Below are 243793 nucleotides of genomic sequence, written 5' to 3' on the forward strand. Positions count from 1 at the left end.
GCGGCCCGTAACATCGGCGGGTTTATAGATCCTTGCGGTGCCGCGTACACTCGCGGGATTAATCACGGTGCGCGGGGGCCCGCGGAGCCGCGCGACAGGCAGCGCGCAACCCGCCGTCTTCTCCCCTTCCCCCTTCTCGCAATCTTCCTCAGCCGCCGCGGCCCGCGGTGTAGCTGGAGACCGGGAAAAATTCGCGGATTCCTTTCGAGACAGGCTGGAATCCAAAATCGTCTAGCTTAATGCTGCGTCGGTGATTGGACCGCAATTTACCTGAAGGACTCTGAGCCAATGGCAAACACTCAACAAAAGAAGTTATCGAATCATAAGAATACGCAGTAAACAGGTAGGTGTCCCGAGTCGGTAGCCAATGACCAGGTGATAGTTGCCCGAGTACATAGAGAATCGTGGAGTCTATCCTAGTGGTCATCGAAACCGCGAATTTTTCCAGTCCCTAGGTACAGTGTGTCTCGTCCTCAATCAGCAGTGCGCACTTTAATGGTCCTTTACTCTCTTCACTGTTCCCCACCTTTGCCCATCACTGCTACCTTTTTTTGACGTGATAACGTCTTATAAATCGATTAACGCACGCACCTAAAAATTGTCACGTTCCGCCTGAGCCGAGCGTGCAAGAACCGGCCAACCACCGTGCGAGAAGATCTTCTGTAATATCAAACATGTTAAGGCGGGCTTTTTAACTAATTTTTGTTCGTGATTATTTTCAAACAGATTATTTAAATTAAATTTGCAAAAAACTGTAAATAATATTTGAAAATTAAAAAGTATGCATTTTTCATCAATGTTTTCTAATGACGTTATCACGTAAAATTATCGTCCTTAAACCTACTTTACAGACAAACCCCCCCCCCCCCTTTTATTTATTGTTTTCCTGAACGACCTTGTCAAGGAAAGTTAAACAAATCCACAATAAATTAATGAATCGACCTGTTTCCAAGTCAGCTTTCAAGTCTAATCGACTCGGCGAAAATTACAATCGATTATCTACAGCCACAAGTATGCCACATTTCTCATTTTGCAGCAAAGTAGGCTTGCGTGTCCACTGACCACCCAACCTAACCATGTTTGCTCAAGTTTATACCTAATAAGAGTCGTTGTGTGTTTAACACTTAATATTGTCAACACTGTTACAAAATTTCCACCTTAAATTTGTGACGAACGCTGGTTACAAATTATCCAGGGATCTTCGTCAATTTACGTAAGGTTATGAGTATTGAGTTCACTTACTTTGAACATGATTCAACAGTATTAAATCATCTTATAATAGTAATGCACGGTTCCTGCTATTAGCGCTGTTATTACTTCGGTGTGCTCTGTTGCTAAACGTACCCAAGGAGCACAAAACATTTAGATACAACATTAGGTATATTGAAATTTTTAAAAATGTACCTACAATTTTTTATTTTGATAAGGAAAATTTGGAATGAGAATTTTGTGAAGAACATTATCTTGTTATATTCCATCGATTACAGCATCTGATAATATTCAATTCTTACATTTAGGGAAACTTAAATGAAATATGGCATCTTGGTTTCAACCATTTTATGTAATGCAACATTAGGAATGTTCTCTCTGTTCGACCATAGTACATAATTAATGGAATGCCGTGTTATTGTGACCGACTGCTATAAATAATTATTCTTGTGAGAAATAATTGGTGTCTCTAGAATTTATATATATATTTTTTCTTTCAGAACATATAAATATGTAAATCTATTGTCATAACACACTTAACTTATGGTCTTACAGAAAATAAAAAAATAGTAATATAATAGAGAGCAGGTGTAACTCAGTTCACGTGATAAAGTGAAACTTATTCTTTGGCCATTCAAATCTCGACTTGTAAGTATATCGTAAGGGGTAAAACGGCAGAGAGAGAGAGAGAGAGAGAGAGAGAGAGAGAAGAATACGATTTTTAAAAAGACTGTGCGTGTTACTGTTTCTTCAAACAATCCTGCTATTTGGAAACACGCCAAATCTCTGAATGAAATATGAAATTCATAACAGGTAGCATTATCTATGCGGGAAATGCAGTGACTGTATCAACAGCGCTCTCTTCGCTGCTGGTTGAACAAGGAGTAATGCAAGCGCACTTGTAGCAAAGACAAAATTCAAGGCATTCACAGCTGACCGTATAGGATACCTATACCTATTTTCTGAAACAAGCGCATATGCACTCTCTCTTTCTTATTCTTTCGTTCATCTATCTCGGTTTTTTTGGGGGGGGGGGGGGCGGGGGACGAATCATCGCACAGAGAGAAGAGCGTAAACGAGCCCTGCAACGAACATAGCGTAGTGCTCTCTTTATATCTCTTTGGCCAAATACCTACCTATCCTTTTTCGCGTCAGAAACGTTTCACGAAAATGTTGCCTCAAAATTTCGGCCTTGAAATTTTTTTACTCTCATCGCGCCCAGAGAAGTTTCCCTTCAACCGAGATATTTGCAATGTTAAGGTGGTGCGAATGTGTGTCTCTGTACTGCAATCGAAGGGCGAGACCGGCCATAGTCATCTCCTCCGCGTATACAACCTCGCTGGCGAGAACCCAGGTGCGCGACCTTTCCTCTTTCCAGCCAGACGTCGTTTGCGGTCCGCTGCTCTGGCCGCGACAATCTTATTACCTCCTTGGGAAGTTGGGGGGGGGGGGGGGGGACTGCCAGCCGCCTGGAAACAACTTTATACATTTCCACAGCATTTCACGCCGAGGGCGATAAAAGTGAAATACGCCCCGGAGAGGAATCCTGATTTTCATTTCTTTGAATACTCGTTTCGCGCAGACCAGCATCCAAGGGGAATTTTACAAGGGGGGAAAATTATTACCAAGATAGTACTGTGTAACACTTTATATATATTTATGCACGTGTGAATAAGTGCTCATTTCCTACGCGTTAAAAAAAAAAATTCTTTTGACGGGTCATAAAAGCAAAGTACTAATTTATATAACCTATCACGGTTGATCTTCCAGTTAAGATGATGGCCACTTTTACTGCAACTCGACTTCATAAACTTTATTTTTAACTACATTGTAGCAAAAAAAAAAGTTTCTTCCTTCAGTATTTAGGAATGCATTTTTTTAAACATAAATTCGCATCTTTGCAGGCAGTTTGATCTGTTTGAATCAAGCAATAGGAAAATAACTGCCAATTTTAAAGGAGGGCGGAATTGATGGAATGAAACGGAATTATGGTGACTAATCAACATTGACAAACACCTCGATGAATTACAGAATACACTGCTAGAGGAACTAAAACCCACTAATCTAATAACTACATCGTCTTCTTACACAAATTACTAAATCTATTAGGCTGGTGACACAAACATCAAAAAAAATTATTATTATTTTTTTTTTTTGCTGTACCTACATGAGCTGGCATTGCCGATATATTAGAAAAATGTTTTGCTACGTAATTGGATTACTAAATCTCCAAGTCTTGAAATACAAATAGGACGATGAAAGTAAATATCATAGTAAATTAAAGTCTTGAACGAAAATCATCTTAAATACACTTCTTATATTTTCATTATACATAGTAATATGTAGTTCATTCTTCTAGATGTTAATTCACTTTTATTATGGAAATATATATATTTTTTAGTTTGGAAGTTATTTTCTTTGAATATTATTTCCGTAATTATATATATATATATATATATATATACACACATACATATACGAAGTATATTTGGTTCTCGATGAGAGGTAATATTTAATGCCAATTTTTAAAATTATATAAAACAAAGTTAACTGTTTTAAAAAAATCTCCTTATCTTCACTTAGCCTATTAATAAAACTTTTGAACAGAACTCTGGAGTAAATTAAACTTGCGTGAATTGGTTCTATTCGTCACTGATTTATTTAAACTAATTTTTATTGCTTTACTTACTTAATTCCGATATTAGGTAGTCAACTGAGGCATCCGTTCTTGTACATGGAATTGTATTCACTTATCAATAATTGATTCATACTGTATTATGTAGGCCTTTTAATGTTGTTTATGGATACATTCTCTACGTTACTCACATAAAAGCGGGAGTGTTTTTTTTTCTTTAAATTTAATGAGTACGAATATTATTAAAAAAAAATGAGTAAAGAAATATAGTCAGTTGGTAAAGTCTGTTAATAAAACATTATTCACTATTACTCATGTATTTTATTTCTCTTAAAGAACGTGACTTATGCTTCAGATGTTAGTTGTGGAATAGCTGTAAATCGTACATACCTCGCAGGCCAAGCTGTTAACAAGTAGAATTCCTACCTCGACAGTCCTTGCTCGATCCCCAGAATGTTCCCTCCTTGTAATTCAATACATAGTCTATATTGGGACGCGAAAATGTTCGTTACTTAAAACGTCATTTTGAGTTCTGTTGAAAAACGACCATATAGCCTATAATTTATATATTTCAATTAAATTTTAGAACAATTTTTGGCTCCATCCTATAGTATCTGAAGCAACTTTACGAAAAAGTGAGTGATGCAATTTACAAGGTCCGTTGTTAACATAGGCTTCCAGATACGCCATTTTCTCCTATGTTTACTTGATATAATAAATAGAACGTATCTGATTTCTACTGGCAAAATTCAACTGCAGGTTCATCGTATAGCCTAAAAAGTCTCATGGAACTTGTTCAAATATGACAGACTTCAAAAATATCATCGGAGGTATGCCTATCCATCTCCCACATGACACAAATGAACACTGACAGCCACATGACATAACTTTATATAGACAATTGTTACCATTACGAGAATGTAAAACTTGAAACAAGTTACATGACACGGACTGAGTAGCACTTAGTAATTGGAGATAGATAATGTATGCAAATAATAGAGGAATAGAGCAAATATATAAGATGAAACACTAAGGCTGGTATTCAAAGACACAAAAATTGGTGTTGAATATGCTGTAGAGTAAGATGGGGCAAGATTGCGCGTCGGGTAAGAGTGCGCACGTGCTGTTTCTCCATGAACGATTTTCAGCAGTTGGTCACAGTGTTTTGCTGGATGAAGGTGACATGGCGGATAGCAAGTTGGTGAAGTTTCATTAAAGTGCGCCAGTTACTTGCTTCATTATGAGGTATGTACGATTTTCATACACATTTATGTAATTTTGTGCTTCGCGAACTTAAGCTTCTTCAAAAATTATATATGTAAGAATATAATTTCAGTTATTCAGACATATTTCACACTGTTTATGTTAAATTTTCATAGCAAGATCTTAAGAAACAGTTTATGCATTGTGCTGCGATCTACTGTGAAAATGTACAACTATGTGTGGGGCAAGAGTGCGCCTGTAGAGAGGGGGCAAAAATGCGCAATGCGTATTCTTGCCCCGCATTTATATTAAGGGCAAAACAATCGCAAATATTTTCTCTGTTGTTGGATCATTTGAATAATTTTATTGTATTATTATTTAATATTACATTGCCAAAATTAACACATTACTGGTTGTTATACTTTTCCATTATTAAGTGATAAATACACGCACATAAGGTTTTGTCCTACTATTCGTCAGTTCCCCCGTGATCGAATTGTGTATCATTTGTTGTATTTTGTTTAGGGAATACAGAAGAAAAAGTAAACGCAAGATATGCACTGAAGAAATGCTAGTGGATGCACGATCAAATTAAATAATAGGCATTCAAAACGACAGATTGCAAAATATCTGGGTTCAGTGAGGCTGCACTAAGAATCCGATTCAAGCCTTTAAAGTATGTGGAATTTACCCATTAAATCGCCACATTTTCACTGAAGAAGACTTCTTGCCATCATTGTGACTGATCAATTTGTTCAAGATCATTCATCCCCTTCTGAGATTAAAACCTGTGATATTTCCCCTTCTTGCTCTAATATTGGGGTAGCATCATCATCCACTTCTACTTCTAGTACTACAGCAGAACAACCTTCATGTTCCACTCACTAAGCTGTTGTGTTGAAGTCGCCTAATCAAAACTGTTGTAGTGGACCAAGAACTGATGTTTCACTACAAGATATTTTGCCCCTACCAAGAAGAAAGGAAAAACAGAATCGTAGGAAGAAGGGGAAGAAATCCGAATTTTGTTTCTGGAACGCCATTTAAAGAAGAACTAGAAGCAAAGACAGAAGAAAAGATTGTATGAAACTACAACAGCGGAAAAGTGTTTAAGTACGAAAGTAAAATCAAAGTCAACAGAGGAAATCTTGAGAACTGATACTTTTTGTCCAGCATGTGAGGAACAATATCGTGATCCACCATCAGAGGACTGGATCCAGTGTAGTGTGTGTATGGAATGGTGGCTTAAATCATGTTCTGATTATGAGAATATTGGCAACTTTGTTTGTGATTATTGTTAAAGTAACCTTGTCTACAGATAAGTCTACAATTACTTTTAATTATGATAGTACTTATCACTTCTTCTTGACATATGAACAATTGAACTAGTCACTACTGAAACTGTTATTATTTATCGATATGTCAAAGTAGTAGCTGAATTTATAACCATAAAAATGAAACTAATTGGATAAAAATATGTATAAAAACTTTTATAATTTTTCCATTTACTTTTGTAGCAGTTTGTGTGTGGCTTGAATTATTGCGCACTTATGCCCCACTTAAAACGCACTCTTGCCCCACTATGGGGTAAAAGTGCATTTTTGCATTACATTTTTCAAAAGGTTTTTTCTATAATTAGATTAGATGTTACGTTTATGTTGTCATAGTATAAGAAACTAAATATAATATACTAAATATAACCAAAGTAACATGTCATTATTGGATTTTACATGCGAGAAAAATGCATGAAAATCTTAGATGCGTCATCTTGCCCCACCTTACTCTACCTGTACCCTAACGGTACTCCTAGTACACGATTGGACACGGCAGTCATTTATTTTTAGGGATCGGATTTTGGTGTCCTACTCGTTACTGATCTTTAACCCAAATTTCGCACATGCGAAGAGCTCACTTTTTCGTTGATTTCGTCCAGATGGTATCCGCGTATGGAGCCATTAACTCATATACAGTCATTTGTGTAATAATCGGGGGACGTACCAAGAGTATTGGTGTGCCAAATGAACCTTTATGATAGCGAAACTATCCTGGAATACATTCTGTACGCTTTAATAGTCCTACCAAGAAATGATAGCAACTTAAAAAGTACTTGAGAACATTATAAAGGCGCTTATATTTTTGGGCGATGTTGCTCTTGTATCTAGTATTTTTGCAATAACAATTGTATCGATGGTTCAGAAACGTCCGATAGAATGCGTTGGAACCAGTTTCTAGCTTATCGCAGGGAGCCGTTTATTAAAACGGTTGACAATTTGTTTCCTTACTGGAATTCGGTTTGAACACGTTTTGCAATACGGCCCACGAGTTAGGTTACAATTGTATCCCAACTAAGCAGTGCTTATTCTCTACCTTATCCGCATGTCTTTTTTTAATACTGCCCAAATCATCAAGATATAATGTTGAAATGAACAAAGTTCACCACTACCGCCAAAAATTGGTGATGTAATAAAATTATTTCATTGAAATAACTTTGGGTAACACCTTTATTTCCCATAAATAATGTGACGTGTGCAAACACCCCCCCCCCCCCCCAATTACTGCAATGGAATCATTTTACGACAGCGACAAGTTTTACAGTATATGTACAAATTTGTTAAAAAAAGAAAAAAATACTATACCGCTTGGTGTTTATTCTTATGTACTTTGTCTATGATTTGTAATAAATAAACCTGTTTTTTGGCTCCAACTCAAGCGCGGCTCCAGAGGAAGGGCGCAGGGGGCGATAGCCCCTTCCGAGTCAAATTTTACTTCTTATTTCTTTGTAGGGAATATTAATGTTAACTTAAATACTTTAGTTAATGTGCTAAACTCTTCTTTCAATCTAAATTTGTACGAAAATACTAATTTTCAGTATTTGAGACCATATATTTTGTGAATATCCCAAGGGCAATGTCATGATTATTAACTGCATCCTCCTGTGTGTGAGAGCCCTGCCCGAGAGGTCTTCCTGAAGCCGCCATTGCTCCAACTTCAATAGCACTTTAGATCATGGTGCATATGTATTTTTCCAACATTTTTTCGTGGTCTGTAGCCAAGGTTTTTCGATCGAAATCAGAATCATGCTGTATAAAAAAATACGTATTTGGTGCCCTTATGCCTAAAAAAAATTTATTATTCTACAATATCAATTCTTACGGCATACAGAAACTGTGTGCGTCGTTGAGCACGACGAAGTTGGGTATGTTGCGCTGTTTTTATACTTAAATACTCACAATAATTAGTTTAGATAGATAGACAGCGAAATATTTTTTTTTAATTTATAAAAGAGAAAAATATAAATCTAAACATATTTACATAAATTCTTGCAAACTCAACTTTACATTAGATATGTATTTGAAATTAAACAAACACAAACCGTCACCAGCCTCCTTTATTACGTCATGTATATCATAATCAACTGCAACATCGGTTAAGCAATTACATTCAGCAAACGTTATCAAAAACACAAAATTACATAATAAACATGGGGAAGTAAAGCGATGCATCTCTGTATGACACCCTACAAAGCTGTCCTTTTAAATAAGCATGTATATATTTATGGCACCATTTACAAACAATTTACAAAAATTACAAAAAAAAAAAACATTTCACTCTTTTCGCTTTAATAAAAACGATATGCACTCTTAACAACAAGTCAAATCTCTCACCTTTATCACAGATTGGCCAGGACGTATGCTCCTCATTGAGTGTTATCATTTTTTTCTCAATTTTTTCAAACGTCCCACTTTTTATTTCTTAAAATTTCTTTCACAAAAATTACACAAAAATTAAACTCAGTCAACTGACAACAGCTTTATTCGTCGAGAATAACAATTATTAAGTCTAAAATTTACAAGTACAGTGTACACTATTCTCCCTGTACAGAACTAGCTTAACCCTAAGAGAAAGACATAAAGCATATTTACAATATTATTAAACATGTTACAATCACTTTTTTCACATTATTTTCAACAGATTTCTACGGAAACTTGGCAGAACGTCAAGAAGCATTTTCATAATTTACCACTTAACTAACCGTTGACATTAAAAAAGCACACGCTACGTTAATGACATGTTCTGTTGCGGATAACGAAGTAAATTGATCATGTTACATCCAGAACGTTTCGTGTATGCAAGGACAGAATTTGGTAGTGCTCAAACACATAAGCTGCAAACTATTATCATAATATATCACTAGTAGCTTAAAATACTATGTTCCGCTACGCATATGGTAGGCTTTTTTTTTTTTTTTTTTTTTTTAATCCTTCAAACCCTACCAGCGTTCCTTTCTACGAATGAGCTGAAAGAAGCATGATATTCCATTCTGACAATTGTATACTGGTGAAAGAATGATTTCAATGGGACTTCATCGCTACCTCTCTGTGCGTCTAACACAACTGGCAAAGATTCCATTCAGCTTATGATCATGACATCAAGTGGCGACAAAGGGAAAGCAGTAACGCAAATCCCACGTTTTCTAATGCCTAACCAAACTACTTTCTAAGCTTAAATACAAAAAAAAATTCATTGTTACTAAGAAATATTTTAGTAATAGTAAAGGTAAACCCTCCCCCCTCCCCCCCTCCAACACTGTCATCACACGCAGTGTTAAAAAATTTCACCTTTAATTTACGAAAAACGTTGGTTACAAATGATCCAGGGATCTTCGTCAATTTACGGCTATCGTCGTAAATTTACGGACAAGATTTCACTTATTTTGAAAACGAATCCAAAAGCATATTCTCTGTATATTAATGAAACATTTAAAATCTGGCAAAGTCTTCAGTAAGAACAATCTTATTTTGTCTAAGTGCGCGGTTTACGTTTGTTTAGAACGAAACATGCAACTCGGAAGTCGAAATACGATGCAGAAGTTTCCACGAAGATTCAGTTATTTGTAATTTTGAGAACTCATCGTTTATTTGAGTTAAATTCTTCGTTGAAAAATCCGTAAATTTAATGTAATTACTAACAGCGTGCCATTCGGGTAAAAATACTGGTTATGCTCTGCTACGCTCAGGAAAAGTCCTGCACTGGCGACACGGGAAGCATTTGCGAACACGTATTTCGGATCGTGACAGATGGCTTCAACGGCTGAGCTGGTACTACGAACGTTTGATAAGGAGCGTCGAAGCATTCCCGCCGAGCTACATAACTCACAAATGGCGTGACCTGTCGGCGAGGGACTACACTGACTTTCAGCTACGTCCGGGAAAACACGGTTTTCAACTCTGGCCACGCTTTTAGTCCCAGCAGGTGAGGACAACGTCGTACTCGCGTCCCATCAAATTTCCGGGCAGATACGGGGACAGGGGGGGGGGGGGATGCAACCATAGACTGTCTTGGGGGGAGAGGGGAGGAAATAGAGAGAGAAGAAGAAGGATAAATGGGAGGGAGGGTGGGAGAGGCTGACAGGTTTATGGGACTTTGGTGAGGGACACATACTCTTCCATAAATGAGTGATGAGTGGCAGAGCAGGTTTCGAAACTGGCACTTTAAAAGGTAAGCGTTTCGCAATTTACTTAGAAATGAATTAGCACGCGGCTTTTAGATTCTGTTCCCGAAAAGAGCTTAAAATAATAACAATCCATCACAGGCCTTCTTCCAGTATATTCACATCTATCCCTTTCCTCCCTCCTTCTCTTTCCCTTCCTCTCTCTTTCTCACACACTATCCATGATAAATGATGGTAACCAGACTAAATTCAACTTAAAAGAGAAAATTACGTGTTCTCACAGGAAAACTAAAACATAAAAAAAATTTTTACGCTTATTCTGACACGTAGATCAGATTTAAATTTCCGGCTGAAGCTTAAGGAAAGGGTTGCATCGATAATGTGAAGAACACGACGAAACGTAAAGAGACAATATGGAAAATTGAGTTTGCGTTTAATCGTATAGCAATAATAATTGAAAAAAGTTCTTCAATCATTTAATAAATTGCTGCCCGTTCTTGCAAAATATATGTATTTTAATACTGATGTTTCGCGTCCAATTAGGTTCTCATCAGTTATTCAAGATGCATTAAAAAACGTTTTCGATCTACCGAATAGCGACGACAAAAAAAAAGTGGGGGGCTCGCTTCCCCAACCTGATGGTGTGTCCACCCCCTGTCCGCGCCAGACGGAAGGAACGGGTGTCAACGTACGACCCTCGGCTCGACTGTCAACTGCATTCTTCCGACCTCCCCCCCTCCCTCCGTCACAAGAGCCGACGGCGTCGTCCGCGCTGTTCCGAGAACCGCCCGGGCAAACAAAGCGCCCGCCGTGTTCTCCTTGCCCTACCCAAATGCACACACGCGCACGCACGGGCGGGATAACGAAGAGGAGGAGGAGGAGGAGGAGGAGGAGGAGGAGGAAGAAGGAAAACAAGGCAGGGAAGCTCGAGGAGAGACAGCGTCTCTGACGTTTGGGATCGAACAGGCCTGCCGTCCGCGCGGTTCCCTTGTCCTGCAGTCGGCGCTGGGCTCGCCGGCCGGAGACCACCGAGCAAAGAACTGCTCCAGAGGCCGCGTATCCATTTTTATTTCATTTTTGGAGGGGATATTTACGTTCACCGACAATACTTAGCGTTGTAGTCCAATCATCCGGGTAAGGTTAGCGACTAAGCACTGCCTTGTCGGGATACAACTCGCGGGCCGCATTCCAGAACGCGTCCAAACCAGAGTCCCAATAGTGGGAACAAATCGGCAAACGTTTTAATAAACGGCGCCCGTGCGCGAGGCTATAAACTGGTTTCATGGCATTCTAGCGGACGTTTCGCAACCATCGATACAATTATTACGGTAAAACTACTAGAGATAGCAGCACCGTCGACCTTAAAACAGAACCGCCTTTTTAATTTTTTCAAGTACTCTTGTTATGACCATTAAAGCATAAAAAATATGTACTCCGGGATAGTTTCGCCGTCATAAAGTTTCATTTAGCACACCCCAATGATCACAAAAAAATGACTATATACAAGTTAATGGCGCCAGACGCGGGCACCATCTGGACGATATCAACGTAAAAGTGAGCTCTGCTAATGAGCGGAATTTGGGCAACAGATCGGCAACGGAAAGGACACAAAAGTTCGTTCCCTAAAAATAAAGGGCAACCCGTGTACTTTCGTGCACTTGGAATACGGTTAGGGTATTACGGGTGTAGCATGTTCAACCCCCTAAACCCTTCTTTTTGTGTCCTGGAATACCGCCCTTAGTTTCTTGGGTTAAACTTTTCTTTCATCAAAAGTTGTGTGAAACTATTAAACTTCAGTTTTTGAGGCCACAAATATTTTAAAAAAAAATTCCAAGGCCAATCTCTGACAGAATTTAATATCAGGTTCTTCCTGTAGGAACGAACCCCCGCCTCCGAGGATGGAGTAGGAGGTGATTCGCGTCTGACTCTTGGTGTAAGGCACGGGTCGGCAGACTTATGGGTGAGATGAGCCAAATATTAAGTAAACAGATCCTCCAATTTTTTTAGAGAGCAGCAACGTATATTTTCTCTGTGCCTACGTGGAATTTTGAAGACGATAAAAAAAATAGATAAAAACAAAATATTTTATTCACAATTTCAACATAATGTCTTAAAAATGAAGGCTGGTTAGAAAAAAATTTAAAGAAAAAAACACGGTAGTTATTAGTAATACTCTACTGATTAAAAACGAGAAAACCTAAATTCTTTTATTTAACTAATTGTTAAAATTAAAAAAAAATCACCTTGTCGAAAGCGGTGGTGAGGCGGGGCGATGCTAGGGTGCGCGCGCAGGTCTAGGACATGCGTCGTGATTGTGCCGTTTGATTTTGTTCTGTATTTTTCTATTGCGTTGTGGCAGCGCAGTGAGTAGTAGGGCTGTGAAATCCTATGAAAATAGCCGCATGCGGTTAGCGAGCCGCGGTCTGTCGACATCTGATTTCAGTTCATGTACAGCTGTAGCACTGCTTCCGAAGGGGTAAAAATTTTAAAAATATTGCTAATTCCGTTTTTGCGGAGCGTGAAATTAATTTTATGCCGTGAATCAGACGAATCTAATCGAATGTTCACATTATAATCGAGATCTGAATCGAATGTAAGGATAAATAATTATGGCCATACTTATGAAAATGTCCTCTTCAGGGCGGAGAGGCCAGTGGCGGAAAACCGAGGGGAGGATAGGGGCGATATACAACCTTCCCTCCCTCCCTCCCGAAGTTATAATTTTTTTTTTTCTCAAAATATCAGTGTATACAGTATGTACTGTTGCTGTGTGAGATACCACGTCACCTGCGGCTACTACCGTACGCCCATTTGTCAGCGGGCAGTGTTAAATAGCAATGCAATTTTTTTTTAAGTATAGACTTTTACATTTTTTTTTTCAAAAATCCCCCCTTCGGAAATGATATGCCGTGTCCGCCACTGGGAAAGGCGGACGGCGGGTCGACGCCCTGATCGCGCACGGAGAGATCGCGCGAGAGGACGACAAGGATCAGTAGCAGGGGGGGGGGGGAGAGAGAGAGAGTAGGAAGGGAGGGGGGAGATAGAGGTAGGCCCCAAGAACTGCGCGCGACCTTCGGTTCCCACGGCATTGACATCGGCGTCGCGGCGAGCACCCACGCGTCGCGACGCGTCCCCGGCGGCCGCTGGACAGCGTCCAACGAGAACGGCGAGGTGAGGAAGGACTCGCGTACAAGATAATGCTGCTTCACCGCGTCGGGAATGAAAACTACAACGCGTACACACCACTCGCTTGTACTCGCCTACGTTTCGCTACCATATTTCACTGAGTTTGTATCTTTTAACAAATCATCAGAGACCCGGAAATTTCGCGGATTAATTTATTCGCAAGCTAGAATGCAAACCTTCACACTCTCGCAGTGGGTTCATGATTGGCACGCAATTGTTTGGACACGCCCCTCTACGACCGTGAGCCAATGATGACCAGCTAGGAGAGAAGTAAGCGAATCAGGTAGTGCCAAATAACAAGCATAAAAATGTTCTCGCTAAGAAATCAACCAATGGGAAAGTAAACATGGGTCGAGCACACCTATAACTTTGAATTCTCTCCTGAGGCCAGAGGAATCCACGAAATTTCCGGGTCTCTACAAATCATTGTCATATTCATGGACAGATCTTAAGATAGATTTTTGAAAGAAAAAAAAAGGGGGGGGGGAGATTGTACAGAAGGAGACACGATCAAACTACACAGTCTTAAGTCGCACTGATGTTCCAAATCGGTCTTACAAAATAACCATGAAGCCCACACGTCAAGACGGACGTTTTCGCTGCATCTGTCACCCGAGCTTGCATACTAAGAGGCAGGCCCTGGCAGAACATCAAACGATACTTTTACTCACAGCTTCTGCAAATTTCTTTAACTCATGGAAACCGAACTGTTTAATTGAAATTTGGACCTTTTGCTTTGCATGCAAACAAATATGTTCACTGTGATTTTGGCGTAAAAATTTTGCGATGTTAAACACATTTCGCAATACTTTAAAAACTCAACACAACAGATAAAACATATTTTATTCTTAAAGAAAAATGTTATAGACATCATAAAAATGAAATTTCATGTTTGAAACACTACGGGAACGACTTTCATGCAATGTTGGGAAATCTCGCTGAGCAAGGTGTCTTTTCAATGTCTAGTTACTGCAAGTTAAGCTTTTCTTTCAGCACTGGATGTTTACTTTTACAACATCCCGCCATCAGTCTATGAATGCGCTTTGGCATAATGCTAATTTCCGTGCTGAGTTGCACAAACGCCATGCGACAAATATTCTGTCATTTCCCGGTTCGTGGGTTCAGACAGATTCTTGCCGGCTCGCCACAGGCGAAAAGTTTAGTCCTGTCACTGGCTAACCCTTATTCCTCACACAATGTGTTAGAAGTCACTCTGGAATCTTCCACTGAGTGGCATCGTCTAGGTTATGAGCTTGCGTTGTTAATTCCAGTTCCAAAATAAATTAAAAAAAAAAACTGAACAAGAGCAACATATGCATCATTTTCAATTCGTTGTGAAAAATTCAAGGGGAAAAAATTAAAAATTAAACAAATTATTGTAATAAGAAAGAATTTTTGCATTAAACTCACAACGGAAGGACTGCATGTGAGCCTGGAAGAATTACAAACACGTTTACTTTAATTAGGTTGATTAATTAAAGTAAATTAGGTTAATTAATTAAAGTAAAGTTGTAACCGTCACGCGGATTTCACGTTATAAAAAGTCAGCATGAAGTTCCTTCCTGCTTTTATATATGAAAATTGGTTAATGAGCAAATTTTGGTTTCATTGCATTAAAAATAGTGAATAAAAAAATATTAACATCCTAGAGATGAGTATAGTAAGAAAACTTTAGACATATTTAGAAAATCTGTACAAATCCCTGCGTTGTTTAATTATTCCTGAAGTTGGTTGAATATCAAGTATCGTGTGCCACTCATCAAGAGGCAATTGATCGGCAATACATCAATGACATATGTGGTTTTTCCAACATTGATTTGGTTAAACAAACATTCTGCCAAGTTTCCTCCAAAGCTTCCGTATGAAACAAGAGAACAACCGTCGTATTTCCACTTCTATGGGTTACATAATTAATCATTCGAAATAAAGAACATGGTTATAAGATCATCCTACTCGAACTCAAGAAGTACAAGTTTCATTTCCGTAAAAGCAGAAATATACATACCCCTACCAACAGTGGCAGGAAATTCTAATTTTTTTGAAAGTTTATGAGCATATGAGCAGGTATTTTAGGAAACTCAATCACAGGTCACAATGCATTCTAACAAAAAATATTTTACATTTTGATACTTAAGGGTATCTATGCACAATACCGGCATTACAATACGGTGCCGAGATGTATACAGTAGCACTATACTGCAATGTTCTACTGAAAGACATCACACTTAACTTCATGAACACCTGCAAAGATTTTTGCTAACGTACTGAATTTACGTATAATAACATTTAACGTACTTTGTGTTTAAAATACGTACAGCTGGACATTATTATCAGCCAATATAAACATGGCGACAACGGTATGAAATTCAGCGCTACTGACAAAAAAATGTTTTCTTGTTAAATAGCTTCCTGCTTTAATATACGAAAATTTGTTAATGTACAAATTTTGGTTTCACCGCATTCAAATAGTGAATAAACGAAATATGAACATCATAGAGATTGGTATAATAAGAACAATTAGACACATTTAGGAAATCTGTACAAATCCGCTCTACAATATACAAATAACATCTGTTTAGGGCTGTTAGAGTAGATCAACATCTCTGATTTTATCACCGAGCTATCAACTCCAACATCCATCTAGTTTGTGGCTGCCCATGCTAACGTAAATCACAGATATTCTAAGCGGAATGTCTTAATAATTATGGTACACCCACCTCCAGAACTTAACATACTGGAAATATGCCCGTTGGAGTGTATATTGCATGCCAACATATAAGACGTGTTAAAATCCGCCATTTAGAGCTTTAAATTGACACTATTTTTAAATGCGGTATACGATTTTGAATAATTTCGAGATTCAATGTTTTAATCCAAAAAGGTGGAAGTACATACTAACTCCCCACTAACACAGTCCAGATTATTCTTAGAAAATACCATTGCAATGAATAATTATAAAACTACATATTATATTAGCGGGTGGTAAAAATAACTTAAATTAATGTATTTTTAATCTGTCGTCAAAGTAACCAAAATTGTGTAAGAAAGAACGTCTAAAAAATGTCTGAACGTTCATTGCTAGTATAGCTCATTAATAAGTGAAACACGGAATTTCCACACTTCTTAAACCGCCAAAGCCTAAAACTGTAAAGGGCGAATTCAATCAAGACTTGGAAGCTGGACGCTCAATTAACAGGCAGTTTATATTCCAGTATAATGTGGTAGTTTTAATTGCAAATTTGGAGTGGTGTACAACGTTTTCTGGTATTTCCAAGAGATCTTACTGCGAGAATCTGACAAGATATTTGGTCGTGCCTTAAAAGCCTTTTTAAGGCCAATTTAAGGACTCAAAAGTACAGTTTTAAAAACACAATTGATAAATATCAACAATTCAATTACGTATCTTTACCCAAGGCACAAACACATACATAGGTCCAAACAACGTTCCATATATATAAACGCATTTTTTTTTTTTAGAACAAATCACTCCAGCACAGAAATCAAGAACATCACGGATGGGAATTTTCGTGGACGCTCGGCGCTCTTTTAGTAAGTAAGTACAGCGCAGGAACTAGCTCTGGAGACAGAGAGGAAAAAAAAAACACGGCCCCATTTTCCGAGGCGAAAATTCACTGTCGTCCGCATAAATAATTTAAGTGTCCTGCGGGATTATTCCGTAATGAGAACGTGGTGGATGTTTGCGGCGAACAGGGGCTCGGGCCGGGCACTAGCTGGACAGCGAGCCGTTGACCTGCGTGTGCGCCAGCATCAGGATGTCCTTCTTCTCCTTGGGGAAGCGCAGCTCGCGGCCGGCGAGCCTCGCCGTGTCCAGCTCGCGCTCCGCCAGCCCCAGCTCGCGCCCCAGCGCCCCCGAGCTCTCCTGCTCACGCGCGATCCAGTCCAGCGCCATCTGCGACCGCATGTCGTCGTCGAGCGCGCGGTTCGAGTAGTGCGCCACCACCTCCTGGCGCGAGCACTGACGCTCGCGCATCGCCTTCAGGCTGCCGTTCCAGTGCAGCAGCTGGAACACCGTCATCAGCTCCTGGAACTCCAGCATGGTGCGCCCCTTGTTCGTCTCCAGCATGAAGCGGAACGCGCCGATGCCCGTGTTGGGGTTGTCCGCCTCCTCCGGGTCGCCCTGCGCCCAAACATCACCCTCGCGTCTCCCTCCGTCCGCGTCCCTGCCCTCCGACCAATGCACATCTCCCTGCACACACAACTCCACAACACCACTCTGTATCGTCCACCACTTCAACATTACATTGACATACAGGATTCTCTGTCACACATTTTCAGAGACAATTATTTTTTTGTATGATACTTTTCACTATGGTTACAACTGTTGAAAAAATTGACTCTAGCTTTTTTTTTATGAACTTGGGAAGGACAGAAGAAATATTAATTGTGATTTGATTGGACTGAATTGAAAATAAAAATATTACGACTACAACTGAATTAAAAAACAATATTAAAAAAAACTCAAAATGGATGGAGGGGACCGATCCCCCTTAGTAAAAAGGATGCACTGAGACACCACACTGGAAATATTGGGAAAGGGAAAGTTTGGAGGGTGATAGTTTCAATGACAACACTTATCAATTTTGTTAGCACAATAGCTTACTAAATTGCACTGCAACTATGTAAATGTAAAAAACCACCCAACATTTCATTGCTGGTACTAATGAGGGGTCAGAACACTTAACTCCCACCAAGGCGACCGCGGTTCGATTCCCGGCGGGGTCGAACCACGATTTTGCGCAAGTGGGAAACGTGGCGGACGTTGCCGTGGTATGTGGGTTTTCTCGGGATACTCCCGTTTTCCCCACCAATTCGCTCCGTCGTTGCTCCATACCTATCTCACTTCATGCAATCTACAATCTGGTCGGAAAGACAGGTCTGTCCCTCGTGTAGGGCAGCCGGCTCCTGTGTGTGTCAGCTCCATTCCATGAATGCAGACCCTGCCTCAGACGGGAAATTTCGTGTCGATTTTTATTCTGTGTGAGCGGTAAGGCAGACTTGTGGGAAGTATTTTGAGCTTGGAAGCAAAATGCCTCTGAGGTCTACTGAAGGTTGAAATGTAATGGAGGAATAAATTAAAAGCACAGAAGCGGACAACGCCGAAGAAATGCGGGACCTGTCCGCAATGTTTCCACAGGAATGACCACGCCGGGATTAAAGTATGGATTGCCTTGGTATAAGACAAGTGGTGTGACCACTGCATCAAAGCAACTGTAACTGAAGGCTGAAAGTTGATTACTTCAGTTTTTTTAATTATTTTTCTCTGCAAATTTGCAAATTTGGAGTGGTGCATAAGGTTTTCTGTTATTTCCAAGATATATTACTGCGAGAATCTGACAGATATTTGGTTGTGCCTTAAAAGCCTTTTTAAGGACAATTTAAGGACTCAAGGTACAGTTTTAAAAACACAAGTGATAAATATCAATAATTTAATTACGTATCTTTACCCAAGGCACACACAATACATAGGTCAAAATAACGTTCCATATATCAACACATTTTTTTAGAACAAATCACTCCAGTACAAAAATCAAGAACATCACGGATGGGAAGTAAAGAACATGGGCTCGAATACCTATCGGTCCATGTTGAGCGTGTACGCTCAACATTACAGTCCAAGGAAACTTCGGCACGGTATACAGTAGAGAACAAGACCAGCATTTGCCTGGAGTGATTTCAGGAATACACGAATCACCAAAATCGAGATGGATTGACTGGGAATCGCGAACCCGAGTCCATCGGAATACGAGTCAATTCCGAAAAGTGCAGATGACCTATGGAAATGAATCCACTGCAACTCTCTCTCGTCATCACCAACGCATGGGCGTCGCAAGGATATATACATTTTTGGGGGGACTTCAATTGATTTAGTTGTTGAGGAAAATCCATCCCCTGGGGAAAAAAAGCGGCCCCCGGGAAAACTTGGGGTTTGAAGGTGCAAAAAGGTGTTTTTTAGGCATTTTTCTTTCCTAAATATTCTAATTATAGTTCGTTGCAATAAATAATTTACTTTTTATAAAAAATATTTTCAGAGAACAAATTTGTAAAAACACAGTTAACATATCTGTATTCGGTATCGGACCTGATTTTGATTTTACACGAAGATAGAATTAAAAAGTGCTCACATTACCACGATTGGACTAAATGCATCATGCGCAACATATGGGTTATATCACATAAATCATATTTTTAATATAACTACGAAACTAAATATATTATTGGAGGGGACGAAATTGAAGACTTGTATTATTGGGGGGGGGGGGGGGACGTGTGTCCCCCCCGGTTGCGACGCCCATGACCAACGCAAAGGAGTGCGAGGAAGGGTCCTCACCTTGAAGGAGGACCTGGCCTCCGCCACCGCCTTCTCGATGAAGTCGTCGGATATCCTCCTGGACGGGTGCTCGTTGAACACGGAGTTCATGAGGGCGATCTTGGCGGCGCTGCGGCGCGCCTCCGCCTTGGTGGGGCAGTTCTGCAACAGCCACCACGGCCCGAGGGCCGGTCACACGCCGGCGACGAGGCGGGCGATCTGACACCGCCGTCCCAGTGATTCAACACACGGACCATTTAGAGCTGCAGGGGCGTGTGTGTCCGCATTCGGTTACTCACTTTCACGGTCAGTTACACCCACATTCACATTTAGTTATACACGTTCACATTTAGTTTATCCGCTCACATTCAGTCATCCGCTTTCACATTCAGTTACCCACATTCACATTTAGTTATCCACATTCACTTTTAGTTATCCGCTCACATTCAGTCATTCGCTTACACATTCAGTTACCCACATTCACATTTAGTTATCCACATTCACTTTTAGTTATCCGCTCACATTCAGTCATCCGCTTACACATTCAGTTACCCACATTCACATTTAGTTATCCACATTCACTTTTAGTTATCCGCTCACATTCAGTTACCCACATTCACATTTAGTTATCCACATTCACTTTTAGTTATCCGCTCACATTCAGTCATCCGCTTACACATTCAGTTACCCACATTCACATTTAGTTATCCACATTCACTTTTAGTTATCCGCTCACATTCAGTCATCCGCTTACACATTCAGTTACCCACATTCACATTTAGTTATCCACATTCACATTCAGTCATCCACATTCACATTCAGTCATCCACATTCACATTCAGTCATCCGCTCACATTCAGCCATCCGCTTTCACATTCAGTTACCCACTTTCACATTTAGTTATCCACATTCACTTTTAGTTATCCGCTCACATTCAGTCATCCACTTTCACATTCAGTTACCCACATTCACATTTAGTTATCCGCTCACATTCAGTTATCCGCTTACACATTCAGTTACCTATTTACTCATTCAATTATTATGCTAAAAATTTACTTTTATAAAAAATGTGCGCACACCAAATCAGTCTTACCTCGACCTACATCCTACAAAAAATGGCCAGCGACCTAAAAATATATATTTAATGTTTGGAATTGGTGACTAGTTTTTCTTTAACTTTTGTTAGTTAAAAATCAGTATACGAATTGTTGTAATAACTACTTTTAAATCTAAGATTTAAAAAAAATAGTGTGACTTGCGCATGGCTATGTTGGGATATATAATCAATTAGTGGAACGAGTTGTCAAGAAGCACTATTTTAAATATCAACTAATCACCTATATTTAGGTACTTTACATCTTGCAATACTTAATTTTCAATATGGACAGACACGCCTTCGCTATATGTTCGGAAACACGAAAGGCTTACGCACCATAGGTAAATATATTTCACTAATCGTCACATTAACTAGCAACGAGAGCCGCAATCTACCACGAAACTGTAGAATTTTTTGTTGTTAATGTGACTCGCGCAAGGCCGGACTTGGCCTTCAACCGGGAAACATCCGAACGTCGTGCGTCCTCGGAGGACCGAGCAAAAGGAGGCGCTTTCAAGAGGACTTGGGTTCGAGGCCCGGTCCAAACCATGCGCCCGATCCTCGTATTTTGGATCAGGTTTTCCGATGAAACCAAGTTGAAAAAAAAAAGTCACCCAGGTTTTTTCAATGTTAATATAAATAAACATTAACATATAGAAAGTATTTATATAGAACGCCGAGCGTCTGAATTATGTTTAATATAACGAAGCTCTGCAACCACCGCGAATTCTGTTGCTGTAGCAAAATCAGTTCATTGTAATAATTGGTGGCAGTAACGCGCCAAGTATTACATTGAAATAAATAATTTTCTTACAGCGACATAATTCGCGGTGCTGGCAGAACTTCGTTCAATGAAATATAATTCAGACGCTCGATGTTCTTTCTTAAATACTTTTTTTTTTCTTTTGTATACAGTTAAAATTTTGTTCAGCCTCGACTTCAAATACGTTTACGAGCCTTAGGAAGCACTTGAGACCATGAATCGTATATTTGTTTTCAATTTATTCTGTCAGGATGAACCTGCAACCGAACTCGGACTCGCCTGTATATCAACCAGTAGAGACCTGCAAAATTCGCGGATTCATTCGGTGATAGGCTAGAATTCAAACACATATACCTCTCAGATAATTTTGCTATTGGCTTACTGTTCATCTGGACGAAACTCAACCAGTTATAAACCCTGAACCAAAGACGGATAGAATCACAGACAAACCAGCTGAGACGATTTAAAAGTCGGCAGCCAATGAACTGGCGTTATTTGCCCGATTGTACAGGGGTATGTGCAGTCTATCCTGAAGGCCATCGAAACCGCTAATTTTGCAGGTCTCTATCAACCAAAAAAGTCTTTGGTGAACCCGTTAAAACTCAAATACATGAGCACCGAGTCATTAGCCAAATGTGTTGGAGCCCACTGTGATAATAAGAATACATGGAGAACTGAACTAGTCGAGGTTTCTTAAAGAATTGCAAGCCCATATAAAATAACATAAAATCGTGTTAACCAAACTGCGAGATACACTGATTAAAACTATAACCCAAGAAAATTTATAGCTAATAACTACATGACAGCCCAATGAATGGAGCGATGCATTTACACACACACACACACACACATATTTGATGTTGCACCAGTATATAGCGGCGACGTAAATTCAAGACGAACATTTTCAACAGTGTACCGACTAAAACAACAACGTCACGGCATCGTGGAAGCAGGAGTTCGAGGAACTGCTCACTGGCCCAGAAGCCGGGGTGGCCTATAGACTAGTTTTCACTTTCGCCCGAGAGTCACGGCTTGATTGGCCAGCGGGCGGACGACTTCCAGAGGGACTAAACGTTTCCAGGTAGCCAGAGTGACAGCGGCCGGCATGCCTAATAAGCAGGTCAAGGACAGCCGAAAATAGACAAAAAAAAAGATACTGAATGAATTTTACCTACCCTACTACCTGTATAAGAGAGGTTCCGTAAACGTATAATATTTCTTAAGTAATTTCACACCGGCGATAGAAACACATGTTATACAATTTAATTTGTAAGCAAAGAAAAAAAAACTGTCGTACATATTAATTAAACCCCCTTTTGTAATATTTACTCCTTAAAAAAATACTAACAATTAATCGCAAACCAACCTGTTGGATAAAAAGTATTTCTAATTTTTTTGACGTGACAACTTCTAATAAATCGATGAACGCCGGCTGCACGCACGAAAAAGTGTCCCACTACGGACGTCCCACTACGGATGTGTCCTGTTTGCTCATTGCACGCATGCGTGGCATCTCTCTTCCACTCGATTGGAACAACCATCGATTTGACTTTTCAATCATATTTTCGTCGTTTGAATTATTAATATTATGTAATTTAACGATCGTCCACCGATTTTCAGCACAATCGGTACGGTTATTTAAAAGTAATTTTGAATATTCAAATACGTTTTGAACCAACAATGGTGTTTTACAGTTACACATAATAATTCAAATTACACCCGGGATCTTTTGCACAATGTTTTAGAAAATATTGTAACACATTATAAATAAGTTTGGTGTATTTGGGATGCGTATTTGTTATAAAATCGAGTTATAAAAACGAAATAATATTATTCCCCTACCGTGAACAAAATTGTTATATTTATATATATATATATATATATATATATATATATATATATATATATATATATATAACATCTGAAACCTTTATTTGTAAAATGGCCTCGTGGCCATGCGGTTAGCATGGCTGACTATCAATCCAACGGTTGACGGATCGAATCGCCGCCACTATACGTTCATTATTGTACTTGTAAAAATAAATACGGAGCACGCAACATTTCAAAAGTAATAAATATATTTGAATTAATGAATGCCAATAAAAATAAATTTATTAATAAAATTGTACATTTCATTTCACTACTTTGTATCCATACAAAATAGTGATATTTCAATAAAAATAATTCGATTTTATTCATAAAATTATACAGAGGTAGATTTTATCATACAAAAGATAGAAAAATTTAAAAAAAATTTCTTCCTCAAAGAATATAATATTTTTAATGCCTAAATGGTTTGGTTGCAAAAACCTATTACGGCTCAGTCTCAGGCCGAATATGATATTTCCTTTTCTTCTGGATCAATAATTTCATCACTGTGTTGTTATGACGTTGTCACGTTAAACTATCGTCCGTAAACCGACTTTACAGACAACCAATTTTTTTTATAATTTTTATTTAAATATATGTTTTTTTTATCCTACGGTGAAGGCTGACGTAACATAAATAGTTTTTTCTTTTATTTTTAAACATCTTAGCCATCGATTAGGGCATTAAGAAGGAGTAATTTTGTGTTTGGAACGGAAGTCGAATGAACGGAAATGCGTAACCACGGCGCCGAAGTCATCAAGATGGCGGATCCACTTGTAGCAACATAAACCCGCATATAATCACTTTCGTAAACACTAGGGTACATAGGGGTCGTCCATTAATCACGTGATGTTTTTTTAGCAAATTTTCAACCCCCCCTCCCCCCTAGTGATTTGTGGTGAGGTTTCAGACTACCCCCCCCCCCCCCCCCAATAAATCACGTGTATTTTTTGGTACAAAATATTTTTAAAATTTTCAGAATATTATCTTTAAATATAGGTATAATCTAATTTAATTCTGGAAAATTAAGCACAGTGATAAAAATGTCCAGACACACATTAAGGTTGCAGGTTTATTCTCACTGGCATAAAATAATAAAGGAAAGGCTTATATGTGATTTACGCATGTATTCGGCGCCAAAATCACAGTCTTACTGGCGACTGGCAAGCCGAGCCGGGTGGTTCATGTTGCGGCGGGCGGGGATATTGTTGCCTAGCTACGGCGAGTCAAGGTCACGCGTCCCTTTTCGGTTTAGTAGAAATCACGCGAAAAAATAAATACACGTGATATCTCTCTACACCCCCCCTCCCCCCTTGTGATATTTCGTGATTTTTCCCGACACCATCCCCCCCCCCCCCCTTTCGAACCTCACGTGTTTAATGGACGATCCCATACCAAACGTATTGTTGTCCCAAAATGAAAGTTGATGATAGTGAAAACACTTTGGAATATATTTGGAAAAATAAATAGCCATAGTAAAAAGTAATAAGTTTAAAATACCTAAGAAAACTGGCATTGCAATAATGATGATACATCTCAAGGGCGAATTTTCGACGTGGTTCAAACCTCGTCACTGGAAAATTTTATTTTTTATTTTTTAATAATATTATAATAATGTTGAATCAGCTCAATAAGTTTAAGGTTTGTAGGAAGTACTTACATACTGAGTAGTTTAAGCAAAAACAAATACACATACACTTAATTTGTGTCATAATTTGTTTTAAAATATTTAAGGTTAATATTTTAGTAATAGGTACCATAAAAGCATTACGTCTAACGTGTGCTGAAACTTAATAGTATTAACAAGATGGGTAGTATTTTATAAAATACCTTGTCGAAAGTCAGGACCAAAGTCGGGGTATAGGATTTTTTCAAGTTCTTTTTGCTTTTATCGGATACGTTTTTAATAGTTTAAAATTTTCGCCTGTTTCGTGCTGCTATCTGTGCGTGATGGTGGCAAGCAACGTTTACGATTCAGACAGAGAATTCTAGCGGCGGAAGCAGGACATACGTGTGCGATTCACATCCAGAAATGTTGGTAGGTACTTGAAAAGCGGATTTATTTTTTTATTTATTCAATTTTTGTTCTGTAGATCCCATATCGAGGTAAGGGCTCCGGGATATAGAACAAGTCAATTAATACAAATATATACATGTATACAAACAAACTGTACAACCACAAAAACTAAATATTACAGAGTACTTTTACATTTTAAAAGTAAGAAAGAGAGATTTAAAAAAAAAAATGGGTACATAAGAAATTGTATAAACTGAAGTCTAAAGCTCAGAGTGAAGAGTTAGTTTACAAAACTCAATATTTTTCTCCTTGTTTTGTGACGTATTTAAATAAAATTTACCAGAGTTTAGTTTACCAGAATTTGTTTATTACGCCCGGCATTATTTTTAATAATTCTAAGTTTTAATTTCGTGTCCGAATTTTGTATTATAAGTTTATTTGCAACATGAACATGAGAACACATGAATTAGCTCGTACCAAGGTTAGATGCTTACACATCACTGTTCAATACTGAAAGACTCGCTCCATTTTTGTTTTTAATAATTATAAGCATTGCACCCCTTTCGAAAGAGATGGGTTTTCATTTTTTTTTCCTGGATAGTTGTCTTGTGGAAAAGTAAATCACTCCGATGTCAATAAACTAAGTTTGAACGTCCGCTAGAAGAAATAATTTGAAAATTTATTTTTTAACTACCAACGCAACCAATTTTTTTATCTTAATGTACAAGAAGCCCTGCGAACAGTGGCGCGAGATATATTTTCTCTGTACCATCCAATAATATATAATCTTCCGTTACTGCTCAGTTATCACCACTCGGGTGAAAAGTGCTCTTTAGTGTGAGGGTGGCAGTTTAAAAAGATGGAAAAAAAGAAAGGGATGCGTATACAGAGCAAAGAAACAAGTTTTAAACAATATTTAAAAAAAAATTAATACAGAGTTGGGGTATTAAACCCAGATGAATGCCGTAAAAAGGAAAATAAACCATTCCAATCCAGCAACTCTTTGACGCCATAATATCTACAGTCCGTGTCAAATAACGTGTCTCAAATTTGAAAGTTATCTGAAGTAATTGTTCTGTCTAACAGTGTTTATTAAACATCTTCATGTGGTTGTAAGTGTTCATAAGCATGCAGACATCAAGTGACTTGAGGAAGATGGGTACCATTGGTACTACTTTTAAGAAATGTCAAGTTTGAGACAAGTTTCATGGCGCAGACTTCAGAAACAATGCAGTACTGTTCTCACTTCTGAGCGGCCGTATTTCAAGTTTCTCCGCGGTGGCGGGAATCGTGAAGAATCTAAAACTTTCCTTGGAAAGGTAATCCTGCCGTAGTTTTTTTTGTCATCCAAAGGTGAGCGGCAAAAAGACGCCCCATCATCCAGGACTTATACACGGGAGAATTTTTTTTTTCAATTTGGGGGGTGGGGGTGGGGTTTGGGAGGCCCTTCTATCTGGTCAACACATCGAACCCGTAAAACATCAGACCTCACTAGTAAGGCGTCCTGGTCGCTGGATAAAAGCGTTTTAAATCCTTGAGGAAGGGGCTGTAAACCAAACATTTAATTTTAAAATTCTGAACTTTATAAATGCGACAAGCAAGCACGCAATGATATCAAAAGTTTGAAACGGTCCGACTCGTCGACAAAACAGTAAGTATACAAAATGACAGACGGGCGAAAATTATTCGAAATACGTTTTCGTAATTTATTTTTGCAAAATTTCAGTAGTGCACATATATGCCATTTTCCCTCTTTATTAATCACTACGGCACCTCTTTGTGTAAATTATTTACTCCCGCTGTCTTACATAATTTGCCTGACATTTTAAGCTACACAATTCATGTTTATTTTTACTAACTGCTAATAAATTTTGTTTTTTTCAGGGTTCTAGTCGCGTATAATTTTTTTTTCACCCGTCTTTTAATATCGTCTGTGGTCACACTGCTCGTAGTGACTTACCTTGGTTTTTTTTTTCAACCTTGCAAACCCCGGTCACTAAACGATAAACTCTCTGGACAGCTATGCAGATATAACATAACACCGGCCGAGTCGTAAAGCTAATGTAACTAAAAAAAAAAAGCACTAAATATATTAGGTACATTTAGTAGTATATAATAGTTCTAATGATACAGGGTCCAGGGTTCGGATTGTGGGTTGTGTCCACCATATTGTATTCGGACACCACGGCGGCCATTTTTGGTGTCAAATTTCTTCAAAATTCCTCTAAATAAACTCTAAATTCCTCAAAATTCATAAAAAAAAATCCCTACTTTGAGGGAAAAATTCCCGTTTTGAAAGAAAATTTCCCATTTCATTCCTCAAAAATTCAATAATTTAAAACTGAAATGCCCCAAAATATATTTGCCTAAGAAAAAACATAAATTCCTTAAAGCGGCTTAAGACTCCTAAAAACAATCCGCCCTAAGCCACCAAGGTCATAACCTTGACCATAAAATTGAAATCCTTTAATTTATGACCAAAAAATTAAAAACATATTTTAAAAAAATTTGTTACTTCAAATGTTTAGTTACTTAATCAGTCCTCGGTTTGATTCCCGGCGAGAGTAAACAAGTTAATTTATTAATTAAAATGTTTAAAAAATTCTAATTACAATTTAAATAAACTTTTATTGAAAAATCTTGTTTTCTTCACACCCTACAGCTTTGATTTTAGAACCTCCCGTCATTTTGAATAGTGACATCACGTCCACCATCTTGAAAATCCGTAATTTTTATGATAGAGAATTGAAAAAATCTTAAAATTTATAAAAACAATTATTTAATTAAATTATGATAAATAAAAAGGTGCTTATGTCATGGAGTCCTCGGTTCAAACGGGTGAGGGTAAAAAAAAAATGCGCTGCATCCTTCCTCCACGGAAGCCACCAGCAGACTGATCCTGCACCACTAATGCTAAGGTGGATATTACATCAGCCAGTATGACGTCATGGCGACCATCTTGTTTTCGTCTGTTGAAGGCTGCCATCTTGGATCCGATATATTATTTTCGTCTGCTAGAGGGCACTGCCACCATATTAGTTTAATTTTTACCCACTAGATTGCAGTAATTATTTATTGCCAGGGTACCCGCCATCTTGTCGGTTGTCTTGGCCACTATCTCGAAAAACTGTAATTTTTTAGCTAGAAATTCGAGGAAAATTCCAAAATTAATCAACTACTACATTAAACAAAAATGATTTAGAAGAAAATCTCGTAAATGCTGCAAGCTCTACGTTGAAATTGTTGCTCGACACCAGGTAAATAATTTATGGGAAAACCTGATACAAACGTCACAAACACAACCATTGTACACTTTTATTACAAAATTAGCGACTTCCCCCAATAAAGTGATTAAAGAAACATGATCAACTTACAACCTCGTTAAAACGCTCTTTTATAAAATCGATATAACATCTAACACTTGTTTGACTATAACTACAGTTAGAAGAACACGAAGTCATTATTGCGTTTGCAATGACACACATTTCTAGGATGATCTTTTGGTTTATCTCAAAGAAAAGCCAAAGAAAAAGAAGTGTTAGAAGTTATACTTGTTTGACATGAATAAATAAAGCATATAGTTAACAAGAACCCACAAAGTGTTAAATCTCATAGACATAATTTTTATTCTAACAATTTTCCCAGCAAACAAATTATAAGTAAACCTGAAGATAATCAAATCGAAGATAACAATATCTGTTGGTTTCATAAATAAAATAAAGTATTAGTATTTGTACATAACTTAATTTTTTTTTCGTTTCAATCTGAACGCGCATAGGGAAGTATAACTTCAAAACCTCTTTGGGAAATGTCATTATAATTAATACTTATGTGTCATCATACTTATATCACGCAACAATACCACGCCCAAAATTTTTGCAACTAGTATCAATGTTAAAATACATTACCAATTTTAAAAATACATGGAAAGTAAATGAAAAATTTAACAATACACAAAAAAGTTACACATTATAAGTTAGAAGAAGATTGGTTTATTTTATAGGTTTTCAATCAGCAACGCCAAATATGCACATCATATTAAAAATTACCACTGAAAATGAGAAAATTAACTCGACATTCAAAGGTAAAATCCATACTTGGGAGAAATAAATAACCCAAATGGTATAGCGTAAAAGACGTGACCAGACTCAAACATCTTTCCATAGACCATAAGCTAATCCTACAAAACAGATCACTAACAGTGAGGCTACGAAAACATATTTTGAAATTTGCCCGTCCGTAACGAGTGACAATTGTGGTACAAAGTAACAACAAAAAGTCAATGGTATTACCCCCTGCACAAGCAGTTAAAAAAAAGTGCAATTCAGCTAGTTCTGCAATACGCAACGAAGCAAATACTCCATTAAAGTTTAGTTTACCAACAAAAAGTCACAAAAGAGAATAAGATGAGTGTGTTTACACTGACATATAATGTAAATATACCTTTCAAAAAGTTGATTTTCAAAAATATTTTATAGACAAAATTGTTTCTTTGACAAGCCATGTCGACAGAAAAGACGCGAGAACAAGTGGCTGACTAGAATATACGGCCTATTATATCGGATTTGCATGTTTTTTTTTTGTCAGAGACGAGCCAAACTTAGCACATGCGAAAAAAAAGACGGTACGGCCACGAAGATATGAACTCTCGTCCCACGTGATCCTTCTTGACACAAATGGCGAAAATCTCACCGGGCGAGAATGAAAAAGAGAAAAAGAGAGGAATAACCAGAGAAAGATATTCTGCACGCGGAGACTCCAACTCAAGTGTAGGCGAGGAACCTTGAGGCACTAATTCCATCCATGATAAAATATTCAGAGCTTGGTGAATGTGAAGAAGGTCGGGGAGGAAGAAGTGTTCACAACAGCGAATATATCTGTATATGGTATCTGACATTATATATTACACTGGAATAACTTCACAAGACTGTAACTTCATGTGTTGTTTTTTTATGCAAGGAATTCATACTATTCTCCGAGTTAAACTATAACCCTCCGCCTCCAGATCAGTTTCCATATTTGGATTCGGGAGTCAGCTGACGTACTTTCTATGACCGAGATGAACTCCAGTGTTTGTCTAGTCGCGCAACCGAGTGAAGAGGGGGGGGGGGGGGAGAGAGAGCACACCTGGTATCAGGTGCTGAAGGGACAACGCGTTCACACTACGTGACAAGCCTGGGCGTCAATTTCCTCAATAAATAGTTTCAGCATCCTAAAAGCTGGAAAGCACGGGATGTTTACGTGTTTCAGTCGATACAATATCAGATCTGGATTTTCAGACATCCGAAAGAAAAAAAACTCGATACTTCAGATAGCCTACATATATGAACGCAGGTTTTTTTTCTTATAACTGTATTCTGTGAGAAATAAGTTTGCTGGATTACGAAAAATCACGGAGTGCATCGATTTTTTCAACTTACTAACTAATGAGTAATTTGTATTCAAAACATTATATTGGACACACGCCTTTGATAGTTTACACTGTGCCTCCTAGAGAAAACCTGAAAAAATGAACAAAAGATAAATACACAAACACACATAGAAAGCCAAGCAAAAAAATCAGCCGATGTCAAAAATGTTAAATGCTTAGCCGGCGGCAATTTGTCCGAACAATATCACACCATAGAGGAACCCGTGGCGACATAAACGGCTAATACAGACAAACCACATTGGACAACACAGCGAACAGAAGAACCCAGCGATGATTCAAAACCGATAACCGGGACAGAACTACGATAATACAGCGACGCCCATGAGAACCTAGCGATGAAATTACACAAAAATGTTTGGCAACACAACACCACAGACGAACAAATGTAGTCTTCTTAAAACACAACAGTTGCGACGTTTCGGGAACTGAGATCTCTTCCCGCCAGAAGGCACAAACAGACCGATAGCGGATATGGTGTACACTAGCAATGGCGTATGTCCAACGTACGCCGAGTTTTAAATCAATCTTCTCCGTTACAAGAATGATTTATAAAAAAGAAATCAGGTAAGTTGTAATCTGACGCCGTGAATATTTTAATTTGGTGATCGCAAAACCAAATGAAAACTGAGACTTATCAGGTGCCACGTATAATAACCGCCGCGGCAGCCGTTTTCGACAGTTTGTGTCGGCAGACGGGCCGTTCAACGTCGCGGGCTGTCGTCGTTACCCCTCCGCCCCCGGCGCCCAGGGGTGCCGGGGGACGGACGAGCGGCGAGGATACCAGGGTACCAGGATACCAGTCCTGTAAATTAGCGGTGGAAGTACCGCGGGCGAGCATTACTCTCGCTCGCTCGCTCGCGCGCTAACAAACACGACCAGATCCTTATCCGGGACAGCGCCTCACCTCGCCCGCCCCCCACCTCGGCGAGACAGACTAAGCTGCTCCTTCGTGCACCCGTGGTCGCCGTACACCGTCAACGTGGGAGGCCCGAGGTCCGCCAGGGAGAGCGACGAGGTGGCTCGCTCCAGCAGCACCCGGCCTGACTCTTATATTCACGTCTTGAGCAATATTCCTTCGTCAAGAAATTCTTATATGCATTCTTATTTAACATTTGTGTGCCATAGAGGTTGCTTGAGATGATCTCAAGTGATCGCAAACAAGACAATCTTGATGAAGACCATCTTATGATAGTCACATATTTCTTATTTATGAGAGGGCATTCTCCTGTCTCATAGTCGTTGCTTGAGAACACCATCGTAGAAGCATGTTTCATAGTCGCTGAGACCGTGCTTAAACACGAATAAGATCGTCTTTGCCAAGACCACTGCAGGCATGTCTCAAGCAATTGCTTTTTCTGATCGCAATGTAGAAAATGGCGGATTCTCGTGAACCTCGTATTTTTAAACTTAAATAAACCCTGTATGAGGTGCTGAAGCAATTTTATATGTATTTTAAATGAGTTTAGTGTTTGTTTGTGACCAGTGGTTACATTTTCAAGTGCTCAACAGACACGTTTATTTACGTATCGATCACAGAACGAGTACAATGGATGTGGAAAACGATGCGTTTAATGATGGTTGATGGTACATATATGACAATCAGAAAATTTAATTCTACATTCGTGACACCCAAAATACGTTAAAAATAATTTTTAAAAAAGTGGCATTACACTGTTGATATACCTTAATTTTCCACAAAAAGTCGTTAGATGTTTCGTAGTGTAGTGGCTAGGGAGGTGGGTTTCAAATCCATAGCTTGAGAAAGCAATGCGAATGTGGTTCAAATCCTGGCACTGACGATATATTTTTTTTGATAGTTACAGTAAATGAAAAATGCAAATATAGCTTTAAGAGAAATTTTATTAGATTAATTTTTTAAAATCTAATTGTTATAATATATTTAAATACATAGCTCAATTTAATGATTTGGTTATTTCATACGCAGTAGGCTTTGAGACATACTGTAGTCTATATATTTTACTTATAATACGATTAAATTATAGAATCACAAGTAACTTGAACAAGAAAAATTAACCTATTATATGAGGAAATTAATGTCTTATATTATTGATGAACAAACACTTTATAAAGGGGTTTACAAAATTTAAGTTCCTTACTATGTACCCTTATCAGATTCGTTCAAACTTATTGTTATAATTCTAAACATACATTTTTCTTACTTAAATTAAAAAATTTATTTTACTGTGTAGTTAAATCTGATATTTTTATTAAACTAACATTTACTGTACCTTATCCTGAAGCTGAAGCAGAGTGACATTTTCTCAAAAAAAAAAAAGTTTTTCACTACCTGAAATATTTTTTGATAATTCTGTAAAGACAGGTAGCTTTTAAACAAGTAGTAATTCAGTATTAACAGTTCTGAAGATGCTAACTTAATTTTATTATTTTTTAAAAGGGTATTATTAAATCGTTAGATACATAATTTCTTAATGTTAAACTTTCACAGGAAAGACAAAAGTCTATAAAGTTCTTAATTTCATTCATCTCAAGTGATACAAGCTGAGATGTACTAGAAGGTATGCATATTTGTGGTCGCAAAACATCAATTTTTTCATGTGTGATTCAACAGTATTAAAACAATAAACGAATTCCTCACATCAACGTACAAACGCACTTCGAATGTAGTGATATATACTTACTAAATCTTGTTACTATAAATAGCCTCAAATTCTGGGGTTTCAGTGCTTGGTGTGAATAAGTACCAGAATATTTAACGAAAACAGTTCAATCGCCAAAGTTCGTGTATGCTCGTGTCTTTTCGGCTGTCTCAAGTAAGTGCTTCGTCAAGCCATAAGTACGGCAAACAAGCTCTTGCTTGAGCATGTAGTCTTCATGAAGCTCGTCTTGTTCGCGGACTATGAAACATGGAAATTGAAATCGCTGCCTTGAGAAACAAGACCGTCTTCGTCAAGACGGTCTCAAGACATTGCTCAAGATGCGACTATAAATACCAGCCTTAGAGTCGTGTCCCGAGTCTCGCTCATCTTGGTAGCTGCCGCGCGACGTCAGAATGTACACCCGTCAGCCCCCTGCTACAATAATAGGACGCCTGCTGGCGCGTTGCTGGTCCCAAAATGTTTGCACGCTTGAAGCGAGCTTAGTTCCACGTACTTAGTTTTAATACAGATAGCAGGCTGATCGTATTTATATCATACGCTTAGTCACTCAGAAAAAAAACCAATATAAATCGCCCATAGTAAAGAAACAAACAGCACAAAGACTTGCACTCAAGAAAACTAAGCTAACTTTCATTACAATCTCGCGCGTGTCTGTAAATAAAGTAAACACAGGTAATTAACATTTTTGCGCTCTTATCAAATATTCATATTTGTAAATAGAAGTTCATAATTTTGCGCTTCCGTTTACTATTAGCAACATATTTGATAATTTTATAAAAGTGGTTTCAATAAGTATTCGTATAATGTCAGCGTTAAATATAATATAGTAAAATAACAAATAGTGAACATGTACGTGAGAGCAACCACTTGTTTAAGTTCACAATAACATTTGCAGCCAATGAAAGTTTGTAAGTGAGTTTGTTGTAACAAGACACGATATTTTGTTTGTTGGCAATTTTTTTTTTTTTTTTTTTCAAAGAATATTATTTTCAGTGTGCCTGAATTGTGTTCATTGCGCCTTTGAACATCAGGCAGGAACTTCATTTGGCGTACGTCATTCGTGACGTCACAGAAAAAAAGGCTAATCACGCGTGCCCTGCCGGCCTGCTGACGGCCCCAAAGATGAAAGTTGACCATCATGGCCGTGGCGTCACAGCACGCAACGTCACGGCAGGCCGGGGTGACGTCACGTCCAATCAACTTTCAGAACATGGAGCAGCACGCAGTGTCACGCCTGAAGACCGTCCAATTGCAGCAAGGCATTTGTCCAGTGAACCGTCAGCACCGCCTCATAGACCGAGTGGGGTTAAAACGCGAACTTTTAAATACAGCCTACGAAATATTTATCCACGATCTGCGTTACTGGGGAAGTACTTCATTTTATTTAATGTTTGCCTCCACGTGTTTCTTTTTTCAGCATATTCTCACTATTCTTTCTTCCGTGTAGGCAGGAAGATGTAAACATTATTTTTAATTATGCTTATTATGTCGCAAGTTAGGTTTTTGTCTCTAATACCAGGCAACAAAAGAACTGCGTTTGAAATATTTAATATAAAAATCTAACACAACGCATGAAACCTGATGACTTTGAGACTGAACACTGTTATTAACACAAAACTACAGGTACAAACACATAAATACAAAATTTTCATTATTCAGCGGCTAATTTTAGGTAGGCCTACTTGAGGCCAGCGTGCACAGCGGTAACTTGAATTTGCAAAGTTTTGGATTTGTAAACATCTTAGCTCTCGGTAATTTCGCGAAAATGGAACGGAAGTAGATAAACGGAAATGCAACACAAAGATGGCGGACCCACGCGGAGCAAAATAAATCCATAAATAGTCAATTTCGTAAAACTTAAGGTACATACCAAACGTATTGGTGTGCCAAATGAAACTTTATAATAGTGTAATTACCCCGGAATATATTTGGTAAACAAAAATAGTCACAGTAAAAAGTAATCTCAAGTTAAAAAAATTTCTAAGAACACTTGACATTACAATGATTATAATACACATTCTCCTTGCAATATGTCAATGGGTTTGGTAGCATAGCGGTATAGCGAGCGACAAGGTACAAAACTTGTCCATGGGATTTTTTAAACATTTTTTTAATAACATTAAAATAAAATAAAAATGTCGAATCAGCTAAATAATTTTAATGTATGAAGAATTTACAGATTGATTTCGGTCGTTTTAAAAAAAAAAACATTTACAAACATATACTTTGTGTTATATTGTATATAATGCCATAGAAGTAGTATAACTACTAACGCGTGCGGAAACTTTATAGTATTAAATGTTTAGTAAATTTTAACAACATAGGAAGTATTTTTTAAAAACAGTCCTTGACGAAAATCAAGTACAAAGCTGGAATCTGTGGACTGTAACTTTTAGTTTGAAAAATGCCTGAAATATGGCGCCACGTTCGTAATGCTTTAGAGAACCAACAAAATGTTAAATATCCTTGACGCCATGTTCGTCCCAACAAAATTTTTCTGGCTAATCAATTGTAGGTATTTTTAAAGTTGCTATTATATTTTCTTGTGACTATTCAAGATAACAAAATGTATTCCAGGAGAGTTTCACTCCCATGACGTTTTACTTTGGTACACCAATAGGCCTAGTACATCTCCAAATGTTGGCGAAACATGCACGGGTGCACGTGAGTCAGCCATCTTGACGAATTCGACTCGTGGCTATAGCAGATTATGTACACGTGCATGCGTACTGGACTTTAGAACCTGTCTAATTTCCGTAGTGTAATGCGCGTTTATTGCATTGCATTTCTGGTGCATACTAAACTTTCACCCACAACGCGCCTAAAGAAGTACAACAAAAAAAAAAAAAACGCAGACAATGATAATTCCTGTCTAGAGGGAAGTGTCACTTGTTCAGTGTCGGTACTCCTGTTGTTCGGCTAGCTCTGAGAATACAATAGTGCCATTTTGTTAGATGTAATTATATACAAAGGGTTTAAAAAAGGGGGGAAATCTTCATCGCTTTTTTCCCTAGGAAAACCATCAAGCTCGGTGTTATTTTTAAGACTCTACGTTAAATTTGGTGTCCAAGTTTCGTATTATAAGTTTATTACCATCCTGAAAACCGAGATTAGATGTTTAAACATACTGGCGAGTACTGAAATACTCTTGATTTTTTTCTTCATATTTTTGTTGTCGCTGAGTGTACAATGCTTCTATGGATGAGTGCTCGTTTGATCACTGAAATATGCAAGATAAGGAATACTAACTAAAATAACAACTGCAAAAATATCCACAGCATTGTCACATTCTGCAAGTCAACATGTGTGGCAAACTTTTGTAACTTTGCACGTGGTCGGTGACAACTGAAATTAGAAAAGTCGTTCGCGAAAAGAACTTTAACTGTCCCTTTAGATAGCACAGTTTATTACCGCCCAGACCAATCCCCGACGAAGATCTGGCGTGTTGCCAAGCTTAATAAGCTTCAAAAAGTATCTCTCTAAATGTAAATAAAAATGTCTGTTAAAAGTCAAAATGTATTCACATCTTTTTCCCCCCACTCTGAGTGGTGAGTTCTGGTACTCCTTTTTCTAATTTAAATAATCACACATTCCAAAAAACGTCGCGTCTTCGCTACATAAGGATCATGAATTGTTTACTTTATTTTACATTACTTCATTTATGATTGCTCGGTAACTATCTCCACTTACTGTCTTTTGATAGCTACCCTGTGGGGTGGTGGGAGGGGGTGAAGAGGCCCTAAAAACAGAAATTTTTATGTTGCACTTATCCGAAGCTCAAAAATCAAAACGTTTTCAGATGTTCTTCACTCGCTAATTTCCATGCGAGAGGCTGCCAAAGACTCCACTCTGGACCACCTTCGCTTGATTTCCATATAGAATACACATTGAAACCAGCCATTACTTCCCGGAACTCGATTCCAGAATATCCGAGGACTAAAGTCAAGAGCCTCACGAACTTCAAGGTCGTCCAGCTACCAACCCAAAGAGGACGGGCTACAAGCGCATTCACGTTAAAGTGAAAAAAAAAAAAAAATGCATGCAATGTCACACGTAATAGTTATTTCTGAAGCATTACCTGGTAAAAGTTAGTAGACCAACAAGTATTTCCACATAACTAAGTTTCATTCCGAGTCTAATGACTAGAGACCGGAAAAATTCGCGGATTCATTTCGCGATAGGCAAAAATTCAAATAGCTATACCTCTGTACTACCTCTGCTACTGACTCAGAACTCACCTGGATGACTCTGGGCCAATGAAAAACACCCAAACAAAGCTGTATCGAATCACATGCTGCTACGTTGGGATGTCTCACAAGACAGCAGCCAATGAGTGGGTGACGTTTGACCGAGTGTACGTAGAACAATGGAGTTCATCCTACAGGTCAATGAACCCGCGAATTTTACCGGTCCCTACTAATGACTAGAGACCTGCAAAATTCGCGGTTTCGATGGCCTTCAGGATAGACTGCACATACCCCTGTACACTCGGGCAAATAACGCAAGTTCATTGGCTGCCGACTTGTAAGTCGTATCAGCTGGTTTGTCTGTGATTCGATACTTCTTTGGTTGAGGGTTTATAACTGTTTGAGATTCGTCCAGATGAACAGTAAGCCAATAGCTAGAGACCGGAAAAATTCGCGGATTCATTTCACGATATGCTAGAATCCAAACAACTGTACATTTATATTGCTTCTGTGATTGGCTTACAGTTTATCTGAAGGACTTTTAGCCAATGGGAAACCTTCAACCAAAAAAGTATCGAATCGCAAGCGTCCCAGTTGACAAGTGACACGAGTCAATAGCCAATGTGCAAGTGGCATTTGCCTGAGTATGTAGAGGGTTGTGGAGTCTATCCTAGAGGTCATCGAAAGCGCGAATTTTTCCAGTCTCTACCAATAGCAAAATTATCTTAGAGGTATATGTGTTTGAATTCTAGCCTATCACCGAATGAATCCGCGAATTTTGCAGGTCTCTACTAATGACTAAATCCCTGCAGACTTCGACATATGTTTATTCGCCTTGTTGACGCAAATGTTTAAAGTTGTTCAGAAGCTCGCTGTTTAACTTCAAGACAAATGAAAGCACTGTGCATACGTACGTCCAGGCATTATTATTCATTCGTTCATGCCAACCACGAGAGTAACTGCGGCAGTGAAGGTGGACAACTATCACAGCACTCCGCGTGTGGGCGGAGGGAAATTCATTGGCATAATAATTGATACTTAACACAGGCGGGATCAGCAAAAGCTATTCCGTACTGAATTCCTATTCGGTGAATTTACTGTGCATTTCGGGACACGTGTTCACGGGGCATTTTCTAACACCTAGTCTTGCCAGATGTCACCAAATCGGGTCACCCCATCAGGTTCTGAACATGCTGTAAACAGCAGTTTTCTATCGTTTTCAATTTTCTTTTTCATTTTAAAGTAGGTACCTATATAAATGGGCGTAAAATTATTTAAACTTTATTTGAAATAATTGAACAGTTTCGTTATTTCACGAAAATCATTATTGAAATGTAGGTAAGGGAAAAACAACTTTCAAAAGAATTTTTACAAATTTGGTCAGATTCCAGCAAAACAGATAGCTTAAATGTGCTAAATACAGGGGGCGTACCCACCCCTCCCCCCTCAAATCCTAAAAAAAAAAAAATCTATCATTCCCATACCAACAAATGGAAAGAATTTGAAAGCCAACAGCAGGCTAAGTGGTTCTATTCCCCCCCCCCTCCATCTACACCACCACCCCCAAACCCAAAAATGAAATTCTGTGCACGCTCCCGGCTAGAAACGAACAATGAGACGAAGTTTCTAAAATGAAGGGCAGGAACGCAGACGCCAATGAATACAAAGACGACGGAGCGAGGAGCGCCCTGCTACAACGAGAGACACGAGTGACGGACAACCCTCCGGTTCGGACCCTGATCGCAGCGCTCAAGGGTCGATGCTCTAGCCATGTTGTAAGCGTCGAGTGCGGAGACGCACCACAACGCCGAAATACCACAACGCCGAAATACCACAACGCCGAAATGCCAAATTGACCACAAGGCCGAAATGCCAAATTACCACAACGCCGAAATACACTAACGCCGAAAAATGTCATTGCAGGACTGCCACAAAGGTTAGGTTAGGTTAGACTAGGTTAGGTTAGGTTAGGCTAGGCTAGGCTAGGCTAGGTTAAGTTAGGTTAGGTTATATTACGCTAGGTTAGGTTAGGTAAGGTTAGGTTTGATTGTGGTATTTCGGCGTTAAGATACATTTAAGAAACACACACAAATTCATTCAGTTGTTATTTTGGCTTTGTGGTACACATCAGTTTTCTAGCTGTCAGCGTTGTGGCAAATTTTGACATTCGGCGTTATGGTATTTCGGCGTCGTGGTAACGACCCGTCGAGTGCATACTGAATGAGCATCGGGCCCCGTCATGAAAATGCACCCTGACGCGGGCACCCATTCGCTTGTCATTTTGCCATCAGTTAAAAAATTACGCGTACCTCGACGAACAAATAACTTTTATCATGCTAAACAACCTCGCCCCCGTTTACGGCACAGCATGAACCAAGTTGGAGAAGGCGCAGGGAAAAAAACCCGCATCACCTGCATGCCTGCCGTCCTTTTTACTGCGCAGCCACGCCCGTACTTACTGAAGTAATACGGCCGACTGCGCTTCCTGTTATTGTTTTATATCCTCGTCGTGTTCTCCGTTTTATGATCCGCGTCGGCTCCGACCACGAACCCGGAGGAGCGGCTCTGGTCAGCCACCCCGTCGCATCGCGGCTCATCGCCGATCTCAGCGGCGCCCGCACGACTGCGCCGTTTATTATCTTTGAAAGATTTGTGCAATGGGAGTGCATGACATGATGTAAGCTTTTGGACATACGCCATTGCTAAGCACATGTATGCCTGTAGAAGAAAACTACAAAAAAAAAAAACCAAAAGACAAAAACTCAATTTAAGCAAAAAATTGCTGTTGTCAACAGGATACAAACACCACATAATATTCCATAACAGGAATATAGTCACCAAACAAAGAAAGGAAAAAAAAACACAAATGTTGACAGCACAAAAATATTGAACCCCAAAAAAAAATTCAGCACAACAGTTGAAACGAGACAAAAACACAAAAAAACGAAAATACGAAACATACACAATAGTTTTCCAAAACAGAAGAGAACGAAAAAAAACAACCCACAAATGATGACAGCACCGTTTGTCGAGATGTCTCACGGTGGCGAGGCGGCCTTTGGTTATATATAGCCTCCATTATCTGCGACCTTTGGTTATAGCCTCCATTATCTGCGACCTTTGGTTATAGCCTCCATTATCTGCGACCTTTGGTTATAGCCTCCATTATCTGCGACCTTTGGTTATAGCCTCCATTATCTGCGACCTTTGGTTATAGCCTCCATTATCTGCGACCTTTGGTTATAGCCTCCATTATCTGCGACCTTTGGTTATAGCCTCCAGTAGCTGCGACCTTTGGTTATAGCCTCCAGTATCAACTGTCCTGCTACATTTTTTTTCACATACGAATTGATGCCTACTTGAGAAGAATCATGCTATTCGGGACTTGTTTATTATTAATAATGTACGACTTAAAACTAATCTGAAACAGTTTATATATATATATATATATATATACACACACACACACACAAAGCATCTTAATTAGGTACCGTAATAAATAAGCACTGAAAATAAAAAAAAGAACAAAAGCTGCATTTACTTCCGAAATGTGAATACAAAGATGTCGATATTAAATTTATTTATTGACGTGATAACGTCTTATAAAACGATGAACGCCGGCTGCACGCACGAAAAATTGTCACGTTCCGCCTGAGCCGAGCGTGCAAGAACCGGCCGACCACCGTGCGAGAAAATCTTCTATAACATCAAACAGGTTAATGCGGGCTTTTTAACTAATTGTTCGTGATTATATTTGAACAAGTTATTTAAATTAAATATGCAAAACCTGTAAATAATATTTGAAAATTAAAAAAAAAGTATGCAATTTTTCATTAATGTTTTCTTATGAAGTTATCACGTAAAATTATCGTCCGCAAACCGACTTTACAGACAACCCCTATTATCTTTGAAAGATTTGTGCAATGGGAGTGCATGACTTGATGTAAGCTTTCGGACGTACGCCATTGCTAAGCACAAGTATGTTTGTAGAAGAAAACTACAAAAAACACAAATGTCAAAAACACAAAAAAAAGCAAAAAATTGCTGTTGTCAGGATATAAACACCACACAAAACTCTACAACAGTAATATGGTCAACGAAACAAAGAAAAAACAAAGACCATTTTAGTCCATTTTTCTTTGTTTCGTTTACCATATTCCTGTTGTAGAGTATTGTGTGGTGTTTATATCCTGACAACAGCAATTTTTTTTTTGCTTTATTTGTGTTTTTGTCATTGGTGGATTTTTGTAGTTTTCTTCTACAGACATACTTGTGCTTAGCAATGGCGTATGTCCAAAAGCTTACATCAAGTCAGACAACCCCTTTTTTTGAATTCAGTTTACAGCGCCCGGACAACACAAGCTTGACGCTGCGACAATGACGTTGCACCCACAAGAGAACGGCCGGCCAAAACAGCTGGGGCGCGCGCGCGCGCCGGTCAACTTAGTTCGCGCGGCGGCCGTCGGATGGCGGGCCAGGTCGCTGAACGAGCCCGGTCCGCGCATGCCCAGTCACGTGACGCGCGGAAGGATAAAAAAAAAGAAGTCCCGCGAGATTGCAATCTAATTGCCGGTCCTTTAAATGCCGCTCGCTTACTCTCGCTCGCATTACTCGCGCAACACAGAAATAGCTGGTGAGCTCAGGCGCGCGAACAGTGGAACAGTAAGTAATCGATTTTCCCGACGGCGCGGCAGACTCGTTCAGGTTCTGCTGACCTCGTGTTTTCTTCTTTTTATTCTCCATTGCTCTGCTTCCCGGCCTCGCCAGCATGTGCCAGTGCTAACGGGAGTCGCGGCGCTAACTGCCTTCCCCTGGGTTCGAGTCCCGATCACGAAACTATACTCTGGGAACATCAGAAAAATGTTTCCGAAACTGGCAGTTTTCTCCCTGTTTTTGTTTATTTATTTATTTATTTTCAACGTACCAAAAGTCAAAGTTACGGTCAGAAAAACTTCACGTTAATTCAGTTTTTATTTTAGTGCCTCGATAGTGTCCCGGATAATTGCGACAAAACGATGTGATTTTTAAAAACGCAACATATAAGAACAAACTGTAACACCTAAACTTTCCATTCCAACAAAAGACGCGTACATTGATGTCTGCGACGTTTTTATAATTTGTATTTTTGTAGTCAAACCATTTGAATTTAAAAAAAAAAAAACGCATATATGTGATACACGACCTCTTCATTACGGCTAACCTCCATACTTTAATTTTTTAATTCTCAGGTCTAGCTAAAATGAGAGAAAACGTATGATTATCATTATATAGGAATAATAATTTTTTTCCAAGTAAAAAATGCCTTTCAAATCTTGGCGGCTAGTATTTCTAATGGCCCGTACGTGGGACTTGAGAAGGACACTGTACTTGGCTGATCTCGAAACGACCTACTTGTTTACAGACTGTTACAGATATAATTATTGAAGCTCACATCGAACGAAAGCTAGCAATAAATTTAATAAAATCGGAACGACTTAATTCTAACACTAGGCTACAGGGAATCCTGCAGAAAGAGGTGCTTTATTTAAAGGGGAACTATCACAACTCACACTCGAGACTATTACCACGAGAGTAGAAATGGAAAATACGCCATCAGGAGTGGAATCTCGGCTTGGCAGCGTCAATGATGGACGTGGCGAGCCGATACACTCGTTTCGGCCATTTAGTTCTGACATTACTAGTTTAAAAAACCCACTTTGTTTTTCCCCTTTTATTGTCGATCCTTATTCCATGGTGTATATTTTAAAGGAAAGTGATAAAGTTACCCCAGGATGATATACAGCTTCACATCTTATACCCTGGCAAGTTAAATCTCATTTTTTTATTTTAAAAATAAATTTTCAGTTACAATGCTTAATTCAACGGGAATAACATGTGTATATAAGCAAAAAAATTTAATTTTGTAACTTATTGTTTTGAATATTATTACTTTTTCTCAGGGTGACAAAGATATATGTATTTTAAATACTACTATTAATTCTTTAAACACGTTTCGATAAATAAATGACATTTTATTCATGCTTATGCTATAGATGCGTCGTACCTCATAGATACCGGCGTAATTATTTTCGAGAGTTTGTATCGACGTGACAGATTGCAATCTCAACTATAAACTTCAAAAGGTTGAATACGCAAATAATTCTGGAAAATTTTTGAAAATGTTTTTGAATGCTTTTCATAATCAGATACGCCGGCTAATATCTTCAACAGATTTTTTATATATTTATTTATTTCTAAAGCTCTGTACGTCGAGGAAAACAGGTGGTCGCCCTAAGATTAAAAATAATTGATTAGACCCACGAAAATTGATTACTTTCATCATGAGTTTTCGATTCGTTCTAGACAAGTTATTTTCTTTCAAACGTAGGCAAGTATTTGGCGTTATTATTCTTTTTTTTTCATTTGTTGACCATGCTTATTTGCTATCAATATAGTAACAACTAAACCAATAACAAAATAATTATTAATAGTATGCTTTTATTAAATCACACACGAGGCATTATAGAAGGCCCCGAAGTTTCTGTTCCTAGAAAATATGTAGGCCTATCAGAACTTAAAAATTTAATTTTAAATTTTCGAAAATCACGGACGAATTAAAAAAAAAAAATCTGATGAACGTATCAGAAAGGGACTTGGACGGGGGGAGGAGAGGGGTGTTAAACAGTTTCGACAACAATCTCGCGACGTATAAAAAAAACAAATAGCCACACAATTTGCCAAACTTTGTCGAATTGACCTTTCAAGCAAATTCATATACCACCGAAAATCCATGCAATGCAATCCCTTAACTGATAGTTACGGGGCTGAATATTAAAAAACCAAAATCCAAAATCCAAGAAGGCGGGTACTGGTCGGGCACAAACAGGGGCGTCGTCAGGTAGGCAGGCAGGCAGGCACGAAAGCAGGATTGGCGGTTGCGTGTCGTCTTCCACTACGATCGCCGGCGGTCATCGTCGGAACCCGAAGCTTTGCGTGCTGCTACCCCGGGGTGTATATGGAGAAGTGTGAGGGAGGGAGGAAGGTGATCCTAGCCAGGCCGACCTTGCCTTCCTCAAACCCTCTCCTTCCTCCACCCGACCCGTAAATAAATCGCGACGAAGACACGCGAATCTTGCCCCCCTTCTCCACTTCTCCTCCACGGGCAAGTGAACCGTAATGATCGGGCAATCTGCCCCTCTTCCAGTCGAACGCCTCGAAGGAGGGGTGGATGGGAGGGGGAACCGCCCATAAGCCACGGGAGGCGGACGAGGAAGATTTCGGACCGGGCCATCAATCGAGATTCAGGGGGGAAGCACCCGGGAAGGGGGGGGGGAAGGTGCTGGAACCACCGGATTAATTCCCCCTCCGTCACGACAAGCTTCCCCTGAAACGATGCCCGTTTCAGACCAGGTTTATAAACCACGCGAAGAAACACAAGACTCAGAACTGCAACGCAAGCATCGACCAGCTATCCAACTTCTTGCGTTTCGGCGTGCTTTTCCACCTTCCACATTTGAAACAAAGTGCTCGGAAAAGTTTCATAGATGCATTAAGTTAGGCATATGGAAGGTCACGATTATATACATACACACACACGTGCGCGCGCGCGCGCAGCTACAAGTAGAGTCACACAGTTCCGGAAAGGATAGCTTAATTTATTTGTTGCAATTTTTTATTAGCTAATATTTACACTATTAGCTAAAATAAAATTTAAATTCCAGTTCACAAATTAATCACACTTTCATTACTGTGTAATCCACTCTCCCCACTGGAGCTCGGATCCACAGTGGCTCTTATCTTTGAAAGATGTGTGCAATGGGAGTGCATGACTTGATGTAAGCTTTTGGATATACGCCATTGCTAAGCACATGTATGTCTGTAGAAGAAAACTACAAAAAACCCAAAAGACAAAAAAAACACACAAATTAAGCAAAAAATTGCTGTTGTCAATAGGATATAAACACCACATAATATTCCATAAGAGGAATATGGTCAACAAACAAAGAAAAACAAAGAAAAATGGACTAACAAAACGAAAAAAAAACCACAAACGATGACAGCACAATTTTTTTTTGTCTTTTGGGTTTTTTGTAGTTTTCTTCTACAGACATGCATGTGCTTAGCAATGGCGTTATGTCCAAAAGCTTACATCAAGCCACAGTGGCTCTATGTACTGTTCGTCTCCTACCCCGCACCCCGGTCCCAACACACTGCCTCGCACTTCTCACTCGTCCGCCGCGCATACAACATCGTCCCGGATGCACTGGTCCCCTATGCTCCGATCTTCGCCTGCCATCGACCTCTTCACTTCACCACTGTATCTCTCCGAATATTCGCAGTCATAGCTTCCAGTTTCTCTCGCTCCTCTGAGACCGGTGTCTTATTTCATATACCTGCGTGTTCCTACCCTGGAAATCGTCTCGTAGCCTCCAGAAGGTTCGACCTAACACCCGAAGCTGCGAGAACAATGGCGTTCTAATTACGCCACTTCTCGGCACGGAGCCCTCGGGACGCGCGGAATGTACCAGGCGAGACAGTAAGGCGCCACCCCCGGGCTTCACGGTTGCAGGAGTGTGTGTTTCAGAAAGCAGCCCGCTAATGGTGTCCATGTACTGTTGCGAGGAAGGGGGGGGGGGGTAAAGGATGAGAGAATCACATGGGTCGCAGCGGGGTTTTCCCAAACATAAAGCGCGCTGCTGCAGCCATCGCTCGCCGTTGAACGTTTGCACAGTGAAGGAAACAAACCCTTCTGAAGCAAATTATTGACAAATATGTTTTCATGATAAACACGAAATTACCAAAGTGGCCCGGGTAAGACAATTATGTTTTCTACTGTTCTGCAATATCGTGATGCAGGTGTTGGCGGGGTCTTGCGACATGCGTGCTTTATGAACGACCGTAATTGTATTTGGGTTTGTTGCTTGTGCGGCGTTGCGTCGTTGCGTCCCTGCGTAGTTTAAAACCCGGCCTTAGCAGCACGCACGAGAAGCCATTTTTTTTACCATCGACGAAGGACACCCTGTATAGCACAGAGCTGGGGTGGCGCTAATGAGTCAGTCAACCCATGTTTTCTGCAGCCAATGAATAACGCGCTGCGATTAATTTGAGCTGTCGCGATTAAGTGTAACATATCCCAGAGAGTTATGTTAATTTTCTTCGACAGATTTTTTTTCCCGCGTGCCTTGGTCGTATTATTTTTGAAAAGTTAAAAAAGCAACTCTTTCCTAACAGGGGATAAAATAATCATTTTAAATCACGTGAAAAAAGAATTGTCTTAGGAAAATAGGTAAACTATAAACAAAAGTGCGAGTGAACTTAAGTACGCGCCAAAAATGTAAAACTTATTTGGCATGATTAAAAAAAACATATAGTTAACATAAGACTGGAGATAGCGCTTTGTTCGTGATATTAAAGAGAACCATCAAAGGGGAGAATAAATATCATTAACGCCATGTTTGTTCTAACACAAATTTCTCACCTAACCCTGAAAATTAAACCAAATGGTGGAAACTGCGTTCGCGAGTATCAGTATTAAAACAAAAGAAGGTGCTAGTAATTGCAACTATTAGTGCAATATTAAAAATGTTTTTAAGTAGGATGTCTTTCAATCTGTTTAGTATATGAAATATTTTTCATTCGTTAGAAAATAAACCACGTGCTACGTTGTGTATCTTGCGTTTGAACGAAACTCGAAAAAGAACGTTCTTTGAAAGATTCATTGTAATGGTAACGATTAATTTACATAGTTATTTTGTACACACGCGAAGACTCATGCGTTCTTGACTTCGGCCTGTTGCATTTACGTCGGATGTTGCGCAAGCATTTCGTCACTTACTAAGAAATTTCACCCTCAACGGGCCTAAAGAAGTACAGTAAACTCCCTATTATCCGCGGGCGGAACTCACGCAGTAGGCTGGCATGCGTTGCTATTTTCGTCTCTGTCGCGCTTTGTTTTATAGTCGTATGATTGCTTTTTTTTTAGTGTCTAATGAAGTCTCTGGGTACGTACAGTACTGTATCCTTGTTACGAAGTAAGTACCGAGCACTTATATGTTTACATTACTGAAATGTATTGTATGTTAATCATTCAGTAAAATGCTAAAATTGTAGCATCATTAAAAAATTTTTACTACTCATTGTAACTTTTACTGTACATAATTTTTTTTAGATTTTTAAGTTAAAATTAATGATTTCTTTTTTGTTGCCCATTTTCGGCTCTTTTACGGATTATCCGCGATTTTCACCATCCGCGGTTGCCCTGCCACGTAATTTCGCAGATAATCGGGAGTGTACTGTATTAACTTCAATGATAACGACTTGTGTATAGTTGAATCACGTCGTCCCGCCCCCTGATGGCGACTTCCTCGCACCCTACGAACACGGGAGCGCAGGCGACCCCCAAGGAGGCCAGCGGATATCGCAGCCAGCGCTCCGCTCCGGGTGTGCGACGATCACGCAACCGCGACGGATTCCTGGGTCCGCGTCCTTGCCTCCTCTTCCCTCCTCCCCCTCGCCCACTTCCTCCACCGCCTCTTTAAACACCGGCCTGCGCCGCGCCGCACGCAACCCACCTGACCATAGAGTCGCGATCACGAAGACGTGAGCTACAGCAGCTGTCGCCGTCCGCGCTCTCTTTCTCAATGTTATATTTATACAGTTCTCTACACCATTTATCTATATATCTTGCTCTCTCTCTCTCTCTACATTTATCTCTATGAATTTATATATATATACACAGCAGTTTTCTAGCTGTCGGCGTTGTGGTCAATTTGGCATTTCGGCGTTGTGGTATTTCGGCGCTGTGTGCGTCCCCGGGGTCAGTCACCGGCCAAGTCGCCCTCGCCTCAGTTGTCCGTGGGTCCTAGACACCACCGATGTGGCCCACTTGCTAAACGGCCACGCATGGCCGCTTCCTGCAACTATTATCTCGCACAGTCGGGGTGAAAAATATTTCATGATATTTTGGCGATTAAGTTGTTAAAGTCGGTTGCCGGTCAGAACAAGTTAATTTCCAACTGGGTCTACATTACTTTTTACACCAAGCTTAAAATAGCGTCCTCGAGCGAGAACACAACACCTGCTGCTATCTATCTATCTTCAAGCAACCACTGCATCTCGGACCGTAGGTAGCTTCCAGCTGTGCGATGCGTTTATACGAACCCACAACACGCACGATTCCGCACGACATTCGTTCCGTTTCGTCGGAACAGCTGCAGTAGTTTGTTTTTTTCGAGTTGAGGGTAGGCAAATGTTGCAGGGGTTTTGATAGTAAAAAAACGGTTCTTAAAGTATCTTGGGGGGGGGGGGGGGCAGAAGAAGACAAAAATATCCTTTTTGACTCAATAATGACTGTCCACGTATGAGACTCATGACACAGAGGGCGCGGGGGCAAGGATGCGCGTCGTGCGGGAAACGGAACGCCCGCCGGCGACGAGTGGTATTCATGAGCGGCGGCGGCGGAGGAGCGGACGGCAGAACCGGGCGCAGCTCTGTCGCCACTGACATGATTGCGGCCATTAAAACTGCTCTCCTGAATTTGAAAAAATAAAAATAAAAAATAAATAAAAATAAAAAAGCTTCTTCCCACGCCTCGATGCTTTTTCTCGCGAGAAGGCGCTTTAAAAAGCACCGAGAACACCCCGCGACCTTGGGAGCGGAAACTGCTTCTAAATTGCGGTTCAATAACTCGCGGTGCACTGAAGGCAATCCGTCGACGGTGTACCTCGGGTGCCTTCAGGGATGTTTTAACTGCCCCCCCCCCACTTTATGACATAATTGTAATTGGTCGGTCGGCCCGCGGGGCTGGGAGGTAGTCGTCGCCACGGCTTGACAGGACAGGCTGCACACAGCGAGGTGATCCTGCGGCGTCTTGCAGTTGCCTTCGGTGTCCCCTGCGGTCAGGAATACACCCACGCCCGAACCCGGAATACATTTCTACACACGTAAAAAAATAAATAAATAAAGTTCGAATAGTCGATACCAAAACTCGTAACTATCCACCCCAACGTTAGTCACACACACGCAAAAAATAAAGCGAGATGGGAAAATAAAAATTTATACAAAAAAGACACATAGTTTCACGAAACATATGTTTGGGAAAGAAAGAAAGGTAGTGATGCGTGTTGAGAATGATAATTTAACAGCCCAAACCCCTTGTTATTTACGTAAATGTTTTTAATACAAATAAATGTACCTGGTACTTATGTCCACGCGTTAGAAGTTATACTTGCTTGGCGTGATAAAAAACCTAACTTTAATTATGCATATACATAATTAATAGAAATAATGAAATAAAAGAAAAGAACTGGAGTGATATTATAACTACGGTGGGTATAATATAAATTCAATCAAATTATAAAAACTACATACTCAGAATTCAATATTAATTAATAACGAAAATCAATCAATATGCTAAGTTTTATTCTAATTTATTCATTTTAATTATTTACTAAAAATTAATTTTATAATTTATAATGCAAACAAATTATACATACGGGAACAATCTCCCTTCACTAACACTCCCATGAAAATGGCCAGGAGACTACTAAACCTTCCACAGACACTCTTTTAGCGACATTAGAAGCTTAAAAGCAACCTGACTTCGTTATAGGTACATACAGGAACATAACCTCAATTATAAAAATAAATTTAAAAATAAACTTGAACAAGTTTATAAACAAAATTTATATCACTAATATTCACAATAACAAATGTTTTTAACTATAAAGTGTTAACTGTTTAGTGAAATTCAACTAGATGGAGTGTATTTCAATAAAATTCCTTGTTGAAAATCAGGTCCAAAGTCGACGTTTAGGATTTTTAAATGTCTATTTCGCTTTTATTGGAGCTGTTTGAAATAGTTTATAATTTTCGGTTGTTTCGTGCTGTTATCTGCGCGTAATGGTGGCAAACAACGTTAAAAATTCAGGCAGCGAATTGTAGCTGCGGGCGCAGAAAGCACGTGTCTAGAAATTTTGTTACTTGAAAAGCGAATATAGTTTATATAAGTATTGTTATGACGCTCTGCATTATTTTAAAGAATAATACGTTAAATTTCGTGTTGAGTTTCGTGTGTTGTATTTGCAACATGAATAACATGAGAACACATAAATTTGCTCTTTAGATGTTTACACATCATTGGCGAGTACTGAAATACAGGCTCACAATATTTTTCCTTAATTCCGTCATATCGTAGGCGCGAACTAACTGAAGTGAGGTTGTGAATTTTGTCTAATGAAGCATGCACATACTAATGATAGTTAAAATGGTGCATTGACAATACAATCATTTTCCGTTTATTTTTTTAAAATATATATAGGTTTTTTTATACTGGATTCGTTTGTAATTTTTCTTGGAATATTTACGTACAATTATTTTTCGAAATTAATATTAAAGTTTGATATAGAAACCAAAATGTAAAGATATGATCACGGCATTAAATCTCAATGACTAACTTATTTCCTATAACTCGCCGCGTATGTCTTCCACATCCCCAAATGTATCTATAGCTACGCTAGAGGTGGGTCGAAAAGTATCAACATGATACTTTGTCACTGATACGCGCCTGTATCAGGAACGGCAAACGAGTACACTTGAAAAGTATCAGAGACTTTAGTATCAGTTCAGAATTCACCTGGAACAACACCACGGCCAATGAGCGCAGTACCCGATCGCAGATGACGGTCACTTGGGCGAGCTTGTGAAAGGGGAGGGAGCAGGAACGACGAATAAGGGATAAAGAAGGGAAAGAATGTAGGGGAGGAAGCGCAGGGGAAGGCGTTGAAGCCTTGAAGGAGAGGCGCAAAGCGATATTGTTACAAGCAGGGCTGCCACTCATGGGTTTTTCCAATGGTGTTTGGGTTTCTGGGTTTTTAAATAATGAATTCCAACAATTCTAGGTTTTTTATAATTTTAATTATTTTTATACCTAAAACAATAATAAAGGTAGTAGCTACTGTATCTGTTGCAATATCTGTTTGATAAATGCAAACAAGTCTATGTGTTTCACACACAAAAATACATATAAACACAAAACTAGTTTTCAAGAAGCTAAGTCGAATATTAAATTAGACACATTCTTCAAAGAGGCTTGCAGAACACAAAACCAATGCAACAATTAACCTTCAAACTAATCTTGTAGAATCAGACTCTGAATAAAGACTAACGTACATGATGCAGTTTTATAAAAACAATTACCGGTTTAAAGAATGCAGTGATGGTGTTTGTTTTGTCATGTATATATTTGTAGGTTTTTTTATGATATGTGCTGGTCCAAGAATTACTTATACAGCCATTTTGCTGCAGTGTAATTTTCTTGTATTGGTTGTATTTAACCGTTTTCAGTCTTGTAAGGTAATTAATTGTTTTATATTAAAACCAGTTATGTTTATATTTTTGAATTAGTACGCAAACATTTTCAACGATAGCATTTTAGACGCATCTGGGTTTTTTACCCATGTGTCTGCGTTTTTTTGTAGGTTATCTAGGTTTTTCATGAATATCAGAGTGGCAGCCCTGGTTACAAGTCGTTTTGTTTATTGTCCTACTTCAAAGTACGCTCAGTGCGCAGTGCGTGCACCGTCTCGTTCAATAATAAAACTAATGAAATTTTAATATTAAAAAGTACATTAATACAAGATATAATATTTATATTTGTGCACCTAACAGCTATGAAAATGCAAATAAATTCTCAGTTGACACTAATAACAGATGTAATCAACATATGGACTTTCTTTTTTCGAAAACAATTAGTAACTAGTGTTTTTATAAATTAAAAATTCACGATTTTATCAAAAATAAAAAATAAAAAAACAGATAGGTACATTAGTGAGCATACTATATCAATGTTTTTTCAAATGTTTCTTCAGATTAGTCGATGATTTATAACTCAGTTTTTGTTTACACAAATTACAATTAGCAAACTCATTATTTTCCGTGAAAAAATTCCACACAAATGAAGTCTTTTTCGTGCACTTATCCATTCCTTATTTCACTATAAAGATACTAACTATAAAGCATGACAGCCCGCAACATGGTGATACACGGCCAGGACGAACTGCAGTGAATGTTGAACTGATTGATACTGGTTGTATCAGGCGGGCATGAGAGTATCAGATTTAGAGAATTACCAGGTGTGATAAATAATGTATCAGATTCTCCTTCCGGTCGCACGGTCTGCGTACGCGGAGCTTTGTTGCCTCCTGGGACCGTCTGATACAGAAGTATCAGAGACTTGTAACATGGTACAATGCTGTATCAGTATCAGGTTGGAACAGATACCGAAAATTGCTGTAACAACCCACCTCTAAGCTACGCTAACGTTAATATAAATTATTTCTTGAATTTTTTTTTATATCAAAGAAAATACCTCTTTTAGATAACTAAGAGTATAAGGTAAATAAAAAAAAATCATGATATAGGATCGATTCCAAGAACTTGGAAGTGAGAGTAAAGTGCACTACGAAATAAACACTAACAAATTAGTTTTTTTAATATTTAATTTGGGGTTAAAGTCTTGACGTTGAGTCATTACTTTCGGCAAAACACGACACGCGGACCATGGATATTGTGACAGGATTTGAACGTGGCCCGCAGTTGATTATGGAACAATCCCAGGATTCGCCTGGAGTGAGCTCGCGAATCCAAATGAACTGTAAATCAGGATGGTCGGAACTATTTTAACCCGACTTCTTTGTAATGCGAGCCTTAACCTCATGAGAGTCCCAAAAACGTTAAAAAAATATAAATTGGACAGCTAACTATTATATATATATATATATATTTATTCACATACACTCATATACGTTAAGTATACATACACATATGCACATATATATTTTATTTTTCGTAAAACTAAGTCAATAATAAAGTCTTCTCGTCTAACAGTGTTTAACTAAAATTTAAAATAATGATCTGAATCGAAACGTACTCCAATAACACGTTAGGTACCCGGTAATATAACCCCTCCCCCCCCCCCCCCCCCAGCAGGCACCAGTCCACGGGGCGAAGATGGGTGTGTGTGTATGAGTCACCACCGTCGGCGATCCTAAGAAAGAAGAATGCGAGGGATTCCTGGACGGCTGAGTAATTCGGCTAAAAATGCAGCTTGTCGTCGTCTCTTTGCGTCTATCCCCCCCCCTTCCCCCTTCACACCGGACGAGTGCAAGGGTCGACTGTCGACCCCGAGGCGAGGCAGACTCGACGTCTGGGGGAAGACTCCATTTCACAGACGAGAGGGCCACACCCGAAGTTCATGCTCGCTTCTTTTTTTTCTTCTTCCGTACCACAACAGGTGTATTTATTTGGGGGAAACCGTTTACATGATTTCACAGTATCTTTAATGTAGCTATCCTAACCAAATCAACCGTACACAATGTCTTAAAGTATTTATAATGTAGCTAACCTAACCAATAATTGACCATTAGTTATCATGAGTCGTATATTTATTTACAATGAACAAAAAAAAAACAACCGAAGATGCTCTCTCGTCTGTGAAAATAAGGCTTGCCGACGTCTGGCCAGGCAGGCACTCGTCGGCGGTTTCCGACCCTGAAATGAATGACGCCTTCCTGGCTGTTGGGCATAAGGGTGCCGGCAGTGGCGCATCCAGGAGGGGCTTGACCCAGCTGAGGCTAGGCTTTATCAAGGCAAACACTAAAACAATAGTGGACTCAGATGGTTTTGGAGGGGGCTTCAGCCCCTTAGCCCCTCTGGATCCGCTACTGCGTGCCGGGTTCAATTCAAAGTCGAGTCGCGCAGTTTCCACTCGGAGGGTGGGGAGGATATCTTTCCTGGTTTAGGACTATATGCTTTTTGTTTTTTCCCTTCTCCTTTATACCGCGGACAAATCTACATATGTTCAGAAATTGGCGTTCAGCCTACCCGGGCACACACACGGTGCGCAGAGCTTCAGGAAAAAACAACGCGATTTCAAAACTACTCGAGATATCCGAGTGGAGTCTGCTTACGAAAAGCATTTAAGAGTTCGCTGAGGACCGAAAAGTACTTTTGATTTCGGATTAAGTTTTTATACTGTATTTTTAGAAGAGTTAAAATGGCTAAAAGGCGTGTTTTCAGGGTGATTTTTAGGCCGTACAGATTCTTGAAAGCACTTAAGGTCCTTGCATTACACCTTTATCTTTATTTCTCGGCCATATAATGTTACGGTCACCGCTCAAATTTCACAGTTATCCTGTGACAACCAGAAGACTGCGCGCCAGTTGAGCGCTAGAAGCACCAGCGAGCGTCGCGCTTAATCATCCCCCCTTACTAACAAACATAAGCCCCTGACGAGGCGGGCCCCCTTAAGGACAGAATAATTTTTTTCAGCATCTCCATAGAAACTACAAAGACGTGTTTTACTGAATCAGCACTGACGTATAACAGCAAATAATTAATATCATAATTTGTGATTCGTCAGCGTGTTTTTTTTGACGTGACAACGTCTAAAAATTCGACGAACGCCGGCTGCACGCAAGAAAAATTGTCCCGTTACGCTGTGTCCCGTTACGCTCATTGTACGCTTGCGCCGCATCTATCTCTCTTCCACTCGATTAGATCAACCATCGATTTGACGTTTTTGAGGCACATCTTGAAACACTCCCAATCGTTTCCTACTTTTCCTATCATCTACCTATCGTTAATCGCTGGTGTAGCCAGAGCCACCGCACGGAAACTTGTCCCCAGGGGGGAATCAGGGACAAGGCGAGATGCGCGCAGTGCCAAGGTCTGCACTGCGCCAACTATAGAGAGTGCCAAGAGTACAAACGCGAGAACTGACATCACCTCCCGCACCAGGAAAGGAAGGAGCGAGAGCTGCAATCTAAGCGCGCAATGCGCGACAACAAGCGAGCTGCAGAAGAAGTTAAATAGCAAACATGTATAAAGGTTAAAGTTAAAATACACTGTTCGTTAAAGTAATAAACATATTTGAATTAATGAGTGCAAATAAAAGTAAATTTATCAATTAAATTGTAGCTTTCATTTCACTCCTTCTTTGTATCCATATAAAATAGTGATAATTCAATAAAAAAATATTCAATTTTATTCATAAAAGTATGCATTCATTTCATCAATGTTTTGTTATGACGTTGTCACGTTGAACTATCTTCCGTAAACTGACTTTACAGACAAACAATATTTTTTTGTTTTGTGATGACGGATGCGCTCCTGGGCACTGCGCACGGACCCGAGGGAACTAACACTCAACGGGAGGGAACTATAAATAAGGATGGGTCACGGGTTGACCGCGCGGCCCAGCTGCTACGAGCGCGGGCGCGGGACCAGCACACCTGTTATTTCCTCGGACGTCAAGTAATTTCACGGTCGTCGCCGCTCTGGCTGCCGGCGGTCACGTGGGTCACGTGGTCCGTGCTTCCCCGGGTCATTGTTTGCGCCCTTGCTGCGTCAGGTGCGATACACGAATAACAATTACCGCAAAAAAAAAAATTGGTTGTATGTAAAGTCGGTTTACGGACGATAGTTTAACGTGACAACTTCATAACAAATAATTGATGAAATGATTGCATACTTTTATGAATAATATTGAATCATTTTTAATGAATTATAACTATTTTGTATGGATACAAAGAAGGAGTGAAATGAAATCTACAATTTAATTGATAAATATACTTTTATTTGCACTCATTAATTCAAATATGTTTATTACTTTAACGAACAGATTATTTTAACTATAACTTTTATACATGTTTGCTATTTAACTTCTTCCAATCTGTGTTATTCTGTTAAGGATAGGACGATGATAGGAAAAGTAGGAAACGAATGAGAGTGTTTCAAGTTTAATGAGCCTCGAAAAAGTCAAATCGATGGTTGTTCCAATCGAGTGGAAGAGAGATAGATGCGGCGCAATCGTACAATGAGCGTGACGGGACACCGCGTAGCGGGACAATGTGCGTAACGGGACAATGTGCGTAACGGTACAATGATTCATCCTTTTTCGTGGTCGCAGCAGGCGTTCATCGATTTATTAGACGTCACGTAAAAAAAAAAAAACTAACTAAAAGTCAGTCATGGGGACTGTTCGACAGAAGTGAAAACTTAATATTTTGTTTATAAACGTGTAATATGAAATCATATCTACGTCCAATGTACGCAAGAAAATTATTTTGGTGTTATATCACTGGCATGTCGGTGACGCGAACCCATAAGTTTTGCCCCTACCAATAATAACTTTAAATCTAAAAATAATCAACATTATCTCTAATAAATCAATAACCTGACATTTCAAGAAATTCACATCGTAAATAAATAAACAATAGGAAAAAAACATAACCTCAACTTAACTACCTACTAAAAAAATATCCAATTCTCGCAATATGTACCACACAATAACGTTAAAATTACCTTGGAAAATAAAGATAAAATAAAAAACTTGTTTCTTTAAAAATAGAATAAATTAAGTTTTATCCTTGAAATATAAAAAAATATCACGTCACGTGACCATGTCGATGACGACTTACATGAATTTACTCCCTATCCAAACCTTCCTATAGACGTTTTCACTTCAATAAACTGTGATATTAATTTCTTTCTTTCGGGAGGGTCTAGGTCAGCGATAACCAACTGGCAGCCCACCTAAACTATATACATATCAATAAAGCAATATTATCAGGTAAGCTGTCGTGTATTAACTGTCTTTGTTTGCATCCGTAGAATATTTTATCAGCAGACACTGTGATACAGAAAAATTACATTAAAAGTTTTGAATTAATGAAAAATTTTATCATGGTAATTCTTCTTACCTAGATTTACAGTTTTTTTTATTTATTTTTGTATAAACAGTAATATTTTTATGAAAACTATGTTTTATTTCTTCATCAAATGCCCACTATTGTTATTTATTACCTAATCTACAGAACAATAAAACACTAAAAATTGTTGTAGGCAAATTAATTTTTATTCAATATTTATTGAATAGTTTACAAAATAAAATCTGGCCCTCAAATGAGTATGGTAGGCAAGTACTGGTTAAGGTGATAGCAACTAAAACGAAAGTTGGTTTGGTTAGGTCCTAACCGTTAGGTCAGGTACACAAAATTTTAAAATACTATCAAATCGCGCAAAATTATTTTTGAAGTTAATTAATTGCATGCAAAGTTAAAGGAAACTTTTTATTACGACAAGTAAACATAACTTGTAACGCTCGTACATATGTACACGCACCCATTATTTCTAATCCTACCACGAAGTTGCACGAGCGAGCTTAGGATATGTTCGAAACTGATCGAGAGTGAGTGAAACGAGGGCTTTCCGCAGTCACGAGATATTATACTAAAGACTGAAAAAGACCGCGTGCAAGCTGCGCGAAAGATAATATTTTGAGCCCAGCTGTGAACTGCTTTTTTCTTCCAAAAATTCCAGTTATAACTATGTGTAATGACGAACACAGTTCGTGCATTGGTGAGGTTATTAAATATCAAAGCTCAAAGTTACCCCAACAATGAGGGGTATTACCAAATGTGACCGTGCCATGGGGTATTACCAAATTGTACAATGTTTCCATCCCAATAGTATGCATACACCAGTGAGAGTTGTGCCATCTTGTAGAAGTATCTGACCATGATAAACAGCTAACACCAGAGAAACTTCATCACACAGTAGTGGAAGGAAAGTTACCAGTATGTTATTATTTAGAATTAGACTTTCATTCAAGTTCCTCTCTTTGGAGGCGACCTGAAGCGAAATTAAAGCCCGCTCCTAACCTTTCAATCCCCACTCTCCGGTAGTGACATTCGAGTGTCAATCCTACCTTTTCAATCCACACTCTCTGAAGCAAATTTCGGGGACCACTCATACCCTTTCAATCCCCTCTCTGGAAGCGACCTTTGGGGCCCAATCTTCACCTTCCAATCATCTCTCTCTCTCTCTCTAGATGCGATTAGCGAGACAGCTCTTAACCTTTCATTGTCCTCACTCTGGAAGCGACATTTGGGGTCAGCTTCTTCCCTCTCTAATTTTATTGAAACAAACTAAAATAGGCAGGGCTGAGCAAGGCAGGACATGGTTAGCCGGGACAGAAATAAACACTGTTAGAAATTACAGTAAATTTACGAGCTTTCAAACCTAGAGTTCTTCGTAATTTCATGTAACCGAATCTTCGTGGAAATTACCCCGTTTTTTTGTCTTCCGAGTAGGATGTTTCGTTCTAAACAAAAGTAAACACACGCATGGACAAAATAAGAGTGTTTTTGCTGTAGACTTAACGAGTTTGTGAATGTTTTGTTAATTACCAAGTATATTTTAGTGGGTTCATGTTCACAGTAAGTGAAATCAGTTTCCGTAAATTTATCCGTAAAGATCTTCATACATTTACGAAGCTCCCTTGATAATTTGTGACCAGCGTTCTTCGTAAAATGTAGGTGAAAATTTAAACGGTGCAGAGCAGGGCAGGGCATGGTTAGCCAGGGCAGGGCACGGCAGGGCAGAGCAGGGCATGGTTAGCCAGGGCAGGGCATGGCTAGCCAGGACAGGGCAGGGCTAGCCAGGGCAGGGCATGGCTAGCCAGGGCAGGGCAGGGCAGGACAGGGCAGGGCAGGGCAGGACAGGGCAGGACAGGGCAGGGCAGGGCAGGGCAGGGCAGGGCAGGGCAGGGCAGGGCAAGCCAGGGCAGGGCATGGCTAGCCAGGGCAGGGCAGGGCAGGACAGGGCAGGGCAGGGCAGGGCACGGCAGGGCAGGGCAGGGCATGACTAGCCAGGGCAGGGCATGGCTAGCCAGGGCAGGGCAGGGCAGGACAGGGCAGGGCAGGGCAGGACAGGACAGGGCAGGGCAGGGCAGGACAGGGCAGGGCAGGGCAGGACAGGGCAGGGCAGGGCAGGGCAGGGCAGGGCAGGGCAGGGCAGGGCAGGGCTAGCCAGGGCAGGGCATGGCTAGCCAGGGCAGGGCAGGGCAGGACAGGGCAGGGCAGGGCAGGACAGGGCAGGGCAGGGCAGGACAGGGCAGGGCAGGGCAGGACAGGGCAGGGCAGGGCAGGGCAGGGCAGGGCAGGGCAGGGCAGGGCTAGCCAGGGCAGGGCATGGCTAGCCAGGGCAGGGCAGGGCAGGACAGGGCAGGGCAGGGCAGGGCACGGCAGGGCAGGGCAGGGCATGACTAGCCAGGGCAGGGCATGGCTAGCCAGGACAGGGCAGGGCAGGGCAGGGCAGGGCAGGGCAGGGCACGGCAGGTGGCACGGGAGACGGCTCCTCACCTGGAAGCTGCCGAAGCACGAGCCGCCGGGCAGCGTGACGTAGCAGACGTAGGGCGGGCTGGACGCCGGGACCGACTCGTAGATGACGAGGGCGCCGTTCTTGAGGTCGGCTCCGCGCGCCTGCTTCATCTGCCAGAACTCCTGCAGCGCCTCCACCACGTTCACTGCGCATACACGCCAACAGCCTCGTCACCCTCGCGAGTCGCCAACAGATGTGTGACATCTGAACTTGGTAACGAGCAAATTCATATGTTCTCATGTTGCAAGTACACTTATAATAAGAAACTCATACACGGAATGTAACGTATCGCGCCACCCGCCACAGATGGCAGCACCGTGGTTACAACTTTCCGTTCCATGCGACTTCCGTTCCATTCACAAAATTACTCTTACCAAATGCCGTATACCAAGAGCTAACTAAGATGTTACACATCAAAAAACATTGGACTCGCACTCGGAAAGACTCGGGTTCGAATCCCGTACAAGTCATCCGGAATTTCGGTTACTTCGTATTCGAAGTCACTCCAGGCCAATGCTGGGATGGTTCCTTGCCAAACGGCCATGACCGATCTCTTTCCTTATTTCTGCTCTCAGTCTCTAAAGACAATCCAATAACAATGTACTCACTTCATCTTCATGTGAATACCACATCATGTTACATACATTTACTTATCCTATTCAGTACCTTGCTATATACTGAATATACAAAACTGAAACAATCCGGACTAAAATTTGATTATTAAAATAAGTGTCAATTTTCTTTCGGAAAAATGATCAACTTTTGAGGTTTGAAATTTGGTAAATCACAAGTGAATAAGTACATTCCAAATTAATGGCGTTTAATTTTAAATTCTTAAAATATATTTGATATCCATAACTTTTGAACACTAAGAACCTTCCGTTATTAAGGTTTCAACTTTAAAAGTGCTTCGGTTTTCATCGTATAGGCTATATAACACAGCAAGAAAGGCCGAGTCATTAATACAATTTCAATGATGGCATCAGTAAATAATAAGATTTCCGAAGAAAAAAAAATGGTTGTCTGTAAAGTCGGTTTGCGGACGATAGTTTAACGTGACGTCATAAAAAAACATCGATGAAATGATTGCATACTTTTATGAATAAAATTGAATAATTTTTATTGAATTATCACTATTTTGTATGGATACAAAGAAGGAGTGAAATGAAATCTACAATTTAATTGATAAATTAATTTTTATTTGCACTCATTAATTCAAATATGTTTATTACTTTAACGAACAGATTATTTTAACTATAACTTTTATACATGTTTGCTATTTAACTTCTTCCAATCTGTGTTATTCTGTTAAGGATAGGACGATGAAAGGAAAAGTAGGAAACGAATGGGAGTGTTTCAAGTTTAATGTGCCTCGAAAAAGTAAAATCAATGGTTGTTCCAATCGATTGGAAGAGAGATAGATGCGGCGCAAGCGTACAATGAGCGTAACGGGACAAAGCGTAAAGGGATAATGTGCGTAACGGGACAATGAGTCAGCCATTTTAGTGCGTGCAGCCGGCGTTCATCGATTTATTAGACGTTGTCACGTCAAAAAAAAAGTCACTTTCACAAATAAAGTAATTTAAAACTGTTTCCATCTCTGCAAACACTATACTTCAGCCAATGTTTGTGCGTATAACCAATATGGCGCAACAATTAGCCGAAGGAAAAAAAACTGCTTTACATACACACCATATAATCATGCAGATATTGTCACTCTCTGCTAAGCGTATTGGTGCGCCAAAGTAAACTTTATGATAGTGAAACTATCCTGGAATACACATTATTAACTTGAATAGTCAAAATAAAATAATATAGGAACTTTAAAAATAGGGGAGACCGGGGCTGGTTGTAACAGTTTCGCTATTTTATTTTTTATCTGATCATGGATAACATAAACGGCACTTCTGACTGAGCTAACTTATTCAGTAGTTATTCTACTTTTACAAAACAATTTTTACATAAATTTTCCTCTAGCATATTTTTCTGTACAAATCTAAAACCTCGGAAGTGTTAAGTGTTACAACCTGCCCCGAGGCGGGGCTGGTTGTAACACACATTGGGGTAGGTTGTAACAACATTACTACAAGGTAAAATATAATTTTTACTAGGATTACTTATAACAAATTACTACTTATACAATATATTTCAACAAAAATTATTATTTTTTTTTCACTTGTTTAACTTCAGTTTGTCAAATATTAAATGAACAGTGGTCCTCACTCAGAGATTTCATCTGATTGGCAATTATGACAAATATACATTTTAGATTTTTTTGCACAAGAAAAATGCGACCATAACTGGCAGTTTAGACAACGAACCCACTCCTCTCCTGGTTTGCTTGTAGAGAATGATTCCAAACACACTAAACAAAATCACTCGCTTTCTTCCTCTGATGAGCTGCACTCTGCTGATCTTCGTTTTAGAGAACGTTTGGGCGTGGATTTTGCAGGCATGCGCGTTTGTGATACATTCCCTTTTTTCTTAATCAAGCCTGGTGTTCCTCGTTTCGCAAATTCTTCTTCAATGGCTTTCTTCTCTGGAGTATCCGTCAAAATGGCACTTTTCCTGGTCTTTCTTCCTCCTTTCCTTTTCCTTGGAGCGACTTTAGGAAGAGGTAGAACCACTTCTGGAGAAAACTTCTCTGGTGTGTGGGAACAGTTAGAAAATGATTGAACTGGTGTTCCTTGTGAATCCCTGGACACATCGTGTGAACAACTTGGTGCTAAGTCTGGATCAGGCCTGTCTGTCACAAACGAAGGAGCGAAATCGGCATCCTGAAGTATTTCCCTATTATAAGGATGTATTCCACATTTCTCAAATCCTTGTTGGATATTTCTTGGCGTTGTGGCAGTGGGAAAAGCTATCTTTAAGATTGAGGGAATATCATAGATTGACATAGGCTTAACTGTGCTCTCTGGTGTTTTGTTGTTCCTCAACCATGCATCCATTGCCGTATTGATCTGTTTTTTGAGTGGGGCAAAAACACTTCGATCAAGTGGCTGAAGGCGATGAGTGCAGTGAGGTGGGAACGATAACATTACAATGCCATTTTCTTTGGCAAAATCTAAACAGTCAGGAGCTAAATGCGACTGATGATTGTCTAGGAGGAGGATAGGTTTCTCTGGGCTCGAACGAATACAAGAAACAAAATGCTTAAGAAAAAGCAAGAACTCTACCTCCGTAGTCCAGCCAGACTTATTTGCAGCACCTATACATCCAGTTGGACCATCTCTGATGAAGTGATCATAATACCTTACCCTAGGAAAAATAAACATAGGAGGGATAGCATTTCCAGCAGCATTTACTGCTACAGTTAGAGTAACTAACTGCCCTCGTTCAGATGATGTCATTGCTCCAATTTGTTTTACCCCCTTTCTTGCTACGATTTTTGAAGGATTCTGGACAGTAGTGACCCCGGTCTCATCTACATTCCAAATGTCATTAGCTGTGAAAGAATGGCGATCATAAACTTCAGAGAGTTTTTCAAAAAATTTGGAAACGTTGGCACGATTAAAACTAGAAGCCCTTCCCAAACTAGTTGCCTCTGGAGTTCGAATGGAAAGGTCTGGGTGGCGCTTTAAAAAGGAAGAGAGCCAATCTGCACCTGCTAGTTCTTTGTCACTCCATGTGTTTGGCATGGGAACATTATACTTCTTCCCACATAAGAATGCAAGATGACGTACATCACGTGGAGTGAGTCTAAAATATATGTCAGAACATGTTTTTATGTAGGAAACAAGAGCGATCTCTTGCAAAGGTGTAAATACCTGTCTGTTCCCATAATAACCAGCCAAAGGTTTCCACTCCTCTCGAAAATTAATATCGACTGCATTTAAACCTGAAACAATAGAAAAACCATACAGGCCTATGTTAATTTTGCTCCTGTTTTCACATAAGAAAATCTAAACTACGCAAAACCATATTTTTGTACTAATACAATAAAAAACGTTTACAACCCATTGTTGAGACGTATTTATGTTAGAAATCAAGCAGATGTAATTAAGAAAATTCATTAATGAATGCAACTTACGTTTGTTTTTCTTTTTTATGTACCTCCCAAGTGTCACATGGCAGATGTTGTACGTTTTCGCAGCATGCCTAACAGATCTTCCTTCTCTTACAACTTCAGCTGCTTTCTCCAACATGTCAATAGAATATTTTCCTTTGTCGGTTTTTCTTTTGTAGTTACGCATCTGAAATTAAAATTTGACTGGAAGTTATTAATTACATCTACAAGATAAAACCGTTTAAAATGTATTTTTTTTCTTTCATAAAAGACTTAAAAGGAACAATAAATTAGGTAAACGTGGTCACGGGGTAGGTTGTAACAGTACGTGGGGCAGGTTGTAACAGATTAATTTCGCTGTTACAACCTACCCCATGTGACATCATTATAGAACACATTTAATTTTACCATATAGTTTGTATTTGTTTCCAATGCCAACAAAACATATCAGAACCTAAAACTTAGGAGATTATTTTGCCCCGAAGACATTTTCTAAACTCCCTATACATTACGTACAATGATCATGTCAGTCAAACAAACAATATTTACTTACCTCGTCCAAAAACAAATTTTTCCTTCTTGTCGCCAGTGAAATCGTCCGACTGCCACAGTGTTACCACTCGCACTGAAGGCATCATAATGTGCCTTGATGGCTGAAACGATGATACGCTCTTGTGGCTGGTCGTGGAACTATTCGCCCTGTTACAACCTGCCCCTGTTACAACCAGCCCCGGTCTACCCTACTTATAATTTACTAGCCAGAAAAATTGTGTTGGGACAAACATGGATTCAAAGATATTTAACATTTTGTTTGTTCTTTAAAGTATTACGAACTTAGCGCTAACTTTGAGGTAATTTTCAAACAGTAAAACTATAGTTAATCTGAAACATTTTTAAACACTTTTTACAGCACTAAGTACATGTATAATTTTTTTTTTTTTTTGCTGTCTGTTAATACTTTCTACAAACCAAACTTACCCTTATTGATCTGAGTCAACATGTAACATTCAATATAATAAATTCCTAATGGCCGGCTTTGTACTTATACACAAAGTTATGGCATTACTAAAAACTAACTTGACACCTTTTTAAACACGTATTATAACACTAAGTATGTGTTTGTATATGTGTGTTTTCTAAAACGACTGAAATCAGTCCTTAAATACTTCCTACAAATAAACCTTAAATTTATTGAACTTACTCAACATTATTAAAATGTTATCATAAAGTTAAAAAAAATTCCCAATGACTATATTCGAAGCACACACCTTGAAGTTAACGAGCGTATGATCTACTGCTATGCTAGTAAGCCAATTGAGTTTTCAGAGAGATAATATGTGTTATGTGTCTAATACCAATTTTCTTAGGTATTTTAAAACTTGAAATTACTTTTTACTATGACTATTTTAGTTTACCAAATATATTTCAGGGTAGTTTCACTGTCATAAAGTTTCATTTGGCCCACCAATAAGTTTGGTGTGTACCCTGATATTCACGAGAGTGATTAACGTAGGGCCGTTAAATTTTTTGTGACATTTCCGTGAATCGACTTTCGTTCCATTTTCACGAAATTACTCCCACCAACTACCGTACACCGAGAACCAAGAAGTAAAAAATTGACACTTTTTTTATTTTTACGTGGATTCCGTAGAATGGTCGAAGGCATGCCACTGTGAGTACACGGCGTTTAAAATGAAGTGGAACCAACGTCTTATCTCAGCGCTGCTTCGCCGAAGTGCTATGTCGGAGACGAACATCCTGTATCGATAGGTGGGTCCCCTCGAGAACAGGGGAGAAGAGAAAACTGAACAAAAGGTATTGAGGTTGAGGTAGGGGGGGGGGGGGGAACGCGCGCGCACAAAAGAAAAGAACACAAGACAGTTGTTTTATCTCCGTTGGCGCGCCTTGTCGGCGTATGGAGTTGTCCACTGCCGAGATAGCGGCGCGGCGCGACAGCCTCCCGGAACCGCCGATGGCCTCAGCGGCTCAATTCGCCCTCGCCGACCGCACAGTGTGGTCCCGCGGCGTCGAGCCTTCCCTCGTTAAGGCCCCCGCCTACCCGGGCTCACACGCGATGCGCAGGGGGACGCACCACAACGCCGAAATACCACAACACCGAACGTACAATAACGCCGATAATCATAACGCCGAATGTCAAATTGACTACAACGCCGACAGCTAGAAAACTGCTGTGTACCACAACGCCGAAATACATTAACGCCGAAAAATGTCATTGTAGGACTGCCACACAGGTTAGGTTAGGTTAGGTACACAAATTCATTCAGTTGTTTTTCATTTGGCTCCTGTGCCCCCCCCCCCTCCCCGCAGCAACATTTTTCGGCGTTACTGTATTTCGGCGTTGTGGTACACAGCAGATTTCTAGCTGTCGGCGTTGCGGTCAATTTGGCATTCGGCGTTATGGTATTCGGCGTTATTGTACGTTCGGCGCTGTGGTATTTCGGCGTTGTGGTAACGACCCGATGCGCAGAGCTTCAGGAAAAACAACGCTATTTCAAAAATGCTGGAGATATCCGAAAAAGCTTTTTTAAGAATTCGCTGGGGACCGATACGCAGTTTGATTTCTGGATAAAGTTATTAAACTGTGTTTTTTTTTTTTTAAGTTAAAATAGTTGACAGGCGCGTTTTAGAGTAATTTTTAGGCATAAAACAACCTGTACAAATTCTTGAAAACACTTACGGGACTTGCATTACCCTTTTCATCTTCGTTTCTCCGCCATGCAATGTTACGGTCACCAATCAAATCTCATAGTTGTCCTATGCACTACGAGAATGCGCGCCAGTTCAGAGTCTTGCGCTTAGAGACGATACCGTGCTAGAAGTAGTATAATATTAAGCGTGTAGAAATCCGCTCTAGTGATGATAATTACGAAAATTTACGCAATTCTGTATATTAATTATAGTATCACTAAGTGAATATCTGTTGAAAAAATTTGTGGCAGACATCAGGTTAAAATTATAGAAATAGTCTTTAAATATAAGTAATGACGGGAAAAAAAGGAAAAACCTACGCGGGAAAAGATTCAAGAGAACTTAGAGCATTTTCTTGTAAGCAAGTAAGCTAAGTAAGCCGACTGTGTGTAAACACTTCGTGGATTATTTTTTCGACTAGCTGCGACCGCAACTTCACGTGGACAGAATAATTCACAAGAGTTATTTAGATAGCAAAATAGACAATTATTTTTTATTCACGTGCGCTCTAAAGTTTAAAGTTACATTTTAACTAAGCGTCCCTGTTTACTACATATATTCACAGCGAGCACAAACCAATTTAGCGAAATTAATAACTGAAGACCATGGCTGGAATAACATTCACTCAATTCTATATTTACTTTTGTGAATATGAGCCACTGGTATTTATTGACATTTAAAAACACAAAATCTAATATTTTAAATTGAAATAGGTAGTTTCTGGGTATTATTGGAATCCTTGATCTGTAAACTTTCTCTCATTTGCACTTCCAGTAAGAATACGACCTGGTATTACATTGTTACAAGGATGCTATACACGAGGAAATGAGGTAGGACAGTCAATTTTCCAGAGCCCCATACGCGTGAAGTGGCATAACTAGGACGCCATTGTTCTAGCAGCTTCAAGTGCTAAGTTGGGGGATTATGATGACGCGATACTCCTGGGGGCTAGCGAAACCTTTCCGAGGCGGGAGTTCGCAGGTATATAAGACGACTCCGACCTCCGGCAGGGTCATAGCTGGCTGGCAGCCTGGCGGGAAACGATGATAGTCGCCCCCTAAAAACCAGTAATGCCCAAAACCCCCCAATGCGGACAAAAATGTCCAAGTGCCCGCCCTTGCTTAGTAGATATTTTCTACTCTTCCAACTCTTCTTCCTGAGCCATCCTTCTATTCCCGTAGCCAACCCGCATGTAATTAATGCATGAAATTTTGCATCATTGCATTTGCATCATCATCTATGCAGGTTTTACCTAGGCCCAACTTATCTAGTTTATTAGTCTAGAATAGTCAGTGAGGGGAGTTAGTCATGGCGCCAATCGCTGCCATGGCTGGCCAATCCCCTTCCTATTATAGCACATGATGCATGCACCCTCTCCCGCATGGCCTAAACCCTGCATTATTAGAGCGTATAGGCTTCGGCCTGAGACGCACTTAGAGTCTTTCCCTAACCCAGACCCCTCCCAAATACACTTAGTTTTAATTTAGGTTAGGAAAAAAAATCGGCAGGGACAGAGCCTGGTGGCGACACCAGCGGGTGTGTGCCCTAGGCTGGTGGCGATACCATTAGAGCACTGAAGTGATGAGAGTGAGAGACCCCTTGGTGAGCGACGGGCTTCGTGTGCGAAGATTGGTGCATCGGGGACGGTGTTGTGTGCGCGGCGGACGAGTGAGTGGTGCGAGGCAGTGTGTTGGGACAGAGGTGCGCGGTAAGAGACGAGCGGTAGCCACTTCGAGCCGAGCTCACGTAAGGAGAGTAAAAAGTGGACCTAAAAAAGTGTGATTACTCTGTGGGCAGACATTTATAATGTTATAATTAACAATACTATTGTAATTTTGACTTGGTAAATAAAAAAATGTATTTAATTAATTTAATCATATATGTTTTTGCCAATCGTAACAATATTTTCGGAGTATTTAATTTTGTAGGTATTATGAAACTTACTCCAATTTTCGAGTCCAATTAATGATAAGTGAATTTATAACCTCGGGTTGTAGTGCTTTACGAAAATCAATTTTCGTTATATAATTGACATAATAATTTTCGAAACCGTTTGATAATCACAATAAAATAGGACAAAATTAATCTTGGGGTTACTATCTTAAACTTGTGCTAATTTCAAATAAAACAAAATAAGCAATTATTGAGTTAAATCATTTCGTACAGACATACAGAAAGAAACATTAGTGTTAGATTGGTATAGGTATATAATTTTCTAACGGGAAAAATATTTAATATTAATAACATTTATTATTTATTTGTGTAGATTGATACGATTGCAAACACAGCAGAAATACAGTAGTTTAAAAATGGCTGGTTGTATTGACTGTTGCTCACTCCTTAATATTCCGCGTGTACGAAACCGTAGAGGCATCGTAGGCAAATACGTGATGGCTCGCATGTGTTCACGTGTACCAACTTGCATGAGTTATCGATTCGGGATGGACCTTGGCTGCAAGTAAAACACGACTAAATCCCACGTAAATACTAAACATGATTTATGAAGTATTGAATAATTTTTAAGCAAATGAAGGGGCTTGAAAAAATCCCCCGAGAGGTTTACGAATACGTCCGTGGCGTGTTCCGAGGAAATTTAGTGGGCGACGAACCACACGTTCCGATACAAAAACCCGAAGCTAAAATAAAATGGAAGCTTCCTTGGTAGGGAGTTAGAAAAAGAATGAAAGAAGGAGGAAGCCGGGGGGGGGGGGATGATTGAGCTGTCCGAAGAGGGTGAGGAAACCGCCGCGCATGTAGCCCCTGACGAACGATCCTGATGTTTTATCCTCGGATGCAGCGGAGACGGAGCACCGGCCCCGGAGTGAGGGTGAGGAGGAGAGGGGGGAGGGGTGGGGAGAAGCCTCGTATTTACGGCGACACGGCCGCGGGGAGCGTGTTGCAAGCAAAAGCTTACAAGCCGTGGATTGTGTCGTTGTAAAGTAACACGTTATCGCTCGCTGCTCGGAGCACCTCCCCCCTCCCCCCTGCACCCAGTCACCACGAGCCATGGGCGCGCCCCTCGGTTCACAATCGTGATCGGCCCCGTGCCTCGATCACAGCGTCTACCTCGCCTGCCCTGTCTTAACGGTTTGGTTTTCATTCCAATTTCAGATTTCCGTGAAGAAGAAAAATATCTTTCGGAAATGGAATTTTAAAAGTAAATCTACAGGAATTTCCCAGCTACGCGTATATTACATATATACATATAATTATATATATTAGTTTTTATGGGTGGTGGGGTTAAGGTGATGCGCCTTTTTTTTTTACACTTAATCACATTTAAGAATTTCTACCGTTACATTACATACAAAAACAATATACCTGAAATATACTTGACGATACAGTAGGCAATGTGATAGAATATAAAACTCGAATGCCAGCTAAATATTCAAAGAAAAAAATATATAAACACATAAATAAATCGTATGTAACTACAATTAAGCACAGGCATAAACCTGCTGAACTGTAAATAAAAAGTTAAAAGCAATTCGTTGCCAAAATAAGATAATATTAGTGAGTGGTCGCACAACGCAATCTATCAGGCGAAACATTTTAATCATTAATGATTTCCTGAATTTTTTTTACAAATAGCAGATAATATTAGCATATAGGGCTTAAGTCTACTTGGCATAGAAATTTAAAACTAAACACAAAATGCAATTATTATATTGTATACGAAAGTCCGTAGGAATTGTCGCAGAGAAAAATTAGCAACACAATAACCCAAGCCTTGCCGTAACGGCCCTGTCTACCTGTAAACCAGTCACGTGCTCAGAAACTGCATCCATGCATTGCGAAGAGAACAAACACCGTTGATTCACAATAAAGAGTAAAAATAATTTAACTTACAAACACAAAACGTAGAAATCTTTTACATACTGTAACATACTATTGCGTAGCAACGGAGGTGAAGCTGTTACATGTGGAGCGTGTAAATTTTTTAGCTTAAATAAAACATACGTCGTAAACCTCTACCTCACCGTATGTATGGCTGACTGATGTTCAGGGAAGAAAGCCTTTTAGAAGTAGGGTCCTTATAGGGTGTGGGATATTAATTATTTAACGGATTAATAATTAAACATAACTAGCGTTCATATGCAAACGATACCTTTGAATTGATCATGAAAATAACTTCAATAAAATAGAACATTTAACAGTTCAACAAACTTTTGGATATGAAGAATCTTAACATCACAATCACTGGCTAATTTAACTGGCGATCACACGGAATTCATGAAATATTCTGACGAAAATGGTGGGACTGTAGAGCAGTGAATACTTATCTAGGAAGTACATAGGCACGGGGACTTATGATGAAGTACGAGAGTAACTAGGTAGTTTAAGTTTAGTTGCTATACCGAGTCGCTGATAGGTTAAAAACATGGGAACATGGTTGACCAATGAAATGGTGGGAAAAGGGAAGGAGGGGGTTTGTGTAAGAAGGCGGCGAAGTTACGGGCGGTAAAGCACAAAGCCGAGTAGCTGAGTTAAGATACTAATAGTTGAGTAATTGAATTCAAAGCAGAATTAAGGCGGTTTGAATGAGTAGACGAGTGCGAGATGTCTGTTGAGTGAACAGGACGGTCAAAACCTATTTATGAACATGGAGTGTGCATCAGAGGAGTAAGAGATGCAAAACCGTCGGATTGCGAGTAATTCGTGAACGAGGGGAGTCCTACGGCGAATTTCGAGGGCCTAAACAACCAATGATACAGTAAATTATTCTGCCAAGAGTGATATGAGAATATAGTAAGTTTAAACATGGTTTATGAAACATTTTTAACTTTTCATCTGTGTATATTTACCATAAGAAAGGTAATTAAAATATGAACTTTTTCTAAATATTGAAACAGGATCCACAGCCTTACAAAGAAATTATTAATCTGAGAACTTCCCGATTTGTTGGAGCCAGAGATCGAACCGAATACGTCGGAAATGGGAATTTAGTGACAGACTACACAAGCCAAATGCAGGGGTCGTTTTTTTTTTCTTTCCTCTAGCGGCCAGCTCAACATTTTTGCTCGTATTATACCAGAACGAGCGTGTTGTTTATTTATGGCACCACAATCCCCGATGATTCTGACGAACACACTTTTCGTGCGGTGGATTTGCATACGCACACACACACACACCAAGCCCGAGATAAACTCCGCCCGACAAGCATGCCCATAAATCCAGGCCCACGAAACGATAATATACCACATTCTTACAATGACAAGTTTCCCCACCCAACTAATTTTTTTTTTATCATTCCTATGTCTTCTCTCGCGGCGATAATTCCCGCGAGGTCCTGTTTATTTTCCCTTTGCATTCCTAAATTAGTCTTTTCTACCATCCAGTTCACTGCTTACCGCCGCGATTCCAATGCCATTCTACTACTCCGACCTCCTACATCTCCCAACAAAATATGCCATGTTCACACCGTTGACAAACGAAGAAATGGTTCGATTCTTTCTGGTTTTCTGCGGAAGGGGCCATGGTTGGCTTACCATTAGCCAACGGCACTGTGAAACTAAACACATGTTTAAAAGCACACGCATTTGTTTCCAAATACACACGCATCTGTTAAAAATAATAATTGTAAAGATTTTTTTATAGTGCTCATCACGATATACCAAACACCAACTTCAATACTACTCGCGATATAAAAACTGCTAGTTTATTTTATGACCTCAACAGTGTCCAAACTGTATCAGCTATTATTACAAACCCGCAAAAATCGCGTTATTTTCAGGTGCCAAGTCAGAATCCATAAACGCGTGCAAAATGAAGTTACTCTCACGTGTTCGTTGTCCGGTGTGCCGCGTTTCATTTTCTCTCCTGGTCGTACATGATTCAGCAATACAATGGTTGTACTTATGCGAATACATAGGGGTGCGTGCACAGCACACCCATCGCTACATCCCTTAGAAAATGAAGCCACAATGTAAAAGGACGCATTTCTAAGGGAAGGACATTATTAGAATTCTTTTATTGCTAGCACCACCTGTTGAAAGTTGGTCGTACTAATGTTCACGTAGCCATTTTCAGTCGTGATATCTACGAATATTCAGCAAAACGTAAATAATAAACGACATATTTAAAAGATTTAATGCAACGTGGATGTTATAAAATGGTAGCGATAACAATTTAAAAAATTAAGAATCTGAAATTATAAAAAAATCTTTATAATGAGCATTAAATACCCCTATAAGTTTAAATTCACCTTTCGATAACTTTTATTAACGTCTTCACCTGTTCTATTTGAGTTATCACTTACGCTTATAACGTTTTAAACAAATCTTATGGCGAAAATATGAAGTAATATTATATATAAACAAAATAAAACACAATTCCGAAGCTAATGGATGAAGGGACGCATCAGGGGACGCAAGTGTCGCATCCCTAGCAATCTCAATTTAGTGGATGCATGAAGGGATGGATAGGCATCCCAGTCGGAAGCAACGCAAATATGAACGCGTCCACTAAGATGCACTTTTACTAAGGGGTCCATCAGGCTACTATTCGGATGCAGCTGAAATTTAATGGTTTGTCATTCATTTTCTTCTAGTTCTTCAAGACTTGTCAAAAATAACCTACCTGTGCGCAAATGGCACGGGCCATTATGTGTACAAAATTTACCTTCTACAAAAACTACACATCCTACTCATCTTGGGGGAAAAAAATGATTCATTCAAACTCACCACCGTACCTAGCTGAAATATTTAAGTTCCTATTCATCTCTTCAGTGCCGGTTCTAAATCCTCTGTAGCTGCAGCCATGCTTGTATCGCACACGAAGAGACAGTAAGGAACTAGATTTCACTTTCATCTTTCAAAAAGCATTTTATCAAATATTTAAATAATAAAAAAAGAAAAAAAAATAGGTAGTGGATGTTATTATATTTTTTTTATGTAAGCGTGTGTGTTTATTTGCAATGTGTGTGATATGTAGTTTTTATTTTTTAAATACCAATGTAATTTACATAAGTTTTATTTTTTTATTTCATATGTTTATTTAGTTATTTATTGCCTATTAGTGTCCAGTATTAGTGTGTTTTTTAATTTAATTTTTTTTTGTATTTATCAAATCATATATAGTATTAAACATGTTTCGGTTTTTTTATATCTCTCTTATGCGTGCTAGAAATTTGTTTGATTATTTAGTATGATATTGTATTTTTGCAAGTTGTGGTTTAGAATAATTTCGCCATGCGAACTTAGTCGATTAAATAAATTAAAAAATAAAACCTAGGCTGTAGCCGAATGATAAAGCGAATTTTGGCAAGTCTATAGCTATTTCATATTATTCGAGTGTTCTATCTGCAAATAAGCTGTTAGGCGTTAGGGTCACAATTGTCTAAACTTCGCAGCCTGCGCTCGAAGTATAACATGGGTTTCCACACCACACACTTGCTTCAGCTCCTTTTCCTGAGTTTTTCCTGATTACCCTATCTATCTGGCAAAATAAAATAAATACTGGAATAAAAATTACTATCAAAACACATTTCGAAAAACATACATAAAATTTACTATAAGATGTTTTCCTGCACAATATACAGATTGCACTGTAATAATTTTGATCAACACTACGTAACCAACACTGACAGACTGACAAAGATGAAGAATACACTTGTTTGATAAAACTTTGAACTGATACATTATCAATATTGAGTTAAAATTTAAAAAAAGGCCTATAGGTATTCGATTCTGCTACAGTAAGTTGTTTGTAACCCTTACACTTAATGTTAGTGAAAATATGATCCGGATTACTAACAGCAATTTAATTTATGATTAAAAAAACATTCTGTATCAACACATTAAGATACTGCTTGATATGAAAAATCACTGTTACTGTTCTGTATTTAGAAAGAGGTAACTTCCATGGGTTTTTCAGGTTTTGAAGACACTTCTGTGTTTGACTGTTTCTGTCTATTTATTTATTTATTTATTCAGTTTTTGATCTGTAGATCCCATATGGAGGTAAGGACTCCGGGATATGGAACAAGTCAATTAATACAAGTATATACATATATACAAACATACTGTACAACCACAAAAACTAAATATTACAGAGTACTTTTACATTTCAATAGTAAGAAAGAGAGAAGGAAATAAAACATGGGTACATAAGAAATGGCATAAACTCAATTCTAAGGCTCAGAGCGAAGAGTTAGTTTACAAAACTCAATATTTTTCTCCTCGTTTTGTGATGGATTTTGTCACGGGAACAGGACTCAGTTCCCTAAACGTCGCAATTTTGGTGACTTAGGAGGCTTAATGTGGTCATACGTGCTGTCGTTTTGAAAGAATATCTGTTTAACATCATCGTTTGGTTTCTCTGTTTGTCGCTATGTTATACAAGGTTGCTTATCTGTACGTATTAACTGTCCTTGTTGTATCGTCTCGTCGCTTGTCAGCCTAGTGTTCGGCTGTGCTGTGTTAATTTTTCCGACAATCCAACCTGAAACTTAAATTTTCGACGATTGCTTCGATAATTTATCTTAAGAAATATTTATTTTCTTTCCTAATAAATTATCTGCGGGTCAGTTTTATACACACTCACGATCAAATTCGGGTGGAATCGCTTAACTATACTGGCAGTAAAATATATTTGAATGTTGTTCTAACACGGAATCATTTCTTAAAATTTGCATTGACCAGCAATTAAATTTAAATGCTATTAAAACTTTAATTTTCCTTTTTCACATTTATGTTAATATTTTAAAGATGGACACTATGCAAACAAATTTAAACAAAAAGGAAAGCAAGGGCGCAGGGCCAGCAGTGGACACGCTTGTCTCCCATTGGCGCGATCAGGGTGGACCCTGGAGGGTTCAAGACAGGACTTTTGTTTGTATATAGTATCCCATGAACGACTGAGGCATCAAGCTGTCATTCCATACAAATTAATAGATCAAAAAAATTGGTTGTCTTTAAAGTCGGTTTACGGACGATAGTTTAACGCGGAGAACGTCATAACAAAACATTGATGAAATGATTCCATACTTTTATGAATAAATTTGAACAATTTTTTTTAATTATCACTATTTTGTATGGATACAAAGGAGTGAAATGAAATCTACAATTTAATTGATAAATTTACATTTATTTGCACTCAATAATTCAAATATGTTTATTACTTTAACGAAGAGATTATTTTAACTATAACTTTTATATATGTTTGCTATTTAACTTCTTCCAATCTGTGTTATTCTGTTAAGGATAGGACGATGATAGGAAAAGTAGGAAACGAATGGGAGTGTTTCAAGTTTAATATGCCTGGAAAAAGTCAAATCGATGGTTGTTCCAATCGAGTGGAAGAGAGATAGATGCGGCGCAAGCGTACAATGAGCGTAACGGGACACATAATAACGGGACAATGTGCGTTACGGGACACTTTTTCGTGCGTGTAGCCGGCGTTCATCGATTTATTAGACGTTGTCACGTCAAAAAACAAAGACCTTTGTTTTCCAAAAAAAAAAGTGCTAGCAAACACTTAACCAAATTATTTTTAAATTAACTACGATGCAAATTCTAATAAGAATAAACAATGTAACCCAACCAAAAACTGATTAAATAAAGTAAAGGCATGTACCTGCTTCATTAAATTAAGGGTTGTACAACATACATTTCGAACATAAGAAAAATAAATTTAATTGCATTAATAACAGACACACACATTCACTCATTAGGCAAGCCGTAAAGTTATTATCGCTAAGCAGATGTTAAAACAAAAAAATTGGTTGTCTGTAAAGTCGGCGTGACGTCATAACAAAACATTGATGAAATGATTGCATACTTTTATGAAAAAAATTGAATTTTTATTGAATTATCACTATTTTGTATGGATACAAAGGAGTGAAATGAAATCTACAATTTAATTGATAAATTTACTTTTATTTGCACTCATTAATTCAAATATGTTTATTACTTTAACGAACAGATTATTTTAACGATAAATTTTATATATGTTTGCTATTTAACTTCTTCCAATCTGTGTTATTCTGTTAAGGATAGGACGATGATAGGAAAAGTAGGAAACGAATGGGAGAGTTTGAAGTTTAATGTGCCTCGTAAAAGTCAAATCGATGGTTGTTCCAATCGAGTGGAAGAGAGATAGATGCGGCGCAAGCGTACAATGAGCGTAACGGGACACAGCGTAATGGGACAATTAGCGTAACGGGACAATGAGTCTTCCTTTTTCGTGCGTGCATCCGGCGTACATCGATTTATTAGACGTTGTCACGTCAAAAAAGCTTTTTCTTCACAATATTACGTAAGTAGAATCACGTCAATGCGTCCTCATTTGCGATACGCCTGCGGTGTTCGTCGTACGGCGTTACTCAGGGGATGTGGTCCCTCCTCAGAGCCCAACATTGAGCAGAAAGTCTCCATAGTGACCATCGCTAAACCTCAAAAGCAACAGCTGTTAAAAATAATAATAATAAGTTTTAAGAGTCAGGTCCGACCAACGAATCCCACAAAACCCTTGTCCACTTGTGTTTGTATCGTGTATGTTCCTCGTCGGTACGTCGCCCATATTAACGGCAGGTTTAGCCGACGGAACAAGAGATTCAGCGCAGTGCAAAAAAAAAAAAAAAAAAAAGACGAGCCTCGATATAGTTATTTATGACGGGCTCGGCAACCGGTCCCATTTTTGGACCATGCAAATCCACGGGAGGCTCTCCCGGGCTGTTTCACACGTACCTACAACACTCTCTCGCGCCTCCACGTTTCGGCCGTTCTACCAGTTCACCTCGGAACTTACAAGCAAAGAGTCGCGGGAAGGGGGGCGGAAGGTGGATCATTTCCACTAAGTCACGCCGATCGGGAGTGTCCGCTTAACGGCCGCCCGACATGTTGTTTTTTTTCTCGGGAAAAAGCTTCAGCGGTTCCCGAATTTCGCAACGACGATCGTTTTCGCGAGTTCGTCTCAATTAGCTTTCCTGGATGGAGGAGTAGCGCGGAAAAAGTGCGAGAAAAAAAAACAGTGTTTATTAACGCGCAGTCACTTAAAAGAACACCACAATTTCACGACACACAATACAGATAAATTATGGTACCTAAACTTACGGACATTTCAAAGAAGAATGCACTGCAAATAACCAATGATTTTTAGAATTTTCGATAAAGGGATAGTTCGTTGAAACTACGCCGGATTGCGACTTCCAAGTACTGTGTTCCGGTACAAACAATGAAAATACGCACGTGGAAGAAAGAAAAGTGTATTCATTCAAATGTAACAATATTTTTTTTAAAGGTTTTGTTAACATTCCGAAATGATTCTGACGAGTTCGTGTTCAAAGAAAGTAAACTCAGTACCCGCACTGAACAAAATTGAACTTCATATTCGATGGTACCCGTAAATTGACGAAGATGTTGGTAAATTTATGAATATCTACTTCTTTTCGGGCCTTCGATGCACGTATTTTATCGTGTTGACATCACGGCGACATTGTATTTCAATGGCTACTGAGCGTGTCGGGATGTCGTGTAGGGGAGACCTAAGATGCACATAAAGTTTGGACCCTGCCCGAACCTACCCGAACATTTCACCTTCGGCCAACCTCGGGTTTATTTTCATTTAAATGTAGCTATACTAACCTAACTAACCGTCCATAGTGTTTTAAAGTGTTTTAATGTAGCTAACCTAACCGACCAATCTTAATATTTGAATTCATTTTTCCCGAGCAAAAATAAAACAAATCCCGAAGTTGGCCGAACGTGTATTATTCGGGCGTGTTCGGGCAGGATCCAAACTTTATGTGCATCTTAGGTCTCCCGTCGTGTAGTGACCGTTGTGGCATTGTGACGCCAGCTTAAGACTCGCGTTCCGGATGAAATGGGTTCGGTTTTCGTGGTTTCCAAAAAATCACTCTAGGCAAATATTGCGATGGTTTCCTTACTTTTGGCCATGCCACATTTTTTCCCTTTGTCTTCCTGATTGGTGTTATGTGATCACACAGTTGTAGACCTTTTAACAGCACTATTTTCTACCACAAGGTTACAATAATAATTGTAACAGTTAAATGTTTTTGTTTTTACGTGTGCGCTTATTTCGCACTGTCCTGCAGACTCTATGCCAATGGATTAGGTATATGTGGAACTCAAGTGGACGAAATTCATGTCGGTGAGTCAACAGGGAAGATTAATTCTTTGATAATCTGTAAGCTAGAAAATGAATAAAGAACAGGTCATCAATTTTATCTAGTCTTGCGAAATTTATCCCGCAGGAAAAGAATTGCTAGTTACCTGGTATATGTTTAAAGGTATTTCAAATATATTTAAGAATGCCATTCTTAGCCTGGTATTGAAGGTATTAAATATAAGAGCCCATCAACAGTTGTATTTTTTTTGACTGGATTACACTAAGGAGTGATTACATACGTTAAACCTCCTATAATGCAAAAATACCTACTCCTTATTATTATTTCTACATACTGGTTTCATATATACGAAATTTCGTACGAGAAGTGTCTGCACAGTTTATGGTTTGCAAGCAATGCAAACATGTTTAAAGTTTTTTTCAACACTTTTTGCTTTACGAATCTAAAAAAAGCGTATGAATGTCGTTAGCAGTTTTTTTTATTGATGCAAGTGGCGTACTGAAACAATGAAATTTAGTTTATTGTGCATGGAAACGGGTCAATAGTTTCGGGAAACAGCTAATATTCTCGAAACAGTTTTTTCCCCTCCTCTTCCACCTGAAGTACCTGGCGGTAACATTATGGTTTCCGAGTCAAATCCCAAGGCGGTGTCCTGACAGCCCCAGAGAACCGGCACATAACTTCGGCCTGACTACCTGGAGCAGTTCTGGGGGGTAGCCTGTATAATCCGGCCGCGCCGCCACCGACAAAGCGTGAATGCCTGGCGGAAGAGGGGCTGGGAGGTGTTTACCGCACCCCTGACAGACACGGGATGAACACGTCACCCCCATTGGACTCCGCAGGGGAAAGGGGATGACAAAACCCCGACACGCGGTCAAACAAAATTCTGAGATTTATGAGAGCGCGAAGGATTGTGTTGGGGATGATGGAGCGAGGGTAACAATTGTGTCCGAGGATAGTCCTCCAGTTGACGAAGAACATCCGACCCCCATAGGTGTTTAGGATGAAAAGCAAAATTCCTTGGAGCAGGGTGGAGCTCCCTTCGGACTGCCCTTTTTGTGAATACACACTGTGAGAGATTTACTAGTTCGGGATGGCCCGGTCCCTGCGAGCGAAAAGGGCACAAAGCCCTTTGCATGGACGCTTTCCGACGACTCCTAAATGGTACGTGCTGCTGAGTTTTGTCTCCTCTCCTAACCAAAACTACGTGTATTGGATAGGGAGTGAAGTGACCAATGTTAGGGAAGAATAAGTGCGTCTCAGGCCTACGTCCATACGGATTGTCATGCACGGTTTCAACCATGCGGGAAGGGTAGCATGCATCGCGCGTGCTATACTCGGGGACTGGCCAGGCATGACAGCGATTGACGCCATCACTTACTCCCATTCTAAGCTCTGCCCATGAAAAATCGCAGAAGCACGACGTCGTACTTCTGGGCAATGCGACACGAGAACGGACGGAATTGATTTTACTCATGAAATGTGCTAGAGAAATAAGTGTCGTAAGTTTGGGTTTAGCAGCTTATTACTTCCATATAAATTGGGATATGGTTTGCTCACGCGTGTGCTCACCCGCACTAGGTGGGACTGGTTGGCGGGACGTTGTTAATGTTATAATATTAATTTCTGCTAACGTGGATGCAGTAATTGCTTTCTAAGCACCGTGATGAAAACTTGTAGCTATTAATTAGGAATTAGGAAATCACATTCAAACTTTTTTTTACGTATATCAAATTTCCAGCGGGACATAGAACAATAGTTGAGTCAATTTTTAACGTCCACGCAGATAATGCGAGAATACGAGAAGTGCAAGAGAAGGGGGTCTAAATTTAACATTGCAATTGTTAACGTAAAAATAAAACAATGGCAATATTTTTTAAAACACCGTGAGTTAAACCAACAGTTTGAAGCTGCCGATTGTGGTACGGAACTCGGCGTGCGAGATCTGCTTACGCTCTAAAGTCTAAAGGGAGTTTTCCTCCCGACAAGCGGCGTGGCAAGCGGAAAGGTCGTCACAAATCAAGCCTCGTAGATTACCGATTCGCCGAGCCAACCACACCCGCAGGAAAAAACAAACCAAGTCGAAGAGCATTACAGGCGACTGGAAGTTCCCGGAAAGACAGACGTGCATTTCATGTAAATGTGTGAGTCAACACTCACAACTGCAGGACTTTTGGGGCGTACATTGGGGCGAGATCGAGTTGTCCCGTGGGCAATTATTAGGCACCGATAAAATTCATGACGACTTGAACACAGGTTGGATTCGTACGTTAGTGCTACTTTGTAACCACAGATCTGTTCGGGAGCCCGGGGGGAAGAATCTCCATCCGTAATAATCACACAGCCGCCGTAACATCTGCAACCCTGACAAAGTGGATAATAGTTTGTTACAAATTAACAAATGACGAGTGGCGAGAGCAAACAAAGGAATGAAAGTCGCACCCGGCCGACAAACGATCCATTTTAATTCGAGAGTTCTGCAGATTTTCGCGCACCCCAACAAACATAATCGGCCACAACGCAATTTTTTTTCTTCTCTCCCTTTAATTTGATTCTCTTTAAATAGAGGCTGGAAAGGGTGATAGATGGAGCCGATGTTCCGATTAACCAGTCTGCGGTCCGTGGCACGAGATAAATCGCAATCGTCAGTGCCACGCCCTCTAACCTTACGGGCTGTGTCACATGTTATACTTTTGTCAGTTCACGCTTGACATCAGCCATATCTACTCGATGGAGAGAGCGATATCGGACGATGTCCACTCAATGATTATTCTAGTTCATGAATTAAAATTAAATTTCGTACACAAATTTTTAATGTATTTCTTTGTAGAATAACCAATGTATACAATGTGTGGCATATGATAAGAAAACGAAAAATAATTGTCTTAAAAAATATCTGTATAAAATATTAAAAAAACTTATATAAGAAGTGTCGTGTAACAACAATATATGGAAGGCAAAAATAAAAAATCTATTTGTCAATATTTCTATGGCAATATGGTAGTTTTCGAACATTTGTGTGCTGAAAACTTATTGAACAGAGGTGCCCGTAAATGCAAGAAAATACGGATAATACACGACAGTAAACATATTTCTTGGAAGAATTTTTTAAGGGGGCCGTACTAAAAGATGTGGCTACCAGTAAGTCATCGCTGCATGTCTAGCTCATTTATATCTCCCCCTCACCCTCTTGTTCTTAAGTAACTACACTACAATGGTGTTTACGCTGCGACGCTGGAAATTATCTCGTTCTGTCTACGTGTGCATCACAAAACAATTTACGATTGGTAGAGCTGGAAAACGCAAAAGGTTTCAAAGCTGTCCTCAATGGTCGTGGTTGCGAACACATCGCGCTAATACGGCGAGAGTTCTTGACACTGCGGCACGACACAAATTTACGAGCAATGATTCGGTAGCCTTGTAGTTCGGAACCTTTCAACTTCAAGCCTCTTAGCAAAATCACGTGCACGTTAAAATCCTGGAGTTAAATATAATGTGCTTCTTTTTCTCCCGTGGCTCCATTTCCGCCACTGCTCGGTGCCGGCAGACCCGCGGCGCGTACACGCAGACGCGTGCGACGGTGTCGCCCGCCGCGGCGGCCGGGAGAATTAATCGACGTCCGCCCATGGCCGGGCGGCGCCATCCTTCACTCCGCTGCTATCTGGGGAGCCTCATCGCAGCCCGCGCCTTTTAGCGCGGCGTCCGCCCACCTTACACCCGTGTTCCGGCGACAAGTCGCTCTGCTCTCCCGCGACACGGTTCCGTGGACTGTGCAGGTACATAACCTCTAACTGAACATCCTCGCAAGCCCTGCCTCAGATTCACTCTCCGCATCCCTCCGGCATATGGCGAATTCAAAATTGCACTGATGACCGTAGTGCTTGTTTGCAAACACTCAAATCTGTAGAGGGCTAGGTGGTGGGGGGTTTTGTGCGCGTGGTAACCCACACAAGTCATATCACTAGGCGGCCAATATGTATGAAATTTGCGGAAAACTTTATAATATACAAAAAAAAATCCTTAAAAACAATAGTTGCTGCGTTATTAATACATATCATCTCCCATTTCCACAGTGATTTATATGTCGTATGTGTATATCTGTTAGACTGTCACAGTTTTAAAATACGTTGCTTCAAATTGTTTGCGTGTCTGATTATGATGAATTATACTCCGTGCATTCTTGAGAGATAAAAACCGCGTAGTGTGACACCGGTCTGTGGTCTCCGCTGCATGATGGACCTCCAACGTAGGCAGGGAGCAGCGGCGATGAAGGCACAAAAAAAAAAAAAAAAACGAAGGCGTGGGGGGTCGTAAAGGTGGTAGCAAAGAGGAAGGGGACAGGGGGTGATACCGCGGAGGAGGCAGGGGTCGGTGACCTCGGTCGTCGGGCGGTTCTGGTCCGGTGGCCCAGTGAGTGCGCTCCCTGTGCGCGGTAGCCCCTGACTGGTGGGCCCGCCCTGACGGAGGGGGGGGGGGGGGGCTGGATGCCAGAGAGAGGGGATACACCTCTCATCAGTCAGCAGGTGTACCTTTGTTTCGCATCCGCCCGAGGCACGGAAGTACCGAGCCACGTGACCGTTGCAAATCCGCACCGGATTAGCCTATGATGTACATTCTGTATTTCACAGACCCGAACAAGCCCGAATATCTACCTTCGGCCAACTACGGGATAATTTTTTTTATCACTTTACAAAATTGTGGATGGTTGGTTATGTTCGGTTAGTATAGCTACATTAAAAAAATACTGTCAAATCATTTTAATGGTTGTTCAGGAATTGGCCGAAGGTAGATATCCGGGCTTGTTCGGGTCTGTGCAACACAGACTGTACATCGTATGCTTCCCTCCGCACCGCGCGAGGTGCCACAGCGACCAAGCCCTCGGGTTCGAATCCCTGTCCAGTAAGTAGTTCGTGTTCGGTCTTCTGCGGCTTCCCGGAACCGCCGCCCCGAGGAGCCACGTGCGAACTCATCCCTCACGTTCTTGAAATTGTGTTTTATGTATGTATGCATGAATGTGTATATGTGTGTGTGTGTCTTGTGTACCTCGATTTCGAAGAGACATACACCAAAATTATTTATTTCAATGGCGTTTGGGAGATTAAAAGCTCCCGCTTCTATGCCAGTTAAGTTAATCAGGGACAGATAACGAGCTAGACTTTTAATCTAATCCCTACGATTGAAAACGCCAAATACACACACACACACACACACAAACACATACATACCATAAATATGGATTCGAACTCAGAACTCCCCCCCCCCAAAAAAAAAATAATTCGAGGTCGGCAGAACAAATATTTAAAAAAAAAAGTTTGTATTTAATTTTTTTTGTTTAGCGGTTATTCTATTAATTTATGTGGATGATCACGAATGTGTGATTTGTTCATCGGATGCTACCATATGTTTTTTTCCCCGCCGTCTGCGTCTGTCCAAAACTTTCGATAAGTTTTAAGTTATGTTGTTGATTTGCTAACAATCCTTGTGAATGTTCCATATCACCCGTGAGTCATAAATACAGACCGTTATTTAATAATAATTTTACGGGTTTCTAACCGTACATCCAGTGGGACGCCATGCGCTCTACCTATAGACCCCTTCGTCCACGTTTATCCAAACGTCTATTTTCAAACTAGATTGGGTAAAAAAAAAAAAACTTTTAAACTGCTGTATACGGAGGCACTGTGAGTATTTGCTTTTTTAAAATATCTTTAATGTCGATTTTGAGAGTGGATAGATTTAGAAAAGATTTTTTTTTTTTGCGGACCACAATGAGTATATCTCCTTTAGGAATAGATATGACATTGGACACATGTGTAAGTGAAATATCAAAAGAACTTGACCAATTTGAAGCACACATATTTTCAATGCTGGATTGGGTAGCCATAGGTGGGGTGCTAGCATCAGTAGTTGTCCTTCTTTCCTGAAAAATAAGATGAATATATAGATTAATGATACAGAAACATCTATAAATATTAATATGAAATTCTATTGACTCGTAATACGACTATATCACATAGATGACTGACATGATTGAGAGTGCGACCTCTTTATTCCTCTATCAACTGGCAGCCCAAAAATAATCCGGTTCAGCATGCTACATACTTAGATACTATCTTGGAGTTGGTAATTTTTGGTAACGGTTTTTTTTTAAATGTCTATCTAAATTATAATCACAAGGCAAAATTAAATATTTAAAGAAGTTAAATATTGTCTGACTTTTATTAACAAACTTTCATTAACAGACTCCTGAATATAACAGCAGAAAGTAAATAACATTATTACTCGTGAACTAGTTTAATTGAAGTAGTACGTACTTACATTAGGTTACAACACTGTCGAATTCTAAATTCTAAAAGAATCCAAAGCGCCATTCAGTTTAACGAGCCATAAAACTAAAAAAGTATATATATACATACACACATATATAAATATATATATAAATATATATATAAATATATAAATTATTTTGTTTTATGGTTCGTTAAACCACATGGCGCTTTGGATTCTTTTAGAATTTAAATTCAAATATATATATATATATATATATATATAACAGCTGTGGCCAATTAAAAAAAAGTAAGATACTAGGGTATAATCCCCTTCAAGCCGAGTTGATTATCTATTTTATCATTGCTATTAATTTAGCGATTTTTCCTGTAAATTAATCTGATAGCTATTTTGCTTTTTTTTTAAATCACAAATGTTTTCACCAGACACTTACTAAACATTATTTTCCAGTTGTAAAGGGTTACGCTGTAAAGTCCTAAAAAATTTTTTATGTGTTTGTCAATTCTGTCAATTCCTTCCACGGAATTGTTGTGCTGTCTGATATTTAAGTTTGAATGTGTTCGTCTGTGCTGACGTTGTCACGTCCACGATACTTTTTCAGGTTCAAAGTTGGGTTGACATCAGCTGATTTAGGCTTGTTTTCTGTGGGTTTATGTTTTATAATTTAATTTCTTATTTTGCATCAATGAATTTTTCCCATGAAAAAAAATTGGTTGTCTGTAAAGTCGGTTTACGGACGATAGTTTAACGTGACGTCATAACAAAACATTGATAAAATGATTGCATACTTTTATGAATAAAATTGAATCATTTTTATTGAATTAGGTATCACTATTTTGTATGGATACAAAGGAGTGAAATGAAATCTACAATTTAATTGATAAATTTACTTTTATTTGCACTCATTAATTCAAATATGTTTATTACTTTAACGAAGAGATTATTTTAACTATAACTTTTATACAAGTTTGCTATTTAACTTCTTCCAATCTGTGTTATTCTGTTAATGATAGGACGATGATAGGAAAAGTAGGAAACGAATGGGAGTGTTTCAAGTTTAATGTGCCTCGAAAAAGTAGAATCGATGGTTGTTCCAATCGAGTGGAAGAGAGGTAGATGCGGCGCAAGCGTACAATGAGCGTAACGGGACACAGCGTAACGGGACAATGTGCGCAACGGGACACTTTTTCGTGCGTGCAGCCGGCGTTAGTGGATTTATTAGACGTTGTCACGTCAAAAAGTGGAAAACTGCAACGGCGTTGTGTCCAAGAAATTGTATTAAATCGAAAAGTGGCGGCAAGAAGGTGTTATGACCAACACGGCATGCTAGAGAGTGTTCTGGGGCAGGTCGCGGCAGGTTCCCGCGCGCCGCGACAAGTAAGGGAGAGGAGATATTCGCGAGTCCCACAGTCTCCACGGGGACTCCGCCCTCCCTTACCCGGACACCTGCGACTGTCGCTGTCGCCCGGACATTCTCTCTCTCTCTCTCTCTCTCTCTCTCTCTCTCTCTCTCTCTCTCTCTCTCTCTCTCTCCCCTGCTCAGGACGATAACGCGACGGGTCAGGAATATTAATTAGGCCCAGGCTCTTGGCGGACGGCTTCGCGTACAAGCCCCCCTCCCCTCCTTTACCACAAACTCCTGCAGTATCAGTCTGCGCGCTGCAGCGCATGGGGGAGAAACTCTAATTATTACCGAGACTGAGACCAAGTTTTTTGGAAGTAGTTATGGGCCCCGTCCACTAGACAGTAGTTTTCATAATATATTGCTGACATAACTACATTAATTTATTAGAAGTAATGTATAACTTATTATCAGGCAAACAAACCAGTGAAAATTCACTCTATTTAGGTGGTGTGTAATACAATGAGTTTTTGCACCTCCTACTCCTTTATTTATTACATGACGGTTTATTACAAAACAGCATTAAGTATTTTCGCATCAATTAAATTAGTTTTGCGCCGCCAAAAAGATAACTTAATATAACCAGAAAAAAAATGTATTAACTAAAAAAACTTTGTATGAGAACCTCTATTCCGATTTTTTTTTTGCTGGTAGTTATGGGCCAGCCCAACAGATAGCGACACATGTCGCGTGAAACATGGTTTCAGTTTCCACTGTAAGAGTCGCACTTCTTTATTTCCCTCCTTGTTCTGTGCTGCAGCGACACCAAGAAGAGGTTGGCAAAGCGTCAAGCAAATCGATTCTCGGTCAAGGGAATCGAAAACGTAGTGAGCAGCTACACCTGGCGTTGTATCTACTATACACACCCTGGGCGTAAGTACCTACAGAGTCGGGTTGAATAAAATCTAATCAAAAACTTCTCAGGTTAAAATTAAATGGAGGAAAACCATCCTTACGTCACGACTGTGCAACCCGGAGTATGATTTATCGAAGCAAATACAATGAACTGTAGGTTATACTTTGCTAAACGTTTTTGTTACTGACTCTTCGAGGTGAAAGATGTTTTTTTTTTTCCCACAATTAGGTTAATACAAATCTGCTGCTTCTAACAAATCCGGTGCTTTGACTGACGTTTCTTGTGAACATGTCTGAGAAGCAAACCGACAAACATGGCGTCTACCTCTTTTACGCAGCTCTAAATTAAACAGTAATGTAAAACGGTTGTGCTGTGTTGTATAGCTAGTTGAGTACAAAATAATTTTCTTCGCTGATTTTTAAACAATCAAGAAGGACGAAAGTAATTACTCGTAATTTCAATCCAAACAAAGAATGAATGTTTTCCCAAGTAGACTAGTTTAATGTTGTACATAAAAATGGAGGTATCATTTATCTCTCTTTTTAGGTCCCATTTTAATCTTAGTAGCTACCATTCATCTTCAGGGGAAAAAAACAACCATTTTATCTCTTGAGCCGTAATCGCGAACGTCTCATCTCCTCAGCAACAATGAAGACATGGTCTTCGACGCCTTGTAGGCGTAGTTCTTGCCTTTACACATCGGACGACCGGAGGCAAGTGGAATGAATGTGAGTACAAAGGATGAAAAACGGCTTTCTTTGTTAAAACCATCGGGGTCTAATTTAACAGGTACCCTAAAAAAAAAATTAAAGTGCAACCACTTACATAAATATCTTCAACTCTTCTTCCATCAAATAACGCTACCGTATACCCAATGGTGTCTTTAGCATCTGCCTTTACAAACACTGCACTATCCGGTAGTTCCTCTGAATTAAAAAGTCCCGGTGTTTCTAAAGAGTTGATATATTCTTTAGAAATCTTTGCCACTGTTTCATACAACGTTTGATTTCTTTTCTGTATTTGCTTTTCTTGTTGCAAATGTCTCGACGTCAGCTCACTGTGTTCGTTAATGCTGTGTTTTTTTTCTGATTATGAATTAATTTACAATGGAATTCTCTGTGCTGTCGAGGCGTTTTAACATTTTACATCAGCAGGCGCTTTAATTTGTTGTATCATACTGTGCGCAATTAATACTGGAAAGCTATTCCGGGAACGATTTACAAAAAAACTTCAAACATCAAACTATTAGCCGGGTACCAGGTTAGAATCCGAACACAGTATTACTGCGAACACTATTTTGTAGTGATGTAGTTGTTTTCATTTAAATGTACAAATTTACAAATATCTATCTATTATCTTTCAAAGATTTGTGCAATGGGAGTGCATGACTTGATGTAAGCTTTTGGACACGCCATTGCTAAAGCTTTAGCAATTGCTTTAGCAAAGGCGCATGTCCAAAAGCTTACATCAAGTCTTACAAATATCTGTAAATTTACATTAATTGTTCTGTTCAAATTACAAAAAAAAAAAAAAAAACTGTGGCCCGTGGGAACTGCTTCCTTTGCTCCCACAGTTTTTTTCTCCCTCTTTTAAACGTGGCCGTTACATACAAGCTCACCCTGAGGATTGAGGAGAGATTTTTTTAATTGTCTTTAAAATCACGCCTGAAGTCATTAACGACCTCCGCCAGGACCGTAGCGAAGCTTGGCGAGGAAATCTGACCGCTCGTGTGTTCAGAACGTGAATTAATTTATAAATCGCGAAAAGTGGTTACACGGCAATTTCAGGGCGAGTTAAAAAGTGTTCACGGTGACCGTATAACTTTGCAATACTTTGGCATAAAAAAAAGAAGAAAAATTTTTTTTTAGAAGGCAAGGAAGGGGAAAAAAACGCACGCCTGGGGAAAAAGAAATTTTGTTATTAGTGGGAAGTCAGGGAGCCCTCAGCATTGCATCAGCGAGGCGGGCGTGCTGCGGGTTCCCTTATTATATGCAAATTATTTAATCAGTCCCCACCGCCCTGCCATCATGTCGCAATTCCCTGCTCCAACCAGTTAGGAGCCCGGGTCCGCGACACCGCGTCGTTAAAACAGAGACTGGAGTAAACAGAATAACACGCGCTCACTATTTTTATTCCCATGCTCCGTTTTAAAGAAAATGTGTAGGCGAGTCATGAATTCGGTCGTTACGAGCCTCTTAAAAGATTTATCGTTTTCATTATTTTTTTTAAAAAAAAAAATAATACTGCAGGAGCAAAAATGGTAATCATGCATCTAATGGTTTTTAACCTTTAAAAGGAAGAATGCTCGTATCCATAGAATTTTTGATTATAAATTAAAACAAAAAAAAAAAACAAGCAAAACACTATTATAAATTATAGTAATTTGAATACATTTCTAGTTTACCATTTGTTCAAGCATAATTTCCATTTATGATTTTTAAAGTCACGTTTTCCGATTCGCATTCAAATAATAAGACACTCATAAAAATGCAATTCAAACATCACAACGAAGTGTTTATTGACATTAGTGACATTTTAAATGTATTTTAAAATATTGCGTGATGTAGATACAACTAAAACTACCCAATACCGCAATCAACTATTCAGCCCCGTGAATAAATATTAGGACTACTGACGCTACGAGTCTAGTCTGTCTCACGCAATACACAGTAAATGGCGAACACTGTTTCCATATTGATACTACCGGGCTTCTTAATGTATATATATATTTTTTTGTAAATCGTAGTTCATCATAACATGTTTTAATATATATTTTTTTAACTTTTATATTTCTGGTGTTTTCTAATATCATACAATAGTGTCTACCGATAGTGTTAACACAATTAAAGTCATTCTGATACAAACATAATTAAATGCACCAAACCAATTATTATTTCAAAGGAGAAGCTACATGTAGCAGTCATTCACTATTAAAAAACAAGGCACTTCATGAACGCATGTGCTGTACACAAATAACCAAATTAAATAAAATTAAATTATGTAAACAAATTGTTAACAAAAACTGCAGAAACAAAAATGGCATATTTCTATTAAGTCTCCTTAGAAATAAAAATTGATTATATAGAACCAGAAAACGAATTTCCACGATTACCATTCCAAATTTTACTTAAAAAAAAAAATTCAGATACATTACATTACAAAAATGTGTTTGGAAGTTTTGCGCTCTATGGAGTGCATCTGGCAACAGACCACGCCGATACAAGGAAAGCGCTAATAGCAGGAATCGTGTATTGGCCAGAGATAGTAAAATGGCCAATTTACATTCGCACTGTAATCTAAGGATGAGACGCGTTATAAGTATCATTCGGAATGATATAGGTTCTCCCCAGGGAAACTTCTACATCTGCTTGAACACGCAGGCTCCGTCACAGCCTCTTTTACCGGAGTCCTGTACCGATATACGTCCATTGTGGCTGGCGTGCGGGCTTGAACGCCCTTCTCCGCTTCCCTTGCTCCCCTTCCGCCCACCCTCCTTCACAAATCCAGGGACCACACTCACACCGACAGGTCTCGCCGCGCGCGCGTCTAATGGAACTGTGTTTACACTCGTAATATTTGTAGTGGCGGAGTGCAGTCGACTCGGCGCGTAGGTGCGGTCATCAGGGCCTCTGTGTCCACGTGACTAGCCCCGACTCCAGTGCCAGCCACAGGGGACGCACCACAACGCCGAACGTACAATAACGCCGAAAACCATAACGCCGAATGCCAAATTGACTAAAACGCCGACAGCTAGAAAACTGCTGTGTACCACAACGCCGAATTACCACAACGTCGAAATACATTAACGCCGATAAATGTCATTGCAGGACTGCCACAAAGGTTAGGTTAGGTAAGGTAAGGTTAGGTTAGGTTAGGTTGTGGTATTTCGGCGTTAAGATACATTTAAGAAAAACACACAAATTCATTCAGTTGTTTTTCATTTTGCTCCTGTGGCCTCCCCTCCCCGCAGCAACATTTTTCGGCGTTACTGTATTTCGACGTTGTGGTACACAGCAGTTTTCTAGCTGTCGGCGTTGCGGTCAATTTGGCATTCGGCGTTATGGTATTCGGCGTTATTATACGTTCGGCGTTGTGGTATTTCGGCGTTGTGGTAACGACCCCCAGCCACACACCTCGTCCAACAGTACTTGGATCAGCACTGGAGGAGGATATCGCGCACCAGCTGTGCAGCCAGGAATATTTTGGGCTCGACATTGGACGGACACCGATGTGGATTAGAGCCAGACGTTCAAAACGCTGATTGTAAACACGGATTTATTACTTACGTTAATTTTATTTGGAACTTCCGATAACAAGCCAAGCGGTGAACGAAGGAAAATAAACAGCATTAACGCGTATTGAACGAATTAGCCCTACATGAAAACCAGAAACCTAAATCCTCAAGTTTGCGATTTAGGATCCTGGCCTAGTGGACATGATTCATGCAGCGTGCCTCCAATAGTAAACAAGCAGATTGAAAAGAACACAAAATCACTTGTTTCCGTGAGTTTGGCTTTCTGAAACACTTGTAGTCGGGCATACTTGCGTCATACCGCTTCAATGAGTTTTATTAATGCAAAAAAAAAATGAACCCAAACCAGACGTTCTTAACGCAGGCTGTCACTATTCGAGTGTAAGAGGACCGCCGAGGAAAAATAAAACATTAGAGCGAGTCATTCAGTACTCGCCAGTGATGTATGAACACCTAACCTCGGCAACGAGCAAAATCTTGTTTTCTCAAGTTGCAAATACACTCATAATACGAAATTCGGACACTAAATTCAACTTAAAATTCTTTAAGATAATGCCGAGCGTGATAAATACTTACGCAAATTATGTTTTCAAGTACATTTAAGAACGCGAATCACACGTAGTTTCCGCACCCGTCACCAGAATTCTCTGCCGGGGCAGCTACGTCGACTATAAATTCATTATATCTGCAGAGCGAAATTTTAAACTACATAATGAAATCATTCCGATACAAGCGAAAAAGACTTTGGACCTGATTTTCGACAATATATCGTTATAATTCATTAAACAGTTAATACTATAACTTTTCCCTTTTGGCTTTGCGAATTTTGGTTTGCGCCATCCGCCACGGATGGAAGTACCGTGGTTCACGAAATTGCTTCTATCAAATGCCGCATGGCGAGAGCTAAAGATGCTGAACATCAAAATACGCAATTGGAAAAAGCGGGCGCTGGAAAAATTTTCGACTCGGCGCGTACGGCTGCGCATACTCATTGAAGAGCATGTTTGCACTGGGTGTCAGCACAAGGCGCTGGACAGCGGACGTTCTCCTGGGAAACTCTTGTTTGCGCAGTGGCTGCCTCTACCTCGCCGGGAGAGGAAAAGAAACGGCCCAAGAGTGGGGGGAAGGAAGAAGGAAAACTAAACAAGTACACACGGGCGCGGAGAAATACGAGAACACGAGGTGGACGCCGGGGCCGATGTGGAAAGACGGGGTGGAGTGTTGTCCGAGCGCCAATGACTCCAAGTGCCGAAGAACGCAAGCCGACGGTGCCTCTGTGTGCGCGCGTGTTAATGCAGACGGCTAATTCAGGAGGCAGTGACGAGTCCCGCCGCTTCTCGGAACAGGACAGAGCACGTGACTGCAGTCAACTGGGCAGGTACCCCCCCATCCCCCCCCCCCAAGTTCAGGCGTTGGGAAAGTCAAACACTAGCCTAGACAAGCAATGTTCTTCGGAGTACCCCTTAGAACGAGTGCATCCCACAAGGAATTAATTTTTTTAATTACAACAATAACATCGCGTATTAAAATGCATATAAAGGCCTGTTGTTATCCCTGGAAGTGACGGATTGGGGGGGGGGGGGGGGGGCAGACAGCAGTGCTTCGAGAAAAAACCACAGGCAAAACTGAAACTACCAAAATATGAAAATAATGGTTCGACCCCAGCGGGAATCGAATCAGGATCGAGTAAGTGGAATTGCGAATAATCTGAAGAATACAACGCCTGTAAATGATTTAGAACATTTAAGAGACGCGGTTAAAACCCAGAAGCCAAACAACTCTAGACAATGGTCGCAGATCTTTATTCATTTAAGTGACTTCTTTTTTTTTACACAACGTTCCGCTCGGATCTAAGTACATCTTTTGCCGGGTCAAACAAAATATCTAGCTCTCCCACCTGGAAGATATAATCTCTTTAACGGTTTAATAGCTACTAATATTAATAGACAAATGTGAAAAAAAAAATTTAAGTATGACCACTGACAATAGGCCTATTTAGTATCCCAACCGTTGCCTTAAGAACACAGTAATTCGCAAAAAAAAAAAAAAAAAAGTTGCTCGTGCACCGAGTCAATTGGCCTAACAGGCTTCAAAAGGAATCGTTATGTTTTATGAAAGACCATGTACCAATATTTTCGGAAGTAGAATTATGAACCACGTCATCCCCACCGAGTCAGGAATGCACTTTGACCACTCTACAACAGGGTGCCTCCAACTGTGTCGAATAAACGAAGATGGCGCGCGCCCGCCCTTTAAATCTCCATAAAAATTTCTTGCCACGTATCCACATGTGATAGATGGAGGTATTTCCAATTTAATATTTAAAGAAGGGTCAACGAACTGGACGATGCGTGCCACATTTTAAATGGGGCGAATGTGTGAAGGTGGGGGAAGCTACTGACCGAGGAAGAATTTGAGGCCTGCCCGCGTGAGATGAAAATTACGAAATAATAACCACAAAGAACAGGAAACGGTACGGAAGAAGGGAACAAGGATGGATAATTTGACTAGTTAGAAGAATTAGGGGAAAACGTCGGTTGATGCACGAAAACCACGGAACCCGGACGCCATTATGGCTTAGAACTAGGGAGGTTGGTTTATGTTCATGAATCATGGAATGGAACAAGATTGTTACGGAGGCGCTGGACAGGTTTCACATTTTCATACGCCGGTATTTCCCTGTATTGTTTATACGTAGGCGTGGCTGAGCCGACCCAGGAGGGCCGAAGTTAAATACCTCCTCATTTTTCTTAAAATGTATACTTTCTGGAACGTTAAAAATGCATGAATCGTAAAAACTACACTGTACTAAGACTTCAGATTTCTGTCATCCGTTTAAATTATAAACATACGCTTAGAAGGGCGAAGTGGACTTTACAAATGTTTGAAGGTTTTGTTATCGCTCAAAGGTATTTCTTGTGACTTCGTGTTCAGAGAAGTTATCTCAGTGACTGAAAAAGTAATAGTGTATCTGTATTTGTACGACTGTCCTTTGATAAACTGTGACCAGTTTAACTTGGAAAATTTAGATAAAGTTTACCAGTACAGTAAACACATTCCAAGACTTTCATATCAAATTAATGCAAACTAAAACACACACAAAAAAAGATGATGCTCTACTTGCACACAAAATTTAATATTCATCACCTTGCAGGCCATTCAAGTTAATTTCCGATGCATCTCTGCGCTGTTAATAATATGTTACGTGTCATGTTTTATTTATTGTAATTTTAGGTACGATAATTGGCCTTACGAGAGCTGCAAGGCCGAGAGAGGCGCTGCAAGAGAAAACGTCATATAATTACTTGCGGGAAGTGAAAGAGAGAAAATAAAAGTCAGAACAAAAATGTCCTGTGCATGTCGTCGATTTTTTAAAAATTGTTTTTAATGAACCGAGCTAAACGGAAAACGTAAAACATTTAGAGTTCCTAGAAGGTATTTCTGCACGCTGCGACTGATGACCCGGGGGGGGGGGGGGGACTTTCGGCGACTCGTCCGGCCGCCAGGTGACCCGGTGGACGCTACGACGCTACGACGCCGTTAGGCGGCAGTCCGCGCGAGCTACGACGTTCTTAATATTTTTGCGCCTCTCCATCTCCCATCGATTACTTTTTTTATTATTACCCACTCGTTCCGACGGATGGGGGGAAAAAAATATAAACAGAAAAAAAATATTAACCGCCGTGTTTGCCGCGCGACTATAATTATGGGCACTTTCGTGAAATAAATGGAACTGTTTGATGGAGTGCGGTAATTTATCGTCCTTTCTTTACCTCTTGCAGGGAGCGGCGGACGCGGCTCGCAGGCCCGGCCGTCCCGATTATCCGGTATTTGTATGCACCGCGAGGTGCAAAGATAACCGCTTCCAGTGGGACAGGTGTCGGTTACGTCCAATAACCGTTTACACAACATCCTCCCACCGCTTCGACCCCCCTCCCCGCCTCTTCTCCGCACCGGACTGGCTCCGTCGCGTCGGGGACCATAGAGAGATCTCCGCTCTTTACGACCGCGGCTACCACGGCAGAGCCCGCCGTCGCCGGCCGCTGCTGGGTTCGAGTCCATCGCCTCGCCGCCCCACCCATGTCCCTGACCACCAGACTTTCAAACCCCAAATCATTCATTGCGACCGCCAAATTAGGCGATAAGCGTACCGGAAATTACACTGTAAATAGGATTTAAAAACAAAAAATTGGTTGCCTGTAAAGTCGGTTTACGGACGATAGTTTAACGTGACAAAGTCATAACAAAACATTGATGAAATGATTGCAATCTTTTATGAATAAAATTTAATCATTTTTATTGAATTATCACTATTTTGTATGGATACAAAGAAGGAGTGGAATTAAATCTACAATTTAATTGATAAATTTACTTTTATTTGCACTCATTAATTTAAATATGTTTATTACTTTAACGAACATATTATTTTAACTGTAACTTTTATACATGTTTGCTATTTAACTTCTTCCAATCTATGTTTTTCTGTTAAGGATAGGACGATGATAGGAAAAGCAGGAAACGAATGGGAGTATTTCAAGTTTAATGTGCCTGGAAAAAGTCAAGTCGATGGTTGTTCCAATAGAGTGGAAGAGAGATAGATGCGGCGCAAGCGTACAATGAGCGTAACGGGACAATGTGCGTAACGGGACCCTTTCTTTCGTGCAGCCGGCGTTCATCGTTTTATTAGACGTTGTCACGTCAAAAAAAAAGAACCTGCTTTTCATACAAAAATACGAGCTACTGAAATCAGAAAAAGGGAAAAAAGAAAGCCAAACCCCGATGATGGTTTGACCCAAAAATTAGTACAGTTTATGAGAATCGGTTACCAAATGGTTCAGAATCCACAATAGTCTTAAAGATCTCGACGTTTAGTGTTGACTGTGTATACGCTTATATCGACGTGCCACTATCGAGGACCATTCTTTGTTGATATTTGCATCCCATAATCGAATCCTAAACTAATGTTACAATTTTACTCATCGTATAAGATACGATTATTTCCTGATTAAGAATTTAAACTCCAGCAAATAACAAAGGAAAACGGATTATATCGATACACGATTTGTTAACTCTTAAGGCTGAGTGTGCATGTGATACGTCGGAAAAGTGTGTCCCTTGTTCTTTTATGAGAACAACCACGCCGCGCAAGATCATAACTGACATCCAGCTTTACAATGGAGTATAGGGACATAGTCGCCCTGAATAAGAGTCCTTGAGGTAATAGTCAACCAAGCGCTGGCGTTAAGAGGGTAGTACCTTAAATAAATTTGCTTTTAATATTTAATGTTTTTGCACATTATTTTTAATAACTTTGTAATAATCATATATTTAATTATTGTTTATAAAATTATTATGAGTATACTAAATTAGTCTTTTTTAACAATTTTTTAATTAACATACAGGCAAATTTTTATGTCAGTCCTATCATGAACTGAAAGTATTAAATCGAGTGTTATACCGTTATGGATTAACCTTCAGTATGTAGCCAAGGTCTTGAAAATATTTTTTCCTCAAAACTACGAAACCTGAAAATTTCATGGTTTTGGGCGAACCTAATATTTACAGATTTATGAATGACCCGATAGGAAAGTATTTGATCCTCATTTTTTTGACGAATAAATGAAAACAGCTGATGCAACTGTTGAGCTTGCGGATGAAACGAGAAACTTTGCGTTTGAACTCATCAGTAAGACAGGAAACTTTGCGTTTAACTCACCAGTAAGACAGGAAACTTTGCGTTTGAACGCACCAGTAAGACAGGAAACTTTGCGTTGAACGCACCAGTAAGACAGGAAACTTTGCGTTGAACGCACCAGTAAGACAGGAAACTTTGCGTTGAACTCACCAGTAAGACAGGAAACTTTGCATTGAACGCACCAGTAAGACAGGAAACTTTGCGTTGAACGCACCAGTAAGACAGGAAACTTTGCGTTGAATCCCCGAGTAAGACGTTTGACGGTGGACAAAAATAGGAAAATTTGCGTTGTCACATCAGTGATTTGTTTTTGCTTGAAGATTATACTTCACCGTTTATTCAGTAGTGCTGCTGGGTGACGCGACACCCTAGCGGCCCGGTGTTGACGCGCGCACTCTCCCAGTCTCGATGGGGCTCCGAAGAGACGCGGGGGGAACGAAGCGACGGGACAAGGAGACGTCTCTCGGGTGTTTTTCCATATTCCCGGCTCGTCCGGCAGGATCTCCGGAAAAGGAAACGATGGTTGAGCGAACAGAAGGGAGGGTAGAAGACGGGAAACCCGGGGAAGGGGGGGGGGGGGCCCGTCGTGGCGAGACAGGGAATAAGTTTGCAAATTGTAATCGTCCGAGCCATATAATTATGCGCCCTTAGTATAAAATAATGATTATCTGGTAGCCATAATGGTCTTGTAGAATGCAGAGCTGGGCGGATGTGATTAATAGGATTGCCGTGTAAACGGTGGATAATGCCGCCGGGCTCGGAGGCACAACCGGCCAAGCGCAGAGTCCGGAGGTGACCTTCCCCCTCCCCTGCTACCCCTCCCCCACGGGCGGGATAACCCGGTGCTCCCAGCCCCGAGCGGCGACTTCGAGGGCTGCGCGGGTCCGAACTGTCGCGCTGCGGGGAACTGTTCCGGAACTCACCACGCCATTTTATTTTTGAAAAGAGGGAGTGCAAAGTTACTTATCATTAGGGGGAATGCATATTTCGCGAAAAGATTCCGAGATCAGCTGAAAGTTAAAAACACTTTAAGAATCGTCTGTGTTTCTTGATTGGGTGAGATTCTTTTAGGTACTCGTATACTTTTAGCACACCAATCACAGTGGTTCAGTTCGGATTCAAACGCGTCCTGGGCGGCTCGGTCAAATAAGGCGACGACGTTTCTCGTAGAAGGCCGCCAATCACAAGGAAGAAACCCCGTGGGTGCGGGTATACCTTGTTGCAGTCTAATAGGCGTCCAGATTTATTCGCGAAAAATGCATGCCCCTACTTATAATTTATTTGGTTAAATTACCATACTATGTGTAGCTTCAATTGCACGACAAGTACAATTGAGTAACTTGAGATTCTTTATATCGGAAATACTACTACTCAGGTTCTACTCCTGGTTGTAACTACAACTTCTTGCACTTGGGTGCTACCTCCAAGCCCCCTCCAGGTGGCACAGAATGGGTTATATAAACATGGGTTGGACGTGGGAAGGGAGGGGGGGGGGGCGGTTGGAAATTAGAATTCCCGTTATCATAACATAGTATTTCAACTTAATGAGTAGTGCTGTCACGGGATAATAGGCAGAAAAACTTCAGAAAATGAGAAAATTATAAAGAGTGTGACCCCAAAGGCACTTATTTCAACATACGTGATTTACACATAAAAGTTATTAAACAATTTATATAGCATACAATTTACAATTTCAACTATTATTAAATTAGAAATTAGAAACTGCAGTAATTATACTGTTTTAGTTTAAATAAGTTCCTTTCATTAGCACCTGCTCGAGTGGGAATATTTTCACTCTTTGAACCTACTACTCCAACGAATATTTTCCTCTCTACCCCATTGACGGGTTGTGCTTAGGTTTTTTTTTCCCCACGGTATTTAAATATTTAAAACTTAAAAAGTCAAACATTTTAGTACTTCTTTTTTTCATGTAAAACAATTACTTTTCCCATTTTGAAATGAACGTCGGGGGTCCCCCCCCCCCCTTCGAAAGCAGTGAAAGTATGCTGCGTCACGTCTGAAAGAACTGAACTATACTGTTGTCGCCAAACGTCTTTAAGGGTCACCTCCCTAGTGCTGGCTTCCCCCCCCCCCCCTTTCTTTCATCGTCTCTTCCCGCATGACGTAACCTACCAGAGTACAGGTAGAACCACACACCTACACATTAACATACCAGTAGGATAACAGCTGTCCTGCAAATTCAACTGTTAACTACTAACTTCAATATTATTTTTGGCCTCATCACTGCAAGTTTATATTACTATTCTATTAACGATTTAATTGTTACTGTTAAGTTTATTAAAACGCATTGTACTTTCGTCACTCTCCATTATTGAGACCCTTATTCGGCGAAACAAAGCCTGATGTTTTTAGAACGGCACAAAGTATGGAGGGGGTGCGTGGCCAGCCAGTTTTCCTCCCCTTCTCTCCGCGAAACCCACTGGAGATGGTATTCCTCACCACCGCACAAAGAAACGTGTGCCAAATTTATCCAACAGAACACGCACCCCACCCGTCGATCCAAATGAGTTGAGAACAACTCTGAAATCATCTACACAGTTTGTGTCGTGGAAGTCTCGGTTTCCGGACCTCACAAGCGCCTAATGCCCCGGACGAACGCATCGGCGACAATCGCAGGGTTTCACCGACGTTCCGGTCGACCTTGCAGTCGCCATCATCAGGGTGGCAGTTACCCACTGAGGTTCTTGGAAATCCTCCTGCCTTCAGAAGCCGAGCGCAACCCCGGTGGTAAAAAAACCCTTTCCCAGCACACGACCGTGCCCTTGAACTACCCACAGCTGGTTCGCGAGGACGCATCCCAGCGACCTTCACAGTCCAGCGAGGGAGTAGTTGATTGAATTTTTTTTCTTTCGCTGTTGGCACTCGTGCAAGTGAAAGAGAAGGATCGGGTTCTTGCGTCGCACGGTCACGCACACAGGCTCCCAGGTGACCGCAGACCTTCCAAAGTTAACGAATGGTGGATGTTATTCATCCTCAAATCCTCTTCACGCCAATAATTGAACTGTCGAGACGCGTACGGATCTAATTCTTACGTCCAAATCACTGGTCCGTTGAATGGTTCGTCAGATTAATAGCAATGCTTAGTAAATGCCAAGATTTTCAACACCGATTCCTAGTAGTTGAATAATGAATTCCACGCAATCTCTAACAGTTCCAGAACACTTGGTGAAGTAATATTCGCCAACTGGCCCTTTCAACAAAGCCCTCACCTAGAAACGTTTTCCAAAGAATGTGGAGAACGTATTACGAGAAGCTATTACATATTAAGCTAAGCTACAGATAACTGTGTTGAAACTGGTGGCGTAATATTATATTGCCATCAGTTTTCAGAAAGATTGCTAAGGAGAAATATTACATCGGCAGCACCTAAAGTGCTTTAAGGGTTCTACATGTCGTGGTGAGCTTTCAGTGCACCTACCTGGCACGAAATCAGGCTGTAGTTATTTTAAAATACATCTTTTCATCAAAATTTGTTTTTTCATTTTAAAAAAGGCTTCTAATATCGCGTGATGCCTTCTTTCAATACATTTTAAGTTCACAAAGCACTAATCTGAATCACTTCAACATGGCAAAAAAATTCACAATCTAAAAATTCTATAGTGAAACATCCGTGAAAATTGCAATAAAACATATTTATGACGAGAAAACTGCAATGACACAAAATGGTGAAGTCATTTATTTTTAAATATTTTGTTCATAAATATTTAGAATCAGCATGGCAGGCGAAATCTCGTTTTATCATGCCGTGTTGTTTACTTAAATATCTTGGCAATACCTCATCTGAGGGCTATTTCTGTAAATGAAACCAATAGCTCTTTTGCATCTTATGTTTGGACTCAAATTTTCTCATCTGATATTTAGTAAATATTATTTAACAACTGAAAAAAGACACACAAGTGTTCGTAATTAAAAATTTTCACAGCTGTAAAATAAAGTTTAGTGACCATCTGGTGAGAACAAACGCAAGAGATATATCAGGGTAAAGCAAGACAAGAATATTATCAAAACCAATTCGGCGCGTGAGACCTAGACTCGAGTCGGAAGAGCACAGGATGGATTAAACAAGCGACGAACACTCGACATCAAGGGGAGAAAAAACGAGCGAGCAATGGATGTGTATCACAAACTATGTATTAATACAACGCGTATTTTAATACAACACTTATTATTCCGTAAAGTATCAAAAACCTATTATAAATTGTCGCATGGCGGCTGTTAGCGGAAACGAACGGTGAACAGCTGTATCTTCTTTCTCTTTCTGCGTTCATATCTCTCTCTTCAAAGCGCCACGGAAGTGTTACCGCTCGCCGACACACTGCAGCACAAGCGCCACCTGTGGGAAGCCTTCATTTCACAGACGAGAGAGCCACACCCGAATTTCCCTAAGTTCATGCTAGCTTTTTTTTCCCCCGTTCTATCTCATTGTATAAACCGGTGTGGCATTAACTTTGCGGTCGATTAGGATATGTTATCTACATTATAAATACTTTAAAACATTGTGTATGGTTGGTTATATTAGGTAAGTATAGCTACATTAAAAAATATTGTAAAATAATTTTATGGTTGCTTTGCAAATAACTTTTTAATATGTAGCTATCCAGGGCTAGGAAACCGTTTACATGATTTCACAGTATCTTTAATGTAGCTATCCTAACCAAATCAACCGGCCACAATGTTTTAAAGTGTTCATAATGTAGCTAACCTATCCTAATACACCACTATTTTTCATGAGTTTCAATGAACCAAAAAAAAAAAAAAACCGAAGATGCACGATCGGACGTTTGGCTCTCTCGTCTGCGAAAAGAAGGCTTCCCCCAGCTGTAGGGCTGCGTACTTCCTGTTGCACATTTCCGTCGCACTCAGGACATTACTCGCACCGAGTGCCGTGCACCGGGAGCTGACGTGTCACGCGCAAGAGGCAGAGATAGAGGGGGGATGGTTGGGGGGAAGAACGGGTGACGGCGCGGTCGAGGGACGCGACTTGGGCCGCTGAGCGCCCGCGCCCGCCGCCAAGGTCCACTCGTCCGGGGCCCACCGCATACAAGATGGGGGAGAGCACCGAAATGATTAAGAAGCGTTAGTATGCATGATACGAGCGTCGGGGATTTAATAACTGGACGAGGCCTTGAACCGCGCGGTCGACGACACCCCGCGTGGGCGAGGGGGGAGGGGCCGCCGTCGCAGCGCGACGGGCAGCCTTCGCTCTGATTGGTGTCCGGGAGTCGGTGCAGGCCGCCCCGGGCTCCGAGTTGCAGGGGGCGCCACAAGAGAGGGGATAGCCCCTCCCTTCTTGTTTATATTTGAGGGTAGGGTAGGAGTGCGCACATAGTGGGTTCAGGATGTCTAAAATGTACCAACTTCAAAATTTTTATGCAATGTACTCTATTTACATACTAGTTATGTAAAGTTTGGTTAATTTGAAGGGAAAAAGCAGAGAAGAAAAAATGTTTTAGAAAAATTATCATTTGCGTAATCTTGGCCTGCTCGAAGTTAAAGAGTAAGCACATGGATGGCGAACAGTACGCACTAGCAGTGATAACAAAAAAAAAAAATGGCCCGCTGCCTTTATATACGTCTTTTATATACGTTCATCAAACATTGTGTAAATGTACCAAAGTTTTAGCACCTGGGACCACACATTTGAAAAATTTAATATTTCAAGGCTAATCGCTGACTCATTTAATGTCATGTTTTTGCAACTGCATCGTTTCTTTGCATAACTCCCCCTTCCCCAAACCGTTGAAATGTCTTACTGGAGCCGCCCCTGGGTGCAGGACGGGCCGAATAAAATTTTCGCACACTACAAAAAAGTGTGAATTCGAGAGGCAAATGGAAAACAATTACCAAATATCTACCAATATTTTTATTTTACTCATTATGAATAAAATATTTTTTTTACAAATAATGTACACGTTTGCCGTTGAAGTGGGGATAGGAGGCGTTAGTAAAAGTTTCATCCACGGGTGAATGAAAGCCTAGATCCGTCCCCGGGGGAAGAAAACCCGGTCGCAAGGCCCGGGCACCAAATTTCCGGCGGCGTCGGGTGTTTTCCGCAACTGCAAACATTTTTGGCCCCGCGTGGTCTCCAAGATTTCCCTTCCAGGGGTCACGGCCATCGAGCCAAGCGCGACTCCGGAAGGGGGGCGGTGGGGGCGACAGCCCCTCCCGAGACCAATTTTATTGATTAGTGTACATTTATGTTTACTTAAATATTTAATTTCATATGTTAAACTTTTATCTCATCAAAAGTTGCATGGAGCTACTAAGGTTCTGTATTTGAAACCTGTAATTTGTAAATAATATTCCAAGGCCAATATCTGACCACTTTCATTTTTTTGCAACTTTGACCTTTCTTTGTGCGATAGCCCCTCCCGAAAAGTCATCCTGAAGCCGCCATTGCATCAAGCAGTCACGTGACTCACCCACCATGGCGGTCAATTCCACTCCGATATTGTAAACGATACTCTAGCGATTTTAACGAAACCTACTGAATAAAATAGTTTTGTAGGATTATTTTTTTGACGTGATAACGTCATGTAAATCGATGAATGCCGGCTGCACGCACGAAAAAGCATGACTCATTGTCACGTTCCGCTTGAGCCGAGCGTGCAAGAACCGGCCAACAACCGTGCGAGAAAATCTTCTATAATATCAAGCATAACATGTTAAGGCGGGCTTTTTAAAAGTAGCAATTTAAAAAAAAAATTGATATGACGTTATCACGTAAAATTATCGTCCGTAAACCGACTTTACAGACAACCCCCCTTTTTTGTTTCTATTTTAACTGGCTGTAATTGTGTAAAGATTATGCAAATTTACTAGGATGCTTCTAGATTTAAGTGGAAATTGTTGTTCGTTTATTGGTGGCTTGAATTAAATATAAGAGAATATAAAGTTATCTAAACATTATTTTCACCAACCTACAAAAACATTTTATGCATCATGCTTCGCTACGTGGATAAATTATCATCGAATTTTCCCAGCTTCATATTCAGTCATAGTAAAGTGACAATAAAAAGTGAGAGGTTAAAGAGGTACAAAAAAGATCGTAATAAGCTATTACGTTAAAAAAAAAAATCAAGAACCATGGCTTGAAAGGTCATCCACTATCTTTACGCGACATTTAGCTTCACAGAAATGAAAGCAGCACGAGAAATTTAGTGTCCGTAACAAATGTGTAACGTAAACAAACACAGATAATAAAAACCATAAATTCTCAGCAACGTCAAACAGCCGTGTTGGTCCTGAAAGGGACAGAAAAAGTAGACGCGGCACAGCGTAGTCTATCATCTTCTCTTTCCCTTTTCTTCCAGCCAGCCAACTGTACCTCTTATCGGGAGCTACCGTTGTCTCCTGCGTGTGGCCGTATTGTACCTGTCCGGCCCGGCCATATACCATGCATCTTTTGTAAACACGCGTCTCGCGCCTGGGGCCGCGGCGACCCGCACGACAGGGCCGACAGGCGGGACGCGCAAAGCGCAGGCGCGCGTAGCTCGCCGAGTCACGTGACCCCTGGCAGACTTCACAACTGCATACGGGCACGAGCTCTATTCCAGTCAATGACTATAATGTTTAGGCGTAGATCCCAGGCGGCCATGTATGTTTTCTGTTAGAAAATGTATGTCTACTAAAATTAAAACTGTAATTAAGTTAGCAAATAGTTCAAATTCAATTCATAAGAATAAATCGTATATGGAAAAAGGTTTATGTTGCACTCTTTATAGTGACTGATTAATAATTGCTAAAAAGAATGCTACTCTGTTTTCTTTACCTAGTAAACATAACGTATGTAGGACGTTTTTTTTCTCTCAAAATAAGGACAGAATACAACATACACAATCACCCCATCCAGAAATTACTTGTGTCGGTTAACCCCACATACAACACCCTTCAACAGCAAACCAACTCTCCACCCCCCCCCCCCAAAAAAAACAACCAAATCCTATATTTGGTACTCCTCGTATATAGTACTGCAAAATTAAATGCTTTCATGATCGGGTTTGTAACATGTTCGACGTAATTCCAAAGATTTTCACATAACTTCAGCTGATCTCAAACAGTTATACCAAGAATGTTCCTGAATTATTGCCAAAAGTTACGCCGTGGACGAGGAAAGTAAAATCGTGAAAGCAATGACGAAGAACGAAAGTGTTAATTAAACAAGGCGCAGCAACATATGAAGGTCTACAGCTGTTTGTGTACCAATAGTTCCAGACTTCTATTTAGCATTTTAATGAGCGAAGCGACATGTAGGCACGCGTCGAAGCAAGGCGAAACTGTTACTTTTATTAAAATAAAAATAAAATGACGCTGATCGCTAAATACCGTACACACACAAAAAAAAATTAACCAATCTCAGAGGCCGCCAATTTCAAACATAGCAATCCATAGTTGTAATACGTTCTCCTGATACTATGTCAGCCTTAATTTGTAGCATTCCAATCAGTGAACACGTTCTTACGTGTAAAATTTAGAACCAATGATTTGTTTCGACAGTTAGTTTCAAAATATTCCATATGAGCGTAAAAGTGCTGTGGAGCTGCACACATCCGACTTTGAAGTACCTTTTTTCAATAGCTACTACAGATTAAAGTATGATATTTTTTTATTAAAATTAAGGTGTTAGTATATAGTAATTGGTATCTAGGCTGTTTTCGAATAATCGCCTAGTGGATCCCGTGGGGATGTGTCGTTTTGCCTAAAGGCGTTTTGCCTAATTTTAGGCAAAACGCCGTTTAGCAAAACGCCGTTCGGCATATCGCGGTTAGGCAAATCGCCGTTAGGCAAACCACTGATAGGCAAAACGCCGTTAGGAAAACGCCGTTGGCCAAATATGAGTTAGGCAAAACGCCGTTAGGCAAAACGCCGTTAGGCAAAACGCCGGTCGGCATATCGCGGTTAGGCAAATCGCCGTTAGGCAAACCGCTGATAGGCAAAACGCCGTTAGGAAAACGCTGTTGGCCAAATAGGATTCAGGCAAAACGCCTTTAGGCAAAACGCCGTTAGGCAAAACGCCGTTAGGCAAAACGAGGTTTTGTCATCATAGTAACATTTTAGGCAAAACGCCGTCAGGCAGAACTCCGTTAGGGAAAACGCCGTTAGGCAAATCGCCTTTAGGCAAATAGCCGTTAGGAAAAACGCCTTTAAGAGAAATTACTTTAGGAAAATCGCCTGTTACTCGATCCCGTAGCTGCGGGATCTACGGAAAGTGCATCGTAGTGGACACGACCGATTTGCGTTGCTTCAGAATTCACACAACGGATGCTTATGATCCCTACATGCGTCCACTAACTCAACATTTCTAGGGTCGCGACACTTGCATCCACTGAAGCGTCCCTACGCCCATAAGTTTTTTAATAGAGATTTATTTCGTTTGTACACAAACAATATTACTTCAGACTTTTGGCATGAGAATGATTGAAAACGTAAATATGATAAGTTATAACTCAATAAAGTCAAAAAAACGTTAATAACAGTATTATCGATATGTGAACTAAACTAATAAGCGTATTTAATTCCCACTATAGGCCTACGTATTATTAATATTTCGGAATTCATAACTAGATTTTTTTATTTTCATTGCTTAAACAGTTTATAACATTCACACTACATTAAAAAAATTAAATTATAATTACCAATGGTCGTTCTTTTCTGTTCGCTGAATATCCGTACATATACCATCTCAAAATGGCTCCGCGCACATTAGTACGACCAACTGTCAACAGATAGTGCTGGAAAGTCACAGTATTCATATTATCCATCTCTTGGAAATGCGACTTTTCCAGTGTGGCTGCATTTGCTAAGGGGTATAGGGCGTGTGCGCTATGGAATCATCATAGTGTATTAGGAAACAGGCCTAGTAATATTCGTACATCCACGGTACCACACCAATGACCCAAGGTCTCAGATCTAATGAATTCGTGGTAGGCGCGGGTGGAAAAGGAGGGGAGGGCGCACGGAATGTGCAGCATAAAAGGTTTTACCCTCGAGCGTAACCGAAAAAAAAAAGTTATGTCACTGGGTGGTCTAGGTCTACCATGCACGCAAAGACGAAAACATAATTACTTTTTGTCTCCTGCGTTTTCACATTTCCGATTGCCTCCACAATTAGAGGATTTTCGCTTCCGGGGGGGGGGGGGGGGAACTTACATCTTCATGTGAACTGTTTCGTCGACTGTTTATAAAGTGAAGTGAAAAGTTAATGTTGTTTTCATTGCTTATTACAACTACAATTTCGGCAATAAAGGTTAATTATTCTTGCATTTTAAAAATCTGATTACTAGTATAATTTCAAGTATTTATTCTTTTATTATTAAAATTAAAATGATTCAATTTTATTCATAAAAGTATGCAATCATTTCATCAATGTTTTGTTTTGTTTTGTTTTGTTTTGTTTTGTTTTGTCACGTTAAACTATCGTCCGTAAACCAACTTTACAGACAACCAATTTTTTTCTTTTTCAAATATAGACATTAATGAGAAAATGTAAAATAAAAATTTTAATAGCACGTAAATTAAATTGCCGGTCAACACCAACGTCAAATCATGATTTCGTATTTAGAAATACTTTTAAAATATATTATTTCCACGTAAAATTACGCGATTCCACCGGAATTTGTTCGTAAGTATTTATAAAACTGGCCCGAAGATACTCAATAAGGGAAATAATATCTCAATATTTCTTAAGATAACAAAGAAAAACCATCGTCGAGCTTAAGTTCCAGGTTCGCTTACAATTTTGTTTGAAAGAGTTGATTTTACAAATTTCCAGACGGAGGGCCTCCATAAAAGTAAAAAGCCCAGGGCCCCGCAGACTCTAGGGCAGCCACTGGCAGAGACCACGGATAGCTTTTCTCCCACGGGACCTAACTTTTGTAGCACAATTATATAAATATTACTTCATAATTAATCTTATATTAATAAAAAATCAAGTCGTGTCTCAAGGCACTAATGCACGGGGTAGGACTCACCCCTGGCGATAGAAGTCAGTTCCGGTGATACCTAGACCACTGAGAGCATATAGGGAGTAAAACTGTTCCTCAATAGTTAAACTCTTTTTTTGTATTAATTAATATGTTAGTTAATATTAACTGACAATAAAATATTAGTTAATTAGTTGAAACTGCAATCCCCATGGATTAAAAAAAACTTATCTACATGTCACTAGTATGTTTTTCACGGACGTAAATTAATACTTTACCAGTTACTTTATTGCTTTGTCTCCCCTTTGCCCTAACGAGAAATTTTGAGTAATCAATCGCATGCGAAAATAAACTGAACGCGTTTTTTTAATTTTTAAAATAATACTTTTGGTGCACTTCCTCTCTCGCACAGCTAACTAATATTCGACTCCACGGCTGCTGCAGACGTTCATTACACGCACGTAGCCCAGCCCAGATCGCTTGCTCAATGAAGCAAACCTCCGGCAGCCATTTCTGGCTGACTGACAGGACTACCTGTCATCATCGCCACGGCGCACCCAAGGGCCGAATATCTGAACTAGGCATCGAACCCCGGAGCCCGAAAGGAGTGCCAGGCAACGGAATGCCGCCCATAACATCCTGGTGTGGACTAGATAGTGAGTTTGTGAGAAGAGTGAATGAAATTATGCTAGTAAGCTGATAAGCCGCGGATTTAATGTGCTTATTTAAAAAAAAATTGGCCAGTGATTAGCTTTGAATTAAAAATTTGTGTGTAATTTTGTTTTGAAATTTTTAATTCCGGGGGGATCCAACCAGTTGGGGGTTGGGAGGGGGAGGGAGGGCTGAACAGTTGGCCGTAACTGTTCAGTATTGAGCTACGTATTTAACTTAAGTTTAGATTGTTGGTATATCTGTTGTGTAATATTTGGGCCAAGTAAGAATGATTTTTGACTGTGTAAAAAAACTATATGTTGTTTATGGTGTCGAGGTTCTCGAAACCGTGGGCCACTGACCCCCTAGGCCTGACCACGGCTGAACCTAGGGAGCGGCGCCAACCCTGCAGCCAGCATGTCTGCCGGCTCCAGCGCCGCGCCGCCGCGGGATGGAAGAGTCAGCCCAGGTCGACTCCTGTCGCTGCGAGGCTGATACCTGGGGCGAGCCCGGCCTGCGAGGAGTCGAGTGGCCTCCTCGGTGGTGGTGAAGGCCGGCGGGGCGCAGTGAGGTCCGGCCTTGGACCCGCCAGCACATGGCCAGGTGTGGTCGGCCGGCCCTTCTGGCGTCCTGAAGGACTGCAAGTTCCAGGACACTCTCTTCGGCCGCTTCCCGCGCTGTTCCGCAGCAGGCTGGGGTGCTGCTCCCGCGCAGAGACCGCCTGCGTCCTCTCGTCAGGCGCCAACAATGGCGAGCAGTCTGGGGCGACGAGGGGGCAGCAGTGACCCTCATCGCCGCCGTGAGAATAGCAGTTCGAGGGCCGAGGTCGCGCCCCGCCGCGGGAAGGACGCCTGTGACTGGGCGAGCCGGAGTCCCACAGGCTGGTCGGGCTGTGTTTCTCGGGCGATGACAGCCTCGAAGGTGGCCCACTGGGACGTGGGGGGCGGTAGAGTCGATCACTCGCGCAGCCGACATCTCGATTTCGAACGGTGGGTTGAGGGCTTTCCACCAGCTCCATGAGGTCCTCAATGTCCTCCGAGTTCCACACGGAGACCGTGTGGTCCGTGTGGGGTTTGGGAGTCCGCGGGGCCTCTGAACCGCGAGTGCAGGCGGCAGCTGACTGGGCTGGGTCCCGATGCTCGCAGCTGCCTGGACCTCCGCCTCTGCGTCAGCCGGGGCGCTGCTCGAGGTGCAGCTTCCCCTCCCGCGAGCCACAGAGTACCGCGAGTCCCGCGAGTACCGCGAGCCGGGAGAGCTCGAGGCTTGGAGCCCGTCGAAGCTATTCTTTAGTGTTGTCTTCCTCTGATCATTATTCGGACACGGTGCTGGAGCGACGGAAAACACACCTCCGCTCGCGTCCGCAGCGAGGGCTCGAGTGTTAGTTCAGCTGGTGCCCGCCCAAGGGTCCGCCGCGCAGAAACTATTAACGGCGCCGAAGTTGCACTTCGCCGAAGAAGTTCCGAGAGAGAGAAAAAAAAAATCCTCTACTTTTATTTTTGCAGTCGAGATTTTCTGCACCGCGCTATCACTTTTAACTCGAAGTTGGGGAAATGTGGCAAAAAAACCCACCACAAACTCTTGAGAGGCGTTGACGTGACAGTGGCACCCCGGAGCTAGTATTGTTAAAGCGCCAGTGGTCTCCCTGCAAGACTGCGCGCAGTTCACGGGCTGCGAAGCTGCGGTCAGCAGGACGAACGAGCGGGCCGGGGGCTGGCACTCCCCATCATGTCCGGCCACGGGCGAATAAAAACGTCCCGGCAGCCCCCGGGAAACCCAGTCGAGAATGCGTTAGAAGCGAGATATGTCCAGACGATTAAATAAAAACAACGGCTCTTAAGGAAACAAAAAAAGGAAAGAAAGAAAGAAAGAAAGAAAGGGCCCGTGGAAGTTACGGACGTTCTCACCGGACGGAACAGGTAACGCGAGGGTAGACAGCGATAACTTGGCGCTAAACGGACCACAGCGAGAGATGAGGAATTCCTATTACTGCCCCCGCGCCACCTGCTCGGCGCCTCTGCTGATCTGACCCCGTGGAGGAGGCTCTGGTCCTCGCCACTGGGGCCGCCCAGCGACCAAGGCACAGGGGGGGGGGGGGGGAGGACGCACCACAACGCCGAAATACCACAACGCCGAAATACCACAACGCCGACAGCTAGAAAACTGCTGTGTACCACAACGCCGAAATACACTAACGCCGAAAAATGTCATTGCAGGACTGCCATAAAGGTTAGGTTAGACTAGGTTAGGTTAGACTAGGTTAGGTTAGACTAGTTTAGGTTAGGTTGGGTTAGGCTAGGCTAGGATAGGCTAGGTTAAGTTAGGTTAGGTTATATTACGCTAGGTTAGGTTAGGTTAGGTAAGGTTAGGTTTGATTGTGGTATTTCGCCGTCAAGGTACATTTAATAAACACACACAAATTCATTCAGTTGTTATTTCGGCTTGTGATACACAGCAGTTTTCTAGCTTTCGGCGTTGTGGTCAGTTTTGACATTCGGCGTTATGGTATTTCGGCGTTGAGGTAACGACCCGGAACATGGCTTCGATTACCACGAGCATGAGCGAACATCCCCCTCCTCCCAACCCTGGAATTAAGAAGCCCCTCACAAAGGGGGCCCGCTTGCGCTTGCAAAATAGTCACTGTGAAACGGGGTTGACAAACGTAAACGTCAAAACTATATTTCATGGAAAACTTTACCGTACATTTTAAAGTTTCTGCTTGTTGGATGCATATAGTCAAAAATATGGGCAGTATACATCATCGAAGCACCCTATCCACACTTGTGTTGGTTAATAATTTCGCACGCAAAACTTTCGGGACCGTTCCCCCTCCTTGCGAATTTACGGCATCCCTCCCCCCTCCACCCTTCAGAATCATACAGCACCCCTGCCCGTGAGGACGAAAATATTAAAAGCAAGACAGGACACGGTATCTGCAGGATGATTCTGTGAGAATTTCCCCTGCTTCTTCCATGTTTTCCAGATAAATAGTTGTAATTTTCATTGACCTTTTTTGTTTTATCCTTCAGAAATGTAAATGTTCGTTCGCTCAAAATTTTAGAATTCAGACAGTTCTTCACCGATTGTTTTGAAATTTTGATAGAACGGTTCATTCGAATACGCGCGTGTTTTTAAATACTTATTTCGCACCTGTGTTAGGTAAAAAGACAAGGTAAGAATATAGATAGGTATTAACAGTGATTCTTAATATTTTCGTTGCTATAAAGTGACACATTATATATAAATATATATATATAGATAGGTATACAGAGGAGAGTGATAGATATAAACATAGAGAGATAGAGAATTAGAGAGAGGGCTAGAGAGATGCTTTGTATGTGTGTACCTATTTCCAACAAATTTTAAAAAAAATATGACTGAAGCAATGCAAAGCATACTGGGCATTACCTAGTGTACAAATAAAAAATTCAATACATGCACATGGCAAAAAATAAAAAGCTTAATGCACGCTACTTGTAACACACAGGTTTATTCTACCTAACTGGTGTTACATGCAGAGCCGTCAATTGTTTCATGAATAGTGTGTGGGGGGGGGGGGGGGGGAGAGAGAGGTACAAAACGCAAAGGCCCAGGCGGCCCGGTTGAGTTTCGAATTATTTTTTAATGTTTATTTTCCACGATAGGAGAACAAAAATTACACGTCTATTGCTAAAAAAAAATCCATTGGAAAACTTATAGTTATGCGTAATGGGCAGATTATTTTTTTTTAAAATGATGACCGCGGTAACATTTAAAAGTCTTTAGCTTATTTTTATATCGCAGGGTTTGAAAATGGGGAGGGGCCCGACGAATTCATCCCCCCCCCCCCAACCCTTACTTTCTCTAGGCATGCAACTGCTCTTCACCTGTTGACGAATCGATCTGACGTCGGACAAACGGAAACTTAGACGTAACGAGTGTCAGCTGTCTCGTGATTAGGTATCATGTTAAACAATTTTTCAGTGCAAATAACTTTCCCCTGGCTCAACGAAAAATATGGCTTAAGGGGAATAAGGCCCCGCCACCTTGGTTTTTTCCGCGTGTTCACTACAGTTCCATTCTTGAACTATTTATCCCAAATTTTTGGCATGTCGAGGTATAAACCGTATCTCCCAGACCTTATCTACCTTGTTGCAACCACCTATTTACCAATAGGCAATGTTCTGTAAGCGTCTCGAGGAAGGAACTAATTACTTCACGCGGGCGACTTAACTGTCATGGTAATCACCAGTTCGCGAGAGTTGACTTTAACAAGTAGCCAAACAAAGCCTATGCCTAGAGACCTGCAAAATTCGCGGTTTCGATGGTCTTCAGGATAGACTGCACATACCCCTGTACACTCGGGCAAATAACGCAAGTTCATTGGCTGCCGACTTGTAAATTGTCTCAGCTGGTTTGTCTGTGATTCGATCTTCTTTGGTTCAGGGTTTATAACTGGTTGAGATTCGTCCAAATGAACAGTAAGCCAATAGCATAATTATCTAAGAGGTATATGTGTTTGAATTCTAGCCTATCACCGAATGGATCCGCGAATTTTGCAGGTCTCTACATGCCGTGTTGAACAAAACAAAAAATCATGGAAGCTATATTGCAAGCGGTATAAAAATATTCTAAATGAAAAAAAAATTATTAGACCTAATCCCCCTTAAAAAACCTTAGACTCATTCAAGGATTAAATCACTTCCTGATTTTTCTCTGTTTTCCATAATTGTCGATTTACCTTCTGATACATTATTAGAAATTTTTGTAGAGATGCAGAGAAAATAAGGCAAGTTTGTGTAATTGTACGGAATTCTTTTTCACTATCTTTTATGTAAAGTACGGTATAAACAAACAGAAAAGCAGCATTAGAAAAGAACTTTGACATTTGTTTATAGACGAATGCTACTTAATCATAGCCCATTTCAGTATTTAAAGTTATAAATTAAAGTACAAAATTGCACTTCCCGCCGAAAATATAAGCATATAAACTTTCGCAGTGTTTATTTTTCACTATATTTCTTGATTACTAACTAGACAGTGTGTTCACTTTCTTGTGCACGTTTTTTTTTACACAAGAAAGAGTTCCGTGTGTAAAGTATTAGTCAAGAAATAAGTCTACAATGCCGTTCAACTCTAACTTATTTCTGAATAAGCGCACGAGTACACATGCACACAATTACTTCCTAGCATTCAAATCAAGAACCACTCAAGTCCTATTCACATTGTGACCAACTACACATAGAAGTGTAGTTAATTTTATGAAACTGTATTTATGATTTGTACCTTACGTATTTCTAAAGATATTGCTTTTTATTTGAAAATATTAATATTTTTACAGCAGCAAAATATTAATTTTCTTAATCAGCTCATAGAGATAAATCAATAACAAGGCAATGAGTACAACAAGCCTTTTACTAAAATAACTCGGTACTCTAAAAACGATTCTCAAAACAAACGATGGCATGTGGAATTTTGAATTCAAGTTTCATCAATTCTGGAGTTACAGTTTAGAACGCACACGAACACTCGAAGCTGACACGTGACATCAACCCAAATGTTATGTGTGTGGCCCAATCGAATAAGAAACATAGCAAACAACTGAAAATCGTTTGTATTGAAAGTAATTCTTCCCTGAAAAAAAAAAGGTAATTTCCACACAGCACTTGTCTGGAGCGATTATGCCCCCGAGCTCCCAGAAAAACACCGTTTTTCGTAGTAGCTTGCTGTTACATCATCAAAGATTCTTAGCGACGCCCCAGCAAATTTCTCGTCCGGGATATTTTTGAGCACTAAATGACTATAATCCTGGTGCTTTATTTTTTTGTCTCAAAGCCCTGGGGTGATTTATCGTTGGCCATTTGCCTCGTAACGACTGCTCCTTCCATTTTTTTTCCTAACCGTACCGTCTGCCCGGATTATGCAAAAATCGGCTCTATTTTTCCGTTAATAAATCATGTTTAGTTCACCTCCCGGTGTATAGCGAATGGGATGGGGGAGGGGCTCCGGCGCACCACTCCAATTTCCATTTTCCACGTCGTATCTATGCAAATTTTATTGGGATTCTGATGCTGCAGCACTGCTCCAGAGTCGACTGTTCCCCTCCCCTCCTCAGCCCCGCCCTACTCTCCTTCCCACGCGCCGCTGTCGATTCGAGATTCCGTCACGCGTTACCAAGCGATCCCGATTAATTTCCCCAACACATTTTCTTTAGAACGATTTTTTTTTTGTTCTTTTTATTTTCCTCCTCCCAGTCCGGTCAATTAGTCGGTGGCCAAAACTTGTCGGGTGGTACCGGACGGAGAAAATGAGTGGCGGATGAGGAAAGGAGGTGGCCGAGTGCGGGTAGGGGGAAGTAGTGGGGAGAGGAAAGAAAAGGGAGGAGGGGTTAAATGTGACAACACCGCGCGCGAGACCACAGCGCACTCCCTGACAGAGGTTATCGGGTGGCTAAACACTACAGGAATGTCGTCCGCGCGCAGGCAGGCAGGCAGGCAGGCAGGCAGGCAGGCAGGCAGGCAGGCAGGCATGGCAGGACAGGACAGGACAGGACCCGCTCCGACGGCAGGCCGCCATTATTGGCACTGTTACCGCATCCGTGGGCGACAAGTCCTACCGGCAAGCGAGCGACGCGACGTCTCTCTCAGCGACGAGCGAGAGGGCGCGGGGAGAGGGGACGCACTACCACTTCTTCTTCACGCCACCTCCTCTTCGACGGCGGAGGAAGACTTCACGCCTTCAGCTGCTGCTCCCTCCTTCGACCGAGATAAGGAGGACCTCCGAACACACCACAAACACGTCGGAGGGACGAGACCAACCGGAATCTGGAATCTATTATGGTGATATTTTACACGCTGGGACTGTTCTATCTTCCTCCGTCTCCTTCTTCTTCTCCTCCACCTTTATTCGTCCTTCTCCCCCCGACCACAAAAGCCGATGATATATCACGCCTGTGGATAAGTGGGAACGTCAACCTGTTTTCCTTTTCGCCGTTTCAACGGGATTGCTACTGGACGCTATCGCCAACGCAGTTTTTTTTCCCCCCTTTCTTTTCAAGCCGCAGCCAGAGAACGTGGCTGATCAGCACACTTACCGTCAAAAATACTGCGCGTAAAACGAAGGCATTGCTCTAGGCTGCCTTGAAAAAAAAAAAGCACCATGGGCTATACATAAATAATGAGACGCTTGAGATTGAAGTTAGGATGAAGACGAGCGCAGATGGATAGATACGACATACCAGTAAAGAATAATGTTACGGGGGAAGACACAAAGAAGGTTGCAAGATAAAAAAAATCCTTAAAAGAAGAAAACGGCCGAGTAAAGATGCGGTGCATAATTATGGGCAACGAAAAACCAGAGGCAAGATGTTATGGAACTTCGTTATTTTTCAGAAGATTGGAGGTTCTGATATTATCGTAATTATGAGAGCTTAGCTCTGCCCTTAACATCTGTTCTACGCCATCAACCGAACACGAGACTTCCTCGACAGCATTTGACGCCCCGTGACGCAACTTGTTTGTGAGGATATTTTTTTTATGGACCTCCATCTGACGCTGCAATTACAGATTTGAGCTTTACGAGTTTACGAAGCAAAATGATTTGGTTGACAGTCTCTCCACCTGCACAGAGAAAAATGTTTGTTTGAATCAAACAAATATTTTTTTATATGGCGAAACAGATATTTACTTGGCGGAACAAAACATTTTGTTAGTTTAACCAAACTCGGTAAGTAACAAAATTAATTTGTTACACCTAACCAAATATACAATTGAGTTGACAAAATCATTTTGTTGGGACAACAGAATCTTTCCTACTACAAATTAATTGTTTGAATTAACGAAATATATTTATTTCGCCATATATAAACAAATATTTTGTTGAGGCAAACAACCCTTTCTCTCAGTGCATAGTTGCATGTATTAAGTGATAGTTAACTTGTCCCAGCTGCCTGCAGACACATGCCTATAACATTCATTATGATCCCACCACCATACTGACTTTCAGTTGCGGATTGTTACACTGGAGCTCTTCGTTCTTCTTTCTCCACACACCCTCGTCTGCTATATGAATAAAATAAACATAATTCGCATTGTAGTGCTTCTTCGACCATTATTTAGTCAAGAAGTGATTATGAACTTATCACGCGTATACGTAAGGCTTAAATGATAATAACTACTCCACGAAGTAGTCCTCGGAATAGGCAAGGAAAATATGAGTAGTTCAAAGTTATATTTTTCGTTAATCTAAATTTTAACACGATTTTTTGCTGGCCAACTAAAAAAAATTGATATCACCAAACTAGCTTATAAATTTAAAAAGATTTGTGAAGAATATATTATCGCTTACCATCGTATTGTAACACAGTGTTTATGAAAGCTGTTTCAAGTGTTTGACAGAAGCTATAGGCTAATGCTAACATTTAATACATCAGTTTTAACCAGAACAAAAACGCAGTAAAAATGTATTCCTAGAGTTATGGCCGTTTTTTTAATAGTGTTTATTAATCTCAGTTTTTAGTGCAGCGGGGAAAAAACTTTAAAGTGTTTCCGAAAAAAAGGAAAATTTAAATAAAATACTTTTTTACGGTATTTTTCCATACAACTGCGTGGTCCAGAGTTTTTCCAAAATTTTGTTTTTTAATCTTCCATAATGTTGCTCTGTCACCTTGCATATGTTCTCCGTCTTGCAGAGTTATATCCTTACTTTGCTTATTGAAGTCGTCTGACGCAAGCTGGCCTTAAAAGAGTGTTTTAAATGGTTCAGGATCAGCAGTTTGAACGCGTAACGTAAAAAAAAAATCGATTAGGCTGACTTTTGCTCGAAATTTACGAAGCGTTTTCTGTAAACGGAACAAATATTAAATGGCATGAACATACCGGCTCGTTTTTTGACATGTTTTTGTTTGGAAAACTATAGTCCAATCTTTTACGGTTTTACCTTCCCATAATTATTTTCCAGTAAACTAAGCATTATTCCAAATAGTAGGTGATTTTTAAAAAAAAGTCAGCCTCGCCGTAATTGAATGAATTTGGTATTTAAAAATATACTATTAGTTTTTATATTTGCGAAAGAAAAATATCCTCATCGTAACTACAACAGTCTTCGAGTGATTGCACGAAAAATACCATATAGATTTTTTTTTGTCGTCACCTTGATGTTGAAATCAAACATATTTCCTTCCAGCGCAGCGGTTAGAAAAATTTAATGTTGTATTTAACGTGACATCTGCCGACAGTTCGTGACTAAATTATGCACGGCCCGTCGAGCCAAAATTTTAGATAAATAACACAAATGACGTCAAAATGTGTTGATCTAAGATGGCCGCGCGCCTAGCGACGCGTTGCACTATTCGTTCAGCCAGCCCTCGGTTCCTGCGAAGGATTAGAACATCTTTTGTCAGCGGCGAGTAAAATCTGCTCGGTGGTCGTTTCCGGCAGGTGTTGTTGATGTTGTGCCCCCCCCCCTTTACCATCGGGGCCCAAACAACCAAAAACACACACACACGCACGCACGAGGATCACGTGACAGGATGCGGGGACAGCCATGTCATAATTCCGGTCGTTTTGTGCGGCCGCGCGCCTGAATGGCCACCGTTTTTCTTGCTGTATGCTCTATGAGCGCACGCCGTGGGTGTCTAATTTTCTTCCCCTTCCCAGACAACACTGCTTCCACAGAGATTCGAACCCGAACATAAGACCCTGACTCTCATTTATTATCCCCCCTCCCTTTTTTTATTCCCTTCCCAAACTCCTAATTTAGTTGCAAGCTTGAAACCAACAAAGCGTGGTGGGTTTCCGAGCACACGACAATAATCCTACTACAGAGAGACCGCTAATACGAACACAACCATGCCGGATCAGCGATATTTACATATGAAGATGAACTATCCAACTTCAGTACAGTTTTAACGGTAATATCAAATAATAATTCATGTACAGTACAATAGAACTTAAAACAAGTTTTAATAATATGCTCTATAGAAAAAGAAAAAGAAAACTACGTATGAACGTTAGTGTTCTTCAAAAAATCATTACGAATATGTACCCGTGAAAAGTGAACTATAAACCCGCTAAAAAAAAAAAAAAAAAAAAAAAAAGTAACACTAAACTGAAAATGCTGGCAGCTCAGAAACGCAACCTGAGGACGTGAGGACCATTTGACAAAATGTACATATGACTGTACTGGTATTGTTTATTCCGTAGCATTGTGTAATTTAAATTATCGTTAGTAAACAACAACGCGATAATTATTTTACCCCATTGATAAATAACTGATGTTAACATATTTTCTTAACCGATTGTGACATTTTTAATGACCAATAACTCACAAACCGTAGTAAGATATGAAGAAATTGAAAATGACTAAATTTGTTCTTCGGAGTATGCACAAAAAAATGTCTATGTAAATTTTGCGTAAGAGCACTTTATAAGGAGTTATTCTTAATGTAATTAATAAATGTCTCCTTGGGCGGCCGTCTTGGGTTTATGACATCATAACAACAAAATAGTACAATTTGAAGGTAAACACCCAGTACTACACCATTATGTAGCATATGATAAAGAAATTCCACATAGTCGCACCCCTTCACAAAAAAAAATCCCTCGGAATAGGTAAATTTTCAATAATCTCCTACACTATAAGGCCAGTATTCCAAGAGACAAAAATAAGGGTATAGGTGTTGAATATATGCTACACACGTACCCTAACCTTATTTTCTAGTATACGATAGGACACGGTCAGTCCTTTATTTTTAGGGAACGGATTTTGGTGTCGTCTCCGTTGCCGATCTGTTACCCAGATTCCGCGCATGCGCAGAGCTCATTTTTTTGTTGATTTCGTCACGGACCCGCGACCGGCGCCATTAACTCGTATATAGCCACTTTTGTGATCATAACGGGAAGTAGCAAGTGTGTAGGTGTGCTGAATGAAACTGTATGCTAGTGAAACTACCCTGGAATACATTTTTACACTTTGACGATCATAACAAGAAAAAATTGGTTGTCTGTAAAGTCGGTTTGCGGACGATAGTTTAACGTGACGTCATAACAAAACATTGATGAAATGATTTCATACTTTTATGAATAAAATTGAATCAATTTTATTGAATTATCACTATTTTGTATGGATACAAAGGAGTGAAATGAAATCTACAATTTAATTGATAAATTTACTTTTATCTGCACTCATTAATTCAAATATGTTTATTACTTTAACGCACAGATTATTTTAACTATAACTTTTATACATGTTTGCTATTTAACTTATTCCAAAATGTATTATTCTGTTAAGGATAGGACGATGATAGGAAAAATAAACAAACGAATGGGAGTGTTTCAAGTTTAATGTGCCTCGAAAAAGTCAATTCGATGGTTGTTCCAATCGAGTGGAAGAGAGATGCGGCGCAAGCGTACAATGAGCGTAACGGGACAATTAGCGTAACGGGACGAGTCATCCTTTTTCGTGCGTGCAGCCGGCGTTCATCGATTTATTAGACGTTGTCTCGTCAATAGACGGATAAGGAAAATTAAAAATGGAAACAGCTGTCGCGGTTCCCTGCTAGTCGCAGTGACCTGGCCGTTTGCGCTGCTCGTCCTGCCCTGGAGTCGCCCCTGCGGTTCAAGACGGAACGGAAATCCAACCCTTATACGACTGGTACCGGAGCTGGTGTCTAATGACCACAAAAAGGTGGTGTGAATTTTTTTTAATACTACCCATAGGGTAACGGGTTGTCATTCCGTCACCTGGGACTAGTGGGTCCGTGGTTCGATGCCCGGTAAAGTATCCAGACGCGAGCCCCGTTAGCGTTGCGATTACGATGACAGCACAGATAGCGGCACTCCCTGCTGCGGTATTGTCTGACTAAGCAGCTGGTCTGGGCGCGGTTTCTTAGGGGGGGGTGGGGAGGGGAAGCCTACGTTTCATTGAACCACGATCCGTCCCGAACATATCAGAAGCTCACCGCTCACTCGTGCAACTTCGCCGGTCGTTCGTGTAGCACAGTTTTTTTTTTTGCGGGATTTCACACATGTTAACTATTTAAGGCTATTTTAAATATCACTAAGTTAACGTAAGCAAAGCTTTCATTTTAGTTACGATCGCCTAACCGAGCAAAATCCACCATCTCAAAAGAAGGAAATAACAAATTTTGATGTGTTGATGATGTGTAACATACTAGCTCTCGGTAATTTGGTAGGAGTTATTTCGTGAATGGAACTTAAGTAGCATGGAACGGAAATGTGTAACAACCGGTGCTGCCATCCGTGGCGGATGGCGCGAACCAATAATCACAAAGGCAAAGGTAAACTTTATGGTATTAACTGTTTAATAAATTGTAACAAAATGGGCACTATTAAAAAAAAATTATTTGTAGAAAATCAGGTTTAAAGCCATGGTTTAGTATTCAAAGTATTTTTTTAACTTTTATCGAAGCCGTTTTAATATATAGTTTAAAATTTCGGCCTTCAAATGGAATGATTTGATAGTATATTTAGCTGCTCCGGCAGGGAATTATAGCGGCGCGTCCAGAAATATAGTTAACAATTTGCGTGTATTTATCACGCTCTGCATTATTTTAAAGAATTCAACGTTAAATTTCCGTGTCCCGAGTTTTCGAATTGCAAGTGTATTTGAAAAATGAGAACACATTAATTTGATCGTTTCCGAGGTTAGAAGTTTACACATTACTGGCGAGTACTAAAATACTAGCTCACTTTTTTTTTTTTTTTTTTGCGAAATTATGTTTATGTTTCAGACCCAACCTACCTTTATACTTTATACAAAAAGAAAATCGAAGATGCACGTACGCAATATTTAGGCGCATTAATCGGAGTCGATGATAAATAGGGCTCCAGTTATCTTCCCAGGCGCTGTTCGCGTATATAGTGATCCTAGCGGCAGTTCCTTTTGGCTAACTTAAACACCGTGCAAACACCAACCAATGGAGGGTAACCCTGCCAGGGTCTTTTTTTTTTTTTTAATTGAATCCTTCCTTCACGTGGTAACTCAATTTTATTTCAACGCCGTTTCACGCTTTTCGTTGAAATACGTTAAAATAAAAATAATAATAAAAAAACTAGTGCCAACGAAAACAAGTCGTTCAAAAGGGGTAACAGATTATTCCAAGCTTTGATTTTGTTTAATATAAATCAGAAAATAAATAAAAATGTGTACACGCTAATATTTATAGCCCTTTTTAACATCAATACTTGTTACAATACAAGTACTTAATAATAAGTTGTGTTAAGCTACTATAACAATCAATTTTCATACACAAGATTTTCGGTTTCCTCATTACTTTCCTCCTCCATATGTATATCCATATGTCTATATGTTACGCTATTTCATTGCAATATTCGATACAGAGGAAGGCTGAATCACCATCTGAAATAATAAAAAAGCTGGGATTGTTTGAACAATACATAATTTATGGCCACCTATGGAAGACTAACAGCGGTATTAATAAAATCATTCGCACTGTCAAAGTAGTACGGACTATATTGTGGACGATAATGGTCGTAGGATTGAAAATCAATCTAAACCATCTGCGTAATCTTGCACTGACGGTTGTGATGACAAGTCGTTCGCTGAAAATGAAAGTGGCGCTTGCTACTTGAACTAGCACACGATTTCGCCAGTAATAAAAAAAATCAATGAGCCAAAGAAAAGTTCACAAAAACAAAAACCCGATGAATCCAAATGGAAAGCAGTTGGAAAAAAGGGGAAAGTAAATTCTGGGCACATGAGACGAAAAATAAAATAAAAAACTCATAGAAGCACGCTCTGCCAAAGAAACATGTAGTGAAAAGTGTCATTCTAAGTATTGGGTCGAAATTTCGTTTGAAAAACAAGCATACATTAACATACGTATATTGGAAGTTAAATGATCGCCACTTGCAGCATAATTATTTTATTTCTTACGCCTGAAAGGTTGCAATATTGAGTCAAGGGTCGTGAATGCAAACCAGACCTCGATAAAATTCGGGCACGCAAGGACTTCTGTCTCAATACCTTACATATACATATATATATAAGAAAATGTTTTCCTGCACTGCTACAAAAGAGTAAACGAAGAAACGAGTACCTTGATGAAATAAAGACAAGAACTGCACATAAATCATGCAACAGCAGGACATGAAAAAGACTCGGCTAGAGAACACATAAAGAAGTTCCCACGAATAAAATTAAATTCCTTGAGGAGCCGAACTGCAAGATTATTTTTTTATGTAAATTTTGGCATTTAAGAAATGTACACACTATGTGCCAGAGAACAGCTAGAGGGAAAACATAATCTTTGATTCATGCCACCTGTAAAAGAAGTATACAGGAAAATTTTCACACACGAAATTAACATTTCTTTTTTTACTCCGAAGAAGGACCAATGTGTCATGTGTGAGCAGAACAAAAATGCAGATGGCCAGGAAAAGGAAACTATGGAAGATGGTACCAAGCACACATAAATCGCAAACCACTCACCCGCAGAGAAAAAACATGATTCCAAAAAATGAGAATAATAACAGCGCAATCGTTGCAAGTTATGATCTCCAGGCAGTGTTTTCGGCTTCTTGTGGTGACGTTTTTGTGTTCTACTATAAAATAATATTCAATCGCTCTAATTTCAAAATATACAGCATTGTTTCCCAAAATAAGTATTCTGAGACCAACAGGGGTTCAAATTAAACAGCATCGCTTGAATTCATGTTTTTGAAAGAGCATTGCGGGGGAAAGAGTGTGACATTTTACTCAGACATTGCGGCAGGACAAAATAAAAACAAGATTTTAGACCTTCAAGGAAAATGTCGAATAACTTTGTTTAAACTTTTAAAATTCTCTCCTGAAAAAAAAAAACTACTTTCAACTTGTGGCCATATTACTTTGCCAGTGCTTGATTAACAAGTCACAAATATTTTAATAGAGGAGCACTAGTAGACATGTCATTACTCATTGAAATCTAAGATAACCTCAATTGTAACTTATAACTTCCTTTGCACATGCAGATATTACGTATTTCTGGTTTGGTGTTACGCTTCCACGGGTGATTTGTATTTCTTAGTGACAGAGCGTTTAAACATTTTAAAGTCTGTCATAATATTCTACGCCTACTAATCTTTGAGTCGCCTGCTAACTCGTTTCAAGCGCGGCATCTCTGTCTATTCTATCATCCCTGTTAACAAACACGTTGTTTGGGCCCTACTAATAACGTTGGTAGAGTCTCTTTTATTATTTATTTTTTTCGCGGACAATCACGGGCGTAATTGTCTAGTTCTTTTATAACGTCTTGGATCGGAACCACCTGGCTGTGGCTTCTCGTCTCCCCCGCCCGACTTCTCCCCCCCCCTCCCCCTTGCAGACAGACTTCCTCTCGTGTCGACCATGACGATGCAAAAGTTCCTTCACCTCCATCCGTGAATGACCAGGGATGGCGAGCGTCGTTGGGTTGGCCGGCGCTCAAACCTTCGTCCAGCGAACACGGATAAACGTGGCTACAGAAAATTCAACTTTAGGTTACAAAAAAAAATTGGTTGTCTGTAAAGTCGGTTTACGGACGATAGTTTAACGTGACAACGTCATAACAAAACATTGATGAAATGACTGCATACTTTTATGAATAAAATTGAATCATTTTTATCGAATTATCACTATTTTGTAAGGATACAAAGGAGTGAAATGAAATCTACAATTTAATTGATAAATTTATTTTTATTTGCACTCATTAATTCAAATATGTTTATTACTTTAACGAAGAGATTATTTTAACTATAACTTTTATACATGTTTGCTATTTAACTTCTTCCAATCTGTGTTATTCTGTTAAGGATAGGACGATGATAGGAAAAGTAGGAAACGAATGGGAGTGTTTCAAGTTTAATGTGCCTCGAAAAAGTCAAATCGATGGTTGTTCCAATCGAGTGGAAGAGAGATAGATGCGGCGCAAGCGTAAATGAGCGTAACGGGACAAAGCGTAACGGGACAATGATTCATGCTTTTTCATGCGTGCAGCTTGCGTTCATCGATTTATTAGACGTTATCACGTCAAAAAAAAAAAATAATCAGTTATATCGTTCAAAATGAAATAAAAAAATTACTGTTTTTCCGTGCACACAAATATTGCATCGCTATAGAGGTTGTCAACCATGATGTTGTCCCCTGGCAGTGGTACAAACGTTGTACTAGAAGAAATAGTTTAAAAAAAACTTAAATGTACTAAAGACGATTAGAAAACAATATTCCTCGGAAATCATTAAAAAAAAAATCCTAAAGCTGGCAGAAGCACAAGGGATTTTATTTTGTATTTTACTCATTTGAATAAAAAAAATATGTCCTAGGTAAATTTACTTTGATCACACTTACAAAAAAAAAATTCGCAGCAGGCTAGTGAGTAAATGTTAAATCTGACAACAAACTACTAACTGCTTACAAAGTACATATTCAGAATGTTCACTGAGGATGCACATACATGTATTTCGATTACGAACGTATGGCAGTTTGGGTTTGAGGAAAATTGATGTCCGGAATCTATTAGAACCTCGACGAAAAAAATATGTTCACGGACTGCAGAAAAATGCGAGGGACGGTAAATAATTATTTACCTGAGTGAACCTGCTCTGTTTATATCGAGCCAAGCCTAACTTTTGGCGAGATCTTGTGACAAAGAGCGATTTTTATAGTAATTTTTCTTCATTTTCTCGCAGACAGAGAGTTGTCCCATTCTTGCGGAATCATTTACAGTTCGCATTAAACTTTGCACATTAAATAATACAAAACAAAATTTAAAAAAATGCAGGAACATCTTAAGAGCTATTTTTTTTCCATCGGTTAACAAATAGGTTTGGAGTTAAACAAGGGTGTCCAAACAAATCCGTAATAAAATATCCTTTACTTTCCGTGATCAAAAAATCCAATTTCCCCAATTTCTTTGAAAAAAATGTAGGCTACCTATTTTGAAATTTTCTGAAATTTTCTGAAATAAATAAAGAACTCCAGCCTTCACCATCACCCTCGATGGCCTAGTTCAAACACAACCATAACCACTGAATGTGGGCATCCTGTAAGCATAGCTAATGCATGGAAGTTTTTATTCTCGTAACCTAAATAGGCCCATGGGATGCACATCTGGAATTTGCTTTGCAAAGATCGTTTGTAAATTGCCCGTTAACTTGTCAATAGTATTTACTAGGGAAAAAATACCAACAGAAAAAAAATCACTTTTGACATCAAAACTATCCATTAGTATCTATTATAAAGAGAACACCTATTTCACCGCGAGGCATTACCACGTTGTCACAGGGTTCATTCACGTGCAAAAAGTTTTTTTTTTTTTAATTTAGAGAGTTTAAAATAAACAGGTTGAATAAAATTAACCCTTTTAATCACATTCATCTTGCTCCCACACTAAACCGACGACTGCGGTTGTAGGGCGCCAAAATCGCGTGCAAGGAAGGTTGGACGAATTTGCAACTCCAGTTCAAACACATGGTTACGAAGGCTGGAGCGGTGCGCTGGCCTGCCTATCTCTGGGGGAACATTCCCCCCCTTCCCCCCGGGCAGTGACGCAAGTAACGCCCCTCACTCCTCCACCCCCCTCACCCCCTGCGCTTTTCCCAAGTAGTCTTGGCCCTTCCTGTCTAGCCTGGTTACGTTCCGCGCGTCCCTAGAGCCCCGTCAGCGTGAAGTGGCGTGACTAGCACGCCATTGTTCTTGCTCTTTCGAGTCGGAGGTTCCAGCCGACGCGACACTTCGGAGGACTACGAGACCTTGCCAGGGCGGGACCCGGCAGGCACGCGAGACGTCTCCGTCCTCCGGCGAGCGAGACTGGGTGAGAGCAGCGAAGTGACCCCTCGGTGAGCGGTAGAAGACGACAGACGACGGGCTTCGTGTGCGAAGATGAGAGCATCGATGACCGGCGCGTCTGGCGCGGTGTGTTGTGTGCGCGGCGGACGAGCGAGTGGTGCGAGGCAGTGTGTTGAGAGAGACGAACAGTAGAGAGACACTGTCGAGCCGAGCTCACGTGGGGAGAGTAAATAATGGTCTAAGAGAAAAAAATAATGATCAATTGGTGTACACATTTAAAAATTGTAGTAATTAAAAAAATAGTGTGTAGATTAGCTAATTAATGAAACTGTATTTAATTTCATTGGGTTATCCTAGTCATATGTGCGTTCACACTACTAATAATATAAATATATAAATTCATATCCACCGAAGAGGTACTCAACGGTTCTAAGCCAACCGCAACCTCGGAGGTCCTGTTGTTTAGAGCCTTTTCTGCACATGATATGCTACTGCTAAATAGCAAAGCACATTAACATAATGAATTGATGTACAGCCCAAGAGAGATATGGCCAAAGTCACGTTTATATACTTGTGGAAAAGAAGATTGGGGGGGGGGGTTGTTGGCGCTACAAGGGAACGAACCATTAGTATTTTTTTTTGTTTCTAATATTTCGTATTTTTGCATATGAGTTTAAATAAATTCGTGATATAAAATTTGCAATTGTTTTAAAAAATTATTTTTTAATACAAAAAGTCGTAATTTAATGTCTTTCTTTTATAAACTCAGTGGAAAATGTTTACGTCCGTCCTAGTATGTACTGAAAGCATAAAACAATGTGATATACAGTTTTTGATTAGCCATTCGCATGTAGACTTCATCTTAAAACTTGTTATTTATAGGATATCATTCATAAAACAATAAAATTAGGTTTTCCCAATAACATAGAAATTTTATTTTATTTTTTTAGGGTTTTGGAAAAAAAACTCTTATTGGTTTATTAATGATATACTAAAAATAAGATCGAAGACAAAGGCTACACACAAACGGTTAACCCAGAATTGTATACCAAATGATTTCATGCTTTCAGTACTTATTGGTAGGACTGACATAAAAATTTGCGTTTGAGTTCATAAAAACTACTTCGTAAGATCTTGTTTGGAAGAAAAAAAATTTTGCAAATAATTAAATATGTTATTTTAAGAATTTTTAAAATCATGTGCTAAAACACGACATTAATGAATCAAATAATTTAGTGTACTACGTCCTTAAGGAACTACCTCACCTGCCATGTTGTATTATCACATTTCCATGCGTATTTTTATTTAGAATAATTTATACGGACTTTCTCAACATTTATAATCATTATATTTTGGTGTGGGCAATTATTTTTGCTAGATACACAAAAGCATTCGTCCACCGACCACTGAAAATGAAAGTAAATATGAATAACGTGATGCTAAAGGAAGTGACTTTTGATACACATTATCTGGTTTAAATGGCATTGAATGTTATATTGCTATCAACAAAATATCTTTATTCGATAGCTCTGAAAATAAACAAACAAAAAACATTGAAACCCGTGCATAAACGGACTATGCTGAAATATTCGTCCAGTACAACAACAGAATCAATCCAGTTACTCACAGCAATTCAGTAGCCTACTTGGTAGCCATTCCTTTTGCAGTGATCACTGCTTTTAGTCTTCTTGTCATTGATTTTTCTGGATTTAAGCAATTCTTGAGAAAAAAAACTCCCTTTAAAGATTTTCTTTATTTGTTATCCACTTTTATCTCAGTGTCAGATTTATTATTGCCCATAAGTGCTTATTGTGGTTTAAGTCTGGTGACACGGCTGGTGTTTCGACAGAAACCACTCCTTTACGACTCCCGCGGTAAGCATATGATAATAATTATTATCTTGCTGAAAGTAATAGGCACTATCAATGCTCAGCTTTTGTATGGTATGCTTCAGGTACTACTATAATACATTCAGATACACCATCTTATCCACACAGAGAAAGAGCTTTATTTGAATCAAACAAATATTTGTTTATATATGACGAAACAATATGTTGTTAGCTTAGCCAAACTCGGTAAGTAACAAAAAATGATTTGTTACACCTAACCAAATATCCATTTGAGTAGACAAAATCATTTTGTTGGGTCATCAGAATCTTTCCTACTACAAAATATTTGTTTGAATTAACAAAATATATTTATTTCGCCATATACAAACAAATATTTTGTTGAGGCAAACAACCCTTTCTCTCAGTGCATAGTTGCATGTATTAAGTGATAGTTAACTTGTCCCAGCTTCCTGCAGACACATGCCTATAACATTCATTATGATCCCACCACCATACTGACTTTCAGTTGCGGATTATTACACTGGAGCTCTTCGTTCTTCTTTCTCCACACACCCTCGTCTGCTATATGAATAAAATAAACATAATTCGCATTCATCAGTAAAATAACACCTGCCTCCAAAACTCCGGTGGCACGCTAACGTACTGTTTTGCAAAAGCAAGCATAGTGTTTTTGGTTTCTTTGCTTATGCGTCCCTCTAGTCTAGCTCTGTACAACACACATCTGACCGTGTAGCAGCTTCTGCATCAGATCGAAGCGCAGGACCAGAAAACATGACGGTTTTACTGCACCGACTACTTCTCTCTCCTCGTCGTGCCTGCTTCTTTGGTCGTCCGCTTCTTGCTTTATTAATCCCAGACGAGCTATTTTTACATCTCTGAACAATGCTATTCCTGTAGTTTCGGCAATCTTTTCTTGTGACATTCCGTCCGTATCCAGGTTAATGTGTTTCCTTTAAACAGCAGTTTGTTCTCTAGTATCGCACATTCGACACTCAGTGCACCCGGCACGTTTCTGCCTCGATTCTACACACAGGATTCAACACAGTCACATAAGTGGACGGATACTACTTACTGCGTTACTTTTTCCGACAGCTTTTACAAACGCTTGTCTTATTTTTAATATTATTCCAGGACAATAACACACATTTTTACGTTTTTGCTCACAGTCAAGTGCAGTTAGTTTGACTGACGACTTGTATGAAACACACCATAAAGGTGATGCTATCATATTTTTTATTAATTCCCGTTTCAACCAGGTTCGTAGACGAGCTTGGAATCTTCTGTAATAAAAAATCAAGAAATATACGTGTACATAAATAAATGCCTGAGGAGTTGCGTTCTTGTCTCTCACTAGAAGTTCCTTTTCTGAGTTTCCACAGCTGGCGATTTCTTACAAAAGTACTTATGTATTCCTATTATCGAAACATTTGCTACAAAAAAAAAGCTAAAATGGTGGAATAAGCCGAATTTAAGTCGTTCTTTGAATGATACTTGCAATGGGAGAGCTTTATTTTGGACATACGCCATTGCTAGTTTGCACTGTCTGTTATGTTTAAACCCGAAGAACGGGCAAAGAAAGATGAAAACATAAACACACAGAAAACAACCCGAAATCAGCTATATGTAATTATATGTAAAATGTAACTGTTTAAATTTAACATCAGCTGATTTTAGATTATTAAATGTGAGTTTGTGTGTTAATCTTTCTTTGTCCGTTATTCGGGTTTTTCTTTATTACATACAGTGCCAACTAGAAACGGCGTACATCTAAAAGAATTATCTTAATCGAGCATTGATTGTTTGCCTTTGTTTTGCGGTTTTTTTCGGTATGTTTGTTTGGTTAAAAATCCATCTCGAGGGGGGGGGGGGGGACCAAAATACGCGAAACAAGAAGACGTCCCCAGTGCTATGTTAACCTTTACAGGGCTGAAGGTTTTCTTCTAGATTCAATATTAATCAAGGTGACATCCATGGACGAAAATTTGTAGTATTTCCAAGGAGGGGGTCGGATTAACATTTATCATTCCCAATTTACAGTTACGTTTCCAGGGGAGGCGTCCTGTCCCCCCCCCCCCCCCCCCCCCCGGATCTACGCCCATGGGCAACCACAACAGAGAAATGACTGTCTGCAACTGGAACGAAAGAAGCAGGAGGAGGGGGAGGTAACTGACCCGGAAAAATGTCCACTTGGCCACAGGCGAGGGCCTCAAATTCACAAACGTACTCATTTCATTACGTCAATAATTCCAAAGGCCGGGTTTATAAACCACGCAAGGAACGCAGCAACGCAACAATCAACCAACGCAAAAAAAAAAAAAATAACTGTCGTGTATAAAGAAATTAAGTCTCAAGACAACACCAACTCTGCAACTTTTAATAGAAAAAACATTAGATAACAAAACTCTTTCTTTCCCAATCTTCTTTTGATAATTCGTTTGAAATTATCAGTTATTTAAATTACAATTTTTTTTGTTCACTGTACTTAAGTTGAACAAGTGAAAAAGTGATATGAATAATAAAAACATCGTTGCTTTATAACCAAATAACGCCTGCATCTTTTAAAGTTCTCAAAAAACTTCACATCAAATAACATAGAAATCGGAAACGTTTACTGCCTAATTTACTAACATGTATTTGAAAACGTCGGTATTAAACTTTTAGCGTCTTGCGTTTCTTGCATAGTTTATAATCCCAGCCTAATAGAAAACTATTTCTTCATCCCCTTGACATTAGAGCTACCAATTATTCCTTAAACATTAAACAATTAAGTGTTTCTACATTCCCTAAAGTGAGTAGGTCCATACATTCTAAATGGAAATTAAATCAGAATCGAAACTTGACTAAATCGCCGCCCCACACCGATTTCAATGGCAGATCTACCGAAGATGGATAGGTTCACTACACGATACCGTGCATTACAGATGAATTATATTGTTTGGAAAGAGAAGTAGGGTAAATGTATTACGTCATGGAAGATGGCCAATGATAACAAACCTGAATGGAGGAGCTAAGGATAATATGGTATGTAATATTGGTAACAGTGAATGACTAAATAGCGCCGTGAAAATAAATAACGGATGAAAGGGGAAGTTTTGGAACGATAGTAGCGGTTGTGGAACGAGTAGGAGAAACATATTCTCTGAGTTTAGGGGCGGGAATGACGTCAGCGCCATGTTGGTGACGTCATCAGTATTGTTATGGTGCCGGGATCTAGACAACTCCCAACATGCTCCCTGAGTTATCATTCTCACGGAACACACATAAAAAAAAACAATATACTAGTTCTTTTTTTAAACTGACCTACGCCAGATATAGCATGGCATGAACAAAGCACGGTATAAAAAGGTTAATTGCTATTATATATTATAGGTTATTTATTTATCTGTCGTCGTTATTGGTGGCGAAATTAAGGCGATACGCTTTTTCATATACCACTTAAACACATAAAACATTATTAGATTGCCTTGTCGCCTAGTCCAGGTTACTACGACAGAGGAATGCGTACACGAGAAAGCAATGTACTGCTATGTACAGGTAAATGGTGCAATTTGTTGTAATCTGCATCTCCAGGATCCACGCGAACAGTAAATTACTACGTAGGAATCAGGTACCACGACAGGGTCGTTTGGTTTGAGAACGTTGCCGTCTCAAGGCCGCCAGACAGGAACGGGCTAGGAAAACCCGTGACAAATGCAGCCGACGAATCATTCTCCATCGCACGGAACATCTGCGCGCAACAGCCTGCTCGCGAGGACAAAGGATGCCACGTCTGCCAACTTACAACTGCATAGGAGTGGGGGAGGGAGTGCAGGGAGTCGTCGTGGGGGGAAGAGGGGGGAAGAAGGCGACAAACGACAGGAGGGGAAGTTAAGACAGGTACAAGTTGGGGGAGGGGGGCGCTCAAGCAGGGCGAGCACTCACCTCGGATGTTGAAGTCGTCCACGGAGCTACCGGACCCGGCGGAGTCGGGTCGAACCCAGGGCAGATCCGACAATAGCATCATTGTCCACTCGAGCTGCGCGGTCGCGCGCGGTGTGGCGACACAAACGTAAAATAAATTAACAATTACAACATATAATTCCGGTTGGGACGAGCAAATGAAGCGTCTTTAGTGCGAAGTGAACGGACGCCGCGACGGAAGAAAGACCTGGCAGCTGCGCCCGTCCCCCCTCGTTGTTTCGAAGCCTACCTCCGGTCCTCGACTGGTCTCTGCGCTGCGCGGACCTGCGCAATGCGACCAGCATAACACCCGCCGGCCGGGGAAGAAGACGGGACGAAAAAAAAAACGAAAAAAAAAAAAACACCGCAGCGGCAGCAGCCGAAATGAAAGCAGGAAGAAAAAAAAAGCCCCGAACCACCTGCACCACTACACGCACTCCAAAGAGGCTGGGGGAAGGCGTACGCTGCAGCATGCAATCCCCGCTGGGGAAAGCGCGAAGCAGTTGGTAACCCTGCCGAGGCGACCACCCCTCCTCGCCGCTTCCCCTCCGCCCGCCCACGACCGCTTCTCAAGGCCTCCGCGCCGGAGAAGAAGAGACCATTTTTTGGAGTTCGGAAAAAGAAAAGGGCGGTGAGGAGGAGAAAGACGGAGCAACGGAGTTACACACACATGCATACATAACAATAAAAATAAATAGTAAAAAAGCAGTGGGCCCCCCCACGAGATAGGTTTCTTCCCACGGGGCTGTCGCTCGGAGAGAGGGCAGCCAGAGGTTTAAGAGACAAGACAGCGCACCCACTAATCATGGCATGACGAATGAAGCCCGGACCTCATAAAGACTATACACGTAGAATTACAGTTATATGGATTCTCGAAATGGAGCATAAAGTTGTGTGCGCTAATTAACAATAAAAGTCTTTCCTAAAATGTGGTTTGTTATTTTAAAAACTTTAAAAGCTGCATAAAGATTTTTACTATATTTATTACTTGTCATAACTTGTAATTGTATCTAAATTATTATTTTTTTTTTCCGCCTAGAAAAATTGTCTGTGCCTATGCAGGATTATCACTCTAAGAACAGAGGGGTGTAAAATAGGGCCAACCCTGTCCTGCTGTTACACGTTCTGGAATCGGAAACTCAATTGAAATATTTGTTTAATGATTCCTAACCTAAGTTTTAAGTAGAATGTATACGTATTCTATCTCAAACCATAAAGTTGACGCTTGCATTTGAAAATTAGGTTCATTTGTGCACGACGTAAATTATTTTAAATTTAGTTATAATTCGGAAGAATGTGTTTTTATAACAAGAAGTTTTTAAACCTTCAACGTTTTTTGTAATAATAATCCCTCCTCTTAACATAATATTGACTGATAAGCATATCGCATACATGTGTCTTCCGATGTTATGGCTCCTTGATGCTGTTTGATTAAGAATAATGACCTATTGAACAGAAACACCCCTATTGTTTCAACTTCCTAGGACTAAACGTCTTGGCTAGAAACGCATAAAGCAGTTTCTGCGACAATGCTGAAAGGCCTGGAAGTAGACAACAATTCCTGCACCCAGAGGCAAACAGTATATATCACGACGGCAAATCGCAACACCGACAATCAATCAGCAAGGGAATCTGAGGACAACATACAGCTCGTTCATTCGATGAATACAATGGAGTCTTTCGGCTTGTGTATCTCTGTGCATGTTGCCAATCAGTGCGGTAATTGTGGAGACAAACAGTAGGTAATATAGACATGTGTTCTGTTTTCGGCAACAGTTCCGCGTGACAGCTAAAGCTACGGTAATTAGACATATTGTTTTGCATAATACCTTACATTTAATATTGCGACTTTTTTAAAAATGTAATACAAAAATTAGAACCATCCGTTCTTGAGTTGCTACAAAAGATTTTTTAAAAAATCATGAGAGATTAAATTTCTTAATATTAAACAGTCTTATAATTTGTGTTTCAATTTAAAACATTTATACCGAATTTTGTACCATTTTAATTCTTAGAAATATCATGCAGAATTAATTGTAACGTATCTTTTATTAAGAGGTAAATTTAAAGTATCTGATTTGTTAATTATCACTAAATTTTAAGCCCGAGTTAAATGGAACTGTATTTAATGTTAAATTAGTATTTTAGCAGCGTATATTAAATGTATTTTATTAGTTTTCATGTTGACTAAGTTGTACTTATGTAATAAATAAGTTTTTTTGGTTAATCAATGACTAATGGAACTTTTTAGCGGGTGGGGGGAAGTTTACGGTTATTTTAGACAACGGCTCCACAGTTTCCACCATAGATGTTGGCAACCTTGTACTGGGTTAACCACGTGGTCAATACAACCGGCTGCCCAAGTGAATCTCGAGATGACGTCACACACGCGAGGCACGTGTGGCTGTCGAGAACAGTCAGCCGAATATTGGTCGTTTACCACGTGATGACATTTCCGCGCGAGAAATGCTACCTGATGCCAAGTTTCCTCAGCGATTTCGGTTTCTGTGGAACTCAACAAATGTTTTTAAACGTCACCAGAGAATGATTTAATTAGTTAATAATGACAGCAATGCCTGATACATTCATCTTCGTTCACTACACTATACGTCATTAATTTTGAAATACAGTTATAAAATTACAGTTCATACCGTACTAAAAAAAAATTGTTTCAAGATATTAAGGTCCCCGCCTACCAGTGAACACAGACGGTGAGTAAAGTTTCAGAAGAAACCATGAACTTTTTTTTTTATAAGAGTGAAATTTTCTAATATGCGTACTTTCTAAATAATTTTTAGACATGGAAAAACACGGTACAGGTTCTTGAAAGTTCTCAAGGGACTTGCCTTTGTCTACCATTTAATGTTATGGTTACCGCTCAGCTCTCATATTTGCCCCATGCACATCGAGATAACTGTGCTTAGAGGAGATAACACGCTAGAAGCACCAGCGAGCGTCGCACTTATCATCCTGCCTTACTACAAATACAACCATAGCTAGGTGGACCCCTTTAAATAGTAACGCTTGCCACATTCACTTTCCCTTCACCATGCTAGACAATATTAAGTTTTTGACGTGGCATCTAATAAATCGATGAACGCCGGCTGCACGCACGAAAAAGCGTCCCGTAACGCACATTGTCCCATTACGCCGTCCCGTTACGCTCATTGTACGCTTGCGCCGCATCTATCTCTCTTCCACTCGATTGGAACAACCAACGATTTGACTTTTTCGACGAACATTAAACTTGAAATACTCCCATTCGTTTCCTACTTTTTCTATCATCGTCCTATCCTTAACCGAATAACACAGATTGGAAGAAGTTAAATAGCAAACATGTATAAAAGTTATAGTTAAAATAATCTCTTCGTTAAAGTAATAAACATATTTGATTTCATGAGTGCAAATAAAAGTAAATTTATCAATTAAATTGTAAATTTCATTTCACTCCTTCTTTGTATGCATACAAAATAGTGATACATAATTCAATAAAAATGATGCAATCTTATTCATAAAAGTATGCAATCATTTCATTTTTTTATGACGTTGTCACGTTAAACTATCGTCCGTAAACCGACTTTACTGACAACAAATTTTTTTAAAATATTTTTAATATATTTTACCTAAAATCCATACCGCACTAAAAAAAAAAAAAAATCACGTGAGCGAGTCATTCAGTTCTTGCCAGAGATGTGTAACATCTAACCTCGGTAACGAGCAAATTCACGTGTTCTCGTGTTGCACATACACTCATAACACGAAATTCGGACATAAAATTCAAACTTAAAATTCTTTAAAATAATGCCGAGCGTGATAAAAATATACGCAAATTGTGTTTTCAACTACACTTCTTGACGCGAATCACACGTAGTTTCCGCACCCGCCGCTAGAATTTGTTGCTGGAGCAGCTACGCTGACTATTGAATCATTTGATTAGTAAATATAAATATTAAACTATTTAATGATACAGCTCCGATAAAAGTGAAAAGGATTTGAAAAAAATATATTAATCACCGGCTTTGGACCTGATTCACGAAACGGAATTTTATTAAATTACAGCCCATTAAGTTAAAATACATTAAACCGTTAATAGCCTATTATAAAGTTTCCGTTTGGCTTCGTGAACTGTGGTTCACGCCATCCGCCACAGATGGCAGCATCATGGTTACACATTTCCGTTCCGTTTGACGTTCGTTCCATTCACTAAATTACTCCTACCAAATGCCGTGTTCCGAGGGGAAGCCTTCGTTTCACAGACGAGAGAGCCACACCCGAAGTTCCCCGAAGTTCATGATAGCTTTTTTTTTTTTTTTTTCGTTTTTTCTCATTGTATAAACCGGTGTGGCATTAAATTTTGCGGTCGATTAGGATAGGTTAGCTGTATTATAAATACTTTAAAACATTGTGGATAATTGGTTATATTAGGTAAGTATAGCTACATTAAAAATACTGTAAAATAATTTTATAATTGCTTAGCAAATAACTTTTTAATATTTAGCTATCCAGCGCTAGGAAACCGTTTACATGATTTCACAAGTATCTTTAATGTAGCTATCCCAACCAAATCAACCGTCCACAATGTTTTAAAGTATTTATAATGTAGCTAACCTAACCTAATTGACCATTAGTTATCATAAGTTACAATGAACAAAAAAATATCCCGAAGTTGCACGATCGGGAATTCGGCTCTCTCGTTTGTGAAAAGAAGGCTTCCCTCGAGAGCCAAGATGTTACACATAGAAAAAAAATTCTGTACACTAATGAATTGTTACCAACTATTGACAAGATAAAAGTTTACACCTAAACAAGTATTAGCTGTTATAAAACCAACAACAATTAGTTAAAAGATATACCGTATGGAAATTTAATAAACTGAATCCATAAATTATTATCCAACGATTAAAATATTAAACCTTTTTTTTTCTTAAGAAAATTGGAATTACTCACGGTAAACAATCTTAATTCTGCTGCGCTCTGGCGTCAGGTTGAAAACGTTTCTCTGAGCGTCACAGTCACACACGTAAACATGAATGGCGTCAGGATTGCCGATCACGCTTTCGTCTATGGATGCCGACTCTCCCATGTCGTCTCTTATTCTAAAAATAAATATTTATTACACAATCCATTTCTATTTAATATATTCAATATCGATATCAATTGCAGATGTACATAATCAACGACTTTAACGTTAGACGATAATTACAGTATGGAAGAATAGCAAATCTCCCGAGGGGTGAATAAAATTCCTGGGTATTTCCAGTATTTTTCCAGAGGCAAAATATTCCTGGGTAATTCCAGGTTTTCCCGGAACGACGCTAGTTCCAAAGGGCCAGGGTGACCTAGTAGGTGTTGGCCAGGGGCCCGCGTGTTCCGCGACCGCTAGAACTGGCGCGCAGCTGTCGTCGCCGCGCGTCTGTCGCGGACTCGAACCATTTCAGAGACCACGAGCGACTGACGGCCGGCACAACTACAAGGCCGGCAGCTTTCTGCGGCCGAGTGCGGCTGCCGCAAAATGGCGGACAGCACAAGACTGAAACACGAGCAGGGCGTGATGAAATTCACGGAAGGCAAAGCACACACACAAAAAAAAAAAAAAATTGAATATAGAATTTATCGGGCAAACATAAAGCCACGATTCGTCACAAAATGTCCAAACGAGATCGATGTTATTCACAGATAAGAAGGAAGAATCCTCTCGTCTAAAACAAAGCAAACAAAAAAAAAAGCTAAACGAGTTAAGAAATAAGAAATGTCGAAATAAGAAGTAAGTGATGTCGAAAGTATGATAATCAAAATTACTAAATCATTGCCTGGTGAATCTCTCTTTTCAGTCGAAGGTAGGCACTAATTACCTAATGTTCACCAATCTCCAACGCTTATTTTGAATACGTCTTTAAAAAAAAAAGAACGTTTACCCCCGTGCATTTACTTCGTATATATTAATATAACCACGTGTTGTATTCAGAGGCAAGGGGCCGGTATAATAAACAGCTCGTCCAAAATAACCGGCTTACTTCACTCACGTTTGTTGACCTACGCGAATCAAGCTTTTCAGTTTGTGAAATAAACAGTATACCTGCACTTAACAAAAAATAAAAATAAAAGTAAACCGATGAGGGTGTAGCGAAAATGTTAAAAAAAAAAAAAAAATTCATTTCCCTCCCCCCTTTCCGACATGGAGAGACTTGATAAGCGTGAGTCGGCTGTTCTCAGGGGACGCGCGGACCTAAAAGCGCGACATCAAACACTCTCGGAACATATAACTAAGGCCCATTTGTAGAGTTCCAGTTAATTAAAGTGTCGGCCCGGCAGATGGCTCCACGCGCACGATACAAAATGCCCGGTGGTTACGCGCGACCCTCTCCCCGAGTCCCGTCCGCCAGGGGGAAAGAGAGGCGAGGGAGGAGACGGAGAGAAGAGCAAAGCAGAATTCATAACTTCATTTTCACCCCTCGTCCCACAGCGTCTGTCCTCCCTGACCTTTTCCTCGGCGATCAACTCTTGCGTTCCGTGACAAAGTCGATCAACGTCCTTAAAAAAAATACCAATAAAACAAGAAAGAAAGTCGTAAACGTCAACATAACCGTGAGATTTTTGTTTTTACATTCCTGTGTAATATGTGCCGTCAAATTGGTAGCAACGTGTCGCAAAGGGGCAAAGGGGTGAAAATATTTTCTTGATGTCTGTACTTTTAGTAGGCTAGTTTAAATATATTGTTCAACTAAAACCTTTATGTCAGTTATCTCAATTTTACCTCTAAATGGACGAGTTTGGTTCTGTAAAGAAACATCTACTAAAGTGGGGATGAATAACACACAATGAAAATCAAACCTACCTAATGTTATGTTCAACCATTTTTAAATTTCCATTCCTATTGAGGTGAAATAAGCGTTGGATTGATTTTCATAAAAGCCAATTATACCGAAATCCACTTATATTGGTGATACATTTGGTATTATTAATCTAAATTTATACTAAATGAAAGTTTATTATAAAAGGTTTGAAATCTTACCCTTGAGAGTGTTCAAACGGGTAAACGATCAGTTGGTTACCCTGCTAGTGTTGCACTTCGTGTTACTGACTTAATTCCTTCTTTTGATTTTTTTGTCAGAAAATAATTAATACTGGCCTTGGTACTCTGCGATGAAGGCTTGGCTTGTGTCTATAATTATGCTCCAAATTTCTACCCTCACTGTAACACATTCTCATAGAAAAAACCTAATGATGCCCGAGGTTGGGATAGAGACAACGGTCCACAAGTAACCTTCAAGCACCTAAAACACAGCCACTTCCATAAAATAAAATATTTAAAACACTCAAAAGCACGTTTTTTGTTGTTGTATGAACTAAAAAGTAAAAAATCTTTAAGTTTAAGTAATTTGTTCAACAGTGATAGAATAAACACCTCTGTGCAACGAATTTAAAAAAACATAAAAAAGGATCAAGTAATTAACAAAACAATTAATTTTAATTAAGCGCGGGGTGCTTGATATCAGTTTTCCTAAAATTTCTAACACTAATGGCTATTCTGCAGGACAGATTCAGAATGAAAATGAAAGAAGAGAGCACCCCAAGCTCGGAAACACGCCATATCGAAAGAGAATCGATCTTTGAAATTTTAAAATTTTGTAGCTTTGATACTCCCCCTCCTCCCGGCGAGGGGGGGGGGGGCAGTCAACTTCGGACAAGTTTCCCACCATGCCCCGGAATCATATGAACATATGAACACAAAAAGCATGGTTTTAGCCCATAGCTCGAAAGTAGTGGTATTTTGCCCATAGCTCGAAAGAAGTGGTTTTTGTTCCCTATAAACCCCCTCCCCCCACCTCAAAAAAAATTCATCGCTCTGCCGTTTGTGAAGCCCTTGCCCAAGAGTCTTACTCTCTTGAGTGACACAAACACATGGTATAGCAACGGTCAACGCAACACCGTCGCAAAAAAAATGGGGTGTGTCTGTGTCATGGACAGAGCCGTGTGTTGTACGTGAATACGTGTACGTAACAGGTATACAAAATATAAAATACGCTATTTTATGTATGTTATATTCATGTTTGAACACTAAGAAGTCATCTCATACACTTGCATACTTTCAACCGCCCCAGCTGCAGATGTACTGGCACCGTCGTTGATCCGCTCGGGCGCATTCATTCTTTTACGTTCCCGGCACTGCTTCACTCGGTCATATGGTGTTTTATTGGTATCATTCGATTGATTTTGGGAGGCCCTTTCCAACCGTATACGATCTCTGTATTTGGATTTGGCTTTTTGACGCGTTATATATATATATATATATATATATATATATATATATTTTATTTTAACAACATATTTATTCACTGTAACTATTGTACACTAATGTTTTATGTATGCAATCGATAGATTTTGGCGAAAGCTGACGATTTAAATTCAAACGAACGTCGTAGCTTCTCCGAGTCAAATGTTATACTAAATGGAAATCTTGAAACGCAGCAAAATGACCTCAAAAAGGCGGCGCTTCCCCCTCCACCGCGCATGATCCGTCAGTCCTCACTTAGCGTAACGAATTCTTTGATCCTTTAGCTATCCAGTGGTGTAATTAAATTTTGGATGGAGATGATAGATTTTTAGCTGCAATACCAAACTGTATCCCCCGATTTTGTTATTATACTTTTTTGAATTGCCTTCCACTATGGAAGTAATTTTAAAGACGTATTCACGTCAAAACCTTTTTGTGTGGTCAGGCGAACGAAATCACATGCTAGACTTAAAGGGTGACCAAGTAAAAACTATTTTTGAGAAAATGGACATTTCGATGGAAAGACCCATCCCCCCCGTGAAGGGGGTGGGTTGACCCACCGACGCCCAACTTCGTAACACTCCTCGAAATGAACCACAAAATCAATTTTCAGAGTCCCGAAAATTTCGGGGGCGCGTCAAAATCAACTTACTTGAATTTGCCTGACTTTTAAAAATTCGGTGGCAAATGATCTCTCGTCGAGGGGAGGGGGGGCGGGGGGTGAGTCGACTTCGAGCACATTTTACAGCATGCCCCGGCCTCTTAGATCCGAAACACTCGAAATCGAAAGAGAATCGATTTTTGAAATTTCCGAAATTCTGGGGGTTTATCTCCAGAAGGGGGGGGGGGGGGAGAGTAAGTAAATCAGCTTCGTGCAAATTGCCCATCATGCCCCGGTCTCATGAATACACAAAAGCATGGTTATTGCACATAGTACGAAAGTAGTAGTTTTTTTTCCTTTGACCCTCCATCCTCACTTTGGGTCTTAGTCATGAAATTATTGTATTGTAATGCGGAATACATGTCCTTGCAAAGTTTTAAATTGATACGACAGTTAGAAGAAGGTTAAACTCGACTTCCAAGATTTGATTACATAGTTAGTTCACGTGAAGATAACAAAAGTGTGCTAATAAAGTTCTTCAAAGCTGTTTCCAAGATGGAGACACTGCACTTCAGCCAATGTTCTGGGTACACCCCGCATGTACGGCGCCGGCCCACCAGCCGGATTAAAACCGCCTCACGCAGTATCCACGGAACGAGCTTTAAGTAGGGGCTGAACAATTCGTGGGTTCAGTAAAGGGCAAACGACTCCTGTTCCATGGCTGATGACTTGCGAGACGTCTCAACCGGGTAACTTGTGATTCGATAGTTCCTTTGAATGAGGGTCTCTAATCGGCCAGGATCCCTCCAGATTAAGAGCGAACGAATAGGAGAGGCGGCAAAAGTACATAATTATTTCAATTTTAGCACACCACGAAATGAATCCGCGATTTTGACGTGGCAACGTCTAATAAATCGATGAACGCCGGCTGCACGCACGAAAAAGTGTCCCGTTACGCACATTGTTCCGTTACGCTCATTGTACGCTTGCGCCGCATCTATCTCTCTTCCACTCGACTGTTTATAAAGTGAAGTGAAAAGTTAATGTGGTTTTCATTGCTTATTACAACAACAATTTCGACAATAAAGGTTAATTATTCTTGCATTTTAAAAATCTGATTACTAGTATAATTTCAAGTATTTAGTCTTTTATAATTAAAATACAAATGATTCAATTTTATTCATAAAAGTATGCAATCATTTCATCAATGTTTTGATATGACGTTGTCACGTTAAACTATCGTCCGTAAACCGACTTTTCAGACAACCAATTTTTTTTCCCAGTCTCTGGCTACAAGTCGAGTAGTCAATTGCAATGCTTGCCCGCATAATCGGTGGGTGCTCAGGACTCGTGTAATCCGAGGGGATCAGTAGGACCAGATGTAGTAAACAGAAGTTTTTTTTTCTAGCAGGTGCAGTTAGTCTAAAACATAAACAGTAGATTTGCCAGCGTGTTTTGCCTTACCAAGTGAAGGGGCGAGTCGTAGCTAGAAAAACTTAGTTTGTCAGCCGATTATTCTTGGTGGTACTCGTTACGGCTCGTTTGATTACGAACTGATTTAGGGACGCTCTATGCCCGCAGACAACACTGAACAAGGGCTGTGAATTATAATTGTGATATTTTTTGAAATTTGATGAATGTGTACACGAAGACTCATTGGTAGACGCAGGCATTTTTCACGAGAGAAAAAAAAATGACGCGTTTGCTTCCGCACTGACTTACTGCGATCGGTGTTGTAACAATCGACGTGTACCTTAAAAGAAACTCACCCAATCACAAAACACAGACGACGCTACAGTGTTTCAACTTTCAGCTAACCTCGGAATCATTTCGCGAAATATGCACGCATCTACTCATTGGTTCTTCTTTCTTATTTCTTATGTGTTATATAGAAGGATGGAGCCAGGAGATTATGTGCGCAGTGTAACGACAGCATTATGTCGAGATATATATGTATACAATTATTCATTTTGTAGTTTTCAACAATAAATCACTCATTACCAATGGCATGCACTTCTGCATGCTGTTTTTCCCATCGTTTGTAATCATCCCAACATGTGAACGAAACCACGGACGATTATCTGTCAAGACTTAAATCCAGAGCCCGAAAAAAAAACTCCACAAAAAAAGTACCTAAAATGCCTACATATCCAGAAACACCTTTCTTCCGAAAAAGAATGTTTTAAAAGCAATGGTATCGCGTGTCTATCTTAACTCTAAAATGTGACAGTTAATACCTTAATATCTTTATTTTTTCTGGAAGTTTTTTTTTTTTTGAGGATCCCAGAAGGAACAGGGTTGAAATATTTTAACAATGTCCGACGATATTTAACAAAGGTCTGAAAGCTTTGTTTCAGTGTTGAGACCATCTGACAGTTGGGGAAGGCTTGGAATGGTTTCTGATGTGCGGGATATCAGAAGCCGTGGAGAAAGGTAGGACGAAGCGGTCGGGAAACGCTATCGTCAGGGAGGTGATAAAAAAAAAGGCGTGTTCCAACAAAGAGCGAAAAAAAGGAGAGAGGAGCACAAAGAAACCGGTAGAAAGACGTAAAGTGATAATTTTTGGAGTACACAAAATGAAAACCGTGTTGTTAGCAATTAGTGGATGACATTCCAGAAGTGTGTTCTCAACCTTCTCTCGGGAGAGAAGGGAAATAAAAAAAAGTCCCAACGTTAGTTCTTTCACGCATGAAGAAGATGGAACGTGTTTGCCTCTCTTGTCCAAATATTCTTCATTGCACGACCATGACATTTTTACTGAAACAAAATGATCGCTGCGATGAAGTATTACTTTCGTGTATAGTACACACATGCTTCTTCGTCACACTTTCCACATAGACTAGCAGTTACACTAATCATACTACGGGACACTAGCGTGGTAATTGTTTGTACGTGTGTACACCCATAAATGTATCTTAAAATAACTAGCCGTATAAACGTAACAACGTAAGAATAGTAAAAAACGTATTTCGCTACAGTTTCCTTACTATAAGACAGGACAAATCTGAAACACATAAAAACATAGATGCTAAGCAGATTTTTTTTTCCCCGTTGACGAGTGAAAAGTTATATGATTCCCCCGATAGTTGAATTTAGGTGGTTCTGGTGCATCAGGCCACTAAGAGGATGAGGGCGATGAAATCGCGGCCTTGGGTTTAAGTGTCAAGTGCGTGCTCAGTTTCTTTATCCCTCTCATACTTGTGTTGCCCTGACTGATCAGCTTAGATACATGATATCAAGCCAGTACTACAACATGCAATTCCAGTTAGTGCAATGTGTAAGCTAGAGATCAGCAGTGTTGCAAGAAAAAACCAGCTGAAGTCAGCTGTCCAAACAATTATGCGCAAATATTCTAATTAGAAGGTAAAGCAAGAAGGCATTTATTAAATAAACAACATTACTGTGAATAAAGTAGAAAAAACAGTAAAAGGTAACAACAAAAAGAAAGCGTTACAAGGATTACCTGATTTATCTATCACCCAGACTGCTTCACATTAATAGTACGTATTTTTGCTAAGGAAGTGTATGGATAGCACACGTACAACCGGGTAAAATTTTTGAACTTCATGAACTTATTTAATAAAACTCAAACTTTTAAAAATTACATTGGTAACTGTCACAGGACATTTGTATATTACATATAAGATAAATGAGTAAGTGATAGTAAATAATAAAACAATTTTTACAAAACAAAATTAAATCATACATTGCTCGCCCTATTTTACTGTCCAGAATATTGAACGATACTCTCGGTATTATTTAAAAAAAAAACAATCAGCCTAATCCGCTCGATCACGCATAAACAACTAGCTAATCGATAGATCCTCCTGCACGAGGGCTGTGTAGGAAAGACGTCTGACGCGGGGAGCAGGGCGGTGGCTGCCCTTGGCTGGGAAGAGCTTCGCGCGCCGGGCTGCGACGACTCCCTCGGAACCACGCGCCGACTGCACGCCCAGATGCTCGCTACACGAGCGCGACGCCTCGACGATCGCCGCTACTACCGACACACGCGGCGTGAACAGCTTCGGGGGGGAAAATAATTGGTTGTCTGTAAACTCTGTTTACGGACGATAGTTTAACGTGACCACGTCATAACAAAACATTGATGAAATGATTGCATACTTTTATGAATAAAATTGAATCATTTTAAATTGAATTATCACTATTTTGTATGGATACAAAGAAGGAGTGAAATGAAATCTACAATTTAATTGATAAATTTACTTTTATTTGCACTCATTAATTCAAATATGTTTATTACTTTAACGAAGATATTATTTTAACTATAACTTTTATACATGTTTGCTATTCAACTTCTTCCAATCTGTGTTATTCTGTTAAGGATAGGACGATGATAGGAAAAGTAGGAAACGAATGGGAGTGTTTCAAGTTTAATGTGCCTCGAAAAAGTCAGATCGATGGTTGTTCCAATCGAGTGGAAGAGAGATAGATGTGGCGCAAGCGTACAATATGCGTAACGGGACACAGCGTAACGGGGCAATGTGCGTTACGGGACACTTTTTCGTGCGTGCAGCCGGCGGTCATCGATTTATTAGACGTTGTCACGTCAAAAACAAAGCTGTTTGAAAACTGCTTAGATATCCGAGTGGTGTTTGTTTACGATAAGCACTTTAAGATTACGCTGAGGGCTGGTGAGTTAGCTCTGCTTCCGTACTTCGTTTTTAAACTTATTTCCATCAGAGTGAAAATGGCTTAGACGAGTGTTTTTTTTTTTTAAATAATTTTTTTTTGGGCATGCAATATCCTGTACAGATACTTGAGAGTACTCAAACAAAAAAAAACATGCAGTGCATTTTTATCTTCATTTCTCCGCCACATAATGTGATGGTTACTCCTCAAATCTCACAGCTGCTCTATGCACGAAGCATCACTGACACAATTACACCCATGACAAGTTACGTTATTCTAAGTACGCGATAAGTTTTAGAAATACGCAAAGAGGCAAGAGACATCCTAGACCGAGGAGGAAGGCGGAGAGCCAGGACTCACGACCCGGTTAAGCCGAGGTTCGAGACCCGAGCGGCGCGAGCGGCGCCAGACACGCGAAGGCCGGGTCACGGCCGCGGAGGAAGGCCGAGGATGGTCGCCGGGGAAGGGAGGAGGAGGAGGAGGAGGAGGAGGCGATAAGGCTCGCGTGGGCGGCCGTCAGCTGCAGCGGGGGCAGGCGGCTCCCGGTGTAAATTAGGGAGGGGAGGGGGGTTGCCCCGGCCATTACACCTCCTCGATCGCTCCTCCCACGCCGGCGGGGGGTCGCACGCGCGTGACCCCCGGGCCGGCACACGAGGGGCGCGCGAGCCCCCGGGAAGTGTTGTTGCTCGCGCGGCCATTCCTCGCGCTGCGGCCCGGCCAGACTCAACCCTCGACTCCCGAGGCGGCGGCCACTGAACCCTCGCTGCCGTCGCCCCTGCCGTTCCCACGCCGACAACACCGGCCACCTCGCACGAACAACAACTCATACAATATTCCGATCGATGACCAGGGGGAGCGAAGGGTCCTCGCGTTTAGGGAAGGCCAAAAATAGCCCGCGGCTGTTAGATTTTACGACGCGCCGCCCCAACTGGCAATTTGGACCACACGCCCCCCCATCCCCCCAATTCCCCCCCGAGCGCAGGAGAAAAAAAAAACAACGCCGGGGCTTCGCCCCCATCACGCCGGCCAGCCGCGCGCGCGATGTTGTGGAGAGATATTGGGCCCGGCTTATTTGAATATCGTGTAGCGGTGAACCCGAATTAAAGAGACGCACCCCTCAACCTCTCGGCCGAATATCTCTCCCGCTCCCGCTTCGGCGACCGAATCTTCGGCCGACGCGACGGAGCTTCGGCCGCGGGTGCGACCCATCTTTCCCAGTCTCCCACCCGAAATAAAAAAAAAAAATATTTCCCCGTCTCTCTTTTTCTCCTGAACTCTTTTTTCTCGCGCACCTTGGATGTCCTCCGGTACTTATTTTAGGGGAACCGGTCGCGCCGTCCTGTCGAAAACACCCTCCCCCATCCACGTGGAGGAATCGGGGAGGCTCGCTCGCCTTCCTTGATTGATTGGAAATCGATTACTCGAGAATGGGCCGCGTCCCACCTTAATAACGACAACGCGCGGGGTAAAGGAAAGCGACAATATAATCGCGGGCGGGGGGCTTATCGTAACATCCGTGATTAATGGCCGCGCGCACCGCGGGAAGGTCGCCGGCGTAAGCGGCGCGCCTCGAAATTACCCTCCGATTTTTTCCAGAAAATAAAAAAAAAACCGTAAAGGAAATGTGTATCGCGTCGCGACCATGTGTGCCGCTGGGAAGGATCCCGATAACGACTTGAAGCACGGCAGCGCGTTACAAGTAAGGATGAAACCTTGAGTCGACTTCGAAACAACATTTCTGTGGATACCTACTCGTAGGCGTTATTTCTCATTGAAAGGTACTAGCGATTTTGACTTAAATATTTTTTTTAGATACTGTCATAAGTATCGGCGTGTATTTTTTTTCGCGAAAAAGCTTTCGAGATCAAGTTATGTGTTAACACACTGAAGCACCGTCCGGGTTTCGTGATTGATCGAGTTTTTCTCAGACACATGTCCACTGACGACGCATGAATCACAGTTATTTATTCGATTTGGTTCTTCTTATCCATACCGCACACAAATGTTTAAAATTCAATTTTGCCAGCTAATTATGCAAAACGTACGCATTACATATTTTATTTTCAATTAGTTGAAGTTCGGCAACCACGTTGAACGGAAAAATAAAATAATACCCTGGAACGGGACGCACCCCTTACACGATGTCATCGATTTTTGTTGACCTTCCGAATAGTTGCCATGATACTCACACAATCGCCGCTGCAGCCTTCAGTGAAAGAATGAGTCGCTCTCGCCCTTTCCTACATCATTCTGGCCTTTCGGGGTTTGTGACAGTACTCGTATATTTCAGTACAAATATTTAACGATAGTATGATGGTTAGCCAGACAACATCTGTATTCATCCTTCTTTGTTTATCTGCTTCTGTCAAATTATTCACTTGAACGTGCAGAAATCGACAATTGCATGAAAATAGGGCATAAAATATTTTTAAACGCAAATGACCAACACAAAATTATTTAATTTTTTCATGTAATAGGTTGTCTTAAAGTAAATATAATGCGGATATAATTTCATGGCTATCTTCTCCCTGAATCCTGGCTTGAAACTAAATGATCCTTTGGCAAAGGAGACATTGTTACTATGTATTTGGAAACAGTTTAAGTACGAAAGAATGTGAAGCCCAATAATGCTCGAAAAATCATAGTAAATGTTATTAAAGTAACACGTATTTGGAAATGTGTACGTGTTCCCATTTGGTTACGACACACCAAAACCAGTGCGCACTATTCGCACAGAGACTAATGATGGTCACATGCGACCTGTGTCAGGCCCGTCCAATGCGAGGTCTTCCACAGCGCGGGGCGACCAATCAGGCGCGAGGCCGTTCCCCCAAGTTAACACAGCCAATAGGCGACCGATTACCTCCACAGAGGAGCCACCACTTCATTTAGCTTCTGAACGTCCAAACATTTTGCGATATCGCCTGCGTCATGTATATGTAACGTGTATCAAATTAGACAGTTCTAAAAAAGTAGTAGTAGGTACCAACGGCAAACTGTCACTTGCGAAGCATCGCGTGATGTTTTGTTTTCCAACATCGACAACCTTGTGAAGTTGTTTACGAACAACGTTGAAATAACAGCAGTAGCGGCCGGAAACGTAGACTCCAAGGGCGCTAGTCTGCAGGATTCGCGGAATCTGTGAGGGTATAAGCGACACACGTCACTTCACCGGGCGGCCTACGTAGATGCAATAAGTGGGAAACTTTCAAATATCCATAAAGTTTTCCGTAAAACATAGTTTCGGCGTTATCGTCACGCATGTCACATCAGTTGCGATCGCCTACGCAGTGGTGGGGTGGATGCGGGGCATTGCGCGCTGGTACTGAACATGAGAACTGCCAAATCTGAGACCGATCACGTGGGACAGCCTATTGTCATCGTGCGCACGATACAAGAACCGGCCTGTACCAAGGGCGCCCATACCTATGGGCAGGGTGAGTCCGTGGCTCCCCGTAGCTTTCAGGCAAAGGAAACGAGGTGTTCTTGAGCATTTTGGGCCAATTTTGAGTCCTTTAAGGCCTATTTTGGCCATTTTTTTTTGTCATTTGTGATGGTTTGCCCTCCTCCCCCTACAAATTCTGCCCCCCCCCCCCTACAAACTTTCATATGGGCGCCCTTGGGGACGCACCACAACGCCGAAATACCATAACGCCGAATATCAAAATTGACCACAACGCCGACTGTACCACAACGCCGAATTACCACAACGCCGAAATACACTAACGCCGAAAAATTTCATTGCAGGACTGCCACAAAGGTTAGGTTAGGTTAGACTAGGTTAGGCTAGGATAGGCTAGGTTAAGTTAGGTTAGGTTAGGTTAGGGTAGGTTAGGTTAGGTTAGGTTTGATTGTGGTATTTCGGCGTTAAGGTACATTTAAGAAACACACACAAATACATTCAGTTGTTATTTCGGCGTTGTGGTACACAGCAGTTTTCTAGCTGTCGGCGTTGTGGTCAATTTTGACATTCGGCGTTATGGTATTTCGGCGTTGAGGTAACGACCTGGCGCCCTTGGCCTGTACCCGTCTTCGGCCTGTGGATTCTCTCCCGGCAGGACTGCAGTCGGGAAGGCGGGATGGACGACGCCATCTAGATCCCCGCGCGCCCCGCGCGTCGTGGGAACCCCGGGCCCCCACCGCCCTAACCCGACCCCCGTCGCGCGGGGCAATGTGCGTAAAGCCTCTCGCCGCGGGCTTCCTGTCATTAGCCGGAGATCGCGCCGATCTGTCTCGCGTCGTCGTCTCCCGTGTGCAGGTCGTGAGAGCCGTGGAAGGCGTTCACAAAAATATCGTTAATTTTTTAACTTGAAGGACGATCCAGTTTCGGCTCTGGGAGGCTCCCGCCTTCTAGATTTAAAGGACCGGCTATTTATGTTAATTTTACTGCATTTAAATAGTTTAAAGTTTATAATTAGCGTCAAGTTGTTGGCCGACACTGCAATTTAAAATGTAACCAAAAAAAAAGTGTAACCAGGCTGATATAGATACACACATGTAATAATTGGTGCCACGTAACTTACATGGGGGAATTAACATCCTGATTGCTGCATGATGCGGCAAGTTTCTGTAAAGAGCGATTACAAATAGTTTTCAGGGCCATGGATGTTGAGAGGTAAAGTCCGGTTTTTTTTTTTAATTTCAGGTGGGAAACGTGGCGGACGATGATGATCCGATGGGTTTACTAGTAGTGCTCCCGTTTACCGCAGTATTTCATAGAGTCAATGCTACATTCACTTCAGCCCCACATTATCTCAAATGACCCCGATGTCGGCGAGGCATTAATTCTTAATCGTTCATTCAGATTTTGATGAAAATTTCACGCAGAATTTTTGACAAAAAAATCTATGTTTGATATCAAACCTAAACGATTTGTATTTAGAAACAAACTATAAAACATATAAGGGGTGCAAAAAACCCTTGTTAAAATTCCATAAAATATCTACGATATAGAATAGGCACGTGTAAAAAAATATTGTATTCTCTACTTTTATTCACCTACATAGAATATTTAACTGGAGGATAAGAGTGTTTTCTAACATGTACTGCAAGCTAATTCTTGATGTTCGAAAAGTTTGGTAAAGTACCTATATTTTTGTCCGTCATAGCGGATATCAAAAACAAAATTGCAAATAAAATGTTCATTATAGTTTGTTGATCTAACCATGTTTGACTTATTTTAAGCAGGCAAAAAATTATGGACTTGCGTCGTAAAAAAACAAAACAAACAAGAACAATAAATAAGTAAATACAAATGGATTTGCGAATAACGGACTGGGTCAGTTAAACCATACACAACACGGAAAAGGACTGGACGAGGATGGTTCATATATGGTGTTGGTGACGCCAGGCAAACGAGATTCTATAAGACGGGACGACAAGTTCTTTGTTGCGCGGCTTGCTTTGCAGCTGTTGTCTCCAGGGAGCCGACGAGACGGTGCGCCGTCGTCTTTGTGTTGTTCAGAACATCTTTTTAGTATCATCGTTGGTTCGCCTTTGCGTCGCTGTGTTTTCGTCGTGTTGCCCAGATTATCTGTTTGCGTCTGTCACTGTTTTGTCCAAAGGTGTTTTTTTTTTGACGTGACAACGTCTAATAAATCGATGAACGCCGGCTGCACGCACGAAAAAGTGTCCCGTTACGCACATTGTTCCGTTACGCTGTGCCCCGTTACGCTCATTGTACGCTTGCGCCGCATCTATCTCTCTTCCACTCGACTGTTTATAAAGTGAAGTGAAAAGTTAATGTGGTTTCATTGCTTATTACAACAACAATTTCGGCAATAAAGGTTATTTATTCTTGCATTTTAAAAATCTGATTACTAGTATAATTTCAAGTATTTATTCTTTTATTATTAAAATAAAAAATGATTCAATTTTTATTCATAAAGTATGCAATAATTTCATCAATGTTTTGTTATGACGTTGTCACCTTAAACTATCGTCCGTAAACCGACTTTACAGACAACCAATTTTTTTGGTCTGTATTTACTGTTTTTGTTTAACTGTCTCGTTGTTATCAGCCCACTGTGTGTGTCTGTGATGTATTTCTTCCATTTTCCTTCCACGGAATTTTCTGTGCTGTCCACCAACTAAACCTTTTTATTTTGCACGTGCTGATTTTGGCTTGTTTGTGTATTCATATGTTTGTCCGTCATCGAGGTTTCTCTGCGGCATACCATAAAAAGGCGTATGTCCCATGAAATTACATTAACCTTTTAATTCCATTCGTCCACCAAAGTGGACAATAAATTTAGGTAAGTATATCTCTATTACACGTGGAGTTCAACGATCCTTGAATGTTTGGGTTAACGTGTGCCTACATTCTAGCAGACATCATACTTCATGGATATGAAATATGTTTTTTTTTTTTTAAATTTTAATTTTTTTATAATAAAATAATTACACATTAATATAATAATTATATCGTAAAATTATTACCACAGAGACAGAAAGAAAGTTTAGTTACTCTATGTATATATATATATATATATATATATATATATATATATATATATATATATATATATATTAGGAACTGACAAAGTGTGACAAAGGGTCAGATCAATGTTCCTCGATGCAGGAATGATCCAAAGAACGGGGTTGCAAGCCACGCCGGGTTGCGCTCCCGGGTGCGGGGTGGGGGTGGAGGGAGGGGAGAGTGAGTTACCTCCGCGCGCAGGCGGAAGGTCCGCGCCATATTTCCCGGGGCACGGGAGGCGGCGGCGGCCCGATTAAAATTCCACCCGGATGGGTGCGCCGATGATACGAGAGGCGGAGAACATCTCCGTCGTCGTAGTCGTCGCCGTCGGACGGGGAATATCCCAACCGACCGGCCGCGAGGACAGGCCGGCGCTGTTTGAGTAACACCCTCCTCGCACGCTTCCCGACGCGCCGCGGAACAAGGTGACGAGGATTGTGGTGTACAAGGAGGGGGGGGGGAGGGGCACATCCTCCTCGATTCCGTCGAACAAGACTCGCGTCCGGGCGAGCTCCTTTTTTTTTTTTCTACTTCTTCTTTCTCTTCGTCGCGTTTCAACGATTCTCGAGCGAGATTTTATGGGCTCGAGCTAACTCGCTGTTGGTCTTCCAAGATTTCTAAACTAAATCAAAGTTAATTGAGATATTCCGTTCTTTTTTTTTCAGGAAAAAAAAAGTAAAAGCAATGCCACTAGGTTCGAGTGGCATAATTTTCCTCTAAATTGACTTTCAAACTATTAAAGAAAAAGAAAAAAAACATTTCCCAAAAGTGGTAATTTTTTTTTATCGTTTTAAAAGTGTTGTACACGGGGGGAAAAAATCACTGACTATTAAATTCGGGATGAAAGGTCGTTGCACTGAAGATGAGCTCTTTAAACGTAACTCTTACGCCACAGTGCAAGAGGCGAGATGCTTTCGCTCGCGAGTCGCATGGGCGAATACGCGCCCTGTAAAGCTTGAAAGTCGACCTTGCAGACACCCTCCTCGGTGGAGTGTCGCGAGGGACTACCACTCAAGCTGGACTCACAATGACCCGTCGCGTCCGTCCATTTTCCCATCCGCCCACCAATCACGTGACTACAGGGCAATCGGAAGCCCCGAAAAATTTCCATCCACCCATTCGTCGAAAGCTTTCCAAGCTTCAACTGTCGACGGACGGATGAAATTACAGTACACTCCCGATTATCCGCGTAATTAAGTGGCAGGGCCACCGCGGATAGTGAAAATCGCGGATAATACGCAAAGAGCCGAAAAAGGGAAACAAAAAAGGAAAAATTAATTCAACTTAAAAATCTAAAAATGTATGTACAGTAAACGTTACAATTAACAGTAACAAAATTTTTAATAATGCTAAAATTTTTGTATTACGCATTCCAGCCTACTGTGTGAGTTCCAAGAAGGTCTGAGGCGTTTTACTGTATACTGCACACAATACACTCGTCAGTAGAGTTCAAATTTGCTCACTTGTAATAAAATACAGATTTACATATTTGCTGTATTTTTTCGTAGCATGCGCGGATAATCATTTTCTACTGTTCACCATTTCAAGCTATAGATATGGCAACGTCTTTCGACATACGTGCTCTATAAACTAACGGTATTTTCTTTTGTCGGATGCTTGTTGCGTCCTTTTCATGGTTTACACACCCGACCTAACAGCGGACAGCTGAAATATATTTGTGTGAAAACCTGGCGTTGTTGTCACGTCACTCCGACAGATGGCAGACGGTATGCCCAGTTCTAACAACGTTTACGTATAACCTCCAAAGTGCTAGCAAGGTATTGACAGCAACCTTTACTATCTTAAAATATTTGGTTCTGATGTTAGTTAATTCGTTTAACCGCTTCCATTAGATGTTTTTTCTCGTGCTTGAACACTGTTTTAACAACCAAAAATATATTAATAAATTTGCGAGCGGGAAAAAAAAATGTGACGTAGTCGTTCAGTACTCGCCAGTGATGTCTGAACGTTTAACCTCTGTAACGAACAAATTTACGTGTTCTCATGTAGCAAATAAACCTATAATACGTAACTCGGACACAAAATTTAACATAGAAATCTTTAAAACAATGACGAGCGTGATAAATAAATATATGCAATTTGTGTTTTCAACTAAATTTCTGGACGCGAATCACACATAGTTTCCGCACCCGCCGCTAGAATTCGCTGCCGGAGCAGCTACGTCGAATATAGAATCATTCGTTGTGCAGAGCGACAGGTTAAACTATATAACTAAACGGTTCCGATAAAAGCGTAAAAGACTTGAAAAAATACTATAAACCGTGTATTTTATGATAATACTGCCCATCTGGTTAAAATTCATTAAAAAGTTAATACTTTAAAGTTTCCGCGCACGTTAGATGATAATAAATTATAACATCAAGTACTAAGGGATAGTTGTACTATTAACAAAGTTTTATTTGTAATAATTATGCGAATTCATTAACATTTATTTCCTTATAAACGCAATTAATTTTATTTTAAGTAAAAATAATATATATCGGCATACCTAGTATTAAATAATCAAATGAGAGATGTAGTTAATAGTATTATAGCAATATGATAAATAAATAAAATGTATTCCTACATATTTGCATAGAGCACATTTTGTACAATCAAGTAATCTGTTATTTAAAAAAATAAGCTTTTACAGTGACGAGGTTTGAACCACGTCAAAAATTTCGCAGTGTATTTATCAACCGCACATTTTTTCATTGCGCTATCGAGACAATTGATTAGTAGGGAAGAAGACTATGTATTACGTACAGTGAAATTACAATTTTCTTACATATTTTTAAAACTTTGGATTACGTTTACTATTACTATTTTAGTTTACCAAATATAATCCAGGGTAGTTTCAGTGCAATAAAGTTTCATTTGGCACGCCAGAACGTTTGATATGTACCCTGATGTTTAAGAAAATGACAATATACGGATTTATGTGTCTACACGTGGAGACGCCATCTTAGTGTGACATTTCCGTTCATCGAATTCCGTTCCATTTTCACGAAGTTATAACTACCAGATTCCGTATACCGGGAGCTAAGATGATTACACATCAAAAATAAAAAATTGGTTGTCTGTAAAGTCGGTTTACGGACGATAGTTTAACGTGACAACGTCATAACTAAACATTGATGAAATGATTGCATACTTTTATGAATAAAATTGAATCATTTTTATTGAATTATGTATCGCTATTTTGTATGGATACAAAGATGGAGTGAAATTAAATCTACAATTTAATTGATAAATTTACTTTTATTTGCACTCATTAATTCAAATATGTTTATTGCTTTAACGAAGAGCAAATTTTAACTATAACTTTTATTAAGGTTTGCTATTTAACTTCTTCCAATCTGTGTTATTCTGTTAAGGATAGGACGATGATAGAAAAAGTAGGAAACGAATGGAAGTGTTTCAAGGATGATGTGAAGGAAAATGGCTTACCCAACACCAAGATGCAGTCAAAAATAATATATTTCCGCCACGGACTCTGCAGCAATGATAGGAGGAACGGGTTAGCAAAGAGCAATGAAAATGTTACATTGAAATGCATGAAAACAGAATTACGTCACGGACTCGGTCGCAATGCTAGGAGGCACAGGTTAGCAAAGAGCAATATAAAATGAGCGTAACGGGACACAGCGAAACGGGACAATGTGCGTAACGGCACACTTTTTCGTGCGTGCAGCCGGCGTTCATCGATTTATTAGACCTCACGTCAATAAAGTTGAACGATTTATCAAATTCTTCACTTTCACGATCGTTAATATAATCAATCTGTGTGAGAGAAATTGTCGCCACTATTTAAGTCTTCTAGCATGTCAGCCACATCAAAACGGAAACTTATTGACGGACGTGCGTGTCGTGAATCGCTCGGCTGGTCGACGGACGGACGGACGTGACGTATCATTGAGTCCACCTTTATTTTTAAGAAATGAAAAAAATATATATTATGATAAAATTTTTCACTCGCATAATACCCAGTGAAGAACCTTGAGCTAACGCATAAACTTCGGATACTTTCATATGGGCTTACAAAACTACTGAGAACGATTTATCAGGTTTTTTTTATATCTAACTTTCTATAATACGTAATAACAGCAAATTATTAAAAGAAAATATATTTGTGTTTAATATGTAACAGCGAGCCCTATGAACACAACGGTCATTGGCTCCAACGATCATTGGCTTCAACTGGCTTTAGCTTAAGTTAGTCTTTGGCTCCAACATTCTTTGACTCCAAAACGTCTTTGACTCATAGTGCAGTCACGTTTTTTAAAACGGCGACATCCCCTCCCTCTGAAGGTGCGCTCCGCTTCCCAAAGCTACAGACACTTGACCCGGGACGGCTATCTGAGGGAGAAGCCTAAGTTGTACATCAAGTTCTGTCCCTGCCCGAACACGCCCGAATATTCACCTTCGGCCAACCTCGGGATTTGTTTTATTTTTGCGCAGGAAAAATGAATTCAAATATTAAAAGGGGTCGGTTAGGTTAGCTACATTAAAAACACTTTAAAACACCATGGACGGTTAGTTAGGTTAGTATAGCTACATTAAAATAAACAGAGAAATATAAATATATATATATAAATAAACCCGAGGTTGGCCGAAGGTGAATATTCGGGCGTGTTCGGGCAGGGACAGAACTTGATGTACATCTTAGGCTTCCCTATCTGAGGAGCCACTTTGACAAGTTCTGGGAGCAGTCGGCGGCGTGCATCCCGCAGCTAGCAGGCCCGTTGTCGTGACTAGCAGCCGATGCGGGTCAGCGCGCTAGAAGCAGTTCCGTGCAGCGAAAACAAACAACGACCAAAAAAAAGAAAAAAAGAAAATGCGTCCCTGACTAGTTGAGAATGAACCAGGAAGAACTTCTTCCTCGTATATAGTAGATCTTCCGCACGCTGGCAAAAAGCAATAATGATGTTCGCGTGTAACGATTGTAATCATTATTTATGGTATGTTTCTGCTGCGCAACTTCGGTTCGGGTTTTTAGTTTTCATCGCGGGAGAAGAAGTAAAGGGGGGAAGGTTTCTCAAGTCACGAAGGTTATACCCGGAGTGCACGGAGGCAACGGGACCTCCCGACAACGGACCAATCGGTCATCTGCTCGGCGATCGTAAACAAGTTCGGGTCGTGCCCATGACGGGGATCGAACCGCTGACCCCGGAGGATCCACATCCGAGGCAGGACGCGCGCGGTACACCGTCAGAAATCACAGCTAATTTAACGAACTGTTTCAACGAACAATCTCACTCGAATAAAACGCGGAGAGATCTTCGTAATTTTCAAATTACTGAATCTTCGTCGAAACTACGCCGTATTTCGACATCCGAGTTGTATGTTTCGTTCCTAACAAAGGTTAAACACACTCGTGGACAAAATATGAGTGTTCGTACCGCAGACGTAACGACACCATACACCAAGAATATTATTTTGGGTCCATGTCCAAAGTGAGTAAACAGAGAGTCCGTAAATTATCGAGGATAGACGAAAATTTGCGAAGACCCCTGGATAACTTGCAACCAGCGTTATTAGTTAGGAATAGGGGAACCGGGGACAGGGGATCGGGGATTAGGATTAGGATGCGTGACCTTTGACCTCTGATGTCATAGCCCTCCTCCTATTACATCTTCTTATACATCATATCTCAAAGGTCACGCATCCTAATCCTAATCCCCGATCCCCTGTCCCCGGAGCCCCTATTCCTAACTACTAGCGTTCTTCGTAAAAAAAAAAGTATAAAAAAAGGGTGAAAATTTTTGAGAGTGAAGTTTCGCCTCGGCACATTCGGGCGTCACGCGCGCACACGCGAACACGCGGAACACGTGTTAGCACTTGGTGAGCACTTGGTGACCACTTGTCGGGCAACCAGCTGTCCGGAGCCCCGCTGCAGTCTGGGCCCGCGGTCCTGTCCAGTGTGCTTGTAGCGGCCTGTGGTTCCCAACACAGTTTTAAGATGTCGCGTCACATGCCAACAAATAGGGACCGGAAAAATTCGCGGGTTCAATGACCTGCAGGATGAACTCCATAGTTCTACGTACAGTCGGTCAAATGTCACCCACTCATTGGCTGCTGTCTTGTGAGACGTCCCAACGTAGCAGCCTGTGATTCGATAAAGCTTTGTTCGGGTGTTTCTCATTGGCCCAGAGTCATCCAGGTGAGTCGTGAGCCAATAGCAGAGGCAGCACTGAGGTATAACTATTTGTATTTTAGCCTATTGCGAAATGAATTCGCGAATTTTTCCGGTCTCTACCAATAAATTCTTGCGTTACATTGTTAAAAATCTTCACTTTGAACTTACGGACACTGTGCTCAATTACTTATAGAACACGACACCAAAATAATATTCTTGGCATATTAACAAAACATTCCAAAACTGTTTAAGACTACAGAAAGAACACTATCTTTTATTTCACGAGTGTGTTTACAACGAAACATGCAACTCGGAAGTCGAAGTACGGCATAGTTTCTACGAAGATTCAGTTATTTGAGATTACGAAGAAATTATCGTTCATTTAAGTTAAATTATTCGATAAAAAGTCCGTAAATTTACTGTAATATCTAATCATGTACATTCATCTGGTAACTGTAAGAATACGGAAAGTCTATCATATATGCGTTATTTAAACGAAATAAATTGTTGAGAAAGTTAATAACGTTTAATATTGTAAATATGATGATTTAAAACTGATTAAAAAAAATTAAAAAAAACTTTAAAGATAAGAACTGTGCGCACAAAATCTCCCTGATCACCCTCTTAATTTAAATTATATTTAGCGTTTTTTTTTACACTTTCTTGTGAGTGTTAGTTATCAACAAATTATTTAGTAAATTTTTTCAAAAAGTGTATTCCTACTCTCTGATTAAATTGTATGAACCAGTTAAAGCAGTACCGAACCTAAAATAAGTTATTAATTTATTAAAATCAGTGAGGTATAACACATTTCTCCGCAAAATGTTTGCTATATAATATATGAACAAAATAATGAGACGTATGAGGAAGCTACTCACGACTTGTTTATTTGTAAACAAAAAATTAAGCTAAAAGTTGTTTCCGTGCTACAGAAAAAAAAATGAAGGCGATCTTAAAATCTGTCCACGTATTCTTGCTGTGGCCATATTATAAATATTAATTATTACTGGCTGACGCAGACTGAATACTTAACACGACGCTAATATTGCTGTGATCTACGCAAAGGAAACAGCAATTTTTCTTCTTTGTAGCTAAGTTGAAACTACAAAAAAAAAAAATCTCTTCGGCAGGTCAAGCTAAGCAAGCAGGGACAGCTTCCACACTTCCGCCAACCACACGTTGTCACTCGTAGAGCCTATCTGAAGTGTTTACGCGGGGAAAACGCAAAACCAAGCATTTTTGTATGACAATTTGAGTTCCACGTGATCGACGGATGCTCACAAGCCAATGGGCCCGGGAGGAGGGATAGTTAAAGTAGTGTCTGATCGGTGCTTCTAAATATCTTAAAGGTGTGCCAACTGAAGGATCCGGGCTATTTGGTCGTGGTGCCTCGAAGAACACGGCTGAACGGCGCTGGGCTGGAATGCACAGTGGCGTACAGTGCGGATGCATGGGGAGGGAGGGATAGTGGAATATATATACCCCCCAAACTTATAAAAAAAATTGTCAAAATATCAGTGAAGACAGTATGTTACCGTGTTAAAAGTCACGTCGCCTAAGGCTAACTACCGTAGGCCCATATTCCTTGTGTTGAATGTCAATAGCAATTTTTTTTTAATTTTCGTTTTAGAATCTTTCGCTCTACCCGAATACGTAAAACATTTCGGGTTCTTAATTTCATTTTAAAAAATTCACAAAAACCCCCTTTTCTGGCCAAACTATGCGTTTTAAATACAGGTGTTCAAATATTAAATTTTGTTGTATAGGTATGTTCTTGAAATCCCCTCTCTATCTCCCGAAAAAAAAAAAAATCCTGTATTGGCCACTGCAGCGGGGAGAAAGCAGCGCGCCAGATGTCGGCCACGAAAGGCCACCCCTGCAGGAGGCGCCCGGGAGGCGGATTTACTAGGCCGTGGCTACTCGCGCATACCACACAACACGCGGCGGAGGGGTTCCCGTAGACGACATTTCCATGCAAATGGTTCCTCTCTCCACAACCTCCCGCCCTTCTCCCCACCACGCTCGTTCACTGGCTGCTCCTCTTGGCTTCCGAAAAACCGCGAGGTTGCCGGCGTCTCGGTCTTCCCCCCCCCCCCCTTCCCGCTTCCACCGCTCCCCACCCCTCCCACTCGCCCGCCGCCCCGACGACAAGTCCCAACCGGCAATCATCGGCGGGCACGGAACTGCGATGGATGCCCGGAGATCGGCGGGCCCGTCCGCGCAAGAACGCGCCACGCGACACATCTGCCCCTCGGCTGGACACCCCCGCTCCCCTTTGCCATCGGGCACGTCTCAATTTGGAAAAAAAATAAATACCGTTCAGAAAATTTGTTTACATAAGAATTTTTTTTAAAGTTTTGAATAATATAGGGAAAAAACAGTGAGACTTTATGGACTTGTTGTACATACAAGCTATTGATTGGTACCGATACGGTCTCGCTAGCTCTATCGAGAAAATTAATGTTACATTTTAAACCTGCACATACACTTCATGCTTTTTCCTTCTTCTTTTTTTCAATTGCTTTTAATACATGTTTTTGTTCTGCATGAGACACGACTGTAAATGGGTTGTGTATATTGTGGTCAGGAACCTGTAGTAGGTATGGTTTTTGGCTTAAATCATTTTGGCATGTTTTTCCTGATATTTAAAAAACATCGGTTATAACATCGATGTATCGGTTGTCAGAACGATGTTTTTTGACATCGATACTTTTTCGTTTGAACATCGATGTTCGTGATATCGTTGTTTTAAGAGCGATGTTGCATCCCTACTCGCAGTTACGTGTGTGAGCGTGCGAACACGTACGCTTCCCTTAAGACTGATTCATGTTCCAAAGATAGGGACAAGGCAAACGAAAAATCTAGCTTCCTTTAAGTATACAGGCTGAAAAAAACATATTTGCAACAGCTGCTTACCATGACCCCTTCGCCGCTACCCTACTGCTTGAATTTGTGTGTGAATGTGCGAGTGACTGGTTTTAATGTAGTAGCACCTTTTTTTTCGGTTTTGATACTATTTGCTGTATGTTTAATAACTTTCCTTTTTTATGTATGTCTATGCTTAATTTTTAATTACTTTAAATTAGTAATGGTTGAATCTTTTGTAATAGATAATATTTGAACATTACGTTAAAATTTTAATTTTTTCTCTTAATATTTAGTCAACATCTGCTTATATCATGCTTAATTTTTAATATTACACAATTTGATGTAATTGCAGAAAAGTGGTTAAGTGTAAGAACTTCGCCACCAATAAATACGATAAATAAATAAGTAAATAAATAAATAAATAAATAAATCCACAGAAGCTGGTCATAGTACACTGCCAAAAGTGAATCATACTACAAGAAAATTTAAAAAAAACAAATGTGACGAGTATATCAGTATTCGGAAATGATGTGTAACATCTAATCTCTGTAAAGATGATGATAATAATAATAATAATAATACGAAATTCCGACTCAACAATAACTTAGAATTCTTAAAACTAATACCGAGTGTGATAAATATACGAAAAGTATTCATTTTATGGATAAAACTATAATAATTTTTTTTCTCCTTTTTGAAACGTAACTATAATTCTGTTTAACATGGTGATAATAACCTAATCCAACCGAACCGAATCCAACCCAGGTTATGTTAGGCTAATTTTTATTTATTTCCTAGCAATTTTGATCAAAGTCAGTGTATTTGACGCGCTTCGGCTAATTTCGGAACAGCTACGATGCAGTTCGTCCGCAAGGTGCATTGTAAAAATTTTGCAATTGTTTTCATAACGCGCCTGAATAAGTATAACTTATATATATATATTTATATATATATATATATATATATCCTGAATTGAAACCTACATACAACTGCAGTGCGATTTTAAACCTCAACAATCTGACCATGACACGTGTTTTTTACATTTCCATTGACAAACTGTTGATAGTTGGGACCACAAATTTGTTACTGCGCAGCTTGCGAGCATACACTACATCAAAATTTCTAAGGTATCCGACACCTCGTGCATTCATTCGTGGCCACGTTCGTGCACTGGGTGGTTCACAAACGGGACAATTCGTCAGCCGGATCGAAAAAAAAAAAATATTAGAATATTTTTTTAACAGAAGTTATGCATCCTTATTTCTGAGTGAGGAGTGACGTCTTTTGGGGATAAATATTATTGAAAGTTCTCGTATCTCTTAAGCCTTGTCAATTCCGATGGTCGTAGATAGACTATCACCTAAATACCTCAGTGCCCTCATTAGCTTAAGGTTTTATTTACAGGCTACGAGTGATTTGGTAACAATTTGACACTTGTAATACACCAATTAAGACGTCGACTTCAAACACTGACAGATTTTGATCGCTATATCTTAAAATACATTTTTATTATTGACTAAGGTCGTAGATAGCGGAATACGTTATCTGTACGCAACTTCTCTTATGGTATCAGAGAAGGTACCTGACAGGAAATGAAGACATTAATTAGTGAGTAAGCTCAACATGCTGTACTAAAGAGAAACTGAAGTCGTATTCCTGTTAGTAATGAATGAATTACTCTTCTAGCTACAATATAAACACTGAGATGTGCGTTCACAAATGAATCGCGGCTGGGGCAAAGAAGTGGAAAACAACATGTTTATTTTTCTTTTCTATAATTTTCTTCCACGTTTTCTGTCGCTTTTTGTCGCGAGAGCATAATCCATGCCTTTATTCTGTGCACTATACTGGCCACCATGAACTCGTTAACTTGATCCAAATTTATTAGGACAGGATTCCAAGTCCACTACTGTTAACTGAGTCATTATTTATAGAGTTGTAGATCAAAAATGTGTCCCCGGCTACAAGGCGAAACTATGCAGTGAAATAGAAAAACATTAATATTCTTATAAAATTACTACACAACCTGCGGGCATAAATCAAGTGCGTGGTATTTCACCACATTCACTTTGGTCCGCCACGTCAAATGGCAACAGAGCTGTACCGGGCAACGTTTCCCCTCGTGTTGCATCCCATCTCGGCCCGAGCATGTTCCCGAATAATAAACTACCTGCACATTTCGGATTTATAGGGACGCCTTAAGCCTTCCCGTACAGTACCCGTGGGATACTCAGACCGAGAACACGACGATATATGTACTATCTTCCTTGCAGGGACACTTGTTGTCGCTTGCTTTGAGTTACGTTCTTAAGCGTTCGTCGAAGTCTCCAGCACAGGCGTCAAACTAGGCCTATTACGCCCTTTTCCGTAATTTATCTCCACGGTCTTTCCTAATTTATGCTCGTGTAGCATGATTTCTTAACTCTAACCACGAACTCTGAAGGGAGGGGAGTGAAAATGTTGTGCTAACTATATCTTTGTCACGCTTGGCTGAAAAGAAACTATGCCAACGGAGGAATTGGTGTGATTTGTGTTAACTGTTTTCGTGTCGGCGGAGACGGGGTATAAAAAACGACGAAGTATTCACGTATCTCTTTTAGTCTGCTTTATTCACTTCGCGCTATCACTTCGGGGAAACTAATTTATAATGTCGTTAACAAGAACATAATTGCAGTGTTCCGCAGTTTTTTTTTGTCAGAGCAACACATATCATTGCGAAATGTGCCTGCACTGCAATTTAATACCGCTTTAAACTAGTCCAATATTTTCACGAAGTTTTAAATGGTCGAGACGGCTAAGACATTACACTCAGGCGGCGAGGAAGATGAACAGCTGTAATGTAGTTCGAGGTCCATTTATTTTACACAGATAGTGTTTAAAATAAATAACAACCCTCTTTCACCTTTACGTACGAATTCTATCACCGCACAATACTAATTAATCGCTCTCATTGAGCTACCATTGGCATTCCTAGGTATGCCTAAGTACAACTATGGGGATGTTAAGTATGTGATGGGTAAGTATCCCCGAAAAACGAGCTTACAAAATGAAATTTAAATCTATAAACGTGTGCATCATTGTTAAAGTTGTGCATGAGTTAGGTATAGACATTTGCACTGAAATTTCAGATTTTTTCCAACACAACGCTTTCCTGATTTATATATATATACACACACATATATATACATATATGTGTGTGTGTGGTATGTATGTATGTATGTATGTATGTATGTATGTATGCATGTATGTATGACGTCGATAAACTCCGACACTGTTTGATCGATCGTCATGAAAGTTGGAACATAGAAGTGTTTTTTTCTTTCATGGAGAAGGTTTTTATGCTATCCATTTTTTGTAACTCGCCGCTAAATGGCACTGCAGTGCATCAACTTCTAAACCGTTCAATCGATCGCCATGGGTAAACAGAAAATCATAGGTCATAGACATAGAAATAGTAATTGTGTGCTATTTCTTTATGTCCAACACACTGTTCTATAGCTCTATCGCCCTGTGTATTATTTGAAATTATTTTCAGTTAGTTCAATTAACTAACAAATAGAATAGTCAATAATATTATTCTTTCAAGTAAATTATTGTTTAAAATGTTTATAGTTTATACCAATAAGTTAGCTTTCATTTTTCCAAATTTCTTATAACGCATTATCGATTCCAGGTAAAATGCAAACCATTCATTTTGCTATAACTCGCCACTAGATAGCGTTGCAGCGTATAAAATTTTATTCCGTTCAACCGATGGCCACGAAAATTGGTATATTGTAATTTTAAGTGTCCTTAATCCTCAATAACAACAAATAGTGATTGTGACTGTGATTAGTATTTGGTGAGTGAATTTAAAACGGAATACCAATTCAAACGCTTTATAGAGTCTAGATTACATACAAACCATCCATTTGAGATATATAGAGGTAAATAAATAAACACTGGTGGGACAACTTCTGTTGGGTTCTGCTAGTAGGTAGGGGAGGACGGGGCAAGTTGGCGATGTTAAGAGTTCACCATTTTTTATAATTTTAATTTTGGAAATACGATTTCCTTCTTTCCAGACACTATTAGAATAGTCTTTTGTCGTGGTGTAACTACATGAAAAAAATCTATATTTCTATATTATCTCAAAAATTCTGCCCTTTTAAAAATATAATGCAAATGTGCCATCTTGCCCCGTTACCGGGGCAAGATGACTTTGACTACGGGGTAAGATGACATTTTTGACACAAGTTTAAACATATTTATTCTTAGAATGCAAACTACTGTAAACTAACTAATTTAACATTGTTACATGCGTTTTTACATATAAGGCATGTTATTAAAGGCTTGGTTTGTTGAAAATTACAATTAATAGTTAACTTACATAACTAATTCAGAGTTGGTGTTTTATAAACAATAATCGCACACAAATTTTCCTCCTTCAAAGTTCGAGCAGTCCTCGTGCCACCATGTGTGGCATTTGCAACACTCGATCCAGTCTTCTGATGGAGGATTGACATAAATCTCATCACACACTGGACACTGCACTTCGGATATTTGAGCTGAAGTCATGCCTGTCGAAAGTTGGAGCTTCTTGGATTTTTCTCGAGAATCGAGCTTCAGTTTCTTAGTAACAGTTCCTTTTTTGGCTTCTCTAGACTCTTGTCTTTGTTGCTTCAAACGTTCTTGTTCTATCCTCTGAGCTCTCCTCTGAACCAGAATCGCTTTCATGGGTGAGCTTGTGATGACACTTGCATTTTGCTTATGAGATTATAAAGCTCAGAAAATCAAACAAAAGTTATAAAAGAGTTGTATGTGGATACCACAAAAACCGTATAAAGCACTTGGGGCAAGATGACGAGTCGTCATCTTGCCCCAGTCAACTTGCCCCGATCAGCAATGTTATTAGTATTGGATTTTTTCGCTAGGAAAAAAAATAAAAGGTTAACAATATATAGTGGTTAAGAAAAGTATATAGTCTAAGGTAATAATGTGTGGCATTGAATATCCAAATATCTTACCTGTTTGTCCATGAGATATTACTTCGAAGTTCTTGAAAATTACAAAACGTCAGACCAAATGTACGAACATCATCTAACAAACAACTAAATGGTGGCAGCGGCTTCACTGTGCGATTCTTTAGTGCCCACCAGTGTGGAGCGCTAGTAGTGTCTGTTAGGTGGTGCTATCTAGTGCCATGACGTGGAAATAAGTCATTCGTCATCTTGCCCCGCTCGTCAACTTGCCCCGTCCTCCCCTACATACTCTATAAATCAAGCGTTGTAAGAACAAATTCCTGTCAGTGCCTGTATTTAATTTCATTTTAAGTGTGCTTAATACACAGCAAGCCAAGTTAGCAACATACAGGGAAAGAATATCATTAGCACGAATTAGAGTTGTTTTCAAAATGAGCTGTTAAAACATGATTCCAATAAAATCGGCTTATCTTGGTTAGGTTTCTGTTTCCAACAGATTATTCACTAAGTATCTAATAATAACGCTTTTTTAAGCAAAACAATGTTTGGAACAACCAATTTTTTTTTTGTATACGGGCAGTAAAATATTTTGCTGCTGGAATCAAACAATTTTGTTGTTCTTGTTTGGCTGTCTCAAAAAAATAATATTATTTTTAATTTGCATAATAAATTGAATTTTTACAATGCTATTAATTACTACTTTTATAGTTTGATTTCGCTGTATAACTAATTTAGAAGTTAGTAAAGCATTTAAATTAAAATATTCAAGTCGGACTTAAATATAAAAAGTAGTAGTGCCTTAAAAAGTTAAAAAAAAAAGTTTATAAATAACATAATGGCAGCTGTCATAACTAATATTTAATGTGCAATCTTACAAAAAAAAATTATTTTCATTATCTAATAAAATGTTTATCTGAACTTTTTTCTCCCTCGACATTATTCACCCCATGCATAGCAGTTGGAATGGCGACTTTTGTTTTCTTTTCGATACACAATTCTATATAAGGCAGCATTTAGCGCGAATTTCCCCACATGTTCTAACACTTTAGTTTTAGTTTTATTTTCCTCTGGACTGGATTATCTGTCACCGCTTTCGGCTCACGCCAGTCCGAAAGAGCTTAGTATAATTTTTTTTTCATTAAAATTCGTAAACTTAAAGTGGGACAATAGAGTATTACTTATATTAGTTGTCGTTTCTGTGGCCAAGATGACTGAAAAGTCAGATCACTCGTCCACCAAGGCGATCCACTGCGAGTCGGTAGGTTTTCTCACGGTACTCCCACCCCCGAGCTTTCCCAACCCAATATTCCGTAAAAGATCATTTTCTCATTCCTCGCCGTCTCTAACTACCCCGATGTCAACAATAGGTTAAGATGACATAGTTAACTTATCTTCCGAAACGCTAACTCACTGCCTGTCAAAAAAAAATTGGTTGTCTGTAAAGTCGGTTTACGGACGATAGTTTAACGTGACGTCATAAAAAAACATTGATGAAATGATTGCATACTTTTATGAATAAAACTGAATCATTTGTATTGAATTATCACTATTTTGTATGGGTACAAAGAAGGAGTGGAATGAAATCTACAATTTAATTGATAAATTTACTTGTATTTGCACTCATTAATTCAAATATGTTTATTACTTAAACGAAGAGATTATTTTAACTATAACTTTTATACATGTTTGCTATTTAACTTCTTCCAATCTGTGTTATTCTGTTAAGGATAGGACGATGATAGGAAAAGTAGGAAACGAATGGGAGTGTGTCAAGTTTAATGTGCCTCGAAAAAGTCAAATCGATGGTTGTTCCAATCGAGTTGAAGAGAGATATAAGCGTAACGGGACACAGCATAACGGGACAATGTGCGTTCACGGGACACTTTTTTTCGTGCGTGCAGCCGGCGGTCATCGATTTATTAGACGTTGTCACGTCAAAAGAAAAAAAAAACTTTTTCGCGGTTGTTAAAATTACATGTTGATGAAAACCAGCTATTAAGTTTTCTGCAGCGAATGACGCGGTATTGAAGCTTCGGTCTGCACCGCTGCCGCGGGCACGCCGTGACCGATCAGAGTGCGCTCGCTCGCTCACTCTCTCTCTCTCCCCCCCCCCCCCCCCCTCAACAACACACACGCGGCCGACCCACATGTCGAGGGCCGCCAGCCTGTCACCAAGCCACGCAACTCACGATCGCAGGTTTCCTAACATGGATCCCGCTGCAGCTGGTGTCTCGAGGGGCGGGCTAGACCGCGCGCGCACCAGCTTGCGATTGTTCCGACGAGAGCAAAAACATCGCGTTACAGAAAGAACGAGAACGTCTGCACCGCACAACCCCCTTTCCGAGCCCGTTGTTCCGAGGGGCGCGGCAATGAAGCTAGTTGTGAAGTCCATCTCCCGGAAGTTATTTCCAAATGCGCCTTGTTTTTGCACGCGGTAGATGATGCCTCGCCAGGAACACTCATTTTCCAAATCAGTTATCATCACGGTCCCTGAAATATCACAGCACGGGATAAGACTTCTTGGTATTGGTTTTGTTTGTTTATAGGTAGAGACCGGAAAAATTCGCGGGTTCATTTCGCGATACGCTAAAATTCAAATACCTATACCTTAAAGCTGCTTCTGTTATTGGTTCACTGTTCATCTGGACGACTCTGGGCCAATGGGAAATGCTCAACCAAAGAAGTATCGTATCACAAGCAAACTAGTTGAGACGACTCACAAGTCAGCAGCCAATGAACAGGCGTTATTTTCCCGAGTATACTGAAGACTGTGAAGTCTATCCTGAAGGTCTTCAAAACCGCGAATTTTTCCAGTCCCTATTTATTGGGTTTTAAGTTAAACAGTCATGCAGAGAGGCTCAAGGCAACGGTACCTCCGGACTCCTATGCCCCCCCCCCTCCGCAACCAAGAAAAAAAAGTCCCCCCCTCCTGCGGGAGCCCGTTTACCCTTGGAAAAATCGTAACTGTAAAATATGAATGATAAACATTATCCAGTTGCACCCCCTCCCCCCCTCGGGAAATCCAACGGATTTTCGCCCATGCGCTTGGGTATCGACCCAGTGCTAAAAAAATTGGAAGTTATGCCAAAGGTGTTGGGATCGAACCCATGATCCTAGCCACATGGGCTTAACGCGTTAGCAATCACTGCCATCGAGGATCCAAAAGGCCTGGCGCGGGCAATGAAATATATATATATATAAACTATAGATCACTAGCAACTTTATTCAATTACATTTTTGTTTTGTTTTACGTTCATCGACAAAGCAATCATGAGAGAAGAATACATTCTACAACAGAATGCAAGGGATACAGAGATTAAAATGGCTATTGTCTGTAGTGAGGAACCATCCAATCATTTATCAAAGGGAAAACCACGAGAAAAAAAAAACATAAATCAGCATAACTGGACCAGGATACGTACTCGGGTTATTCCGAATTTCTGTACGTATCTCGCGAACCCGATGGTGGGAAAGTGGTGAGTGCAAACAATTATCATCCAGGTTCGAGTGAGATGAATGAAGGAGGGCTGCTTTAAACGTCTCGTCGACACCGGGATCAATTAGTAACGACAAGAGGTGATGAGTTGAAAAAAGGAATGTAGCAGTGACGGAATGAATTGGTGGTGAGTGACGGCAGAACCCCCTCAAGACTCACATGGTACCGTCCGCCACGCTTCCCACTCGCGAAGATTCCAGGTGGTTCCCCGAACCAGGGTCGAGCCTTCGCAAGCGCGGCTCCAGAAGGGGGGCGGTGGGGGCGATAGCCCCTCCCGAGACCAATTTTATTGATTAGTGTATATTTATGTTTACTTGAATATTTAATTTCATATGATAAACTCTTATCTCATCAAAAGTTGCATGGAGCTACTAAGGTTCTCTATTTGAAACCTGTAATTTGTAAATAATATTCCAAGGACAATCTCTGACCACTTTCATTTTTTGCAACTACGACCTTTCTTTGTGCGATAGCCCCTCCCGAAAAGTCATCCTGAAGCCGCCATTGAGCCTTCGATGTCTGTGCCATCTGTTCAAATGTTGCCACGTCGATTTATTGGTGGTATTATATGTACTTCCGACATACAACCCGGTGGTGTCAGCTAGTCCAATCAGATAAATTATTTGGCTTTTTCCGCTTCCGCCACCTGCGTTTACGACGTGCGAGTTCCGAGCCGCAAACGGTCGTCTCGGAAACGCTCGGTAAGTGAATATCATCCCAGAGCCCGGGTCTCCGGCCGCTGGCTTCATTACTCTTCCAAGAAGTCGTAAACCCGTCGGGCAGATTTACCGCCGTGGCTGCATTCGCCGAAGCTGGTTAGGGTGCAACCGGCGTGGGCTTGGCCTGGTGAGGGAGGGGGTGGAGGGTGGGGTGTCTGCTGCACTCCGCTCTTTACGACGGAAGCTGCCTGCGCGGTCCAAGACACCGGACGCTCTCCTGCAAGGGGGGGGGGGATGGTGAGGGATCATGGGGAGGGGAAGAGAGAGAACAAAAAGAGAGTTCGCGAGGTCCATGCACCATGCCCACGGTAATTAAGCGTATTTCATCGCCTTTTACGACCGCCGTAACATAACATCCACTTCTCTAACGCAAGTCGGTTTTGCTCGAAGAAAGTTAGTTATATTCAACCAGCGCCTTTTTACTGCGCCGTTTTCTCCCTTCCTTTCCCTCCGTGCACGAGTCTCCTTGCTCGTTCTCTGTCCTCGTCTTCCGCCGTGCCGCTACGCACCAATAAAAAAAAAAAAGTCCCTCTCCGAGTTCTCGAGGAAAAAAAAAAGACAGACACAACAGACCCTCTGTTGAGACTATTCTTCGCATAGCAAGTCTGCAATTTGCAATGCCGTAAAGCAAAAGAAAAAGTCCTTGTTTTGAGAAAAGAAAGGTAACATGATAAATAACTGGGGCTTGAATACGGGCGGAAAAAGCACGCTGGTAATGACCCAAAAAACTTGCATGAAAAAAATGTTGGCGAGTCTTTCAGTACTCGCCAGAGATGTGTAACATCTATCAGCGGTAACGAGAAAATTCATGTTATTGTATTGCAAATACACTTATACTTAGAGACTGGAAAAATTCGCGCTTTCGATGACCTCGAGGATAGACTCCACAACCCTCTACTTACTCAGGCAAATGCCACTTGCTCATTGGTAGAGACATGCAAAATTCGCGGATTCATTTCGCGATAGGCTAGCATCAAAACAACTATACCTTCGTGCCGCTTCTGCGATTGGCCCACATTTTATCTGGGGAACTGTGAGCCAATGGGAAACACTAAACCAAGAAAGTTCCGAATTACGGACAGCCTAGTTGAGACTTCTCACGCGTCAGTAGCCAATGAACAGGTGTCATTTCCGCGAGTATTTAAAGGACTGTGGAGTCTATCCTAGAGGTCAATGAATCCGCGAATTTTGCAGGTCTCTACTCATTGGCTATTGACTCGTGACACTTGTCAAATGGGACGCTTGCGATTCGATACTTTTTTGGTTCAAGGTTTCCCATTGGCTAAAAGTCCTTCAGATAAACTGTAAGACAATCACAGAAGCAATATAAATGTACAGTTGTTTGGATTCTAGCATATCGTGAAATGAATCCGCGAATTTTTCCGGTCTCTACTTATACTTAATACGAAATTCGGACATGAAATTTAACGTAGAATTATTTAAAATAATTCCGAGCGTAATAAATAGGAAAATTGTGTTTTCAACTGCAATTCTGGACATCACACGTAGTTTCTGCACGCCCCGCTTGAATTCGTTGCCGTAGCAGATACGTTGACTATTGAATCATTCGATTTGCATAGCGAAAATTAAATTATATAATAAAACAGCTCCGATAAAAGCGAAAAAAAAAAAGCTTGAAAAAAATTCTAAACACGGCTTTGGACAATGATATTTGTCAATAATGTTATTAAAATACTGCCCTTTATTGTTAAAACGGCTTTGTGAACTTTGTTTCACACCATCCACCACCGATGGCAACATCGTGGTTACACATTTCCGTTTCATGCGACTTCGTTCCATTCAGGAAATTACTCCTACCAAATACACCGTAAGCGAGAGTATAGGAAGACTTTCTACCCACAAAAACTATCTTCACTAGGTTTTTACCTACTGCAGCGCAACAATTAGGAAAAAGTATAGAATGCGTGTGTATCCCCACCTCCACCCCAGCCCCATAGCAAATTACCTGTATGTGCACGGTAGCAAGCGAGCTGTTACTTTCGTGGCACGCGGTCTTACATTACGGATTACCCAAGTTCAAATCACCGTCTGGCAATCTTGGTTTCGATTTCCCGCGGTTGCCCGAATCTATTCCACGCATACGCTGGAGGCATTTCTTGTGTCGTGTGCTGCCGTCCGCCTCTCTGCCGAAGAAATTTAGAGGACATAATAAACGCTTGTCACGGTCCTTACTGACGACAACTCATTCACTTCTTTTATTTATTTGCGCTCAAGAGGATAGGAAATGTCGCATTGTGCAAGAATGACGATAATATAAAAACAATGATAGAATCTGCACGACTTGACAGAATTCGATGGGGTTGGGTAGGGTCGGAGACTAAAATGTACAGAAATAGTCAATACAATGTAAAGTTTATATATATATATATATATATATATATATATATAATTCATTAACTAAGGGCTTGAAATTATTTTCTTTCACAACTGTATAAAAGAATGTTTAAATTAGTTAAAATTTGCTTAAAATTGTAATACACGAGGGATTTTTTTTTCAACCTCCGATTTCACTTCTAAGCAGACACAAGATTCGCGGGAGCCAAATATGCGCGGCTCCCCCCCCCCCACCCCCCCCCCCCCAAACCTTCATCATAACCTCTGCCGTTGTCGGCTCCAATGCGTCAGTCGCAACCGAACATGGCCACTACGTTCGATGCTCCCGCCAAATGAGAGTTACGAAGAGTAATCCGTTATCTGCAAGCAGAAGGACGGAGTGCTGCGGAAATCCACCGCAGAATGAGCAAAGTGTACGGTGAAAACTTTATGAGCGACGGTTATGTACGAGAACGAGGTAGAAAACACTTAAGGGCGAACTGAAAATCCATGATATTAAGGTGGGCAAGGGCATAAGTCTGTCTCTACTGTAGGCCTCGTTGAGCGTGTTGGTCAGGTGGTCAGAGAGAAACAAAGGTTTACAATAACTTTCTGAAGAATTTACAAACATTTCAAGGTCTGTTTTGTACACAGTTGTCAGTAAAGACCTAGGATACCGGAAGCTGTGTGCTCTATGGGTCCCGGCCTATCTTCCACTCAATTTTTTGGTTGTTGAAGTACAAACGTATACTAACACGTACACAAGGTAGGTATGCTTATTTTATATATATATATATATATATATATATATATATATATATATATAACTACACTATCAGCGTTTTAAAATACACTATCGATTGTAATTATATTTTATCAAACTCACATGGAATTTCGGCAGACTAGGTGTGCGCATAAGGCGTCCATATGTGAGTTGGTCACATGATTTTAATTAAATTTCAGAACCTTAGACACAGCTACCTTAAATCAAAATTTTTATCACGAAAAAAAAAATTAATTATAGCCTAAGTATTACAAGTGACAAAAGATCTTGAGATTTCTTTCACTGAATAAAAAAATTGGTTGTCTGTAAAGTCGGTTTACGGACGATAGTTTAACTTGAAAACGTCATAACAAAACATTGATGAAATGATTGCATACTTTTATGAATAAAATTGAATCATTTTTATTGAATTTTCACTATTTTGTATGGATACAAAGGAGTGAAATGAAATCTACAATTTAATTGATAAATTTACTTTTATTTGCACTCATTAATTCAAATATGTTTATTACTTTAACGAAGACATTATTTTAACTATAACTTTTATACATGTTTGCTATTTAACTTCTTCCAATATGTGTTATTCTGTTAAGGATAGGACGATGATAGGAAAAGTAGGAAACGAATGGGAGTGTTTCAAGTTTAATGTGCCTCGAAACAGTCAAATCGATGGTTGTTCCAATCGAGTGGAAGAGAGATAGATGCGGCGCAAGCGTACAATGAGCGTAACGGGACACTTTTTCGTGCGTGCAGCCGGCGTTCATCGATTTATTAGACGTTGTCACGTCAAAAAAACTGGTACATGTAAGATAAGGCTGATGCGAAAACACCCTGCGTCGACCAGAGTCACGCGTGAGCGGGCTGAACGCAGCGCCGAACTCAAAAACGTTTCCAAGAACGCCGGATGAGACATGCGCGCAGTAAAGATCTTGCGAGAGCACGTCCAAATATCGGCTTCGAAAGCCGAGTGTGTGTCATTGTTCAGCCCGCGCCGCGGTCGAAGCTTTTCGACGCAACGATGATATATACACGTACATACAAACAATTCCTCCCACTCCAATTCTGTTCCCACAGGCACTGACCCCGAAACAAAAATTTAATACCCAGGAAGAAAAGGCTACAGGAATAAAGGTAACTGTAAGGATGGCATTAATGCCGCCCGAATGCCATAACTCAAACGGTTAAGGGCCGCTTTATGCTGGTGCAATAAAAGAATATGCGTTCTCTAATAAAACAGGCAGTAAACTGAGTACAGTGCCGGGAGTTGAATCATTCACATAAATAACAATTTTACCCCCGCTGTTTGGCTGCAATGCTCGCCTCGATAAATTTCGACACGCCCACAAAACGTCGAAGCGATTCAAGTTCACTTTTGTTAATTCAAGTATAGGTATCTGGAGAATGATATGTTGTGAAATGAATCGTCAAAAGTTTGCAGTGTACCTCAATATTATATTTCCTAACGTACAACTTGTACTTTCATAGTAAATCATACAAACATGTATGCACAAAAAGTTATTGTGCTACAGAATAGCAGGGGCGGACCCCGGATCCTAAGAAATACTAAAACATCTGTCATTCTCAACCAAAAAAGGAAATAATCTGATATCAAACACCAGGCAAATAGGTTATATTGCCACCCCCCACCACCACCCCAACCCAGAAATGAAACCACGCGTACGCTCCTGTTAAATGATAAATAGTAATCCTACTTCGAGTACAATTCAAATAATATGAACATGTTTTTAATTCTTTGTTGGAACGCGTGTTTAGTTTACTTTGGCGGGAATGCACTAATGTTCGTATTCACGCGGAATAGAATTTCCGCATTACAATCGCTACAGTACAGTACAGTATTTCCCATGTAATCATGTTTAAATGTTTTGGTTTTATGCATTTATATGCAAAATTAATAGCTTACGTGATGTATTTCGTGCCACGAGTCATAAGGCATGCCAATGACCTGCAGCAGCACTTACGTACATATTACACAAAACAACACGCAAAAAAATTTTGAAAAAATATCTAAGGGAAAACTCATGTCTTGCGCATCTCTGACATCATACAACCACCATGTTTAGAGCAAACGTTCCAATGACGTTATACGAATGTGCCGACAAAAAAAATGTAAGAGATTATTTTAGTGCTCGCCAGATGTGTAACATCTAAACTCGGTAACGAGCCAATTCATGTGTTCTCATGTTGCAAATACACTAACAATACGAAACTTGGAGACGTAGAATTCTTTAAAATAATTCCAAGCGTGATAAATATACTAAAAATTGTGTTTTCAACCATATTTCTGGACACGAATACACGTACTTCCCGCACCCGCCGCTAGAATACGCTGCCGGAGCAGCTTTATCAACTATCGAATCATTCCATTTACAAACAGAAATTTTAAACTATATAATGAAACTGCTCCGATAAAAGCGAGAAAGGGATGAACAAATTTTAAACTCCACGCTTTGGACCTGATTTCAAAGAGTAATTCTATTAAAATACTGCCCATTTTGTAAAAATTCACTAGACAGTTAATACTAAAGAGTTTCCCTTTAACTTGGTGAATTTTGGTTCGCGCCATCCATCACAGATGGCAGTACCGTGGTTACACATTTCCGTTTCATTTAGGAAATTACTCCTACATAAATGCCGCATACCGAGAGCTAAGATGTGACACATTAAAAATCTTCCCACGAAAATGTGCAGAAACTAGAAAACAATCAATTTACGCCTCCTCGCTGAATAATCATTTTCTATCACCATGATGTAAGGACAATTATTGCCCTTAGTATTACAGTTTGAATTTACAGAATGGCGTTATTTTGGCGCTGATAAAAGATTTTTAAAATAACAAAATACCTCTGTTGCGGAAAAAATATATCTGCAATAATGAACGAAATCAAATTGCGAATAAAATAAACTATAATAAATAGGCTGCGAGAGTGGTGAGTAGGAAAATACATATCAATTAAAAATACCCTCAATTATAAAAGACTATAGCATTTTATTTGTTTTGTAATGTAATGACAATTTCTAAATGGACGCACCCCGTGATAATCAGCTACAGCAAACTAATATGAAGCAAATTGGAAAACGTCCAACGATACTTTTTTTTCCTCGCAAAAAACATGGCTGTATGTATACCTATGTATCATAGGCGTACCCAGGGGGGGGGGGTTGAACCCCCCCCCCCCCCCCCCCGAAAAGTCTTGGCGACCATTCCCGTCTCAACGGCAACTCTGGAGAGGACATTTTCTTGCTTAAGAAGATTAAATTCATATCTGCGGAACACCACATCTCAGGACAGACTGAATGGATTGGCCTTACTGAATGTCCACTACAACATCCACATCGACCCGGAGAATGTGGTTACGGAATTTGCCAAAAAAAAATATATATATATATAATAATAATAATAATAATAGAAGAATTCTTCTGTAAAAAGTTTGGAGGCTTAAAAAAGTTTATTATAAACCATTATTTTTTGGTGTTTATGGAGTTTTTCTTGAAAAATCAGAAGCCCCTTCCCCCCCCCCCCCCCCCACGAGAAATATCTGGAAGAACCCCCCACCCCCCGAAAAAAAATCCTGGGTACGCCTATGCTATGTATGTATATTTTACAACGTATAGCGAATAATGAGGCAACACATACTTCATGTGCTATACGGAAAATAACTCACATCTAAACTATGATTATCGTAAAATTGCTCTTTTTTTTTCTATTCATAGAGGTCTTTTCCAAAATTATACATGGGTAATTAGATTTTTTTGCTATCTTATAATAATACATACACGCGAAAAAAAGGTTTTTATTTTATTTTAAACGAATATTCTGGCCTTGGTGTTGAGAATTTCACGGTTGTATAAGCCATTTCACGGTTGTATAAGCAAACACGTTCAAAATGTGCGACGATTGTAAATCAATTAATATGTATTATTCCAGGTAGTCGTAAATCTTCACAGACTAAAAGAAACCGCGCAGATGTGTTCCTACCGGAGGAACCAAAGACACCGCATCGAAGTTAACTACAACTCCAGCCAAGAGATGGCAGCACGAAATGGTGCGTGTTCAAAAACAAACTGGCTTCCACAGGTCCACGTCTCTTACAAGACTTGTACCATCGGCAATAACTCAGCTACTGGTAACGTCTAGCGAAAATATTCGCAAAGGCTGTTTCCAGAAGAAGAAAAAAATGTGTTACTGAAAATAGGACGCATAAATATATGGAACTTTACGAGCCAGATGAATATGTAAAAGTATTAAAGTAAGTTTAAAATATGTTTTTTATAAGTAGAAAAAACAGGAGACAGATAACCAGTCTTTTAATATCATCTCCACTTAATTTAAAAACGAAAATATATTTAGCCAAAATTTTCATTTGTTATTTTTTTTCTGATTTATGATTTTTTTTTTCACAATAATAAAAAAATGTGTCCTTGTACATAACCACAATAAATGAATTTTCATCATAAATAGAACACACCATTATCGGTAGATTTACTCAATTTTGTCAAGCTCATAATTGATAGCTAGATATTTTTTATTGAGCTAGCAAAATAAAAAAAGAGTTGTTTATACTGTGGGCAGATACCTGATTTAAATGGTTTTTTTTTTACGTTGATTTAACCCAATTTTATGGAAATTAGGCATTCCTGTGGCGTATTTACATTAAATTGTTCCAAATCAATCTTCCTTATAGCAAGAATCATTCAAACAAAATTTGTTTACATTTGATCCCGATCCTTGTGACGTTTTGCATTGCTTAAATTCCTCCACATTCCCGCAGGAGTAAACCTGGGCGGATCAAGTAATAAGGCGAAGCCACAACCGACATAATTATTAAACATGAATAGTCATAGCTATAAGCACAACAACACAAAACAAGCATCGTGCTTTGGTTACAATGCACTTAAAACTACATTCCTCGGTTTTATTTTCTGTTTACGAAAAAAATCATTTAATAATACGCCGACGGCGGATGAATAGATAGTAGCGTTACCGGATTTCAATTTTTTTTTAAAAACCGTATTTGGAAAAGCGAAAAATGGCTAAAACGCGTGTTTTCAGAATAATGTTTAAGGCACGAAATACCCGTCAGAGATTCTTGAAAGCGCTCGAGGAACTTTTAAATTGCACCTTCATCTGTTAATTACTCAGCCATGTAATGTCAGGGTCGCCACTCATTAATCTCACGGTGACGAGAAGACTGCGCGCCGGTGGTGACGCAATCAGCGAGCGTCGCTCTCATCGCCTCGCCTCGCCGACGCAAACACAGTCCTGGATGTCGTCGCTTTACAACTGCGCCCTTCTCTGCACGGGGGAGCTGAATTGTTGCCCCTTGGACGGGCAGCCCATCAGGATTTTTCTGACAGTGGTTTTTTTGAAAGGTTGTCTGAATTTTTGCCCCTTGTAACGTCAGCCCTTCAGGATTTTTCTGACAGTGGTGTTTTTGAAAGGTTGTCTGAATTGTTGCCCCTTGGAAGGGCAGCCCATCAGGATTTTTCTGACAGTGGTGTTTTTGAAAGGTTGTCTGAATTGTTGCCCCTTGTAACGGCAGCCCTTCAGGATTTTTCTGACAGTGGTGTTTTTGAAAGGTTGTCTGAATTGTTGCCCCTTGGAAGGGCAGCCCATCAGGATTTTTCTGACAGTGGTGTTTTTGAAAGGTTGTCTGAATTGTTGCCCCTTGTAACGGCAGCCCTTCAGGATTTTTCTGACAGTGGTGTTTTTGAAAGGTTGTCTGAATTGTTGCCCCTTGGAAGGGCAGCCCATCAGGATTTTTCTGACAGTGGTGTTTTTGAAAGGTTGTCTGAATTGTTGCCCCTTGTAACGGCAGCCCTTCAGGATTTTTCTGACAGTGGTGTTTTTGAAAGGTTGTCTGAATTGTTGCCCCTTGGAAGGGCAGCCCATCAGGATTTTTCTGACAGTGGTGTTTTTGAAAGGTTGTCTGAATTGTTGCCCCTTGTAACGGCAGCCCTTCAGGATTTTTCTGACAGTGGTGTTTTTGAAAGGTTGTCTGAATTGTTGCCCCTTGGAAGGGCAGCCCATCAGGATTTTTCTGACAGTGGTGTTTTTGAAAGGTTGTCTGAATTGTTGCCCCTTGTAACGGCAGCCCTTCAGGATTTTTCTGACAGTGGTGTTTTTGAAAGGTTGTCTGAATTGTTGCCCCTTGGAAGGGCAGCCCATCAGGATTTTTCTGACAGTGGTGTTCTTGAAAGGTTGTCTGAATTGTTGCCTCTTGGATGGGCAGCCCTTCAGGATTTTTCTGACTGTGGTTAGGTTAGTTTAGGTTAGGTTAGGTAAAGTTAAGTTAGGTTAAGTTAGGTTAGGTTACTTTACAAACTAACAACTGTCAGAATAATCCTGAAGGACTGCCCTTCCAAGGGGCAGCATTTCAGTCGCCCCCTCTGCACGGCAGACCGTCCCGGAGTCGCCCTTGGTCGACCTGTCGCTCGCCTCGCAGCGGCGGGCCGACGGGCCTTTCACCCGAGTCGTGGAGCGACCGGCTGGGGACCCGGCGTCGCGGCGAGGGAGAGCGGACAGAATCGCCGCGACGAAACCTAAGCTATCCCCCCCCCACCCACTTCCCCCCCCCCGCCTCCCCCCCCCCTCCCCCCGGGGGGCGAAGAAAACGTGGCGACGCGACTGCAATGCATTCCAGCTGATCCCGGCACGTCCGGACCCATTCACCTTTTCCGCAGACGAGAGAGCCAAACTCCCGATCGTGCATCTTCGGGTTTTTTTTTTTTTGTTCATTGTAACTCATGATAACTAATGGTCAATTAGGTTAGGTTAGCTACATTATAAATACTTTAAAACATTGTGGACGGTTGATTTGGTTAGGATAGCTACATTAAAGATACTGTGAAATCATGTGAACGGTTTCCTAGCGCTGGATAGCTACATATTAAAAAGTTATTCGCTAAGCAACCACAAAATGATTTTACAGTATTTTTAATGTAGCTATACTTACCTAATATAACCAACCATCCACAATGTTTTAAAGTATTTATAATGTAGCTAACCTATCCTAATCGACCGCAAAATTTAATGCCACACCGGTTTATACAATGAGATAGAACGGAAAAAAAAATCTAGCATGAACTTCGGGGAACTTTGGGTGTGGCTCCCTCGTCTGTGAAATGAAGGCTTCCCTTCTCCGTGGCTTGCCCTCTGTCAATGAGACAGTTATACAAAAATAAGGGTTTAAGGGTTTAACATGCTACACCTGTGTCCCAACCGTATTGCTAATGCAAGATTGAACACGGCCAGTAACTTATTTTTTAAGGAACGGATTTTGGTGTCCTATCCGTTGCTGATCTGTTGCCTAAGATTACTCTTTCGCATTTTTTTTTTTAATTGGTCGCAAAATATGTAAGCAGAAATTTCCTAATTTAAACGTTATTATAGAACTGTAAAAGTTATATTCAAACAAATTATTTAAATTAAATTTGCAAAAAACGGTAAATAATATTTGAAAATTAAAAAGTATGCAATTTTACATCAATGTTTTCTTATAACGTTATCACGTAAAATTATTGTCCGTAAACCGACAGCAGTTTAAAACAGAAATACCCTGAAAGAAGCCAAGAAGAGTTCAGAATGCAGGTGAATTTAGAAAACAATTATGTTGACAAGGCTGCAGTGAAAAGGCTTGTGCGTTTTACTTCAACTTATCTCTGTGAGTCTGCATTCTCAACGTATGCTTACATAAAAAAAAAAACATGCACAGGAGCATACTTTCTTGATCAAGTGATTTGAGAGTAAAACTAACTAATCTTTCCATAAACACAAATTATAAAGTAAAAAAGCTTCAGCCAAACAGTTTCATTCATCGTATTAAAGACAACTGAGAATCAAATTTTCCACTGTTTTTATTCTCTTCCTAAGTATTAAAACCGCTTTAAGGGTAGCCGTGCCGCAAATATTTTTCAACCTGACAAGCGTACCACGGCGAAAGACGTTTAAGAACCGCTGATGTAAGACATACAAATAAAATGGTTTTCAAAATTTTATTTTGTCGAACTCAGTGAATCCTTTAAAACATACAGTCAATCTGTGAGTAATAAGCAAGTTATTTGGTAATTTTTTTATCTCCTGAAATTTATCATTTACAGGGATTTTATAATTTTGGTTAGTGAGCCAAAGGTATCGAGATATCGATACCTGGTCAAGGATTTTTCATTTGTGTAAAAATTTCCTTTCGAGGACCAACAGCAAAACGCTTCAACAATCTCGAGGCCATAGAACCAGAACAGTTGGTGAGTGACTGACGTAACCCATCCTTTTAAGAATTATGTTAAGACGATTTGAGGATAAGCTGGTAAACATAGATACATAAATCCAATTTATGTATTTAATTCATCATCTGTTGTTTACTACCGGCCCCGATAAAGATCTGCACGAGCACGCGTTTTGATATTATTAATTTCCTTTTTTTCTACGCGTTGACATGCATAGATGTTGAGTTTCGTCGAGTAAGTCGCACGCATAGCATGTGTCACGTAACTCATCTCAAATTCCACGTGTCCCTCTGTCACTGTTATTCTGACAACGGTGACTGGTTTTTTTTTTTCAGTGATGGTAAACCAACGTGATGCTATGCAGGTGGCAGGTAGCACTAAAGCTATTTTTTTTTTAGAACCGTCAAATTTTGAGACAGGTTACATGAAACAGACTACAGTCTTCGGCGACGTGTGCAGTTGCACCGGGTACATGGATGAAGGCGGCTGGGTACTGATACCCCACGAGGGTTTTTTTTTATTTTTTTTTCTGTCTCTCCCCCTCTTCGCCCAGCAGCTGACCGGTGCAGCAGTAAACAAGGCAATAAACTGTACCGTACGTTCCGCCTGGGGGACGAACCCAGACACGGCTATTGACGCGGCCCGTGGAAGGGTTAACACGAGGGGTGAAGGGGAGATAGGAGGGGGGGGGGGGGGATGGTGGTCGACGGCGACGGAGCGCTCCCCCCCAGCGACCTTCGAACGACCAACAGAGGTTTTACGACGTGCTCGCCGTAAAACTGCATTCTGCTCCCTCCCTCCCCCTCCCCCTCCACAGCAACCACTCTGGCAGACCAGACATGCAGCGCAGCCTCATGCACCTCAATGTCTCTCGACGACCAACTAACAGTGAAGAAGAGGCTTGAGCGCACACGAAGAACAGTGTACGTGGACACCGGCACGGCAGCCCGGCGTCCGTCCGTATTTCTGCCTCCACGCATTTCACTTCATCGAAAAAAAAAAAAAAAAAAAAAGATGAAGTAAGGCAAAAACACCGGGAGCTCGGCTTCGAGTGGCGTAGCTAAGGTGACTGGCGCCCCTGGCCAGACTTGAAAATGGCGCCCCCTCTTGGATTAAAACAGAGGGGGGGGGGGGATCGTTCAGTAAACGCGAAACCGTCGCGGCAGCGGCCCCCCCCCCCCCCCCAGCCTGCTCCGGCGCCACTGGCAGGGGCCATCCACCTGCTACGCCACTGCGGCGTCCGTCCGCATTTCTGCCTTCACGCGTTTTATTTCCTCTTCGGAAAAAAAGGACGAAGTAAGGCAGAAACACAGGAGACGGCGTGGCGTGAAGTCATAAACTGGAAGTCACGGCAGTCACAACCGACTCCTTCCCCGCATATTTATTGACCGCACGAAATATGGCTGACGTTTGGAAGTGAGAAATCAATGGCTTAAATCATGTTTTTTTTTTTTCCCCTTCTTAAAATTCTGCGCTGACTGTGGGTTATCACATAATTCTACGGTCTATGGTTAAAATATTTTCCATGTATATCCTTCTACAGCTCTGCCACCTCCCAATACATTCCTGTTTCTACCGGACGACTGTCGTACTACTGGAATGCAGAAAAAAAGAGGTTGAATTAATTATACGTATACAATAAAATATGCCATAACTAATAACATATTTGTGAGTGAAACATAGGGTAGCATTAACCAGCTTCTCATTCCATTTCTGGTGGGTGATGAATAATTTGCAATATACTTAAGACAATATCGACTGATTCGCCTGTCTGCGAGCTTCTGTGGTGCTTGTAATTTTCCTGAAGAATGAGAGAACACTGGGTTAGTACGAATACTTATTTGCGATCTGTTAATGTGTGATTTGTGTATGTATGCACACACATGCACACCTTGGAAAGATTAAGGCACGCGACATGTCCTAATGAACAGCTGGTGTCCGTGTCAAAGACGTACTCGCTTATTTATTTCGCTGTAACGGTTGTTTACGCTTAAAATAATCTTCGAGATCTCAGTTGATTCCCGGCAAAAGTACAATGATCGAGACTTCGGGTCCAGTACTACACAGAGAAAAAGGTTTGTTTGAATCAAACAAATATTTCATTATATATGGCGAAACAAAATATTTTGTTGGCTTAACCAAACTCGGTAAGTAATAAAAATGATTTGTTACACCAAACCAAATATATATTTGCGTTGACAAATCATTTTGTTGGGTAAACAGAACCTTTCCTACTACAAAATATTTGTTTTAATTAACAAAATATATTTATTTCGTCATATACAAACAAATATTTTGTTGAGGCAAACAAACCTTTCTCTCGGTGTAGAAGGGACGTGGAACTGCGCAAAGTCATACGTGATCAGATAGGCCGGTGATAGTCTTCACGCACGAGGACACATGCTGTCTTCGAGCAGACATGTAAAGAAGCCTCCTGTGCCCAACTCGTCGGTGCGTGAGTTACTTTTCACTGGCTGGCAGATACATCGTAATATATATATATATATATATATATATATATATATATATATTACGATGTATCTATATGTATATACATACACACACACACACACACTTTTGCAAGGTAAATCCTTAAACTGAGTTTCCAGCGATATCACTTTTAAAACTGCATGGAAAGAGCTTTGTAAAATTTCTAATGGTACAAATCTCTACCTTGAAATTTTAAAAGTGATATCGTTGGCAACTGAGTTTCCAAGGACTGTACTTATAAAAGTTCAAAAACAATTGTCCAGTGCGTGCTTTCACGCTTAGTGAGCTCAACTGCTGTCTACCACACCCCCTTACGTTTGCACATGACTGTCAAATGATTACATTTAACGTACAAAAACTGAAAATTGCCTGAACATAATGCGTGAAAAATCTTTAAACGAAAATATAAAATATTTCTGCAGAATTTTTTTTTTTTTTTTAAATATTTTTAAGGTTGTGGTTGCCTTGAAAGAATTTTTACGACTAGTTTCTCACTAAATGCAGCCTTGAAATTGACGCATCCTTTGAGTCAAGGCTGTATCGGTAAATAAAACATCTTTAGTACTAGGTACTATTCGGAAACGGCAATGCTCTACCCACAGGAGTTACTCCATGCAAACACACTCCTCGCACTGATTCATAAGAATCGCGAAGCCGCGTACGGGCTTAGGAACGGAGCTATCGACAGTACACAGCAAGAATCTATTGCACAGGCCGATCTGAATGTTACGCATATATTTCGTCAAGAAAGCTTTTCAAACCATTTGTATATTTATCACATAATAACCACGTAAGCTCGCACTATCAACACGCAACTACGTGACAAAACGACGCGAAACGTCAGGGAGGGTCAGTTATGACCCAGTCCCCGGCATCAGTCGCAATTTACGAGCAGCGACACGTCCACACGTAGTTATAAGCCTACTAGACAGTTTTCCCATCATCTGAAGTTTTCCCACGTCTAAATTCGTATCGCAGAATACAATCACTAGTAATGATATAGGCCGTCACTGGTTGCGCCACAGTGGAATATTTGCACGCCAGTAGAGAAGTTGGGAATTTTATGCCCACATACCGGTGTCGCAATTAGTAATCTCTTGATTTTGTGGTCACGTTAAAAATTTAAAAAGTTAACTGCAGGCCAGCGAACGCTTCATAGAAAACTACGCTTCCCCACAGCTATTCTGCGAAGTGATTGATCATCGATCAGTTGCGCCCAAAATCTCTGCTGCCGCCAGTGGGGGTTTTATGAGAGGAGCGAGGGGCGATCAACCCCAACACCCGGTTTTTTGCATCTATAACCCCTCTTAGAACTACAGGAATATCGCCGAACTAACTAAAGTTAATTTACTCCATCCGCGCGTGAACTCAAAAGCCGGTTCAATTTTTAGGTGTTAATATGTATTATGTTACATTTTTCTGGTGATGTACATGTGTAATTTTTTTAAAGCTTTATAGGCTACTTTGAAAATCTAAAAAATAAAAATAAAACATAGATTTGTTGATTTTTCAAGACGTGAGAAATGCATGAATATAGCCACTTAATGGACTATATTTTTTCCATCAAAATTTCGGACTCCTTACTTAAGGGGGATTTTTCCCCGCCATCTTGGATTTTTTTTCATATTTGTGCTATAATTATACATTTTAACTATCTATCCCAATTTTTGGCATGCCAATGCATAAATCGTATCTCCAGACCTCCTAAACCTTGTTACTACCCCCCCTCACACACACATGCATATATATATATATATATATATATATATATATATATATATAAAGCCTCGAATAACTTATTTCACGCGGGCGACTAAAACTGTCACGGTAACCGCGCCAGTTCATGAGTGTTGACTTCCAACAAGCAGCCAAAGCTAAGTCCTACGCCGCTCGGAATCTTCATTGCAAGAGGTAACTTATCGAAATATTTGTAATTGCAAGACGGCGGGGCCTAATCCTCGACTTGGCGGTCCCCGGTTGGTCGCGCCGACGCAACTCCGCGGCCTAGGAACACCAGAGATTAGAGAAAGTTACAGATGGACCATAAAGCTCTGAGCACTGTGGCCAGTTTGTTCACATAAGAAGATGGCGGCCATTTGTTTATATAGTACATAAAAATGTCGTTTACTACATACTCTTGTACACGATCATTTTTTCTCGAGTCAACAGTTTTTATTTGTTTAATGTTCATGCACTTTTCCACTACCATACATACATAACTTATGAGAAAATGCAATTTTCTGCATTGCACGATATGGCGGCGACCTGCTTCCCCCTTACGTCCCCTGGCTTCAGCAGAGATACCTTACAAACTGGGTTTATGCTCCATCTGTAACTTTCTCTAATCTCTGGGGAACACCGGCGAGCCCACGCCAGCGGCGGCGACGACAAACGCTCCCCGCGACAGGAACTGTTTGACGAAGAACAACACCGCACGCGGTACACCGCAGGGATCTCCATTATCCTCACTCTGGACAGCGATGGGGTGTCCGAACAAAACAGCAATAATATATTCCTGACTTTCCCTGACCAACATTTTATAGTTTTCCTGTAGAGTGTTTTTTCTTTTCTTTTCGCATTTACCAATTTTTTTAAATTTTCTGAAGGGGAAGAAAATAATAATAAAACCAGCCTAAAAACATTCCCTGTACTGGCCTAGCTATCTATCTACTGTCTATTTATTTTTGTATTTAACATAAACTTTCACACGCAATTTTATAGTGGGCATGACTATGCACTAATAATAAATTTAAAATGCAAATATAATTTCTTTGTGTTTGTGATTGCAAGTTGTTTTTTTTTTTTCATTTGGATTCTTTTGTGCAGGCGAACACCGAGGGCTTCCCAAGACAACAGTTACGACGTTTCGGGAACTGAGCTTTGTTCCCGTCCTCAGGCACAAACAGACTGACTGTTATAGAGGTTGCTTATGACATAAAGTAATCAGCAATTGCGTATGTCCAAAAAATACATCTTGATTCGGTGTTGTGTTTCAAAACTGTTGTTGTTGATCCATTTTATTGTATACGTAAATTTAGAGGATTTCTAATAAGATTTATTAAAATCAACAGAATATTTGTTACATATAAAAATAGTGTAGACTATTTTTTACGTCTCTGAATGCAAATCCAATTTGCTCAATAAATCCTTTTAGCTTCATGAATGTAACTTTTTTTCTTTTCACTTAAATAGTTTGCGAATGAGTCACACTTGCGTAGCTATTTGTAACGAATAATTATGTATATCCGAATTGATATTTCGAATCGAATATCAGATTAATCGTGAATATCGAATGTTATTCGAATACTCGTGAACTGCTGGCATCTAGTGGTCCGGCGACGGAGCAGCACGCGAGTGTAAGTGGTCCGGTGCATAATGCAGGCGGGCGGATTGTGGTACAGGAGAAAGTCGCTACGTCGCCCACTCGTGAAAGCGTTTTTGGTGCGGGAGCTGCTACTCCCTAACACGAGGCAGCCAGCTGCCTCCTTTCGCACTCGCCCGATCACCAACTCAACTCTCTTTGCTGACTCGAACGCGCTGTCGCAGAGACCCTGCACCGACACGCTAAAAAGGCTCTTCGACGCTGAAGTTTGGCTGGCGTCGAACGCGGTCTCCAGCTCGTGAAGGAAAGCTGAAGTGGAAGGTGGTGAGGATAAATTGGAGGGTGGTGGTGGTGTAGCACAAGCAAGCGAGAAACAATCGAGAGCGCACAGCAGGAAAACCACGCACAGCACACCTACACCCCGTGACGACGTGAAACTAAAACGGATTGAAGCTCCGTAAACCGGTTCAACCTGAACCTCAGCTGAGAGTCCCAAAGAGTCACAGTGCCAAATAGTCAGAAGAGCCAGAAGTGCACGAAAGAGATGTCCAGCTATAGGTGATGAATGCTGTGTACTGAATCCACACATTCGAACGGAATGCGACTGTAAATCAGGATTAACTACCAAAAAATGCTAACATAAAAATCTATCAAACTCTAGGGGAGGGGGGGAAGAGAACAGATTTTTTTTCCCCTAGGGTTCCCACACTCTTGCTTCAGCCATATTTCCCTGAGATTTCCTGTTTTTTTTTTTTTTGTCCCATTCAACTATTTTCTCCTGTCTCATCGGTGTGCTTTGCAAGGTAACATATACATTAACACACAGATATTATAAAAACACACTTCAACAAACATGTGCAGAGTAGACTATAACATGTATTCATGCACAATATCTTGTTTCTTGTTTTCCCATTTCTTTAACAACTGCCAATTTGAAAAGTTTAATTAAGGGCGTAAGTCTCGTTACAGGTCATTATTTTATATTTACGTTCTACAGGGTTAAACTTTCCTACATTTGAGTAGCTCAACTTTCACAAAATTATGCATATAAAGCATAATTTTTGTATAATTATCTGGCAAAATTGTATTTTTTAACGTTTTTGCGCAGTATGGATAGGAAGAATGAAATTTAATATAAAACTGAAATTTTTTAGGTTCAAAGTCAATTTTACTGGCTTCTATGTCATATACTTAGATTACTTTCAGAAAAAAATGTTTAATTTTACATGGTCTTTTAAAGGCATCAGAATTTTTATAATTTTAAAAGGCTGAACAAAATTAAATAAATTTTTCTGAAAGAATTTTAAACCATACCACGCAACAGCCACCAGCATTGCCTTTAAACACAAATTTTAAGTTATTTATTCCATTTGGTTCTCCTTATCCTTACTGCACAAAAATGTTAATATTCAACTTTGCCAGCTAATTATGCAAAAATGACGGATAATTAGGAGCGTATACATATATGGTCAAAAAAATACATAACATTTTTAAAGATATTACACAGTAGACAGTTGATAATACTATTATGTAAAAAAATTATACTGTCAATTTCACTTTAATTTACGTGTTTTGAAGACTTTTTTTTTCAATTCCCTTGAGTTCTCCCAGTTTACCAGATTTTTTCCAGCCTGTGGTAACGCTGTTTACATTTCTCTTGTACTCCAAACGTGGTGTTGTTCTATGGCCACGCCCGCCGTCCGTCGCAGAGACATCGGTGTGGGAACCACGACGCATCAAGAACCAACCGAGGGGAAATGGGGGGGGGGAGAGAGAGAGAGAGACAGGGGGGCGAGGTCGCCGTGAGTCGACGGTTTCCGCCGTCTGAAAAACGAACCGTCGCGTCGTGTCGGGAAGCCTAAGGGCTCGTGTACACATTGCGTTGGTCGACGTCCGTTGCTGCGGTGAAACCAACGGACGTTGATCTGTACTCGTGTTCCCACATACAGCGGTAGCGTTGTGCTTGCATTCGATCGTAAGTCATGGAGCGTGTAAGAGTAGTGTGCTTGGCGGAGAGTCTAGGTTTGCTAGACAAACCTCGAAACAAAAGAAAATACTGGGTGCATCCGTACAACAAAGAGAGAGCATCTTCTAACAGGTTCAGATCGTTTTTTGAAGAAGTTAGGAAGCACGAAGATAAATTTTTTAGTTACTACAGAATGTCAGTCAAATCATTTGACGAACTTTTGGAAATCGTGCGACCTCAAATTACCAAGATGGATACATGTTGGAGAAACCCATTAACTCCTGAAGAAAGACTTTCAATAACACGAAGGTAGGTAACAAACTTTATTAATATTTAAGTGATTGTGAACAATTTTGCACATTACAGCTGCAAGGGTTATTTCAGATATCTGCACTGCTATGATGGGGCATGAAATCAGGCGATGGTGTAGGTTCCGAAACACTGTATGATGGTGAGGGTCGGTACTCAGGTGAAGTGTCATGTTGGCTGCTTGAGGCTACGGGATTTTGAAAAGGGTGAAGCTGAAAGGTGAGCTGTTGTGATGGAGGGGCGGTTGCGACGTGTGCAGCCCTTTCATATGTCGTCGAGGGTCGGGACAAGTTGAAGGTGTGCTGATGGCTAGTTTGGAATGTTGGATGGGCAGTAGGCGCTGTTTTTTCCTTAACTGAAATCATGAAATTTATAATGTGTTGTTGAAACCTGAGTTTTTCAATATCACTTAACGATTTGTACATGGGAAGCAGTGAAAGGAGATACATTTTATCTGGGTCACTTGTATCTTCGGGCTGGTTAAGTTTGTTTAGAAGTTCTGTTTGAAATTTCGTCATTACTGTATTTTGTTGCGGCCGGCGGTGTTTGAAAGTTTCTTCTCGATGAACGGACGATGAGGAGGCAGAAGAGGATGTGCTTGGTGATACGTTTGATGTTTCTTGGTTGCCGATTTCTGTTGGCGTGTCTTGGTCTTGTTCGCCCAGCTCGTCTTCTGTCATGTTACCGGTAGTTCTGAAAATAAAAGCATAGCACAAGTTGTAAAATAAAATTGACGTATAGATATTGAGGGGACCGCCTTCGTAGGGAAACGTCCGCTGTATTAAGCCAAAAAGTAGTTCGGAGTTAAGGGTGGTACTGGCATATGTGCCAACAACAACAGTTTCATAGCCTCTAAGCGCGGAGCTCTGTTTGCGTGTAGTGTTTTCGTAATCCATGTTTTGTACGGGATTTTATTGTTGCACTAATTTGACAAAACATTGAAGCATGTTCGTTGAGTGGTTTCATACAGTATTTCAATGGCAAGCTAACTGTAATTCATTAAGTATTTTAATTCGTTAAGTACTTTAATGGCAAGCTGCGCCTCTAAAACTGTCTTTTCCTGGTGAAAAAACTGTAACAATACCGAAGCTTTCGAGAGACGTGCAGTAGTACAGTAAACTTTAATCTGTATTATATAAATTTCTTTTGAAAACATCCGATAATACGAAATACGAATTACTGCACTGTTATGTTCTAGGAAGGCGAGCCTCTTAATAATCATTACAATTTTATATTTCGTAGCAATAGTTCAACTTACCTCCTTTTCTGAAGAGAATTAAGCAAAAACTGAAGAGCATCGGCAAATACATATTTCCTTTTCTTCCCTCCCGGTGCTCCGCTTTTTTCTGCATTGATAGAGCGGACGAAATTGTCTCTTATATTTCGCCACTTGTTTTTGATTTCGGTAACTGCAACAAAAGGGGGGAAAAAAAAAAAAAACACTCACAATTTTTGTGAAACATGTGAAGGAAGCACATGGTTGAATCAGCTCTATATTTTTGATTGCCAGTATTCATATAAATATTGTATTGTTTCAATTAACCATTGTTCGTAGTGCATCCTCTATAGTATGGACAGTAACCGTAAACATTTAGCATTGTTCGGTCAACAGTGTGTATTATGATACCATTAAGAACTACAACTAATAAAGATAACTAACGTACTGATTGTTTCGTGTCAGAGATTTGTAACGAATTAAATTTTTCAATGTGACGTTACAGTCATTTCGTTATATTTGTTGCAGGTACCTGGCGACTGGAAGCACCTACGCTTCCCTACAACTTGAATACTTAGTTGGGAAAACAACTATTTCTAAAGTTGTCGCCGAAACTTGCCAAGTAACCTGGGATTGTTTGCATTGCACGGAAATGCCCGAACCAACAGTGCAGCAGTGGATCGAGATCGCTGACAATTTCTACAGGAAGACTAATTTTCCCAACTGTGCAGGTGCGGTAGATGGGAAACACATACGGTGTATTAAACCTTGCAGATCGGGGTCGAAGTACTTTAATTATAAAAAAATACTTCTCAGTCGTGCTGATGGCAGTTGCGGATGCTGATTTACGCTTTGTTGCTATAGACGTAGGGGCATATGGACAAGAAGGAGATTCAACAGTTTTTAGAGATACTGTTCTTGGTAAAAAGTTGTTTTCAGGTACATTGAATTTACCACCTCCAAAATGTTTGCCAAACACCTATTTTAAACCACAGCCTTTTGTCATGGTTGGTGATGAAGCATTCAGACTTCATACAAATCTTCTTCGCCCCTACCCACAGCGTAATCTCGATGCCCGTAAAAGGGTTTTTAATTACAGGTTATGTCGCTGCAGAAGATACGTGGAATGCGCATTCGGGGTGCTCGCTAATAAATGGCGTGTTTTGCACACCCCAATACTGTTGCATCCTGACAATATTGACAAAGTAGTAAAAGCGTCTTGCGTCCTGCATAATTTTGTGCGCAAACGAGACGGTGTTAATTGTGAGGACTCCGAATCACATACGTTCGTGGATGTCAGTGATTTCGGACGTAATGCTTATGATCAAGGTGTAGGCGTTAGGGACTTTTTTGCTGAATATTTTATGGGACCAGGAGCAGTCCCTTTCCAAAAGCCCTATATGTTCTAAATGCCTTTTATGGACTCCACACAATGTGCCTAATGATGCAGTTTGTTCGTCGTAATGTTTGTTCCAAACACTGTTTCCTGAATTATCTGTGTGTGTTAAATAATTAACAAAATGTACTCATTGCAAATACGATACATTAAAGAAACAATTGTAACAATATCACATAATTATGCTGTAACATATATAGGCCTAATAATAACATTTACGACAATACAAATAGTGTGTTTTTCTTACCTTTTGTTCTTTTCTCCGATTGAGAGAGTTGTTCCCAATTATCAACCAGTTCTCCTGCCACTGTCAACCAACACTTCTCTTTAACTATTAAGTCTTTAAAAAACTCGTCAGTTTTGTCCCAAAGTGGAGGATTATCTTGAACCAATGCTATCAACTTATCACAATCCATAGCAGACAAAAATAAATTGCAGGCAGTTGTATCGACGCAGGCCGTTGAACGTGTACTGTGGGAACAGATCCGTCTGTTTGTTTGTGTCCTACCCCCACGCATCACGGTGCGGTGGACGTTGGCACCGCGACAGTCGCCGGTAGGAAATCCCCAACGGCCGGTAAAAACACGCAACGGCGAGTGTGGGAACGGCCACACTGATATCTACGTGTTTACTCCTGTTCTCCGTCACCGCATCGCAGCAACGGACGTCGACCAACGCAATGTGTACACGCAGCCTAAGATGTACGTCAAGTTCTGTCCCTGTCCGAACACGCCCGAATATCCACCTTCGGCCAACCTCGGGTTTATTTATATATATTTATATTTCTCTGTTTATTTTAACGTAGCTATACTAACCTAACCGTCCATAGTGTTTTAAAGTGTTTTAATGTAGCTAACCTAACCGACCACTTTTAATATTTGAATTAATTTTTCCTGCGCGAAAATAAAAACAAATCCCGAGGTTGGCCGAAGGTGAATATTCGGGCGTGTTCGGGCAGGGACAGAACTTGATGTACATCTCAGGCTTCACCGTCGGCTATGCTCGAGTCGGGGTCCCCGCCGCTGCGGCTCTGCAGTAACCACGTGACGCGAGCCTCCGTCCCCCGCAAGCTCCCGGCGCACAAAGGGTCCTCCTCGCAGCTCGTGATCGCCGCTGTGGTCGCGACACCTCCCTCCCGCCATCCGCGGGTTCAATCACCTGGAGGTTCACCACTGACTTGGGCCGGCGTGTCCGTCTCCAAAGTTCTCGTTCCTCTACATCGTGAACTGCGGGCCATTCTCTGAAGCAGGAGCGTAGGGGGGCCGAGGTATATCCTCCTTCCTCCTCCCCTCCCACCCTTACCCGCGTGAGCTCATCATCAATAGCTAGAGACCGGAAAAATTCGCGGGTTCATTTCCTGATATGCTAAAATTCAAATAATTATACCATTGTGCTGCTTCTGGCTATTGGTTCACTGTTAATATGTAGGACTCTTGGCCAATTAGAGACAATCAATCAAAGAAGTATCCAACCACAAGTTACCCACTTGAGACGCCTCAAAATTCAGTGCCCAATGAACAGGCGCCGTTTGCCCAAGTAGGCAGAGGATCGTGTAATCTATCCTGGAGGTCATTGAACTCGCGAATTTTTCCAGTCTCTATCAATAGCACACTTTCAATTCAGTTTTCACAGAGAGTAACTTCGAAACCTAACGCGCACTTAGACCTGAATAACTTGGTTCATCTTACAGTAATTGTTGCAAAAAGCAAAAAAAAAAAAAAAAACCAGTGTGAGGTAAGACGGTGGCTGTTATAAATTAAAAAAAAAAAAAATACGCTATTGAACATAGATGTCTAATGTTATCCATTCACCCGAGTTGCTTCCGAATTCTCACAAGGGATGCCGTTGCATCCCTAAATGCGTCCACTAGGGATGCGACACTCGCATCCACTGATGCGTCCCTACATCCATTAGCTTCGGAATAGTGTTTCATTTTGTTTGTATACAATATTACTTCATTTTTTTTTGCATACCTTTTGTTTAAAACGTTATAAGTGTAAATAATAACTCAAATAGAGAAATATAAACGTTAAAAAAATTACTTATCGGGTTACTTAATGCTCATATAAAGTATTTTTAATATTTTGAAATTCATAGCTTTTTTTTTTCATTTTGATCGCTATCATTTATAACCACTACACTACCATATTATTTTTTAAATAGGTCGTTGTTATTGGAGTTTTACTGAATGTTTGTAGATATGAATCGAAATAGCTGCGTGCACATCGGTACGGCCAACTGCCAACAGGTGGTGGTAGCAGTAAACGTATTCGGATACTGTGAATCACTTTGAAACGCGTCCTTTGCACTGTGGCATGTGTTTGCCGAGGGATGCATGGATGCGTGTGTGCTCCGGGCAGCGGGACAGACGGGGTCGTCACCACAACGCCGAAATACCACAACGCCGAACGTACAATAACGCCGAATACCATAACGCCGAATGCCAAATTGACCTCAACGCCGACAGCTAGAAAACTGCTGTGTACCACAACGCCGAAATACAGTAACGCCGAAAAATGTTGCTGCGGGGAGGAAGGGGGGGGGGGGAGCCACAAGAGCAAAATGAAAAACAACTGAATGAATTTGTGTGCGAACCTTACCTAACCTAACCTTTGTGGCAGTCCTGCAATGACTTTTTTCGGGGTTAATGTATTTCGGCGTTGTGGTACACAGCAGTTTTCTAGCTGTCGGCGTTGTGGTCAATCTGGCATTTCGGCGTTATGGTTTTCGGCGTTATTGTACGTTCGGCGTTGTGGTATTTCGGCGTTGTGGTGCGTCCCTGACAGACGCACGACAGACCACTCGCTCCGGGCTGCGCGGTCGGCGGCAAGTGATCAAGTCCCGGCCGCGCTGATCCCGAGGGAAACGAGCTTCGGCCAATCGGGGGAGTCGACGCCGGCGACCGATGCCAAGGTCGCGCCACGAGCACCCGCGCCTAGGACACCCGTCGCCAGCGTCGGAGAAGAAGAGGAGAAACAAACACGTTCACTTACCTGCGAACATGCGCGTGCACAGCTCAAATTTTACCAAAGGCCACAGCGATAAAGAAATTAATTTATCTATTTGCAAAGGTATTGATGATGTACGTACATTAATTATATAGTGATGCGAGTTAAAAACGCTGGAAAACGCATTTCAGTTTTGACGTGACAAGGCCTAATAAATCGGTGAACGCCGGCTGCACGCACGAAAAAGTGTCCCGTTACGCAAGTTGTTCCGTTACGCTGTATTCGGTTACACGGTGTCCCGTTACGCTCATTGTTCCGTTACGCTGTGTCCCGTTACGCTAATTGTACGCTTGCGCCGCATCTATCTCTCTTCCACTCGACTGTTTATAAAGTGAAGTGAAAAGTTAAGTGGTTTTCATTGCTTATTACAACAATTTCGGCAATAAAGGTTAATTATTCTTGCATTTTAAAAATCTGATTACTATTATAATTTCAAGTATTTATTCGTTTATTATTAAAATAAAAATTATTCAATTTTATTCATAAAGTATGCAATCATTTCATCAATGTTTTGTTATGACGTTGTCACGTTTAACTATCGTCCGTTAACCGACTTTACAGACAACCACTTTTTTTGTTCGTTCGTCACTATTTTCCGTTCGTTATAGTCTCATATTGATGGCCGAATGGCCTCCGTTCGAGCAGATAAGGCGGCTGCGTCTCTGGCCGCTAGCTATAATCCAACGTTCTAGTGCGTAATGACACGGGAAATTCGTCTTCGGCTGCCGACGATGGGCGAGACACGCCGCTGTGAAACCCGATTTAGTTGGTGCCTCTGATTGGCGCCGAAGTCAATGCGCTTACGGGTCGAAAGCCGATGCGCTTATAAGTATAAAAACTTGTGTTCTTCGTCCCACGGCGGGAAGACTGATGAGTTATGACGTTCGCAGTCAAGCTGGCCAAGATAAGGAAAAAAAATAAACGTGAAAAGTAAGGAGGATAAAAAAGAGCAAAACAAATGATTTTCCCGCTTATTAACGATGTTTCCTCTAGAATCTTCTTGGTCTTGTGTAAGCCTCTGAGCGAAATCGTACCTTTTTATACACAAGAAATAGAAAGATTTTTTTCCTGTAAATTTTATAATTGCCAATGGGAACATTCACCAATAAAATAACATGTCTGTTTGCATTGTTTATGTAGGCTACGTCAAATATAACTTAAGTTCTGCGGTCGCGGTCGTTGAGGCGAAAATTTTCTGATAATTCATTTCTTTTAAGTCAACCGTTAGCATAAAGGATTCTGTAAACGCCATTACACCTTTGAGATGAGATGTAGAAGGTGAGCTTTGAACCCTATACTGTCTCGTTCTCATTGTAGATTTTTTACAACATTTTTTTTTTTATTTCGCTTCCTATTATTTTTTTTTTCGGAATTTTAATAATTTGGTTTTAATTTAAATTGATTTATTCCGGAGCGAGGTCCTAACTATTTTTCAAACGGGATGTTTATTACTAGGGATACCATTTGAAACGGCTGGGTACATTCAGAATTCTTGGTTGAGAAATCGATCGAAGTCCGAGCCGACGACGACAGGAACGACAGCTAATAAGCAAACAAAATAAGAACCGTGAGCACCAGACAAGGATCACGACCGCTCCTCGGCTACACGCACGATGGAAGAGAACACCCTAGAGCCAGTAGATGCAGGGGTCGAAGTACAGTTACCGAGATCCTAGCAGTCCAGGCGGACGAGAAAGACTGTACACCGACAGATGGACGGATCGGTAACGGTATCCAGATGGATGGATCATAGCTGTCAACTGAAAAAAAAAAAAACTTTATATGTTACCAAAATAACCAAACGAGGCTTGTATGTTGCTCCCTACCTCGTAAATGAATTCAAGGTTACCAACGAAGGCAATATAAATTCTGTCAGGAAAAGGTTAAATAATAGCAGCGCAGGAATCGTTTTGACAGTTCCTAATGCACTGCGGCAAAGCAAACCCATTAACATCGCGTTTTAGTTTCACTTTAGCGTTAAAATGAAGTTAAAAGTGTGTTTTACACTCATTCCATAATTTCCATAACGCATATTTCAAATTATCACCCAGTTCAATTAGTTACCAAAACGTCTATATATGCATATCTAAAAAAAAGTTCAGTTATTTATTTTCACTTGACAATATATGTGGCTGAAAATAAAACATCGCTAAATGGAAATTATCGCATGCTTTTTTTTTCTGGCAAAATACTTAGCAAAAATCTGCAGAGGAGAGAAATATATGAGATTTTTTGGACCAAAGCGAAGCAGCTATTATTGTTTTCTATACTGAGGTTGGTTATTTCATTTGCTGTGATTATTGCCAGTTAAGTTATATTCACCTAAATTTATTTCGATAGCTCCCTTGCGTTTTTGCTTCGTCTCAATTTTTTTCGTCAGATATTCACTAAAGTTATTTCGAACTGTAAAAGGTAACGCAACTAAAAATAATGATAATAATACGAATAATTGCGTGAACTTTTACCACTGTTAAATAATATTGAGTAAATATATGGTGACGAAATTTGTGACAAAACAGGAAATGCTAAAACAATATTGTGATAAATTTGCAGAACAAGCCATTACATAATAGTAATGACAATAAAGTTAACTAACCAACATGGCGTCTTAAGCTGGAGTCACGTTGCCAAAACTGATTGGACACGACAAATTCCATTGTTAGTCGTACACCGTTTCAGCACGACAGAGTTAATAAATAGCGTAGGCTCATAATACCAGGACTACATTAACACGACGAACTCTAATATGGCTGACGGCAAATCTTCCCATCACAAATGCGTTCATAAAATGCAGAATAGAATGCGCTAATAACAGAGTAGGCCCAATAGAAATAATTTATTTCATGTTGATAGTTGAAGTGCATAACAATATAGCATTTAATGGTCTCTGGGACTAAGAGAGGTTAGGTTTATTTTAGATATACGTAGATGTGTTAATAAGGGACAGAACAATAATTCCGCTGTTAAGCTATGCGATGAATTAGAAAGAAACGTAATAAATAGTTGAAGTCACACTACAAACCATACCATACGAACCAAATTTGGAGTTTAGTTTTGTAAGGTCTCCGTTTTATTTTCTGCCGTGCGGCACGACACGACGAAATTAGAAAAATAATCTACTTCTTGCGGGCCGTCGGTTGACGTCACTGCGACCTTGTATTTCGTTGGCTACTGCGCGTGCTGGGTTTATCGTGCCGTCGTGGTAATATGACTCCAGCTTTAGGGACCTGCAATGAAAATTTTTGGCAAAATTTTGTTTCTTTTGCGGGTACATTTTAAAATTATTTTACGAGGCAGTGATGCCACGTGATAGTGGATAAAGGTCTGTAACAACACGCAAAGGTGGACTCTGGTCGCTCTGACGAACATACAGCTCGAACGAGACCGACCCTTCTCGTTGGTTGAGTGGTCCAATCACTCGCCTCCCAGCATCACAATGCGGGTTCGATTCCCGATGAAGTCAACCCCGAGGGCAGCGGGTTTTCTCAAGGTGCTCTCACTTCAAACACTCAACTCTCAACCCCACCACAGCAAATGCACTCCGTCGCTGGTCCAGTTCTGTGTCCAAACACTCTTTCGTCTCCACTCTGACCTCGACTCGACAAAGCACTGAATCCTAATTAATTCGTTTGTCCATACATTTGTTCATCCAAAGCACATTGGTGAATATTGGCTTCGTCGTAACAGCGACAACAATTTCTTACTGAAACCAAGAACCTTTTTTCGCTGAAACGTTACGCATCCACGCCGTATCTGTTAGCGCAGTTTATCACCTCTGCTAGCCTTGGAAGTCCATGTGGGAGGACGAGAAGAGAGGCGTTAAAAATGTTTAGGTCCCTTCGTTTAGGGGCCAGTTAAGTTAGTTATTTGTGAAACCATCGGAGACTAATATAATTTTAGTACATCTTCAGTGATATGGCTCTCTTCAAACGCGGGCAGTGCCGCCCTGTACAGGTAGAATAACGGCAAACAAGCAGTTTGATTTTTGAACTAATGTTAGGAATATGCTTCCCGTTCTTTGAATCATTTTTGTAATTGTAGGAGGATTGATTAAAAATATTTTTTGTGAACAAACTAAATTGCTGGTTTAGACAGTTGTCATGGAGAAACCTCAAGAACGCACCAGGAGAGAGTTCGGCTAACAGTTATGTTTGTGACTAGTGACGGGAGCAGATGTCAGTTCCCGAAACGTCGCAACTGCTGTGTCTTACACTCTTAGAATTTACAGTAAATTTACGGAATTTTCAACGAAGAATTCGCCTCAAATAAATGAAGAATTTTTTCATTATTTCAGATGGATGGATCTTCGTAAAAACTACAGTGTTATTTCGATTTCAAAGTTCTATTTTTAAAAGGAAAACACACACGTAGAAGAAATATGAGTGTTTTTTTATGGAGTATTAAAACGTTTTCGATAATATTCCAAGATTTTTCTTGTGGTTTCCTATCATGTTAAAGGTATGCAAACATAGTACTCGTAAATTTAGGAAGATAACGGTGAATTTACAAAGAACCCTGGATAATTTATAACCAACGTTCTTCGTAAATTTGAAGTGAAAAATTTTAACATGTAGACAGCCTATTGTGTGCTGTCATCGCTGCGTTGTTCAGAATATCTGTTTATTTTCGTCTGGGTTCGCTTATGCGTCGCTGTGTTGTTGTGATGTCCAGATTATCTGTTGGGCGTCATCGTCTGGTTCGTCTGTTTGTCTAAAGTCGTTGTTAGTATGTATCTACTGTTATTACTGCAACTGTATCGTCGTCGACAGCCTGCTGTGTTCGTCTGTGTTGTGATATTTTACAGACTAATTCCTTCCGCAGTATTCTTTGTGCTGTCTATCCATTTGATATTTGACATCAACTGACAGTGGCGTGTTTTCTGTGCGTTTGTTTACGTATTAATAACTTTGTCCGTTCTTGAGATTTCTCTATGACATACAGTGTAAATCAAATATAGAGTTTGTCCACAATGTTTTAAATCAGATCCCCCTTGATAAGCGTAATCACGGTCGGCTTTTCCTAATTTGGCTTAAGCAATTTTTGATTTTATTTCTAAAGAAATTATACTCGGGTTAGTTTTATTAAAGCTAAAGATTAAATTTCTGAGAATTCGTGCAATAAATGAGGCAGTAGGCCTACAATTTTCGAAGGTTTTTTTATTATATGGACTCGTGAAAACTCAATTGAAATCGACGATATTAAGCAACATTTTAAATTAGATGCTAATATAATTTAAATTTCTCCTTTTAAAATCAAAGCACTTATTTTTTCACAGAAAAACTAGGCGAACAAGGATAATAAAAAAAGAAAATGGCCGCCGCGGGGCCCTGGAGCCGCCCCTGTCGTCAATGGTAGACGCCTTGCACCCCGGCTCGAGGGAGGAATAGAATGTAGAGAGGGGAGCGGGGAGGGTAAGGTACGAAGAAAGAGAGAGGCATCACAAACACGCGTGTTTTCAGGACGGTTAATACACACCCTCGAGGCGCTCACTATCAGATGAGAGAGAGTTTCCCTTGTACCTTCCCCCCCCCCCCCCGGGCCATATCACGGAAGCTGATCGCCCCATTCACTCTCACACGCCGGGAGGACTTGAAGAAAACCCTGGCAATATGACCCGCCGAGCGCGAAAATTACAACCGGGTCGGCAACGGCGGGCGGGCCAACGCGCGGATAAATCGCGCGCCCCGGCCGTTTAAATGTATTCAGTTGGCGGGCGGCCCAGAGCCTCATTAACACTGCGATATGTTAATTTCTGGTCGGCGGAGTAAATCATCATTTCCGCCGATGTTTATGACGTGCGAGCGGACGAGGGGAGGGGCAGAATAAACATTCAAAACGGCGTTTGTTTGTTTCGCCGAGGGATATTCATCACCGAGAGAGATGGTTCTTTGGATGATGCTCGGTTGGATTTAGTCGGAAGGAAAAGTTTCGAAATGCCACCCCACTTCACCAATCCACTCCCCGCACTCGTCTCTACCTCGCACACATCTTTCCAGCTCTCGGGTGTGTTTCTGGACCTCCTCCGAATGGTTTTCCTCGCCCCGGCTCGGACTGACGCGAAAACGTAAATATCTTTCAAAAAAACTCCGGTTGACATTTCTCTCTCGGGAGAGGTGCCGGACGTGTTCCGAGGCCAGGCTTCAGGGGATTAGCAGTCTCGCCCGCGCGGCGTGTGCAGGGAGGGGACTTGTTTCGCACCTGGATGCGTTCCTGCTGAAACGGGTCCATGCCACGTAAAACACCCGCAGAACACCCCCCCCCCTTCACCCCCGACCCGGACACGGCCACGGCCACTTCGGGCGCTGGGACGACTGCTCTGAGAGCGTATTTCGACCGGCGAACCAAGACTCCTTCCTTTCTTCCCCCATCACCCTTTTCCCGAGATCTGTCTGGCGCCTGGAAATAGGAGGGGGGGGGGGGAGAGAGAGAGAGATGAAAAGAATTGATCGAGCGAGGTAACAAAACGAAATAATATAAGCGCAGTGGCCTGTGCAGGCCCCGGTTTTTTTTTGGGGGGGGGGGGAAGGGAGAGGGTGCAGGGTGGATTTGGGGGGGGGGGGGGGGTGTAAATTGCAGCCATTTCTCACGAGACCGCCGCGGCAGAACGCAATTTTCGCGGGGCACACGTAGATAAAACACGGGCCGGCGCATTACACGCGGGTTAAAAAGTTGCGTCCCGCGGCAAGGAAGCAAAGGAGGGAGCGACAAGGGGGGTGGGAGGAGGCAGGGGCTCCTGCATTTACGAACACGGCCACTTGAAAACGTTTTGAACGTTTTATGGCGGCCGACCGGCATTTTTATCTTCCGGGACACTCCATCGGCGGTGATGGTGGAGGGGGGGGGGGGGGAAGGCGACGGGAGGGGAGTGGCTTCATTTCCTCCTGGCATGCTTGTTCTACATAAACGGCCGTGTAATTTTTGAAGTTTTTACCGTCCGGGCTCGGAATCTTCCAGCCGCGCCTCCCCGGGTCGCGAAGACGCGGCGCGCGGATCTCCGCGGCCTGGCGCGAGGTCTCGTCCTCGCCGCTGGCTCGCGACACACCGGCACAACTGTCGCGCTCGGCCGGCGTCAACAACCATGCCGCGTGGTGCACGCCGACAGACACGCGCTCTTCAAGCGAAACTTCTTTCGGCGTGATGGGAGTAACATTTCAAGGCCGAACTCTAGTGCAACGATTTCGTGAAACACTGTTGTGAAATATCGAGTAAATAAATTCAACAGTTCAACTGATATTTTGGCTATGTTTTCATTTTTATCCTTTGAATACTTCCCTTAAATCCAATTAATACTATAAGTTTTATAAAAAAAATTGTCTTCTTTCTCTCTTTTTTCTCTCTACCGTTTTACCCCTCACGATATATGTACTTACCAGTCGAGGTTTTAATTGCCAAAGAAATTTCACTTCTATCGAGTGTACTGAGTTAAAGTCGTTTTTAAAATCGTTAAGTTACTTCTTGTCTTCTGGTCTGAGGCCACGTGTTTGTAAACGATGGTGACCCGATGTTTCAAACTTGAATTTTTCCATATTTTTTTTTCCTTACTTCTATATTTGAACTATTTATCCCTTTTTTGGCATGTCAAGCCATAAATAGTATCTCGCAGACCTTCTATACATTATTGCAACACGCTCAAGTCTGTATAAGCGCTGCGTGGAAGTATACTTATTATTTCACGCGGGCGACTATAACTATATAATAATCACACCAGTTCACTAGTTTTGACTTCAACAAGTAGCCAAAAGCTCAGTCCTATGCCATGTCAAACCAAAAGATTTAGCACGGAAGCTTAATGGCAACCAGTCAAGAGCCAAGAAGTAGCTTGCGACTCTGGTCACGAAAGAATACAATCTAGAAATGTAAAAGTTGTAATTAGACATTAACTTAAACACTGCAGTGAAACTAAGATATTTTATTAGCTCAAAAAACGCGCAAGACGTGTCCTCAATGACACCCGATTTGGACACTTCTATTTGCAGATAAGCCGTTCAATACTTGCGCACGCGGTATGTAACCATCGTTAATTCATGGGTGGCGGTCATGCAGGACATTTGACTCGCATTCCTGATGGGGGGAAAAAAGACATAATAACTACGGGCAGGTATTTTTTCGCGAAAAAATATAAACATCTATTAGACTGCAAAATGGTATTGGCGGCCGTCAGCGAAATTAGTCGTTGCCTTATTTGGCCGAGTCACTAAGGACGCGTTTGTTTCCGCACTGGATTCCTGTGATTGGTGTGCTAACAGTACACATGTACCTGAAAGAAATTCACCCAATCACGAAAACACAGACAATGTTACAGAATATTTTCGCGAATTATGCATGCGCCAAACAATAGCCAATCTAGGCTTGTTCCCTGTGCTCTGTACATATTCTGCAACGGCGTATGTCGACCACTTATCGTCAAATTACGCCTGTGTTGACTCGGAGCGGTTGCCAGTTTCTAATCGTCATAATTTTTTTCGAGATCTGTTGTTTAAATATTTGATTTTGATCGACTTACTAGTGCATTATTGAGAGACCTGCATTGTGAACTCCAAGAAAAGCGGTCGAAGGAATATTCATAAAAAAAAAAAAAGAATTTTCTGTAGTTTTACCCGCAGCTTCAGAAACGCATAGTGTGACACCTGTCTAATGTCGCTATTGAGCGGTTCTCAGAGGAAGGATTGATATTGTTTCTCCGTCAAAAAAAATGTATGTCGAATCTGCTCCGTATATCAATGTTGGGCCCGACATTGCCGTCGCTTGACATTCCGCATATTCCATCCTCCAGCCCCCAACGAGCGTTGTGAAGCAATGGCAAAGAAACATGCTCACATTCCAGCCAATGACCCGGGTTCGAATTCCGGTCCAACTCATCCAGATTCCTGTTTTCCGTCAATTCCCGAAATCACTGCAGGCGAATGCTAAGACAGATCCTTACCTTTCAGTCTTGGTAAGATTCCTTCCTAATATCCCTGCCCTGTGCAGTTGTGTGCTATCGTCTAATGGAAATTGCGGGTACGAAACTGAAGCTGCTGTTCGCTGCGGCAAGCAGCATCAACCCGCCGCCACTCTACTGCTGCTGTGCGACGCGGAATACGAGACCCACCGACGGCTTTCAGAGTGATGTACACGCTTGATTCTATGAGGGGTTTTCGCTGTTCACCCGCGCAAAGGAGGACAACGCTATCTCAATTGTTATTTCCGTAAAAAAAAACATTTGCAGGATTATATGCCATAAAAAATATTTTTAATTTATAAAACATAAAATTATGTTCATTATGTTACTATTTCTTACTGTTTGTTTTATTTAGGTTAGCTTAGATTAGTAGAGACCGGAAAAATTCGAGGTTTCGATGTCCTTCAGGATAGACTGCACATACCTCTGTACACTCGGGCAAATAACGCAAGTTCACTGGCTGCCGACTTGTGAGTCGTCTCGGCTGGTTCGTCTGTGATTCGATCCTTCTTTGGTTGAAGGTTTATAATTGTTTTAGATGCGTCCAGGTGAACAGTAAGCCAATAGCAAAATCATCTAAGAGGTATATGTGTTTGAATTCGAGCCTATCGCCGAATGAACCCGCGAATTTTTCCGGTCTCTATAGATTAGTATATTTTTATTATCTACATATAATTTGTGAAATTTTTTGTGGTCAAATGGTAGACTTTGTCACCGTTACTTCTGTCTTAAATAATATTCTCGCCACCGGTTTATTCCCGCTTTTCTGAAAAAAATGATTATTTTCAATTCGACTAGCCTTTAAAAATCCTAATCCTTAAAAAAAAAAAAACATTCACGAAAAAAAAATTCATCAATGACACATTTATATAGATATTCAAAGGAAATAAAGGCAATTAAAATGTATCTAAGATATTAATAATTTTACAGTAAAATGTTTTCATTTCGTGGGGGAACTTGGTACAATTTCATTCATGAAAAAAATTCGAATACCGAAAAAAAAAAGTTGTGTAATTTACATTATATTTGTGTATTATATCTACTTATTATTCCGGTGTGGTAAGTGCTCTCTCACTCGTCAGTTCAAGGAGCAAAAAAAAGAAGGTTAAAAAAACGACAGTGACCCCAGCTGATTTTACCGTTAACCAGAGGTACGCCGCTGATCGATGGGCGTTGCTAATGCCAGCTCGTGAATGCCCTATACGTTCCGCAGAGCATTTTTTTTTTCTTCCGATTCTCCACGCCGTCAGTCACGGACTTTATGCTCTGTGGTCAACTGGGGTTCAAACCCACGCCCAACAACTCCCACATCTCCGCAGCACAGAATATTAGCAATACTTGCTTCATGTTATAATCTAAATCTTTATTGCAGTACGTATAAATAGAGACAGGAAAAATTCGCTCATTCCTTTCGAGACAGGCTGGAATCCAAACTCGTCTAGCTTAATGCTGCGTCAGTGATTGGACCGCAAATTTACCTGAAGGACTCTGAGCCAATGGCAAACACTCAACAAAAGAAGTATCGAATCATAAGAATCGCAGTAAACAGGTGTCCCGAGTCGGTAGCCAATGACCAGGTGATAGTTGCCCGAGTACATAGAGAATCGTGGAGTCTATCCTAGTGGTCATTGAAACCGCGAATTTTTCCAGTCCCTACGTATAAACGCTTTTCCTGGTGAGCCGTCTCCGAGCAGTCGGAACAGGGGAGAAAGGCGTGTAATTAAAAACGGTTTTTGAAGATATTTAAATGAAAAAAAAATCATTGAAACTTAAATAGCAGTATATAATAATCTGGAGCTGTTTTGACTTCAACTCAGTAAACTATTTTTTTATTAATTAGTTTTTTTTTGTTGAAGTTTTTCGATATTTCCATAAAACAGCATTCATAAGTTTTAAGCCACTAAACGCCAGCAAGAAAAATAAAATTTTTTTGCGCATGAAGTCCGCGGTGGTAGGCTATATTTTCATATGCCCAAAACAAAAAACAAAAAAAAAACTCTATGTTATTACAAACACGCACACACGTACAGCGGCGAAAATATGTACGATCCCTCGGCATAGGATTTAGACTATTTTGAATATTTTCAAATCTCTTTCGCTTTTATGAGAGCTGTTTCTGTTTCGTACTGCCATCTGCGACGGATGGTGGCAATCAATGTTTACGATTCAGGCAGCGAATTCTAACGGCGGGTGGAGGAAGTACGTACTTGAAAAGCGAATTATTATCGCGCTTGGCATTGAACAGCGTGACGCATTGCCACGTGGTTTTTTCTAAGACACTCAATAACGTAAGTAAAGCATGTTATAAGTTTATTTGAAACATGAGAACACATGAATTCGCTCGTTACCGAGGTTAGATGTTTACACATCACTGGCGAGTACTGAACGACTAGGTCACATTAATTTGTACGTAAACATTTTGAACTATTTATTCGTATTTAAATCAAATAATAGTAAAACTGCGTACCACGACTGCCTATCACGGCCTCCATGATGATATCAGAGTGACATGACAATGCTGCGGCCACACTATAGGGATTCGGCGAATGTTCGCGTTGTCGCGACTAGTCTGACCCCAAGTGGTTCGTCAGACCGAGCGAACACGGACGCCTGCCGAGGCGCTGTCGGTAAATTTGCGCGGATCAAAGTTTTTTTTTTTTGTGGCGACAAACTTTGGAGCCCGCGTGGTTCGACTTCGACCATCTCAGTTGCAACACAGGCTCACAGACTTGAATATACTGCGCAGCGAATTGTCTCCCGAACGACGCCAATGCGGACAGGAACAGAACATCGTCGACAAACCCAACGCGAAAAGTTCGCCCGACAGAGTGTCCGCAGCGTGGCAACGCCGCTACAAAAGGCGAGCCCCTCCCCCCCCCCCCCTCCTTGCCCCAACCGGGAGGAAACAGCGCTGCAGTCGGTGCAGCGGCGCTTGGCAGCGCTGCAGGCTGCGGGAGCTATGACCCGTCCGAGCCAGTCATCACATATAGCGCTGCAGGAGACGAGGGGGGGGGGGGGAGGAGGGCGGACAGGGATAGGAAGGAGGCAAGTCCAGCAGTCGCAGAGAATGGAACACGACGACGGGGCGACTCTAGAAAAGGAAGGGGAGAGAGAGAGAGGCTCAAAACCATGGACGCAGTGCGAGAGGTCGCGTTTCACATCAGCGGCGGTTCGCTTGCCGGCGACGATGAGGCTGCGGAGGACTGGGGAAGACGGGAGGGGGTGGGGGGGAATCTCGCAATGCGCCGTTAGCCGGGAGCCCCAGCCGCGGTCGCCCGCGGGGGACGGGACGGATGCAGACGGGGAGAGAACTTGCGGTCACCGGGAGGGGCCCACGGGTCTGCTTGGCCTACTGGCGCGACTCTGCGCGGTTCCGAGCCTACCGCCGCGGTCCGCACGTCTTCCGCGCGTCGCCTCGACAACCATCACAATAACATGTGTGATAAACAGACAGTTATTACTAGAGACTGGAAAAATTCGCGCTTTCGATGACCTCTAGTATAGACTCCACAACCCCCTACATACTCAGGTTAAATGCCACTTGCTCATTGGCTATTGACTCGTGACACCTGTCAATTGGGACGCTTGCGATTCGATACTTTTTTGTTGTTGAAGGTTTTCCATTGGCTAAAAGTCCTTCAGGCGCAAAATGTAATCCAATCACAGAGGCAATATAAAGATACAGTTGTTTGGGTTCTAGCATATCGTGAAATGAATCCGCGAATTTTTCAGGTCTCTAGTTATTACATATTGGCACTTGGTTCGCGTCCAAACTAACGTCTTCGAGAGCCTTACTTAAAATCTACTTCCGCCGAATATCTAAATCAACAGTGACGCGAAGCGAAGGACTTTTATATCTATGCATGCGTCTATAATGCGAAAAGATAAATACCGAGAACTTCTAGTTGTAACGACCTTTAAGCATCTTGGCTAACAACAAGGCGTCGCTCAGCTGTGCTGGATACCGGCTGGGAACACATCCCCGATGAAGCTACCTCGCACCCGAGTGCATGGTCGCTTCAGCAAGTACGACAGCCGACGCACTCCTTCGACCCTTTATGAAGAGAGAACGGGAAACCAGAGACAAAAGCATGTGGAGCTACCCACAAAGAATTGCAAGGCTGTTTGCTTTTGCTAAAATGTTGCAAGAATTAATGTTTATCGAAGTCTTCGTGCAACCGCCATCGAAGTCTCCCTTCCACTATTTTAAATTAAACTTGTTTATTGGTGTTTGTGAATTTGTGTTCTTTGTTTACCGCTGTTTTGTTTCAGATTATTGTCTTCCTCCCTCCCGGCTTACGCCACTGCCTTGAAGTAGTAGATTCCTAAACTGTTAGAAAATGCATTAGATTTGCGGGACATTTCTACGAATAATTTGCCTCGAGTAACTGCGAATATTCGTAGATACAAAGCCGGATTACAATTTCCAAGTTCTGGGTTCTGTTGTAAACAGAGTGCAGACGCACGTGTAAGGAAGAAAAGTGTTTATTTATGTCATGTTTCGTAGGTTTTGATGATACTCCCAAAATTATTTTGTGATTTCATGTTTAAATCAAGTAAACTCAATATTTCTTAATTTACGGAGAGAAAAAATGAGTAAATTAATTTACAAATATTTCTTAATAAATTCGAACCAGTGTTCGTAAATTCACCGAGGACCTTTTGTCAACAGGGTAGTAGATTAAAAAGATAATAATAACTGCACGACCTTGTCATACGACTTGTCTTAAATTGAACATTTCTTAAAATGTAGTGCACCAGCGGTGGCCAATTTCCTGTCACTCGCAAATGCATTACGCGCTGTTACCAACACTGATGATATTCTCATGAAGGCAGGTAGGTGGGTAGACCTCTGGCCGCTGCACTGCTTTTCATGGGATGTCTGTCCAATCCGAGACAGGTCGCATGACACAGACTGTTGCGTCTGGTGGGAGGAAGGGAGCGGGGGAAGAGTCCTTGGAAGTGGCGGGGATGAGAGGCGTTCGGGTTGACCGATCCGGCGAGCGGGGGCGCTCTTTCCCACGACGAGGCGGCGGCGGACGAACAGCGCGCTCCCACGACTGCCTTCGCGCCTGTATCCCTCCGCCATCCGCCAGCTCGAGCACAAGTCGTGCAGGAGAAATCATACACATATTAATACAACAAGAACTCAAATGTATCTATTTCTCTTCAGTAAAAACCACGCAGTTAATCCATATCACAGTGTAAACATTTTTGACGTGACAACGTCTAATAAATCGATGAACGCCGGCTGCATGCACGAAAAAGTGTCCCGTTACGCACATTGTCCCGTTACGCGCTGTGTCCCGTTACGCTCACTGTACGCTTGCACTGCATCTATCTCTCTTCCACTCGATTGGAACAACCATCGATTTGACTTTTTCCAGACACATTAAACTTGAAACACTCCCATTCGTTTCCTACTTTTCCCATCATCGTCCTATCCTTAACAGAATAACACAGATTGGAAGAAGTTAAATAGCAAACATGTATAGTTATAGTTAAAATAATATCTTCGTTAAAGTAATAAACATATTTGAATTAATGAGTGCAAATAAAAGTAAATTTATCAATTAAATTGTAGATTTCATTTCACTCCTTCTTTGTATCCATACAAAATAGTGATAATTCAATAAAAATGTTTCTATTTTATTCATAAACGTATGCAATTATTTCATCAATGTTTTTTTATGACGTTGTCACGTTAAACTATCGTCCGTAAACCTACTTTACAGACAACCAATTTTTTTTATTACTGAGTTATAAATAATTTCAATTAAAATAGTTCATTTTTTTAAAATTTCTATATCAATATAGAATATTTGAATGTTTGTTCGAGTATCACGCCTAAACTACTTGTGCTGAAATTGACGAAACTTTTTGTGTTTAAAAGCTTATGATCTGACTTAAAAACTTATGTATATTTTTACCTCACTACAATGACGGTAACCGGAGATATAGCAATAAAATATTTTTTTTTCACAACCAAGTGCAAACAATATAAGGTGAGCCCCCATTTAAACAAACACCCACTTCTGCCGATACGACTATCCACCACATACATAATCTAATTTATTTATTCTATCATAATAACTATTTCCGATTGATGATATATATTTTTATTGCATGATTTAATAATTGAAGAAAATAAATCACCGAGCTATTATTTGCACGGGGACACACACAATTTATTTATTTTTTCAATTACAAAAGAGAATTTAGTAAATTATTTTTCTTTCATAGGCAAAATTAAGGTTCTTAGTAGGTAATGTTAACTGCATGGAGTTAGGAATTGTCAGGAGACGACCTATTGTGAAGTAGTTGAAGTTAATATTTTACCTCGCCATCACCATATTGTTCCACCCAAAACATTACGGAAATGGTGCTTGATAACATCTGATGATGGTTAGTCAATACGAATTAGAATCTCCGTTGTTAAAAACAGCCACTTACATAAAACCAGAGTAATTTACACTGTTTCCACAATGTTAACACTTCAATTTACCCAATGTTTTGGGCATCTAATCTAACCAATATGGCACAACAACCAGCTGAAGGGGAAAAAACTGCTTCACACACTTGCCAAGTATTTATGCAGACGTTGCCATCCCCTGAGTTAATAGCAGAAGGGCAATATGGTTTTACTAATAAGTTCATCTAATATGTTGAAAACCCTATTTCGTAAGATGTTACGTAAAATTGAAATGTTTTAAGTGAACGTAAGCAACTATAAGTGTGATGCCAAAGTAGGCTCACATGTAAGAATATTTTAATACATTAACATTTATGGCAGTTATATAGTGTATTCTTACACGAGAGTAAGTTTAGTTTTTCTGAGGTCACCTTCTGTTAGAAATTGTTTTTAAGTTAAGTTTTCGGTTGTTTAGAAAAAATACTAAGTTGTTTTTTTTCTAATGAAGATAACCTAAATACGTTTCTATATATCCTGCGAAAGGAAGATGTCTAGGATAGACTGAAATGTTTGATATCAATTCGAGGAGCATTCAAAATACATATATTCATTGGAAAATTCGGACACCGAGTTGAACTACCAACTACTATTCAGTTAATTAGGCCTACTGCATTGAATTAGTACAGTCAATGTTGTGTTAAATTCAGATACATTGCCAGGACAAATACAAAAAATATATTGAAATTAGCCCCATCTAATTATATTGATAATAATCTGAAAATGTATGTAATTCTTAATTCAGATTTTCATTACTTGCATACGAATATTTTCCCTGAAAGGCGTTTTATCTACAAAAAAAAAGAAACTTTGTGACAATTCACCAACCGAGTAGTCGAGAAAACACGCGGAGTGCTTGATGACCACGGAGAATCGAAGACCACGCAGCTGCACCTTCGCCGAGGTCAAGACCAGCACAGCGTCTCTGCCCGAAACCCAGGGAGTAATTTCACAACCAGTCGAGTCATTGCGGCGTGATTCGGCGCGGAGCTAAGTGCCGTGTGAAATGAAAGCCTAAAAGCCCGGGGAATTCGCGCTTCCCTCGCTCGCCCGAAGGAGCCCGGACAATTACCGCCGTTCATTTGCCGCGGGAAGGCTCGACGAGCACCATTAGCAGCGGGGCTAAACAACGTGTGCGTGTCCGTGTTTTCTTTTCGAGGCATTAAATCCACTTTTAGCATTATCGTTTATACAGCTACTGTTTATTTCGATAAAACAACCCATTAATAACCAGAGGGACGTCAACTTTAAAACAGACACCCACTCAAAAGGCACCCAATCAAAAGACACCCACTCAAAAGACACCCACTCATAAAGACACCCACTCAAAAGACACCCACTCATAAAGACACCCACTCAAAAGACACCCACTCATAAAGACACCCACTCAAAAGACACCCACTCATAAAGACACCCACTCAAAAGACACCCACTCATAAAGACACCCACTCAAAAGACACCCACTCAAAAGATACCCACTCAAAAGACAATCACTCAAAAGACTAATAACGCCATGGTTTGCATAAAATCGTTAAGTCTGTGAATATATAGATTCACGTGTTGTTGACTCAGAAAATGTCGTTACAGATCTGTCTGAATCTGGGATCACGGCGGACGTGGTTGGCACAACATTGATGTTATAAATTTTCTTCGCCTTGTTTTAGTATCTGTGCAGCTGGGGTTTAATTTTTCACTACTAGTGAAATTTAATATGCTGTGCATTTAAATATTACATTGGTCAATAATTTTAACAAAACTGTTTTAAGTGTCATTTGTAAACAAACCCACGTGTCAATGTTTAAAAGGTCATATTCTGACAACGCCGATGGCAAATCGCAAGCCAAAGATAGCTTCATTGATGAAGACAAGAATCGCACTATATAGTACTTTTTTTTCCTATTTTTAAGGAAAAAGTACCCTAAATTATTTTGCTTCTATTATTTAGTATTTTTCAACATTATTTAAATACTTTCATAATATAACCATATTTAATTGTTTATAAAAACCTTTTGCCACTAAACAGGCCCTTATTTAAAGTTTTTTTTATGAACTTAAGAATGTCCGTCCTAGCATGTACTGAAAACATGAAATCACTTCGTATACAGTTTTGGACGAGAAGACTGCGCGCTAGTTCAGAGAATTGCGCTAAAGCTACATGCGAATAAAAATTATACGTGAATTTATATCTTATACTTTAACGATTTATATTGAATACTGGTCAATGTAATTGTGTCTATAAATAATTTTTTTCGAGTTTATTTTCAAGTGTATTTACAAGTGAGGTTAGGTTGTACTTCTTTAGGCGCGTTATGAAAAAAAAACTGTTGTCTGTAAAGTCGGTTTACGGACGATAGTTTAACGTGACGTCATAACAAAACATTGATGAAATGATGACATACTTTTATGAATAAAATTGAATAATTTTTATTGAATTATCACTATTTTGTATGGATACAAAGAAGGAGTGAAATGAAATGTACAATTTAATTGATAAATTTACTTTTATTTGCACTCATTAATTCAAATATGTTTATTACTTTAACGAAGAGATTATTTTAACTATAACTATACATGTTTGCTATTTAACTTCTTCCAATCTGTGTTATTCTGTTAAGGATAGGACGATGATAAGAAAAGTAGGAAACGAATGGGAGTGTTTCAAGTTTAATGTGCCTCGAAAAAGTCAAATCGATGGTTTTCCCAATCGAGTGTAAGAGAGATAGATGCGGCGCAAGCGTACAATGAGCGTAACGGGACAATGTGCGTAACGGGACAATGAGTCATCCTTTTTCGTGCACGCAGCCGGCGTTCATCGATTTATTAGACGTTGTCACGGCAAAAAAAAATGATGAGATGGGAAGTTGGCAGCCCTGTGGTCGCCAGATGGCGGACATCCTGTGCGATCATGCGCGGGCAGCTGTCGGACCGGCGAGGAAGCTACGGAAGGGGAAAGCGCGAAGGTTTTGGCGGAGGAGTTCCATCTGTCCAAGAGGGCGCTCGCTGAATAAAAGAGGAGCGAAGAAAAAACACGAAATGATTATTTTTAGAGTGGAGGGGAAAAGGTAAAAATGTTTTCTAATCACGGTGAAGGGGGGGGGGGGTGGAGGCAGCACTTGTAAGGAGGGGTCGGTACCGATGCGTAGTTAGCACCCCCACTTTTGAAAACATAAGTTTTCTTTACGTCATTCGTTTGATCATCGTTAGATCAGTTTTGATCAACAAAAAGTTTCGTTTGATCAAGTTTCAAACTTTGACAATTAAGCATGCTTTAAAAAATGCGTAGTTAGCACCCCCACTTTACTATATCAGTGAAGGAAATGAAAACTTCAGAGTTTCTCTACGTCAATCGTTAGATCATCGTTAGATCAGTTTTGATCAACAAAAAGTTTCGCTTGATCAAGTTTCAAACTTTGACAATTAAGCATGCTTTAAAAAATGCGTAGTTAGCACCCCCACTTTACTATATCAGGGAAGGAAATGAAAATTTCAGAGTTTCTCTACGTCAATCGTTAGATCATCGTTAGATCAGTTTTGATCAACAAAAAGTTTCGTTTGATCAAGTTTCATACTTTGACAATTAAGCATGCATAAAAAGTGCGTAGTTAGCACCCCCACTTTACTATATCAGTGAAGGAAATGAAAATTTCAGAGTTTCTCTACGTCAATCGTTAGATCATCGTTAGATCAGTTTTGATCAACAAAAAGTTTCGTTTGATCAAGTTTCATACTTTGACAATTAAGCATGCTTTAAAAAGTGCGTAGTTAGCACCCTCACTTTACTATATCAGGGAAGGAAATGAAAATTTCAGAGTTTCTCTACGTCAATCGTTAGATCATCGTTAGATCAGTTTTGATCAACAAAAAGTTTCGTTTGATCAAGTTTCAAACTTTGACAACTAAGCATGCTTTAAAAAATGCGTAGTTAGCACCCTCACTTTACTATACTTATCAGTGAAGGAAATGAAAATTTCAGAGTTTCTCTACATCAATCGTTAGATCATCGTTAGATCAGTTTTGATCAACAAAAAGTTTCGTTTGATCAAGTTTCATACTTTGACAATTAAGCATGCTTTAAAAAGTGTGTAGTTAGAACCCCCACTTTACTATATCAATGAAGGAAATGAAAATTTCAGAGTTTCTCTACGTCAGTCGTTAGATCATTGTTATATCAGATTTTATTTGCCATTGACTTTGTTTTGTCAAAATTCTCAATAGTATATTAGGTAATAACAATTTAAAGCTGGTTACTACAAAGTAAAAATGTGAAATACAAAAAAAAAATTAGAATACTTTTACTAATTGAAGCTCTTCCAGATGTATTTTGGTTCCATAAGGTGTGAAAATATATTATGATATTCTCTCACATAACAAATGTATAAATTATGGACTATGGTAAATAATACAGTTATAATATTTACAGATTTAAATTACAATCCAGATTTTATTTTATTTCTATTCTTGCTTTCAAGTATTAAATTTTACATATTTATTTTGTGTTTGCAGATTAAACGTTTTTGAGCATAGCACAAAAAGCTTTGAGAAACGAATTGGTTTTAGGTGTGCACACATTTCTTTCAACGTAAATACATATTTTCAGGTATCAAATATTGTCAGTGTTAGCTCTTGGTTGATAAAATATTTTCCTGGCATTTTCCGTCTTGTTTTATGAGAATACTGAGACCATTTTATAATTTATCAACTAACAGACTCAAAAGTAACTTCAAAACAAAATGTTTCACAAAGTTTATTTTTATGGCCATCATAGGGTTATAATATTGTAACACTCAGAATGCTTGGACGAGAGGTTTTAGGAACATATAGCTTTAAAACTTAATTTTTTTTACCTTTTATGTAAAAAAATAAGTTATTTTATGTAGCACAAAATATTAGTTTTCTCCCATCGTGAGCACAGTCGTTTAAATTGTGAATGAGAACTGTGAACTAAAGATTATAATTACTTGTTCTACCTCCTTGTAGTGCTTTTACCGTAAATGGAAAACATTAATTTATATTTTGTTTTGACTTTTTATTCAAGTTATTAGATTGACCTGTATGTGTGAATACACTATATAATTTTGATAACTTAAGACCTTTTAGGGTAAGGTGTGTTGGGCGGGGGAGGGTTTTATCAACTTGACCGTTAAATGGAAATCACTAGATTTGAGAACATTGAATAATTTAAATTTCAATATAAGAAATAATATTACTCATATTTAATATTTTTATATGTATTTCGGTTCATACTCAAAATTTCATTTTATTTTGGGACTAAAAAGTATAACATAAGTATTAAAAATAAATTAAGGTTTTTGTCCAACAGCCAAATAATGCATCACAGCTGTGTTTAATTAAAGGTGGGATGCTTAATATCATTCGTCTTAAATTTTCTGTCAGTAGTAACAATATGATGTGTAATATATTTTCAATCTTTAAATTTAGAATATAGTAAATACGTATAATTTATGATATAGTCATTTCGAAAATGTTTTACGAACATAACTATATGAACTTAATAATAATAATGAACTTAAAATAACTAATCGTACATACTTCAGGATATAATCAGTCTTTACAGATTTGTGGTGGATTATAAGGTTGTTGGACGAAACTTAAATTTATATTAGTTTTTTATTTAATTTTTAGTTTATTCAACGATAAAATTATGTCTGTTTAGTTTTTTAACTTTACGTTTATTTTACTGTGTTTCATTTCTACCTCGAAAGTAATATAGTTTGTACCGAAAAAATTCAGGAATTTTTGTCGGGCATATCAGCAGAGTTTTTTGTGTGTCGTTCGTTACAATTACAATACCTTTATTGATTAAAATGCACAGACGGATGCACCGATCATAACAGAACACGTTAGTGAACACAATTTTTGATTTTATTCCATATATTTAAATGTACATATTATATGCATGTGTATAAGCACACATATACATGTAGGACGCCTGGTACTACTAAATATATGTGAAATAAAATACTGTTTAGTATTTTTAAGTCCTAGGCTATTATCAACAATTTATTTTACATAAATTTAAGAATGTATAGTTAGGTAACTTGTTGATTATGGCATAGAATAATGACAGTTCATGCATTTTCCAGGCTGGCTGGAACAAGACTCTTATGGGACGGCGGGTTTCTCATAGAGGTGTCGGGATTCAGTCATCCATGTGACACAAATTAATATAGCCCCATCAACAACATTTTGGTTCCAGCCTTACATAAACCGAAAATCCATTGTGAATGTATTTAGTTCTAGATATAACTTTTGAATTTTAGAAATATTTGACAACGGTTTGCATTAAAATACTTAGTATTAAATATTTTGATTCGTAATGGTATCAAGCAAAGATTTGAAAATTTTTTCCAGATATAATTTTTATTGATTAATATAATTATCACAGTTACATTGAAATCATACATTGTTACTTATCAGAAAACCAAGTTTTGTTAAATAATTAATATAAGTATTTAACTTGATTTAATTAGTAATTATGTTGTTACATCTTCTAAAAATATTATTATTAGGATAAATATAAAGTAAAAATGTTTTCCCTCCTATTATTAAATATTATCAGATAAATGACACAACAATTTTATGTGGGCTAGACGTTTGCAGGAAAAAAATTAAAGTTTTTATTTTAAACCTTTCCCTAATGAACAACCAACACTAACGAAAATTAAATGCAAATTAAATAAAATTTTTTTGCAAAAACGTTATGGTTTTTTTTAGAAAGTATTTTATTACACAACTGAGAAGTATCGATACCTATGATTACATTACAAAACAACAATAATTTACAATAATTATTATTAATTATTAACAAAAAATTATATGCTTAACTAAAAGTGTGAACATTCAACAGATACTTACATTTACTATAACGCGTATTTTAAGAACTACAATAATGCAGCACTACACAAAACTAAACAATCAATTAGTACTACTAATAGACTACGGAATGTTTGCACGAAAACCATACTAAGTTCTGAAGCAAGTGTACCTGCTTAAGTAAGTTAATTTGAATTAATTTATATATGTTTAGCAGTTTTCAGTACATTATATAGTTCAATCTTGAGTCATTCATTTGTCAAGTTTAAGGTAGCTAAAGAAACAAAAAATCGTGTAAATATTATAACTCTATAACCTCTATATCTGTAATCAAAGTCTCTACAGACTCTGACCTGACTAAAATGTACCCCTAAAATATTTTAGTCGTTAACTTTGATAGAGATCAAGACAGAAAATTACACATAAACACAAAACACAATTATAAAGGAAGTCAGTGAGTAAAAATAATAATAATAAATAAAAATACTCATTAGAACTGTGGGAGCTGTGGGTAATAACCATAACCATGGTAATGATTTGCCCCGAGATAGATATACTGTGCCCCTACAGGTTTAAGGGGAAGGGGTGAAATGCTATAATTTCCAAAATTTGGTAAATTAATGCTTTTTAGTTTTTGAAGTGTTTCCGTTCCAAAAGTTTGGGTTATCGTGGAAAATGTGCCAGGTAAGGTGTAAAGCCCCAAAATTGTGAAAATTAAATTAATTTGAATTGCATGCCTAAATGGACTATGTCATTTTAATAACTTAAAGCTTTATTGGTAAGAAGGAGTTGGGGGTGGGTTCAACTTGACGCATTCGCTGAAATGTCTAGATAACGTGTACTTTAATCATTTAATGAACTAAAAATTAAAAAATTTAATAAACTAAAATTTAAAATAAGGTTCTTGTCCAACAGCCAAATAATGCACCCGTATGTATTGTCCCTGAAAAAAAAGTATTGTGAAAACAGATTTGCTTAAAGCGAATTAAATTACATTTTGCGAACATTGAATTTTGATGAGCCATTCTATTAAGGTAAATTTACTTTTCAAATTAATCCAAACTTGTTTTATCGAAACTCAGTGTATTAGTCTGCGTATTTTAATGTTGTACATTTCTCAAGTTAAGTTTGACCAATTTCAGTGATTGTGAAAACAATCCCAAGTCGGTTTGTAGTGTTCATTAAAATGCTAAGGAGAAGACGAGTAGACACAGGTCGTCTAAAACAGCCAAATTTTATTTTAAATTCCTGCAATTTACAATGCGTCTCGGCAGTGACGTAACTTGGCTTGTTTCTAGCCGGGGCAAGAACTCATCTTAGCGCCCCTCCTCCCCCGCCCCCTCTTTTTCTTGCTATTTCAAACCGACCAAACCAAAACTCCCTTCACCCCACCAAACTCCTATCGTCACCCATATGAATTCCATTATTTCAACGTTTTTTTGAATACGTAGATTTAATGCATTTTTTTTAATTACTGCAAGTTGGATAGGCCTAGTACGCGAAAGATACCAGTTTTTTTTTTTTTTAATTTTACGCTAAACGTGTAGGTATTTTTCAGTACAAGTAATTCAGTTCATCTGCCCTCCAATGTGTTTTAGACTACGATATTCAAATAAATATCTCCAGTAAAAATCGCAATGGCAGTTTAGCGCCCGGGCCACAAGCCCCGCCTGCCCCCCTGTAGTTGCGCCCCCGTGCGTCTGGCCTTTGCGAATACCATCTACAAATTACAAGGCCAGTCGTTTTAAGCTGGCGGGATAAACTATGAGTTTTTGTGTTTCGCGCATGGACTACTGTATTTCCCACGTTTGCATGCCAGAATACCATTATCTTTGTTTATTTATGCACCAGAAAACAAACACAAAACTAAGTGTACCAGAAAGCTTTGCGTTGAATGTTAAGTGCATTTATCTTTCTTGTAAATAAAAGTTTGAATTACAAACAGTTTCTTATAGTAACAAAAAAAATCAAACAGTATACGATGCAGCTAATGCTATCGATTTCAATTGTAGTTGGATGGTTGATTAGGATTGATATTTGCTTAGGAAGAGCTATAATCAAATCAATTTTAGGTGGTACGAAGTTCACCGGGTCATCTAGTTGACAATATAAATTGACAATTTAACGTATTTACGATTTAAATTAATACAGATGATAGTGATAAAAATACGGAAATGTGTCCAATGTTTACAATAGTGACAGAATTAATTAAAAAACTATATAACGAAATTTGTTGAATAACCTAAATTGAGAAACAAGTAATAAACAAAGCAATTAATTTGAATGGAAAAAAAGGCATGGGGTGCTTTTTTACCATTAATATCTATTCGTTTGGATAGTCTCATGAGAATGAAAGAAGAGAGCACCTCATGCCCTATTTTTTACTTAAAAATTGATGGTTTTGTTTATTACTTTATTCTTACATTAAACTTATTAAAAAATATTACCATAATCAGAGTTGTTGTATAATTTGTCACTGGTGAAAAAATTACTTAAATTTAAAGTTTTTTCTACTTTTATTTTTATACATAAATGAAAGATTTAAACATTTTTTTTGATATAATGTTATTTGTCCCCAAAATCAACAACTTACGATCTAAGTTAGCTTTAACCATTCTTGGACTCTGGTTTTAGATGTACATAACCTACTTGCATGTTTCATTGTTATATGTATTTTTTAAAACGATACTTTCGTCTCTTGATAGTCATAGACAAATAAAGGCGTCTAATGAGGTTGTATTGAATGTTAAGGAAGTGTTAAACTAAGAAAGTCGGGTTAACATATTTTTGTAACATATTTTTCTAACCCTTTGTGGTTTTTAATCACAATACACTTACACAAATATAGTTTTCATATACAATACACACGCATAGTTTATTTTAAATTTATAACTGTAAATAAAACATGTCAAAAAACTGTATGTTTCTTTACAAATAAACTCTTACACTTAAACTCACTTGGACACACAAATATAAACATAAATTTTTGTATTTGTACATAGCCTAAACATTTACCGAGGTCTCCCGGTAACTTCAAATTTGAGGCTTGACACATTTTTAATCGTTAGGCATTCAATTTATAACTTAAAATAAATCATAAACACATCAACCAGACTTGGATAGCACAAAGATGTTTGACGAACGCGACTTAAGTAAACAAGTACACCAAAGTGACAGTGAAACATTCATTGATAAGCAATTTTATTTTAAAACATCTACAAAATGGTTTCCTCTATATGAAAAAGCTGTACAAGTCAAATCACACTAAGGGCCGGTATTATGACCCTCGGCTAAACCTCCGGCTAGAATTTATCTTCCGGCTAGCGCTTATTTTCGTCTTATGACCCTCAGCTCACGCCTAACTCCAAGATAAAGTTTCGGCTACGTTATACTGAGGATGGACCAGCGGCTAGCTGCTTAGCCGGCGGCTAAGTAGCAGAAATAAAATGGCGGGCGAGAAATCAGGCGAGGTTAGTTGTTGCCAGTGAAAGTGATGATGGCTATTTGGGAATTTTCAGCGGAGTTTATGCAGGATTCGGCGAAATTATTTAATTCTGTGCTCAAAATGCATTTGTTCGTGCATCTAAGTTCGGTTAAAAATTACGTGATATGATAATGTATGTATGTATGTATGTATGTTTGCCTATCGCCGAGTCGTAAAATAATTTTGTGTTTAATATTTCTAGGAAAGCGACATCATAAATATAATATCTGTATATATACTTAATCATTTTATAAATACGTAAATGTACATGTGTAAGGCTAAAAACGTGTGTTAATCTACTGTATGTAATTCTAACTAATTCGTGTGTTCGTGAATTTGTAGTTACAATATTTATATTCGGGACAAATGTAGTTCTAAAATACGCCAGATGTGGATCAATTCTGCCAAATTCCAATTAAATGTGAAAATAAAGAATATTTTCCCCCTTCCTCTGTCCTTTCTCACTCTCACAAACACTGTTGACGTTAGCTCTATCGGCCAGCTCTATCCGGCCGCCCGAAGGTTTTGGAACAAAAACGGTATTGTATGTTATTTACCACACGTAAGGCAAAGTCTGTCGCATTTTTTTATATTTCTACATCAAATTTGCCTTACGTGTGGATAATAACATACCATGCCATTTTGGTTCCAAACCTGACCCCTTCGGGCGGCCGGATAAAGCCGGCCGATAGAGCTAACTTCACAGTACACAAACGACACACCAAAATACACATAAGTGAAAATTAAACTAATGTAGTATCTTGGGACAAGGTCTACATTAATGGAATATTAGAGAGACTCAAACGGAAACATATTTGTGTGTAGAAACTTAGTTTACTTGGTCTTTTAAATTAACGTAGCATAACCTAACACAGATAGTATTTCGAAATAGGTACAGGAATATAATTTACAAGGTAAAAGAAAGTTATAAGGAATGCAAAGAAAGTTACATGTCAATGTAATATTTTTTTTAAAATCATGATGTTATCTAATTTTGTTTCAAGATAAAATTTACGACATAATTTTCTTGTCGCAAAAATCAGAATTACGAGTCCTATATCACACATACAAAAAATACGAACAGCTGACTATCAACACAGTAGGAGAGAGCTGTGTTGTAACACTCATAAAACAAATGTTACCAAATTCTAGTTAATTTTATTACCAACATACGCAATATAAAACCAGAAGCTTCGTGTTGTTTCGGTTAGCCAGCCGCCGGCTAAATATGGGTCATAATACACCACTCGTTCCTTAGCCGGCGGCTAGCCTTATCTGTCGGCTGGCTAGCCGGAGGATTTAGCCGAGGGTCATAATATCGGCCCTAAGAAAAGAAAAAGGAACATTTTTTACAAGTCATATCGTGGAATATAACTATACAACAGCACTGAAAAGGATGACATTCTGATTTTGGAACATTTGGGGTCGTTAGTGTACGATAAGCACAGCGTAGGCAGGCCCTATCTAGGGATATTCCCCTGGGCTACCGTTCATTCTTTTTGGGTGGGTTTTCCAGCTTCAACAACGAACAATTATTATACGTTTACAGCTAAAGGTGGAGGGAGGTGGAGTTTCCCGATCCCATTCACAAGTTATTCACAGAAACTCGACAGGGGGTCTAAGGCGCGAGGAGCTTTGCGTTTCCAGGAATATTGGGACAACATTCCCTCCCGAGAAAAGCAGGTCAAAATGTGTTGAATATGAGTACAATGACAGAAGTGATTAAGGTGGAAAGGGGGCGGGGGTGTGTGTGAAAGGATTTACTTGTCACGGCAGGGAACTTAGCAACAATAACGGGATGGAGGCGCGCCTTCATCTGGCTGGGGTTTTTGTCTTCTGCTCTAAATGCTTCTTCTGGCTCAACTATTGACACACAATAAATACACGGTGCTGCAGAAAATTATATCTGACTGACAACTACAACACTGCTGTCCATTTATTCGATCGAGTTCATGATAATATAAGTAATAATATGATGGCGAATTTTCAATGCTAGGTAAAATCTTAAAACAATAGGTTTACACTACAAATACAAAACAAAATTAATCCACGTATTACTCTAAACTTAGTACGGGCATAAACCTGCTGTAATTTATAAGGGTAAAACACGACACGTTTCCAGTGCAAAAAAAAAAAGAGAGAGAAAAGAAAATGGCATTGCATATGCACCAGTTATACATGTTTTCACAAACTATTCATGCATTAGATAAGCCACGAAGTGGTCATTTTAACGAAGTCCTATGAAAATTCCTTTTTTCTTTCTTTAGCCTGTCTTTGAGGGTAAGTTCTTTGATTGCATACATGAACAAACACTTCCAGGTAAGACAAATGAATTTTTTTACCTTCAAACCTTTGTCAAAATATAAACTCGTACCATATCTAATCGTACTTAAAAATATTACTAGGAACGTATATTTTTTCCAAATTTAAAATTAAAAAAGACTAATTTTGAGTTGTGCATAGCAAGATCTTTACAAAAAGGTTTTGCTGTATTTAATTCGCTGTTTTTTTTTGCTGGAATAACGATGTAAGTGCTATAACATTGTGACTAATCGTAGCCATGAATGCATTTTATTGCACGTAAGTTCAAACCAAAAAAATTTTAAACATTGGATTGTGCATTTATTTATCCATTTCACAAACGACTAATTTGGCGCAGTTTTATCAATAAAACGAATTAGATAACTCTAAAATAAATTTTTAAGTACCAGTTTTTTAATATCACTCACTATTACAAATAACCATGCAATAGAATCAAGCCAGTAATTTTGTGTTTCTGAGAAACAAATGTTTTGTATTTTAAGTTCAGAAATAGCTATTGTTATAATTTAATTAAAGCTAATTTAAATGGCCGTTATTATTTCTTATTTTTATTTAGATATATTCAAATATAGATATTTTTAAAACTAAGATTATGAAAACTCTAGTTAGAAATCGCTTCCAATAACACACGCCAATTATTCAGATCATAGTTTTAATTTTTGCTTGAATTGGGGAAATGCAAAATTTTTTTTTTCATTTTCTGTTATTTATATTTATAGAACATTTGTCTTCAAATGAATTTGATATATGGAAAGGCAATAAGTGGATAAACAAAACTAGATTAAAAAAAATTGTCTCAGACGTGAGCACTAATGGCCAAATTGGTTATCAATTTTCAACTAGACGATGTAAAAAAGGGACAAAATGAAAAATCGTATAAAATCTCTGCCATAATGCACAACTGAATGTTCATTCGCATTCCACACAATTTGAAAAAGAATCATAAATAAGAAACACAACTTAGAAGTCAAATAAGTAAAAAATTTCCATTTGGTGTGTTTCTGAGTGATATGTTTATAAGTTGCATGTTTCTAAGTTGTGGCAGCACTGCGAACATATCTGATCCAAAAAAGAATATCACATTCAACAAAATAAATATTTTTCCACAATTTCAACAAGTTTATTTGGGAAAGAAATAAAATACATAATAAAAAATGTATTGTTGATAATATCTAATAAAAAATTGACGTAAAAATTCCGTGACATCTATTTCAACATTGCACTTCACAGAAAATTTTTTTTTTGCGAAGAATGATACTTGATCAAACGAAACTTTTTGTTGATTAAATCTGATCTAACGATGATCAAACGATTGACATATAGGAAATTTGAAATTTTATTTTCCTTCCCTGATATAGTAAAGTGGGGGTGCTAACTACGCATTTTTTAAAGCATGCTTAATTGTCAAAGTTTGAAACTTGATCAAACGAAACTTTTTGTTGATCAAAACTGATCTAACGATGAGCTAACGATTGACGTAGAGAAACTCTGAAATTTTCATTTCCTTCCCTGATATAGTAAAGTGGGGGTGCTAACTACGCACTTTTTAAAGCATGCTTAATTGTCAAAGTATGAAACTTGATCAAACGAAACTTTTTGTTGATCAAAACTGATCTAACGATGATCTAACGATTGACGTAGAGAAACTCTGAAATTTTCATTTCCTTCACTGATATAGTAAAGTGGGGGTGCTAACTACGCATTTTTTAAAGCATGCTTAATTGTCAAAGTTTGAAACTTGATCAAACGAAACTTTTTGTTGATCAAAACTGATCTAACGATGATCTAACGATTGACGTAGAGAAACTCTGAAATTTTCATTTCCTTCACTGATATAGTAAAGTGGGGGTGCTAACTACGCATTTTTTAAAGCATGCTTAATTGTAAAAGTTTGAAACTTGATCAAACGAAACTTTTTGTTGATCAAAACTGATCTAACGATGATCTAACGATTGACGTAGAGAAACTCTGAAATTTTCATTTCCTTCACTGATATAGTAAAGTGGGGGTGCTAACTACGCATTTTTTAAAGCATGCTTAATTGTCAAAGTTTGAAACTTGATCAAACGAAACTTTTTGTTGATCAAAACTGATCTAACGATGATCTAACGATTGACGTAGAGAAACTCTGAAATTTTCATTTCCTTCACTGATATAGTAAAGTGGGGGTGCTAACTACGCATTTTTTAAAGCATGCTTAATTGTAAAAGTTTGAAACTTGATCAAACGAAACTTTTTGTTGATCAAAACTGATCTAACGATGATCTAACGATTGACGTAGAGAAACTCTGAAATTTTCATTTCCTTCACTGATATAGTAAAGTGGGGGTGCTAACTACGCATTTTTTAAAGCATGCTTAATTGTCAAAGTTTGAAACTTGATCAAACGAAACTTTTTGTTGATCAAAACTGATCTAACGATGATCTAACGATTGACGTAAAGAAAACTTTAGTTTTCAAAAGTGGGGGTGCTAACTACGCACCGGTGGGGTCGGTGGCAGACGAAACGACGGACAAGGAAATCTTGATGCACCTGGAAGCGGGAGATGATTTGCGTGTGCACGGAAAGAGGAGGGGGGGGGAAGTGACTGAAGGCACGAATATACGTTTCCAGCGGCACGCGCAAGGGCTGTGATGAACACAAGGGGGCGGCGGGATAACCCAAACCGTCTCCCCACCCTTTTCAACAGTGCTTCGCGTTGCCCACCGATTTTGACCACCACTACTAAGAATGAACTACAGGTACAATGAATACCTTCCTCTCCTGCTGCCATCAACTCACGAAAATATAAAGGTGGCGAAACGCAGCCATCATTCAAAAATATGGCCGGCTTGAAAATGAATACTAAACACGAATATATTTTTGTTTGTTATGCTACTTTAGGCGCGTTATGAAAATAATGATGAGTGAATTTTTACAATGCGTGTGCAGCATAAACTAAAATTGTCAGGATAAAAAAGGCAACATACAAATAAAAATTATACATGTAATTTTAAATCATATATATATTTCAATTGATTGATATCGAATACTGGTCCATATATCTAAAAATACATTTATTTATTGTTAATATTACAGACAGAAATTGACATCGGCTCAGTTTCTGTGTGTTTGTGTACTCATATTTCTTGTTAATTGTTGTGATTTCTCTATGGCAAACGTTGAAACCAGCAATGTCGCATTTCCATTAAAATCGTTTAAATCAAACTTCTCCGTTGCAAGAATCATTCAAGTAACATAAAAAAAACCGTTATTGTACTCTCCTTTTACCCAATTATGATTAGGACGGCTTGCAAAGTCATGGCTCGAGCAAAGAATTTGCCTGGCTTTTATTTATTTCCACTGTTCAAACTGACCTTCAGATTCGTTTGGTCCCGAGGAAAAGATATTGTTTCATACAATTACATCCACCTGAATACACGTGCATACACATACTTGGGAAGGATTTTCAAAAGGTAAGGTAAGACAGGTAACAGTTTCAATGTAGTGTCGTAATAAACACGAGTTGAAGACGACAGGACCGTGCACCCAAGTCTCGTTATTTGCACAGCATTCGTTACTTTTGCAGGCAATTCCCTTGAATGAATCCCCTTGCAGCACAAATGACAACGTTCCCAGCGGACGAGTTAACGCACCGTCGCCTCTACTCCCACCCCCACCCCCCACCCCTCTTTCTCACTTTCCCCAGGGCATCCGCTCGGCAACCATCAAGTGTCCCGCTGTCCGCAGCCCCCCCCCCCTCCTAATTCTTTTTTTTCCTCAACATAAAAACCAGGTCCTTTTTTTTTTTCCTATTCTCCCTTAGTCATGGTTTTATTCCCCACGCGCATGAACCATGACGGCCGACGAAGGCGACGCCTGACACTCCGGATGCTCGAAGACATTGTCGTCGGTGCCTCCGAGGTTTCGCACACGGACACCTGCCTGCGGCCTCTTGCCAACCTCCAGCTCCCTTACCAATGCAACGCGAAGACAATATCTGGCGATTTTTTTACGTGACAACGTCTAATAAAACGACGAACGCCCGCTGCACGCACGAAAAAGAATGACTCATTGTCCCGTTACGCTCATTGTCCAGTTACGCTCATTGTACGCTTGCGCCGCATCTATCTCTCTTCCACTCGATTGGAACAACCATCGATTTGACTTTTTCCGAGGCACATTAAACTTGAAACACTCCCATTCGTTTCCTACTTTTCCTATCATCGTCCTATCCTTAAAAGAACAACACAGATTGGAAGAAGTTAAATAGCAAACATGTATACAAGTTAGGTATAGTTTAAATAATCTCTTCGTTAAAGTAATAAACATATTTGAATTAATGAGTGCAGATAAAAGTAAATTTATCAATTAAATTGTAGATTTCATTTCACGCCTTCTTTGTATCCATACAAAATAGTGATAATTCAATAAAAAGGTTTCAATTTTATTCATAACAGTATGCAATCATTTCTTCAATGTTTTGTTATGACGTCACGTTAAACTATCGTCCGTAAACCGACTTTACAGACAACCAATTTTTTACGCCGTAAAACAGCTTTTTGAAGTGAGGCTTCTTTGGGCGCGATGGGAGTAAAATTTCGAGGCCGAATTTTTAATCAACGAATTTTTTTTTTTTTCCTAACCTAAGTTTAAAACTAAGTGTATTGGGAGGGGTCCGGGTTAGGGAGAGACTCTAAGTGCGTCTCAGGCCGAAGCCTATACGCTCTAATCATGCAGGGGGTACCATGCAGAGAAGGGAACATGCATATGTGCTAAGGAGGGCGATTGGCCAGCCATGGCAGCAATTGGCGCCATGACTAACTCCCCTCACTTGACTATACTAGACTATACTAGATAAGTTGGGCCCAGGTAAAACCTGCATAGACACAGGGAAAACCCTGGGCACTGACATGCGGGATGCAAAAATTCATGCATTAATTTCATGCTGGTTGGTTACGGGAGTAGAAGGATGGCTCAGGAAGAAGAGTTGGAAGAGTAGAAAATGTCTACTAAGCAAGGGCGGGCACTTGGACATTTCTGTCCGCATTTTAGGTTTGGTAGGACTGGTTTTTAGGGGGCGACTTTAGTCGTTTCCCGCCAGGCTGCCAGCCAGCCAGTTTAATCAACGTCTGACGCTCAAAGGAAGGAGAGTAGGTTGCGGACGGTGCAGAGAACTTGTCAGGCTCCAATGTCTTGAGCGGGCTCCACGTGGTGGCGTGCGGCTCAGGTTGAAACCTGCCGTGCTGCAGGGATAGAAGGGTCGCCCGCGCCTGACGCCACCCCGACTTCGGCAGAGGGCAACACACCGGGGTTTGAGCTTATTGTGCACCGCGCCACGGGTCATATTCGCAATGAAATTGTGTTATTTCAAGGAGGTATTATTTTAATTACCCGTGTAAATCAGTACTGTTAAACAGTGTTTACATGGTATCTTTGAAAGATTTTTGCAATGGGAGTGCATGACTTGATGTAAGTTTTTGGAGATACGCCATTGCTAAGAACTTTTTCTGTTGAAGAAAAACTAAAATAAAGAAATAAAAAAATAAAAATACCCAAAAAAGACAAAAAAAACACAAAATTAAGCAAAAAATTGCTGTTGTCAACAAGGATATAAACACCACAAAATATTCCGTAACAGGAATATGGTCAACAAACAAAGAAAAAAAAACTAACAATTTCTGAAGTGAAACTTCATTGGGCACGATGAGAGTAATTTTCAATTACAATTTCAAGCCAGAATTTTAATGCAATCGTGTAACATTGTTTTGAGACACTTTTCTGACGCCAAAGAGAGATAAAGAGAGTACTTAATGTCGAGGTTTGAATTGCCAAAGAAGTTTCACTCCTAACACGTGTACTGAGCTACACGCGCTATTTTTTTTTTTCCAATACAAATATGACTTGGTTGCGTGAGAGAAACATTTCTTGGGCCCGCGTAGTCAAGGTTTTTTTTTTGTGTTAGTGAGGCGGGATGATAAGTGCGAGCTCGGCGGTATTTCTAACGCGGTATCGCCTTTAAGCGCAGTCTTCTGGTCGTTTATAGGACAACTGTGAGATTTGAGATGTAACTGTAAATATGGCGGCGAAATGAAGATAAAGGTTTAACGCAAGTCCCTTGAGTGCTTTCAAGAATCCCTGCCGGATGTTTCATGCCTTAAAGACTATTCTGCAAACACGCTTTTTTTTTATAGCCATTTTCACTTTTATATAAATACTTTTTGAAAATGAATGACTTAAACAGAACTACTCATACACCCTCGACGTATTATAACATGCTTTTAGTAAACAGATTTCACTAGGATATCTTAAGCAGTTTTCAATTCGCGTGTCTTTTTCTAAAACTCTGCACAACGTATGTGCTTTAAGATTATGTTGCAGCGCATTTTATTTTGTTAAAATCCACTTATATCCACAGTAATTGTCATTAAAATAGTGCAACTACTTTCTTAAGGACGAAGTTAGCTACTACTGCTGAAAATAAAGTTTCTGTAACAAGTCAGATGATTATTATTACCCCAAATAAATAATAATGTTCAAATAATCTATATTAAAAAAATTACTACCAATTTAATACCTTTGATATTCTTTTTATTTAACTAATATTATCTATATTATTATCTTTTATTACATTAATTTAATTTAAATATTGTTTTGACAGAAAAAAGTGGTTTCACAATGTACAGACGTTTTTACCGTTGAGTTCTTATGAGGCGGACACAGACAATGGCTTGGACTGATAATTTTTTTCTTTTGCTCATCGCTCTACCATTGGCTAACAATTTGCCAGCATACCCTTTTAATTAAATTGATTTAAACGACACGTGTGTGTGTTTATATTCAGTATTTAAATAGACCCACAGTTAAAAAATAAATAAAAATGTAGCAATTGGACGCAGTGTATATCATAATTAGGGATGGGCCGGTCGAATTCTTGAAAAGAATCAAATTGATAGTGTTCGAAAGATCTGAGATTCAAGACAAAGGTTTCAAAAAAATTTATGGAAGAAATGTATCAAACTAAAAATATATATATTTGAATTTACCACTCTGAAGTTTATTAGGTCTATTTGTGTTTTTCTTTAAACCTATCCGGTTACCTTTTCGCACGAATTTTTACGTTTAATGTGTAATTACATATGTAAAATAAAATTACAATATGTAATTACTGATTCGAGAAACTTATTTCATAAATATAGACCAAAAATTTCGCAGATTCATTTGGTATCGGGCTGAAATTCATAGACCTACGTATCTGTACCCACATATTCTTTCCTATTGGCTGATTCCTTACTGTGGAACCTCCCCATATTTGGAGTGAGACAGTGTGAATCGGCAGCTATACTGCTACTGGTAGTTGACTGGCCCACATTCGTAGAGGGGTGTGTCCATACAATTGTGATCCAATCATCAAGCCAATGCAAAGTATACATGTTTGCAGTTTACCTTGCGACGAAACGAATCCGCGAAATTTCCGTGTCCATTAAAAGGTTAAAATATTTCAAAACAGTTAATATTGTAGGCATATTTCGAAGACAGACTACCTATTGCAACCGTTTCAGTTATATCACATTTTTAGAGATACGATTATTGCAGTGATTTTGCACAAATCCCTTCCCAACCGTTACATAGAATATGGTAATATAAAACCTCTGACAAGTTCGTTAATGGGCATAATCCCACCAAAGGGTTGGAAAAAAAACCAGAAAAATCGTTATTAACTTCCATAAGGGTGGAACAGGAATCAAGGGACAAGTGAATCTCTCAGTAAGAACATCATCAAATCCGTTCAAATTATTTGTAAATATTATAATTTTTTTACGTTATTATTTATTTTAAATATTTAAATATTTACTTAAACATTACTGCAAGGGCTGAAAATAACAAGGGTTGACAGATAAAAAAATTTTTTCATTACTTTTTAGGTATACTATAAAATCCGTTTAATTGCAAATATTTTTAACTTTTTCGAATACCTTTGGCTGAAACAATTTTCAATGAGAAGAACTATTAAAGTAAAAACCTGGTTTTGAATATTAAAAAATCATAATTTCCTTCCTATCAAATTCGTTCGTTTTTATTATAAACCATCTTAATATATAACATTATCTTAGAACTTTGTCCAAAGAAAATATATATACGACCACGTATTAGTGCAAGGAATGAAAAACGGTGGTTGAAAGTCAAAAATTATTAACTACCTAAGTAGGCATAGTATGAAATAATCAATTAAATGCTGGATGCATCGAGTTAAAACATTCGAAAAACTTTCGCTGTGTGGAATATGAGAAAATGTTTAATCGATCATTTTGGTTTATTGGAGAACATATACGAAGATGTTATGTACATTAAGTCCATAAAATGTTCCACACGTTTATAGAAGTTTCCAGGACATTTCCAGAAGAAATAAGTACCTACTTGGAAATCTACCTACGCTTGTAGGCTGTGCTGAAAGGGATATTTTTTTTCTATTCCTAGTACATTATTTCAATGAGACCTATATTTGGATCCGAGGTCCTCTTTGTGATTCGATTTCGAGAAAATTGTAATTTATCCCATTCCTGATTATAATATACTGCCTACGAACTTTCAAACACTTTCTGTGTCCGTTTCTCGGACATAGCCCTCACCACGGATGGCGAACCAATGGCAAGCGTGACAATGGTGGCACGCGACAAAATCATTCGGGCACGCCAATAATTAAGGAATCTATGCACTTTATCGCAAACAGTACCAAAGTACGAGCCTAATATAAGATATTTAGCATCCAATTTGCAACAGCAGAAATCACAATAACCTCTTTTATTTTATTTAAATAAAAATAAAACAGTAAACATTTCGATTGCTGTACAAAATTCGAGTTGCAAATAAAGAGTTTTTTTTAGTAAATAGCATCGTGTTTTAGTTTCATCCATTATTAAGCGTATTATCACTAAATCAAGATTCTTTCTATGATGGCAAGTATTAGTCACTTTTTTTCCCATAAAAAATAGCTCGTTTACCAATAAAGGTTCGCCATCCCTGGTCTACACATTGCCTAGAGCTTTGATAACCTCATAAACGTCAAACCACGTGTGCCGTGACACACGTTCGACAGTTTAGGTAAATAAACTGTTCAAAGTTCCGACCACAAATATTTTACTTCGCAATTTGCGTTCGCACACTATCCAAATATTTACTCTACGGACGGATACTCCCAGCGTACATATTTCACTTACTTTAATATAATGATTTGGGCAACTCTTCCTATAATAAACATTTTGACGACTAGGCCTTATTTGCTACGAAATATTTCTAAGTGGTTAGTCTTATTGCACGCTATTTGACATATTTTAAATCAGCAAAACATATTCGCAAACCTATTGGCCTAGTTAAAATGCGTATTTTCTTCCTACGTGACAAGGCAATATGTAAAATATATCAATGAAATATCAATTAACGTTATTTTGCAAACTTTACTTGGATTGCATAATTTAATGAAAATTAACTAAAGAAAATTAAACGCGGAACAAATCCTTCATTACGGACATTATTCGAATACTTGGTAAGGCCTTTGTTCTTTGTTGTTCGTTGTTTTTGGCCGGAGTTTGTTTGAATAATAGAACTACCAACGTTCGAGAACAGCTTTCATGAAAGCTATGTGCGCCAACTTCAGACTGGCTAAAGTGGTAAATACCTGTAACGATGAAAAATATCTTACGATGGGTATTTCCGTTCCCAAAGAGCTAAAAAAAACCATACGCGTGGCGTAATCTGCATTCATACAGCGTTGCGTTCGCCACACATGCCGGTAACTTCAAAATTATAGCTAACCATAAGAGTTCGTCTCTTATGCATTCGTTAAAATCACACGGCAAAACGCGAAGGTTTAACACACAGAACAATCTAACTCACTCGGTTGGAAAACTTTTTTTTTTCCAAAGGTCATATTTTTAATACGTTTAAACTAATGATATGAGTGATGCATATAATGTGTAATTTGTGTAGCAACTTAACCTTAATCGTACGAGACATACCTACCCTCACTTTGTTTTGGATTACAAAGGATCTCTTTTCAATCCCTAAAATAAATGTGATTGTAATGAGTTGATTGAGAAGCATCTTGAATTACAGAGACCACTTACTCAAGCCACCAGTGACACTGCTGTTTACCTACAATAAAGTTATCACCCCACTAAAAATTCTTGATTCTAACAAACAAAATCATGTTAGTTTCTTTATATTCGTTGTTTCACATGCCTTGTTTTGGATTACAATTATTTAATTTTTTTTTTCATTAAATACTTTTGAAAAAATAACGCTGAAACATGGTAAGCAGTTCGAAATTTGCAGTGTTTCTAAGCTGCAGCAATAGGTCGCAGTTACTAGCTAGCAAAAGACTACCTACATATTTTCTGTCAGCAAAAGCTCTACTGATAGTTTGTTTTTTAATTTATAAACAAACAAAAAAGTGAAATGTATTACGTGATAATGCGTAAAAATTTTGTTCCGCAATTTGCATTAAGGAATTTTTTTTTCACAGTTCAATACGAAAACTTGTGAACTCATTCGAAGCAAAGGTCGATTGTGCATGTTCAACCAGTTTAACACGTGAAAACAATGTTCATACCTTAATGCCTTGCTGAAATGGGAACGTTTTAAACGATAAATACTGAAATTGATTATGTTTTTAGTTCAGTATGCTTAATACGATAAATGCGGCACATACGCAATTATAGACTTCAGGATACACACTTTATATATAAACTTTTGCTGACACAAGATCTGATACTGTCAACGGCCACTGCATCACAAATAAGATAGAGATCATACGCCATGCTGAATACACATCACTTCTGCAGGCCTTTTAAATACTTAAGTGAAAGCAAATTATCTTAGTACAAAATTACGTTTATTCATGCTTTCGTGTTCAGAATTATGTGTGGAAAACCATTCACAAGTAACGAAGTAGATTTTAATCACTTAATTACTTGGCAAAGCTTCACGACTTCCACAAGTCTAATTCGTTGTCGTCCCCAACACGACAGTAATTTCTGCAGGAATTCTTCACATTAATAAGTTTATGACAAATTTCAAGTATATACCTTTACCATGTGCTATCGCTACTATTATAACTTTGATAAGCACACATTACAAATTAGAATTTTATGCAAGGTAGTGTTGATTGGTAGGAATGCATAGTGTAGTAACATACTCTTACCATCAAAACCACTCTCATTTACACTTACGTATTTTATTATATTTCAGAGTATTAATCAAAACATAGTTATTAGGAAATTTCATTCAAGAACTTTTGGCGTACGCGTATTCATTTAAGTAAAAACTGATAGAACAGAACCAAATAACCATACAACGATTAATGTTTATTTTCTAGTGAAATTATTTCATTAATGTAATAAATCTTGTAATTTAAATGTATCATCAGTTTTACATAACATGTGTGAGATTTTGTAATAATGTGTCAAAGGATATTTGCGAAAATCCTCTAATGTGACACACACATGTACTCCACTAATATCATACGGTAATGTCTGCTTGAATGTAAATTTAATAACATATGATACTGTTACATGGATAAATGAAAAAAGATAAAAATTTCCTAATGGATTTTTAAAAATAATGTTTATGTTTCAAATGCTCAAGGGCAAACATTATAAATGATAATATGTTTTACTAATGTCACTCCAGTATCTGACATCACTGAATTTGAGAGAGTTGCTGTGAAGTTAGAACACGCCTTAACGCTATGCCTAACAATAACTAACTATGCGATGTAACCAGGGGCGTAGGAACCGGGGGGGACAGGGGGGACGTGTCCCCCTGAACTTTTTGGGTGGAGGGGACTGTCTCCCCAACTTTCTAGACCGTGATATTTTTATTTTATAATATTATTCTGCCCAACTTTATTTGTAATTTCTTCACTAATCAAATTTTATCTTAAGGAAACAATAATAATTTTAACATCGATGTATCCAATGGTTAGATACAAAAACTGCTTAACAAGTGCTATTTTGCACTTTTAAAATCCAAATTTTCCGGTGGAGGAACCCCGGACCCCCCGTCTTAGTAAGAGGGGAATGGGTTTACATGACATCAAAATCATTATTTGTCCCCCCAAACATTATGAACACAGCTACGCCAATGTATGTAACGAGTGTATTGATGCATACAATTTATCAACTTAATTCAGATTTTTAACAAAAATTCAAGCTTCAACAATCCCCTGGAACGTTCAGTATTATTTTTCAGTGACAAGAAAACAAAACGCATTTGCCGAGTGAGTGTGTTTCAAACAAAACTCTATTCATCGAAAGCCTGGTTGTAAGTCTAGATTTTGCAATCAAAGTTTTGAATCATGCCAGTGGGCAAGATACACATATAAGGCGTTTCTCTGGAAGGATATTAATTATTCCTCTATTTCCTGTTTCTTACGCATAATAGTTATTCCACTTTTTGTTTATATTAACATTGAAAGGAATCAACGATTTCCTAATTTTATTTTAATTTGGCACATGTTTTAATTATACATTAATAGGATGATCATAAACCCCAAAATTCCTCCTTTGTACATGAGCTTTGTATGGATATATCTTTTTTTCGAATTTTTTTATAATTTTAAGTCTAAAAAACTGCGCAGAATTACTTTTAATCAGGGATATAATATAGGTACTTGTCAAGTAAATATTAGAACAGAATGCGTCGATTGCTGATAAAACATTTTAGAACCTAACACCGAACAGCTTATTTTCCAATAGTATATTTAGCACTTAGTATATATAAAAATATTAACGTGTTAAAAATACAATTTTAATCATTTAAACAAGAGCGAACTTCTGACGAAATTCCAAATATAAGCAAACACACGTCTTTGTTTTAAAACAGCTGATTTTGACAGTTGTGCTAGCACATCTCTAGCAAATGACAGCCCGATGCGGAGAGGTTTGCAGTGATGGTTCCGAACAGCGGGCCGACTTGCGATCGACAGTCGACCTCCGAACTGCCCTGGCGCACGCGGCCGCAGAGACCGCCCCGCCGCGCCTCCAGCGCCGGACGCATCGCCGCAACAGCCCCGAGTGCAACGACACGCTGCAACATTGTTGCCGAGTTAAACCCCCTCCCCCTGGCCGCACTCGCTCTTCTTTCCCTGTCCTCTCTCGCTGGGTTCACGCGCCCTCCAGCTGATGTTCCCAGCGACGCACTGGCCGCGAGGGGAGAGAACAATACACGAAACGAATCGCCTAAAATGCCAACACGCCGAAGTAAACAAATCGTGAAAATGCATCAGTGGTAAAAAAAAAATCACAAGACTTTGCAAAATAAAAAAATTAATAAATGAGAAGCAGAAATTACGATACAAGTATGACAAAATCTTAATAAAAACCCACTGACAGGAGGTTGTTACAAGAGAACGTTATGGGTTGGTTTGAAGGCCAGGCTGCGTTTTATTTCCGGCACGTGTTAATGGTCCCGATCTGTCATGCGTTTCCGCTGCCTCCTCCGATCATTCGACGGGCATTACAGATGATTATCTCAAAATATACGAACGCTGCCACCGCCCCTCTGGCGACAGATACACAGGCCAATTAAAATCCAGGCAGTTGTCTTCCCAAAAAAAAACTTCTGTCTATACATGCACTTATCAGACTTAAAAATAAAATAAAAATCGCTGCCTACGCCAGCAGTTTAATAATAAACTTTTTAAGATCATTAAAAAAAAAATGCATATCCTGAAAAGTTTTAATCTCTGTCAAGTGCTAGTTATCGACAAATAGAGAAACGGCGTATGTGTCGTTACCGAAGGGTTAAAGGTTGCAGGATGGGGAGGGAAAAAAAAATCGCGATGGACTCACCTCTGCCGTAACCCTGCGTGTGTTTGGCGAAGCTGTTGACGACGGCGTCGACCGCCTCCTTCAGCACTTGCTTGGCCCGGGCGTCAGGCAGCGTCGCGGCGCCCGTGTGCCGCAGCGGTGCCGGCGGCGCCTTTGTCTTGGCGTGCATCGTGGTCCAGCTCGCGGAGGAGGCGGGGATGTGACTGAACTCTCGCCGCTCGCCCGCCGCCTGGCACAGCGCTGACAACACTGAGCCGCGAGGTTGCCTGCCTGCCTCCTCGCCTTGTCTGGGGTCGCCCGCCCAGTCCACGCACGCATACATGCAGCCGGCCGAGCGCGCAAGCGCGCACACACACACATGCAACGGGCCGACGGGCCTTCTCTCTCTCCCTCCCTCCGCGCCTTTCCGCCTATCACTCGCGGCTGTGCCCACACGCCTATTTACAATTGCACTTCGACGTCGGCGATCGGCCACACGGACAAACAAAAAAAAAAGCGAGACGTGGCCTGCCACCAAAACTTCAACCGCAGCGGTAGTTCGTACAAAGTCGGTCGCACGACATCGCATTGCAGCAATTCGAGCAGTGCTGCCATCTCTCCGGCGTCTGGCGAGATGCGACAATCTACCTGGTGCTGCTACCTAGCGTGAAGCTGTGTAACTTCAAGACCATTTTGTTCGCAACGGAATTGGAAATCGTCCGCATATTGGCTGCAATAAATCCTTACCCAAGACCATAAATACATGTTACTTAAGGTACAGAGTGACCTCCATCATCTACCCAGTTAAGGGTAACCATATTTTCGTTAATCCAAACAAAATAAATTACAAGAAAAAGACATATTTTTTAGTTCCTTTGAGACAAATAATTTTTAATGCCGTCAATAAAAAAAAAAGGGGGGGGGGGTAGAAATTAAGATTACCATGTGTTATGCTTGTGGGTAGATCTGTGTGTTGTAGTTTATCAATACCACTGTAATCGTGTTGGTGACACACAATAAAAATGATTTATAATAGTATTGGTTCCACTGTGCCTCTTCATTTTCTCACGGTTGGTTGGAACAAATGCTTTTTGAACTATCATTAGTATTTAAGTTAAATATTTTCAATTTTCAAGTGCCAACTATAGTTCCTCGTTCAAAGCCATTGACGAATGAAATGTTCACAATACGAATGACGTGTATCAATGCCTAACAAACCGTCAAATTTTAGTATTCATAAATAACCATCTATACAGAGGGATCGTATCGTATCATAGCATTTGCTTGGTTTATTTGACTTGACATGCATCTACATTTAACTGAAATGGATAGTACTCTATGAACGCATCTCATAAACACCTTATGCAATCACTGCTTACAACCTGCCAATAGAATTTTCAAAATCACTTGATGAGATAAAAAAAATTGTTTGTCTGTAAAGTCGGTTTACGGACGATAGTTTAACGTGACGACGTCATAACAAAACATTGATGAAATGATCGCATACTTTTATGAATAAAATTGAATCATTTTTATTGAATTATGTATCACTATTTTGTATGGATACAAAGAAGGAGTGAAATGAAATCTACAATTTAACTGATAAATTTACTTTTATTTGCACTCATTAATTCAAATATGTTTATTACTTTGACGAAGAGATCATTTTAAATATAACTTTTATACATGTTTGCTATTTAACTTCTTCCAATCTGTGCTATTCTCTTAATGATAGGACGATGATAGGAAAAGTAGGAAACGAATGGGAGTGTTTCAAGTTTAATGTGCCTCGAAAAAGTCAAATCGATGGTTTTTCCAATCGAGTGGAAGAGAGATAGATGCGGCGCAAGCGTACAAATAGCGTAACAGGACAATGTGCGTAACGGGACAATGAGTCATCCTTTTTCGTGCGTGCAGCCGGCGTTCATCGATTTATTAGACGTTGTCACGTCAAAAATGATATAAGTATGTAATAGTTTACATATGTAAGGTACTTGGAACCCAATATAATTATAAAACTGTTTTAATATATTTCCATATAATGAATGTTACTGTTGTCTATATTAAAATAAGATAGAAGATAATTATATTCGGACTCGGTACGAAAGTTTGAATTTTTATTTCAATATAATCTTTGATGATCATAAATGGTAAACGACTTCTGACGAAATATCCGGTATTTCACCGCATAAGCTCCTTTAAATCCGCCACAGCTCAACAATATACGAACCATAATATCGCAAAACAATATTGTAATGTTATAGAAGTAGAAGAACAAAAGTGAGTAACCATTCGGCATTGAGTTTGATTCGGGCTGGGGGTTTGAGGGGAATATGTTTTCCCTCTTCGAGTGGTCGGTTGGTTGCACTCGCTTTTTTAGAAAATAGATTTGTCAGGCCGGGCTGGGTTGGTGCTCGACAGTTCCATAGAGTCTTTGTTCCCGCAGTCTCGTATGTCGCATTCATATGCCACATACGGTATGCGTATGATTTACATTTAATTTAACAACCACCATTTGCTTTGGCACCATTTTTAAAACAGTTGATATGTTAGTATTATGATATGAAGAGAACTCAGCTCAGTTCGTCAATACTAACCTTTTTCAAAAAGCAATGAAATGTAGATTCAGATTGTAACGGTAAATTAAAGTTTATTACTCTTTTTAAGTTTAAAGTATTTTTTTGTTTATGTTTAACAATATGTGTAAATTAAGACGTAAAATTTGACACCCATGCCCTTGGTCTGCTGCCTGCAGACTGGAGGGGTTCACTAAAGTATTTTTAAAATATTTGTAAAATATGGGTAGTAAGTCCATTGTTGGATTTTTTTAGTGTATTTGTTTGGAGATTTATTCCAAAGGATTACTGCTATATGCTATTAAAAATTACCAATACAAATTTGTCAATACCAATATCAATTCGGTTTCAGGGACTTCAGAGGACAGAGCTGGTGAGGTTCCATCAGATGATAATATTTATATGAAGTAAGAATTATATAAGAGCAAGAGAGACAACCAAAACCAAGTACATACATAGACTTCTCAGAGACCCAACTGTTGTCCCTGCAACAACAAAACAATTGGTGACACCTGGTGATAGCATTGCCAACTTTTCGTGTTCTAGTCAGCCATAAATTCTACCAGATAGATTTCCCATTCAAAACCTCTCAATCAAAAAGTTGTGTTTCCAGAAAAAATTGGTACAAGATCTTTACTTGGCTCCATATTGCTGGATCTGAAGGGGTAAGCTGCCTTTATTGTATGAAATATGCTCTGTTATGTTAAAACAAAGATCTTGCTACTAAAGCAGATTCAGCATTTAATGGGAAAAGGTTCAAAAATGTGGGGGAAAAAGCCATAGAAAAATTGCTTATTCTCAGGCTGTTCTGAGCCAAGCTCACATAAAAGCACCAATTTTGGAGAAACTGTCACACCTTAAGGCTAAACAACAAGAAGTAAATTGCTTTTGAGACATGAATTACTGTTATCAATAATTGACAGTAATTAATTACTGTTATCAGTAGTCTGAAATACCTTGTTGGGCAAGGATTAGCTATTAGAGGGCATATAAGAGTAGTGAAAGACAAGCCTAATTAAAAATTGTAACTTCAAAAGGAATGTAGAAGTTATACCCATTCTGATATTCAAAATGAACCTATTGAAATAATGGGGAGAGAAATTATTCTAAGTATTGTTCAAAAAATTAAATCAACAAAATCCATTGATTTACACTGTAATTTGTAATGGTACAAGGGGCATTTCAGGGGACGAGCAAATACGTTTTTGTGTAAGATGATGTGATGAGAATTTAGACCCACATGAGAGTTTCATGGGGTTCTACAAAATTTGGTATTTGTGGTGCTGATGTAGCAGCACTAATTTTTGACAATCTGTGCAAATTGAAACTACCTATAGCTAACCTCAGTGGTCAGACTTATGATGGAGCAGCCAACATGAGTAGAATTCACACAGGGAACAAACACTAATAATTGAAAAAACAGCCATTGGCGGAATTCATCCATTGTGGAGCTCACTATGTAGTTTGATCATGAAAGAAGGCTGTGAGATCTCAATCACTGTTCAAAGTACCTACCATGGAGTCCGCTTATCAGTTATGAATCCTTTTTTGCTTACACAAAAGCTAAAGATGAGTTCATGCGTGTTATTGAGGATGCAGCTGATGGACCAGTTACCAATATTGCTAAAAATCAATCCTGTATGTCCAACACAGTGGCTTTACAGGCGGTCTCAGAGCATGTAAGTTTTAGATAAGTACCCATTAGATCTTAAGACTCTCAACCAACGAACCAAACAGGGGTATGGGGGAGCTAATGGCTTAATGAGTGTGTTTGAGGATGGTAAAACATATCTTGGTTTGGTGATGGAAATTGAGGTCATTTAATTTCTTGAAATTTTGAACAAAAGTTTTCAAAGAGAAAAAAAGAACTGTTTCTGGCCTTTGTTCTGCAATAGAACATGTATTTGATGGCCTTATTGCAATCAGAACTGAAGCAAAGTTTTCTTCTTTACTTGAAGAATGTCATTTGAAGATCTGCACTCTTGACTAAGAGGAGCTGAAATTCCCAAGAAAATTTAAAGTGCTCCAAAAATTATGTGAAGGAACCGAACTACACCATTTTCAATCTGTTGAAGAGATGTACAGGTGAGAATACTTTGAGATAATAGACACGGCTGTACAAGGACTTCAAAACCGGATCTTAGAAAAACGTGGAATGAAGAAACAAATGTTGATGGAAAATATTCTATTAAATACACAAAAGGTCTTGATGAGGTAGTCATGTACCCAGAAATTGACATTTATTTAATACAAAGTGAGCGTGACCTTTTCTGTAGGAAAAATGATGTAAAATGTGTTGCAGATGCAAGAAAGATTTTACAAAGAAGTTAAGAAAGCTTTTTTTTTAACATGGAAGCTTTAGTAAGACATGCTTATAAGCCCAGCATCCAGCTATGAAGCTGAATGTAGCTTCAGTGCCCTAAGACGGCTAAAAATGTATTTGAGATCCACAATGTCATTAACGAGGCTGTATGTCATGTTAACAAGCTGCTATTATATAAAGTTGAAACAAAAAAGGTCACCAGGATGTTTATATCTGCTACTGAACGAAGATGTAATTTGTTTGGAGCAGTTTGAAATTTTAGCAATAAATAAATGTGTTGATTATTTAATGTTTTATTTCATTTTGACATATATTATTAGTTTGTAATATTACTGTTTTGTTTCCTTTAATTTGAACTATATTCAAATTGTTTTGTTTTCAAAATCTTTATAAACACTAATTTTATTATGATTAAGATCAAGTCAAATAAAGTCTGTTTCAATTCTTTCACCCATTTATTTTTAAGTTTATTCTCTGCTAATTATTACTTAAATCATATTAGTATTTTTATTCTGTAAGAAAATAATCAAGATCACTGACTAAAAGGATATCAAATCTTAGTTTTGAGGTCAAATTTTGAAATAATTAGGCTCCCAGACCCTCTCCAGTACAGGGTATTCCATAACCTCCCAACCCCCGGATAGGTTGGTCCCCCCAAATTAATTTTTCCTAACGGTGCTGGTGAGTGACTTGTCTTAAGGGGTCTACTTAACTGGGCACATATAAGGTGTGCAAAGCTTCAAAAGAAACCATGCAATTTGAAAACTGCTCAAGATATCCGAGTGGGGTCTGTTTACAAAAAGCACAATGGGTAGTTCTGATTCCGTGACTGGTTTTTCAACTGTATTTTTAGGCGAGTTAAAAGGACTTAAAAATGTGTGCTTTCTGAACTTTTTAGACATGCAAAGCCTAGTACAGTTCTTGAAAGTACCAAGGGTCTTGCATTACACATTTATCTTAATTTCTCTGCCATATAATGGTTACTGCTCAAATCTCATAGTTGTCCTATGCACCACGAGACTGTGCGCTAGTTCAGAGAATTGTACTAAGAGGCGACACTGCGCTAGAAGAACAAGGCAGTGTCGCACTTATGAACCTGCCTCACTAACACAGATACACCCCTGACTTGGAAAGCCCCTAAAA

At 39.8% G+C, this 243793-nt stretch overlaps 1 protein-coding gene and 1 long non-coding RNA gene across 4 annotated transcripts; both read right to left on the reverse strand.

Moving 5' to 3' along the window:
• Positions 1–9278: 9278 nt before the first annotated feature.
• On the reverse strand, positions 9279–238352 carry LOC134530242 (protein limb expression 1 homolog). Of its 3 annotated transcripts, none has more exons than XM_063364922.1 (4): positions 237794–238352; positions 60194–60357; positions 20032–20172; positions 9279–17703 (listed from the first exon to the last, which is right to left on the reverse strand). In XM_063364922.1, the coding sequence occupies exons 1-4, from the start codon at positions 238338–238340 to the stop codon at positions 17410–17412; spliced, it is 1146 nt and encodes a 381-aa protein (XP_063220992.1). In that variant the 5' UTR covers positions 238341–238352; the 3' UTR covers positions 9279–17409. The 3 variants fall into 3 exon arrangements, with proteins under 3 accessions (XP_063220992.1, XP_063220991.1, XP_063220993.1); XM_063364921.1 differs by having other exon boundaries at positions 9279–17820; positions 237794–238327; XM_063364923.1 differs by lacking the exon at positions 237794–238352 and adding an exon at positions 132640–132951 and having other exon boundaries at positions 9279–17820.
• On the reverse strand, positions 63901–64946 carry LOC134531399 (uncharacterized). Its single transcript, XR_010074982.1, has 3 exons — positions 64775–64946; positions 64246–64408; positions 63901–64053 (listed from the first exon to the last, which is right to left on the reverse strand). It is a non-coding gene; the product is annotated as an uncharacterized LOC134531399 (long non-coding RNA).
• Positions 238353–243793: the final 5441 nt, after the last annotated feature.

The sequence above is a fragment of the Bacillus rossius genome, chromosome 3, assembly GCF_032445375.1.
Source record: "Bacillus rossius redtenbacheri isolate Brsri chromosome 3, Brsri_v3, whole genome shotgun sequence".
Taxonomy (NCBI): Eukaryota; Metazoa; Arthropoda; class Insecta; order Phasmatodea; family Bacillidae; genus Bacillus; species Bacillus rossius.

Coding starts and splice junctions, on each gene's coding strand:
- LOC134530242 (XM_063364922.1), bottom strand. CDS start 238,340: ATGCGATGTCGTGCGACCGACTTTGTACGAACTACCGCTGCGGTTGAA. Junction 20,173..60,193: donor CGTGCTTCGGCAGCTTCCAG/GTGAGGAGCCGT, acceptor TGGCTGTTGCAG/AACTGCCCCACCAAGGCGGA. Junction 17,704..20,031: donor AGGCCAGGTCCTCCTTCAAG/GTGAGGACCCTT, acceptor ACGGTGTTCCAG/CTGCTGCACTGGAACGGCAG.